Here is a 239,396-nt window from a genome sequence, read left to right as displayed (position 1 = left end):
GAGGTCTAGGAAGTGGCCATTGCAGGTTAAGTCTGAACGTGGCCTTGGGCCAGTCATGACTCCTGACTCCTATCTGTGCCTGGGCAAGGGAGAGCTAGGGATGAAAACGGGAGAACCTGGTCAGCCAGACACAGGTCTTCATATCTGACCCACACGCCAAGGAACCAGGGGTGCTAGCAAATCAGGACACTAACCTCAGAGCCTGCAGGAGAGGGAAGACCCAGGGGGTGCCTGAGTCCCCCTGAGTTTATGGGCAGATTTCTAACCATGCTTTTTCAGCGGGGACTTCTTAGTACATTCAGAGCTCTACTAAACTGTTTTAGAAAACAAAATATGAGATAGATTGAACGCTGATTATTTTATCCTACTGCTTTCTCACACCATGTTTATAAAGCAGTGGCCTAGAATACACTGCACCTAACCAAACACCGAAGAACTTCCTTTTCAAAAGTTTCAAACAGGAAAATGAGGAAAAATTACTTAAAGCTTCCATAAAAGCTAGAAATACTTTCCTTTAAAAAAAAAAAATGGGGTCGTCTTTATTATTTTCATTAGTGAATGTGGGTTGTTTTTCCATTATTTATATCAGTATTTCTCAACACAATCAAGCTACTGCAGTTTGAGTGGAGTGCTACATTTCTGTGAGAGCCCTTTGAAAATTTTAGGATTTTTGGCGTCTCTATTCCTTGCATTAAATTAGTAGCAGTTACTGTGACAATGCCCTCAATAATTTGATAGTTTTCCATATTTTTTTCATAAGTACTTCTTGAGTGATACACCTTTTTCAAAAAATGGCTTTTGGCCGGGCGCGGTGGCTCAAGCCTGTAATCCCAGCACTTTTGGAGGCTGAGACGGGCGGATCACGAGGTCAGGAGATCAAGACCATCCTGGCTAACACGGTGAAACCCCATCTCTACTAAAAAAATACAAAAAACTAGCCGGGTGTGGTGGCGGGCGCCTGTAGTCCCAGCTACTCGGGAGGCTGAGGCAGGAGAATGGTGTAAACCCGGGAGGCAGAGCTTGTAGTGAGTTGAGATCCGGCCACTGCACTCCAGCCTGGGTGACAGAGCAAGACTCCGTCTCAAAAAAAAAAAAAAAAAAAAATGCTTTTATTGCCCCACAAATGATTTTCAACTAAAATGTATGATCAATTAACACCTTTAAAAAACATGATCTTGAGCATTTTAAGAAGTGACCAGGAGATCATGGGAACTGTTCAAAAATGCCAGTGTCTATACTCAAACCTGCTCTTCTATCCAAATGAAAAGGTAGGTATCTCTTTTCATCGGAAGGGTGGGCCCCACCTGCCTGGTACTGTCTTCAGTACTGGTTACTTACCTCTGAGGTGTTCCCAGTGCAGTGAAAACAATCTATTAGGAGACCAGACTCATCTCCAACTTTTCTCTTCTTGCAAATGAGGCAAACACTTGATGCAGGGGCTTCGTACAGAACAGAGTTTCATGAGATGCTCGTTGCTCCTCCCATGAAGTAGATAATGCTTCCCCTCCTAAAAAGAAAGATTCCACCAATCTCATTCAGTGCAGCTGGGGGAATCGGAGCCTGGATCACTGATATTCTGGACCCACTGGACCCATACAGTTTTTTTTTTGGGGGGGGGTTCCGCACTGAGAGAAGCTGCCCCTTATTGGACCAATGCAATCTAGAGACTGGGGACTTGAATCAGACTGCCCAGAGAAATCAAAGACCAATGGTGTGAAATCTGGGGCAGCTTCAAAATTTCTGCCTCCTAAAAACATTGTACCCAATTTTTCATTATTGCCCATGTCACATTTAACTGAAACAGGTTCACCAAAAAGTCTCTCAGCCAGTCTGGAAGAATTTCCATTTAAGAGACTGCTCCATATGGAGGAGTAAGTGTGTGCTGACACGTCACGTCCATTTGTCTTCGTAGTGAAATGAGTCTTCTGGCTCCATTCACCATAACTGACCCATGACTCAGCCTTATCATTAGGTGTCTTTCCTGAAGCAGGGCCCCCAATGAAAACAATCATAGGCTGCAAGAACACTGGCAGAGGTGGGTGGGCAAAGGAGGAGGGAAAATGGGGACAATCATGTTTACTATTTACAAAGAGGAAGGAAAAGATTGGTAGAAACAAGAATGTTCTGGCCGGGTGCGGTGGCTCACGCCTGTAATCCCAGTACCCTGGGAGGCCAAGGCAGGCGGATCACGAGGTCAGAATATCAAGACCATCCTGGTTAACACGGTGAAAACCCGTCTCTACTAAAAAATACAAAAAAATTAGCCGGGCGTGGTGGTGGGCGCCTGTAGTCCCAGCTACTCAGGAGGCTGAGGCAGGAGAATGGCGTCAACCCAGGAGGCGGAGCTTGCAGTAAGCCAAGACTGCGCCACTGCACTCCAGCCTGGGCAACAGAGCCAGACTCTGTCTCAAAAAAAAAAAAAAAAAAAAAAGAATGTTCTGTCTTAGCAGTCTGAATAACACATAGCTTATATATAAAAAGAGAAAGTGTCTCAAGAGGCCTACTTCATGGATTCTACCTGTTTTCCCTGCTTCACTAGAATAAACTGGGATATGAGAATTGCTGCACCAAGGCACCCTTCTTACCTTGACATGTCACGGTGACGTCAGTGGGAAGAGTTGCTGTGAGATCCTTATACAGCAATCTAGCACAGAACGGGAAGGACTGACCGCCTGGGTCCAGTTTGTAAGTAAATGACAGCAAGTTACACAGTGGGTTTCTCTGCAAGGGCCCAGTCAGGAGGGCTGCAAAGTCACTCTAAGAGGGGTGAGGAACAAAACGAAGTACAGGATGACTACAGTTCCAAAGGTGGTGTTTACTGACACTTCAATTATGTCAACCAAAAAGAGGCCCATCAATTACATTTCAGAGAAATAAATGAGGGACAGAAAAAGTTCTGAAAAAAGGACTAATGAAAAAGATGTGTAAGATAACTAAGAGTCAGTGGCAGCCCGCAAAGCCCTACAGGCCTAAATGGCCAGGGGTACAGCTCCACAAGAGACTGTTGCTGCAAAAACTTCACTGACGTTACATGGCTAAGATGCTTCATGACTGCATCCACATTTCAATTTAAGTTAAACCTGCAACTGAGAGCTGCAGGGTGATTCCAAATACATAGAGGGGGAAATGCTAAGCTTGTAGGAGTCACTTACAGCCATCTGCATTCATTTCCCAACTACTTTTTTCACCCAAACTTAGCTCCACTGCAACCCAAAAAGGTAGGCTAGAGTTTAGGGGAAGTTGGACAGCATTCTTCCATGGCACTGCAGAAATCCTTCTCTTTCTAATGAGATCTATACCCAAGGTTCAGCAAGGCACTTGGTACGGTACGTAGCAGGCACTCTATAAATCCTTGTTGAATCAAAAGTATAGCAACTGCACTCTGTACAATCTTATGATAAAAGCTTGAAGACCACCATTCAGGGGTGCATAATCCTTTAACCAGTACCCAAGCTTCAAAGCCATCCAGAGTTTCAAAAGAAAAGAGGGTGGGATAGTGCTTTTGTATAAAGCAGCAGCATCGGAAAGGTAATGGTCAAACTACTAATGCAGAGTTAGGAAACACTGAAAATACAAAAAACATCCCCCCTTTCCCCTTTTATCTTGGGCCCACAAATGAGGCATATAACATCCCAGAGAGATACCTGAAGCCGGTCTGCCTGGTACTTCCTCCCAGAGTAAGCATTCAGGTACTCGCAGAGACTGAACAGGAAGTGCTGGATGTTGGTCTGTAAGTATTTTGCAGCTATTTCTTCCAGAGGAATGAAGACTGGAACTGAATGGTGATGTATCCGGAGTGGTTTCTGTATGACAAGGTCCACAAAATAGGAATCCAATAGGTTCCCCTCAAAAGCAGTATTGATGCAGACACAAACTCCTCGGCTGGTCAGCTTACCACTGAGGCCTGAGGCAAACGAGAAGACACCTCAACAGACAGCAGGCCAAGGTGACATCTTACTCATCTGTGCCTCCAGTAGCTTCCACAGTGCCCAGAATATGTATACTTTGTAAACAAATGTTTGCTGAATGAGTATCATAGGCTCATTCTTCCCCTTGACTCCGGCTCACTTTGAGACTGAGTTGTTCAAACCATGGAAGAATGGTAAAAATGAAAAAACATCCTAAATGTCAAATTATTGAGAAATTTTTCTGGATTTTTTTTTTTAGGCCAGAGAGCAGTGGCACGATCTCAGCTCACTGCAATCTCAACTTCCTGGACTTAAGCAATCCTCCCATCTCGGCCTCCCGAATAGCTGGGACCACAAGCGCGTGCTACCTCACCTGGCTCAGTTTTTAATTTTTAGTAGAAATGAGATCTTGCTATGTTGCCCAGGCTGGTCTCGAACTCCTGGACTTAAGTAATCCTGCCTCAGCCTCCCAAAGTGATGGGATTACAGGCATGAGCCACTGTGCAAGGCCAAAAATTTAATTTATAGCTATTCTTTTTTTCTGAGTGTGAAATAATTTGTCATAGTCCCCAGTTCTTCCCACAATTATCTTGTGGCATAGACGGGAGAATAAATCCCTACTTATGGTGAAACAGAGACTTGAGAAGTTCAAACTATTTCACTAGCAGCATCAAACAAGCCAGCAGTAAAGGCAGTTATAGTACAGGGTCTGGCACATGACAAACTGTTAAAATGAATGGAATAAGCCAGCCACCAACTCAGCTGCTGTACAAAGAAGCCAATCTTGTAGGTGAAGATAGGCCTACAAATAGCATGTCAGCTGTGTGTGTGTGTGTGTGTGTGTGTGTGTGTGTGTGTGACAGAGAGAGAGAGATGAGGGCAGAGGGTGTAAAATACTATAAATTATGAAGTAAGTCCAGGACTGATAACACATCAGCAAACTCACTAGAGACAGACCCAGACTAAATTAGGTTAAAAAAACAAACGAAACCTGTAAAATGATACGCCTGCAGAATGGCTTTCACATTTTCCAGTTTCTCTTCCAATGCTTCTTGCTCATTGACCTCCACTGTTCGGTTGGGTTCTACATTGGCAATACATGCTTTCACCTGCAAGATATGCAGCAAATCAATCTAGGTACAAAGGTGTGCACCACAACGTCCCCACCCTCACCCAACTGGATAAAAGCTAAATGCAGGGCACATGATATGATACATCAATGCTACAGTGGCCGGCCAGTTATTGCTATGAGTTTACAGCAGAGGAAGAATCTCATGGGTCACAATGCCAGGAATCAGAAGTGGAGATTGTATGGGTCTGAAGAACAATTCAGATTTGATGGCTGGAGAGAACTGAGAGAGTAGCAAGAAAAGGTTGTGTGGAAAGTCTAGGCTAAGCACAGGGTGGACAAAACAGGTGGCTGTGAAGAGGCAAGGCTGGGTAAGTTGGGCTTGGACAGTGTGGGGTTTCAAATGCCAGGGCTCCAAGGCTTACGCTGCTAGTTATAGCCCAGCAGAAGGTACCAGGCCAACCCGCCCTCTGAGAACAACTACGCAAGGTGGATAAAATACCAAAAAGAAATAGGCAAGCAAAGAGAGCAAATGGTTTGAAGGCATTCCACAAGGATCCAAATAGCCAGGATTGGAGAAGAGTGACAAATGCTCTGAAGTCAGCTGGCTTCCCTGCAGCCTCTGGCCTCAGAGCATTTCCTTATTCACAGGCAAGGCACACTGGGCCACATAGAAAGGCGTAAGCTAGACTCCACAGCAGTCCCATACGGAATAAACCCCGGACATTAATGGCATCAAAGCAGACTTTCTATGGGCCAAGATCCCATAGAAAATGGAACTCAACGTTTTGCTTGCAATCTGCCCTCCCGGCATTTGCTAATTCCTAAACTGCACAGGTGTGACTGGGGACTGAGAAACCACATGGAAAGAAGCTGCTCAGCCCGGCACAGTGGCTCCCGCCTGTAATCCCAGCACTTTGGGAAGCTGAGGTGGGTGGATCACGAGGTTAGGAGTTTGAGACCAGCCTGACCAACATGGTGAAACCCTGTTTCTGCTAAAAATACAAAAGTTAGCCGGGTGTGGTGGCGTGCACCTGTGACCCCAGCTACTCAGGAGGCTGAGGCAGGAAGAAGAATTGCTTGAATCCGGGAGGTGGAGGTTTCAGTGAGCCGAGATCGTGCCACTGCACTCTAGCCTGGGCGACAGAGCGAGACTCTGTCTCAAAAAAAAATAAGCTGCTAAAGGGGAAAAAAGCCAAGCAGAGATTTTGCTAGAACAAAATGTGGATTTCAGGGCCTGCCAGGGAAGAGGAGCCTTAATAGACCTGTCTCCAACACACTCCCAAACCTTCAGTTGAAGGTCCTAAAAAAAGCTATGCCCTAGGAGCAATGGAAACCGGAAACAGACCACTTCAACTGAATAAAGGTGATGTGCCCATATGCTATCTACTTGCCAGAAAAACTAAAATTTCCTCTGGAGGAAGATAACATACTCAGAACCCATATCGCCTCCCCTCACCTCCCGTTCCCTTCCTTTATTTTTTCCAGACCGAGTTTTGCTCTTGTTACCCAGGCTGGAGTGCAATGGCTCGATCTTGGCTCACTGCAACTTCTGCCTCCCGGGTTCAAGTGATTCTCCTGCCTCAGCCTCTGGAGTAGCTGGGATTACGGACACCCACCACCACACCTGGCTAATTTTTGTATTTTTAGTAGAGATGGGGTTTCACCATGTTGGCCAGGCTGGTCTCGAACTCCTGACCTCAGGTGGTCCCCCCACCTTGGCCTCCCAAAGTGCTGGGATTACAGGTGTGAGCCACTGCACCTGGCCTCCATATATTTTTTCATACACAATACTCATCATTGAATTTAAAAAAAACAACAACAAACAAACGAACAAAAAAACCCCACTGCACTCCAGCCTGGGCGACATAGCGAGACTCCGTCTCAAAAAAAAAAAAAAAAAAAAAAAAAAATTTCAAACTTTAAATGCGAGTTTACATAAAATGAACAAACTGCAAAATGCAACATACCAAAAGTGACCCAAGAAGAAACAGGAAATCTGAACAGCTTATGCTGATCAAAGAAATCGGATCAGAAATTAAAACCTTCCCACAGAGAAGGCCCAAAGAGCTTCACCGGGGAATTCCTTAACAAAATGTAAGAAAAAATAACACCAATAGTATATAAAGTCTTTCAAAGAATAGAAAAAAAAAAAGGAAAATGTCTCTAAGAGCAACATAAAACTTGATGCCAAAACCTGACAAAGTTATTACAAAAAAATCATAGGGCAATCTCTCTCATGAATTTAGATGCAAAAGTTCTAATAACTAATATCAGCAAGTCAGATTTAGAATTATATTAAAAAGATAATACATCAAACCAAATTAGGTTTACTATGAGAATGTGAGGGCAATTTATCATTTAAACAGCAATCAATATATAACAAATTAATAAGGGAGAAAACATGATTCCCTTAATATATGCAGTAAAAATATCTGATAAAATTTAATAGCATAATATCATGATTAAAACTCTTAGCAAACTAGAAATAAAAAAGCCGGGTGCGGTGGCTCACGCCTGTAATCCCAGCACTTTGGGAGGCTGAGGTGGGTGGATCACCTGAGGTCAGGAGTTCGAGATCAGCCTGGCCAACATGGTGAAACCCCATCTCTACTAAAAATACAAAAATTAACCAGGCACATGCCCATAATCCCACCTACTCGGAAGGCTGGGGCAGAAGAATCGTCTGAACCCAGGAGGCAGAGGGTGCCGGATCGTGCCACTACACTCCAGCCTGGGCAACAAAGTGAGACTCTGTCTTAAAAACAAAAAAAAAAATAAAATAGGAAATACCAGGAAAAGATCAGCATGATCTTAAGTTAGACAAAGATTTATTGAACAAGAAACAAGGGCACTAAGAATAAAGTTTAATTCCTAAATCAAACTTCATTAAAACAAAGATTTTCATCGCAAGACACCATTAGAGAATGAAAAGACAAGCCACAGTCTAAGGAAGACTCTAATACAGATACCCAACAAAGAACTCATTCAAAATATGTAAAGATTTCTACAATTTAATAGATGGACAACCTAATAAAAAGTTCACAAAAGCCTTGAAAAAAGCACACTTCGCAACAGAAGATTTTCAAATGTTCAATACAGGGATTCCCCAACACTGGTTATGAAGCAAATGCAAATTCAATCCAAAACGAGATATTATTACACTCCCACCAGAATGGCAAATTTTAAAAACTGACAATAGCAAGTATTGGTAAAAATGCAAAACAATGGAAATCTTGAACACTATTGCTGGGAATGTAAAAGTGATACAATCACTTTCAAAAACTGCCAGAATTTTCTAAACCTAATATGCATATCCTACTAACCAACAATTCTACTAGGCATACACCCAATATATAAGTGTACATTTTTATACCAAAGGACAGAAACACACAAAATGTTAATAGTGACAACATTCATAATGATCCCAAAGTGAAATAACCCCAATAACCCAAATGTCATCACAATAGAATGGGTAAACAAGTTGTAGTATACTCATAAAATAGAATTGCTATATAGCAATAAAAAAAATGACTACTATAAGCAAAGTGTAGGTGAATCTCAGTCATAACATTCAGCAAAAGAAGCCAGACGTAAGAGTTAGTGCTTTTTAACATTTATATAAAGTTCAAAATCAGGTAAAACCTATGTATGGTGACAGAAATCAGAATAGTGGGTACCTTAAGAGATATGACTAGAAGAGGCAAACTGGAGGCTTCTGGGGTACTGGTAATGCTCTATACTTGAATCACTGTTGTAGTTACCTGGTTGTGCTAACTTTGTAACAAAGTCCATCAGATTTGTGCACTTTATATATATTACAATTTAAAAAAAAAAAGGAAGAAGGGAGGAAGGAAGAGAGATATAGGTGGAAAAGGAAGACGGGGAGGAAGGCTGATATCCCATGGGCAATTAAGGGTTGTTGATGGCTTTTGAGCAGAGCAATGGTGCGGTGTTTCATGAAGCATTTTCTTGGCTGTGCAGGATTTATTGGAAAAGCAGAAATACGAGAAGATGCACCAACTGGCAGACTACTGTCATAATCCTGGTATCCAAATCACCTGATATTTACTCCATATATGGCTAATATTTGAGCTGTGGCAATGGAGGAAGGACAAAGACTATATAAAAGAAAAATCTGATAGGTCTTGCTGACTGAACCTAGGCTAGAGAGATAACTGAAAAAAGGGAAGGGTCAAGCTCCCTAGGAGGTTGAGTCTGGGTGACAGATGTCACTAATGACTAAAGTATCAACAACTCAAGGCAAGCCACTACAAGTACTGGTAAAAATGCAAAACAATGGAAAACTTATACAACTATTGCTGGGAATGTAAAACTAGTACAATCACTTTCAAAAACTGGCAGTATTTACTAAACCTAATATGCATATCGTATGACCCAGTAATTCTACTAGGTATATACCTAATATGTTTATGATTGAGTTAACAAACTTAGGTGTTTATTAGGGCAGGTTAAGAACCTGGCAGGAAGAACTTGCCTGGCTTACCAGTAGTGCCTGACCAATGTTAGGTGATATTCACTGTAACTCTACAGGATTTTTTTTTTTTTTTTTTGAGACGGAGTCTCGCTCTGTTTCCCAGGCTGGAGTGCAGTGGCTCGATCTCAGCTCACTGGAACCTCCGCCTCCCAGGTGCAATGCTCGTGCCTCAGTCTCCTGAGTAGCTGGGATTACGGGCACGTGCCACCACGCCCGGCTAATTTTTGTATTTCTAGTAGAGACAGGTTTTTGCCATGTTGGCCAGGCTGGTCTCAAAACGCCTGACCACAGGTGATAGGCCTGACTCGGCCTTTCAAAGTGTGGGATTACAGGCATGAGCCACCGCGCCTGGCCAAACTCCACAAGTTTGATCATTTGAGGGATCAAGGACTACAATCAATCCAGTAAGATCACAAGTAAAACACATTATTAAAAATTGCCAATTCACCAATTCCCAAATCACATTTGTTCATTATACTCTAAAGGAACTGCTGACACCACCCTTCTACTCACGCTGCCTCGCCGGTGCCGCACCGCAGCCCCCGGATCATCTCGCAGATGCCTTAGTTTCTGAATCTTGGTTCCAAGAACATGTTCCTGGGCCTGCACGCTCTGCGGCTCTTCAGACCGTTTACGGGATCTGCTCATTTGGTTCTCTAGCCTTTCCAAGTGAGCTAAAACACCTAAGGAGAGTAAAAGGAGAATTTTACAAGCCGAGGATTTCTCACTGTGGCAACAGGAAGTATCTCAGGAAAGAACAGGTGACTCTTTTTCACCAGAACTTTATGGCCAGCTGAATTGTTAGATATCTGTCAATTTATAAAAGCAGGGGAGCTAACAATTGAAATCAAAGATCTTCAACCTCCTAGGTTGAAGAGTGATGTAAAACAGGATCCTCTTCAAAGAGAGCCCGAGAAAGGATATGAACCATCACACGCTGATTAGGCAGCAGTGTCTTATCTAGGTCTGCAGTTTACCACAAATCCACATCTCTAGTGTGTAAAGGATGATTCTCTAGCTTTACCACCGGCTGGAGAGAAAGCCCTCTCACAGTTGAGGGCGGTGGCTCACACTTGTAATCTCAGCACTCTTGGGGGCCGAGGCAGTTGGATCACCTGAGGTCAGGAGTTCAAGACCAGCCTGGCCAACATGGCGAAACCCTATCTCTATTAAAATTACAAAAAATTAGCTGGGCATGGTGGCGCATGCCTGTAATCCCAGCTACTAGGGAGGCTAAGGCAGGAGAATTGTTTGAATCTGGGAGGCAGAGGTTGCAGTGAGCTGAGATCGCGCCATTGCACTCCAGCCTGGGGGACAGAGATAGACTCTGTCTCAAAAAAACAAACAAACAAAAAAGAAAGTCCCAGACTTTATTTAATCGAGCTTCTTAAGTACATCCAGCATCTGTTTTGTAGGGTTCATATGCATAAACATATATGAAAATCTTAATCTTCTTTCCTTGCCTTGGAATGGAATCCAAAAACTTATTCACCTATCGAATTAAGACTAGAAACCTCTTAGAGTGTTTACCGCTAAATAAAAACATTTAAAAAATTATGTGAGATTGGGCCGGGTGTAGTGGCTCACGCCTGTAATCCCAGCACTTTGGGAGGCCGAGGCTGGTGAATCACGAGGTCAGGACATCAAGACCACCCTGGCTAACATGGTGAAACCCTGTCTCTATTAAAAACACAAAAAATTAGCTGAGCATGGTGGCAGGCACCTGTAGTCCCAGCTACTCGGGAGGCTGAGGCAGGAGAATGGCATGAACCCAGGAGGCGGAGCTTGCAGTGAGCCGAGATCCGGCCACTGCACTCCAGCCTGGGTGACAGACTCCATCTCAAAAAAAAAAAAAAAAAAAAAATTGGGTGAGATCAAATAGAAACAGACACACACTATATGCAAAATTATCCTATTTTACTCATTGAGGCCTATCCCCTCTTGCTTTCTCAGAAACTCTAGATGATCGGTTACCCTTTTCTCTGCTGTGTTCATTTCCCTTCCACACACGCTCAAGTCTCAACTGTCTTCAAACACACACACTCATACACACACATTTCATATACTCATACACACTCATACACTCACACACACACACACACTCATACACTCACACACACACTCATACACACATTTCATACACTCACAGGCCTGTTCTTGCCCACAAATCCCCTTCAGCTACCATCTCCCTTTTCTCCCCTTTCCTTGCCAGGAAAACTACTTAAAAGAGTTGTCCATGCAAGTTGAGTATCATTTATCCAAAAGTTTTGGGACTAGAGGTGTTTCAGATTTCGGAATTGGGAATATTTGCATTATACTTACTGGCTGAACATCCCATATCTGAAAATCCAAAACTGGAAATAAGCATTTCCTTTGAGCATCATGTCAGTACTCAAAAAGCTTCAGATTTTGGAGTATTTCAGATTTTGGATTTTCAGTGCTCAACCTGTACTCACTTTCTCCATTTCCTTGCCTGTGACTCATATCTCAATCCACTTGAAACTCACTTCTGTTCCCATTATTTTACAAAACTACTCCAGGATCAACAGTGATGTCAATGTTGCTGAACCCAAAGCACATTTTTCAAGCTCCCTTATCTCACCTCCCAGCACTATATGCTTCTGCTGATCACCACCTTCATGAAACCCTCTTTTCCTTTGAATCTTAGCATACCAGCCTCTTGGTTTGCCTTGTTCAACAGATGTTTATTAAGCATCTATTTTGTGCCGAGCACTATTTCAGGCACTGAATGTAGTGATGAACAAGAGACAAACTACTTGTTTTTGTGACACTTATATTTTACCTGTCTGACCCCTCTTTCTGCTTTGCAGGCTCCTACTCTCCTCCTTGATCATTAAATGCTGACATTTTCTGGAGCTCAGTCCTAAGACCTCTTCTCTCCAGAAGAAATCTCATCACTACCCACAGCCTTAATGGCCATACATGTCGATGCCTCGCAAATATGTATCTCTAGCTTATACCTCTCTCCTACTTCTTGAGAAAGCAGAATACCCACCTGCCTTCTCAGTGTATCTACTTGGAAGACTCACAGGAACCTGACAATCAACATGTCCAAGACTGAATTCACCATCTCCCCTTCCAAACCCCTCAGTGACTAGAACCATTTACAGCTGTGTAAACCAGGTACTTGCTTCCTTATACCTTCTTCCTGCCCCAGTCCCAATCCATTACCAAATCCTATTGAATATACATTCCTAGTATCTCTAAAATATTTCCATTTTCCCCATCTGCAATGCCACCATTGTAGTTCAAGCTACCACCATTTCTGGACTATTACAAGTTTCCTAGGTGGCCCATACACTGAAAGCATATTTCAAAATCTAAACTGGATCGCGTCATCCAGCTGGCTAAAGCCTTTCAATGACTTCATACTGCCTACAAGGCCTACTGGCCTCTGGATCTTTCCTACCCTCATCAGTATCATGCTGCTCCTTCTCTAGGCACTTCCACACAGGCCTTCTCTCAGGCTCTCAAACCTGCCCAGCTTCTTTACTGACCTGATCCCCACCCCGCAACAGGCACACCAAAGGCTCTTCCACAGCTGTCCCTTACCCACCTTCACCTGTACTACTGTAGCTTGTTAGCACTCAGTGCAAACAGCATTTCCTCAGGGAAACCTTTGCAGCACCTTCAGAACAAGGCCAGGTGCCAGCTCATAAGCTCTCAAAGATCCTTCTGAGACAATACTATAGTTTTTTTGTTTTTGTTTTTTAAATAAAAGAGATGGGGTCTCACTATGTTTCCCAGGCTGGTCTCAAACTCCTGAGCTCAAGCGATCCTCCCACTTCGGCTTCCCAAAGTGCTAGGATTACAGGTGTGAGCCACCGCACCCGGCCACTATACTTTTAATTGTATATTCATTAGTGAGATTATTTGATTTGCTTATCTTTCCCGCTGAACCTTAAAGCTCCAAAATCAGGGGCCGTGTGCATTTGTGTTCACCCATGGATCCTTTAACCCTAGCACAATGTCTGACACATAGTAAACACTCCGGAAATGTTTGTTTGTTTGAGACGAAGTCTTACTCTGTTGCCCAAGCTGGAGTGCAGTGGCGCGATCTCAGCTCACTGCAACCTCCACCTCCCAGTTTCAAGCAATTCTCCTGCTTCAGCCTCCTGATTAGCTGTGACTACAGGCACGTGCCACCATGCCCGGCTAATTTTTATATTTAGTAGAGATGGGGTTTCACTATGTTGGCCAGGCTGGTCTTGAACTCCTGACCTTGTGATCCGCCCGCTTTGGCCTCCCAAAGTGCTGGGATTACAGGTGTGAGCCACCACGCCTGGCCAACACCCCAGAAATATTTACTTAAACACAGACAACCAAGCATGACACTCTTGGAGATTACACTCACTTGGCTCATGTCCACAGAAAAATCCACAATACTACAATAATAATCGTGAAAAACCAAAATTCAAATTAAATAAATTAGTCCTAACAATTAGAATGTGATTAACTGCTTTATTCACAAGTCTCTATTTATCCAACAACTATGTATTGAGAATCTACTATGGACCAAGGACCGTGCCGGAAGTTATTCATACTACAGTGGCAAAATGATGTCCCTGTCTTCATGGAGCTTACAAAAATTATTTACTGTCCAACCAGGAGGTGATCTGAAAAGCACACACACATAGATTAATTTAGGGTGGTACAGGAGATGCCTGACCAAATTCTCCTTTATGGAAATTCTACATTACTAAAACAGGAGATATCAATGTTCCCAAAGTTTCTGAGATAAGTAGGTGTTCAAAACAGTATCATGCTGCTGCTTCTCTAGGCATTTCCACACAGTTCTCCCCTCAGGCTTTCAAACCTGCCCAGCTTCTTTACGGACCTGATCCCCTCTACACCAAGGGGGCAGCGTTGCTGTTTAGCGTTGCTACTAGAGAAAAGAGGGAGTGTATCTGCTGGGCCTGCTTTACCTTGGAAGTTATGACATCTCACCCTAGCCAGTCAGCTTTGTCCCAAAAAAAGGTTACAAAAAAAGTCAAAATCCCTGCCTATTCGAATAAATAATCTGGTTGCAACTAAAATTCCATGTCCTTCCTTCCGAAATGAGTGGGGACAATTCAAATAATAAACCAAAAGCTGAAATCACCCAAGCAGAGGGAGAAAACCAGTATGGGTAACAGCTAAATGTTTAAATATTGTTTTCGGTAGAGAATAAGGAGACGGGTCTAAGTCTCTTGATAATCCAAAACTTCCACCTCATCGCTTATTTTAATAGAAACAAAATTAGGCCTGGACTAGAGAACAGGTTACTCCTGAGTGTAGCATGTTTCCACTACACAAAGTCACCAAACTTATTTTTAGTCTTAAAGTAACAGTAAATCTTACCCCATATACTTTTATTATCTACAGTCTCAGCTTAAGTCATCTTAAGCTGAATATAGCTACTTCATAGTTATCAATGATAATGATGGCCCAGAGAAAAACGGGATCACCAAATTCACTGACAAACTCAGAATTCTTTTTAAAACTATAGAGTTATTTTTAAAGTTGGGTTTTATGGCAAGCTTTCCCAAAGTACTAACGTAGAACCCTCTGGATTTAGGCATCAGGCTTAAGTATGCCAAAGTTCTAAAAAGTATTAATAGCACAGGACATAAAGCAACACAAAACCAGAACTGTCCACAAATATTACCGGGCACTAAAGAAGAAAGCAACTTCCTTCTGGACAGAAATTCAGATGCAAATCTCAGTTTCCAAAGGATTGACTAAGGACTAAGTAATAGTTTCATAATTCTAAGCAACTCTAACAATTAATTCTTTAAACACTTTCTACTTTTTAAGACACTTACAAAGCCTTTCATTATTTCCTATATATTAGACATGTGCTAAATGCTTCACTTGAAAAGTTTGAATTAAATACTATTCCACCACAAAAGAAATACTTTTTCCACAACTACAACTACCGTGCCATTTTCACCTCCATTTTCTAGATGAAGAAACAGAGGCAGAGAACAAAGTGACTTGCCTAAGGGCCCTTTATTTATCATGGCAGAGCCAAGACTCAAACCCAGTTCTAACCAACACTACAGTCACTGCCCCGCACTGGCCCTCCCTCAGGGGTAATGCATAAATGGCCCAAAAACCCCGGGGAGAGGAAAGAAACCTCCCTGGCTAGAACCGCAGTTCAGAATATAAACACTGAGCATATGATGGATGCAACTTAATCCGTTTCAAAAGAGGTGGGAACCTAGAAACGAAGCCATTTTTCCTCCTCGAATAATCCTGGCTGCCTGTCCCTTTGTCTTCAATGTTAGTTCCTTTCACCATTCTGCTCCCAAACAGGTCAGGTCCCACGTCAGTTCCAGGAGGAAAGGGCTCTCTCAGCCTGCGGATCATCTTTGGGCAGCAGCAGGAAGGGGAAGGCGGCGGCCCTCTCAATACCTCCTTTAGACTCGCCATCTGGACGTAAAGGGTTCGCCTGCTCCATCTCAGATTGCCAAGGGCCTTCCCATGAAGTTGTCTAGGCAAGCGGTGATAGGGACCTCAATGTCCTTGCTGATAAAAGAAAAATGGCAACAGAGTCATATCGCATCTAGTCCCATTCAAACCCAGACGGCAGGGCACACACCACTCAGGCACAACCCCTGGGCCGCGGATGACACAAACGTCACGGCTAGGATCCCCTTTCCTGAGCCGCCAGCCCTCTCCCAGCGCCCGAGCCAGCAGAGTCCACGCCCACCCCCGCGCCCACCCCGCGGCCCCGGCGCGCTCCCGAGGCCCCGGCTACTCTGGTCCAGCAGGCTTCACAGCTACGGAAGGAGTTTTAAGAAGGCCGTTCAGCCCGCCACCCTGGCCACGGTCCCGTCAGACACTGGGTCTTTCCCCTACCTTCTCCCTTCTAGCTCACCCAGGCCAGGGGCGAGAATTCCCGCCATCCACGTCTTCAAAACCAAGCCAACCGGTCCCGGCGTGCTTTGCGATCCTGCCGTACAAAAACATGGCGGCGCTCAGGGCCCCGCCCTGATCCCAGGATGCACCGGGGAGTAGGTCCGGCCTTTCGGGTGGTGAGGAAGATGGCGGCCTCTGGGGCGGAGCCGCAGGTCCTGGTACAATACTTGGTGTTACGAAAGGATCTATCACAAGCTCCGTTCTCCTGGCCGGCGGGCGCACTGGTGGCGCAGGCTTGTCACGCGGCCACCGCGGCCTTGCACACTCACCGCGACCACCCGCACACCACCGCTTACCTCCAAGAGCTGGGGCGCATGCGCAAAGTGGTCCTTGAGGTGAGGCACTCGGGCGGAGGGGGAGGTGCTGAGACATCGAGGGCGGAAGTGGGTGTGATCTTCGGTCCGAAGGCCTAGCTGCGGGGAGTGGGTGCGGCGGGGGTTGGGGTGATCGTTAACATTTAGTCTGGAGCTATTTCCCTGGAGGTGCGTCCTTGGGGAGGGCCTGACTGTGTGAAGAGTGGAGAGCAGTCGTCCGCCCCCTTCTGGGCTCGCGGTGAAGTGGTGCCGCCTGTGTCCCCGCCGTTCCGCCTGTGCACTGGCCGACCTTTTAAAGCCATGCCCCAAAGTGCTGTCCTCCAGCAAAACCGAGCCCGAGGGGACAGAGCGAGCTCCTTCTCGCCGTGGGGACAGTGCAAAGTGAAGTCAAACTGAGTATTTACCTGGGTAGGACGCCAAAGTATTTGAAAATAAACACTAAAAGCCTTATTTGAACCTAGCTTCAGATAGACCAGTCACCAGGGGTGTAAATCGGTGCACCTTTTAAAATAGCAGTCAAGTTCTGTTTGCAGATAACCAAACAAATCTCACCCTTACCCTTTGACTCTGTCTCTCCTGCTGCTAGAGATGTAGCCTAAGAAAATAATCAGATGGACCCAAAGAGCTTTGCACAAGGATATTCATGGGAGCCCTTATGTTTTTGAAGCATATTTAGTGGTCTGGAAGAGTGCTCATGATGCGAAGCTAACTGAACTATATGTACAGAATGATCCAGACTTTGAAAGGAAAAACCAAGGAAAGATATCTAAATATTAAGTAGTGCATGGTGAGATTTTGGTTATTTCCTAATGCTTCTCTGTATTTTTGAAATTTTCTACCTTAAGCACATATTTTATAATAAGGAAAAACGGCTTTAAAGTAATGAAGCCAGAACTCAGGTGGAGGGGTGGAGTAATACCTTCATGGAAGACTGGCCAAGACAGATTATCTTTCAAGAGAAACATTACTGCTGGATAGTGAAACATCAGGCGGTAACCTGTAGGAAAAATGCCTTGAGAATCTGAGTAGGCAGAACAGAAGCCGCTGACTTTTCACTTAGATTTTCTTCCTATTAAGAGGTCTTAAGAAATCAGGTTCAGACTCCTCTTGTCTCGGGTGAAACTCTCTGAAGCCTACAGGGATTAAGTGACTCCCCTGAGTTTAAAAGAGGGTCTCATGATTCTTAGTTGTTAATCATGACTCAAGAAGGGAACTTAGGAGTCGCTACTGATTACATTGAGGTGCTGCTGTAGTCAGAAGGGCCAATAAAATATAAGACAATACCAGGATTAACTACGTTTATTGAGTGCTTAGTATGTGCCAGGCACAGGTCTGAGCCTAATTTCATTGATCCCCACTAGGAAGCATTATTCCTATTTTATAAAGGGACGAAGAGGCCAGCGAAGTCGCCTAACTTGTCCACGATCACGCAGTCAGCAAGAGTTTGGAGTCCGGTAGTCTGATTCCAGAGACTCACTGTATCTCACTGTACTATGCCTCTGCCCGAGGCTGAAGAAGCTGATGAGTCCTCCAGCAGAGCTCTGCCGGAAGGACTTAGCAGGTTAAAAGTAGCAATACTGGCATTCTCTAATTTGTTAAAACCAGCCTCTGATTATCTTAGTGGCTTCTGCCTTCATAGGTAAAAGATAAACTTTATGCAAACTAACATGAAAATAATAATTTTCTGAGTGATAGTTTTAATACTTCCTGGAATGGGATTCATCATGGGTGAATTGGCAGTAAGGATGACCCAGAAACGATTTCAGAAGGATGTTGGAGAATATTGTACTCTCCGTTTAATAAACAAGTGGGAGCTATCCCAGCAGAAGGAAAACCCCTTTAGGTTTCAGTAGGGTAGAGTGGGAGGGGTGGAGGGAAGTGGAAGTGGATGTGCTTTTAGAAATCCTTCCACTAGGGGCTGGGCGCGGTGGCTCACGCCTGTGATCCCAGCACTTTGGGAGGCCTAGGCGGGTGGATCACTTGAGGTCAGGAGTTCCAGACCAGCCCGGGCAACACAGTGAAACCGCGTCTCTACTAAAAATACAAAAATTAGCCAGGTGTGGTGGTGTACGCCTGTAATCCCAGCTACTCGGGAGGCTGAGGCAGGAGAATCACTTGAACTTGGGAGGCAGAGGCTGCAGTGAGCCGAGATCGTGCCCCTACACTCTGGCCTGGGTGACAGAGCAAGACTCTGTTTCAAAAGAAAAAAAAACTTCCACTAGGCAGTGGTTAAAGTCAGAGGCATTTAAAATTATGGGCACCAGCCATAGGAGAGCTGGAAAACGTGTAGAGCAGAATTACACATTACACATGTGGATGTTGGGCACACGACATCTCACGAGGGAAGATACAAATCTCCATTGTCTAAACAGGACTAGGAGGCCTCTCTCCCCTCCCCAGTGCACCAAGGAATGACACCGTTGCTCTGCAGCTCCCTCCTTGGTAAAGCTGTCACTCCACTTTCAGTGAAGAGGACTCCCGAAACCCTTTTTGGCCTTTTGACACTTCCTAAGTGGGCTATTCAGTTTGTGTTCTATGTTCTTCTCCTTTAGGCCCCAAATGAGACCACCCTAAAGGAGCTGGCTGAGACCCTGCAACAGAAGAACATTGACCACATGCTGTGGCTTGAGCAACCAGAGAATATCGCCACTTGCATTGCTCTCCGGCCCTACCCCAAGGAAGAAGTGGGCCAGTATTTGAAGAAGTTCCGATTGTTCAAATGACTGCTGCTTTGATGTGTTTGAATACCAGCTGGATCCAGAATCAGCAGGCCACCCATTCCAGAGCATCATGTGCTTGCAGTGTCAGCTTGCTCCCGTCTTTCAGTTGTGACAGTTTCTTGAGGGTTCAGCTCATGTTCCTATTAAAGTTGTCATTAATAACTACTTCCTCTTATTAATAAGTGCAACTGTGGAAGGTGCGCGGGCAGTGTTGTCTGGCGATCATTGCTCAAATAGAAGATTGGGTTAGACTCTCCTATGGGGGTCAAGGAAACTCCCTTCCAGTCACCCAGGTTTGAAACTTTGCTTTTTGCCGGGCGCGGCGGCTCAGGCCTGTAATCCCAGCACTTTGGGAGGCCGAGACGGGCGGATCACGAGGTCAGGAGATCGAGACCATCCTGGCTAACATGGTGAAACCCCGTCTCTACTAAAAAATACAAAAAACTAGCCGGGCGAGGTGGCGGGCGCTTGTAGTCCCAGCTACTCGGGAGGCTGAGGCAGGAGAATGGCGTAAACCCGGGAGGCGGAGCTTGCAGTGAGCTGAGGTCCGGCCACTGCACTCCAGCCTGGGTGACAGAGCGAGACTCCGTCTCAAAAAAAAAAAAAAAAAAAAGAAAGAAACTTTGCTTTTGAATTCCTTCTTATTCACACCCAGTTATCATATTTCATTGAATCTAAGACAACATCAACTTTAAGATATGGTAATATTTTATGTATTGTTAAAAAAAATGCTGGCAAATAAATTAAAACATTTGTATTTCAATAACAAAGATGTTAAAATTTGGCCAGCGTGGTGGCTCACGTCTGCTAATTCCAGGGTTTTGGGAGCCAAGGCGGGAGGAGCGCTTGAGCCCATGAGTTCAAGGTTACAGTCAGTTCTAATCATGCCACTGCACTCCAGCCTGGGCAACAGAGTGAGGCACTGTCTCTGTAATGATAATAAAACGTTAAAATTCGTGTGTGTCTATATATATGTACATACATACGGATTTATTAGATTTCATGAAATCTGTCAAGTACTACAACTGTTTTCTTGTCATTTTAGTGCTGCTGCCCTGTGTCAGCCTCTCATTTTGCTCACTGGCGTGTCCCACGGTCTGTTCACCTCCAGTGTGATGCTTCAATCCAGCAGCCGCTCTGCCACCAGATAGGATGACTGAACACCTACCTGTGTAGTCTAGGCTCCTCCCTGCCTATGGAGTAATCCCAGCACTCCCTAGCTGAGACTTCAGGCCCTCCTCATGTGTATTTCCTACCCATCTTTTTTGTTTTTTGGAGATGGAGTCTCTCTCTGTCGCCCAGGCTGGAGTGTGGTGGCGCCATCTCTGCTCACTGCAACCTCTGCCTCCTGGGTTCAAGCCATTCTCCTGCCTCAGCCTCCCAAGTAGCTGGGACTACAGGCATATGCTACCACAGCTGGCTAATTTTTGTATTTTTTTAGTAAAGATGGGGTTTCACCATGTTGGCCAAGCTGGTCTCCAACTCCTGACCTCAGGTGATCCGCCAGTCTCGGCCTCCCAAAGTGCTGGGATTACAGGCGTGAGCCATCGCACCCGGCCTCCTAGCTATCTTTTTAGTTGAATCTTCTATTCCCTTATTCAAACTTGATGTTTCCACAGAGTCCCTCTAGTTGCTGTTCTCCAGTCTCTGTCATGAGAGTTGAATGTTCTTACTCCTCCCCTCCCTTTCCTACACCTGGACTTTACTTCCACTATTTCCAGCTCAAGTGCTATCACTGCCAAAAATTCTTACCCAGCCAAAAATGATAGTTCCTTCTCTGAACATCTGTAATACTCTGCACAATGGTTACAGTATTTCTATAAACATTCGGACACACCTACAGAAACGCTTAGACATCTGTGAAGCGCAGTTGATGAGGGATAATTTGTTCAACAGATATCTATTGTTTGTCTACGTGGCAGGCTGTGCATAAAACAGTTTTGCCCTCAGGTAGCTAAGAATCTATATGGGTAACATCCGTCCCCCTTAGATAAGGTGGTACTAAGATCCCAGATAAGAGTTCCCTTTATGGGCCCAGTGCAGTGGCTCACGCCTGTAATCCCAGCATTTGGGAGACTGAGGCGGGTGCATCACCTGAGGTCAGGAGTTGGAGACCAGCCTTGCCAACATGGTGAAACCCTGTCTCTCCTAAAAAAAGAAAAAAGAAAAAAGCTGGGCGTGGTGACAGGCGCCTGTAATCCCAGCTACTCTGGAGGCTGAGGCAGGAGAATCACTTGAACCCGGGAGGCGGAGGTTGCAGTGAGCCGAGATTGTGCCATTTCACTCCAGCCTGTGCGACGAGAGGGAAGCTCCATCTCAAAAAAAAAGATTTCCCTTTATGAAAGGTGGTCACCTGAATGGAGGAGAGCGGACGGGTCTCACAGGCAGAATTGGTAGAGTGCTGAGGGCAGAGCCGACCTCAGGAAGCCAAGTGAATGAGGAGTTCAAGGGGTAGAGAGAAATCAAGTGCAGCATAGCATTTCAGTGACTAAAACGTGGAAACATCTAGCAATTGGGAATGTACTGGTGAACTTAGTGAAGTTTAAATAGCATAGTGAGGGTAGAAATCAGATCGTAACCTGTTGAGACAAGAATGGGAGGCCGGGCCTGGTGGCTAATGCCTGTAATCCCAGCACTTTGGGAGGCCAAGGCAGGCGGATCACCAGGTCAGGAGTTCGAGACCATCCTAGCCAACATGGTGAAACCCCCGTCTCTACTAAAAATACAAAAATTAGCAGGGTGTGGTGGCAGTTGCCTGTAATCCCAGCTACTCAGGATGCTGAGGCAGAAGAATCACTTGAACCTGGGAGGCAGGGATTGCAGTGAGTAGAGATCGTGCCACTGCACTCCAGTCTGGGTGACAAGAGCAAAACTCCATCTCAAAAAAAAAAAAAAAAAAGAAGGGGAGGTAAGAGGAGGTGAGAAGTGTCCTTTCCAGAAGCTTGAAAGGGAGGAGAGAGAGGATAATGGTTGAAGAGGGGCTGGAAAGATCAATGTTGTGTTCCCTAGTGGGGATTTTCTTAGATCTTGAGCAGGTTGATGGGTGGGGAGGAGAAAGAGGGTAAGGAGGAGAAAGTAAGGAGAGGAGAGATTAAGAGATTAAAGTTCCAAAATAGAATAACTGATGAAGTCCAGAGAAAACAGGAAGAGATGGGGTCAAAGGTACCGGTACTGAGAGAGGGGAACCTTCTTTTCTGAGACTGGAGGAAAGGCAGATGGTGAAGATAAAGATGTACGTATGTTTCATAGACTGTAGGAGAAAGAAGGTTGAAGTTGACCATACCTGCTGACTTTTTTCTATTAAGTAGGAGGTATATACGTTATCCTCAGCAAACTAAAGCAGGAACAGAAAACCAAATACCGCATATTCTCACTTAAAAGTGGGAGCTAAATGATGAGAACACATGGACACAGGCAGGGGAACAACACACACGGGGACTGATTGGAGGGTGGGAGGAGGGAGTGGATCAGGAAAATAATGAATGGGTTCTAGGCTTAATACCTGGGTGATCAAATTTGTACCACAAACCCCCACGACACAAGTTAACCTATAAAACAAATCTGCACATGCTGCACAGGTACCCCTGAACTTAAAAGTTTAAAAAAGTAGGAGGCATAGGATCTTTCATAACACTGAACGAACTCATTGAGCACTAAGATAGCACAACAGTGGGCAGGCGCCCAGGCTTTGCTGTCAAACTGCTTGAGTCCAAATCTGGGTCTCATACTTTCAAGCTCTGTGGACTTGGGCAGTCACTCCATTTCCCTGAGAGCCAGTTCCCTTATCCATAAAGCAGGGATTTAAATGTGTTTGGAAGTACAAACTCCTTAGAGCAGTGCCTGCGACTTCGTGCTAGGCCCTAAACTTGGGAAGATGCAGATGGCACAGCCCTCAGAGCTGCTCTCCAAGAGCTCTCCATGAAGGAGGCCATTGTCTACCCCTTTCTGTTAGGGAGTGATGCCATCCAGGAATCCAGCACCATTTCCATTCAAGCCCATTAGGAAAATGTTTCTAAAGGATACTGCATCTTAAAAAAAAATTAAGTTCTGAATTCTTCAGTAAGGCATAGTATAAAGCTAGAGAGGCCAAGTGCGGTGGCTCACGCCTGTAATCCCAGCACTTTAGGAGGCCGAGGTGGGCGGATCTCAAGGTCAGGAGATCGAGACCAGCCTGGCCAACATAGTGATACCCTGTCTTCTAGTAAAACTACAAAAAAAACTCCAGGCGCGGTGACTGACGCCTGTAATCCCAGCACTTTGGGAGGCCGAGGCGGGCGGATCACCTGAGGTTGGGAGTTCGAGACCACCCTGACCAACATGGAGAAATCCCATCTCTACTAAAAATACAAAATTAGCTGGGTGGTGTGGTGGCCTGTAATCCCAGCTGCTCGGGAGGCTGAGGCAGGAGAATTGCTTGAACCCAGGAGGCGGAGATTGTGGTGAGCTGGAGATCGCGTCATTGCACTCCAGCCTGGGCAACAAGAGCGAAATTCCATCTCAAAAAAAAAAAAAAAAAAATTAGCCAGGCATGGTGGCACGTGCCTGTAGTCCCAGCTACTTGGGAGGCTGAGGCAGGAGAATCGCTTGAACCCGGGAGGTGGAGGTTGCAGTGAGCCGACATCGTGCCACTGTACTCCAGCTTGGGCAACAGAGTGAGACTTTGCCTGGGGGAAAAAAAAAAGTTAGACAGAAATGAGACACAGCTGGGAGACAGCAGATTTAGGCAAATCCCTAAAGCAGAGATCTGAGCACAAATAGCCTAAGCGTCTACCCCAGATGGGGAAGAACATGAACGCATGTGCTGGCGCTGAGGGAGAGCAAGACAGCAGCAGGGAAGCATTCGATTTTCTTACTGGTATCAGCTTAAGACTATGATCATGGCCGGGCGCGGTGGCTCAAGCCTGTAATCCCAGCACTTTGGGAGGCCGAGATGGGCGGATCACGAGGTCAGGAGATCGAGACCATCCTGGCTAACACGGTGAAACCCCGTCTCTACTAAGAAATACAAAAAATAGCCGGGCGAGGTGGCAGCGCCTGTAGTCCCAGCTACTCGGGAGGCTGAGGCCGGAGAATGGCGTGAACCCGGGAGGCGGAGCTTGCAGTGAGCTGAGATCCGGCCACTGCACTCCAGCCTGGGCTACAGAGCGAGACTCCGTCTCAAAAAAAAAAAAAAAAAAAAAAAAAAAAAAAAGACTATGATCATTTGAACTAGATCAGCGGCTCTCAAAGTGGTGGTCTGATCCCTAGATCAGTACCACTTGGGTACTTGTTAGAAAAGCGAATTATCAGGCCCCACCCCAGACCCACTGAAGTGGAGGCTCTAGTGCTACCTAGAAACAGCCTGGGCCCTGGAGACAGCCAACCTAAAAGGGGAACAACAAATGTGTGTGGTTTAGAATCAACACATTATGAGAGGGTAAAGTGCTCACAGGAAGGAGTCAAATAGCAGAAATCTGGCACCAAGGGCACTGTATCTGGCCATGCACACTAAGGTTACAGAAAATTATCATTTCTCCAACAGGGCAAAGATTGTGCTGCAAGCCCTAGAATAGATGCTACATCCTTGAAAAGAATCTCTTAGGCTTTGATGCTTTGATAGGTTTCTTTTTTTCTCTCCTTTTTTTTTTTTTTTTTGAAACAGAGTTTTGCTCTTGTTGCCCAGGCTGGAGTGCAGTGGAGCAATCCTGGCTCACTGCAACCTGTGCCTTCTGGGTTCACGCCATTCTCCTGCCTCAGCCTCCAGAGTAGCTGGGATTACAGGTGCCCACCACCAGACCCAGCTAATTTTTTGTATTTGTAGTAGAGAGGTGGTTTTATCTGTCACGCGCGTCCGTGTGAAGAGACCACCAAACAGGCTTTGTGTGAGCAATAAAGCTTTTTAATCACCTGGGTGCAGGCGGACTGAGTCCGAAAAAGGAGTCAGCAAAAGGAGATAGGGATGGGACAGTTTTATAGGATTGGGTAGGTAGTGGAAAATTACAGTTAAAGGGGGTTTTTCTCTTGCAGGCGGGGGCAGGGGTCACAAGGTGCTCAGTGGGGAGCTTCTGAGACTCATTGTTCAGGAGAAGGAATGTCACAGGTCAATTCATCAGTTAGGGTGGGGCAGGAACAAATCACAATGGTGGAATGTCATCAGTTAAGGCAGGAGCTATGTTCACTTCTGTTGTGGTTCTTCAGTTGCTTCAGGACATCTGGATGTATATGTGCAGGCTTGGGCTCAGAGGCCTGACATCATCATGTTGGCCAGGTGACTTCTGACCTCAGGTGATCACCCACCTCAGTCTCCCACAGGCTGGGATTACAGGTGTGAGCAACTGCGCCTGGCCGGTAGGTTTCTTATATGTGAAAAACATTGTATAATTAACAAAGTGCTCCCATATGAATCAATCCTAACAATGTTTGTGATGCAGGCCATCTAGTCTCAGAGTTTACAGATTCAGAAAGGCTTTGACTTGCCAAGATCAAAGACAATGGCAGCACTGGGATTGAAAACCAGGTCTTTTGTCAGTTCAGTTTTTCTTTTTTTATATTTTTTTAGAAAGAGTCTCATTCTGTCACCCAGGCTGGAGTGCAGTGGCACAATCTCGGCTCACTGCAACCTCCGCCTCCTGGGTCCAATTGATTCTCCTGCCTCAGCCTCCCGAGTAGCTGGGATTACAGGCATGCACCACCATGCCTGGCTAATTTTTGTATTTTTAGTAGAGACGGGGTTTCGCCATGTTGGCCAGGCTGGTCTCAGACTCCTGACCTCAAATGATCCACCCACCTTGTCCTCCCTCCCAAAACGCTGGGATTACAGGCGTGAGCCACTGCACTCAGCAGTTTTCCTACTATCTTTTTTTTTTTTTTTTTTTTTTTTGAGACGGAGTCTTGCTCTGTCGCCCAGGCTGGAGTGCAGTGGCCGGATCTCAGCTCACTGCAAGCTCCGCCTCCCGGGTCTATGCCATTCTCCTGCCTCAGCCTCCCGAGTAGCTGGGACTACAGGCGCCCACCACCTCGTCCGGCTAGTTTTTTTTTGTATTTTTTTGGTAGAGACGGGGTTTTGCCGTGTTAGCCAGGCTGGTCTCGATCTCCTGACCTCGTGATCCGCCCATCTCGGCCTCCCAAAGTGCTAGGATTACAGGCTTGAGCCACCGCGCCCGGCCAGTTTTTCTAATATCTTGTAGTTGGTTACCAGTTTGGTTTTCCAGCCATCTAGATACTGGAGGGTAGTTTGTAAAGGGGTCACGAGTAGTTCAAGTGCTGAAAAGCTGTATCTTCCATTTGTAATTGGTTGACATTGTGGATTATAAATCAGCCTCCTGTGACTATAAGTTTTGTGACTCAACACCCTAGAGCCCAATTATCACTGGATGAGCTAACAAAGTTGAGTTTCTGAACTTATAAAGCTGAGGGTCAAAGCCTAGGTCACCGCTTCTCATGGCGCTGGCAGAGCGCAGAGGGCTCCCCTCCAGGGACAGGTTAAGAATTGCCTGTTATATTGTTTAATCAACACAGAACTTTCCCACAGGTTCTGAGATGCTGTCCTAAGGGTGTGAATTCCTTTTTGCTTCCTGGTTGAGAATCTTGGCAGTAGTGAGCCATCTAACCGACTGGGAAGGTGTTAGTGTGGAAAGATGGTTGAGAACCACTGCCCTCAGCTATGACTGCCTGACAGGTTTAAGCTGTCCTCTGAGGGCAAGTTTAACACGGCACCAGCTTTTGTCTTTCTTTAACATCCAGATATGGTGGGTGTTGACTGCTGGCCTAAGGCTGGATTTTAGCTGAGGGGATTTCTTTTTTTTTTTTTTTTGAGACAGAGTCTCCCTCTGTTGCCCAGGCTGGCGTGCGATGGCGCAATCTCAGTTCACTGCAGCCTCTGCCTCCCAGGTTCAAGCAGTTCTGCCTCAGCCTCCCAAGTAACTGGGACTACAGGCGCACACTGCCACGCCCGGCTAATTTTTGTATTTTCAGTAAAGACGCGGTTTCACCATGTTGGCCAGAATGTTCTTGATCTCCTGACCTCGTGACCCGCCCACCTCGGCCTCCCAAAGTGCTGGGATTACAGGCGTGAGCCACCGCACCCAGCCAACTGAGGGGATTTTTAAGGGTCAAATAAGTGGCACCCAAGGTCTGATCCTAGGTTCTTGAGAAATGAGACAAAAAGCAGATAAACAAAATATCACTTTTATTATCAATTGGTTAGAAGATATCGCATTATGTGATGGCCTAAATAGGATTGCTGGTTCCCTATCTTAAGGAAAAGTGTGAGTATACAGAGCAGATACTTCACCAAAGTTGATGCTTCCTAGTAGTCATGTGGAGAAGTAAGAATGAATTCCCCACATTCTATCAAATGTTGATAGATTGGTTCCACTCAACTGACAGATGTGGACCAAAGGCAATCACCCACCAACTAGGTTATTCTTTTAACCTCCATGAGGAGGAAGAGTAAGGTAGAACAATAGAATAGGAGCATTACGTCAATAGAAAGGAAGAAAACACTGGTTGAGGATGAAACATTCTACCTCTGCCCCAACACTGGACATAAGCAACAAGAAGTACTCATGATAAAAGTGGAAGATTAATCTGGCAACAGTGTTATTTCCTGGGAATGGGAAGGAAGGCTGCGACATCAGTCAGGAGACTGTTTGAAATACTCAAGACACAAGACTGTCATGATGTGGCTACAGGTACAGAAACTGAACCATAGGAAATATGCTGTAACTTCTGTGTGATACAAATGGAAAGAGCAAGGCAGGTGACAATCCCAGAAGACTTGATGTTAGGGTTCAACTCTGCAACATAATGGCTAAGCAATTTAGCTTCAGTTTCCTCACCTGTGAATACGATTTAGCAGGATTGTGAAGACTAATTTAAACCATACCCTATAAAAGCACTATATAACAATCACCACAATTTAGTCTCTTTTAATGCAATCTTCATACTTATTTCTTTTTCTCATCTTATTGCATTGGCCAGGACTTCTAGTGCAATAATAGCAGTTTAGCAGGTGTCTTTGACTCGCAATGGACTTTAGTGAGAATGCTCTGAGACCTTCACTGTTAGGTATGTTATTTGTTGAGAGTTTTGACAAATACTCTATTAGATTAAAGGGTTTACCTTCTGCTGCTGGTTGGCTAAAATTTTTTTTCAATTCATAAATGGATGTTCTAAATACCTTTCCTGCATTTACTGACATGATCATATGTGGTTGTTCTCTGCTGTTACTGTGGTGAATTGTACTCCTAGACTTCAAATATTGAACCATCTTTGTTCCTGTGATAAACTCTACTCGGCATGATTATTTAACATGAGAGAGATGGTTAAGAGACCTGGTTTCCAGTCATCTTTTAGTCTTTAAAAACCATGACCTTGGCCAGACCCGGTGGTTCACACCTGTAATACTAGCACTTCGGGAGGCTAAAGCAGGCAGATCACCTGAGGTCAGGAGTTCCAGACCAGCTTAACCAACATGAAGAAACCCTGTTTCTACTAAAAATATATAATTAGCTGGGTGTGGTGGCACATGCCTGTAATCCCAGCTACTCAGGAGGCTGAGGCAGGAGAATCGCTTGAACCCGGGAGGCGGAGGTTGAGGTAAGTCAAGATCGCGCCATTGCACGCCAGCCTAGGCAACAAGAGCGAAACTCCATCTCAAAAAACAAAACAAAACAAAATAGAAAACAAAAATCATGACTTTAAAATTAACTATATACTGATGTCTTCCAAATTTATATCTTCAACTCTAGTCAGTCCCCTACATTTCAGGCCCGTATATATCCAGCTGCTGATTTGAGATCACTTGGATGTCTAATAGGAATCTTAAACTTATCATGACAGAAAATGAACTAAGCCTGCTTCTCTTCCCCATTTCTGTTAATGGCAACTCTATCCTTCCAGTTGCCCAGGGCAAAAACGTGAGAGTCACTATTATAATTATTTTGAGACGGAGTCTTGCTCTGTCGCCCAGGCTGGAGTGCAGTGGTGCGATCCCTGCTCACTGCAACCTCTGCTTCCCGGATCAAGCGATTCTCCTGCCTCAGCTTCCCGAGTAGCTGGGATTACAGGCGCCTGCCACCACACCCAGCTAATTTTTGTATTTTTAGTAGAGACAGAGTTTCACCATGTTGGTCAGGCTGGTCTCAAACTCCTGACCTCAAATGATCCACCCGCCTTGGCGTCCCAAAGTGCTGGGATTACAGGCATGAGCCACCGTGCCCAGCCAAGAGTCATTATTGATTCTTCTCACACACACCCCACATCTGGTATGTCAGCAAATGTGGTTGTCTCTACCTTTAAAATAGATCCAGAATGTGACCACTTCCCCCGATTTCGACTGCTACCCTCTTGGTCCAAATCATCATCTCTTGCCTGGATGACTGCCATAGCCTCCTAACAAGTTTCCTAGCTTCTGCATCTGCCTTCTCCATAACAACTCTTCACACAAAGCCCAGAGTAGCCCTGATAAAACTCAGGCAAGAGCACACCACTTTCCTGCTTAAAATCCGGTAGCGCCTTGTCATCTCATTAAAAGCCAAAGAATTGATTTGGTCTACGAGGCCCCACACCCTCCTGTCCCTCATTGCCTCTTTGACTTAACTCCTACAGTTCTCCTCAGTCACTCTGCTACAGCCTCAAGGTCTTTGTGCCTCTGCTGAGCAAGGTCTTTCTCCATATTGCCATGGCTCACTATCTCACCTCCTTCCCGTTGTCACTCAAATGTTACCTTCTCTGAAGGCATGTTCTGACTTTCCTCTTTTAAACTGTGACCACTCCACTCCACCTCGTTCCCTACTTAATTTTTCTCCACAGCCCTTGTCATCTGACACACCATATATTTTGCTTATTGGTTTGTCAGCCAACCTTCATTAGAATGCAAGCTCCATGAGGGCAGGGATTTGTATTTTCTCCATTGAGGTAGCCCCAGTGCCTGAAATAGTACCTGGCAAATAGTAGGTATTCAGCTAATATCTGCTGGTTGAAAATATATATATTCTGTCATTACTATTAAATTACTTGTGATATAGTCATTATTTAAAATAGCTAATATGCATTTTTTTTTTTTTTGAGACAGAGTCTCGCTCTGTCGCCCAGGTTAGAGTGCAGTGGCACAATCTTGGCTCACGGCAACCTCCGCCTCCTGGGTTCAAGCGATTCTCCTGCCTCAGCCTCCCAAGTATCTGGGACTACAGGCGCCCACCACCATGCCTGGCTAATTTTTGTATTTTTAGTAGAGATGGGGTTTCACCATGTTGCCCAGGCTGGTCTCGAACTCCTGACCTCATGATCCGCCCACCTCAACCTCCCAAAGTGCTGGGATTACAGGCATGAGCACCGTGCCCGGCTACTAATGTGCAATTTTAAAGACAAATCCTTAGGTCTAAAGATTCCCAGGATGACTAGCCACAACTTACTTTTGAGCTGGTAATGAATAAAGTGACTGAAGTCATCTCTTTACTTGGGGTTCTAAAAATCACATACCAAAAGACTGATTAAAAACCTAGAACTGGTTCATTATACTATTCTTTCTACTTTCACAGACACTTAAAAATTTCCTTAATAAAAAGCTTTTTAGAAGCTTTCAGCTGAAGGTAGGATGAAAATTTAAAGCCTAAGCTCAGAGTTGTGCAAGTCTTTAAATAGGGTGTGCTCTATAGGGAGCTTTCTCCCCAGCTGGTTTTGCTTGAACTTTAAAGTCTAGCTTGCTAAGTAATTATTACTTAAAGTATAATTGCTAGCATTACAAGACTGTTAAAATGGAAAGCTAATTTTTAAAATTTATGCTTTTCTTTTTTTTTTTTTTTTTTTGAGACGCAGTCCCACTCTGTGGCCCAGACTGGAGTGCAATGGTGCAATCTCTGCTCACTGCAACATTTGCCTCCAGGGGTCAAGTGATTCTCCTGCCTCGGCCTCCCAAGTAGCTGGGACTACAGGCATGCGCCACCACACCTGGTTAATTTTTTTGTATTTTTAGTAGAAACAGGGTTTCACCATGTTGCCCTGGGTGGTCTCAAACTCCTGAGCTCAGGCGATCCACCTGCCTCAGCCTCCCAAAGTGCTGGGATTACAGGCATGAGCCACCGTGCCTGGACAATTTATGCTTTTTTTTTTTTTTTTTTTTTTTTTTTTTTTTGAGACGGAGTCTCACTCTGTCGCCAGGGCTGGAGTGCAGTGGCCGGATCTCAGCTCATTGCAAGCTCCGCCTCCCGGGTTTACGCCATTCTCCTGCCTCAGCCTCCGGAGTAGCTGGGACTACAGGCGCCCGCCACCTCGCCCGGCTAGTTTTTTGTATTTTTTAGTAGAGACGGGTTTCACCGGGTTAGCCAGGATGGTCTTGATCTCCTGACCTCGTGATCCGCCCGTCTCGGCCTCCCAAAGTGCTGGGATTACAGGCTTGAGCCACCGCGCCCGGCCAATTTATGCTTTTTTAAAACTAGAAGTTTGCAAGTCAAAAAGGAAAATAATCAGGAAATATGCAACCTAAAGTTAAGTATAGGCAGGTATGTGATAAATTACTTTGGACTTGAAAAAGCAGCAGAACTGAGCAGGGCTGGACTGCTTCAGGATTGAGGAAGGAAACCCCAGGCAAGCCCTTTGTTCCTGTTAGAGGAAGGTCACCCTGTTTGTTGACGTGTCCACTTTCTGAGTTAAGTCACTCAGCTTTTAGAGGCATTGGTTTTAAAGGCCAAACTGATAAGAAATTTCATAAGGAGTCATCTTATTCTTGTTTCATTTCAACATGAATTGCTTCTCAGCAGCATTTTATTATAGGTAAAAGAGTGAATAGGACATATTATAATGAAAAGAAAAGAAAAATCTGGGGACCCCCAAACGCACTGTGCCAAAGGGAAAGTTAAACTTGGGAACTGAAGCACACAAAAACTTCCTTCCTTTTATTCCTAAACAGATGGCTGTGATTTCACATGCTGACTTTATCTTATGTGTAAGGGGAATGGCTGGGCACAGTGGCTCACACCTGTAATCCCAGCACTTTGGTAGACCAAGGCAAGCAGATCACTTGAGGCCAGAAGTTTGAGACAAGCCTGGCCAACATAGCAAAACCTCGTCTCTACTAAAAATACAAAAAATTAGCCAGGTGTGATGGCACATGCCTGTAATCCCAGCTACTTGAGAGGCTGAGGCCCAAGAATTGCTTGAACTCAGGAGGTGGAGGTTGCAGTGAGCTGAGATCGTGCCACTGCACTCTAGCCTGGGTGACAGAGCGAGATCCTGTCTCAAAAAAAAAAAAAAAAAAGATTTATCGAGTGCAAGAAAAATGCATAATTGACTTTCCCCTACTTCTGTCTTTTCAAATGTAAAATGTGAATTCAGTGAGTGCTAATCAAAGCCTCACAAGAATGTAACAATTTGCCTCACCACCTAACCTCCCCCTTTCTCTTTCCTCCTACCCATCCTGTCCACTCTTTGCCCTTTAAATACTGCAAAACCATCTTTGAAAAAAGCACAGACCATAGATCCTATTGTAACTTGTATTTCTTTTTCGCATGCGCAACCTCAACTGTGGCAAAATAAACCTCTAAATCAGTTGAGATCTATCTCAGACACTTTTTGGTTTATACTATATATTCATTTTTGTAGGGAAGACTGAAAGGGATTGTCTTACCGATCTGCCTTTCCTACTTTCTCAGTTAAGATGGTAGTCAACTCAGTCGGCTGATTTTCAGTGAGAAGATAATTTCGGAGAAGCGTAAAGGGTTTAACTGAAGCATATATCATCTATAAAGCTGAGCGCTTGATGAAGTATTGCTGATAACTGCTAATGTTCTGTAAACTCTCCAATGATGCGGAGGCTCCAAGAGTGTGAGAATTTCAAAACTTCCAGTGAAAAGGACTTGTATTTACTCACCTTTCATGAAATAAGAAAACAGTTGATACAGGAGCTAGAAAGAAATTATTTGGGCAGATAATGAGGGCAACAGAGTCCTTGACGAATTTTCCCTTTTAACAAAAAGAGTCCCCCAATCATTTCTTTTCTAACAAAGAGCAGCCTGAAAAATCAAACTGCAGTCATAGATAAGCAAGCTGGAAGCGTGCACGGGTGAATGCTGACAGCTGTGCCAATAGAAAAGGACTACCTGGGCCAGGCACGGTGGCTCACGCCTGTAACCCCAGCACTTTGGGAGGCCAAGGCAGGTGGATCATGAGGTCAGGAGATTGAGACTATCCTGGCCAACACGGTGAAACCCCATCTCTACTAAAAATACAAAAAATCAGCCAGGCGTGGTGGCGGGCACCTGTAGTCCCAGATACTTGGGAGGTTGAGGCAGGAGAATGGTGTGAACCCGGGAGGCAGAGCTTGCAGTGAGCCAAGATCGCACCACTGCACTCCAGCCTGGGCGACAGAGCGAGACTCCATCTCAAAAAAAAAAAAATTAAATTAATAAAAGGGCTACCTGAGGGCCAGGCATGTTCAGCATGGAGGCTCCAGCTTCCATTTGTCACCACGTGTAAAGAACCAGGCAAGATGGCACAGGCCAGGTAGAGAACCCATCTGTATAATGAAAGATTAATGTGGGGCAACCACCGTCTTTGCATGCTATGCAAATGGTACACCTATAGTTCTTACCAGCTTTTCGTGCGCTCTGTAAATAGCAAACCTAGTCCAACCAATCTTGTATACCCTATGTAAATCAGACACCTCTTCCTCAAGCTCATCTATAAAACCTTCTGCATTTCACTTCAGAAGTAGCAAACCATTTCCCATTTTCTCCAGGACCCCTCCCTCTGCAGCAGAGAGAGCTTTTCTCTTTCTTCCAACTATTAAGATTCTGCTCTGAACCTCACTCTTGGTGTGTCTGCATCCTGGTTTTCCGTGGCCATGAGACAACGAATCTTGGGTATTTATTTACCCCGATGATGCCGTTTCATAGTCGTCAAGATAAAATCAAAATCCTGTCCTGACCTTTTAGACAAGTTTGCAACCTTCCATCAGCTCAATAATCCAGACTCTAGGGAGACAATTCAGTGCCAGTCTACCCACAGCAATTTTCCCTTATTTGAAATATTGCCTTTGAGTCTCTTTCTTCAATCAGCATTTAAGATCCTACTATGGGCCGGGCGCAGTGGCTCAAGCCTGTAATCCTAGCACTTTGGGAGGCCGAGATGGGCGGATCACGAGGTCAGGAGATGGAGACCAGCCTGGCTAACACGGTGAAACCCCGTCTCTACCAAAAAAATACAAAAAACTAGCCGGGCGAGGTGGCGGGCGCCTGTAGTCCCAGCTACTCGGGAGGCTGAGGCAGGAGAATGGCATAGACCCGGGAGGCGAAGCTTGCAGTGAGCTGAGATCCGGCCACTGCACTCCAGCCTGGGCGACAGAGCAAGACTCCGTCTCAAAAAAAAAAAAAAAAAAAAAAAAAAAAAGATCCTACTATGTAGAAGGTTCGGGGGGAGGCTGGGGGTGGTAGGAGTGTGTGTATCTCTTCTTTAAGAGGCTTACAATTTAGTGAAGAAAAGAAACAGATGTACATATAACTGCATGCCAATGTAGACCCAAACACCACAGCAAGGCAGAGCAAAGGAAGGGCTATATCAGAATGTGGGGACGAGAGGGGGCTTCATGGCAAGGGCATCTCAACTTCTCAACTGAAGTCTTTTTTTTTTTTGAGACGGAGTCTTGCTCTGTTGCCCAGGCTGGAGTGCAGTGGTGCAATCTCAGCTCACCGCAAGCTCTGCCTCCTGGGTTCAAGCCTTTCTCCTGCCTCAGCCTCCCGAGCAGCTGGGACTACAAGCGCCCGCCACCGCGCCCGGCTAATTTTTTTGTATTTTTTTTTAGTAGAGACAGGGTTTCACCATGTTAGCCAGGATGCTCTCGATCTCCTGACCTCGTGATCCACCCACCTCAGCCTCCCAAAGTGCTGGGATTACAGACGTGAGCCACTGCGCCCAGCCTCAACTGAAGTCTTGAAGGATGAGAAGAAGGGAAGAGCATACAGGCTGAGGGAAAAGACTGGGGATGGCAATGAAAGTGAGAACATGGTAAATTCAAGAATAAAGACTGGATCATTTTTGTGGCAGGGCCTTTTTGTTTAGAGAGAGTGTAGAGGGCAATGAAGCTCAAAAGGTCACTTGATTTCAGATCAACTCTAGGCAAGAAGCAGTCACTTAAGATTCTGAAGGCTGTGTTTAGAAAGATTTCTCTGATGATTATGTGAAGGATGAGTGTAGAAGGCATGAAGGTGATTACTGTAATCGTCTGAAAAAAGATAATTAAGTCCGGAATTTGGTCAGTGAGTAATAGGCCTAGAAAGGAGAAGATGGCTATGCAGCACTACAAAGTGGGACTTCTTGCAATTTAGCGAAACGAGTGGGAAAAAGTTGTTGAAAATGACCGCTAGCAGGATGATGATGCAATTAATTTGGATGGGGACACAAGAACATATTTGTGGGGAATGTTATTTGCTTTGGGACTTAAGTTTGAGGTGCTGGAGGTGGAAGGGTGGGATCCACGTGGTAATGCTCACCAGCTGAAAATTTAAAACTGGATTATGAGAGAGATGTTGAAGAGTGGACTTAAGATGTATACACGTGTAAGTGGTACTGAGTTCAAGGCAAGAGTTGTTCAGCGAGTGTACAAGGCCCTGCCTGAGAAACATTATTCTCACATACATTTAAAACATGTATACTTTGACAAACTCACAATTAGAACTCTGTTGGCCAGGCTGGTCTCAAACTCCTGGCCTCAAGCAATCCCCCCGCCTTGGCCTCCCAACGTGCTAGGATTACAGGTGTGAACCACTGTGCCTGACCTAGTTTTGTTTTCAAAATGGAAATCCCTATGAGCCTTGTAAGGAATTTGACTTCCAGATAATAATTTTTAACTCATCAGAATTCCCACAGTCATTGTGTCATCATCTAATGATGTGTTTGTTTGTTTTGTTTTGTTTTTTGAGATGGAATCTGGCTCTGTTGCCCAGGCGGGAGTGCAGTGGTGTGATCTCAGCTCACTGCAACCTCTGCCTCCTGGGTTCAAGCAATTCTCCTGCCCCAGTCACCCGAGTAGCTGGGATTAACAGGCATGCACCACCATGCCTGGCTAATTTTTGCATTTTTAGTAGAGACAGGGTTTCACCATGTTGGCCAGGGTGGTCTCCCACCTCAGGTGATCCGTCCGCCTTGGCCTCCCAAAGTGTTGAGAATATTATAAGCATGAACCACTGCGCCTGGCCGGTGCTTTTATCTCTAGTACTTGTATTGTGCAGTGGAACCACTGGCAGGTTTCATTCCAAAGCCCAGGGATTGACTCTTGGGCCAAGCACTTGTTAGTCACCTGACTATAAACCTGAGCTTCAGTTTCACCACCTGTAAAATGGCCTACTGTAATTGCTTTATAGGATTTTGCAGATCAAATATGTGAAAGTGCTATACAAATGTAAGAAATTATTCACACAAAAGTGGGTTACTAGCCTAGTACATTGCTTGGCAGAGTAGAAATGAAAAATCTGTTAACTGATGTAGAATTTCCACTGTTAGGAAAGAAGCAGCTTCAGAGCAGTGTCTCTGTACTTCCCATAGTACAGCAGTGTGTGAAGTACAGAGACAATGGAATAAAATCAAAATGGAACAAAGGCTGGGCTTGGTGACTCATGTCTGTAATTCCAGAACTTGGGAGGTCAAGGAAGGAGGATCACTTGAGGCCAGGAGTTCAAGACCAGCCTGGGCAATATAGCAAGACTCTGCGTCTACAAAAACAAAAAAACAAACAAAAAAAAATTAGCTGAATGTAGTGGCATGCACTTGTAGTCCCAGCTTCTTGGGAGGCCGAGGCAGGAAGATGGTTTGGGCCCAGGAGTTTGAGGGTGCAGTGAGCCATGATCGTGCCATTGTACCCCAGCCTGGGAGAAATCCTGACTCTAAAAAGAAAAAAAGGAGTAAATACCATACTGTCGTCTCAGGGTTCTGCTTTACCTGAGGGCTCCTAGGCACTGGAATGGGAGGAAAATCTTATAGGACAGAAGTTACTCCTTTCAATGTAATTCTTCTTTTCTCAAGTCAATGTCTCAAGTTTGTTACGGACACCCATGGGCACTGCTTGCTTCTGCTGGTTGTACAAACTACCAGTTCAGAGACAAGCACAAATAATTAGACCAGGGCCAAACTCCACAGCATAAGAGAACGATTCTTTGTCCACAGTAGGATCAAGAGCCAGGGAAAGGCGAGTGCTTCCAAGGTCTGATCCAAAAAACCTACTATCCTAGGGTGAACTGCAAGGTCCTAAAATTCCTCGGCTTCAAAAAGGATCCTCTGTCAGTCATTCTTATACCTGTCCCACGAGGAACCCACATTTTCCAAAATTCTTTTAAGCTAAGGGATGACCCTGTAGTTTCATAGAGCTCCTTCTTCATTCCTTGTTTAGACACGCAGGGACAGAATGCTTCTCCCAAACGGTAGTGGGACACCCTGCTGACCATATGCCAAAGATAACCCCTATTTAGTTGGGGCCTCCAAAGGGCAGGCTCTGACTGCCTCCAGAGAAGGGGCCAGGTCCTCTCTTCTCAACCCCGGAGTTCTTGCCCCTCTTTTCAAAGCTGTTTTAGTTATTTCACATATGAAAGCACTGTCTAAGGTCACAAAAGAGATTAAAGTCTACAGACTCAGAATCCATCCTAAATCATATCGTCCAGGATAGTGAACCCAGAATTTGGAATTAGACTTGGTTTCAACTCCCAATTTCCACTGATAAATGGTAGTGTTTGTGTCATAACCCTTCAGAGCTTGCTTTTTCTTTTTTTTTTTGAGATGGAGTCTCGCTCTGTTGCCAGGCTGGAGTTCAGTGGTGCGATCTGGGATCACTGCAACCTCTGCCTCCCGGATTCAAGCAATTCTCCAGCCCCAGCCTTCCGAGTAGCTTGGACTACAGGTGTGCACCACCACACCCAGCTAATTTTTGTATTTTTAGTAGAGACTGGGTTTCACCATGTTGGCCAGGATGGTCTCAATCTCTTGAGCTCGTGATCCACCTGTCTCGGCCTCCCAAAATGCTGGGATTACAGGCGTGACCCACTGCACCTGGCCTTTTTTTTTTTTCCTTTCAAACAGAGTTTTGCTCTTGTTTTTCTAGGCTGGAGTGCAAGGGTGTGATCTTGGCTCACTGCAACCTCCACCTCCTGGGTTCAAGCAATTCTCGTGCTTCAGCCTCCTGAGTAGCTGGGATTACAGGCGCACACCACCACACCCAGCTAATTTTTTGTATTTTTAGCAGAGACAGGGTTTCATCATGTTGGCCAGGCTGGTCCTGAACTCCTGACCCCAGGTGATCCACCCACCTCGGCTTCCCAAAGTGCTGGGATTACAGGCGTGAGCCACCGCAACCAGCCTAGAGCTTGTTTTCTAACAACGCTCTACAAGGACAGCAGAGGATTAAATGAGATAATGTGCAGAAAAGTATTTTAGAAATTATTACAAATTTATTATCTCTGAGTACTTTTAATACTGTCACCAGCTACAGACTACTGTGTAGAAGACATAGAAGTCTGTACTTCTGGCAGGACAGGGCTAGTTGTGGAAAAGACTTTAGGTATGAGCTGAAACAATTTCCAAGTGAGGATCCCAATGTCTAGTGTTATATCTCCTGGAGCCACGGGCTGACATAACTCTAATGTAGATGCCAGCTCAGGAGAGCGCTAGTTAACAACTTAAAACAAGCAGCTCTCTGGGGCTCCTCCCTGTCTCCAGACCTTCCCACATGCTGCCTCTCACAACTCTTCACTGGCTCTCCACTGAGCTACTTCCTCATCACCTGCAAACCTCACTTTGAATGCCATTGCTTCAAGGGAACCTGCCTTCGCCTCCAGACGAGGCCCTGCTTAGAAATTCCTACTTGGAATTCTCCTGTGTGCCACTTAATCCAGTTGTGATTATCTCAGTCTAAGTCCCCTAATGTGAATATAGGCTCCACTAGGACAGGGCGCATGCCTGTTGGCATCCTTTCATATCCCTAGTTCCTCAGATAGACAATACAATGTGTTGAACGAGTGAATGAGGCCAGAACTTTGTGTTCCTTCAATCTTGTTAAGAATTCTGGGGGCAATGAAAATAAAATATAGAAAGAAAATTAATTTAGTGCTGGCAGAAAGGGTTCTGGACAGAGGCATGTTTCCTTGGGCAGTTTACTCCAATAAAAAGAATTTATGGGCTTAATTAAATCAAGATCTTCAGGGGCACAGGAATGGTCACGGCTCAAGCTTGCTCTGAATTACTCATTTTATTTAAGTGGAGGTGCCCTTCTGGGAAGAGCAGTTACTGTCAACCAGGAAATCAGTACAACTGCCTTTGTAAGCAGACAACAGTCCTTGTTTTTTCTTTGTCAGGGTCTAGGAGACCATTTCTGAGGTCTTCCTAAGGAATGGAACCTACTTTAGGTGAAACCAAAAAGGTGAAACTTCCTTATAACAATCACAGTTTTTTCTCAATTGTTTGTATTTGTTTTCCTCACTCCTATATCTCAGGATAACTTTAAATCAATGTTCAGTCTCCTCTAAGGGAAGTTTCATTTTTACCTATCCCAACTGTGGAAAAAAAAGGTTTTGTCCCCCATAAATATGACTTAACAGTTACCAAATCTGTGTAAATTTAGGTCTAGGAATATGTGTGGGAAGTACACCCTCCTTGAGCCCTCTGGAATCACATTTACCCTATGACACAGCAGGAACATCGCCATCTTGGACAAGCCCCTCATTCTAAAATTCACCTTAATCAAAAACCACCTAAACCCAAAGGGCATCAGCCTAATGGCTAAGGTCAGCACAACCATAAACCACAAATAACATCTCCAACCAGAAACACTCCAAACTCCTCCCTAACCAAAGACTTGCTAACCCCAAGATAAGCCCGCTCTGGCTAGAAAGACATCAGCCCCAAGATAACTTCCCCTCCGCCCAGACATTCCGACCCCGCCATAAAACTTCTCCCTCACATAGAAACATTCCAAGCTTGTGATAAGCCCCCTCACCCTAAAACCAATGTATACTCTTACTCTGTAAGAGAAAGCACTCCTGATGGAAATCAGCCAGAAGCCCCTCTCAGATTTATTTTCTCTAAAATAAATCTGTCTTTAACTGTTGAGCTGCATTTCTTTTCTCTGTAACTCTTACACCCTAGTCCTACTTAGGCAAGTTGATGGATTTAGGATGCTTTAAAAACAAACAGGCCCTAATTCCTATAAAATGCATTCTCGCATTGAAGGAGACTCCTCAAGTAAGACAACACTGATTATTGATAAATGTTGATATATTAAAAAAACAAAACAAAACAAAACAATAATTGATAGAGACATGGCATCTATGGCCATGAAGTATTGCCTGGACCAGATCTTCTGAGTTAAGAAACAGCAGGCCTAGAAGTCTTTAATCATCAGACAATGTCACAGTTAGAACCCCTCAAGGCTTGCTATCATGACTTCAGTTTGACCTTCTCAAATTTCAATGGTCTAGCTCAAATTAGGATGACTTTGAGGATCTTTGGCTTCAGGGATGCTTTATTAACCTTTTATAATACTCTAGTTAATTTGGGCTTTGGCGATTTCTGCAGAATATACATTTCATTTCTTCCCTGTAAATGAAGAGGCAACCCATGAGGTTGTTAAACAAATTCTATTCAGTAGCTGGAAAAGTGAATTTCCTGTGGAATGACAGGAATTACATAGAAGCAAGCAATTTTATTTTCCTCAAATGTAGCAATAATTTTAATCTGTACATACATAAAACAAACAGTGCAATTATAAAACCTTGAAGGTGACATGCATATTTTAAGGTGCAGTTGGGATGGGGGAGGATGTTAGCATCTCCAATTTTCCTTACCACTTTTTTTTTCTAGTTCCTTATGCAAAAGCACTGAGTCAGGAAACTTCATCTGGAATGCTGAAGTTAAAGGTGAACTTCCTGCAGTCTGCGCGTCTAAATATCACCAACAAAATGGAAATGACCTCCTAGAGCAGTTTGGTAGGGACTAGATAATATGGCTGGCTTTCAAGCTGGAAATGAATGAAATCAGGGATGCATTTTCTGAAAAACTAAAGGAGATAATGTTTGTAACTGAGTGTCCTATTTCTGTTTCATAGTTGCTAACCACATGAGCCCTTCCACCAATCTTTTTATTCGGTATAGTTTCTGAATAGATGCTGTTCAGTGGAGTTATTTGTAACTAGGGGTGATGAGATGCAGAAGGAAGGACCTGGGGAAATGGCTTCTTCCTTGAAGTCTGAGTCCATGCTCCTCTTCCACTGTTCTTATGGCCTTTTCTCTGCCATGGAGGCAGAGGTAGCTGGTGCAGAATGTCAGGTGCTGTCATCATTCACAGGCCCAGGAATGCAGACAAAGGTCAGTGATGGGGGTCTACCTTTGCTTCTTCCACAATACCTTTCTCAAGCTTTCCTGGCTTTGCAGCGGAACTTCTAGAACTAGAAAGTCAGTTCACTGGGTTCTTGACTCAGAGGCCAGGATGAGATGGGATGTGGCAGAGTGACAAGACACAAAGGGAAAATATGGTACCAATTAGCCTCAGAGCAGGATAGAGAAATTTATATTTGCACTGATGAAAATTCAAATTCCCAAAGTCAATCTAAAAAATGAAGATTTCCTTTGAGTATTAATTTTTTCTCTGTACAAGTAGCCTGTGTACTTCTGTTCAGATGATCCCAGGGACACTCTAGGGCAGTATGCTCTAGATCAGCTGGAACAGCTCTTTCTGGCAGTGACATTTTGATTTGAACCCCAAAGTAAATCCATACATGGCATCACAGTTATTAAAATAATGAAATATTACTAACCAAATGTAACTGCAATTCAATCAATGTTATATTTCACACACAAATTTAGAAAAATCAAGAGTATAATAAAAGCATAAAATTAAACAGAAGGAAATCAATTTCTACAATAAATCAAATATATTTACAATGAGATTTAAAGGGAAAAATAAGCTACTTGGATCATAAATTTAATTTTATTTTAAATAACTTTAGCCTACCTCAGCTGTTAATACAATAAAAGCAGAAGAAACAGGCTGCCTTTTATTTTCCAGATTTAATCAGAATATTGTATCTACAATAATTGACAGAACTCACTTCTTGTCCTTCACCCATCTCATCAAAAATTATTGCATTTTCCCCCAAACTGTATTTTTTGGATTCCTCTGTGAATATACTCATTTCGCCCTCTTTCCTGGAGGCATCTTGGTTTAAATCCATCTTTAAAAAAAGGAGAAGGGGTACATATGTGGAGGCAAAATACTCTCTTGAAGCCAACAGATACAGAGTTGCTAGAGAAGCTGATTGTACACACAAGCTGCCTGGGATTGGGATGGGGAGGGCTGCTGATTTCGAGACAGGTGACAGCCTTTGGTGGACGGGCACAGGCAAAGCCCCACAGGCCCTTCTTCCTGGGCAGGGCTGGGACTGAGTGGCGGAGGCGGAGCTTCATCTTCTTCTTGGAACTTGTCGTTTTGGTTCTCCTCCAAAAGCCTTCATCCAGATAAGAAGCCAATGACTGATTATAAAAATAAGAATAATTAAATTTGGCTCAAGAAATAGATTGTCCAACTGTTCTGCCTTGGTATTTTTTCAATATCCAAGGCCTTTACAAAGAAAGAAACAAAAACATCTTTCAATCTCCCGACAAAAGCAAACTCCTGTTTTTTTTTGTTTTTTTTTTTTTTTTTTTTTTTTTTTTTTTGCTCCAAATGCTACGACCTGAAGAATGGCTGCAGATTGAGATATCAAAAATCTCAGAAAAATATATAATATATTTGTATATCTCTGTATGTCTATTATTTAAATTTCACATTCCTTTAAAAGTGGTTATTCAGTCAGTAGCTGCTGAAGGAGGCTCTTCTGCTGGGCCTGGGGGGTCTGTGGTCCTGACGTGGGCTTTTGAGTTCCCAGTGGACCAGGCTGGTTCAGGTAAGGGTCCCCGCCTACCAGATTCACTGTACACTGGACGTCAGCAAACACCTGAACCTGTTGCACCTGCTGGAACACAAATAAAAGATGTGTTTAGACAGAAGGGTCTGCCCCCCCGGCTTATGAGTGGGTACTACTTGAAGTGGAAACTCACTAGAGCATTCCTCTAGTCTGTAGTCACCACAGAGAAGAACTCTTCTGTCTTCTTGTCCTACAAAAAGAAAATCGCTGCACTCATTTTGCTCAGGGTTCTGGAAAGTTCACACTTTAAAAATAAAATCAAAATTGGAATGGTCACGCCTCCTATAGGGTTGCCATCAATACTGAAAGTGAGTATCATTGCTAATGTTGCCAAGATTGGGAGAAGCCCAGTTTCAGAGTCTGGGTATCCAGTGATAGGTTTTAAAAAATACGTGATATTTAGAAAACTGGTTTAAAACCATTCTATGGATGATTTCAGTAGGATAGAAAATCTTTATGACGTCACTGAAAAATTAAGGGCTTTCAACCAGTATTAGCAAAACGAAACCACAACTCAATAGGACATCAGCATCTAAGGTTAATGTCCAAAGATTTTTTAGTATTTAAATATACTATTACACAGCTCTTTCACATATTGGCTTTAGAATAACAGCAAATTATCATTAGAACAATTTTATATTTGACTTTTTTCCCGACAGACAATCCATTTAAACACATGAGCTAAAAATAACAGTACGTCCACTAGCCTTGAGAACAGTGTGAATTTTCCCTTCACTACTTTCAGTAACAATACACTTACTCCTTAAAAATGTCTAAAGTTGCACAGTTCTAGCATATTCTATTGGGAAAACAAAGCCAGAAGTTAGTCTTTACCAACCAGCCTTACTAAAAAGTTGTTCGTAGAACTGATTAAGGCTAATACCATACTTGTGAATGTTCCAGACCAGGAATGGAGACGCCTTCTAAGGCATCTAAGTGTCTCAAACTTTTTGATAAACTTGTGTCTCCTGTTTGATAGGTCATAAAGTAGTTTAGATTAGTGGTGTATTTTTTTTTTTTGTCATTTATCACTAATTCATGCTAGTTACACTCAGCTTTTTTGAAAACTTTTCTATCCTAATTGAATAAAAGTTGTTTTCCATCAACCTTCATTAGCCAAATGTCAAATGTCATATGCATCAAATTTGGACATCAGTCTGTCCCCTGGTCTCCTATCCTCTTAATCCATTTACAGCTCCACTTTCCTCCCTCTCAGATGAGGCAGACGGCCCCCAAGCTGAGCTTTCCTAGTGCCTAAGGAATCAAATCTCTAGTTAGATTTGCACTGCTTTTCTCTCCTTCTCTTCCCCTTTCCCTAGTTTCCCAAATGTGGCTTCTAGTCCCTATATGCTCCCATTTGTTACTGCCTCCTCTGGGCTCTTTCTCTTGTGTCTATAACACACCAACGCACCCAGTCTGCTCTCCAGCTGCCTCTGTGCCCTCGCCCTGCCTTTGTGGTCTGTAACGTCTCATTCTGACTCTTTCCTTTCAGAGCTTCACCAGGCCTTCCTCTCTTCCTAGGTCAACGATCCCCCTGCCAGTCCTCTTCCCGCGCCTCTGTTCTCTGGGTTCTCTTCCTGTTCTCTCCTGTCTTACCTCCTCCTGCCATCCCTCTTCCCACTCCTCTGTTCTTTGGGTTCTCTTCTTGTTCCCTCCTGCCTTACCTCCTCCCCATTCTATGCCAGTTCTGCAGTACAGCTAGTCCCATTACTCCTCCAGTCCTCTTCTCCTCATCTTTTTCTTCTCCCTTTCTGTACATCTGTCTTTATATTTCTGTCTAACTCACTCCCCAGCTGCTGTCTGGTAAATACAAAAACACTGGAGCAAGTAGAGATTTCATGACTGGCCACAACAGAAAGAAAATTCTACCACTGAAACTTCACATGATCACAAACTATAGTTCTTTTTTAGGCATTGATTTTAAAAAAAGTCAACAGATAAAATTTCATGTTTATGTTTCTACATATGAAACACTGGGGCAGAGCATAAGGTGTTTTTGTACCCAAATTCTTAAAAAGTTCTTGATAAAGGCATGATGAAACAAACTAGAAAGTTCTGCTTCTTTAAAAATACAACTTTTAAAAAGATAGCCTAGGGTGGGCATGGAGGCTCATGCCTCTAATTCTAGCACTTTGGGAGGCTGAGGCAGGAGGATCACTTGAGGCCAGCAGTTTGAGACCAGCCTGAGCAACATAGTGAGACCCATCTCTATAAAAAATTAAAAAAAATTAGCTGGGCGTGGTAGTGTGTGCCTGTAGTCCCAGCTGCTGAGGAGGCTGAGGTGGGGGGATCACTTGAGCCTGGGAGATTGGGGCTGCGGTGAGCTGTGAAGGTGCCACTGTACTCTAGCCTGGGCAACAGAGTAAGACCTTGTCTCAAATAAATTAAAAAAGTGTGGCCGGGCGTGGTGGCTCAAGCCTGTAATCCCAGCACTTTGGGAGGCCGAGATGGGCGGATCACGAGGTCAGGAGATCGAGACCATCCTGGCTGACACAGTGAAACCCCGTCTCTACTAAAAAAATACAAAAAAACTAGCCGGGCGAGGTGGCAGGCGCCTGTAGTCCCAGCTACTCGGGAGGCTGAGGCAGGAGAATGGCGTGAACCCGGGAGGCGGAGCTTGCAGTGAGCCAAGATCACGCCACTGCACTCCAGCCTGGGCGGCAGAGCGAGACTCTGTCTCAAAAAAAAAAAAAAAAAAAAAAAAAAAAAAAAAAAAAAAAAGTGTATTGGCCAGGCACAGTGGCTCACACCCGTAATCCCAGCACTCTGGGAGGCCGAGGTGGGCGGATCACCTGAGGTCAGGTGTTCAAGACTAGCCTGACCAACATGGTGAAACCCCGTCTCTACTAAAAATATACAAAAATTAGCTGGGTGTGGTGGCAGACATCTGTAATTCTAGCTACTTGGGAGGCTGAGGCTGGAGAACCACTTGAACCTGGGAGGCGGAGACTGCAGTGAGCCGAGATTGCGCCACTGCATTCCAGCCTGGGCAACAACAAAGCAAGACTCCATCTCAAAAAAAAAAAAAAAAAGTGTATTATTGAAATTAGAGAAAACTGAAAAGACTAAACAAACTCTAAAACCCATTTCAGCCACTTTAAACTATTGCTTAAAATAGTTTAAAAATAGGTGTCTTAGACCAGCCCACAAAGGACTTCTTAATATTTGTCATGACTTCTCTGATACGCAAAGTGTGACACAAAAGAAGCTTCAGTTCTTCCAGGTGAGAAGATTGATGTGAAAGCTGAGTCCTAACCTCTGAAGATTTTCTGGCATAATTTTTACTTCAGTTGAAATACTGTTTCATGGCAGGGCTTTGGAACTTTAGAACATGGTCGTTTGGGTGTAACTAATTTGTCAAGCTGCCCAGTAATGTCTCTGTGGGTTTGAGGCTTTCACAAACACCTGGTGAATGAAGACTCTTCATTCCTCGATCTTTTTTTTTTGTGAGACGGAGTCTCGCTCTGTCGCCCAGGCTGGAGTGCAGTGGCACAATCTAGGCTCACTTCCAGCTCCGCTTCCCGGGTTCACACCATTCTCCTGCCTCAGCCTCCGAGTAGCTGGGACTACAGGTGCCGCCACCACACCTGGCTAATTTTTTTTTGTATTTTTAGTAGAGATGGGGTTTTCACCATGTTAGCCAGGATGGTCTCGATCTCCTGACCTTGTGATCTGCCTGCCTCGGCCTCCCAAAGTGTGCTAGGATTACAGGCATGAGCCACCGCGCCCAGCTCCCAGATCTTAAAATGCCTTCTCTCTTCTTTTTCTTTTCTTTTTTTTTTTTGAGTGGAAGTCTCCCTCTGTCACCCAGGCTGGAGTGCAGTGGTGTGATCTCGGCTCACTGCAACCTCTGCCTGCGGGTTCAAGTGATTCTCCCGCCTCAACTTCCTGAATAGCTGGGACTGCAGGTGCCCACCACCAAGCCTGGCTGATTTTTGTATTTTTAGACAGGGTTTCTCTATGTTGGCCAGGCTGGTCTCAAACTCCTGACCTCAAATGATTTGCCTGCCTCAGCCTTCCAAAGTGCTGGGATTACAGGTGTGAGCCACCGCACCCGGCCAAAATGCCTTCTCTTTACCTTGAGAGGACTCAGGTCCTATTTCCTAATGCTTAGACTGTGAACCCAGTCTTCTAATCTTTGTCCTTCTCAACTGGCCAATACATCTTCCTTCACCTTCTTCCCAAGATGAAGTCTACGCTAGGACTTCTATCGATGTTCCCTTTCAGGGATGACTCTTCTGTCCACAGGGTTGAATCCAAATCCCTTAGTTTAGCATTCAAGGCCTCTGGAAATTTTCCCCAAGCCACTTTACCAATTTTAATTCCTATGAATAGTTATGATAAACCCTTTTAGTTGATTTGGTTTCCCAGGACTATGCTAAGATATTACTATTTCCCTGTTTCTGTGGCCTCTACTTCCAGTTCCTTCTACTTCTCAATCTACGTCTGCACCAGCCTCCAACAACTACCATATCCTTTTCCTTCTCTTTGCCTTGGTAACTGTCCTTCAAGGCTCAGTTCAGCTCTATCTCTTGCAAAAATGCTCTTCTGACCATCTCAGCAATTTCTCCTTTCTTTGAATGCTTATGCTTCATTACTTGTAACAAATTTAATAATTTGCCTTCTTTGGTTAAGTGACAGTTTATGTGCATATATTGATGTGTTTTATCTTTCAGGAGTCCCTAACTGGTATGGCAGAAACAGTGTGGACTCTGGCAGTAGAAAGACCTGGGTTTGAACCTCAGCTCTTCCTCTTTCTAGCACTGTGAATGGTACATGTAGTTAAACCTCTTCATGTTCAGTTTCTTCATCTGTGAAGAAAAGGAATACTACCTCGTTCATAGGGTTACAGTGAGGCTTAAATGAGATAATGTAGACAGTGCATAGCACAGTGCCTGGCAAACCACAAGCATTTCACAAATGAAGTTTCCTTTCCTCACTTCTCCCCACAGTTCACCTAATGCTGATGGAACATATATTGTGTGTCTTCCTATTGCCATCTGTGGCATAATCCCTGTGTTAAAAATGTTTATTAAGAGACTAAAGTTCGGCCTGGCGTGGTGGATCACCTTAGGTCAGGAGTTCGAGACCAGCCTGGTCAAAATGGTGAAAACCCGTCTCTACTGAAAATACAAAAAATTAGCCGGGCATGGTGGCGGGTGCCTATAATCCCAGCTACTTGGGAGGCTGAGGCAGGAGAATCGATTGAACTCAGGGGGCAGAGGTTGCAGTGAGCCAACATCACGCCACTTCACTCCAGCCTGGGCAAAAGAGCGAAACTCCGTCTCAAAAAAAAAAAAAAAAAAAAAGAGAGACAGAGACTAAAGTTCAAACAAAGTTACAAAAGTGAATTAAGCCCTTCCTCCAAAATTTCTAAATTAGGTTAATATAGGAAAGTGGCCACCCTTGCTGTTTATGCTGTTTTGAAACATACTTCTTAGGAGGTGAAGTATACATCAGGCACTCTGTTTTGTCTGAATTTACTGAGATCTTCTGAGGTACTCTGATTACAGATGAGTTTTTAGCACTGTGCTTATTTACAAAATAACAATTAGTGGCCATCATTTGTGATCACTTTATCCTAAGCACTGAGTTAAACTATCTGAACTGATCTCATTGAATCCTCTCAACAATCCTATAAGCAGGTGTCATGTTAGTTCTGTGGTTATACAGCAGCTCAGGAAAGCTCCATAACATGCCCAGGACGACACGGCTAAGAACAGAGCCAGGACTCACATCCAGGTCTGACTCCCAAGGTCAGGCTCTTAATGATGCTACACAATCCTCTGTGTATCTAGAGTACATTTGACAGCTCTGGGCTTAGAATTTCCTTACTGACCTGGGTTCCATCTGCTTCTGTTTTGAGAAGGTCAGTAGATGAGAGCTGGTTGCAGTAGAGGCCTGTGTGTCTCAGTGCGGGATCGTTTATCTATTAAAGATAAATATAAGATCAAATTACAAGCTAGTTGTTTAAGCTGAAAACCAAATTCTTCAATGAAAAACAATCTCACTGACAGAAAAGTAAGAGCAGCACAGCAAAAATGAAAAGCTTAGCAATTAACTGTGTTGTTACAAGTCAGGATAGTAGTCCCCCATGTCGGGGTGGAGAGTGTGTAAGGGACACAAGGAGAACCTCTGGAGTACTGATGACATTCTGTTTCTTGATCTGAGTGGTACTCAGGTGTGTTCACTTTGTGAAAATCCATTGAGTTGTACACTTTTCTCTATATTCTTATATATGATACTTTAATAAAAAGTTAATTCACACATACATATGTTAATTGGTGATAGACTCACACTTTGGTCAAGATTTAGTAACAGGGATCTGACTTATCCTCCTGCCTCAATCAGCTAAAAAAACAGACAAAACATGTGAAACAAAGGCACTTAAGACATTAGACAAAGGCAATGAAGGACAGTGATCAGCAGTCCCTACTGTGGCAACTGCCCAGCCTATTGCCTGGAGCGTACTTCTGGCTGTATCATGGAGAAAGGGAACCCAGGCAGCGGCTGGCAGGCTCCCTGAGTTAAGGGGATGCAGCTAGAATCCTCAGAGCAGAATATCAGAGAGAGTTCTGGAATAGATCTGCAGTGGCTCTCAAGTCTGCAGCTCAGTACTAATCAGCTTATAGAGGCAGGGGAAAGAATCACCTGAATAGATGACACGGAACAATTCCCGCAGTCCCCACAGGGCTGGGAATAGGCCCTGATTTCACCCCCCAGAGTGGAAAACATCATAATTCACGTAGTATCATGTAGCATATTAGAATAGCTTTACCTTGGTGGTAAGGTTAAAATTAGTCCTAGAAAAAATACTGCTTTGGTCACAGTAAACAAAAAAGCAAGGATCAAACTTTCCAAGTAATCTAACCATTTCCTGGAACAAAGCTCAAGAGTATTTGTAGGAATATAAACAAGGTAAAATTCATCTGGCATCCAATAAAAAATTACCAGGCATGCAAAGAGGCAGAAAAATATGATGCATAATGAAAAGGAAAGTCAACTGAAATCAATTCAAAAATGATGCTGATAATAGAACTGATAGGTGAGAAATATCAGGACATTTACTGTAACAACCATATTCCATTTGTTTAAGAAACAAGAGGAAAGACTGAACAGATATGAAAAATATGTTGGAGATATGGAAGATATAAGAAGGATCCAAATATGACTGCTACATATGAAAACTGCTGTGTCTGAGATGAAAAATACACTGGATAAACAGATTAGATATTGCAAAAGAAAAAATTAGTGGACCTGAAGCTACAGTAATATAAATGTTCTAAAATCAAAGAAAAAAATAACTGAACCTCATCCCACTGCCCCAAAGCCCCCCAAACCTAGAGAATCAGTGAATGTGAGACAATTTCAAGTGTCCTATTATACACGCTATTGAAGTCTCTGAAGGAGAGGAGTGAGGATGGTGACAAAAATTTTTTGAAGAAATAATGATCAATATTTTCCAAAATTTGGCTGGGCGTGGTGGCTCACGCCTATAATCCCAGCACTTTGGCAGGCCGAGGTGGGTGGATCATCTTGGGTCAGGGGTTTGAGACCAGTCTGGCCAACATGGCAAAGTCCCATCTCTACTAAAAATATAAAAATTAGCTGGGTGTGGTGGTGCACCCCTGTAGTCCCAGCTACTCAGAACGCTAAGGCAGGAGAACTGCTTGAACCCAGGAGGTGGAGGTTGCAGTGAGTGGAGACTGCGCCACTGCACTCCAGCCTGGGTGATGGAGTGAGACTCTGTCTCAAAAAAACCATAAAAAACCAAAAAATGACAACAAAAATTTTTTCCAAAATTTAGTGAAAATTATATGGTCATGAATCAAGAAGCTCAATGAACCCCAAGAATAAGAAATATGAACAAAATACACCAAAGCATATCATAAGCAAATTACTTAGAACCAGTGGGGGAGAGAAAAATCTTAAAAATCAGCTAGACAGGGAAAAACATCAATCATATATGGAAGAACAAAGATAAAATGACAGCAGATATCTCATCAGCAATACTGTAGTGGACCAACATCTTTAAAGTACTGAAAGCTGAAACTGCCAAGCTAGAGTTTAGGGAAAAGAACATTCAAAGATGAAGGTGAAAGACTTTTTCAGACATAGAAAAGCTCATTAGCTGCAGGCCTGCACTATAAAAATGTTAAAGCAAGGCCGGGCGCGGTGGCTCACACCTTTGGGAGGCTGAGGCAGGCGGAACATGATGTCAGGAGATTGAGACCATCCTGGCTAACACAGTGAAACTCCATCTCTACTAAAAATACACACAAAAAAATTAGCCAGGCGTGATGGCGGGCACCTGTAGTCCCAGCTACTTGGGAGGCTGAGGCAGGAGAATCGGTTGAACCTGGGAGGTGGAGGTTGCAGTGAGCTGAGATCACACCCCTGCACTCCAGCCTGGGCTAAAGAGCGAGACTCCATCTCAAAAAAAAAAAAAAAAAAGTTAAAGCAAGACCCTTAGGCAGAAGGAAAATAATACCACATGGAAATTTAGAACTACAAAAAGGAACGCAGAAAATTGAAAGTGGTGACTATGTGGGTAAATATAAAAAAAGGTTTTATTTAAATTTTCTTTAGTCAATTATAGTTTATAATTAATTTATAAATTTATAAGTAGAATTTATAAACTTATAATTTATAATTGACTAAAGAAAAAATAATAAATTGCAGGGAATAGAACATATATAGATATAATATGTATGATGACAGTAGCACAGGAGGGACAAAATAGAAATAAACTGTAATGAGGTGCTATACATTATATACCCCTCTATACATTATATTATACCTCTATACATACATATATTACATCACCTCATGTATAGAGGTGTATATTATATCACTTGAAGATAAAAAGGGTAATCAGTGTTTATATATTTTTATGATTTGCTATAAATGATGGCTGCATGGTAACAGCCTACTTACTATGGTGTACTATGTGGTTACCGATACGAATAACGAGAATAGCAACTATAGGGAGTTATTCCAATAATCTTAAATATCGTTTTGAATTTAGTCATTCTCTTCTAAAAATCTGTAAGAGGCTCCAGGATAAATTCCACACACTTAGATGGCATGAAACATATCCAAAAAGTACCACATTACTTCTCTAAATATAACACAAATATCCCCTTAACATTAATTAGGCTTTCAACCCCTATCCTGCCTAGGTCATGCTGTGATAACCAATCTTGAATGTTTTTTTTCTATTCTGTTTAGGCAACTTTTTCATAATGGCTTTTTTGATCAGGGCTTTTTTCTTTTAAGCCCTCAGTAGTCAACTGTGCATACACTCCTCATCTGACAGAAACACGTATGACCCATCTCTTAACACACTTGTTTTGTCCTATGATTAAAATGACCCTTTGTTCATGTTGTGTCTTCTCCAACTTGTACATATGCATGTACAAGGCTATCTTTGTACACAGTAAGTACTGAATAAATGCTAACTGAATTAAAAAAGGTAGAAATGAAGAAAATGTGTTCAAAATATAAGGGAGTATTCCAAGACAATATATTACATGTACTGTTTTTTTGTTTGTTTGTTTTTGTTTGAGACAGAGTCTTGCTCTGTTGCCCAGGCTGGAGTGCAGTGACGCAATCTCAGCCCACTGCATCTCTGCCTCCCGGGTTCAAGCAATTCTCATGCCTCAGCCTCCCGAGTAGCTGGGATTACAGGTGCATGCCACCAGGCACAGCTAATTTTTGTATTTTTTTTTTTAGTAGAGATGGGGTTTCACCGTGTTGGCCAGGCTGGTCTCAAACTCCTGACCTTGTGATCCATCTGCCTTGGCCTCCCAAAGTGCTGGGATTACAGGCATGAGCCACCACGTCCAGCCATGTACTGTTTAATAAATCTAAAAAACTAAAAATCTCATGAAACTAAAATCTTATTTATAAAGTCTGTCAAGGCCCAGGAGTAGTGGCTCACACCTGTAATCCCAGCACTTTGGAAGGTTGGGATAAGAGGATCGCTTGAGCCCAGGAGTTCAAGACCAGCCTGGGCAACATAGTGAGACCTTGTTTCTGCAAATAGTAAAAAAGTTAGTTGGGCAGGGTGGCATGTGCCTGCAGTCCCAGCTACTTAGGAGTCTGAGGTAGGAAGATCCCTTGAGTCTGGGCAGTCAAGGCTGCAGTGAGCTGTAATTGAACCACCGTACTCCAGCTTGGGTGACAAAGTGAGATACATCTCAAAAAAAAAAAAAAAAAAAAAGTCTGTCAAAATTTTTCATTGTGTATCTTAAGAGCCAGTAATTATTAAAAGTTAGTGGGAAAGAATAAATAAAGAAGTGTGGCTGTTTCTGATGAGTAACTGTCAACATACCTGATTTTCCTCAGAATAATGAACTGTGATGTAGTGTGGCAAGTGTGCCAGCTGTGCCACTTACCTGCTCAGGGCACACAGTGTTCATTCCTGGCATCTGCAAAGAGCTCATCTGCATCTGGGCCATCATTGGGTTCATGTTCTGAACATTCGTATTTCCACCTGCCATGGAAACGGTGATGCTCATGTTGTTGTATACTCCTGGCTGTGCAGGTGTGGGCTGGTTCTGGACAGCTTGACTGAACACACTGTAAACTCAAAAACAATCCAGATTACATCCACTGATCATGAACAAGGGATAATGTTACTAGATCCTGTTTCCAAATAAAATACGTTACATCCGTAAATTGCAAGCATGACTGTATCTTCTTAAAATATATAAAAATTAATATAATTCAGATACATTCTGAAGTCTACAAAAGGGATTAAATAACTGAAAAGAACTCATTTTAAGTAACAATTATCTGGCATAATATCAGAGATGATAGGCTGCAATCAGGTAAATAATTAAGAAAGTAAGTTTTCCATGTAAGTAAATCTTCTAGGTAACTGACATTTACCTATCTAAACAGAGAATGTCCTATTTGAGCAAAGTGTCTGGCATATATATATATATATGGATCTTCAACAAATGTTCACTGAATGAATTAGCACAGGAATGAATGATTCAAAGACAGCATCCTTATATTGTATTTGCTTGTATAGCCTCTTACACTTAATACTTCAGGGGAATGATGGTATCTTGTTCCACGTATTTCTTGTCTCTATTAACACGTGACATATAGCAGGCACTCAGTAAATATCTGATGAATAAATGAAGTATGGCATGGGTTATTATTTGGTGCTGTCAAATGGTGCAGTTCAGATTGTTTCCTACTAATTGGTTTTATTGTATCTGTGCCAGTGAAGTGGCATAAATTTTTTGAAGTGTAGTGCAGAGATAATCTACAAGAGAATACCCTGGGACTCATTGACAATCAAGACTCCCAGGTTTTACTCAAACCCTGGTGAATCACATTTTCCAGGGGTGAGTATAGAAAGATCCATCTTTAACTACTCAGGCACACTAAAATTTGAGAGCCTTTATTCAATATCCTAGCTTGTTGTCACTTCTCAATGTTTTAGCTTGTGGTCGCTTTCAATATGCTACAAATTAAGAGGAAACCAGATGTATATAACCAAATGTTTTTAGGTGGCAAATTCAATCCTTTTAAAGACTTCCAAGGTCTTACCAGGCCTGAACATAGCTTCATGTCTTTTCTAGGAAGAAAAATACGTAAGCACTTATGTTTTTCAGAGAGCCTGTTTTATTGACTTCCTTCTTCACGGCCAAGTTCTGGACTGTTGTTATGCCAAAGATCTCAACTGTAAAATCAGTCTCTATTAGGAAGTAGAATAGTAAGCAATAAACTCCATGTAAATTCAACTTGACACTTTGTATTTAAACCTTGAAAATTTTCAGTGATACAGATATACAAATCTAAAGGATAATGATATTAATTCTGTCTTTCCTAAGTTCTATAAACACCAAATATTTTATGATTATATATTAATTGTTAACAATAAACTGCTGGTAAAATTCCACCTATTTTAATGTTAATTCTATAGAATTTGATTTTAAAAATAATTTTCCCCATCAATAGTTTATCTATTCCTTGCCAGCTCTTAGTGTTAAGAAGGATATACTGACATTTACAGTTTCTAGTAGACTAAGGTAATCATACTGCATTGACAGGCCAAGAAACAGCCTATTTATCATGTCTGAAGAAAAGTACAGAATTTTCCCCCAAGTAATTATAAAACACAGATGCCCACAGAAAATTATATGCCTAGGAAATAGTCAATAATACACCTGTGGACCATTAATGTCTGCACAGTGTGTATGCTTGTGGGGCAGTGTTCCTACAACTAAAGGTGAGAAAAAAGCCTATTAATCTATGTCTATTGCCTTTTGTTTTCAGAGACGGAGTTTTACTCTTGTTGCCCAGGCTGGAGTGCAACGGCGCAATCTTAGCTCACCGTAACCTCCGCCTCCCGGGTTCAAGCGATTCTCCTGCCTCAGTTTCCCAAGTAGCTAGGATTACAGGCATGCACCACCACACCCAGCTAATTTTTTATTTATTTTTTCTTTAGTAGAGGCGGGTTTTACCATATGGGTCAGGCTGGTCTCAAACTCCTGACCTCAGGTGATCCACCTGCCTCGGCCTCCCAAAGTGCTGGGATTACAGACATTAGCCACTGCACCCAGCCTCTATGCCTATTTTCTAATGAGAACATTTCTGCCTAAGACAGTACTCATTTGTCAATTGATACATAAGTCACCACTGTGGAGGAGCAAAGCTATGTAAGTTAATGCATGTGGAAGCTTCAAGGACTGCAATGATGTCATACTTATGGAAAAAAATTTAGGGCTTAATATCCTTTCAAATTAATATTTGGGACTGTATATTAGTTTAAGTTCTTTCAAATTGCTCCTGCCAATAGTTCCATTTTGGCATCTTCCATTAAGGGAAGAAGACCAAGCTCTTCTGCAGCTGCAACCACTGTCCCAGGTCCTAGAAAGACATCTGGGTTCACTGGCACCTAAAGTCCAACACTCACAGGCCCTCTTCCTCACTCTGCTTTCCTGTCTGCTTTGTAGCAGCTATCACAGTTTTCTCAGGGTAGCACTAGGTCTTTGGTAGTCACTAAATGATGGGAAAAAGAGAAGGATGAATACTCTGACCCAGAGTGGGTTCCACAGATATTACAGGTATTAACAAGCAGGGGCGTCCCTGGTCTAATAAGTCTGAGAAACAAAAGGTTAAACAACAGGACTTCTTATCCTTTAAAATGCTAATAAGCAATGGGATTCTCCCATCAACCAGCCTTACACAGAAGCACTACCCAGTTCCAGGACACACACGTTTGTTTAACCATTTCTTTCTCTTGCCACCAGAGAGAGAAGGAAAAAGAATTACATTGTACTACCTCTGAACTCTATTACATCATTCTACTTAATGGTTCTCTGACCGTTTCATGTTTTGATTCTCTCTGACCTGCCCCCTCACCAACTAGATTCTTCGTTAATTGGCAGCAGGGGTTTTCAGTGTTCCTCACGGTATCTTGCGTTGTGTGACAGAGATAGTGAGCGGTCACCGTCTCCAGGTGATATACGCTAATACACAATGCTTATGTTGACTAATAAACTTCTGCATATGAACCAAATGAACAAGTGTGAGTGTTTCAAGAGTTGATGGTAACTGTTTTCTTTCCCAAATGATCTGGAAAGTCAAAGTTTGCAAAAACTACTAAAATACAACAAAAACCTACATCCATATTTGAATCTGAATCCAAGACATTGACTTAGGGAGTATTTGCACTCATTTATTCAACAGATGTAGATAAAGGGCCTCCCTATTCCAGACGATGGAGACACAGAAGTAATACAAAATATAGTTCTTGCTCTTATGATGCTCATATTCTAGATGGAGAAGAAAAATCACAAATAAATAGACTATCGCACAGTATGTCAAGTGTTAATCACTATGAAAAAAAAAAAAAGAATGGAAAGGAGGCGCCAGGGGTAGAAAATGCTATTATTTCATAAATGATGGCCAGGGAAGTGTAATAAGGTGACATTTAATGTCTGTTTCTAACAAAGTGACATTTAAGGAAAGACTTGAAGTGTGAGAGACAAACCATGTGGCCACTGAGGGAAGAACATTCCAGCAGAGAGATTAAAAAATGCAAACATCCTGAGTTTGCAGTGTACTTAGCACATCTGAGGAGCAGAAGGATAAAAGGAAGCCAGTGTGGCAGAGTGAGCAGTGAGAATAACAGATGGGATCAGAGAGGTATCCAGGAACAAGATGATGTGGGGTTTTACGGGCCCTATTCTGTATTTTGAGTAAGATGGGGTGCTACTGGATGAGTTGTGCATAAAGGACTGACATACTTTGCCTCACGTTTTAAAAGCATGGCTCTGGCTACCATGTGGAGATTAAATGATGGTGCAACAAGGGTGGAAGCAGGAGAGGAAGTTACTGGAATGGTCCAGGGAAAAGATGATTGTGGCTTGCACTAAGGTGCACAAGTGGAATTGGTAAGAAGAGAGAGGTGTTAAGAAGCTGACATGATTTGCTGATGTGATGTGAGAAAGAGAAAGACTTTTCTTCTGGACAAGTGGAACATGGAGTTGTCATTTACTGAAATGGGAAAAAGTAACCCAGAGGAGCAGGTCTGGTGAAAATATCACTTTAGTTTTCATCATGTTAAGTGTGAGATGCCTATTAGATTTGTAAGTGGAGATATTGGTTGGGCAGCTGGATATACAGTATGGTGTTCAGGAAAGCCATCTGCACTGGAGGTTTAAATTTGGGAGTCAAATATAGAAACAGGCATTGACAATAGTAAGATGGGTGATGTAACCAAAGGAGGGAGTGGGTATGGGGAAGAGGTCCTAGAATCAACTCTGGGGCCCTCAAATGGAGGTCATGGAGATGAGAAAGATCCTAAAGGAGACTAAGTGATAGGAGGAGAGTCACTTTTCTCGAGAGAGTTGTTCTAGAAACCAAATGAAGAGCTTCAAGAAAGAATAATGCTCAAATATGTCAAATGATACTGATGAGCATTGCTTTTGGCACTGAAGAGGACATTTAACTATCTTGACAAGGACACTTTTTGTGGAATGATAGGAATGAAAGCCTGATTAGTTCAACAAGGAGTAGGAGTAGGGGAAGTGGATAGAGTATCATCTTTTAAGGAATTTAACTGTAAAGGGGAGCAGAGAAATAGGTTATTGAGACATGTCAGCATGACTGTTTTTTTTCCCCAAGCCATATTTCGATGATTAGATGGAGGTACAAAGTAAGAGTTTAGTTGGATTTCATTAGGGAGAATTTTGCCAGGCATAAGTGCAACAGAGGGAGAGCTGGGCAAGGGAGTCAGAGTGCCTATAAGGTAGTGATTATAATGATGGGCCACAAAATCCAGAGTGAGTTTAGGAAGTTGGGATTGGAATACATTAGGAGACTAAATTCCTCTTATATTACAGATACGGTTCCATTTCTACCTAATTTATACATGGTCTTCATTGGGACTTACACAGTTCTCTAACATGAAGATTTTCTCTCACCTTTCAATGAACTTTAGAAGAATATAGTCTTGTGTTTTCAACTTTAACTGCCTTACTTATTATGTTGTCAGATCAGACAGCTTCCCTGTCATTAGAGCTAAGACACAACCAAATTAAAATCCTTATAAAACTCAAAGTGATGTGTGAAAAGTTCAGCAGCCAGGATTTGGAAAAAAAAAAAAAAAGACTTTAGTGAGATAATTCTAAGCAAGATGGGTAAGTCAAGGTCACTAAAAATCTGGAGATTAAAAAGGGGTAAGCCTTAAAAACTTTTGTTATTGTTATAAAGTCTTTAAATACACCGGGAAAAGTGAAACTTGTGTGCCCACTACTCAGCTCTATTGAATTCTGACATTTGCCATTCTTGGTTTCAGATTTATAAGATTTTAAAGTGTTCTTATAAAGAAAAACTTTTTAAAAAGTACCCATTTCTATGTCTGTCCCAGGGAAGCTGTTACTGCTGTGAGCTCATCATATTCTGACATGTGCTCAGGTTAGGATGGAAAGGTTGGGGACACTAGATCTCTTTTCTGTACTGTTGGCACACAAATTTGCCTTAGAAGTGACTTGATACTTATAAGATTTAAAAATCATTTTTCTTTGCTGATAATATAAAATTTAGTTCTTTCCATTATGCAAATGGAAGTAGCCAATAATCTACTTATCCTGTGAATACAATCAGCCCATGAAAACATGGCTGTTCTTATGTGGGGCTTTCTGTCTCCACATATAAACGGGGAAACGTCATATAAATGTAACCATATGTGGCCTTTTGTGTCCGGCCTTCTTTCACTTTGCATAATGTTCCTGAGGTTCAAGCATTGTAGCATTTATCAGTATCAGGGATGTATCACAGTATCAAGGATGCTCATATATAAAAACTGCCCCCTTACTTGTTTCCTATTGCTCCTTGCTGCCAGGCCTTCATGTCTGGTGACTGATACCCGGAGGCAGGCGGAGTTTGCTGGAGCAGAGAGCTCTGAGGAGGAGGGATTGGCATCGGCACCATGGAGCTCCCAGGGCTTAGAGATGGAGCAAAGCTGGCCTCACCTTGGGGAACCATTCCTGTAAATTGACACAAATTAATTTATGTTGATATACTATAAATTTATTAACCCCATAAATGAAAAAACCCGAAATGATCTGTCACAATATATTTACAAATAACTTTCTTATTTGCCTTGTTTTGTGTCAGGCAACATATTTACAAATATCGTATTCAACAGAGCATGGAAAAAATTTAGTATCTTAAACTAGGGCAAGAAATCTCAGCATAAACCAATAGATAAATAAATGTAAGTCTGGAATAATGCTTTCCATTCACTAAGATGTTGATTTGTGCAGCAGGATTGTATATGATCTGTTTCTGTTCTTTTTTGCTTATATGAATTTTTAAGTGTAAAAATATGTATGAACATACATGATGAATTACTTGTGTAGTAAATTAAACTCCCCCCCCCCCCCGAGATGGAGTCTTGCTCTGTCACCTAGTCTGGAGTGCACTGGCACGATCTTGGCTCACTGCAACCTCCGCCTCCTGGGTTCAAGCAATTCTCCTGCCTCAGCCTCCTGAGTAGCTGGGATTACAGGCGCCTGCCATCGCGCCTGGCTAATTTTTGTATTTTCAGAGGAGATGGGGTTTCACCATGTTGGCCAGGCTGGTCTCGAACTCCTGACCTCAGGTGATCCACCTGCCTCGGCCTCCCAAAGTGTTGGGATTACAGGCGTGAGCCACCGCGCCTGGCCGTAAATTAAACTTGAAAAGGAAAAAAATAGCTAAGAAAAAGCCATGTGTGGCCAGGTGCGGTGGCTCATGTCTGTAATCCCAGCACTTTGGGAGGCCGAGGTGGGTGGATCACCCGAAGTCAGGAATTTGAGACCTGCCTGGCCAACATGAGAAACCCTGTCGCTACTAAAAATACAAAAATGCCTGTTATCTCAGCTACTTGGGAGCCTGAGGCATGAAAATGGCTTGAACCTGGGAGGCAGAGGTTGCAGTGAGACGAGATCGTGCCACTGCACACCAGCCTGGGGGACAGAGCAAGACTGTCAGAAAAAAAAAAAAAAAAAGAAAGAAAAGAAAAGAAAAGAAAAAGAAGTCACGTGTGAAAATAAAAAATAATGAGAAAGTTTTGTTAGCCACTTTTCCCCTCCTCCTTCCCCTTTTTAAGCTTTATTCAGACATAATCTACATAACATGAAATTGACACACTGTAACTGCATAATGCAATGATTTTTAGTAAATTTATAGAGTTGTGCCGCCATTACCACAATCCAGTTTAGACATCTAATCATTCTCCAAATTCCCTTGTACCTGTTTGTAGTCAATCCTTGCTCTCACCCCTAGTCCCAGGTAACCTCTGATTTGCTGTCTCTAAAGGATTTGCTTTTTGGGGGGAATTTCATGTAGATGTAGCCATACATGGTCTTCTGTGTCTGGCTTGCATTCACTTAGCATGATGTTTTTGAGGTTCAGCCATTTTGGAGCACTTATCAGTAGGCTATTCCTTTTTATTTAGGATGATGCTTATTAGCAGCCATCTGACCGAACTGTCAAAACTCAACTGACCATAAAAGTAAGGGTTTATTTCTGAACTTTTTATTCTGTTCCAGTGATCTCTATGCTGTACCAGTACCACAGTGTCTTGATTGTTGTGACTTTATGGCAATTTCTGAAATTAGGCAGATATCCAACTTTGTTCTTCTTTTTAAAAATTGTTTTGGCTACTCTAGGTCCTTTGCATTTCCATACACATTTTAGGATGTTTGTTAATGTCTCCAAAAAGCATGCTGAAATTCTGCATTGAATTATAAGATCAATTTTGAGTAAATTACCAGTTTTTTTTTTAAGTCTTTTTTCTCTGATTTCATTTTGGATAGTTTCCATTGTTATATCTTTAAGTTCACTAATTTTTTCTTCTGTAATTTCTAATCTGCTGTTTATCACATCTAGAGTTTTTTTTTTAAAATCTCAGACACTGTAGTTTTCATCTCTGGAAGTCTGACTTGGGTTTTATTTATATCTTCCACGGCTCTACTTAACATGTTCAAGCTTCCTCTTGCTTCTTGAACATACAGAATTTATAATTTATAATTGCTTTAATGTCTCTGTCTACTAATTCTATCATCTGTAATTTCTGAATTTTTGATTGGCTGATTTTTCTCTTCATTACAGGTTGTATTTTCCTATCTCTTTGCATACCTGGTAGTTTTAAAAATCAGATTCCAGACCTAGTGAATTTTACCTTGTTAGGTGTTGGATTTTTTTTCTATTCTTTTAAATATTTTTGACCTTTGTCTGGGCTATGGTTAGGTTACATGGAAACAGGTTAATTCTTTAGGTCTTGTGCCTAATGAGACAAGAGCAGAGTTTAGGCCTTATGAATTTGCCCCACTACCGAGGCAAACCATCTCTGAGTATTCTACTTGATACCCCCTGAATTACAGGGTTTTCTACTCTGGCTGGTAGGAAGAGGAGCTGGCTCTGTGTGAACTTTGAAGATTGTTCCCTCTTAGCTTTTCAGGTGGTTTTCTCTGGCCTTGATTTGTACACACATACATGCATGCCTGTGTGTGGGCAGCAGCTCTCAGCTGAATGGGACCCTCTGCATATCCTACAATTCTCTATGTAGTGCTGTCCTCTCTGGTATTGTGCCCTGCTACCTCTAGGTGCCTTAGCTTTCCCAGACTGCCAGCTCTACCTCCTCAGTTCAGGGAAATGTCCTGGCTCCTACTGGATTCTCCCTCCCTGCAGCACAGTCTGGACAATCTCAAGAACTACTATTGAACGTACTTTGTCTGTTTTTTGTTTATTTGTTTCAGATGGGAAAATAAATCTGGTCCCTGTTATTCCTTTGGCCAAAAGTAGATATCCATAACAATTTAAAAGAGTAAAATGTTTTCTAAAAAATGTTTAGTGCTAGCACTCTGTTTTTTTTTGTTTTTTGTTTTTTTTTCCTGACAAAACACATCTCACAGTTAAATACTTTTAAGGCAGAAAAAGTGACGAAGGCGCAAAAAAAGGATGCCATAGTATGACTGCCCATAATTTAGTATAATTCCTTTACATCTTTATAAAATCCTGTAAGATTCCGTGACCTGCTTCTTTCACTCAACATTACATCATAAACATGTTTCTATGTCCTTGATGTCTCTTTGCGAACACATGCATATATGCCTGTGTAATATCTACTGTGTTCTGCCACTATTAATGTAATTTTTGTTATTTTTAATACAATGATTTTTTTTTTCTCTTTTTACTTGGTTTGTTTGGTTAAATAAAAAAAAATCATTATATTTGCCAGAGACGTAGTTAATTTACTCTTTTTTTATTACAGGCTACATTTTTTTTTTTTTTTTTGGACACCGAGTTTTGCTCTTGTTCCCAGGCTGGAGTGCAATGGTGTGATCTCTGCTTACTACAACCTCTGCTTCAAGCATTTGGGTCCAAGTAATTCTCCTGTCTCAGCCTCCCGAGTAGCTGGGATTACAGGCGCATGCCACCATGCCCAAATAATTTTTGTATTTTTAGTAGAGATGGGGTTTCATCATATTGGTCAGGCTGGACTTATCTCCTGACCTCGTGATCCACCCGCCTCGGCCTCCCAAAGTGCTGGGATTACAGGTGTGAGCCACCGTGCCCGGTCTTACAGGCTACAATTTTTTTTTTTTTTTTTTTTTTTGAGGCAGAGTCTGGCTCTGTCGCCCAGGCAGGAGTGCAGTGGCCGGATCTCAGCTCACTGCAAGCTCCGCCTCCCGGGTTTACGCCATTCTCCCGCCTCAGCCTCCGAGTAGCTGGGACTACAGGCCCCCGCCACCACGCCCGGCTAATTTTTTGTATTTTTAGTAGAGACGGGGTTTCACCGTGTTAGCCAGGATGGTCTCGTTCTCCTGACCTCATGATCCGCCCGCCTCGGCCTCCCAAAGTGCTGGGATTACAGGCTTGAGCCACCGCGCCCGGCTACAATTTTAAAACTATTTCAAATTTTCTGTGAAAGTTGACCTAACTTCAGACTTTACAGTTTTTTCTTTCACTAGATAGGGTTTATTTATTTTTGGTAAAGATTATATAAATGAAGCTACATATTTTCTCCTTGCTGCTTTCTCTATATGTAAGGTAAGTGATTTTGATTTAGAATATATGGGTCTCCATTTTTTTTCTTTTTCTATTCTTTTTTTTTTTTTTTGAGACAGAGTTTCATTCTTGTTGCCCAGGCTGGAGTGCAATGGTGAGATCTCGGCTCACCACAACCTCCGCCTCCTGGGTTCAAGCAATTCTCCTGCCTCAGCCTCCTGAGTAGCTAGGATTACAGGCATGTGTCACCATGGCCAGCTAATTTTGTATTTTTAGTAGAGTCAGGGTTTCTCCATGTTGGTCAGGCTGGTCTCGAACTCCCGACCTCAGGTGACAACTTGCCTTGGCCTCCCAAAGTGCTGGGATTGCAAGCATGAGCCACTGTGCCCAGCATCCATTTTTTTTTTCTTTTTCTTTTTCTTGTTTTTTGAGATGGAGTCTCACTCTGTCGCTCAGGCTGGAGTGCAGTGGTGTGATCTCGGCTCACTGCAACCTCTGCCCCCCAGGTTCAAGCGATTCTCCTGCCTCGGCCTCCCGAGTAGCGGGACTACAAGTGCGCGCCACCAAGCCTGGCTAATTTTTTGTATTTTTAGTAGAGACGAGGTTTCACCATGCTGGCCAGGCTGGTCTTGAACTCCTGACCTCGTGATCCATCTGCTTCGGCCTCCCAAAGTGCTGGGATTACAGGTGTGAGCCACCGCGCCCAGCTTTTTTTTTTTCCTGAATGACTCTAGAGGGTGGGTTTTTTGTTTTTGTTTTGCCACCATCTTCACTTCTAATGTCTTTGCATTAACCCGCCATTTTAAACTATTTTGGTTGTGATCCTTAAAAGAAAAACCTCTTGTATTAGTGTGTTTTTAACCTCATTTATGATGAAATTAATTTCTTTTAGAAAAAATATAGCCTTGGTGTGGTGGCTCATGCCTGTAATCCCAGTGCTTTGGGAAGCAAAGGTGGGAGGATGGCCTGAGGCCAGGAGTTTGAGACCAGCCTGGGCAACATAGTGAGATCTGTTTCTATAAAAAATAGAATAGTTAGCCGGGCACAGTGGTACATGCCTGTAGTTCTAGCTACTCATGAGGCTGAGGTGGGAGGATCACTTAAGACCAGGAGTTGGACACTGCAGTGAGCCATGATCATGCCACTCGTGGGCAAGAGAGCAAGACCCTGTCTCAAAAGAAGAGAAAAAAAAAAAAAGAAAAAACAGAAAAAGAAAAATATGTATGTGAGAGGGACAAGATGCTTATCGTATTCTGGATATTACTTTGTGGAGTCAACAGTAAACAATAAATAAGAGACTCCAAGTATGAGAGCAAGCTTTTTGATATTTCTTTCTGGCCTCATCTCACATTCTACCTGTCCATACTGGAATGAACAGTTTCCCTTGTGACTTTTTTGTTGTTTGTTTTGTTGTTGTTGTTTTTAGTGTTGGTCTTTTAATTTTATTATTTTAAAAAAGACTTAATTTTTTAGAGAAGTTTTAGGTTCAAAGCAAAACTGAGTAGATGGTACTGAGATTTCCTAACTTTAGACTTTATAGTTTTTTCTTTCACTAGATAGGGTTTGTTTATTTTTGGTAAAGATTATATAAATGGAGCTACATACCCCTTCTCCACTCACTCACATGTACAGCTGTCTTCATTATCAACATACCCCAGAGTCCATAGGTTACATTTGGGTTCACTCTTGGTATTGTACATTCTATGGGTTTGGGCAAATGTATGATATGTACCCACCATTATAGAATCATAGAGAGTGGTTTCATTTCTCTCAAAATCCTCTGTGAAATGACCGAGTTTTAGTAGAAAGAACTAGCCTGTGGGTAATGAATTAGAGGAATGCTTAAGAGTTCTGGTCCCAGTTCTGCTACTACACTGGATCTTGGATAACTTCCGTCAATCAGATAATCTAGTTCTTCTAGATGAAAAATTTTACAGTTCTATCTTTGCCTAGACTATGTTTGTTTTTGTTTTTTTAGACAGAGGCTTGCTCTATTGCCCAGACTGGAGTGTAGTAGTGTGATCTTGGCTAGCTGCAACCTCCGCCTCCTGGGTTCAAGCAATTCTCCTGCCTCAGCCTCCTGAGTAGCTGGACTACAGGCACCCACCACCACACCCAGCTAATTTTTGTATTTTTAGTACAGACGGAGTTTCACCATGTCGGCTAGACTGGTCTCAAACTCCTGACCTCAGGTGATCCACCTGCCTTGGCCTCCCAAAGTGCTGGTATTATAGGTGTGAGCCACCGTGCCCAGCCAGCCTAGACTATGTTAAGTCTCCCTGCTAGACCGACCACAACCAGCATTGCAGACACGTCACAGTGGCAACTAGAATTAGAATTCATACTTCCATTAATTTATTTCTTCAAAGATTCATTGAGCATCTATTTACTGTGAGACCACTGTGCTAAGCACTGGAGAAACAATGGTTAAAAAGGTCACACTCTGCTCACGTAAGGAACTTGCTATTTAAAAGAAAGACACCTAGGTTAACAAGTGGTTTTAAGGGCAAGTACTTTATGATTAGGAGTGTCCAGGAAGACTCTGCAGGGGAGATATATCTGAGAGGAGAGAAGAATAGGAATGAGAAGTAAAGGAATAATACTTTAGATAGAGTATAGAGAATGTACAAAGCCCCTGGAAGTAAAAGAGAACAAGGTCTGTGCTGTTTCTCAGAACTCAGAAAGTTTACTGTAGCTGGAACACAGAACTATAAAAGGGAACGTGGAGTTGATGAGCCTAGGTTTGTACAAGTTAAGTTTGGGGTGTTGGTTGAAAATGCAAGTATGTGCATCCAGTAGGCAGCTGTACATATGAGCTGAGAGATACTGTTTAGAGATAGAGAATGAAGTCACTAGCATGTAAAGGTCCCTGAAACCCCAAAAGGAGATGAGATCACTGAGGAGGAATAGGTGGAAGAGGATTTTATTGTAGTTCACAGAAAAGAGGTCTTTAAATGGGCTTCAAGGAATCCATGAAGTGGGCAGATACACTAAAGAAACCAATTTCTGATATTTACTTTGAATACTGTGTTAATAGACAACAATTTCTAAATGTCTGATTCTGTTCTTGCACACTCATCATCATAGCATGGTAGCCTAGAAGTTTCTTGTTTTCAGAAATACAAGAAAACTTACTCTGCCATTACTATGACTTACATGTTCCTTTATTTACTTGGGGCCTATATTAATCAGAAAGAGGTGAAAGCAAAGGATATAAAGCAAAGCTAATGCAGTTATTCATTGGTTTTACTGTCATCACTTAACACAGAAATCAGCAAGCTTTTTCTGCAAAGGGCCAGATAATACATGTTTTCAGTTTTGCAGGCCATAAAGTTTCTTGAACAACTACTCAACTCTTCTGTGTGAAACCAGCCATAGATAATACATAGAGCAGTAAGCATGGCTGTGTTCCAGTAAAACTTTATTAACCAAAACAAGTGGGCTGGATTATGGACCTTAATTTGTCAAACCTGGAAACATGTTGGGAACACATATATTTTGGTACTTCCTATTTCTTAGGAATAGAAGCATAAAACCAACAAAGGCCAAAGAGCCCTTCTATCTGGATTTCCTTAAGCCACAATAAACTGTTTTTGTTTTTGAAAAGGCTGGAACTTTTCCAGAACTTGATTTTGTGCCAACACAAAACCTGGTCCTCTATCAGACTGCCGATCAATTTGGAGCAAGTTTATAATTAAGAGTGGTGACAGAAATTTAAAATATTGCATTTTTTCTTTCCAGAAAAACTAAACATTTTTCCAGTATTATTTTGAAGCAGTCCATGGAAGAACTGACAGCCCTGCCATTTCATTTCAGTTTGCAACTGGATGAAACCGCTGTTCTCTTCACTGCACACAGCTTCTGGGTTTTGTTTGTAGTATGAATGCTGACTTTATAAAAAGCAAATTATTATTTTGTGAAAATATTTTTGTCAATCAAAAGTTGGTCTGGAAGAAAAACCCAGGCACCAGATACTCACGATAGGTGGCAACACATCTTTCCCATCATGGTACGGGGAAAGAGGAAGCTCCACCCACTCCATTATTTCAGCTCACTTTGTTCTATGCTGACACAACTCAGATCAAAGACTAGACCCACAGCTGTGAAAGAAACTTGTCAATTTCACGAGAACCAGGGCACTGAAGGCCCACCTTTCCAGGTGGCTTTGTCAAGGAATGAAAGCAGGATATAAAGTCCTCCTTTCTTGACTTTCCAGAGGAAACTTTAAAGTGCATGCCTGAAAATGGACAGAAATACTATTTCTATTTTTTTAATAGAAAAAAATCCTTAGAATAATTTCATGAGGAATTTATTAATGTTTGGCTTACTTCTAGTTAGTTTTTTCCCCTAACGCAGGAGATAAATATTTTGATTTAGGGCTCTGCAATCAATATCAGGAATGCTGCTAAAAACCCATTTGCTGTTTTAGTCAGATTGTCATTTTGGAGGAGGAATGGGGATGCAGATAACTACATAAGTCTTCCAATGTTGGAGGAAGTACTTCTGCAAGCTAAAGTGAAAAAGCTTTGTCAAATTCTTTGCATACAGAAATTGTAAGACACATGGAAACAAAACCCTTTTGAAGGCCACACTCTTGTTCAGGCAACCATATAATTAAAATATGGATTTATAATCCTTTTCTTGCCCACACAGATAGTGTCAGTGATATAAACCAGCCAAAGATGACTTCATTGTCTTGAGGACAAAGAAACTGATGTGGCATAATTTTGATTAAAATCTCTTTGAAAGTTCTGGTGCTCTGGCACAAATCTTTAGATACTTAATTTGATAGTCAAAGGATTTTAGTACTTGCTACCATCACAATGGAAACTCTAAATTGATTTGGCTGTCAAAACTGATAAGCATACTGCCATGTCAAAAATATCTGTATAACTTCGACATTTTATTCAAGTCAAACAGCAGCCTTCTCATTGAAATTCATTTTTAAGCAGTCTTAAAATTTACCTATTTTCTTTCATTTATATAATCAAGGGATTTATTTCAATTATTTTTCAGGAATTGACAATTAATTTTGCATAAAAGTCTGATTAAACAGAGTAGACTAATCAGGTGTGTATCACTGTCATTACCTATTAGAATCTCAAAGTGACAGAAAAGAAATAAGAAAAGATATTATCACCCAGGACAAAGAGAATGGAAGTCAGTGCCAAAGAAAGGTTAAAAAAGAAAAAAATTTTTGGAAGCCAGAAAGTTGACTGAGGCTGGAGAGGAAGCTGCAACAGCAGCAGCTGAGAGTGATGACACCAATGAGTAGTCTGAGATACCCTGTGGAGATAAATTATCCTTGCGCAAATTGGCAAAAACAAAATCTCACACACAATGAAAAAACTACATGCGAATTTTGAATTAATGTACTAAAATCCATTGTGTGGGGAACACTTTCATTGAATTCTCATAGAGATCAATGAGAGAAATTAAAAAATAAGAGAACAGGCTGGGTGTGGTGGCTTACCTGAGGTCAGGAGTTCAAGACCAGTCTGAGCAACATGGTGAAACCCTGTCTCTACTAAAAATACAAAAATTAGCTGGGCGTGGTGGCGCATGCCTGTAATCCCAGCTACTCGGGAGGTTGAGGCAGGAGAATCACTTGAGCCCAGGAGGTGGAGGGTGCAGTGAGCTGAGATTGCGCCACTGCACTCCCAGCCTGGATGTCACAGTGAGACTCCGTCTAACAAAAAAGAAAAAAAAAAGGAATGTACTTTGTATACAAAATGCTCAAAATTTTAGAGTCAGACAGGTCCTTACAGATCCTCTAATTCAATCATCTCAGCTACAAAAGGGAGATAAGCCTCAAACCAGTCATTTAGTGTCAAAAGCTGAGTCTGAATCCTGGGTCTCCAGACTCCCATGTCAGTCAGTGTCTTTCCTCTTCCACACACTGTTTTAATGTCCGAGCAAGGACATGAAGGTGGAGAGAGACCTAAGCCTGTATGGATTACTTAGAACAACATAAAGTTGTGACCCTCCTACCTGCTCCTGGATACTGGAAGACATTCTGCTGTATCTGAGGATTGATTCCAGTGCCAAACTGTCCTCCCATGTTTCCTGTCATGCCTCTGCTCACCATGCTGTTGCGGTTGGCCAAGGATGCTTCAGGATTTGCTGCTAGTTGTGAAAACGGGCTGGTAGAAGCAGGTGGGGTTCCTGGATTTGTACCATAGTTTGGTGGATAGGGGAATTGCTGTGGAGCACCCTGAGGAAGACGGGGGTTCCCCATTTGAACTGGTAGTCCAGATGAGGGAGGGAGGTTGTTCCCAAAGCTTTGTTGCCTCATAAGCATGGCTCTTTGCTGCTGTATTAGCTGCCTCTGTCGGTGCTGTTGACTGTACAATTCCCGCTGACGTTGTGCCAACATTTGAGCGTTCAGGGGTGGCTGAAAAGCAGGAAAAAACTCACTTACTAAAATTATTATAATCACTCTCTATCCTGGAGAGTTTATTGGATTAAAGCCTACTTTCGTGGGGCAATAAAGTACATAGCAATTATCACTGTACAAGGGAAACTAAAACAGAAAAGGAACAAAAACCTCAAGTAACAAACACAGGAGAAAAAATGAATTAAGTACATTTTACAGACTAAAAGTAGTCAAGAAATGCTAAACAATATCTGACCATTATAAACGAGCACGTAAATTCTCAATTAAAAGTTACACAGAACTGAAAAATTCAAAGAAAGTATATATTGATTAGTATTACAATATTGGCCATGAACATTATTAAGAGAAACATGAAAACCATAAGGAGGTGAAAGAAAATGTGCTTAATTACTTCTGTCCTATCCTTCATTAGATCATTAGAAGACTTTTTCTTTTCTTTTTTTTTTTTTTTTGAGACGGAGTCTCGCTGTGTCACCCAGGCTGGAGTGCAGTGGCCGGATCTCAGCTCACTGCAAGCTCCGCCTCCCGGGTTCCCGCCATTCTCCTGCCTCAGCCTCCCGAGTAGCTGGGACTACAGGCGCCTGCCACCTCGCCCGGCTAAGTTTTTTGTATTTTTAGTAGAGACGGGGTTTCACCGTGTTAGCCAGGATGGTCTCGATCTCCTGACCTCGTGATCCGCCCGTCTCGGCCTCCCAAAGTGCTGGGATTACAGGCTTGAGCCACCGCGCCCGGCAGAAGACTTTTTCAATTCCAAAAAATTTACTGTGTTTCTGGTAAGAAGAAACTTAGTTTTCCTCTTTCCTCACTGAGATCATTATCCGACTTTATTTAAACAAATAAAATACGATTATAGGTGATTTTAATTTTCTTCATTATACTTTTCTGTATTTACCAAATTATCTACAATGAACATGTATTACCTTTACAATTAGAAAAAACCTACAAATACCATTAAAAAAGGAAGATTCAGAAATCTAGGATCCAATGCCTAAGAAAATATCACTTAAAAAGAAAATAAGTAGAAATAAAATAGTAAAAAAAAAATAAATGAAAAGAGCTATGTTGTATTATTATTGGAGTTTCAGATTATTCCAGGCATTAGTGTAAGTGGTTTAACAGTTGTAATATTATGGATGAGGAAAAAAGTGGTCAAATTAGGTTAAAATCACTTTTTCAATATAACATGGCATATCAATAAAGGCTTCTTCAGAAAATGTCAATTCAGATTGAGAATCTGGTTAAAGCATACAGCTCTTGCCAACTACATACAGTTGAATCTAGAAGACACTACGAAATAAGACTTTCTGATAGGAATTATCTTTATGTGAATCCAAAAGTGGGGTCTTATTTCCTTACAACCTAATTACTCCTGAATTAGCTAGCACTCAGATTGATAACTTGTAAGACACAGAAACTGAAATCTGGATCCATGAAGATGTCAATATCTGCTGCTTACCAACAGCTTCAGTCAATGCGGTCACATGATGCAGGAAGACATTTCAGCAATAAGGCATTTTAGTAATAAGACATTTCAGTTGCACACGACGGACCAAATTCGGTGGTCCCATAAGGTTATAGTACTACAGTATTTTACTGTACCTATTCCATGTTTAGGTACGTCTTGATATACAAATACCATAACAATTGACTACAGTATTCAGTACAGTAACATGCTGTACACGTTTGTAGCCTAGGAGCAATAGGATATACACATAGCCAGGATGTATAAGTAAGCTATACCATGTAGGTTTGTGTAAATACACTCTATGACATTTGCGCAATTACAAAGTTGCCTAAAAACACATTTTTCAGAACATATCCCTGTCTTTAAGTGATGCATGGCTGTACTTATCCCTTTTAATAATACAGGTGCTGGCTTCCTGTATTTGCCCGTAATCCATCTAGTTCCATATTGTGGAGAGGAAAAGAATACTGTTTGAATCCTCTCTAAAATTCCTTATCTCTCAGACTTTTACATCAACTTTGTTATGAAATAAAAGTAAGTAGCTGAAACAAAAAATTTTTAAGTATGTATGGGGGTAAAGTAGGGAGTGAGTACTAGGTAACATTTAGAAGTCCACCTAGTTCTTTTTATGTTTAAAGTTCTAATGGCACTGGGTTTATTAAAAAAGGGATTTAAAAAATAAATAAAAGCTAGAAAATGCTGATGTTCAGACTGAATATAGTACACAAGATAGTTAAGACAGCTTAGCAATGTGACTGGGTTTTGATCAGGTGTCGGGTACCGTTCACATAGTTTCATATCAGAGGCTTCCTGTTACTGGTGCTATTCACTACAGCAATAAGAGCTTTTTCTACTTAGTCATCCGGTATCCAATAACAATGACAATAATAACAATAAAACAAAACAAAGCACCATTTGCTTTAGATCAAATATCAGTAAGAGGTATCAAAGTAATTAATTCATTCTAGAAGAAAACTACACTACAAACATCATTAAAAGATCAGCTCACAGACCATTTCAAAGACATTCAAGTCAACACTTTACGAAACACTGTGTGGGTTAAAGAAGTACTAATGACGTCTGGTTTTCTCACATTACCTGAGGTGTAATTTGCTGTTGCATGCCTGATCTCATATTGATGCCAACAGGAGCAGTTGCTGCAAACTGGTTTAAGATAGCTTGCCGATTTTGGTGTATCAACTAGAGAAAAATGGAAACAGTAAGATACCATATTTCTACACACAAGCACAACACTGGCCTTAGAAAGTAACACAAACTTTCTATTGACTACTAAAAAGTTTTAGTGTTGCAGGTTTGGTAAAATTATTTCCTATGTTTATTTTCCAAAAGGCTGGTAGTTTCTAACATTGATAAAACACTTATTTGCCTCCAAAACACTATGGCAAAGTATTTAAAAGTGGGATACACATTGCACTCCAGCCTAGGTGACAGAGCGAGACTCTGTCTCAAAAACAAACAAACAACAACAAAAAAAACATGTTAAGAGTTATTTTAGATAACTGCTGTAATGGAGAAGAAGAAATATCAGCCTTAGGTCTTAAAATATTATAAATGTAAAAGCAGGTATACAATAAGGGCACATTTTACAAAGGTCTGGAAGATGAAGGGAAAGTTGAGCAAGCTGGATGGTATTCTCACTTGGAGGTACTATGTCTGGTGAATACATATTTGGGGAAAATCCAATATGATTTCATTAGCTAGACAGTATTACGTAAGAAACAAATGGTCTGAAAAAATGGATTATTTAACTAGAAAAAGTAATTACTTTAGACCAGTTTCCCAAATTGATATGCTAAAAAACATTGTTCTGCAGGATATTAATAGATGTGCTGGGAAAACAGCATTCTGTGCTGTATTAAGTATTGGAAATGATGGGTTACACAAGGTAAAATAGATTTATTTACTGCAGAAATTTTATAAGCCTTTAATTGGCCAAAAGCACATTGTGGATCTCCAAGAAGGGATATACTATGCAATTTATTTATCATGAACCTTTTTTTCTGACATGTAACCATTAATACCCATCTCCCAGAACAGTTTTCTATGAACACTGGTTTGGAAGATCAGTCTAGATCAGGATTAGGGTTCCAGGTCATAGGCATGCCAGGTATGCCTTAACTGTATCTGATAACAAAAGAAGTATTCTTGGAAATGAGATTTTCTTGCCAACAATCTATAGCTTAAAACATTTCTTCCTCAGTAATTTGATATGAATAAACTATTCAGGAAGATAACAGTAACAATAATATTAATACTATTTTATGTTTATATTATACCTTGTATAACACAAATTATATGTATATATCATACATTAATATATTTCAATATATTGTACATAAACTAGAAAGCCTACGAAAGTTTTCTAAGAATCCAAAGAGCTATAAACGTGATTAAATCTCTTGTCACCAAATAGCTCAACTCTTAATTCTAGCTTCAGTCATTTTCTGACTCCCATTAGATCAGAAAACAAACCAATTTTTGGGAAAAGCTCATTATAATATAAATGTTAAAATGACAACTCTAAGGCATTGTGGAATAAGTTAAAACTTCTTTTTGAAGTTCTGAGTTACTTCAAAAAGAAAGATACCAACATTATAGTTTTAAAAGTCAAAAAGACTCTTAAATACCAAAACTGATATACTTCTTAAACTTGAAAGACCATGAATATAAATTTAAATAAACCAAGTTAATTTGATAAAGATTTACTTAAAAACTCAGTACATTCAAGATACTGTATAAAGTTTGCAGTTACAAAGGTGAGCAAATTCCTGTCCTTCTGGGAGTTCCCTACTGAATGGCAAAAGCCAATGCACAACAGTAAAATGCACAGGTGCTTTGTCTGCAGAGACACACACATCCACGGCAGCACAGAGGGCGCCGCTCATTCAGCCTAGGGATGAAGACAGGGACCATGAAGCATGAGTGAGCTCAGCAGAGTCTTGAAGGATGAGAATGCGAGGTGGCAAGGAGGAGGGCAGAGTTAACTTGAGGCAGAGGGAACAGCAAGTATAAAAACAGGAGAGGAGGCAATGAGGACAGGTAAAAATACATTCCAAACATATAGATTTATATATTCTTTGAATTGTGAGATAATATACAAATGAAATGCGTAGGGATGGAAGAAAGATGCCTGACAAGTAGTAACAGGCTCTTTTTAAGAAGAAGGAATTATTCTAAATAGCATAAATCTACAAGTACTTTCTGTTATAGGAAACCTGATCTATTTCTGCGCTTGAATTAACCCTTGTTCATTTTTTTCCTCCCCTGACTATCTGTGTGTGCAATGTAGTGCTGTGTACATCTGTCCTACTTTGACCTGCTTCTTTTCTCCAATTATTAAAATCCTTTGTTTTTTAACAAGTAGGTCAAGTTCCACTTATTCCAACAAAGCCTTCCCAAAAGGATCACTCCATTCCTTAGCTCCTTGGAAATCTTAACTTTCAGAGAGGTGGGGGATGGGAGGAGATTAGTTGTTAGTCCTTAGACACAAACACAGGTTAAAAGCCTTGTTGTAGAACAAAAGGAAATGTAGGGCTTGTGGCCAGTGGAAGAGGGCAAACCCATTCACAAGTATAAAATAAACACACGCAGTTCAGGATAGCTGTCACTTTATCTGCCGGAATGGATATTCTTCCCAATGCTTTACCAAGAAGTCCTTCTATAGGAAACCTAAAAGATGATTATCTAGCCTAGAGGTTCTCATCTAGGGGTGATTCTGCCAAACAAGGGACATTTGGCAAGACATTTTTGCTGATCACAACTTGGGGAGGAGGTACTGCTGACGTCTAGTGGGCAGAGGCCGGGAATGCTGCTAAACATCCTTAATGCACACAACATCTCCCCCATATCAAGAATTATCCAGCCCCAAATGTTAAAGTGCCAAGGTTGAGAAACCCTGAGCTAGCTACTGCACAAATTCTTGCAAAGACAAAAGTATTCTTTAAAGAAGCTTCTTGTTCTATCAGGCATTTTTTATTGCCAGAAACCTAAAGGTAAAATGTTTGTCTTCTTTTCTGTCCTTTAATCCTAATTCTGTTTTCTGATCACTTCTATTCTCTACAATATATAAAAGATGATCAATGGTGGTTCTTATAAAGTCAGATACATACATTTGTTCAGTACCCTAACACATACAAATCTGGACTTCACTTGTTTTAAGATTGCTAACTATACCATATTTGTTTATGTGTCTCCCTGTCACTTTTTCTTTACGTTATTCTCCTCTTGATAGTTACGAAGACCATGATCCTTGCTGGGGAAGAAGAAAACAAAACTGGAGTAGAAAAACTGTATGTTTTGTCAGCTAATATGATACCATTTTCTTTTTCTTCTTCTTCTTTTTTTTTTTTTGAGACAGAGTTTCGCTCTTGCGGCCCAGGCTGTAGTGCAATGGTGAGATCTCGGCTCACCGCAACCTCCGCCTCCTGGGTTCAAGCGATTCTCCTGCCTCAGCCTCCCAAGTAGCTGGGATTACAGGCATATGCCACCATGCCGGGCTAATTTTGTATTTTTAGTAGAGACAGGGGTTCTCCATGTTGGTCAGGTTGGTCTCGAACTCCCGACCTCAGGTGATCCACCCGCCTTGGCCTCCCAAAGTGCTGGGATTACAGGCGTGAGCCACCGTGCTCAGCCTTCTTTTTATTTTTTCATTTTTTTTATTATGATTTTTTCTGTCACCCAGGCTGGAGTGCAGTGGTGCTATCTCGGCTCACTGCAAGCTCCACCTCCCAGGTTCATGCCATTCTCCTGCCTCAGCCACCCGAGTAGCTGGGACTACAGGTGCCCGCCACCACGACTGGCTAATTTTTTGTATTTTTAGTAGAGACGGGGTTTCACTGTGTTAGCCAGGATGGTCTCGATCTGCTGACCTCGTGATCCGCCCACCTTGGCCTCCCAAAATGCTGGGATTACAGGCGTGAGCCACCGTGCCCGACCTATGACACCATTTTCTTTCTTTTTTTTTTTTTTTGAGACGGAGTCTCGCTGTGTCTCCCAGGCTGGAGTGCAGTGGCGTGATCTCGGCTCACTGCAAGCTCCGCCTCCCGGGTTCACGCCATCCTCCCGCCTCAGCCTCCCAAGTAGCTGAGACTACAGGCGCCCGCCACCACGTCCGGCTAGTTTTTTGTATTTTTAGTAGAGACGGGGTTTCACCATGTTAGCCAGGATAGTCTCGATCTCCTGACCTCGTGATCCACCCGCCTCGGCCTCCCAAAGTGCTGGGATTACAGGCTTGAGCCACCGCGCCTGGCCGACACCATTTTCTAAAAGCAGCAGGTCTACCCATTTTTGCTGTTGTTATTTTTCCTGAAATAGAATTTTAAACGTCCTTTATTGATATTATGGATATATTTCTTGGGTCTTTGCTCATTTGAGAAGTAAGCCGGTATTACACCTAATGGCTTGTAACTTTGTATTACTTTTTAATCATCAGCTCCTTCCTTCCTTTTGCTGTTTTTTGAAAGTCTCAACCAATACAGATATACTAGTTTCCTAGGATGTTTTTCATATCTCTCCTCCCAACTGGGAATTTATTCCTAACTCTATAATTGAATTTAAAATGTTATAATCTTTTTACTCCTTTACACAAGGAGTAATAAGTATATACTAGCCAGTGAGATATACTTAGGGTCAATAAATGATATGTATTTATATATTTTATTTTTTTAACATGTTTTTAAACTGATCTTAAAATTCACTAAAAAGAAACAAACTATAATGTATATCTGAGTATACTCCTCTTTTCTTTTCTCAAATCATTAGGCATGGTGCTAAATTCTTGCTATGAGATGCTTACAGTCTCCTGTATTTGGGAAGAGGGAAGGAGATGATATAACCAATAAGTGAACAGATGGGTATCAATCCAGTGAGGTAAATATATTATGAATAGCAGATTACAAACTGGGTATATTCTGGATACTAGTCCTTTGCCAGTCATATGGGTTGAAAATATCTTCTTTGAGTCTTTGTCTTGCCTTTTAACCTTGCTTATGGTGTCTTTTGTCTTGTAGGTCTTAAATTTTAATGTAAACATTAACTTTTTCCTTTACGTCATTTTAAAGAGGCTATAGAGATATTTTCATATTCATATTTAGGTCATTAAAACACTTAGAGTTTATTTTTGTGTCTTGTATAAGATGAGGATCTAATTTAATTTTTTCCTCCTCATGAATAGTCAAATGTACCAGCATTTATGATGCATGCCATTCTTTCCCCATTGTCACCTCTGTCTCTTATTAAGTCTCTCCAATATGTCTGGGTGTGTTTCTGGGCTTTCTATTATGTAGAGCTATTATGCAGAACCCTTTATTATGTAGAACTCTATTATGGTAGAACTATTTATCCTCATGCTAGTTCCACACTGTTTTAATTTTTTTTTAGAGACAATGTCTTGCTCTGCCACCCAGGCTGGAATGAGTAGCACAACCACAGCTCACTGCAGCCTTGAATTCCTGGCTCAAGCCATCCTCCCAACTTAGCCTCCTGAGTAGTTGAGACTACAGGTGCATATCCCCACACCTGGCTTTTTGTTTTTTGTTTTTTTTGGTAGAGACAGAGTCTTGCTATGTTGCCCAGGCTGGTCTCAAACTCCTAACCTCAAGCAATCTTCCTGCCTAAGCCTCTCAAAATGGGGGGATTATAGGTGTAAGCCATCACATCCGGCCTGCTTTAATCTTTAAAGCTTTGTTTTAAATCTTGATATCAGTAGAGCAAGTATACCCTCATTTTATTAATACTTTAAGATTGCACTGATGCTTCTAAAACAAATTTAGCATCTATTTGTCAAATTCCACGTTGAGATTTTGTTGGAATTCCACTGAATTTACTGATTAAATTTGGAACAATTGTCATCTTTTTACTAGCAACAACGAATTAGAAGATATAATTTCTTTCATGAGTATTTTTTATTTGGATATTCTTCTTGCCTTTCAATTATGACTTTCAGTCTTCTAAGTTTTCAACAGTGTGAATTTCTTTTTTTTTTGAGATGGAGTTTCACTCTTGTTGCCAAGGCTGGAGTGCAATGGCACAATCTTGGCTCACTGCAACCTCTACCTCCCAGGTTCAAGTGATTCTCCTGTCTCAGCCTCCTGAGTACCTGGGAGCATGCCACCACACCTGGCTAATTTTTGTATTTTTAGTAGAGACGGGGCTTCACCATGTTGGCCAGGATGGTCTCAAACTCCTGACCTCAGGTGATCCTCCCGCCTTGGTCTCCCAAAGTGCTGGGGTTACAGGCATGAGCCACTGTGCCTGGTCTGAATGTTATTTTTAATTAATTTTCTAGTAAAAAGAATTGTCATTTTTATTTCTTGTTCTTTTATCTAAAATCCTTGCTGAACTACTCTATTTGTTCTAAATTCCCTATAGATTCTTTAGGATTTTCTATATAAACAGTTGTATTATTTACATATAATTTTGTTTCTTTCTCATGTTTGCTTTTTATATTTCAAAATGACTTAATTTTTAGTGCACTAATGGTATTCATTTTTTGTCTACACTGACATGTACTTAGTCACGCACAAAAAAATAAAACCTGTCATTTAATAGGATTTAAGTCAGGATACTACCTCAGTTCACTATTTTATCCCGTGAATTTAATTATATAACTTTAAACAATACATTTAAACCTCAATTTCTTGATTTAATCAGGCACTGTTATTGCCAACCCACAGCCATTTATTCTCCCCTTCTTTCTTGAAGACAGAATAGATTTTGTTCAGCTGACCATCCCAAATCACACAACTCCAGGGGTAATGCAGGAGTACTTTCAGTCAGTCTTTGCGAACCACTGGCTAAGGGTGTACATGTGACTCAGTTCTGACTAGTCAGACATGTGAAGTATTTTTCCCCCTTTAAAATTTTTTTTTTGGTTCCTTTTTTTCTTTTTTTGGTGGGGGATGGGGTGGGAAGACCTTCTGGAAAAAGTTTCCTGGTTTTTGGAAAGAGGTACATAGGAAAGAAACAGTCCCTTTTCTTCTGCTAGTTATAGTTTTGTTTGCCTATGATATTTGTAATCATGGCATGCCAAGGATTGCAGAGCAAAAAGAGAAAGAACCTAGGTCCTTGATAACATCCCTGAATCTCTGAAGTAACCATACCTTGGTCTGCCTCCATTTTGAATTGTCAATTGGGTCAAAGTATTTTCTTTATTGTTTTACTATGCTGAGTTCATCTTTTTTTCTTTCCTTGTGGCTGAAAGCATCTTAACTAAGACAATGACTGAGAACCTTGGCCAGACCTGCTCACAGAAAGCCCTTAAGTGGACACATGGAAAATTCCTAGTATTTGCAGTACAAGTGAAACTGAGTGACCTACTGCTGAAACAGTAAGAACTTATGGCTTAGAACAGAAAGGACAGGCCTGGATATGTGGCTCATTAGATAGCAGAGTTACTGTCTTAGTTGGCAGTAGAAGTTGTTTTTGCGTATAGACATATCTGGGGTTTATAACATAGTGAGCCCCAAATTCTGTGTTTCTTCGACTTGGTGGATACTTTATACTCTGTTGGGCTACCATGCCATCTCTGGATAGGCATCCATGAGATTTAAAGGAAGCAAAGAACAGCAACTTTCACCTATTTGCATCTTATTCTCATACCTTTGCAGGGCTTCTCTGCTTATCGGCTGTTTCAGGAGCAAAAGAAAGCCAAAACAGCTTTTTTTCTGAACCAAGCATGAATCATCATTCCATTCATTCATGAACCTGACCTAGACCCTTGGTCTGGCCTTGCTCATTGACCCTTTAATATTAGGCACTATTTACAGAACTTTACATTGTAAAATGAGAAGCTAGCACACCTACACTTTCCTTTACTTTTTTGGTTTAGCCCTTAATCACATACTGCTTGCAGCGTCACTTAACTTTTCAGGTATGTAGTCAAAACGGTTTCCGGTTTTGTAGTCAAAAAGCCAAGCAGTTGCCTGTTTCTTTTATTCCTTGTATTCTTTATAGTACCTAGTACAGTCCCCTTAAATATGCTCTGTGAAAAATTAAACAAGGGAAACTATTAAGCATTTCTTATTCTGGTGCCCTCTATCTAAAGATGAATGGAAAGCTACAAGTAGTAGTTTGTCTTCAATTAATATCTCAGAACATTTATGATTCCTTCTCTTTCTCTTCTCCTCTCTCTTCCTTTAATTCTTCTTTGAATCCTTTACTCCACCCTAGCATTTAAAAAATTATTCCTTTTATTGTTATTCTATCATTTAAAAAAAATTTCCCTTTCTTAGTTCTCCTTTTCTCTTCCTCTCTTTCATCATCTTCCTTTTTTTAAACAGAATGGAAGCACATTTTATATCACATATTATGTTTATTGAATGCAACTTTATAGTAATAGCTAGTATTTATCAACTGCTACAATATGCCAGGCATTATGCTACAAGCTTTACATGTTTTGTCTCATCTATTCCACACAACCAGCAGTGAGGGAAAGGAATTCTTTATTAGACTCTTTTTATAGATGAGGAATTAGAGGCTTTAAAAGGTAAATCATTTGATTAAGGCAAACCACCTAAGTTTAGAACTGGGACTTGAAACTAGAACTCTTAAAACCATTATATCACATTGCCTTTCCAGTATAATTTATCTACTTCCTTCTCTTCGTTCCTGAATTAGTAAGTCTCCAGGGAACCTCTTTAAATACTTTCATAAAAATTCAAAGCAATATACAAATCTCATTTTAGAAACTACGAGATTCATAACAAGAAGCAACAATCTACGGCTCAGGTCCCCCTTTCCACAGCATTGTTGTTTTTTTTTTGAGACAGAGTCTTACTCTGTCGCCCAGGCTGGAGTGCAATGGCATGATCTCGGCTCACTGCAACCTCCGCCTACCGGGTTCAAGCGATTCTCCTGCCTCAACCTCCATAGGAGCTGGGATTATAGGCATGTGCCACCATGCCCGGTTACTTATTTTTTGCACTTTTAGTAGAAACAGGGTTTCGTCATGTTGGCCAGGCTGGTTTCGAACTCTTAATCTCAAGTGATCCACCGGCCTTGGTCTCCCAAAGTGCTGGGATTAGAGGTGTGAGCCACCATGCCTGGTCCATAGCAGACATTTTTAACCATTTGCTCTTGTGGTCCTTAATGATTATCTCCGTATCTGTTGCTTATACAATCTTAAATATTCATGCCACTACGCCTACTCATTTCCTGTCATACGAGAGAAGATTGAACTCACTCACAACTCCCAGGCCCCCAAACTATCTTTTCCTTCATTCTCTTAATATAATAACATCACTAGGCATCAATCTCTCCAACCTCAAACAATATAAATAAACTTTATTTTCTGTTCCAATAATCATAAACAGTATCTCTTGATGGTCTACTTTGTAAATTAAGCTGGTTCTCTTAATTTAACAATCGTATGATGTTCCTCTTAAATGGTATGTATCTCAAAAAATAAAAATTAAATTGTCTTTAAGTTGTAGGTCTCAAAGTGCTTTATTAGGAGCCTACTGTCTTTAACTGAGTGAAAGGCCCTTATCCCTTTCCTAGGAGATCAAGGACGGCTCTTCAAATCTTTCATGAAGGTTCCGGGAGTGGACTTGACACTTTTATTGTAGAACTGGGCTGCCTTGCACAGAGTTTTGGAATATACCTTTAAAAAGTATCACCTGCTGGCCAGGCGCGGTGGCTCACGCCTGTAATCCCAGCACTTTGGGAGGCCGAGGCGGGCAAATCACAAGGTCAAGAGATCGAGATCATCCTGGCCAACATGGTGAAACCCTGTCTCTACTAAAAATATAAAAATTACCTGGGAGTGGTGGCACACACCTGTAATCCCAGCTACTTGGGAGTCTGAGGCAGGAGAATTGCTTGAACCTGGGAGGCAGAGGTTGCATGGGCTGAGATCGCATTACCGCGCAATAGCCTGGAGACAGAGTGAAATTTCATCTCAAAAAAAAAAAAAAAAAAAAAGTATCAACTGCTAAACAAGAGCACTCACCTGCTGTTGTCCCTGTAATCGCTGTTGTAGTTGAAGTCGAAGCTGGTTAGGTGCAGCCGGAGGTCTGTTTAGAGTTTGCCTGGGCTGCATGCCCATGCCAGGTGAAAAAGCACCTCGGGGAGGTGTTACTTGAACAGGCATCGTCCCCAGTGAAGGTTTTTGCCTGACCATGCCTTGGAAAGGGCTAGGGAGATTGGCAGTAGGAGAAGGAGAAGAGTAAGGCTGGGAATAAAGGTTGGGTCTTTCTTCCATCATCAAAGGTGGTGTTGCTTGTTGTGGTGGAAATCTCTCTGATAATACATCTAATCCGCCCCCCTGTTAGAAAAGAAGCCAGAATATTTTACAAGTAAATTTCTGCCAATAAGTGACATGCTTCTGTATTTCTAGAAAATATCATCATACATTCATTCTGAATTCATGCTCTCCAGAAGTTTACTACCTAAAGAAATCATTTATAAAAGCTGCTTTTGAAATGGAGTAACAGGCCGGGCGCGGTGGCTCAAGCCTGTAATCCCAGCACTTTGGGAGGCCGAGGCGGGTGGATCACGAGGTCAGGAGATCGAGACCATCCTGGCTAACATGGTGAAACCCCGTCTCTACTAAAAATACAAAAAACTAGCCGGGCGTGGTGGCGGGTGCCTGTAGTCCCAGCTACTCGGAGGCTGAGGCAGGAGAATGGCGTGAACCTGGGAGGCGGAGCTTGCAGTGAGCCGAGATCGCGCCACTGCACTCCAGCCTGAGTGACACAGCGCGAGACTCCGTCTCAAAAAAAAAAAAAAAAAAATAATGAAATGGAGTAACAGATAGCTGAGATATTTAAAATGTCCGTACAGAGATGGCAATATAGTTAAAATAAAGGCTCCAAATCAATGAAATATAAGGTTTGGAAAAAAACTTCATTGCAAAGCCTAAGAATCAATAAACTTTACATTTAATAGCTTACTATAGGAAGTAGATCCTTTTTTTTTTTTTTTTTTTTTTTTGAGACGGAGTCTCGCTCTGTTGCCCAGGCTGGAGTGCAGTGGTACCATCTCGGCTCACCACAAGCTCTGCCTCCCGGGTTCATGCCATTCTCCTGCCTCAGCCTCCTGAGTAGCTGAGACTACAGGCTCCTGCCACCAAGCCCGGCTAATTTTTTTGTATTTTTAGTAGAGATGGGGTTTCAGCATGTCAGCCAGGATGGTCTCGATTTCCTGACCTCATGATCCGCCTGCCTCGGCCTCCCAAAGTGCTGGGATTACGGGGCTTGAGCCACCGCGCCCGGCCTATAGGAAGTAGATTCTTAAAGGAAGGATCAAGCAGGCATTTTTCTATCTCAGATATAAAATTCATGCTTTTATTTGGAAAAAAAAAAAAATCCACAGCTGATGTAACAGAAAGCTGTAGTGTTATGGATTCCAAATGTTTTCACTATTACCCACTGTAAGAAATATAAATTGTGACCTATTTGCACACACGCACATGTGTGTATGTGTGTGTGTAAGTATATGCAACTGAAAGCAGTTTCATAAAACATGACATCTTTTTATGGGTTATGCATTCTCACACTTTGTATTCTACACTATTCTACTCTATTTAAAAATGCTGGTCAAGATGCACTAAAGTGCTTTTATCACCCATCATCTAAAAAAGGCTAACCTGGAAGTTGGAATACCATGGAATATACTGGCAGAAGACAAGCGTGAATGAAGGATAAATTAAGCTCTAAAATGAGAAATGATGCTATAAATCTGGATTCTATTCTGGCTGGAGCTTGTAAGATTCTGTTCCATGGTGAAAAGCTAAGACTTATTTCTAATTCTAATTATTATAATACTTTTCTTTAAAAAAACACTATGTATTATATATTTTGATAAGTTTCACAAGGGGTAAATTATAAAACAGCTAAAGCACAGTGGGTACAATATTTTAAAATCTTGCTTAAAATAATTTTCTAGCTTCTTAAGGCTCCATCAGTTAAATAATGTTGACTTTAATAAATACCTGAACAAGTTTGTCAATTCCCAGAGCTCTGTCTAGTTCAGCTAGCTCAGTTTCATCTTTGCCACTAAGGAAGGATACCAGCTGTTCAAGAAGAGCCTTCTCATCATTTCTCCCTTCTACTGTTGTGGGTGGACAGAGAAGCTCATCTAATTGTGAGCTAATACACTGGCTGCAGGATTAAAAAACAAGAAAGTTTCAGACTGACATAGCAAATAATTTATTCAATCTTTATATACATATATAGGTGCAGATTTGGTCTTAGAAAATTCTCTGTTGAGATGCTTGGCAATTCTAATGCCATGGAATGTTCTATGTTTAATGTGCAGAAATTAAATGAGTATTTGGTATGTAGCTTGAATATATTTTTCGTTCTTTTGTCAATCATTGAACTTTGTTCCCATATTCTTCATGTTACAGAAATAGCCTGGAAAATTAACCAACATAGTTAAGAAAGGGGAAATAACTTATAATAAAAGTAAAAACAAAATCAGCCAAAAACTCAGAAAAAATCATTTAGCCTATATTCAGATTTATTCTACTTATTCTATTTATCTATTTTATGAATGCCATTAACTGTTAATAACTGAACCACAACCAAAACAGTACATATTATATTACTTAACTTTTAAAGATGACCAAATCATCTTGATTGTTAACATGACATGATTACCATTTACAAAAGAAATTAAACTGGAAAAATGAAATATGCTAGGTATTAAGCAACAAAACAAATTATTCATTGATTACATGTAGGAAATACACAGTCTAATTCAAATTGATACCAACTGATACATAAAACAGAAATATATACAAAATAAAACTAATCCTAGTAACACTAATGCAATAATACAATTATTAGCACTCTTCCTTTGGGAAGGTAAATGGGAATACAGTTCCTAGTTAAGGCACTAAACCACAATCAACACTATCTAGTCTTCCCATGGTTGGCAGGTATGAGATGCACTCTGCGTTATGGAATACGGCTGCCTGTGGGGAGTAAGAAATTCAGTTCTTTTTTTTTTCTTTTTGAGACGGAGTCTCGCTCTGTCGCCCAGGCTGGAGTGCAGTGGCGCGATCTCGGCTCACTGCAAGCTCCGCCTCCCGGGTTTACGCCATTCTCCTGCCTCAGCCTCCCGAGTAGCGGGGCTACAGGCGCCCGCCACCTCGCCCGGCTAGTTTTTTGTATTTTTTAGTAGAAACGGGGTTTCACCGTGTTAGCCAGGATGGTCTCGATCTCCTGCCCTCGTGATCCGCCCGTCTCGGCCTCCCAAAGTGCTGGGATTACAGGCTTGAGCCACCGCGCCCGGCCAAGAAATTCAGTTCTAATCAAGATGTGACATTGAGTAGATGGAAAAAGTATACTTTCCTTTCTTATAACTTCTTGCACCAAATGAAGAGAAATGCTGGACAAATATAACTAAAAGTTCAAGAGCAACATAATTATTGTACTGAGGCCAATTCATCCATAGGTCCCAGATACATCATGGTAATCAATTAAAGTTATACATGAAATATAAAACAATAGCTACATATTACATCAATCTCTTGGTGATTACAATGTATACTAGCCTTGTGGTCATGCAGTCAATAAATCTATTTAATTCAGTGTCTTTCCCTTGCCCCACTACCCTCGCTTATTTTTTTTTTCCCCTGAGACGGAGTTTCAGTCTTGTTGCCCAGGCTGGAGTGCAATGGCGCGATCTTGGTTCACTGCAACCTTCACCTCCCGGGTTCAAGCAATTCTCCTGCCTCAGCCTCCTTAGTAGCTGGGATGACAGCCGCGCACCACCACGCCTGGCAAATTTTTTGTATATTTAGTAGAGACAGGGTTTCACAATTGTGGCCAGGCTGATCTCAAACTCCTGACCTCAGGAGATCCACCTGCCTCCACCTCCCAAAGTGTTAGGATTACAGGCCAGAGCCACTGCACTGGCCCACTTTTTTTTTTTGTTGTTGTTTTTAAATAAGTATTTACATCTATTAATATCTCACAAAATACCACTGTAGACTGAAATCTAGTTTGGAAAAAATAGTTCTCTGTTTAGAAGTTGGTATCTGATATCTTATAAAATACAAAATGTATTACTTACTCTTCTGATTTATTCTGATTTATAGCTGTCACTGTATTATTTGTCCATGGAATCTGATCGCCTGTTCCTGGTTGTCCAAATTGGTTATCAATTGCTTCCAATTCCAGCTCAGGTAATCCTGATTGAAGAAGAAAAGGTAAGAAGTCATTATCTTAGTGGAGGATAAAATGATAGTATTTTCAAAAATAATATATTGGAGAGTGAGATTTCCCCTTTAAAATATGACTTCAATGATACAAAGGTCACTTATTCAGCAATTTAAACTATCTAGTATGACCATATAATAAAAAGTAAATGAGAAAGTGAAAAAAGATTTCTGAATCAAGGAAAATCTGATATTAAAGTTTGTACATAGGTTAATGTTATCCAGAATCACTCAGGACTTTGTCAGAAATTATTTATTTTAAAGATAAATTTAACAGTTTTGGTTATCTGCTTTTCAGTCACATCGTAACAGAATATGCTTTAAGTAACACAGTGTCATCACCATGAAATGAGAGTGGTGAGCAAAAGATAAAATACATTCTATCAGGGGTAGGAACAGAAACTAGAATCTGAGGCCATGTAGCAAATGAACACAGCTCTACAGTTGCTAATCTTAGAATACAGCTGTACAGTAACAGTATAAGAACTGAGACTTATAATGATGGCTCAAATGAAAAAAGAAGTTGAATTATGTTTTGTAATTGAAGAAAACAGTATATGCATTTTAGAAAGTTTTTCTGTAAGGCTTTTTTGGAAAGCTTTATGGTCATCTCTGTACTATTTATACTAGAAAAAAATTTATAAATAACCTAAATTCCAGAAATTGAGGTACTGATTAATGAATTATGGCATAGATACTGACAATGTGCTGTTAAATGAAAAAAGAAAACATATTCCAAAACATTATTTTCAAGATGACTGTTTTTATAAACTATTTCATATATATTAATATAAAAAATTTCTGGGAGGGTACATACAGATATACACACACACACACACACACACACACTTTAGATCCACTTTAGGTAGTCAGATTAAAGGCTACTTTTCTTTCTATGATGGTTATTACAAATAACCATCCAATGGTTGGTATTACAACCAACCAATGGTGAGAAATAAAAGTTATATAAACACATTTACTTTTAAATGTATATAATTACAGCTTTCGATTAACCTAAAATGAATATATATTAATTGATCATTGTTATGGGCTGAATTGTACCTCCCGCCAAATTAATATGCTGAAGTCCTAACCCCTGGTATCTCAGAATGTGACCATATTTGGAGACAGGGCCTTTAAAAAGGTAACTAAGTCAAAATGGGTCTTTACAGTGGGCCCTAATCCAGTAAGACTAGTGTTTTTCCAAGAAGAGGAGATTAGGAGAAAGATAATACAGACAGAGGGATACCCTGACCCAGAGAGAAGAGGGCCATCTCCCAGCCAAGAAAAGAAGCCTCAGAAGAAATCAAAACTACTTTAGGCTTCCAGAATTGTGAGAAAATAAATTTCTGTTGTTTACGCCACCTAGTCAGTGGTATTTTGTTATAGTAGCCCAAACAGAATCTTTTTTAAAAAACTAAAATAGCCTTGGAGTTTGTTTTAAGGGAAAGCTTATTGAGGTAGAATCCCTCATTCGAATGAATGAAGAATAAGTAGATTTAAGGATGCCTCCCAAAATGTACTTAATGATAGTTACCGAACATTATTAACTACATAATTCATGCAAGGCTCACTTTTAAGTGAAGTATAGTCAATATTTAGTATAAGAGAGAAATAAAAGTTATATAAACACATTTGCTTTTAAATGTATATAATTACAGCTTTCGATTAACCTCATCTCTATCATGACAAATGATAGAGAAATCAAATTCTGTAGGATTCTGAAAAACACAACAAACAGAAACAACCAAACTAAAACAACAACAAAAATGGGAAATAATCACTTACTTTCTGTCATTATTTAAATCAGAAAGTTGGTCAAAGATTATCTAAAACTGTCCCATTGCTCTGCCTACATGTTAATTCCTTAATCTTACTTCAATAAATCTAATCTTAATTATTATAACCAAAATTAATTAATTTAAAAGTCTAAGAAAATTTACATGGCTGTCCAGTGTCTACTATCAAGTTTTACAAGATAGTTTATTTGACTCAATAATAGGACACAGTATCTAATTTTACTAGTCTTGAAAAAAATGTTAAGAAAATAAGTTGGATAAAATATTTTCAAAATAAGACTCACATACTGAGTTTGGTGACTAAGCAAACAAAAATAAACAAAAAAATCCCCATACTAATAAAATTTTGATTCAATAAAAAGTTTTATTTGAATAGACTGTATGCTTAAAAGAGGTTGGTTTTTATTCTGAAAGTCATTTCAACCTTTTGCGACTTCCTTTAGAAACTGCCTTCTGTAAAAAATGTGGTTTGTTTCACCTATTTCTTCTAGGAAATGCACAGGCTCTCTCTCTTTGTCCAGAGAATAAATGAAATATTTTTGGTCATTTCTGTGATACAAACATGAGTAAGTATACATGTAATACAAGACAATACAGTCATTTCTGCTGGAAACAGGCAGCTGAAGTAGGGGCAGAAAACAAGCCCTAGGGAACCCCTGATCAAGCTATTAACATTTGTTATCTTTGCAAAGGGCTCGACATCATACTTCCTCCATTTAAAATATAGCTAAAAGGGACACTGAATCCAGCAAACAAAACAAAACAAAAAACAAACAAAAACCCTTATATTAAGAAATAATTTAAAAATTTCTGTCACTTCCAAGATTAGGCTATAGAAAAAAAATTTCTGTACACCAAGTAGAGAGCATTTTCTTAACCATAAGGGTGGCTTTTGCACATTCTACTCTTCTAACAGTTGATTTAGTATCTACTGATTCTGATATTCACAGTTAATTTTTTCAGCTGTTGGTAAGGAAGTTTCTGGCTTAGTTTTGGGTTGCATTTGGCAGTAACTGCACAGTAGTTACAGTGTTTTATTTTTTTCAAAACATGATGTAGACAAAGAACTAATTTTTCTAATATATAAAAAATTCTATAAACCAATAGGATAAAACCCAACAAAACAATAGGTAAATAGAGAATATGAACATAAATGAATATATAAAATCATTCAAATATGATCTAATTCACGATAAAAGAAATATAGATTAAAATGACATTGAGATACCTAAAAAAAATAAAACCATCAGATGGGCAAAAATGAGAAAGTACATAATTCAATGTATTGGCAAGGATATACAGAAATGGAAACATTATCAGTTAGGGTATAAGCTGAAACAATTGCTGGAAAGGACTATTTGGCAATATCTATCTATTGACCCAGCAATTCTATTCAGAACTTGTATCTCAGATATACTGTCACATGTGGTAAATTATCTCTATATAAGATTATTCATTACAGCTCTGTAATAGCAAAAGATACCGATCAGGCTACTGGTTAAGTAAATTCTGGCACAACTGTAAGAAGTTGTACAGCTATAAAAAAAAGAATAAAGATGCTCTTTATGCACTGATACAGAATGACATCCATAGAACATTAAGTGAAAAAATGACTAAGATACAGAACAGCTAATGTGCATAGTATGACACTATTTGTATTTTAAAAAGGGAAGTCTACGTACGTAATTTTTGAAGGTACAGAAAAAACAATACTGCTAGAAAGAGATTTTTCAGTATATATTTAAACATTTTTTTGAAAGCTGAATCATGTGAATATCTTAATCACTAAAAATAAATAAATAAATGAACAAAAACCATGAAATGTAACCTCAAATGATTTTTTTTTTTTTTTTTTTGAGACAGGGTCTCACTGTCACCCAGGCTGGAGTGCATTCGGCTCACTGAAACCTCCACCTCCTGGGGCTCAAGTGATCCTCTGGTCTCAGCTCCCCAAGTAGCTGGGACTACAGGCGCATACCACCATGCCTGGCTAATTTTTGTATTTTTTGTAAAGAGGGGGTTTCAACATGTTGCCCAGGCTGAAAAATTGATCTTTTTAAGTACTGAAAATGTTGCATGTGAACATAATGATGTTTATAGTTATATAATATTTTTGATGTACTACAAATTAATAACATTAAAAAAAATTATCCCAGAATGTATATGTTCACAGAACACAAAAACAACCGCCTCACATGGTCATTCACTTATTCCAGTGATGTCAATGCTTAAATATTTCTGGAATTCTTCAGGAACTCAACCAGTCCACATGTCCTTCAAGAAACTAAGTTTCCTCATAGGTACACTTATTTTTAGTTTTTGATTAAAAAAAAAAAAAAAGCATTATTCTTTTTAGATCAACATATTTGGTTCCACATAACTCTGGACATTTTCAAAAGTGAAATCTACCCTCAAAGAATAGGGATTTGAAGATAGTCAAAAGGACATAGCAAAGGTTTTGAAGGTACCGCCAAAGAGGCATGCTGTACACATTCTGATCAACAATACCCTCATAAAAGCTGTCTCCATTGAAAAAGCAGTATTTACCTGGATGTGCTCTGGTAGAATATTTCTAACAAAATTATTTAAATCACTTGGCCACATTGCTCGGAGGGGTGTGTGTGTGTGCATACAAATAGCATGTTTTGAAACCAGGTGGATTGAGATTTAAATCCTGGTTATTCTACAAATATTAGTTGTATTACTTTGGGGAAGTTTTTGTCTGTGTGTGTTTATGTGTTTCCCTTTTCTCTGGACCTTTGTTTTCTCATTTGTAAACGAACCCAAGGAGACTTGTGGTTCAATGTGGCAGATTTATCACTTATATTTTATTTTCTCTTCAAAAACATGACTGAAATAACTAAAGAAAGAAAAAAGGGGAACAGAAATCTACAGCTGAAGGAAAGGCAGAAGAAATTTTCATGGCAGCAGACTAAAACAACAAAGGATTTCTGAAAGACAAAACACAAATGGAAACAAACTGATTGTGAAACTTCAACTAAACTAAAACACTTGCAACAGGAGAAAGAGATTTTCCAAAGAGGGGAATTTTCTCAGAACACCAGAACAACTCCAGGCTCAGTGGTCATTTGAGCAAATAAAGGAACAGCCATGGGCAATTGCTGGGATAATTATGGATGGCTGAACAGCTGCTGCCAGGCCATTGCTCTGAGTGCAGCTGACTCTGGCACCTGTCCATGGGATTACAATTGTGAGCATATGACTAAAAATGGGAGTTCTGCCCAGGGAATCTCCCAAAGGGGATGCTCGGGCTGCCACAAGGGGTTTCCCCACCTCCAAGGCCTATTCCTCACAACAACTGAGAAGTAGGGCTTCTATAATCAGAATCTACATTCACTGCCAGGGGAAAAGGGCTTCTCCCTTTAGCTAAAGAAACACGCTAGCTACCAATATTTTAAAATTCTAGACCTTTTTCAATATATATGGAGAGACAGTCAAAATTGACCAAACTTTCAAGAAAAGTCAACAGTAGGAAGAAAGCAACTTTAATGAAGAAAGTAATGTTGAAGAAAAAAGGGTTAGTATAGAAAATGAGTGAACCCCAAATCACAATAAATATCATCATACAGATTAAAAAGTCTATTGCATCCATAAAAAGTAATAGACTCCTAAGAAATATAATGTTTAGAAATCTTAAAATTATAGCTATGATGAAACGATCTCAATTGGACTGAAGGGCAGAATGGACATAGCTAAAGATTTAGTTTTGATCTGGAAAGTTGAGCTCAGAGATTCTCTCAGAACACAGTGCAAAATGGCAAAGAAAAATATTAGAAAAAAGGTAAGTGTCATGGGGGATAGAGCCATTACTTCTAACTGTGTATCTCAGGTGGTGAAGGAGGATGATAAACTATCTTATGCAAGATATTTGAACTTGATACAGTTTAGCTAAGATTGAAGACTAAAGTAAAGAAAGGTGCTTGATTTTCCTGGGCGGGCACAAGCTTAACATGTGGGCCAATCAATAGTAGACTCTGGTTATAGTAAACAGTAGCGATGGACAATTTAGAGGTAAGAGTGGGGCAGAGAATCAGAAGTGATTCTTTTCTTCTTCTCTTTATATGCTATCATATTTTTGTTCCCATCTTTTTTCTTTCTTTTTCCTTCTGCAATCCTTAATTCTTTTTTCCTTTTTCACATCCAACTTGTTTCCCTAGCCTTATGGCCTCTGAATTCTTTTTTCTTTCCTGTCTATACCTACACATTGTAGACTGGTTGTCTCCAGCTATTGACCTCCCCATATCTACCTCGGTATCTTCCCCTCTATGTTCTTGGCCTTTGCAAACATCAGCACAAGGTGAAACAGATTCTGGCCTATTTACATACTTTCACTTATGGAGCTGTACTCAGGAGGGGAAGCCTCAAGGGAGAAAAAGGTTATTTGCCTCAATACAGACTATGAAAGAAAACACCCCACTTTCACAACGTGCAAAGCTAGCAGATACTTTCTATTTCTATTAATTCTAGTTTTCATCAATTTAACACACATACATAATTTAATAAGTCAGAACCAAGAGGCCCATAATAAATAATAGCAGTTTCTTGCCTCACTCCTTCGAGTCACTTAGTTACCTCCTTCTCCATAGAGGCAACCATCTGCAACTCTGAAAATTGTTTACTTTGGCATTGCCTATTTGTTTCTAAATATGCATATACTGCTATTTCTTGATGTCTCAATTTTAGATTTACCGACTTTCCCTCATTATAGATGAGGTCTTAGCTCTTCCGTATGTACCTCTCTTACTACCATCCTGGTTCCCAATTCCCTAACAGAGATCATAGTTTTTTATAAAATCAAAAGTTAATATTTTGATGCTTATGATTATGCAAATATTGCTCACTGCTAAGTCAAATTGTGCACTTTGTTTGAACCTCCTCTCTTGTGCCCTACTTTTTTCTGGAGTTAATAATTTTCTTATTTTTTCATTTGTCAGTGGTTCTAGTAGAATTTATCAGATGTTTCAACTTTTTGACATAAATCTATCAATAACATTTTCTATAAACTCAAGGAGATCAATTCATTTCTTCCCCGGAGGCCTCCTTTCTAGAGGATTTGTCAGGCCCCCAGTTCAATATGCACTGGTTGTTCCCTAATCTTGTTGATCAGGTGTCATTCCTGGGCTTCCTTTCAGATCCTTTGCTTCCTCTGTCTCTTTTGGTTTTCCCCTGTTTGCTTAAGTACATCCTCCAGGACCTTTGCTAGAAAAGGTGAATATATCAAGCAAATAAAACCTGAGGCCTTTTATATCTGAAAATGCTTTATTCTTTCTTTACAACTACCAGAAATGTGATACCTAATTATTGGCTGGAAATCATTCTACTCTCAGATATTTCTAAACTAAACCTTATTGATGTATAATTTACACACAATAAAATGCACCCATTTTAAGTTCAAATTTTGTACAGTTCAACAAATTTGGAGAAAGGTGTAAACCCAGGACTTTCCACTCAAATCAAGAAAACAGAATATTTCTATCACCTCTAAAATTTCCTTCATGTTCCTTGGCTATCAATCTTCCCTAACTCAGGCAAACAATGATCAGACCTCTATTACTACAGATTAGTTTTGCCTGAGAGCTTAAAAAAAAAATTCTGAATATATATGGCTTTTTTCACTTAGAATGTTTCCAAGAATAATTCATCCCATGTAATAGTATTATGTTTCCTTCTTTTTCATTGCTGAGCAGTGTTTCATTTTATGAATACACCATTTGTTGATGGACATTTAGTTTGTTCCGGTGTAGGAGTATTTTTTTTTTTTTTGACAGAGTCTCATTTTGTAGTCCAGGCTGGAGTGCAGCGGTGCGATCTCGGCTCACTGCAAGGTTCAAGTGATTTTTGTGCCTCAGCCTCCCTAGAAGCTGTGATTATAGGCGCCTGCCACCACACCCGGCTATTTTTGTATTTTTTTAGTAGAGATGGAATTTCACCATGTTGGCCAGACTGGTCTCGAACTCCTGACCTCAAGTGATCTGCCTGCCTCAGCCTCTTAAAATGCTGGGATTACAGGCGTGAGCCACCGCGCCTACCCAGTTTGGGGCTATTTTGAATAAAGCTGTATGGATATTTGTAGTCAAGTATCTTTATGGACATGGACTTTCATTTCTCTTGGTTAAATACCTAAAAGTTGGATTGCTGGGTTACATGGTAAATGCATGATTAACTTTATGAGAAATTGCTGAACGATGTTCCAAATTTGCTACACCATTTTACACTCCATTAGCAATGTAAAAGTTCAAATTGTTCTACACCCTTGCCATCATTTGGTATTGTTAGTTTTTGGGCATTCTAATGGGTATGCAGTGGTATTGTACTGTAGTTTTAATTTGCATTTCCTTGACGATTAAAGATGTTAAGTATCTTGGCAGAGAGCGGTGGGTCATGCCTGTAATCCCAGCACTTTGGGAGGCCAAGGCGAGTGGATCACTTGAGGCCAGAAGTTCTAGACCAGCCTGGCCAACATGGAGAAACCCCATCTCTACTGAAAATACAAAAAAAATTATCCAAGCATGGTGGCGCACACCTGTAATCCCAGCTACTCGGGAGGCTGAGGCATGAGAATTGCTTGAACTTGAGAGGCGGAGGTTGCAGTGAGCGGAGATCATGCCACTGCACTCCAGCCTGGGCAACAGAAAGACTTAAAAAAAAAAAAAAAAGATACTAACCATTTTTTCACGTGCTGATTTGCCATTTTCCTATCTTCCTTTGTGAAATGTCTTTTAAAATCCTTTGCCCAGTTTTTAGATTGGACAGTTTTTCCTACTACTGCATTAGTGCGGTACATTTGTTAGAACTGATAAGCCAATATTGACACATTATTATTAACTAAAGTCCACAGTTTACATTAGACTTACATGTACAACTCTTTGTGTTGTACATTCTGTGGATTTTGATATTTTGACAAATACATAATGACAAGATACATGTCATTGCATAGACATGATTTATATGTAAGTGTATATGTCTATATATATTTATTTATATACACATAATATGAACACAGGGGATTTTTGGTATGATATTTATCACATAGAATCCCATGTTCTCTTTATTCATCCTTGCCTTTGGCAACCACTGACAACAAACCCCTGGCAACTGCTGATCTTTTGACTGTCTCCACAGCTTTGCCTTTTCCAAAATACGGTTGGAATTATACAGGATGTAGCCTTTTCAGATTGGCTTCTTCTCAGCAATGTCTTTCCATGGCTTGATAGCTTCCAAGTTTTGGCAACCATGGATAAAGCTGCCATAAACATTCATGTGCAGGTTTTTGTGTGAACATAAGTTTTCAACTCATTTGGGTAAATATCAAGGAGTGCGATTGCTGGATCATATGGTAAGAGAATGTTTAGTTTTGTAAAAAACTGCCAAAATGTCTTCCAAAGTGGCTGTACCATTTTGTATTCTCACCAGCAACGAGAGTTCCTGTTGCTCTACATCCTCGCCAGCATATTGTTGTTTTAATTTGTAATTTTCTAATGACATGCGAGTTGGGCATCATTTCATATGCTTACTTACCATCTGTATATCTTCTTTGGTGAGGTGTCTGTTCAGATCTTTTGCCCATTTTTAAATTGAGTTGCTTGTTTTCTTATTGTTTCATTTTAAGAGTTCTTTGTTTATTTTGGGTATCACTCCTTTATATCAGATATGTGTTTTACAATGTGAGTCAGGAGATATTTTCTTTGCTTCTATTTTTTGGAAGAGATTATAGAGAATATAATTTCTTCCTTAAATGTTTGCTAGAATTACAAGTGGGTTTAGCCCAGTGATTTCTGTTTTGAAAGGTTATTGATTATTGATTCATTTTCTTTCAAGGTGGTCTTTAAAGAGTAGAAGATTTAACATTTAATGAAGTCTAATTTATCAATATTTTTTCCTTCACAATTAGCACTTTTTGTGCCCTATGAAAAATGTGTCTATCTCAATGACTTTTTTTTTGTTGTTGAAAAGCTTTATAGTTTTATATTTAAGCCTATGATCAACTCAAAATAAGTTCACTTTTTTGTGTATGGGATGAGGAGAGGGGTAAAGGTTCATTTTTTTCTACATGTTCAGTTGTTATATCACCATGTATTGAAATTATTATTTTTTGTTTAATTACTTTGGTGTCTTTGTTGAATGTCAATTTGCCATATAAATGTGGGTCTGTTTCTGGACTCTCCATTATTTTGCATTGATCTATATATCTATTTTTATTCCAAAACCACACCATCTTGATGACTGGTGCTTTACAGAAGTATTAAAATCAAGTAGTATAAATACTCCCAAGTTTTCTTTTCTTTTTTTTTTTAAGTGGTTTTGGTTATTTCAGGACCTTTGCATTCTCATATACATTTTAGAAAAAGCTTGTCAAATTTTACTAAAATGCCTGCTGGGATTCTTTTTTTTTTTGAGACAGAGTCTCGCTCTGTTGCCCAGGCTGGAGTGCAGTGGTGTGATCTCGGCTCACTGCAATCTCAGCCTCCCGGGTTCACACCATTCTCCTGCCTCAGTCTCCCGAGTAGCTGTGACACCAGGCACCCACCACCACGCCTGGCTAATTTTTTGTATTTTTTTAGTAGAGACGGGGTTTCACTATGTTAGCCAGGATGGTATTGATCTCCTGACTTTGTGATCCACCTGCCTCGGCCTCCCAAAGTGCTGGGATTACAGGCGTGAGCCACCGTGCCCGGCCACCTGCTGGAATTTTTATTGGGATTACATTAAATTTACATGGGTCGATTTTGGAATAATTGACATCTTGACAAAACTGTGTCTTACAATCCATGAAAATGGTATCCCTCTCCATTTATCTGGCCCCCTCTAATTTCTCTCAGCAAAGTAGTTTTCAGTGTAGAGTACTGCACATGTTATTCCATCTAAAATTTATGTCTTAACATTTTATGTATTTTGTAAATTGCTTTTTCTATATCATTATCCAATTGTATGTGACTGATATATAGAAATACAATTGATTTTTTAAAATACTGAGTACACATATTGTGACTTTGCTAAGTTCATTTAATTCAAGTAGCTTTTCCTCTCACTTCTTTAGGATTTTCTACACACAGGACACTTATAGAGTATTTTTCTATTAACAAAATGCATTTTTAACTTCAGCCTCTAGCCTCATATATTATACTATTTCATAGAAAACAGTATTTTCCCATTTATTCTACCCCATCTGTGGTACTATTACTGTCACACATTTTTCTTCTACATATTACATATATAATTCACTGTTATTATTTTTGCTTTAAACAGTTATTTTTCATTTAAATAAACTAACAAATGAGAAAAAATAATTTTCCATTTATTCATACCTTTACTTATCCGGCTCTCTTATTATTTTCTGTAGGTTAGAGTTTCCATCTGGATTCATTTTATTTTAGCTGAACAATACTGTAATCTGCTGGTGACAAATTTTCTCAGTGTGGTTTGTTTGAAAACATCTTTATTTCACCTGCATTTCTGAATGATACTGGATATAGAAAGGTAGTTGTTTTCTTATCTTTGTTCATCGTATATCATTTTCTATCTTTTTTCATCTCTATCATTTTGAATGATACTAAGTATAGAAAGTTATTTTTTTCTTGTTTATCTGACATAATGTGTCATTTTTCTTTGTTTTAAGATTTTTATTTTAGCAATTTGATTATGACACAGCTTGTAGTAGTTTTCTTTGTGTTTATTTTGCTTGGGATTCATTAAACTCTTGGATTTGTAGGTTTATAAATTTCCATAAATTTGTGGCTGTTATTTTTTCAAAAATTTCACCTGTTCCCCATTCTTCCATAATTATGTATTATTTGTACATTATGTGTATATTAGACTGCTTTGTATTGTTCCACAGGTGACTGAGGTCCTTGATAATTTTGTGGTATTTTTTTCTCCTCTAATTTGAATAGTTTCTAATACTATGTCATGTTTATTGCTCTTTTTTTTTTTTTCCTGCAGTGTCTAATGTACTGGTAGGCCCTCCAACAAATTTTTCATTTTAAATATTGTATTTTTCAGTGCTACCAGCTCTACTTGGCTCTTTTTTTTTTGAAGTTTATATCTCTTCCTTCATTATGTTCATGTTTTCCTTTAAGTTCTTCAACATATTTAGAATAGCTATTTTCAAGTCTTTTTCTATTAATTCTAACATCTTTGTCACTTCTGGATCTATTAACTGACTTTGTTTGGGTATGGGTCACAGTTTCTTGCCACATCATGTGTCTTAATTTTTTTATTATATGTTGGAGACTATGAATATAATGTTGCTGAATATCTGAATTTTGGTGTCCTCTTTAAAAACTATTGAATACTGTTCTTTCAGACAGTTAATTTACTTGTACATCAGCTTGATCCTTTTGAGCTTTGTTTTTAAGATGTCAAAGCAGGTCTAGAGTAAATCCACTTTAAAGTGAGGCCATTTTCTACTAAATGTCCCAGATGTTCAAGGTGGTCTACCGACTCCTTGGTAGACTGGTCAGGACTTGATTATCTTCCAATCTTGTGTGAGTTCTGGTAGTTGTTCAGCTCACTCCTTCCTGATAGCTGTTCTTCCTTCACAAACTGTTCTTTGCCCCACTTGATGGAGTATTGTTGAAAACATGCACAGTGTAGTATTCAGCCAAGGATTTAAAACAACCCTGATTCAGATTTCTGTTGCTCTTTTTCTACATATCCTTCTCTTCTCAGGTACTTTGTTCAGCAAGTTATAGCTGCCCCAATGTCACTGAACTCCTATCACTATTTTCTGAGTTTAGTAAAATATCCATGCTTATTTTGGGTTCCTCCTACCTTTACTTGGTTTGGTAAACGTCTCCAAGAAAAAAGTTGAGATGACTGTAGAGCTCAGCTGACTTGCTTCCTTCTCAGAGAGAGCACAGTCTCACACTGCCTATTATCTATTGTCTTACAAGAACTGTTTAATATATTTGCTCTTTTTCCCATTATTTACAGTAGGAGGACTAGACCAGTGCCAATTATTGTTGTCCCAGTTGAAAGTAGAAGTCCTCTTTCTCAAATCATCAATGTCTTCTGGTTCCAACATTACCTTTGAGAAATTCCTGATTCACTGTATGGAATTAACAACTTCTCTCTGAAAGGTTTTAGAATCTTTTCCTTATCTCTCATGTTCCAGAATGATATGATGACAAGCTTTGGTACAAGTATTTTTTTTTTCCATTTGTGTTGGGTACTTGTTGAAACATTGTAATCCGGGGAAACAAGTCCTTTAGTTAGTTGCAGAAAATTCTCTTATATTTTTTGATAAATTTCCCCCTAATTGTTTGTTTAATTCTTTTATTTTTTTAAATTAAATTAAATTTTTAAAATTAACTAATTAATTATTTTTGAGACAGAGTTTTGCTCTTGTTGCCCAGGCTAGAGTGCAATGGCATGATATCGGTTGACTGCAACCTCTGCCTCCTGGGTTCAGGTGATTCTCCTGCCTCAGCCTCCCAAGCAGCTGGGATTACAGGTGCCTGCCACCATGCCCAGCTAATTTCTGTATATTTTTAGTAGAGACAGAGTTTCACCATGTTGATCAGGCTGGTCTTGAACTCCTGACCTCAGGTGATCCACTTGCCTCAGCCTCCCAAAGTGCGAGGATTATGGGCATGAGCCACCGTGCCCAGCCTGTTTGTATAATTCTTAATCATTATTGGCCCTCTGAGGTGGACCTTGTAATTTCCTTAACTTTTTCTGCCCTACTTCCCATTTGTCTTTCTGGGAGCATCTTTTTGTTCTTTCTGGAAGCTTTTCTAAGCTGTATGATCTTACATTTCTCTTATTAAAAAAAAAAAAAATGTTGGATACCTAATTTCTAAGAGTTTTTTCTGTTTTTTTGTCCCTTTTTTTCCACTTTCCACATTTTCAGGGATAACACATTTTTATCTTTCTAAGATTTCTAGTAGTTTTCTTTTTTGGTTTATACATTTATTATGTATTTCCACTGCATACTTTTTCTGTTTATTTCCTTTTTTTCCTTTCAAGTTGCGGAGTTTCCTCCAAGTACTGATGATTCTTGACTGTGTCTGTTCAGTCAAGTCAGTGTCCTAAAACATGGACTGAGAGGGCTGAGTGCTAGGCTTGTCTCTCCTGGTATCCTTCATTGTTGGATGATGAGATAGCAGAACGGCTTTTGTACTTATATACTCACATCCAGACATCTTTCTGCCCATTCAATGTCCCCTGAGAAAATTCTTTCAGTCCACCATATTAGATGGGGAAGGAGATAAGGACCCCCAAACCAATCAATATGCAGACTTTCATTTGATCTCTTTTCAGCCTTGCATCTTACTGTTTCCTCAACTGTGCCTGGTATTCCAGTCTAGAGTCTCACTGCTTCAATTAGAAGAAACTTTCAAAATCATTTAATCTATTCTTATATTGCAGATAAAGAGAATTAAGGTTCAAAAAATGTACTTCCTTGAGGTAAGACTGTTAATGACTGGAGAATGTGAGATTTGAATCTAGGCTTCTGACTCTTCCTCTAAAGCTCTGGTCAGCTAAAATACTGCCTCCAAATATGTCACAGATGATTCAAGATTATTCTTTGCAGCTGTCTGAAATCTTGGCAAACTATCAGTAATTGGGTCATGACAGCTAAAAGTTCCAGTTGGATTGAAATAACTGAAGTCCCACATCCGATACCATCAGAAAAGGGACAGGACTAAGGTCGGAAATCCAGACTAATTTTGAAAGTGAGCTGATTAGTTTCCTTTAGTTTCAAGGTCATACAATGGAATTCTTACCACTGGTTTTTTCAACATCAAAATGTGATGGGTAAAAAAATCTGACAGCCTTATTTTCATAAATTTAATGTATTAAACTATCAAAGTGTCTCTCAACTAGGAAAATGCTAACTTGGGTTAGAACAATAACATATTTTAACACAGCTGTCTCCTAAGCAACTTCATGGAAAACTCATTCTCTGGTATAACATGTATTACTTGAGAAAAGAAATTCCATAATCAGGAATGTTTGGGAAATGTTGGGTAAAAGAAATCTAAACTACTTTCTTTAATACAAGACTTCTCAAAACTGCTAACAGGCATTGAAACATCAATACAAAATGTATGGAATATGTAGCATTTGCCCAGTGTATTTTAGTACCAAATCTTTTATTTCTGCAACTCACAGGATTAGTTTTCAAGGAAGATACCTGGAAACAATCTGACCCAATACTGTATTTCTGAAAGTCCTGTTATGGGGTGTTTTGGGTGAGACAACAAAATTTTTCTCCTTAACATCAACTGCTCACCTTAACATTAATTACAAAAGGGTAGAGGTTATAATTTAAAATATACATGATGCATGAAGTTCACGTGCCTAAATATAACTGTTTTATTATTTATAGAGGCATTAATAAAAAGATATTTCACTCTTAAGCCAAGGATCTGTGTAATACTGGTGAGAGACAAAATGCTAATCCACATTATCACTAAACGTTTAAAATGAGGTGTTGTCCCCAAAACATACTATTTAGCCTGGAAGTGGGTCTGGCAGTGGCGGACTGAAGTGAAGCTGGCAGGATCTCCGATTTGATGGTTACGCTGGTGACCGCACCATCCATCCTGTCTGTCTCACATAAGCCTGGCAACTGTGCTGCCTTCTCCAGCGTGGGCAGTAACTGATCAAACTGGTCAAGGTCAGCTGTAAACTAAGAATGGAAACCAAAGTTAGAGGACATATATTCTATACTTTCACCTGAAACAACGCAGAAAAAAGGCTGCTTCTTTAAACTATGAATTCAGTGTGACTGAGAGAAGAAAGAAAGAAGAAATAATTAGAATGATTGGGGCTACTTGGAAATTACACGAGCTAACTATTCCATGGGGGAAAATATTTGGATGCTTCTGATATAGTATTCATATACTGCAGGATATAAATAATATACATATATTCGGCTACTATATCTTGGTATAAAAAAAGATTGGACTGGAAAAAAGTGTCAGTAGTACTGTGTTACGATGATGGCATTATTATTGATTTTTTCCTGTCATATTTTTCAAAATTTCATAAAATGACTTACTTTAAACTTATATTGATTCAACTTTTTTTTTTTTGAGATCGAGTCTCGCTCTGTCGCCCAGGCTGGAGTGCAGTGGCTGGATCTCAGCTCACTGCAAGCTCCGCCTCTCGGGTTTACGCCATTCTCCTGCCTCAGTCTCTCGAGTAGCTGGGACTACAGGCGCCCACCACCTCGCCTGGCTAGTTTTTTGTATTTTTTAGTAGAGACAGGGTTTCACCATGTTAGCCAGGATGGTCTCGATCTCCTGACCTCGTGATCTGCCTGTCTCGGCCTCCCAAAGTGCTGGGATTACAAGCTTGAGCCACTGCGCTCGGCCTTGATTTAACTTTTTTATAATTTAAAAAAGTTTGGGAAACTTTTTCATAAATTATGTATCAGCTTTAAAGATATCAAAAAGATTACTTCCCACTTAAGGACTTAACAGTATAAGAAACATATCTTTTAGAATAGATAGGGAGGCCGGGTGCAGTGGCTCACACCTGTAATCCCAGCACTTTGGAAGGCCGAGGCAGGTGGATCACCTGAGGTCAGGAGTTCGAGACCAGCTTGGCCAACATGGTGAAACCCTGTCTCTACTAAAAATACAAAAATTAGCCCAGCATGGTGGCATATGCCTGTAATTCCAGCTATTAGTGGGGCTGAGGCAGAAGGATCGCTTGAACCTGGGAGGCGGAGGGTGCAGGGAGCCAAGATCGTGCCACTGCACTCCAGCCTGGGCTACAGAGCAAGCCTCTGTCTCAAAATAAATAAATAAATAAATAAATAAATAAATAAATAAAATTAATACAATTAAAAAAATTAAAATACAAAAAAATTAAAATACAATTAAAAAAATTAAAAAAAAAAAGAATAAATAGGGAGTTCTTAAATCTGTCTTAGGTTATGTAGAGAAGAAAACTGGCCTTTATTTCACAATATTGCTATATTATGATTACTTTTTGGGTTTCATTATCTAGTTCAACTAAAATTTTTGTTTCTAGAGTACATAAACAGAACTAAATGTATGTATTTAATTATATTTCTGAGGTCTGGGCACTGTCACATTTAGCAGTAGTTCATTCATTTTTATTGCTGAATAGTGTCCCACTGTATGAATATGTCACAACATAATTATCCACTCTATTGTGATGGATTTTTGGGTTGCTTCTAGTTTTTGGTTGATACGAATAAAGCTGTTAAAAACATTTGTGAACATGTCTTTTGTCACACATGTGCAAAAAGCATTAACCATAAAGGAAAAGATTGACAAACTGAACTATATTAAAGTGAATAACTTCACTTCATCAAAAAGTGCCAGTAAGAGAATGAAAAGGTAAGCCTTAGCATTGAAAAGATATCTGCAAATATATGTCCAATAAAGAACTCATACATAAAGAACTCTTAAAAGTCAATAAGCAAAATAAAAACACATTAAAAAATGGTCAAGAGACTAGACTAGGCAATTTACAAAAGAAGATATCCAAATGACCAATGAATATTTATCAGGGAAATGCAAATTAGAATACACCCTCAGAATAGCTGAAAATCTAAAATATGGATAATATCATGTATTAACAAGGACTTGGAGCAACTAGAAAAAATACTGATACACTAGGAAAACTGGCATTATCTACGAAAAAGGACATATGCATATCTTATGATCCTGTAGTTCTACTCCTAGGAATCAATTCAACAGAAATACATGCACATGTGCACAAAACAGATGCACCAGAACTGAACACAATGGCATTATCTTATAAACCTTTTCCTTTTAAAGTTAGTATACTTATTATTTAATGCTGTTTTCTGCTTAAAAATTAGTTTCATTGTACCAAGAAACATGAGACAGCCTTATCCTCAAAGAACACACATGTACAGAACCAGTCAAAATAGTGTTACTACAAATAGTAAACAGAGACCATATGATGCACTACAAGAGGACAGAGGCAGCAAACGTCTAACTAGGGATACTTGGGGAAGGCTTTATGCAGATGTTATTTGAATTGGTTTGTGAAGGATGAATAGAAGTTCAGTGGGCACAGAAGGAAGAGCAAGGCAGAATATGTTTAGAAGAGAAATGGCTTATTCTAGGAATGACAAGGATTTCCATCTGCCTAGAATGCAGTATTCCTGAGGGAAGAGAGTGACTCTTGTGAGATGACAGCAGAAAACTAAGCTGATTCAAGAAACCGAAGGACCTATGCATACTAAGTGTGACTCATGTTTTAGAACGGAGTCTTGTGGATAAAATGCTTTGTACATACATTGTCTGCTGATGAATGAATGTCTATATTCTGTCTCTAAATAAGGTGAAAACTCCTAGGAAGGGTCATGTTTTTTTAAAACTATATTCCTCCAGAGTCCATAAGCAATTATACAATAAATGAAGATACCTGTTTACTTTTACACCAGTTTCACCCCATCCTAAACATAAAGGTTTCTAACCCACAACAACTTACGGAAAGGTTTGTCTTTATTTATGTCTGTTTCGGGTCATGTTTTGTGAGGGCAATATTCTGTTACCCGGAATATTCAAGTCCCTATTCTCTGATGGTTGAGGGTGGTCAGAATCAGATGAAAAGGAAAACAGCCTTAGGAAATGCTTCAAAGGAAATAAAAAACAAGCCAGACTAGGTAACCTTGTCCACCTTCTTACATTTCTCTCCCACTTCATTTACATCAGAGGTTCCCAAACTTAGGTTTGGTTCCTAGGTTTTATTCCTAGAGAGTTACATTCAATAGGTAGGGATGGGAAGAAGGGGCAGGGAAGGTATTTTAAAAAAGGTCTAAAGATGTGAACTCTGATTTTACAGAGAAAGAAAAATCTCCTTTTTTAGAATTCTACATTAAAACTGTAGCCTTCTGAAGTTCTAAAGAAAACTTTTGAGGGCATGTTGTGATCAATTATTGATACTAACTTCTTAATATATGCCCAATGGATAGGAAAAAACATAGTATGAATTCGTATCTGGTCTATAGATGGAATAGAATAAATGAAAAAAAAAATTACTAGGAATGGCCATTCTGTGAAACAAGCAGTTACCCACCTGGCTCTGGGCCTCCAGTTTTATTTCCTCAGGAGTGGGTTTGGTCATTGGGGTTGGGTTTGTATTACAAGGATCCATCTGTTCTTTCTTTTCCACTTTCACCTTTACATCATCCAGGCTTAGGTTTGGAGTTGATCTTAAATCTTTCTCATCTTTATCTAAAAGATAGCGTAGGAGCTGATGGTCTTTTGATTCTTTTTTCTTTGAAGCATCCAGCTCTAGTTTTATACTGGAGTTTCCTTGTACCTGTCCAGTCACTGACACAGAAGTAGATGCACTGTCCTTTTTATCAGGCTCGACAGACAAAGTGGTGATATCTGAGGGGCTACCCTCCTGTAAGAGCCGGTGCAGAATTTTATGCCGTTCTGTCAGTGAGCTATGAGAGGAGGGACAAGAACCTCCTGAAGAGTTAGCAGAGGCAGAGTTGGAAGTGCCTGTGCAAGACAGGACATCTTTGCAGCTTGTGTCTATATCAGCATGCCGTAACTGCTGTTCGGCAGTTGTCGTCAAAAGCTGCACTAGTTTGTGACTGGTTTGAGAGTATTTACTGTCTCCATCTGAAAGTCTGTCATTGTTATGCAGAAGCCCTGAATCCAGAGGTTTGCCATCACTAGAGCTGTTGTCAGATTGAATCATTTCATTTAAAATGGATGCAATCTCTTTGTTATCTTTGGACTCAGCTTTTGCTGGTTGTATATTTAATCTGCTAGGTGAATTCTGTGAGCTCATCTGCCTGAGGACTGGAGAATTGGCAGAGAAGCCAACGGAGTTATTGGGTCCTTCATTCATACCCTGTAAAGATGTTACTGGGATGTTTGAATAAGATCGGTTAGTATTATTATTACAGGCACTACTTGTCATGCCAACAGGAGAGCTTAATGTCGAAATATTAGGAGGAAAGGAATTGTTTGGCATTCTGGGCCTTGTTGTCAATCCAGAAGTAACCTGTCTCCTTGGAGACATGAACTGTGCTAGGGATATTCCTGTACCTTCCATAGGAGAATTATTGAGGTTTAAAGAGGGATTACTGCTCTGTGAACTGGCCTGTCCTTGGTTTAAGGCAACATTGGCTACAATCTGACTTCCAGGTGAGCATCCGAAACTTCCTTGGCTGTTGCTAGAACTACTATGACTGCCGCTATGAAGGTCTGAGCTCTGCTGGCGGTTTATTCTGGTGGATACCATGTTGCTGTTGGACGGTGGCAATGTGGATGAACGAGCCACACCATGAGCTGGAGAGATACTAGGATTGACCGAGGGGTTTACTCGGGGAATTGACATTCCAGAATTAGTGTCATCTTGAGGAGAAAGCCCACTGTGCTCCCTGGGGGAAAAAGACATTATTATTCAAACATCTTCATTTGTTTCTATTAAAATATTTTCATGAAACGTATTCTAAAACAAGATCATTGATCTCATTAATATTGCAAGCTATCAAGTAAAGAGCTTCTGTATCATCTTAAATTAAGAAAAAAGTTCCTTAAATTAAGAAAAAACTACTGTAAAATATTAGCACCACTTAATAAGAAATAATGCTTATTGACTCTTACATTTGATAAAGGTCTCAGTTATATGTAAAATAAATTTTTCTTGGTTTTGGAAAAAATCCAATATATGTTCTTTTAAACAATTTCTAAACTTAATATACACAATTAACATTACAATAATTTTTTGGTTGAAAAAGAAACTTCTCACACACCTCTGTTTATAAAGCATTTATTTATGACTCCTGTTACAGCTTTTAAGTATTTCAACTCCAAAGAGGAAGACTGGGTAAGGAAAATACTGTGTCACTGATGTAAAAATTAAAAAGAGTGATATGCAGACATAGCAGATGTTTTGAAAGAGAAATCACAATATGAAAAAAAGAACTGTGCTAATTCCACTCACAAGCATAATTTAAACTAAAAGTAGAAAAAAACAGAATACTGAATTCAGGTTTTCAGTGAGTTTTTTACTCAAATTCATAATTATGACAACAGATTTGTGACTGGCATTACCATGTTCCAATAAGCAAATACATTAGATGAGAAAAAGATGAAGTGAGGGGAAATGTCTTTGTTTTTAATGCTACATTTTAACCACTGTAAATGTAGGATTTCTAATAATTCATAGGATAAAAGAATAGTTTCAAGAATTTACCATATATCAGTGTAAAACATACTTAGAGAGGGGAACAAATTAGAGGCAATGGCATTCAAAAATCAAGTTGATAGTTTAATGATTTGTAATTTCTGTGAGAAATTGTCAACTTGAACTCAGGAGCCACCAAGTATGCCAAAATGAAAATAGAGCACGTTCAAAAATAAAAATAAAAATAACAATGTTAACAAACTCTGAAATCTCTTATAAGATTCACATATGGAATGTTGTAAATTTTTAGCCATCTTTTTGGTTTTACCCTCTAAAAAGCATATTTTCACCCTCCGCTTTCCTACCTCCCTTTATGAACAACAAAGCTATTACATGATAAAACTATAAAACCCAATATGGATATATTGATTATATATACTCATCACACTAGTTTTATGCCTAACTTAGAATATCTGCTTTCTAGCCATCAAGAGTATAAAAAATTTCTCTAATAAGAGATATGTGAACTGGCTTATTTCATATGAAGCTCTCCAAATAAGTAGTACCTGTCGATGATATGAATTCCCATGATGAAAGGCTGCATGTCTGGACTTTGAGGGTAGCAAAGTTTACACTTGGTGTGGGCGCTAAGCATTGTCCCATCATTCAATATGAATCTATAGGAGGGGCTGGAGGCAGTGCCACGAGTCATCACTGTTTCAAACAAAAGAGAAACCTAGTTAAAATTCTGATACTTATACGCTGGCTTTAAGTCACCAGGCTTTATTTCTACTTAGAACTTCATTTTAAATGCCCTCCCAACTGCTGACTGCTTAAACTCAGAATAAAGAATAGTTCAGACAAAGCAGATATCTGAGGGGGAAAGATGATTCCAGTTGAAATATACCACTTGATGACAGGGTTTAATTGAGTCATAGTTGAATGGGTGCCTCCTCACATAAGTTAAAATTATGAGGAAACCCTAAATCTGGGAAACAACAACTTTAATCTTTTTATTTTTTTTTTCTTTTGAGACAGAGTCTCGCTCTGTCACCCAGGCTAGAGTGCAGTGGCATGATCTTGGCTCACTGAAACCTCCGCCTCTGGGGTTCAAGCAATTCTCCTGCCTCAGGCTTCTGAGCAGCTGGGACTACAGGCGCCCACCACCATGGCTAATTTTTGTATTTTTAGTACAGGCAGGGTTTCACCATGTTGGTCAGGCTGGTCTTGAACTCGTGACCTCAAATGATCCATCCACCTTGGCCTCCCAAAGTGCTGTGATTACAGGTGTGAGCCACCATGTCTGGCCCAACCTTAATCTTTCTCTATACTGGGGGCAGCTCTTCAAATTTATTAAGTCTCCATTAAAAATACCAGAAAATACTTTTCTCTCCTCTCACTCTCAGTATTACCTTTAACAAGTTTGTTTTCTCTTTTGCTGGCTGATTTTAATAACAGCTCTCCTAAGATACGACTCACACAGCATAAAATTTATTCTCTAAGTTTTCATCAGCTTATAGAGTTCCCTAACTAATATTCAAATTTAAGTTTTCACTCAGGAATGTGAATCACTAAGGTCCCATTCGACAAGTTATTTATAAATATGTGTAAAATCTGTGGACTATTTTTAATGTTTGAATTTTTAAAGTTTAGTAAGCAAATTAAGATAAAGCCAATGGTTATTAGTATAAGGAACAAAAACTAAGTTAAGACAGTCAAGTCACTTTATAAGCAGCATAATTTACTTTTGGCTTAAAGCTTTACTAACAGCAGAAAAAATTCTAACCATGTAAGTATTTATTAAATATGTAAAGGCTATGCCAGACTATTATGTAATAAAATATCACTGATGTTTTGATAATACCATATAATTCTATTTTAAGAAAGATTGAGTACTACCACAAATGACTATTATAATTTAGCCTGTGATAAATGTTAGTCCAATTTTTCAAAGACATTTCAGAAGGGGCTTTGATTACATTTTAAAGGACATGAGAAAGAGGCTTAAAATTACTAATTAATAAATAATTTTTGAAGTTACATGTTACTTGAAGTAAACAAGACATGTTCTATTTTTATTGTCCTGTGTATACAGTACCAACTGAAAAAGGTATAGTTTGTTATAAATCTATATCATAATATATCTGCCTAAGTACCAAAACCACAATATAAATCTAATTGAAAGGATAAGACATATCTAACCAACCACATTCTTTACACACCTGGCAAATTTCAGCTAAATCACTGGCATAGTTACTAAATATAATGTATCTAAACTAGGAAAAATTTCGAATTTGGGGAAGCTTATTAATTTAATACAAGATAATTACCACACTTCATGTTTTGAAATTAGATTACTTGTTTTGGATGAGAATGTATGGACTAAGATTTGGCATTTTATAATTCATTCAGCCATTCTTGGAAATGAGAAAAAGGCAATATCTAATATGGTAAAACTTCAATTAATTAGAACTCAGTAAGACTCTCCAGTTAACTAAAATTCTGGTGCTTAATTGTTCAGATGAAGAGGTCAAAGGAAGGCAGCATAAATCAATGAAAAGAGTAAGAGCCTAGGAGTCAGATTCAGGCTTGACCTTTCACTGTCATTTACAAGTTTAAGACTTAATGCAAATTAATGTTCACCCATCTCAGTCAACTCATTACTAAAACTGAGCCAATAACATTGTAAAATAATATCTAGCATGGAGCCTAGCATAGAGTACATAGCAGGTATTGAACGAATATTTCCTCAATAAACATCAGAGGGAAAAAAACCCAACAAATATGCAGCTTCCAAAGTACTTATGTTCTGAGTTACACACATAGTCAATCCCTAGACACCATTTATGGCAACAGCTTCAACTCTGTCTAGCAATCACTAATACTTTGAATTAAGAGATGAGTAAGGTAGCCACAGCTCTTCACAGAGTTGGTTCAATAAACATTTGCTCTACACATCAAATTTTCCCTTTAAGTGGGTTTCAAGGTTTAGTTTTGGAATTTCATTTTGTTTATAGGTCCTGGCCTAGTTTTCTGACCTAATTTTGTCATCTTTATAGCTAGTATTTTGATCTCTGATTCCTGTGTTCATTTCTAAACTTTTTAGAACACTTAGCGGGGAAAGATATTATTGAAGGACTATTATTGACACCTCAGAATCCTTCCAAAAAAACTTTAACATGACAGCTGTCCCCCCCCTCAAAATAGGCCTCAAAAGAGCCACAAAGCAAAAGAAACATTAAAATTTCCCTGGTTACAGCAGCTGTAGAAGCAAAGCTTTTTGGGTTTTTGATCCCTCCCAATTTGGTGGCGAGATAACCTCAAACAAGCATGCCTTACGGATATTAACAAAAAAGGTAAAAAATATGTGGCAAGGTACTATGGGTCAATGCTGGTACAGGTTTATTTTTCTTTGTGGTAGTCACCTAAACATATGCAGAAAAAGAGAAAGAATTAAAAAATTGTTGTTAGGTACAGAAAAAATAATTACCCCTAAATGTTCTAAAATTCTCAATCACCAATGAGCAAATTCTATTTATTATATCAAAATCACTAACAGGACAGTAAACTCACATTTTAAATATTTTTAACAAAGTTTGACATAAAAAGATTTTCAGTTAATTGTCACATGGACCGTGGACTTAACCACATTACGCAAGTCTCAAAGAACATTCTAATTAATCATTGATATGGGTACTTTATGTTGTATAGCCATGCTTCCAAACTTAATACCATAAACCCCTTCCAGCTTTGACTCATGATATACTTTCTTCTTTTTTGGGACAGGGTCTCACTCTGTCACCCAGGCTGGAGTGCAGTGGCGTGATCTCGCCTCACTGCAACCTCCGCCTTCCGGGTTCAAGGGATTCTCCTGCCTCAGACTCCCAAGTAGCTGGGATTACAGGCTCACATCACCAGGCCCGGCTCATTTTCGTATTTTTAACAGGATGGGGTTTCACCATGTTGGCCAGGCTGAGCTCGAATTCCTGTGCTCAAGTGATCCTCACACCTCAGCCTCTCAAAACACTGGGATTACAGGTGTGAGCCACCATGCCTAGCCTTAACTATATTTTTTAAAAGATGAAAATAGCTTTATTTTAATATAAAGTTAATAGAGAGATGAACAAAGAATAAGTAAAGTCATTTGTAATTCCATCATGCAGAGATAATCAGTTAAAATTTTGTTAATTTTCCAGAATTGGATAAATAGATATCTAAAAGTGAGATCATATTATATATGCTGTGCTCTCTTGGTCTACTTTTTTTTTTGTTTTTTGAGATAGTGTCTCACTTTGTCACCCAGGCTTGAGTGCAGTGGCATGATCAAGGCTAACTGGTCTTCACTTCCTGGGCTCAAGCAATCCTCCCACCTCAGCCTCCCGACTAGCTGGGACCATAGCTGTGTGCCACCATGCCTAGCTAATTTTTGTATTTTTATTTTTTGTAGAGATGAGGTTTCCCCATGTTGCCCAGGCTGGTCTTGAACTTCTGGACTCAGGCAATCTTCCTGTCTCAGCCTCCCAAGGGCTGGGATTACAGGTATGAGCTACTGTGTCCAGCCACCTACTTTTTAATATAACAATATATCGTGGATATTTCAAAGACAAGAAAAGATGATCCATCATTATATATATGTAAACAGAACTTTCATACAACTAGTTTCTAGGTTGTATAGCCTGACATTTCCCATGACTACTATGTAACTGCTGATAGATGTGCTCCAAGAAAAAGTATTCTGTGAAAAAAAAAGTCTCAGTAACAAAATTTAAAAGGTATTTTTATTGTAGAACTTTTCAGAAACTTAAATACCTTAAATATATCTTATAAATCCCCTAAAGTGGGATTACACATAAAACATCATTTCCTAGTTATAGTTATTAAGTTTGTGGAACCTAGGTTCATATTTTACAAACTTCTCTGTAAGTAAACATCTTAGACTATAGACTCTGATTCAGTAGTCTGGGGTGGGGTCCAGAAATCTAGTTTAACAACTGACCCAGATGAATCTATCTTACCAGGGACCTTGGGAAGCACCATGACCTAGATATTTCTTTAAAGTAATAGTTTTGAATTGAACAGAACCTGGGAACTTTTTCCAAACTATACATACTTGAATGGATCTTCTCCTACTTTAAAAAGTTCCTCAAGTGATCCTGATACCTATTTCTCTCCAATCTCAATGTAAAACCATGGCTTTAATCTAATTCATGCTAGGTAGTTCCCAAATATTCTTTGACTGAAATGTGTTTTCAAACTTGATTCTGGAAAATATAATAGTAAATTCCCTTTGACAGCAGTTCATGAGTTGACTTTGTCAAGAGCAGCTAAAAAACTAAACTAAAACTAGAAATTTTAATGCATATTAGGATTTTGGACTAGTTGCTGCCATCAAAGAGTAAGTTAATGGGCAGGAAAAAAAGACAACAAATGGAGGACAAACTTTTCCTGCCTAAATATCATTCACTATAAAGTTCTACACAAAATCAAGAAGATGGTACATAATTTGTTTCACTCTTTTTATACTGTCCTAAGTGAAAAGGCAGCAAGAAAACTGCAAATGCAAACAACAGCTCTCTCCAATCTTGATGGATCAATGGTTGTCACACTTAAGCATTATTATTATTATTATTTGTTATTATTTTTTTTGAGATGGAGTTTCGCCTTGTTGCCCAGGCTGGAGTGCAATGGTGCGACCTCAGCTCACCGCAATCTCCACCTCCTGGTTTCAAACGATTCTCCTGCCTCAGTCTTCCAAGTAGCTGGGACTACAGGAATGGGCCACCATGTGCGGCTAATTTTGTATTTTTAGTAGAGATGGGGTTTCTCCATGTTGATCAGGTTGGTCTTGAACTCCTGACCTCAGGTGATCCTCCTCGGACTCCCAAAGTGTTGGGATTACAGGCGTGAGCCACTGCGCCTGGCCAACTTAAGCACTATCTTTAAGGTTTGTTAAGATATCTGGGCAGGCCTTCATCTGATATTTTAATTCGGCAGGTCAATAGCTTTAACAGGTGATTCTCATGACAGTGTTTCATTGACCACATTTCTCATATCTGGCTAGATACTGCTGAATAGAAAATATCAGAAAAGGCTGTGCTCAATCCACAAAACCTGTTTGTCAGGTTGTTTAGAATCTCCAAAACACTAGATTCAGTCATGTGAACTTTGGACAACTTAATTCTAAGAAAAATACAAGTTATTTCTATTGAAGATTTTTTTTCCTAAAAAATGTAGAATGAGGGAACATTAAAAAATGACTAACAGGGAAGAGGTATTGGATTATACTTACATTTCTTTACGTTTTACTCTAAATTATTTCAGTTTATATATTAATGACAAACTAGTTACTTATTATACTTTAATCAATTTGTTTTATGGCCTAGTCACATCTATGGGGAGCCTAGCCATTTGGATAATGAGACAAGCCAGATCTGCTTTGCCTTGGTGAAAATGAACATAAGTTATAGGCAAATAAATTAAATCTTTTAAGAAAAGCCTTGGAAGGCCCAACTTAAGGCAAAAATCAAAAGTACTATATACTTGAGAACTTGAGGCAATGAGTGGAGACAGTGCTGAGTCCCAAACCTACGCAAAAGTCAAGCATCACTCTTGGCAGAGGAAATCACAAAGTTCACATCCAATGGACGGCATTAGTTACTTATTGTAATGGTTTCCAAACCTGGCTGCCCTTCAGGATTGCCTGGGAAACTTTTAAAAAATAGATTCTTGGCTCTACCCAGTGAAATACAATCTTATGGGGTGGTATAAGTCTAGTAAGGAGCCCACTAGAGAACCACTAGTCTGTACAAAGCTGTTCCAGAAATACCTGGATTGTGATATTTATATAGATACTTCCTGGAAAAAGAAAAAAAAATCAAACTACTTTCTCCATATATCACTAGGAAGCAGTTGACCTGAAATGTAATGAATGGAAAATCATATATAAACTTAGGAAATCTAATGTTATGGGAAAAATGTTAAAATTAAGACTGATGAAATAATAATATTTTTAAATTGTTTTTCAGGAAAAGCCATACAACGAGATTCTTACAAAAGAAACTATCTAGAGATTAGAGAATAAATTTCATTGGAAAAAGAATGTTAGGCTACCATAATTAAACGACAATATTTTTAAAGTATATCAAAGCCATTTAATTCTGAACTTCTGTAAACTTTCTGGCCTTAACTCTCAAATAACTTTTCCCACCTTTCCTATAGTATTGTTAAGTTTCCTAAGGGCAGGTAATATATGTATCTTATACTTCCATGATACTTACTAAGGCCCAGCAGCTATGCAATAATTAATAATTTCACAGGATGAATTTTTTGGCTTGAAATTTCAACCTGAGTCAAGAGATACAGGTTCTGCAACAGTCATGAAGTAAACATGCATGACACTGATCTCTGTATTATCCAGAAGGCCTTTAACATGCTTGTTCTGCTGGGAATGATCTTTGAGAGCCAAACAAAATATTATTTATTCTCTGAAGTCATCCTTGATTCTTCAAGTCAGAATAATTTTTTTTCTTATTTGGTTATGGTTCTATCATATCCCATGTCAAACTGATCTTTAGGGTTGTCATATATTTTCCTACTGTATTATAAGCTCTTTAAGGGTAAAACTTTCTTTCTTAGTCATCACTGTACCCCTGGCACCTTATATAGTGTTCTATGTATGTTGGGAACTTGATACATGCCTGCTGAATGAATGAATGAATGAATGAGTGACCACCACACAACATCCTATTCTTTAGAACATGTATCCCAAATTTCAGATCCACTCATGAATTACTTTGCTTACCCATTTCTTCCTTTCCTAAAACTGATTATTGCAAAAACTATAATTTGGAGAAAATACTTATCAAGCCATAAGTTCTATACAAACTATCCAAATGTAAGTAAAGATAAAGGTTAATGAAAATAACTGAGAGAGAAAACTTTACCTTCTTGGAACAGCTGTCTGGCATAAGATGGCTCTCTGCCCTGAGGTTGGAAAAAAGCGTAAATGCACTTCCTCACTAAATCTTCCCAACCAGTTCTGCCAGCAGCTCTCAGGGAACTAGTATCAATAGAGATGATTTTACCTGTACAAAGAACAAAAGTGTACATTTATAACAGCCTCTTTATATAAATCATCCATATTTCAAAACTAACAACTGAGTCTAAGAAATATTCTTTCTTTCCAAATACTCAATAAACAAAAGCAATAAAAAGCACTATTAATTTTTATTACATATAGTTATGAAGTATGTTATTGACATAAATTGTTTTGGTTTTGGAATTGTTATGTCCTAGTATGTCATATTATAAAATTCAATTCAGGTCTAGGATTAAAGTCATACCATAATGACCTGACGCTGCTGAGACTAATGCAGTTCAAACTCCTCTGGCTTGGTCTTTGGATTCTGCTCTCTGTATACTGATGACTGATAGGAAAGGAGAGGTAAAGATGAAGTATATTGCTTGGTTTAAATTAATTTCTAATTACTAAGAGAAGAGAATATGAGAAAAGAAGCAAGGCTTTCCCTCTCGACCCTTTGTTGGGCTGTAGGCAATACTGTATTTAAGACTAAACACAGACTGAAGGCAACAAAAGTTAAGTCAGAAAAACGGTAAGTGAGAACATTAAGATTTGCTAGGCAGTATGCACACGGAACACATGCTTTATAAAATTTATAGTGATTCGCCATTGTTATCATATTTAAACAAATTTCCTAACTGGCTATGAGAGAATTCAGATAAGTTATTCCTCAGTTAACAGAGGGCCAATTAATCCAGTCTGTAAATATTAAGACCTGTTTTATCATGTTTTACACAATCTTACAGTCACACAAACTAATACAAGATATATATAGAATATATATATAAATCAAGAATTATATTAATGAGATAAAAACCTGCAAACCCACCACTCAACTTTAGAACTTGACGTTACCAATATTGCTGCATCACATGTGCACTCCTCCCTTGTCACTACCCCCTCTTTAAATTCTCCTGTGAATGGGCATCTAGACTGTTAACAGTTTTTTGCCATTATAGTCAGCACTACTATGAACATCTTTCACATGTTGCATGGTACATGCATTCTCTAGGGTATATACGTAGGAACAGAATTGTTAGACTGTAGGTTATGTGAATGCAACTTTATAATATTAATTTTAAACTGTCTTCCTGAAACTTGTACCACTCTATGCTTCCACCAGCAATGCATAGGAGCTAGTGCTAATCTAACATCCTTTCCATCACTTGTGTTGTCAGGCTTCTTTACGTTTTCAAATTAGTAGGTGAAAAATGCTATCTCATTGTGGTCTAAATTTTTATTTCCCCAATTATTAGAGTTCACCACTAATGTTTCCTCTTCTATGAATGCCTGATTAAACATTTTCCCCATCTTCCCCTTCTTCATACAATCAACTCAAATCTATCATCCAGTTTGTGCCTCCTCATCGAACTAACTCCCTGTTTATATATTTCATTTGGTTTGCTTAGAATAAAATATTCATTAGACCTTTGTAACTTAGGGTCTTGAATCTGATGTACCCAGTCCTACTTGATCAGGTTATCACCTAAGTCTTGGCATAAATGTAAATAGTAGAAAGAAAATAAACTGAAACTCAAATAAGGGAATTTTGTCATTTAAGAACAGTTTGGGGAAAGCCTGGTGAACACTGTAACTGAAACTATAAAAGATCTTAGATTTTTAAGAATTTTAATAGTTCAACCCTTGTTTCTTATGTCAGAGATAAAAAGTTGGTTATAGCAGGGGTTCCACTGCTACATAATCTTCCTATACAAGAATGCGCCTCACAGGCAGTGACTAAGGGAGGTGTGTGCATGTGTGTGTGTTCATGTCAGGGTTGGCCCCACGAGAGGGCATGAGAGTTTAGAGTTTGGGGGCTGGCAGGAGAGAAAGTGATTAAGTTATCAGCAATGGTACCAGATGGGTAATGTAATGACTGTCTTAGTGAGGAATCATGAACAGCTTGATTTAGAATACCTCTGCCTACTACAGGAAAGTTTAACCAATCAACCAACCACCAAACAACCAAACAACAATAAAAAACCTTTTTACATTTCCTAGTAAAAGACTTTTTTCTTTTTTTTAAGCGATATGGACCATCCCATAAAGAGTTAAAAAGTACTACAAAAACTTAAGAAATGTTTAACATTTATTATACCTATTCTTTTTAGCTAAGTCAATTCTATGATTTATATAATAAAATGTTAGTTTTACATTTTAAGTATATTTTATATTTCCTTGGTATCTTTGTATAATAAGTGTGTACAGTATAGTGATGCCCTTTTAATAGCGCTTTAGTGAAAAGTAACATAATACAAGAAAGAGCTCCACATTAGGACCTAAAGGTGGCCATTCTCGGCAAAGGGCTGTATGGTTTTGATCAAATCACCTTCCCCTCATTTGTAAATTCAGGTTGGATTCTGTGATCTTTGAGGCTGCCTCAAACTATAAAATATATAGTTATTTTATGGCCCAGAGGCTAATCTTTTATTTTACACGATTATGGTTATTTTTATATATTTATACATATTACCAGGTATATCTAAAATTTTAACACCTGGGTTCTTAGAAACAAAACTACCATGGATAACACTGTTCCTATGAGAAAATAAAGTCCTTAAAACAATCCAATTTAGAATTCAACTTATAGAAATGCAATATGAGGAAAAGCTGAAACATCTTGTTCCTAAATTAGCCTCATAACTTTTAGGCCTTCCTCATCTCTGACATTTTTTTCTGTGACCTCACAATAACCCTTTTCAACACGTTTTCATTCTGCTATCTCACAAAGCCCTTCTTTGGTTTCTTTTTAGGTTAACTGGTTACTGACCAATTTTCCTTTTCAATGGACTCTATTTTTCCTTCATGCAAAATACTTTCAATTTTCAATAATTTAAAAAATAATTTTTTAAATTTAAATAAGAAATTTTTGTTTTGGCACAAACCCACACATCCATAGTAAGCTTATTAAATTTTTCCAGTATTGTTCATGGTAGAGACCGGAAAGGAACACAATACATGGTAGACTCAAAAATGGAATGAAAAAAGGGATGATAATTGATAATTACTATCCTTAGATGCCATCTCTCTGCATTCAGAGACATTCTCTTCACCATTTTCTATTATCTGTGCTAATTTATCCATACTAGTTCTTTAGTAAGAGCAGCTGGAAGTTTATCACTAAAAACACATGCACAAAGCATACAACATTGGAATATTAGATTATTGGGACTAAAAAATGAATATATAATGAAATAGGATCTTATAAAAAGATAAAAGTAAAAGTCAAAATGTACACTAAAACTAAACTTTCACAAAGCAGAAAATTCAGAAGAAATGATTTTTAAAATCTTAGTCTGCTAGAAAATATACCTCTAATATTTATCTCTATTTTAAAATTAGAGAGGTGAGATATATGTAACCCTGGTTGTTGTAAAAGCATGCACATACAATGTGTTAGTGTAAAGATAAAATCAAGTAATATAAGAAAAATACTTCATCAGCTATAAAGAACAGTAACAATTTGTCCTTGCTGAAAATAAAATCTGAAGTAGGCCTTTAAGAATGCCTTATTTATAGGCAGTCTGTTACTCAGTTTGAGGCTCTCCTGCCCTCCTTCTAGCACTTCTAACTTACCTCTCTGTCTTGCTTATCTTTAGACTTCTGCAGCTCTGGTTCCTCAATTAGGAGTACCCGTTCTGCATCAAGACCCTTCGTTGCTGCCCCCCTTCCAAGACCCACACTTTAAATAGTGGGCACCACTTCATCCTTTGGGGCTCAGTATCAGCTCCTCAGACAGGCCTTTGCTGACAAACTAATTTCATAAATCTTCCCTTATACCATTCTCATAACTTTTCCATCATCAAAAATAACACAATTTGTCATTGAATTATTTTTGTTCAACCATATACATCTTGAGGAATCACCTAGTGACAGGCACTTCTAGGGACTCAATCAGTATGGGCTAAATAAATTTAGAGAAAAAGAATTAAAAAAAAACCCAGAAATAGCCAGATACATTTAAGCATAATAGTAAAACTACCGTATTCATATCTATTTTAAATAAATGTATATATCTCTACATATTTACATATCTATATCTTCTAAATTTAAGCATTTTATTCCATGATTATGAAAAATAATTTATAATCAAACAAATATAGGTATATAAAGTTATAAAAAGTGTTCTCTCCAGCACCCTGACCATGATAACGATTATAGTATCTAAGAGCACCATTTAAAATGTTTTCTGTATTAGACTAGGGAGCAAAGCCTAAATCTCATAGAACAGAAAGACATTCTGGATATAATTAAAGGGCAGAGTCACATTATTAATACCTATGGAACATTCTGAACTTTACAATTAGTACCTGTAGTATCTTGCTTGGTCATAAAGGATTCTACACCCGTAATAGCTGGAGGCCGAGGTAATCGCCGTGCAATACAAATCAGACATGACTGGAAATCTGCCCAAAACAAGAAGGGGAAATTGAAGGAAAGAGAGTAGAAAATGGTTTACCTCTATCACTTGCCATTAATGGTTTTCAAAAAAACAATACATGTTACAGGACCTGACATAATATTGAAATCATTCTTATCTAATGTATCTTAGAAATAAACTTGCTGGCAACCAAAAACTGACAGCTCCAGGTAGAGAGTTAGTTGGCACAAACTATTCCTTCCTATTGAATGCTCTTATATATACCAGAGCAGACTGATGCATTTCATGTATGGATAATAACAACTAGAAGTAGTAGTTTTGGTTAGATATAAGTGGCACAGTGTTTTTTAAAATACAGTTTTGTAGTCAATTTCTTATATTCACCAGTACTTAACGGCTGCAAAGATTATTCTTATAACCACGGTGTAGATAATTATATGAGAAAAACAACCTTTAACTCTGAAGCACTATTTTGCTCTTGACAGATGACTTCATGTTTTCAGGATATACAATTTTTTCTAAGTCCTATTCCCAAATTTTGTTTTGAGGATGTTAAACACAGTATCACACAGCTAAAAATGAACTTTAATCAAATAAGACTTGGCATGTATATTTTATAAAAAGTCTCCAGTTGATTGCCACCTCCATTTCCTGGTGAGACCTGCTACGTATATGGCTTTTTTGCATCTGACTGACTTCTTGTCTACTACCTTCCCTTGTCCTTACTCCAGTTCCCAATTTGTGATTTTCTAAACTTAGCCCAGTCTAAGTTTACATGGAAAACTCATCCACTGTCACATATTTAACTAATTCCATGTTGACACCATGTTCATATTAGAGCTTCAGCATGTTTCCATCTGTTCATAAGTTTTCTCCTTATAAATTACCTTGTATAGCCTGAAAAATGCCAACTCTATTCTCCAATGTTCCCTACACTCTAAACTTGAAACTTTCTAAAAATCAGAGCTGTTCAACAGTCTGCTGCATCTGGTACATTTCCAACTGGCAGCAGTTAGTTACATCTCTTATTTCTAGACAGCAAGTTGGTCTGAATTATTTGACATTTTAGTGGGAATGCCAGCTTAAAACTAAGAATCTGGGGGGCATATTAAAGGAATGATTCTAGATGTAATTATTGTTTTTTAAGTATTAAGAATATATAGCAAATGGAATAGCTACTATGATACATACTATAGTAACCAAAAATACTATCTGAAAAAGGCAGTTTATAATTAATTTCCTCTCCTTTCCTTAAAGTCACAGAAGAAATAAACACTTTAAAATGAACATTTGGCTTTACCTTCTCCATCCTCTTGAATTGATTTTGGCTGTGACACAGTGAAACACTGCATTACTTCATAACGCTGGCAAGCTTCTTGGTTCTCGGTTCCTGGCTCATCTGGAGGGTGAATTAGCATCCTGCAGTTAAAGGTATGGCTGTTTCGTCGTGTTGCCTCTTGAGGCCAAGGAACTCCATTTACTGAGGAAGAAAAATTGATTACGTGCTTGTGAATATGGTGAAAAAGCACAAACTCTGAAGATACAAAAGATGTACTTTAAGCGATCTGCTTAATTAGACACTCAGATTAAAAGACAGACTGACCTCTTCACATCTAACATTATCCTGAGGCAATAGAATACTTATCTCCCTAGCAAATCTAAATGTCTACCAATTAGAAAACTGTAACATTTCCAAGAAAATACATGGGATCTTCCCCTCAAATATTATCATCAAAGACAAAAATTAAAAATTAAAACTTACTAGTCATTTTGCTCAGAATTTTACAGCAGTTAATTAATGAGTTTTTCAGTTGGTTTCCAGTTATACTTTGACAATGAAATGATTCAAAACCACAGGTATATTGATAAGTGGGGTTTTAACTTGGCAATCATGGATTCTTAAGGTTGGCTTTTGTGTGGATGTGCACCCTTCTGGGGGAGATTTCAATTTTCTTAGAGTCTGTGACTCAAAAAAATATTAAGAATATAGAGCAATCTCAATTTCTCATAACCATTTTCTCCTTGTGCTTTATTTTACTTAACTGGCACAGTTCATATGCTACAATACCTTGGATATAGTGGATAATCAATATTATTATATTAAAAAAATGGCTAAAAAAGGAATGTTACCTGATCCAGTATAGGAAAAATGAATTCAGTTGCAAAAAGGTATCCATTTCAAGTAAAAACCACTGTGTGGTAGGTCATAATTTCCCAGTCATAGTGTCATGTTTAAATCATGTGGTCATGAGATGATCAGAGGGTTTTTAAGGCTGCCTTTTTTTTTTTCTGAGATGGAGTCTCACTTTGTCACCCAGGCTGGAGTGCAATGGTGTGATCTCGGCTTACCGCAACCTGCGCCTCCTGGGTTAAAGCGATTCTCCTGCCTCAGTCTCCCGAGTAGCTGGGATTATAGGCGTGCTCCACCACGCTGGGCTAATTTTTGTATTTTAGTAGAAACAGGGTTTCACCATGTTGGCCAGGCTGGTCTCAAACTCCTGACCTCATGATCCACCCATCTCGGCCTCCCAAAGTGCTGGGATTACAGGTGTGAGTCACCATGCCTGGCCAAGGCTACTTTTTTACTGTTCCAAACATTTTCCTACCTTAAACTCTCCAGTGACCCTCCTTCCTTTTTTCCATCTCATCCTTTATTAAGTGTTAGAGGAAATCAGGGAAACAAACCCATATTGGAGTAAGAAGTCTTGGGTTCTGCTATTAGCAAGTTCTAAGGTTTGGGTTAATTAATCTTTGATGCTCATTGTCTCATTTTTTAAAATAAAATAATACACTACATTATCTCTAAAGTCATTTATACTTTAAAATTTCATAATAAAATACATAAGATACCTTGATGCTTGATTCAAATATCAGTAGTGATTTTAATAGAAACAATCATTTCAAGTCCCCAGTTACAACAAACACATATTACTATTTTCAAAAGGAAATGAAGTTTCTATTCTGTTGGGGGAACAATGTGGAAAATGAAGAGCTATGAATAACATTTTTATATGCATGTCTGGTTTAGTTATATAGGATTTCTGTCCAAGGTCCTCCCCTCCACTTTTGGAGCACATACAGGCTAAAGAGTGGAAGGAAAGGGAAGAAAAAAAGAAAAATGAATGTAAAAACTAGCATATCCATTCATTTTTAGAGCTCTCTTCTCATGTACTGAAAAAATGGATTAAGTTGTCTAATTATTAGGAAAACTCTCCAACTACAGTAAATAGACCCTATGATAAAAAATGGATTTGTGCCAGGCGTGGTGGCTCATGCCTGTAATCCCAGCACTTTGGGAGGCTGAGGCAGGTGGATCATGAGGTCAGGAGATCAAGACCATCCTGGCTAACACAGTGAAACCCTGTCTCTACTAAAAATACAAAAAATTAGCCTGGCATGGTGGCGGGCACCTGTAGTCCCAGCTACTCAGGAGCTTGAGACAGGAGAATGGCGTGAACCTGGGAGGCGGAGCTTGCAGTGAGCCGAGATCGCGCCACTGCACTCCAGCCTGGGCGACAGAGCAAGACTCCGTCTCCAAAAACAAAAAAAAGAAAAGAAAAAGAAGAAAAGGATTTGTTAACACTACTCAAAGAAAGAGATGACACAATCACATGGAAAAATGTCCCGTGCTCATGAATAGGAAGAACAAACATCATTAAAATGGCCATACTGTCAAAGCAATTTACAGATTCAATGCTATTCCTACCAAACTACCAATGACATTTTTCACAGAACTAGAAAAAACTATTTCAAAATTCATATGGAACCAAAAAAGAGCCCAAATAGCCAAGGCAATCCTAAGCCAAAAGAACAAAGCTGGGGGCATCACGTTATCTAACTTCAAACTATGTTACAGGGGTACAGTAACCAAAACAGCATGGTACAAAAATAGACGCATAGACCAATGGAACAGAATACCAAGACTAAAAATAGGGCCGCACACCTACAGCCATCTGATCTTTGACAAAGCTGACAAAAACAAGCAATGGGGAAACTGACTCCCTAGTCAATAAATAGTGCTGGGATAACTGGATAGCCACATGCAAAAGATTAAAACTGGACCTCTTTCTTACACCATATACAAAAATCAACACAAGATGGATTAAAGACTTAAATGTAAAACCCAAAACTATAAAAGCCTTTGGAAGACAACTTAGGCAATACCACTCTGGACACAGGAACGGGCAAAGATTTCACGATGAAGATGCCAAAAGCGATGAAAACAAAAGCAAAAATTGACAAATGGGACCTAATTAAATGTAAGATCATCTGCACAGCAAAAGAAACTGTCAAGAAAGTAAAGAGAACCTACAGAAAGGAAGAAAATATTTGCAAACCAAGCATCTGACAAGGTCCAATATCCAGTATTCATAAGGCACTTAAAGAAATTTACAAGGAAAAAACAACCCCATTAAAAAGTGGGCAAAGGGCATCGACACTTTTTCAAAAGAAGACACACATATGGCCAACAAGCATGTGAAAAGAAGCTCAGTATCACTGATTATTATTAGAGAAATGCAAATCAAAACCACAATGAGATATCATCTCACACCAGTCAGAATGGCTATCATTAAAACATCAAAAAATAACAGATGCTGGCAAGGTTGTGGAGAAAAGGGAATGCTTATACACTGTTGGTGGGAGTGTAAATTAGCTCAACCATTGTGGAAAGCAGTGTGATAATTCCTAAAAGAACTAAACAGAAGTACCATTTAACCCAGCAATCTCATTACTGGATACATACCCAAAGGAACAAAAATCATTCCACCATAAAGACAGATGCAAGTGTATGTTCACTGCCACAGTATTCACAATAGCAAAGACATGGAGTCAACCTCAATGACCATCAATGGCAGACTGGATAAAGAAAATGTGGTACATATACACCATGGAATACTATACAGTCACAAAAAAGAATGAGACCATGTCCTTTGCAGGAACATGGATGGAACTGGAGGCCATTATCCTTAGCAAACTAACACAGGAACAGAAAACCAAACACTGCATGTTCTCACTTGTAAGTGTGAACTAAATGATGAGAACTCACAAACACAAAGCAGAACAGACACTGCGCCTACTTGACGGTGGAGGCTGGGAGGAGCAACAGCATCAGAAAAAATAATTATTGGGGGCTAGGCTTAGTACCTTGGTTAATATGGTTTGGCTCTGTGTTGCCACCCAAATCTCATCTCAAATTGTAATCCCCACATATTGAGGGAGGGACCTGTAATCCACATGTGTTGAGGGAGAGAGAGGTGAATGGATCATGGGGCAGTTCCCCCCATGCTGTTCTCCTGATAGTGAGTTCTCAAGAGATCTGATGGTTTTATAAGCGTCTGGAAGTTCTTCCTTTGCTCTCTCTCTCTCCTGCCTCCTTGTGAAGAAGGCAATTGCTTCCTCTTCTCCCATGATTGTAAGTTTTCTGAGGCCTCCCCAGCCATGTGGTACTGCGAGTCAATTAAACCTCTTTCCTTTATAAATTACCCAGTCTCAGGGAAGTTCTTTATTACAGTGTGAAAATGGACTAATACACTGGGTGACGAAATAATCTGAACAACAAACCCCCATGACATGAGTTTACCTATGTAACACACCTTGCACGTGTACCACTGAACCTAAAATAGAAGTTAAAAAAAAGAAGGCTTTAAGTTTTTGTTTACAGCTTGGCTTCGATAATGTTTACCCTGATCTATTCGGTTATCAGGGACAGTTTCAACTTTCTGAAGGTGTCTACAAAGAAAGCTACTTGCAGAATGTTACTAGAAGAAGAGCTAAATATCTAATCACACTCAGTTCAGGTAAAAGGAATGAAGGTAGAGAAAAGGAAAAGAGGGGGAGGAATGGTTAGGAATTAAGGTAGGATTAAGGAGCCAAGAGAAGAGCAGACAGTGATGAAGATGAGAAAAGTGCTTCCTTGAAGTTTAATTTCATGACCTATTATGGTGGTCAGTATATCTAAATTGTATAAAACACTTTTTGAGATGTGAAAAAAAAAGTTGAAAATAATCACCACAACAAAAGAAACTAAAGTCATTTTGGTAATAATTTACATGTCAACTATCATATCTTCTTAAAACAACAATAATTAACAGCAAGTTCAATTCCAAACTTATAGGCCCCTCAAATATAAGCTGCTAAATATTTTAGGTGATGTTTTTAGATACTCTGATTTCACAAGGTTAGATTGTTTTAAGTTAACTGAACTATTAATAGTTTACCATGACAAAACTTTTTTGAACTTGAATCTTCTTTTAAACAGTAGGTAGTGAGCTACATATTTATGCAAAAAGACAACAGCATCACACACATAAGGTCCCGTATACTCTGTGGAATGGAAACAAGAGGATAGATCTATACTAGAGGTACAAAGCTTCTGACAAAATTCAGTATTTTGTGTGCAGGAGGGTGCAGTTTTCACTATCTAGCTAGAAAGCAACATGCCTAATCTTCATGCAATTCCTTTCTTAACTCACCATATGATTCCTCTTTAAAAGGATAAATGCCACTGATAATGTTTTAAAAACCTAGTAAAACAAACCCAAAGTATTAAAAAATGACTAACAAAAGCCCCCTGTATAGGTAAAAGTAGCAGTTTAGCACTACAGTTTAAAAAAGAAGAACAGGGTCCAGCGTGGTGGCTCACTCCTGTAATCCCAACACTTTCAGAGGCCGAGGCATGCAGATCACTTGAGATCAGGAGTTCGAGACCAGCCTGGCCAACATGGTGAAACCCCATCTCTACTAAAAATACAAAAATTAGCTGGGCGTGTTAGTGGGCGCATGTAATCCCAGCTACTTGGGAAGATGAGGCAGGAAAATTGCTTGAACCCAGGAGGCAGAGGTTGCAGTGAGCTGAGATCATGCCATTGCACTCCAGCCTGGGTGACAAGAGCGAAACTCTGTCTCAAAAATAAATAAATAAATAAATAAATAAATAAATAAATAAATAAGAAAAAAGAAAAACGGAACTATCCTACTGAATGTGATCTATAAAAAAAATTTGCCTCAATTTCTACAGAATAATTTCTATGTGCTTCTAAGAGCACACTATGAAAGGACAAGATTGTCCTTCCTTCACATCAATTTCTAAGCTAAAAGCATAATCAAAACAAGCTAGTAATTGTTAATAATAATGGAAGATCTACCATTCAGAAGTTAAAAGCTCCAAAACATTTAGAAAAAGCCAGTAACAGGAATAATAATAGCTAAAACAAAAAGAATTTAATATGAGCCAAGAAATACGCTAATCAACACTTACCCCTTAACCTTCTGATCAAGGATGAGGAGTAGAGGGGTCAAATGTCTTGTCCAAGGTCACACTGCTAATTAAGTAGCAGAGTCAGAATGCACAGCCCATTTCTGTTTTATACCAGAAAGGCTATGCTCTTAAGTACTATTGTGTCTCCATCATTTGAGATATGAATGGTATGAATTTATAAAAAGACTTGCTTTCTAAAATTTCTTTTTTCAAACTTCAAGTTCCAATTTATTAGAATTTCACAAATAAGTCTATGTTCACTAACATCTCATTCTTTGTAATCTTAGCCTTTCACAATATAATCTTTTTATAACCATCTGTGCAAGTATAAGTATATCCATGTACACTTGTGCTTTTGGACAAAATTTCTCACCATACCAGCTTCCCAGCATTCAGATTTTGTTTCTTATAAATAAAATGTTATGCTTAAAAAGTACAGATTTTAGACACTGAAATCTTCTAAATCTGTAAATTCAAAAGCAATTTTAAAAGTTTGACTTTTAACTTTTTTCTTCAAAATTTCTCCTTGGAAATAACAAATGAAAAATAAGAAGGCAGTGCTTTGAATCATGTATATATTTATATAAGGTGAGTACATATATAAATAATGATCCTAAATTTTTCTTCAAATTTCTTCCTTGATAGGTTCTGAATCTTGATTTCATTTTTGTTTTCCCCAGTGGTTGATAATGAAATACACATAAAATGATTCTACTTAGTCTCTTTCCTTAATTTTCTAATACTTTGATTATTCTAATAATAAAGGTTTAAACATAGGTACTATAATTTATTTTCTTCTAAATGCTTTTTGGAAATACCTTGAAAGAAGCTATTGGCTTTTCTAAGTTAGTGTAGTTGGCCTTTATTCTTTTGGTGGGACGATCTCATTGGTTTCTAATGGATGATCAACCAACACTGTAAGATTATGTGATCTATTCTATTATTACTGAGCTTGCCCTATCTTTGTTTGTCTACACTACTGTATAAGAAAGTAGTATTTTTTTTTTCAATGTTTCTGTTCTTCTATTATTGGGAGAGTGAGAGAAAGATACCTCCGTAGCAAAAACTTCATATTCCTCCCTATTGTGAAAGGCTGCTCAGAGAGGCAACAATGAATTGTCAGGCCAGCTGAGGATCACTGTCTTGTAAGCAGCCAGGAGCAGCATCACCAGCAAGCACATAAGCTAGTAGATGACACTCCCTCCACATTTACCTACTGGCAGAGATTTGGGGGAACCTGAATAGTCATAGATCTACAGCATCCTGAGAACCAGGCAGAACAGGTAATGTGGCCCTTCCACAAACAACAAGCCCCTTCTTCAGAAGTCAGAAAACAGCTCATCCTTGTTTTCTGTGACCGCAAGCCTCTTTCCAACCAGGAAGGCTGCTAAACCCAACAAATATCTTGTTACTCAACATGAGACTAAAATTAAGTTAGTTTTTTTTGATACAAAATAAAATGCAATAGCTCAGTTAAATCCATACACCACTAGTCCTCAAAATTTGTGAACAGTAGAACAAAAGAATCTACAGTCCATGGCTAGGGAAAGAAATCTTAAGTATTACCTACAGTGACATCAGGGGAATCTTACATTGTTTAACTTCCTTGACCACATGCCTCAGTTTCCATACTAAACGGTATGGTAAAGTCCTAACTCTCCAACTCAGATACTTTATCACACAGTATCTGTCTGAAAAACTGATGTGTGGTAAATTTATCTGCATGATAAACTGCTTTTATTTCAGAGTCCACTGAACAAATAAACTATGTGGAAAAAAAGGAAAAAAAAATCTAAAACAGACTGGAATCTGAAAAGTAATATGAAAAATTTCTTATTTATCTACAAAATGTATACTATTGAAAAATACACACACTCAGATGTAAAGGTAGCAACGCAATCACTAGTAGTAACTGGAACTTGAGCACTGAAAAACTTTAGAGGAGCCTGAAAATTCAAGAAGTAAACAAAGGCCTGCTGTTAGTCCATCCATGCCTTTACAAGAATTAGAAAAAATCCCCTAAATCCTAAAGTCCCAGCCCTGCCCCAAGGCACAGGGTTCAGTGAATAGAAGAGACACTAGAAATTAGACTCCATCCATCCTCTCAGCTAGGCTCCTCAGCAGTGAATAGCCCATCCAACCATACTTGGAACTCCTCCGTTAAAGCACTTAAGTGTAAAAACATTAATTTTAGTAGGTATATGACATATATTCTTTCCTTCTTCCCTCCCTCTCACTCCCTCTCTTTCTCATTTCTATTCTTTTTTCTGTGAGCAGGGTAAAGGAAAGGATATACATTTGTCTCTTTCTTGAACACAATCAAAATTGAAAATAATTCTCTCCAACTACTGTGGCATGACACAGTATAAAGGAAGAAGCTGAAAGGAATGCTCTCCATCAGTTATTTGATGAAACTCCCCTTCATATTTATATCGGAGACTGAAACTACATTGAAAAAATATTTTAAATACATATAACATATATAATACTATGAATTATAAATGTAATAATCAGGTATTATAGATTATACATATTACATAAGGAGAAGATACAGAGAGCTAGCATTCTTTTTAAAAACACATTTCTGTTTACCTAGTGATTTTGGTAGCAGATTCTTCACAAATTCTGCATGATCCCCCACGTGCAGTATGCTGTAAACGCTGGTATTCATTAATTCCTCCTGATTGTAACCTAAGTAGCTGGTTACATTCTCTGACACAAATACAATTCTCCCTTCACAGTTCACAACAAAGAAAAATCCATCCAAAGCCTGCAAAATCAAAAGAAAACAATGGTTTGGATATTGAAAGATAAAAGAAAAAATTAAACTATACATTTTTCTATTAAAAAAGAGATCAGAAATATATGTCAAGACCTGGTCTCTGTCCTCAAGGAAACTGTGGTACTGTAGGAGAAAAAGACATAAACATAATAAAATATGAGTGATAAAATGCAGATCAGAGACATACACAAAATAGTCTACAAGCACACAGAAGGATGCCTAATTTGGGATCAGGGTGGGGGTCAAAGAAAGATACAGACCCCTACCTAACATATAAAAGGCATAGTGGAGGAGGAAGAGGATTGAAGGAAGAACATTCCAGTAAGTGGAGAGAGCACAGCACAAAAAGAAAACGAACAAGCAGTTTGGAGCTGCTGGAGTATATGGTACAGCAGAGGTGGACAGGAGCCAAATCACAGGGGCTTCCTATGCACTGAGATGGAGCCAGGGGTCTCCAAAAGGAGACATTTGCATCCTGTGGGGCATATAATATCCACAAGGGTGCAGGGGAAAAGTTAGAACCTCTATGTATATTGTAAACTAAAACATAATAAAGAAATTAAGCTTAAGCGTATTAACACTCTGGTGCCTGACTCAGTGCAGACAGTCACATATTACAGAAACCCTGGTATCCTGAGGAAGAGCCAGAATGCAGACTGTGGCACCTTATTTGTAATCTTTTCATTTATTGCAACATGTTGCAGCTTACTTGCTGCAGAATGTATATAAGCAAAACAACAAGAATCCTGAAAAAATAGAACATTTACAGAATTTTGTAACAAAATGTAAAATGACCATAAAAATCCTTTGGATCATACAGGGTCTGCTGGTTATCTACGGCAAAATTAAAAGACCTGTCTAACAATGTTGACGGGTTACTCATTTTTCTTTTAAAAAAAGGCCAGGGTACCAAGTTCCCTGTCTAGCAGATACTCGCCAAGAAGTAAACACATTTTTTTTTTCCTTCAGGATTAAGATGAAATTTTAACAATGAATAAAAAGTAAACTGCTTTTTAAAAAGACACTAACGCCATAGAGAGAGCATGTGAAAATGGATGTTTGGAAATGTTACCACTGTACAATTTTGTTTCTGAAAATGACAGTGATACTGAAAATGACATGAATAGCTTGTACAATTTATCTTATCAGTTTAAAACCTTAGAGCATTTTATCTGTTGAAAAATGTTCCAATTAGATTCTCAGTGGTGGCCCTTTTTTCTTTTTATTTATTTTTTGTTTGAGAGAGTGCAGTGGCACAATCTTGGCTCACTGCAACCTATGCTTCCTGGATTCAAGTGATTCTCCTGCTTCAGCCTCCCATGTAGCTGGGATTACAGGCATGTGCCACCGTGCCCCACTGATTTCTGTATTTTTAGTAGAGATGGGGTTTCATCATGTTGGCCAAGTTGGTTTTAAACTCCTGACCTCAGGTGATCCATCTGCCTTGGCCTCCCAAAGTTCTGGGATTACAGGCATGGGCCTCTGTGCCAGGCCCTTTTTTTTTTTTTTAATGTGAAAATGCAACACCTTCTGATGTTTGGAAGAATCTTTTTTTTTTTTTTTTAATCAAGGAAACTGGACTGTCAATAAAAACCTTTGCAAAGTTTGTGGGTGGGATTTAAAAATGAGTATCATAATTTAGTAAACACATCCAATGACATAGTTTTCCATTTGCCTCTACCTTATTTTTGTGAGGTGCGTTTTTCAGCTACGATGATTTTTTTTTAATTGAGAAAAACTAATATATATTTATGGTATACATGTTTTCAAATATGTATACATTGTTGAATGGCCAAATCAAGCTAATGAACATAAGCACTCCCTCATATACTTATCATTTTTTGTGGTGAAAACACTTAAAAGCTATTCTCTTTGCAATTTTCAGGTATAAAAGAATTGTTATTAACTACAGTCACCATAATGTACAATAGATCTCTTGAACTTATTTTTCCTAATTGAAAGGTTTTTATCTTTTGACCAACATCCCTCCAATCCACTCACCCTTCACACAAACCCTGGTAACCACCATTCTACTCTCTCTTATGAGTTTGACTTTTTTAGATCCCACATGTAAGTGAGATCATGTGGTATCTGTCTTTCTGTGCCTGGCTTTTAATTAACATGATGTCTTCTAGGTTCATACATGTTGTCGCAGATGACAGGATTTCCTTTATAAAGGCTGAATAGTATTCCGCTCTGTGTATATACCACATTTTCTTATTCCATTCATCCATTTTTGAACACTTAGGTTGATGCAAATTAAAACTATGATGAGATATCACTTCATATCTGTTAAGTGTAGGTGAGGATGTGAAGAAAAGAGAACATCTATTATGGGAAATAGTAGGGAGGTTCCTCAAAAAACTAAAAATAGAACTACCATATGATCCAGTAATCTCAGTACTGAGTATATATCCAAAGGAAATGAAATCAGTATGTCAAAGAGATGTTTGCACTCCCATGTTCACTGCAGCATTATTCACAATAGCCAAGATATGAGAATCAAGCTAAGTGTCTGCCAACAGATGAATGGACAAGATTATTTAAACCAAATATTAAATTAAATTTAGTAATACATCTCCATTATCACTTCATCACAAAGAATATAAACAAGATTTAAAGCAAGATTGAAGCACAACCCATTGTTCTCATTTAAAATATTGCTAATATTTTCTTTAGCAAGAACAAAAAGGAATAAAGCTATTTTTATTCTACCTGATTGCTGTGACTTACTTAGTCCATAATGCAAAGGAGACGGGGATGTGATTAATAATCTTTAAAATCTCAATACTAGATAAACTCTTTGTAAAAATATTTTGGGTTTAGATGAGCATGGGAAAGTACCTCACATCTAAATCGGGTTTATAAAACTGCTCAGATTAGCTATAAGTCTCATAGTAGGTGATCAATATTTACGTGCCTTGAAGTTTATATAAAAATAGAAATAATTTAAAAACAGATTTATTTTTCAAAAATAGACCTGAAACTTCTTTTAAAATGTTCTTTGCATCAGTATAAATACAATTTAACTTGCATTTTCTTATAAATATATACTTATAAAAAATTAAAATATAAAAATATAAAAATGAGGTTGATAGTGGAAGATCTGCCAGAATTCCGCGCTCAAGAGACTAGTAACATTTCAGGGAATACTTTTTGAGACTATTCCCACGAATATAGAAGCATCTCTATTTTTTAAAAGTATGTCTGGTTAATACAATCTGTTATTACTTGTTCTTGTTCTACAAGTTTCCCTCATATGTTGTTTATCTAATTAACTAAAAAGTGTGCTCCTGGGAAGGAAACTTCCTATTCCTCCAAGACCTGACAGCTGGTTTTACTGCATACAGAGAAGACAACAAATGCCTATGCACTCAGTAATCAATCTGAGAACTTTTCCAAACTCTGCCCAGGATGTCATCCTTTGAAGAAGACCACCATGTGTCTCATGGAAGGGTTCACATTAGCCAAGGATTCTCATAGGGCCCTGGCTTTAAATGAGACTACCCAAGTGACTGTGACTGGACAAAGTTCTAGGAATAAAAGACACCATCCAAAACTATAACAATCCTAGAAGAATATCTAGGCAATACCATTCAGTACATAGGTATGAGCAAAGATTTCATGATGAAAATGCCAAAAGCAACTGCAACAAAAGCAAAAATTAACAAATAGGATCTAATTAAACTCAAGAGCTTCTGCACAGCAAAAGAAACTATCATCAGAGTGAACAACCTAAAGAATGGGATAAAATTTTTGCAATCTATCCATCTGAGGAAGGTCTAATATCGAGTCTACAAGGAACTTAAACAAATTTACAAGAAAAAACCAAACAACCCCATTAAAAAGCAGGCAAAGGGCATGATCAGACACTTCTCAAAAGAAAACATTCATGTAGCCAACAAACATATGAAAAGAAGCTCAACATGACTGATCATTAGAGAGATGCAAATCAAAACCACAGTGAGATACCATTTCATGCCAATCAGAATGGTGATTATTAAAAAGTCAAAAAACAATAGATGCTGGCAAGGTTGCAAAGAAAAAGGAATGCTTTTAGACTGTTGGTGGGAGTGTAAATTAGTTTAACCATTGTGGAAGGCAGTGTGGCGATTCCTCAAAGATTTAGAGGCAGAAATACCATATGACCCAGCAATCCCATTACTGAGTATATATCCAAAGGAACATAAATCATTCTGTTATAAAGATACATGCACATGTATGTTCACCACAGCACTATTCACAATAGCAAAGGCCTAGAATCAACCTAAATGCCCATCAATGATAGACCGGATAAAGAAAATGTGGTAAACACACACCATGGAATACTATGTAGCCATAAAAAGGAATGAGATCATGGTCCTTTGCAGGGACATGGATGGAGTTGGAAGCTGTTATGCTCAGCAAATTAATGCAGGAACATCAAACCAAATGCTGCATGTTCTCACTTATAAGTGGGAGTTGAACAATGAGAACACATGGACACATGGCGGAGGGAACACACACTGAGGCCTGTTGGGGGCAGGGGTGGCAGGAGGGAGAGTACGAGGAAGAATAGCTAATGGATGCTGGGCTTAATACCTAGGTGATGGGTTGATCTGTGCAGCAAACTACCATGGCACACATTTGGCTATGTAACAAACCTGCACGTCTTGCACATGTACCCTAGAACTTAAAAGTTGAAAAAAAAAGTGTGGCACATCCTCGTTCTCTCTCTCACTTTCTCTCTCCTGACGCCTGGTGAAGAACGTACTTGCTTCTCCTTTACTTTCTGCTGTAATTGTAAATTTCCTGAGGCCTCCCTAGCCACGTGGAACTGGAAGTCAATTAAACCTCTTTCAAGCCAGACACGGTAGCTCATGCCTGTAATTCCAGCACTTTGGGAGGCCAATGCGAGTGGACCATGTGAGGCCAGGAGTTTGAGACCAGACTGGCCAACATGGCAAAACCCCATTTCTACTAAAAATACAAAAATTAGCCGGGCATGGTGGTACATGCCTGTAGTCCCAGGTACTTGGGAGGCTGAGGCACGAGAATTGCTTAAACCCAGGAGGTGGAGGTTATAGTAATCCAACACTGTGTCACTGCATTCCAGCCTGGGCGACAGAGCGAGACTCTCTCAAAAAACAAAACCAACCAAACAAACAAAAACACTCCCCTTTCCTTTATAAATTACCCAGTCTCACGGGTTTTTTGTTTGTTGTTTGTTTGAGAGAGGGTCTTGCTGTCACCTAGGCTGGAGTGCAGTGGCGTGATCTTGGCTCACCGGAACCTCAGCCTCTAGGGTTCAAGAGATTCTCCTGCGTCAGCCTCCTGAGTAGCTGGGATTACAGGCATGTGCCACCACGCCAGACTAATTTTTGTATTTTTAGTAGAGACGGGGTTTCACCATGTTGGCCAGGCTGGTCTCGAACTCCTGACCTCAAGTGATCCGCCCACCATGGTCTCCCAAAGTGCTGGGATTACAGGCGTGAGTCACCGCAGCTGGCCCAATATCAGGTATTCTTTATAACAGTGTGGAAATTGACTAATATACTCTCCCTCTTGGTCAGGGACACTAGCTGTAGGTTTAGTCTCTTTACATAATCCCGTATTTCTCAGAGGTTTTGTTCATTCTTTTTTATTCTTTTTTCTTTATTTCTGTCTAAGTTGGCTGAAGAACTGGTCTTCGAGCTCTGAGATTCTTTCCTCAGCTTGGTCGATTCTGTCATTAATATTTCCAATTACGAAATTTTTCTTGTAGTGAGGTTTTCAGCTCTATCAGATCAGTTTGGTTCTTTCTTAAAACAGCTATTTTATCTTTAATCTCTAATATCATTTTACTGGATTCCTAACATTCCTTGGATTGGGTTTCAACTTTCTCCTGAATCTTAATGATCTTTGTTGCCATCAAGATTCTGAATTCTTAGTCTGTCACGTGAATCATTTCAGGCTGGTTACGAACCATGGCTGGGGAGTTAGTGCAGTGGTTTGGATGTAAGAAAACACTCTGTTTTTTTGAGTTTCCAGAGCTCTTACACTGGTTCTTTTGTATCTGATGTTCCTTTAATATTCAAAGGTGCTGTCCTTTCAGTGAAGCTTTTTGCTTTTATATTCTTTGATGCCCTTGAGGGTTTTGCCTGTGGTATAAGTTGGGTTCAGCTGAAAAATATGACATAATTCACAAATTTGTGTGTCATCCTTGTGCAGAGGCTATGATAACCTTCTCGGTATTGTTCTGATTTTAGTATATGTGCTGCCAAAGTGAGCACCACATACAAGTTTTGATTTCTTTCCAGAATGCTAATGAAAAGGGAGCACAAGGAACACTCCTCCCCAAGTCATGTCAACAAATTTTGTACTGTCCGTCCCAGATTACGGCAACAAATCTGGGACGGACGGTACAAAATGAACTATCCCAGGTCACGTGAGTAAACTGGATGTTATCACAGCACTGGTCATTTTTCATTGCTTTTCCAAAACTTGAGGTGACCCCACTGTCACAAGTCTGCTGAGATGCCCCAAAATACCTCCAACCTCCAAAGTTTGAGTCCACTTTGGGAAAACTGGAAATCTTTAAAAGGCAGCAGGATGTATTGAAACAGAAGCTTGGAAGAGAGAGCTGGGCTAAGGATAGACCTTTGTGATTCACAGGTACATATAGTAATCATTTGGGTCTCTTGTTTATTTTTTACTTATTATTTATTTTGAGACGGAGTCTTACTCTGTTGCCCAGGCTGGAGTGCAATGGTGCAATTTCAGCTCACTGCAACCTCCGCCTCCCAGGTTCACGTGATTCTCCTGCCTCAGCCTCCTGAGTAGCTGGGATTACGGGCGCTCACCACCACGCCTGGCTAATTTTTACATTTTTAGTAGAGATGGGATTTCGCCATGTTGGCCAGCCTGATCTCAAACTCCTGACCTCAAGTGATCCACCCGCCTCGGCCTCCCAAAGTGCTGGGATTACAGGCGTGACGCACTGCGCCCAGCCTGTTTATTTGTTTTTAACTACAATCATCTTTTCCCCTAGTAAAGGATACTCTGATTTCCTCTGGGAAATTTTCTTCCCCACTACATAAAGTCTTATGGGATACTTAATCAGGCCACTGGGAGACTTCCTCCTTAAATGTGAATCTTAAGGATTACAAAAAGCTAAACATAGCAGGAGTACATTCATTCTAGCAGCAGGGCATTGCCCAGATAGTTCTTTCAAAGAGACTGTTAACAAAGCTTTTGCTTTCTACCCTCAAGGTACCTTGATTTCATCCCGTTTCCAAGCATGGTTCTATGATATCCAAATAGCATTCCAATAAATTCATATTTGCTTAGTCAGAGTTGATTTCTATTGCGTGAAATCAGAGAATTGCAATTGATTTCAAACATGTAATTCACATATATGTGTATATGTTATACAGACAAAGACACAGATAAACCTTCCCAGGAAATGTGTACAGAATAAAAAAAGGGAAAGAGCCAAGGCTAGAATCCTGGGGGATACTAACATTTAAGAGGCAATTAAAGAAAGAAATCTGAGAAAAAGGCTGAGGAGTAACCAGAGGGGTAGAGAAAGAACACTGTGAAAGGTGCCATGGAATGTTTAAGGTAGTGGGAATGAGTGGTCAGCAAGTGTCAAAAGCCACAAAGAAATGTACGGAATGGTGGTCGGGTGCAGTGGCTCATGCCTGTAACCCCAGCACTTTGGGAGGCTGAGGCGGGTGGATCACGAGGTCAGGAGATCGAGACCATCCTGGCTAACATGGTGAAACTCCATCTCTACAAAAATACAAAAAAAAAAATTAGGGAATGGTAGCGGGCGCCTGTGGTTCCAGCTACTTGGGAGGCTGAGGCAGAAGAATGGCGTGAACCCGAGAGGCAGAACCTGCAGTGAGCCAAGATCTGCACTCCAGTCTGGGCGACAGAGCAAGACTCCATCTCAAAAAACAAAAAACAAAAAAAACCCAAAGAAATGTAGGGAATCATACAAAGCAAGTTGACGAAGCTAGAATGCATGTGCAAGACATAGTGAGACCTCCCTGATTGAAATAAGAGTTTTCTTATGGACCAAAGGAAACAGGACGGTTACAGTCAAATAATGCAGAACTCTGACCAGCAGGCAGAGGAATTTTAGACAGCAAAGGGAGGAAATGAGCTTTTAAAAAAATGCCTATACTGGACTTAATGAGTACTATGTGTAAAGTACTCTGCTAAGAAATTGTGTCACTTAATTTTTATAGTAATTCCATGATGTAGATATCCAGTGTCTGACACACTCTAGGTATTCAACAAATCTTTGTTGAATAAATAAATTCTAACGTCACCTTCTCTTTAGATGTGCAAAAATTTCTTCCAGGATCTTCATTCTTTACCTGTGCTAACTTTATTTCATATTTTTAAAAACAGAAATAGGTCAGGAGCAGTGGCTCACACCTGTAATCCCAGCACTTTCGGAGGATGAGGTGGGCGGATCACGAGGTCAGGAGATCAAGGCCATCCTGGCTAACACGGTGAAACACTGTCTCTACTAAAAATACAAAAAAGTTAGCCAGGCGTGGTGGTGGGCACCTGTAGTCCCAGCTACTCAGGAGGCTGAGGCAGGAGAATGCCGTGAACCCGGGAGGCAGAGCTTGTAGTGAGCTGAGATCGCACCACTGCACTCCAGCCTGGGTGACAGAGACTCTGTCTCAAAAATAAATAAATAAAATAAAATAAAATAAATAAATAAATAAAAGGAGAAATAAACAATTCTGAATGGTGAGAATTTCTCATAGTATGGTGGTGGATATTTGTTCATTTTTTACCTCTGGGGATCTTCTATCTGGGCAAGTCCCTCTTACACTAGTGTTGTCAAACTGAACTTTCTGCAATGATGAAAATATTCTATATTTATATTGTCTAATACAGTAGCTACTGACCACATATGGATACCAAACACTTTAAATATGGCTGGTGAGACTGAAGCATTGAATTTTTAACTTTATTTAATTAAAAAAATTTTTTTTTTAATAAAGACAGGGTCTTGCTCTGTTGACCATGCTGGAGTGCAGTGGTGCAATCAAGTCTCACTGTAGCCTCAAACTCCTGGGCTCATGCAATCCTCCTGCCTCAGCTTCCCAAGTAGCTGGGACCAAAGGCATGTGTCACCATGACCAGCTACCTTTTTTCATTTTTTTGTACAGATGGGGTTTTACTACACTACCCAACTGGTCTCTAATTCCTGGCTTCAAATGATGTTCCTGCCTTAGCCTCCTAAAGTGTTGGGATTACAGGTGTGAATCACTGTGACTGGCCCTAATTTAAATTTTAATAGCCATATGTTGCTACTGGCTATTATGTTGAACAGTGCATCTCAAGACTGTAATGTGGATTATTCAATGAAAACATCTCTTGGTAGCTTTTCTACCCTTCCTGTTTTAGCTTCCATGGATGAAACTCCATAAAGTTTAAGTTAACGGGGACAGGGTCAGGGGCGTGGTGGCAGGCGCCTGTAGTCCCAGCTACTCGGGAGGCTGAGGCAGGAGAATGGCATGAACCCAGGAGGCGGAGCTTGCAGTGAGCCGAGATCGAGCCACTGCACTCCAGCCTGGGCGACAGAGCGAGACGCCATCTCAAAAAAAAAAAAAAAAAAAAAAGATAGAAAAGACATCAGGTATAACAGGTTGTCAATGAAGGTATTTGTTGTCTGTAAAATTTATAATTCTATTTGATAGTCTTTATTTCACATATCTGTAATTCATAAACAAAAATATTATTAGCTCCTTGAAGTCAAGAACCTAAATACACCTCCATACTGTTTTCTAAATTTCTAATGTGATATGTTCTTTCATATTTGAAAATGCTTGCATAATAACATTTAATTTATATGTAATGTGCTACAGTTTTCCTTTGATTCACAGTGGTTTTCAGAGTAATAACTTCATCAGCTAAAAAAGTTAATTCCTACTTTGTCTTCTTATAATAATTTTGAATGAATGTTTTCCTGTCATTTTTTGATTTCTTTTGACAATAAGAAATTCACATCCATCATACGTACTAGCTCCCCTCACCAGTTACATGTGTATGTACTTGCTCAGAGAGTAGTTTCCATTCTAGTTTCAACAGCCAATGTGTTTCATATATTATAATTCTACAAAATTATGCGCTTGTTCCACGAATAAAAATAATTAAAAGCAAAAGTCTGAAGTAATAAAGTACTTGTATAATGTGGAAGGCAAATAAAGAATTTAGATTCAGAGGGAGAAGTTGCTAATAGGAGAGTTGAAAGTATTTAGCATTTATTATTATTAGTGTCTATTCATTATAGGAATGAAGTATGGGAAGAGGTAAAAGCAAAACGTACATATTTGAGTATCATCTCTATAGAGATAAAAAGTGAAGCAACGAGAATACGTGATATTTCTGGGGCTGTAAAAGAAGTGAATTTTAAGACTATTCTTACATTAGCAGTAGGTAGAGGGAATTATGGTTAATACAAAAACAGGAGGAAGTGGGGTAATACCACAAAACATATAAAGGAATTAGAAAATAAAGAGACCTATGCAAGTCTGAGTAGTTAAGAAGATTTCATCAGAGAGGAGAGCCTTTAGAAAAGATAAGGAAAGGATAATTTGTTTTATATATCCTTACATAAATAAATATACATAATTAGGCATAGAGATAGAAAGTATACATTGTGAGGGATGAGTATATACATACATACATATGTCTTTAAACATTCATGTAGGAGAGAAAGCATTTAAAGTAATGAGGATGCTTGGAAACAAGACATTTATATTAAGAATGCAGGAAGTAAAGATTAGATAGAAAATGCAGGGGTGAAAATTACATAGTAATTACAAAGTCATTCAAATTTAAAAGTTCTTCACATTACAAAGTTTGACAGTTAAAATAGTAATTCTCTTAGAATGTTTATATAAATAATTTAAATATTTTTATTCAGAAAACTGCAGAAAATCACGTACTGCAATAAACTGTGGGATCTTTCACTCAAAAGTAAAATTCTATGGTATACATATAGATAACACTAGCTAGCCAAGTAAATCTAATATTAATATTTTATTTTCCCAGTTAGGCCTGACCACCACAGAAATAAAAGGCAAAGCTATACACAATAAGCTTCAAGTTTTCCATCTCACTGCTCAGAATGCCTTCATGAAAATTTCTTATGTTCATTATTCACTTTTGATTCTGAAACAGTAACAACTGTCAAATGGTTATCATGATAAAATTGTAAGAAGTTCTTTGTTTTATAATTTATTAACTGGATATAAGGCATTAAAAAAAAAAAAAAAGAAAAAACCAAATTGGCTACAACAAAGATTTTAATCATTTTCTAAGTCAATGACGACACCTACCTCCAAAAGAAGAGGTCCCAAGGATTCCTTTTCTATCACTCCTTGACTACTTGATGAGATGTCTGATTTCTGTACATCGTCATCAGTTGTTGATTTCTCTATAATAAAGAAACTTAAAAAAATCACATATCTGAAAAGAGCTCGTTTTCATAAAGTCAAGTTTATGAAGACACAGATTCACCAACTGTCAAATTCAAATAACATTTAGTCAAGTATCTAGGCACTTTCACACTAATCTTAATTATACTTATTTTATGGATTATAAAATGGAACATCACAAAGGTTAAGTAATGTGCCTGAAAACGTAACTAATACATGGTAGCATGAAGATTTGAATACTACATCCAGTGTTTCAACAATGAGAATATGGTATTATATTATTAAGCATAAAAATTCATATTTTCACTTTAAAACAGGAAGTATTTTGGGTTGGGTGCAGTGCCCCAAGCCTGTAATCTCAGTGCTTTGGGAGGCAGAGGTGGGAGGACTGCATGAGGCCAGGAGTTTGAGAACAGCCTGGGCAACATAGTGAGACTCTTATCTTTACAAAAAATTTTAAAACTTAGCTAGGTGTGGTGGTGCATGCTTGTAATCCTACCTACTCCGGAGGGTGAGGTAGGAGGGTTGCTTGAGCCCAAGTGTTTGAGGCAGCAGTGCGCTATAATTGTGCCACTGCACTCCAGCCTGGGTGTCAGGATGAGACCATGTCTCAAAAAAAAGGAGGATTTCAAGTATTCCAAAAAATACAGAAAATTATACAGCACATATTAATATAGCCACCATTCGGTTTTCACAGATGTTAACATCATTTGCTCCGTATTTTTCCTTTTTAAATAAATACATGTTGCAAATACAGTGAAAGGCCTGCCCTCCCTCCTCTGTGCCTTTTTTCAGAAGCAACCATTATTCTGAGATTGCCATAATCATTCTAAGCATGTTTTTATACTTTCACTCCATATGTATGATTTCATAAAAATATATTATTGTTTTATATATATAAACATACATATAAACAATATATTATTGTTTCATGTTTTAAAGTTTACATAAATGTGTAGTTATATATACCATTAGTCCTCCCCATCCATGGATTCTACTGACCATAGATCAAAAATATTTGAGAAAAAATTGTGTCTGTGCTGAATACATATAGATTTTTTTTCATCTTTTCATCATTATTCCTTAAACAATACAGTACAACTATTTACATAGCCTTTACATTGTCGTAGGTATCATAATAGGTAATCTAGAGATTATTTAAAAGTACATGGGCCAGGCGAGGTGGCTCACGTCTGTAATCCCAGCACTTTGGGAGGCTAAGGCAGGCAGATCTTTTGAGATCAGGAGTTGGAGACCAGCCTGGCCAACATGGTGAAATCCTCCCTCTAACAAAAATATAAAAATTAGCTGGGTGTGGTGGCACATGTCTGTAATCTCAGCTACTCAGGAGGCTGAGGTACAATAATTGCTTGGACCTAGGAGGCAGAGGTTGCAGTGAGCCGAGATCCCGCAACTGCACTCCAGCCTGGGCGACAAAGTGAAAGTTTGTCTCAAAAAAAAAAAAAAAAAAAAAAAAAAGTACATGGGAGGATCAATTATATGCAAAAATTATTACATTTTATCTTATTTTTAAATTTTGTTTGTTTTATTTTAAGAGACAGGGATTTTGCTATGTTGCCCAGGCTAGCCCTAAACTCCTAAGCTCAAGCAATCCTCTAGCCTCAGACTTCCAGGTAGCTGGGATTACAGACATGCCCCATTGCCCCTGGCTAGTACACCATTTTATATCAGGGACTTGAGCATACTCAGATTTTAGTATCAGTGGGAGGTCATGAAAGCAACCCCCCACACATACCAAGGGACAACTGTACAAACTTTTTCAACTTACTTTTTCCACTCAGTATTATGTTTGAGATTTAACCACATTGATACATGTAGGTCTGATTCATTCATTTTAACTGCTGTTAAGAGTATTACATTATATAAATAATCCATAGTAGATTTCTATTTCCCTACTGGTAGGTCTTTTGATAACTACAGTCCTATAATAAACTATTTTTGATATTTCCTGTTTTGTACATGTGTCAGTTTTTTCAGGATAAATACTAGAAGTGAAATTGCAGGATCATAAGGTCTGTATAACTTATGTTACTAGGTATTGACAAACTGCTCTCCAAAGAGGTTGTAACATTGGTTTGGCTCTTCTGCATCCTTGCTGAAAACAATATTATAGTTTTTAATTTTTGCAAACCTATGGTATGTTATCTCACATCATACTTATAATAACGGCTTTCTTGAGCTATAATTTACACAACATACAATTAACTCATTTAAGGCACACAATTCAATGATTTTTAGTATATTCACAGAGTTGTGCAACTACCATCACAATTTTAGAATATTCTCATCACCTCCCAAAAATCTCCATTCCCATTACCAGTCACTCCCCATTTTTCCAATACCCCTAAGCCTGAGATATCTACCAATTTATTTTTTGTCTCAATGAATTTGCCTTCTTTGGACATTTCCTATAAATGGAATCATACAACATGTGGTCATATGTGACTGGGCTGCTTCTTTCGCTTAGCATGTTTTCAGAGTTCAACCATGTTGAATTATTTATCAGTACTTTATTCCTTTTTATTGCCTAATGATAGTCCTTCATAGGGGTATATGTCCTTTTATAGGACATATGGGTAGTTTCTACTTTCACCCATATGATGGACATATGGGTAGTTTCTACTTTTTAGCAATTTGTGATAATGTTGTTGTGAACATTCATGTACAAATTTTTGTATGGACATGTGTTCATTTCTCTTGGGGATACACCTAGAAGTGGAATTATTGGGTCATATGATGGCTAACTCTATGTTCAACCCTAAACTCTCCTCCAGTTGAGAAACTGTTGGACTGTTTTCCAATGTGGCTCTATCATTTTTCCATTCTCATTAGAAGTATGTGAGGCTTTCAATTTCTCACCCACACTTGTTACTACCATTTTTTGTTTTTTTCCTAAGACACTCCTCACTCTGTTGCCCAGGATGGAGTGCAGCGGCACAATCATAGCTCACTGCAACCTCAAACTCCTGGGCTCAAGCAATCCTCCCACCTCGGCCTCCCAAATAGTTGGGACTACAGGGATGCACCACGGTGCCTGGGTAATTTTTAATTTTTTTGTAGAGACAGGGTCTCGCTATGTTGCCCAGACTGGTCTCAAACTCCTGGGCTCAAGCGATCTTCTCACCTTGGCCTCCCAAAGTGCCGGGATTATAGGCGTGAGCCACAGCACCCAGCCTTATCTGTCTTTTTGATTACAGCCATCTGAGTGTGAAATGGTATGTGACTGTGATTCTAGTTTGCATTCCCCTAATGGCTAATGATATTGGGCATCTTTTTCACGTGCTTGTTGGCCATTTGTACATTTTCTTTGGAGAAATGTCTATTCAGGGTCTTTGTTTATTTTTAAATTATGTTATCTTTTTATTATTATGGTGCAGGAGTTTCTCATTTTAAGATACATTTCCTTCATCATTTCATGTGTTTTATTACATGAGGGTAAGAAAGGCTTTTGTTTGTAAACAAGTTCTAAAAAACAAACTATGAAGTTCAAGCAGATTAAATAATTTTGTGTGAAGTTCAAAACATCTAACATTTTAGGGAAAACCTAAGGTAGGAACGGCTCGTGACTAGTTTCTGGTCTAAGGGAACGTGAACATTAGTGACATGCAATTTCTGGGTCTTATCTGTAATGGAAAAGAAGCATGCCTTCTTGTTTTTTTCTTTCTCCTTCTTGTTAGCTGGGACATGGACAAGGGGGCCATGTCTAACCACATGGATAATGGCAATACCCTAGGAATGGCAGAGCAAAACAGATGGAAGGAGTCAATCCCTGACACCTTCCTAGACCATCTTTTTAAAACCATTGTATTTTGGGTGTGTTGTTATACTAGCCTAGCCTATATCCTAATACGCTTCATACTTCTTAGTAACATGCTAATTTGCTACAACCTGATTTTGTCCACGTTAGACAGAATCTATTGACATGCTATCATGAAAGGTAAAGAATTTAAGTTATTTACACCAACCTGCTACACAAAGTACCCCTCCTCTCTTACTTTCAGTATAGTTTTAACAATTTTTTGAGTAACCAATATTTAATATATATGTTACTATGGTCATATAAACATACTTTATAAGGGAGCCAAGGTGTGTGTTATAATTTACACTTCTTTTCTTATATTGTTTCAGATGTTCTGTATAGTTTAATTCAACCCTAAGCTCCCCTCCAAAGCTGAAAAATTCACCTCGATTCAGTCAGTTAGCAGATACTCTTATGCGTTCCTTTTTTCCTATGGAAATGTTCCCTAGAGTCCTCTATCCACCTGCTGCAACTAGGACTGGCTATTTTCTAGGTTGCTGCGCAACTGTAATCCTGGGTCTCCTTTTACCTTTCTTTGTGTTAAGATTCCATGGTTTCCCTGGGTTAAGATCCTATGCCCTTCTTTCTAGCATTACTATCTTGGATTGGATAGAGATTTCTGAAACAGGTATAACTGGAGGTAATACCTTTGAGACTCTGAAAGTCTGAACATGTCTATTTGGCACTCATAACTTCAACTGGATGAACACAGAATTCTGGGTCTAGAATTTTAGTTTTCAATGTTGTTATTTAGAAATCTGAACCTATTCTGAAAGCAATCTAGTATGTGTGAGACCTGTTTTTTCTTCTCTCTTGTTTTTCTCCCTGGTGTTCTGAAATGTTACTAAATTGTGCATTGGTATAAGTTACTTTATCTTTCTTTTTCAACAACTGTGCTGGGCACTACATGAGGGCTTTCAATCTGGAAACTAATATTCTTCTAGTTCTGAGAACATTATTTTTGCATTATTTCTCTTATCATTTCTTCCCTTCTATTTGTTCTATTCTCTTTTTTTTCTGGGATTAATCATATGTTAGACTTCCTGAACTAATCCTATAAGTTTCTTATTTTTTCTCTCATTTTCCATTGCTTATTATTTAAGAGATTTCTTCAATTCTCATCCCTTCATCCATTCATTCCACAAACATGCATTGAAAGCCTACTATGTACCCAAGTGCTGTTCTAGGTACTGAGGATATAGTCGTGAACAAACAAAAATCCTTGCCCTCATGGAACTCTAGTGGGGGCAGGCAAATAATATATAAAATATGTCATATGTCAGATGTAAACAGTACTGTGGGGAAAATAAAGAAGGTGTAAAAAGATGCATAGATTTTGTTTTCTAGTTTTTAAAATATTTCAAATAGTTTAGTTAGGAACAACTTTACTCAGAAGACATTTGAGCAAAGACATGAAAAGGGTGAATAAAGCATGTAGATATCTAGAGACAGAGCATTCCAGACAGAGGGAACAGCAAGCGTAAATAGCGGGGGCAGGGTGTGCCTGCAACTGGTCAGGGCACAGAGTGTGAGGAGGCAAAGAGTAGAAACAGGTAAAATTTTTATCAGCTATCCTGTTTTTAAGTTCCAAAAGCTATTTCTTCTTTTGAATATTTCATTTTATAGGACTTATTCTCATTTTTTGATGAAATATCTTCCCTCATGTCTCCGAGGGACTGGTATCTTTTTAAGTTTTCTTCAGCTCCCTGCATTGTTTCGGCTTCCTCTGAGTTTCCTTTTTTCTGTTTATTTGCTTGGTTTGCTCTCTTTTATATTACAGGCTTTCCTCCAATATCTGGCTTTTTGTTCACATTAAACAGAACATGCAGTTATGTGAGGAGTGGGGGCAAGATAAGGAATGAATTTTTTCATTTGAGGATCATCCCCACGTGACTTCACCTTCCGACTGCTCAGTTTACCCAGAGGAATCCTGCCAACCCCAATTTAGGAAGCAGGAGCCAGGCTGTTAGTGTTAGCCAGGCGTCTTGCCAGTGCTCCCCTCTGCAGTTTTACAGTATGGTTTCTCCCGTTGCTAAATCAGTTGTCACTAGACTATCCATTTTCCAGTTTCTAAAATCTTAAAATTATAAAACTTTAATGTTAATAATCTGAAGTTCTTTGGGGTCAGTCCTTCTGTTTATTATTTGTGTTGTTACTCTAGATTATTTCCTCATATGTTAAGTAACTTTGCAGTGTAAAATCACCCTCAGAAGCACTTGTTCTGTGGCACTCCCATGGGGCCAGCTTGTGGGATTGTTTCTTCAAAGTGCTTTGCCTTTCTTTCTGGTAGGCAACCAAGGAGGTTTGATGGTATGGGGTTCCTAGTAAATACAGGTAGTAAAAATATGAACCTTAAAAATACACCAGCCGGGCCAACATGGTGAAACCCCGTCTCTACTAAAAATACAAAAATTAGCTGGGCATAGGGGCACGCACTTGTAATCCTAGCTGCTCGGGAGGCTGGGGCAGGAGAACTGCTTGAACCCGGGAGGCAGAGGTTGCAGTGAGCCGAGATCACACCACTGCTCTCCAGCCTGGGTGACAGAGTGAGGCTCCATCTCAAAATAAATTAAAAAAAATAAAATTAAATTAAAAAAATAAAATAAAATAAAAAATTTTTAAAAATCAGGGTTTTTGGAGAGAAGAGCCCAAGTAGAGACAAACTTCCTCATAAAGCTGGAGAGATTTTTCCCTTCATGGAGCTACTGTCCTAAAGAACTCTATGCCAGGGCCTCAGGTCCAACTCTACAACTTGTGTCTTCTGACTCAATCTCTTATGATACTGAGTCCCATAATCTAAAGCAACCAGCTTTTGAGTTAACTTAATAAGACACTTTGTTATAACAAGAAGATTCTCAGGTTCTCTTTCTAAAATAAACAGCATTTTAACAAAGACATTTATTTATATATAATGTTCAATGTAATTTCTTAATAAAAAAGTAGGCTGGGCACGGTGGTGCACGCCTGTAATCCCAGCACTTTGGGAGGCCGAGGCGGGTGGATCACGAGGTCAGGAGATCGAGACCATCCTGGCCAACACAGTGAAACCCCATCTCTACTAAAAAAATACAAAAAAATTAGCCAGGTGTAGTGGCGGGCGCCTGTAGTCCCAGCTACTTGGGAAGCTTAGGTAGGAAAATAGCGTGAACCTGGCAGGCAGAGGCTGCAGTGAGCTGAGATCGTGCCACTGCACTCCAGCCCGGGTGACAGAGTGGGACTCTGTTTCAAAAAAAAATTAAAAAAAAAAATAATAATAATAATAAAGCAAAATGACATATTATAAATTTCTTAATAACAAAGCACACGGCCATGGTTTTTTTTTTGTTTTTTACCTTGTTCCATTCTCTTCATTAGCTGTATCTGATCGACTGTTTTCTTCAAAATCTTGCATTTGTCTGGTTTTACACTCAAGCTGTCAATGTCACTAATGTTGGCAGACAGTAACTCAGCTAGTTCTTCTAAATATTTATTTTCTTGCTCCCTGCGCCTCTTTTCAGTGCTGTCACACAAAGAAAATCCAGTTAGTGTACATTTGTATCACCATATTTCCTTCTCTGATCAAGTATCTATGCTTACACATTTAGTGAGATCTTTATTTTTGTTGAAAATATAAAACCAGATTTAGAAAGTGATATAAATTCACATCTAAAAAATGGACACTACCAAATACCAAAGTTTAGAAAACAATTCTGGCTAAAATATATAAAGTAAATTGACTGCTATAACAGATATATCTCCCCAATCATATATACACCTTGAATATTTTCAAATAACTAACAATTACTAGATATTAAAAGCAAACATACAATAAATACACTAGTTGCATTTGGAACTACTTTATATTATGAATAACTCCTTGAAATAGAAAAATCTCAATTTTCAAATAACTGGTATAAATTAAGCAGGGAAAACGATACTAGAATTCAAAAGTTACAGTTAGAAATCCGGTAACTCTGATAAACTTTTAATTCTTATGATTAAACCATTAGTTGATCCTCATCAAAAAAGTATCCATTCAAAAGCAAAATAAGAAGGATAATAACAGAGATGAAGGTACAGTGAACAATGTATTCTGTATACAGCTGTGTCCTAAAAAGACAGAAAAAAAACTATTTGTAAGTTCCTATAAATGCAATAAACAAAGTCAAACAATTTATCTTAAAGCAAAATAATGAGAACAAGGAATAACAGCGCATACAGGTAGCACCTTTTTAAAAAAGTATACCAAATGTACTCAATGACTATGATTCGGTTTTGCCTTTCAGTCTTTAGCCCTGGTTTAGTTAGCCAAGTCATCAGGTAACTTGTTTTGTAACACATATAAAGACAGTTAAGTATGACTTTGAAATTTTGTTATTATCAAACTAATATAATAGGAGAACCGGTCACAAGTAGCTCTTTGTTTTATAAGCAGCAATCAAAATCATTTGGCTAGATAGAAAAGTAATAGAAAAAAGAGGAGAGAAGAGGGGAAGATCGGCTGCTATAAAGCTCATAACTGGCAACAATTAAGATACCATTTACTTTTCTTTCTTTTTTTTTTTGGAGACGGAATCTCACTCTGTCGCCAGGCTGCAGTGCAGTCTCGGCTCACTGCAACCTCTGCCTCTCGGATTCAAGCAATTCTTCTGCCTTAGCCTCCTGTGTAGCTGGGACTATAGGCACATGCCACCATGCCTAGCTAATTTTTTTTTTTTTTTTTTTTTTTTTTTTTTTTTTGAGACGGAGTCTCGCTCTGCCGCCCAGGCTGGAGTGCAGTGGCCGGATCTCAGCTCACTGCAAGCTCCGCCTCCCGGGTTCACGCCATTCTCCTGCCTCAGCCTCCCGAGTAGTTGGGACTACAGGCGCCGGCCACCGCGCCCGGCTAGTTTTTTTGTATTTTTTAGTAGAGACGGGGTTTCACCGTGTTAGCCAGGATGGTCTCGATCTCCTGACCTCGTGATCCGCCCGTCTCGGCCTCCCAAAGTGCTGGGATTACAGGCTTGAGCCACCGCGCCCGGCCTCTAATTTTTGTGTTTTAGTAGAGCCAGGGTTTCACCATGTTGGCCAGGATGGTCTCGATCTTTTGACCTCATGATCCGCCCATCTCAGCCTCCCAAAGTGCTGGGATTACAGGTGTGAGCTACCAAGCCCAGCCCCATTTACCTTTCTTAATAATACTAAAGACTATAAAAACAACAGCACAAAATAATATAGTAAGTTGAAAAGAATCAACTAATCAAATGTATTTACCTACACAAAACAAAATATTACAAATGCCAAAACAAAACCAAATTTTAAAACTGCAACCGTCACATTTCTGTCTTTCATCTTTTAAGTCTTTCATTATTGAGGAATTTTCCCAATTGTAGTTATTAAAATTGTATCTTATAACTCCCATAACAAGAAAATGGAGCAAGATATTTTGACAAATTACACACCAAGGCATGAATAAAATGAGTAACATACATTTTGATACATACAAGGTTTTAGAGAACCTCAACTCTGCAACCGGACAGTGTTTGAAGACATCTACTTCTACCTTAGAGAAACTAACTGATATAAGGTCTATTTAGTAAATTCAGTCTAAAGTTATGATCTATTTAAATCCATGGATCTAAATTTCAACATTTAGAGTAAACTGGACTCTCTTGGTGGAACTCTCAAATATGTTTTTGATGGTAAGTTTTGTGTAAAACCAAAGAACTTGAAGACAGTATACAGAAAAAGAAAAAAGTGAGAACAGGCAGGACACGCAGACAGAGAGGGGATAGAGAAAGCAAGAAGCTAAAAGTAATGAACTGGCAAGGTGTCTATAAAATGACTAGAGATTAAGACTACAAAAACTCACCATGAAATGAAGTAACCAATAAGCAAGGAGATAAAATGAGAGCAGATATGTTCAAAGCCAAAAGTGGAGATGGCAAAAAAAAAAAAGTCTACCTTAATGGAAAAGAAGTCTTCCTTTATTACTCTGGGTCAACTATATTTCTCTCTTTACAAATCCTTTTTATTACCATTTATATTGCAGACCTCCTAGTTAATGCTATTCTGAGTTAATATCTCATGTGTGTACCGTTTTTCCTTCAACAAACTAGCTAACTCAACAAATACTCCTATACTTATTATATGCCAGATAATCATGTACTGTGTCTGGAGGATCCAAAAATAAATTAGATGCAGCTCCCAATTAGTTGGAAAACAAAGAAAACAGGCCATTACAATACTATGCAGCAAGACTAGAATACTACAGAAGTACACCTAGACCTAGAGAACAAGATGCATGAACTTAGTGGTAGGGAGAGGCTGGCTTCCTGAAAGAAAAAACCAGCTTTTTCAAAGGTATAAAGTAAGAGTGAAAATACCAAGTTAAAGAATCTATAAGTAGTTCAGTATAGCTAAACTATAGATAAGAAACAAAAGGGCAAAAGATGTGGTCCAGATCAGATCACAGGGATCTTGCACGCCATGATAAAAAGCATGGTATACTACTTAAAAGCACAGGTTCAGCTGGGTACAGCAGCTCACACCTGTAATCCCAGAACTTTGGGAGACAGAGGCAGGAGGAATGCTTGAGGCTAGGAGTTCAAGACCAGCCTGGGTAACACAACAAGACCCTGTCTCAAAAAAAATAAATAAATAAAAATTAGCCAGGCATGCTGGTATGCGCTAATCGGGAGGCTGAGGCAGGAGGATTGCTTGAGCCCAGGAGTTGGAGGCTGCAGTGAGCTATGATTGTGCTGCTCCACTCCAGCCTGGGCAATAGAATGAGATCCTGTGCCTTAACAACAACAACAAAAAATGCACAGGCCCAAACTTCCTGTCATTTACTAGCCATCCAACCCCGAGCAAGTCACTTAGTGGAAAGTTAACTTTTCTAAGCTTCGATTTTCTTATCTGTAAAACTAGGATAATGACATTACTTCCCAGAGTTTTGTATAAAAAAGAGAATACATGTAAAATGCTTGGCAGAGTTCCTGGCATATACTTTTAGCTCAGTAAATGTTATCTATTATCATCGTTTTGATTATGATTATTTATTTTCAGGGACACGGGGAGCCCAGAAATTTAAAAAGCAGAATGAGTGCCATGACCAGATTTGTAAGCTCCCTAACGACAGAAACGTCTCACATTTCACTTGTATCCTTAAAATATCATGCAAATGGTGCTGGCTGAAGAGCGGGCACTTAATGTGTACTTGAGTTGAATTGGAAATGCTCAACAAGCACAAACACAGCTACCTATAATTTTGAGATTAACGTTTTAATCCTCATTCTCCTAGAAGCATGAATGAATGGAGAAGAGGTAACAGGAGGGAGATACGAGATATCTCACCCCACCAGACAATTGCTGAGAAACTCTCCTGTTCAAGGATCTGTACACAATGCTGGTAATACCCTGATGTCTAACAGATGCTCTTTATGATTAATGAATTCACTTCTGTTTGGGGAGACAGAAACATTACAAGGCGATATTCATACATAAACTCAGTTTCAATATTATAAATTTTTAGTTTACCATATCAAATACATTGTTTTGTTAAAACTGAAGCACATATTTGAGTTACAAACCTCAAGGAGATGGTACTTTCAAATATTTTTAAAGCAAATGTGAAGATAATTATCTTTAAGATATCTAAAGAAGAGAAGATACGAAACTTTTATATTTGTAATGATGTTATATACACAAAAACATCAGAGCATCTACAGATAAACCATTAGAACATGTAAGAAGATTCAGCACAATGGATGGATTTGAAGAATAACCAAGAAGAACAACTTGTTCCATCACATATCAAGGCAACTATAAAAAAGCTCAGACAAGATCCCTATATATACAGGAACTTGATTTATAATAAAGATAACAGAACAAAAACAGTCAAGGGTAGTGTATAACTGGGAAAAACAATAAATAAAATTAGGTCCCTACATTACACCATGCACAAAAATAAATTTCAGATTAATTAAAACCTTAAACGTGTATTAGAAGAAAACATTACAAAAATATAGTTAAAACCTTAGAGTAGAAGAAAATTATTAAACAAGACCCTAAAAAGCTTGACACATGAAAACCTATGGCTCTGTATGTCAAGAGACACCATAAATAATGTTAACCAACAGGCTGGGAGAAGATACTTGCATCAATTATAAGCAAGAAAAGGTTAGTAACCAGAAAATTTAAAATAAGTCTTAGAAATAAAAAAGAAAAGAACAAACAACCCAGCAGGAACATGGGCAAAAGATACAACCAACCAAGAAATTCACAAAGGAGGAAAATATAAATGAGTAAAAGACCAAAAAAAGATGATCAGTTTATCTAATTATCATGGAAATGCCCCTAAAACTATAACCCCACACCCATTAGATTGGCAAAGTACTAAAATGAGAAGAGAACAGTGTTAGTAAGAATGTGGGAAAAAAGGAATTCTCAATGCCTGTTATTTGAAAAACAATGTGGTACTTACCTAGTGAACATAAAAATTTATACAGATATTAAAGAAACTCTTTTTTTTTTTGAGCCGGAGTTTTGCTCGTTGCCCAGGCCGGAGCGCAGTAGCACTGTATCGGCTTACTGCAACCTCCACCTCCCATGTTCAAGCAATTGTCCTGCCTCAGCCTTCTGAATAGCTGGGATTACAGGTGCCTGCCACCATACTTGGCTAATTTTTTTTTTTTTTTTAGTAGAGATGGGTTTTTACCATGTTGGCCAGGCTGGTCTCAAACTCCTGACCTCAGGTGATCCACCTTCCTTGGCCTTCCAAAGTGCTGAGATTACAGGAGTGAACCACTGTGCCTGACCAAAGAAACTCTTATGTATAAAATAGGAGATACGTGTGAGGATGTTTGCTGCAGGGCTGGCTGTAACATCGAAAATTTATAACAGGGCTGTTTATCTCTAGGGAATACATTTGTAGAAAAATAATATTTTTCAAACGTGGTATATTCATGTAATGCAATACTAATCAAAAGTTAATAGGACTGAATATATCTATGCATATTTAAACCTCAAAATCCATGTTGAAAAAGTACACTATAGAAAATACACGGCCGGGCGTGGTGGCTCAAGCCTGTAATCCCAGCACTTTGGGAGGCCGAGACGGGCAGATCATGAGGTCAGGAGATCAAGATCATCCTGGCTAACACGGTGAAACCCCGTCTCTACTAAAAAAAATACAAAAAACTAGCCGGGCGTGGTGGCGGGCGCCTGTAGTCCCTGCTACTCAGGAGGCTGAGGTGGGAGAATGGCGTAAACCCGGGAGGTGGAGCTTGCAGTGAGCCGAGATTGCGCCACTGCACTCCAGCCTGGGCGACCGAGCGAGACGCCATCTCAAAAAAAAAAAAAGAAAATATATACAGTATCATATAAATTATGTAAATTTAATGTTCTATATTGCTCAGATACCTGTGTGTGTATATATATAAAATACCCACATGATTATTAAAAATAGATTAAAATACTGCAGACAAATCAATATTGTATTACTTTTAAAGAGGATTATGCAAATATGATAAAATAGTAACAAAATAATAATGTGAATATTATCAATTACATTGTGTTGGATATAGTTTCTTAGTCTATATTCTTTTACATATTTAAAAAATTTCCCCAAACAAAAAATTAAATGTAAAAGATAGTTACTTATTCTTAACTTTTCCTTTAACGACTGACTTTATATACAGATAAAAACAAGAGCATTAATTTTTGACAACACACTTCTAGATCGTATCTTGATCTCAACATTCCTCCCAGCATCTGGACACTTACTTGTGATTATGAATACTCAGGTTATTGTCTCTCTCTGACAGCTCTCTGAGCTGAGTAAGATAAATGGTCACTTTTCTTTCTCAAGCCTGGAGCCTTGGCATTCTCCTGTTAAAATCCTCCCTTTTTTCCTCCCATGAGAAAGCAGCATGTAACCCAAGGACAGAAGAGTCTTCTGTAGCTTTATTCTCTAGATCAGTGATTATCAACTAGAGGTGATTTTGCTTTCCCTGGCCCCAGGGGACATTTGGCAATGTTTGGAGATATTTTTGGTTGTCACAACTAAGATGCTATTGACATTTGGTGTGTAGAAGCAGGGATAATGCTAAACACCCTACAAAATACAGGACAGCTCCCCTACAACAAAAAATTTTCTGATGCAAAATGTCAATAGTGTGGAGTTCGAAAAACTTTCCTCTAAATCCTAGAAGATGAGTGGAATAAAATTTCCACTCAATGTAGGAAGCTACTCTCAGGTAGGAAGTTAGCTGCTCTTTTAATCTAATATTAAATGAGCAGCTAGGGAATGTATTTGCATAAAAACATCTTTTTCAAATGTGGTATATTCATGTAATGCAATACTAATCAAAAGTTAACAGGACTGAATATAACTATGCATATTTAAATCTATCTGGCATTTGAGGTTTCTTCTCTATCTGGCATTTGTGAGGGTCTCCTTAGCATTAGGTTTCTTTTAGCCTGTTTAAGGTGGTCATATTTCTTATAACCAAATATTTAACTACACAATAATAATTTTTTTAAAGTCTGATATTTCTTAGTTCCATTAATGCCATAATGTTCTAAGACAGCAATTAAAGGTATATAATAGATTTATTTATTCATTTGACAAATCTTTACTGTGTTCTTACTACATATAAGCCACACACTGTGTTAGGAACTAAAGATACAATGATGAGCAAGAACAGACAAGGTCCTTTACCAAGTGGCAGCTTAGAGTCTAGCAGGGAAGCCAGAAATTCATGAAATAATCACACTAGTAAAAATCTGCAATTATGGATCATGGCTATAAAAACATCTGAGACAGTTATATGAAAGAAGGAACTTGATCTAACAGTTATGGAAGGAAGAGAAGGCTCTCTTTAAGGATGTAATGACCAAGCTGACATCTCAAGGATGAGTAGGTGTGAACTAAAGGAAATCAAGAGGAAGCAAGCTGGATTGAGGGAGAAGCATGTGCAAAGACCCTGGGGGAAGGAAGACAACATGGTGAGTATGAAAGACTCAAAGAAAGTCACTGAACTTGGAGTAGATTAAACAAAAGCTCTGAAGTGGCAGTGAAAGTAATAAAGCAGCTCTGCCAAAAATAGACTAAGAGGAGTGTTCCTACCTTGATGCCAGTGTGTCACATGGCGATCCTTTCCTCTTATGTGAGTCTGGGTTAGCAGGGTCGGATGAACTGTCCCCGAGGCCACTCATGTTGAAAAACTTCACACCTAAACAGGAAGGACAACAGTAAGAAATCTACCCTTATGACCTTTCCAACCAAATAAAGGTAGGGAAGCTCCCCTCTGTTAGAAAATTTCTAAAAACTGTGCTATCTCAATGAATAGATAATTACAGCCATCATAAAAATATCAGGATCTACATAAAAGTACAGAGGTCATCAGACAGTGTTTCTATGCTTTCTTTTCCACATCTGTAAAATAAAATTAATAATCCTTTGTGAAATTGTTACAACCAATTAGGATGAAAACGTGGTTAGAATAATTAAACAGATACTGAGACTTTTTTTTCCAAAGAGAAAAAAATCATTTTCATGTGTAAATGTAAAAGCCGAATGTTGAACTGGAGTCAGATAAATTATTCTTTGCATTTATTATTTAGAACCTGCTTTCAACATAATTTAAAATAACATTCACTCATAAGGTTTGGGATTTTATATTGATAGGAAGATAAATAATATATATATAATTAAGTTAAAGCGATAAACTAGATTTAGATTTTGAATTGTACTTTACGCTTTGAGTTCTATACTCCTAACCTTTTGTTTATGTAGTCAGGCAACAAAGATCAAATGTTTAGTCTATGTTAGGATCTTGGTATAGATCCCAGAGAACACAAAGTCATTCCCCCTAGCACGCCAGCCAGGTCTCTCACATGTTGCACCAGTTAGTGACTGCACTTAAAGATCCCTGCTGATCTGTCCCTCATCAACCATTATTCTCCACATAATTCCTAATGAAACTCAGAGTCCTATCCTTGGTCTTAAAATCATCACTACCTTTTGGATTTTATTAGTGCCAAACAACACACTTCACCATTCTCTTTTACTCCATCTACCCTTACAAAAGGAAAGAAAACTCTCATTAAATGGGAGAACCTTTAGCTTTTCCTTAAATTCTAAATAATTAAACTACAGCACTGTATGTTAGCAGCCATACTGAGAAACTTTATTATAAAGAATGTTGAGAGTCTCTCACATGGCTTTAATTGGTATTTCTGAGTAAACCCTTTCCTCTAGTCTTAAAACTGACTCTGCTTCTAGCCCTTTTCTGAAGACCAGTAACTGTCGTATTTTTTGGTGTACAAATAATCCCTAAAATTTTAATCATGAACTTATTATTTCATGCAACCAAAAAGGCACATTTTCAATTTCTCCATATTAGAAGTGCTATTTATTAAAATTTCCAACTCTTAGGATCACAATTTTACAATTTTTTATTCTTCTTTCTCTTTTACTCATTTCTAACTGGCATTCAAATCCTGCTAATTTTTCCTTAACAAGGTTGTCTCCTCCTTCTTCATTCCCAGATATGGTTATAATCCTCATGTGGAACCAAATACCTAATTGTAGATTAATGCAAGATCCTTTAATCTCCCTTCTCAATTCTAGTCATTCTCACTTCTAATCTGTCCTATAAACAGCAGCAAAAGCATCCCTGCTTAAATGTCATTTTCAAGGTCTCATTTCCCTGATAAGGAATCAACTAGATTTGCCTACTGCAACATGGTAGTTAAAAGGATGGGCTTCTGTGCTGGGAAGAAACGAGGAGAAAAGGAAACTCTTATACATTTTTAGTGGGAATGCAAATTAGTGTAGCCATTTGGAAAAGAGCATGGAGGTTCTTCAAAAAACTAAAAATAGAACTACTATATATCTGATACAGCAATCCTACAAATATGCGTATGTCCAAAGGAAACGAAATCAGTATGTTGAAGAGATATGTGCACTCCAATATTATGTGGCAGTATTCACAATAAGCCAAGATATGAAATCAACCTAAGTGTCCATCAGCAGATATACGGATAAAGAAAATGTGGTATATATACACAATGAAATACCATACAGCCACAAAAAAGAATCAAATCTTTTCATTCACGGCAACATGGACAAACTTGGAGGGCATTATGCTAGGTGAAATAAGCCAGCCACAGGACAAATACTGCATATTCTCACTCACGTGTAAACTAAAGAAGTTAACCTCATAGAAGTAGACAGCAGAATAGGTTACTAGAGGCTGGGAAGGATGTGGGGAGGAGAGGATAGCCAGAGGTTGTTTAATAGATCCAAAAGTACAGCTAAATATGAGGATTTAGTTCTAGTGTTCCATAGCATTGTAGGTAACTATAATTAACAACAATTTATTTTCAAATAGCAAAATGAGTAGATTTTGAATGTTCCCAATACGAAGAAATGAAAAATGATTGACATGAACATGCTAATTACTTTGATTTGATCACACACATTGTACACATGTATCAAAGTATCACACTGTACCCCATAAATACATTCAATTATTATGCATCAGTTAAAAATAATAAAAAAAGCAAAAACAAAACAAAACAAAACAAAACCAGCATGAGCTTTGGGGCCAGAAAAACCTTGTTTAAGTCCTGGATTAAACACTACCTGCCTGTCCTTGGGCAAAGTCTATCTATAAACCTATTTCCTTCTCATATATTTCCTGTCTCAGTTGCTACACTGCAGTCATTCTAGCCTTTTCTCTCATATCCTGCATGCAAGCAAACACTAAGGTTTGCCAGTTTTTACTTCTTTTTTTTTTTTTTTTTTTTTTTTTTTGAGACTGAGTCTCTCTGTCGCCCAGGCTGGAGTGCAATGGCCTGATCTCAGCTCACTACAAGTTCTGCCTCCCAGGTTCACGCCATTCTCCTGCCCCAGCCTGCCAAGTAGCTGGGACTACAGGTGCCCGCCACCATGCCTGGCTAATTTTTAGTAGAGACAGGGTTTCATCATGTTAGCCAGGATGGTCTCGATTTCCTGACCTAGTGATCCACCCGCCTTGGCCTCCCAAAGTGCTGGGATTACAGGCGTGAGCCACCGCGCCCGGCCTTTACTTCTTAAATATTTCCAAAATCTATCCTTTCTTCATATTTTCCTTTACCAAAATTTCAATCCAGGTTCTCATTTAACTCTTTTGCTGGACTACTAAAATAGTTTCCCAAATAGCTTCTCCCTGTTTCTTGTCTTGTCCTCCTTAAGTTTATCCTCTGCAGACCCACCAGAGTAGTCTACCAAGTGTATGTCTAATCATGTCAATCTCTTACTTAAAACCCTTTACTAAATCCTCAATGCCCATAGGACAACATCCAACCTCCTAAACATAATATACAAAGTTTGTATCAGCTCTCACCTATTGTGTGAGTCTATTATAGGATCTGGTGAATGAGTTACTAAATGATGGTCCAATCAAGTGTTCATAGATTACATATGCTGTGTATTATGTATTATATATTACTATATAATCTATATATAAATAAATTATGTTATATATATCATCTGTATATACAAGTATATAGATTATATATGTTAACTTTAGTTTCAACCTCAAGAAAAGACTTCAAAAATAAAATCCTTGGTAATAATATCTCATGTTCTCAGCAAAGGTAAATATTAGACAAAAAGGTAAATATTAGCCAAAAAACTTTAAATTGATCTCAATGTGGGAGCAGACCAACTTAAATTAGCCGCAAATATTTACTGAGCTCTTACCATATGCCAACCTCTGTTCTAGGTACTAGAGATACAGCAGTGAATAAAATTTACAAAATAACTGTCCTCACTGAGTCTCATTCTATTGTGAGGGAGACAACAACACATGAAATTAAAAAGTAAATTATACAGTATATTAGAAGGTGATAAGAGCTATGGAGAAAAATAAAGCAAAAACAGAGGCTTAGGTATGTGGAAGTGGAAGGGAAGCAAGTAAGGTAATTAGGAAAGGATTCACTGAAAAAGTGAGAGATATGAGCAAAGGTAAGAAAGGGGTAAGGGAGAGAGTCAAGAGAATGATAAATGGAGGAAGGGTGCTTCCGGCGAGGGGAGGTAGACGGACCTTAAAGCAAGAGCATAACTGCTTTTTGAGAAACATGAAAGAGGTGAGCATGGCTAGAACCGGGGAATGGGGGAGTAAGTGATGAGGTCAGAGAGATAATGGGAGGCTATACCATGTAAGGTCTTAAAAGTCATTGTAAGGACTAAGTCCCAGTGACTGAGGCAGTTACTGGAGGATTAACAACAGAAAGATGACAGGATTTGACTTTTATTCTAACATGTCCTCTATGAAGAATAAGTACAATCTTTCTCATCTTAGTAATCTGGTATCTGAATGTCCACTTGTTAACTGGATGTTTTCATTTGGATATCCCATTGTCACCTCAAATTAAACATGTATAAAAATGATATACTTTTAAATTTCAGATTTCTGTTAATGATAAATGAGATGAACTGTATTACAGATTAATGTCTTAAAAAACAATTTATCAAACCTTCTATGGGGGCGACTGGAGAGGAAGGAACACACAATAAGGAAAATATAGAAGCCTAGTTAGCCTTTGCAAATTTTACAATTTAAGGTGAACAACCCCAATGCAAGGCAAATATACCAGACTTGCAACAACTACCACAAAACAAAGTCAGAAGACCAACATGGTTTTGCTACCATCCATTCTAAAACTCAAACACAAAATAAAAATAACTGGCTCATTGTATTACTGGAACTAACAAAATATACATCTTGTTTCCCTGTAGAGATTCACAGAAGCATAAATAAGATTAACCAAAGATCACAGAAGAAGTCATTTAATTTCATATAAATGAAATGCATTTTAAAATTTAGTAATCTAAAAATGAAATAATGCAATAAATTTGTAATAATGAAGCATCAATTCTAAACTTTTCTACAAAAGTAGAAACAAAAGAAAGAAGAAAATGCTAAACAAGGAAGTTGAAAGACGTGACTTTAGAATTTGCCCAATTCAAAAGAAAAGAGTTAGCTGATGCTTACTTCATGTTCAGGTACCATTTTTTGTTTCCTTAGCTGCACATCTTTTCAGCCTCCAATGAAATTAGGTTATGTCCATCTAAGAATTTATCCATCTGAAATTCTACTTGTTCTCAAAATAATCCCGGGCCTATGTTTTTTATTATAATGTGCTATAAGTTACAATTCTTTTGTGTCCCTTTCAGGATTGTGAACTCAAAGCCAGTTACTACATCTTTTTATAGTATATATATCCAATATCTAACATAATACCTAAAGGATAGAGAAACTAAATAAATAGGTGATGAATTAAAAACAATTAACCTATCTTACTAATACAACATTGAAGATTTCTAAAACAAAGATATTTAAGTTTGTATGGTTAAATATTTTCTGAAATATTTTTTAAAATCTTTGAAGTTATTTCTTATAATTGAAAAACATGAACTTTCTTGAAATCCTTATTGTCTTACTTTCAATGGGGAAAAAAACAGCAAACTGCCTTCTTGGTCTAGAAATTAGGGAATATTTCTTCTAATTTTGAAAAAGTAAAGATCTACTATTTTGTAAAACAAAACAAAACAAAAACCTGTGATATTTCACAGTACTACAGACCCAAGCCACGCTGCAGTTATATGATCTGAATAATACAATCTCACATATTGAATAATTTTGAGTAATAAATATATCTGGATCTAAAGCAAGATTCCCATACGGTGCTACCCTTAGACTACTAGCTGGAGATTCACAACTGCTATATCTGAGATTCTGGGGCTAGGGAGAACAAACAACAAACAACTCAACAGCAGCCAGACAGGCTGGCCTACTGAAATAAGAGCCAAAAGCTGAAGAACTATGAGACAGTCACCCACAATTTGCTGATAGTATGATTCTGGTATTAACTGCTTCCTGTTTACAAAACACAATAAACAGGGCAATGTAAAACTTCTGATGAGGAAAAACTATTATGTTGTATTTACGTGGAATGGCTTTATATTTGGCAGTTAGGGTACTTAAATGAGGATCATTAAGAAAATAAATGCTGGTTTCAGGAAACCAATTTACATATCGCTGTTTAAAAAGAGGTAAGGTTTCTAAGTAAAAGTACCCTTGTTGATTTAAAAAGAGTTGCTAAATTATACCCAATCTTATGCAATCTTTAGAGAGTAGTTTTAGGAACTAGAAACTACATCTATCTCTGTTCAAACGTACCAGACTAAACCAAACAGGTGAAGGCTAAAGAAATAGAACAGTGCCTTATAATTCAGTTGAATTTAAATTTCTACACAAGAAATCTGTCATTCATTTCTTGGATTTAGCTGAGAACTGCATAATTTTAAAAAGTCCCTGCCAATTAGTTAATAAACATTTCTAATAATATATTTTAAAATGTTTAACAGGCAGTTAGCACAAAGAAGCATTTATATATAGTGAGAAGGATACTTTGAGAGCTAAATATCTCCAAGTTAATAGTTGTATGAAGGGCATCTCACAGGAAAAACATGATAAATAAAGATCTAAACTAGGTAATTTCCATAAAAAATGTTTCTCAAACTAGAGTCCTAAGACATATAAGGGTCTTTGAAACAAGTTTTCATTTTAGCTTTTCATTTCAATGACAACCAAAATCTTTCTCATGTGTTAAGGAAGGATAGGGACTTTAGGATTTTCACTGCCTTTTTAATAACTGAATAATATTCCATTGTTTGGAGATGCCATATTTTGTTTATCCATTCACCAGTGGATGGATATTTAGGTAGTTTTCATTTTTGAATATTATGAATAATGTTGCTGTGAACATTTATGTACAAGTTTTTATGTGGCCATATTTTAAATTCTTGAGTATTTAACTAGGAGTGGAACTGTTGGGTTATACAGTAACTCTTTAACTTTTTGAGGAATTGTGAAAACCAGTTTTCCATAGTAACTACACCATTTGAAATTCCCACCAGTAATGTACAAGGGTTCCAATCTTCCACAACCTCGCCAAATACAGTTATTTCCTGCCTTTAAAAAAATTACAGCCATCCTAGAGGGTGTGAAATGGTATCTCATTATGGTTTTGATTTCTATTTCCCTAATCGCTAATGACACGAAGCATCTTTTCTTGCACTCTTTGGCCATTTGTATGTCTTATTTGGAGACGTGTCTATTCAGTTCCTTTGCCTAGTTTTAAAAAACTATATTTTACTGTGTATATTTAAGATATACAACATGATGTCATGAGATGTGGATACGTAGTAAAATGGTTATTATATATTATAATGGTTATTATATATTTATTATTGTAAATGAACAAATCAAATGAACATATCCATCATCTCCTATAGTTACCCATTTTTTCCCACTATGACAATGGTTTATTCTCTATCTCTGTATATTTGACTTTGTTTTTAAAGATGCCTCATGTAAATGAGATTATATAATATTCTTCTTTCTGTGTCTGACTTATTTCACTTAGCAAAATGTCCTCCAGGCTCACCTATGTTGTGGCTAATGGCAGGATCTCCTCCTTTTTAATGGCTGAATAATATTTCATTGTATATATATGCTACAACTTCTTTATCTATTTGTCCAGTGACCAACTCCTAAGTTGTTTCCATGTCTCAGCTCTTGTGAATAATGCTGCAATGAACATGGAAGTGCAGACAGCTTTATAAGCTGATTTCATCTCTTTTGGGTATACACCCAGAAAAGGTATTGCTGGGTCATATGTTAATTTCCTTAGGAATATCTTTACTGTTTTTCATAATGGCTGCTCCATTCTAAGTTCCCACCGAAAGTGTACATTTTCTCAACACCTTTGCCAACACTTGTTATCTTTTGTCTTTTTGATACAGGTTGAACATCCCAAATCTAAAAATCCCAAACCTAAAATGCTCCAAAATCCAAAAACTTATGAATGCCAACATAACACTCAAAGGAAATGCTCATTGGAGCATTTTGCATTTCAGATTTTGGATGCTCAACTGGTAAGTATAATGCAAATATTCTAAAATCCATAAAAATCCAAAATATGAAACAATCTTGGTCCCCCAAACATTTTTGATAAGGGATACTCAACTTGTAACAGCTATCCTAATAGCTGATAGATGTGAGGTGATATAGCAGCTTTTACTTGCATTTCCTTGATCATTTTATGATGTTGAGCACCTTTCATATACCTGTTGGCCATTTTTATGTCGTCCTTGAAGAAATATCTTTTTGGGTCCTTTGCCTGATCTTTATTTGGGTTATATGTTTTCTTGCTATTGAGTTGTAGGATTTTGGGTTGGGTTTAACTTGTCTTTTTATTGAGTCATAAGAGTGCTTTACATTTGGGATATTAGACCCCTATCAGATACATGACTTACAGATTATTTTCTCCAATTCTGTGGTTTCTCTTTTCATTTTCTTTATAGTATTCTTTAATGAACAAAAGTTTTCAGTTTTAATGAAGTCCAACTTACCTACTTTTTCTTCTTAAATAGGTCCAACGTCTGGTCCCTTTAGGGACAGATACTACTGATTGTTATTTTTCCCGTATATGGGCCATGCATTTTTGTTTCTTCGCAGGCCTCCTAATTTTTGTTGAATGCTAGATATTTTGAAGCTAATGAATAGGTAGTGATTTCCTGAAATCCCTGGAAACAAAAATTCTCTCAAAATCTACAATGCCAGAGGCCCAAATTGAGATGGTAGTTATCCTTGGCCCAGAGAAGAGACCCTGCTCCCCTAAATTTCTACCATAAATCACCTGCCAACGTCTTAACTATTATGGCCAAGAATAAAAAGCAAAATCAAATAAATGGATTCAAAGCAATCAATGAATTCTTAAAAATCAAAACACCATTTAATCTTACTTCATTGATTCTATAAAATACTAGATTTTTCTTAAAGTGCTTTTGTAAAAGAGAATCTTGTGCAGTCTTTTAAATTTATTATGCTAATAATAAAGACATTATCAAGGATTTGGTAATGTAACCTCTAAATGTATCTTAAAGTTTGAAACAATATATTTAATACGTTTGCATTTACCACTAAAAACTTATTCCACAGATAAAGAAATGCCCTTTTTATAAATACTCTTTGCATTAATTTTTTCTAAATACAAAGAGTAAGTTTGAAAAAGTTTATTTTGTTTTCTATTAACAAATACATAAAAAAAGGAAAACCAAATTCGTTTTAAAATCCAGCATTTTCTTCATATTGGCTTCATTTAAAATTTAATTTTAAGATGAAGAATAAACATTTGCCTTATTAAAATATTCCTAGTATACTCATGACTGAGGAAAAATAGCATTGTAACACATATTTGTGGCAGCTATCTTATTAGAACAAATTAGCAAAATAACTCAACATTTCCTTATGAAACTATGAGTCCAGTTATCTTAGAGTGACATAGAGTTATGCAAGTATACTGCACATGTCTTCCAAAATCCACTTTAATTTGTGTTGGTATTTTTTGAGGAAAAATCAGTCTTCCTAACTATAGCTATCTTTAGCTGGTATAAACAAGAATATAAGTACTTAATATTTACTTGCAGGTGTACAGAAGAGTTTTATAAGAGTTTAGCAGAAGCAGCCTTAAAAAAGAAAATGATGATTATTTTGCTTTGTCATTTGCACAGACAAAACTGAGTGATAAAAATTTCGTGTTGCTGGGTGCAGTAACATGTGTCTATAATCCCAACTACTCAGGAGGCTGAAGTGGGAGAATTGTTTGAGCCAGGAATTCAAGTGTGGTCTTGGCTACACAGACAGACTATGTCTCTTAAAAAATAATAATAATAAATTAAAAAATTTTTTAAATTTTTTAAATTTTTTAATGTCTGTCTCTTTTTACCAACCTCTTTCAGAGATTCAGATAATAGTGGGCAGAAAAATAGCTAGAAGCCAGAATCAAAAGAGAATGAAGATCTGCATTAGATACAGATAATCCACAAATGATTATCCAAAACCAAATAACCACATTTATACATAAAATTACTCCAATATCTAAAATAAAGAATTCAGCCCCAGATCAGAAGCTGTTGAATTTTGATAAACTATTTTAGAAACTCATTTCAGAATACAGTATAAATATATATATCTACACCAATAAAAGAAAAATAAATACACTAAAATTTGTTCTTTAATGGTATATGGTAGAAGAAGTACCAAAGTCATAGAGCCAAATGGCTCAAAATAATTTACCAAAACAATGGAATTATATTTTAAAGGTGGTATAAAATGATCAAGTCAGGCAAAACTCCAGTTAACTTCAGGGTCACCCTCCCAACCTGAAAGGGAAAGGGCACAGATAAAATTACAATATGAGGGCCGGGTGTGGTGGCTCACGCCTGTAATCCCAGCGCTTTGGGAGGCTGAGGAGGGTGGATCATGAGGTCAGGAATTCGAGCTCAGCCTGGCCAACATGGTGAAACCCCATCTCTACTAAAAATACAAAAATTAGCCAGGTGTGGTGGCGGATGCCTGTAATCCCAGCTACTAGGGAGGCTGAGGGAGAGAATTGCTTGAACCCAGGAGGCGGAGGATGCAGTGAGCTCAGATTGCGTCATTGCACTCCAGCCTGGACGACAGAGTGAGATTTCGTCTCAAAAAAAAAAAAAAAAAAAAATCACAATATGAGCCAATCTTCATTGACCACATTTATAGAAAAGATACGCATTTTGCAAAGTCCAGCTTAAAACCTAAGTCATCTTACTTGATTCATTTATATTTGGCATTATTTTATTGATATCCATTGAAAAATGAAAAAAAAAAAAATCCCAAGCATTTCATGTAAATGGCTGGTTAAATAGCATCAATATCCTCTTAATGCTAACACTAAATGTGGCTAGCTATATTCCTTCTGCTGCAATGACCAGCTAAAAAGACTAACTTGGAACAAGTGAAACTCAAATTCCATTTTCCAGGGTTCTCAATAGCAAAATAATTATGAAAACAGAATAATAACAATAAAAATAATGCTCATACATTTTAAACTGGAGATGCAGACTTTTAAATTTTTAGAATAAGGACCCCTGCAATAGTCACCCAGTAAAGTACTTCTCAAATATTTAGACTATAGGCCACTTTAGTGGTATAAGCATGCTTATCCTTCCAGTTGCTACTTTCACATTATAAAGTCCATAGTAACAAATGATTTGAGAGAAACAAAATAAAAAGTTTGTAAGTTAAAATATAAGCCCATTAATATTCATCTAACTAAAGGATGTGACAATATTTTATATATATTGAACATGTACTATATGTTTTATATGCATTAATTCACTTATTCCTCACAACTGCCCTATGAAGTATATATTATTTCCATTTTGACAGTTTTATCATACTAATAAACTATGCTCTGATGATGATGATGATGATAATGAATACTAACACTTTAATAAGATTTACTATATGCCAATCACTGTTCTAAGCACCTAACCTATGTTAATTAATTCCCTCATAAACCTTACTAACTCATTTACTCATGAACATCAGGTAGGTAATATTATAATCCATTTTAGTGATGAGAAAACTGAGGCATGGACAAGTTACTTAATCTGCCCAACCACTTAAATGGCAGAGGAAGAAACACGTCTTAGGTAATCTGGTTCCAGAATTTGTATACACTTTAAGTTATATCACTAACCTATAGTCACATAACTAATAAATAGAAAAGTCATCAATATAGCCCCAATCTTTTGGCTTGGCCTCCACATCAAAACATTTCCCTAATATACCCAGTAAGAGACTTACAGAAAAGGTGACATTAAAATATACCACATCTAAAAACTAGGTAGTATGTAAGGTACTCAAATACATAAGCAAAGAATCTTTTCTATTCTTAGTCCAAACATCACATGAAAATAAAGTTATTCATATAGCTAATCGTGACTTACCTTCTATGGTACGCTATAATATAAAACCAATTATTTCTTATAAGATGTCAAGGACTTTAAAATAAAATGCACTGTTCCATCAAAATCAAAAGTTCTGCTTTTGCAAACCCTAATTTTTGTTCCAAAGTTTATAAATCTTGGATTCTAAAATTTTATATATGTGTGTGTGTGTGTGTGTGTGTGTGTGTGTGTGTGTGTGTGTAATTCCTTTCAGTAATATCTAAATTATCTTAGTGATTCTACTTTCTAGAATTTTCCTTGTTCCAGTAGACTGTATCCTGAAAACTCTTTGTAGGCTTTGTTATTTAAGATAAACTTCTCAGTAAAAAAAAAGAAAAAAGAAAAATCCATGAATCTCCATCTCATATCACAGTCTTTTTAGGAAAGAAATAGGTGGAAACAGACAATCCTGAAATGATGACCACTGTACAAAATAGCTGGCCTGTACTCTTCTCCAACGTTATTATCATGGAAGGTCCTATTATGAAAAACAAATAAAAGCTAATAAACTATTCCAGGTTAAAGGAAACCAAACAAATGTGACAACTATGCAATTTATGATTGTGAATCAGACCAACTGTAAAATTTTAATATGAACTATATATTAGATAACAGCAATGTTTCTTGAATTGATTATTATATTGTGGTTAAGTAGGAAATATTTTAGAGTGAAGGATCATGATTGTCTACAACTTTTTCTCAAATGGTTCATCATCATCACTGTAATGGTAAAGGGGGAAGGGGAAAAGGAAAAGTAAATACAGAGAGAGATAAAGCAAATTCCATAAAATGTTTGTAATGGTGAAACTGGGCAATGGGCATGCAGATGTTCAGTCTAGCAATTTTGTAACTATTTGGTACATGTGCAATTGTTTTTAATGTTAAGAAGAAATCGAAAAGATTAAAAAGGTCATAATGAGGAAAATATGACTTTAGAGTCACTCCGTGAACAGTGAGGAAAGACAGACACCAAGCTAATGTTCAGTCACTGCATTATTCTATCAATTTTCTCTCCCTTTCTCTTTCATAAAGTCGAGGTACTAACGTTCCTTTCCTGAAAACTCTTAAAGACATGGCTCTCCTACTTAATTAAAATTTCTCTTTATGATAATACATCCTACTCCGCAAAACTTTCTTTTTTAATCAGAATACTTAATTCATTTATTGCTTCTTAGGGAGAAACAACAGTCTGATTGGAAACAACAGAAAACATAAATTAATACAGGTTGAACATCCCAAGTCCAAAATCCGATACACTCCACAATCTGAAGCTTTTTGAGCACCAATATGATACTCAAAGGAAATGCTCACAGGAGCATGTAGGATTTCAGATTTCGGATGCTCAGCTGATAAGTATACCGCAAATATTTTAAAATCCAAAATATGGAACATTTCTAGCGACAAGCATTTCAGATATGGGGCACTCAACGTGTAAATACAAATGTATCATCAGTTAATAAAAGCCAGAAACCGAGAGTTGTGTTTGCTCTAGAAACTGATGAAAAAAAAAATTTTTTTTTTCAGAGGAGTCTCGCTCTGTCACCCAGGCTGGAGTGCAGTGGCTTGATCTTGGCTCACCGCAAGCTCTGCCTCCCAGGTTCACACCATTCTCCAGCCTCAGCCTCCCAAGTAGCTGGGACTACAGGTGCCTGCCACCACACCGGGGTTTTTTTGGGTATTTTTAGTGGAGATGGGGTTTCACCGTGTTAGCCAGGGTGGTCTCAATCTCCTGACCTCATGATCCACCCGTCTCAGCGTCCCTTGAAGTGCTGGGATTACAGGTGTGAGCCACCACGCCTAGCCAAAACTGATGAAATTTTAAAGAGGCAGAGATAGTAAGATTAGATGAATACCTTCTTAAATAATTTTGTACCTCTAGTCCTTGCTTTAAAGCTCTCTGCCAACTTCCAAACTCACTGTTAATTCCAAACACAGGCATTGTTGGCCAACTAAATTTTACTGCCTTTAACTTCAATGATCTATAAAACCCCACGCTCTAGGTTGACAGGTATCACTTTCCATGGTGACAACTGTCTCCTCCTTTAAAAGTGAATGGGCGTGCAGCTGGGGCACATGGATGAAGAGGATTTCTGGGGTGGTGGTATTGTTCTACTTCTTAATCCAGGCCAATGTTTACACAAATATGTTCAGTACATAATAAAAAGTTATATGCTTATAATTTTTTATTTTTATCTATGTATAATTCAATTAAAAGTCTATTAATTAACACATTTTCTCCTGGAAGTTTTCCCTTACTGATTTATCAGTTTCTGATCACTCTTCAACTCTTTTATCTACTGTCTTGACTTGGTGCATGTTTATTTTTCTACTGCTCCCATTAGCATGTTCATGGATATACAGGTTCTATTCAGCTAGCTCACAAACTCTAAAACAGTAACAATGTAAAAATGCCCATATGGACACTATATATACATAAATTACAAAGGTATATATTATATGGGTATACCTACATACTATACAGGTATACTTATAATTATATAGGTATATATTATGTAATTTTATGCATAAATGTATAAAATTAACTGGATATATGTTAGAAATATACAAAGCAAATCTGGAGATGGTTTACTACAGTTTTTCTGCTGCCATTTTCAATTCAGTAAGGACTTTGAGGGTCTCATCATAAGTGATTTCAACATACACTAAAATAGCTCATAAAGTGTACCCTAGAATTTTCCTATCATTTTCATTTAGGAATGTCAGCACCTGTTTTACACTAACCTTGAAGCATCCCAGATCAAACACATATTTCCATAAAAGATAACAGTCAACAGGTAATCATTTTCCTTCCATACTTTTGCAGAGACAAAGCTCTTTAAAAATAGAACTACAATTCCTACCTGGGAGACTTCTTTGTTCATAATGAATCCTCAAAACAGATATGGTCAAATCTCGTGTTCCAGAGGGTAGCTTCCTGGGGAATGGGATAATGATGTTTTCCAGAGATGGCTCTAGTCTCTTCACTCTCACCTCATTTAAGGCCAATTATATAAACAACTAGAATAAAAAGACAAAAATAAAAGCAGAAGGGATGTTAGATTGCCATTTTATTCTCCAATTAATAATAAAGGTCAGATATGCTAGAAAAAGAAAAAAATGCAACTTTCAGAGTGAAATGGAAAAATATTTCCAAAAGACAATGGATAAAGATCTCATTTTACAGCTTAAGTCCTTTCTGGTGATTAAGTACTCCTGTTTGAGAATGATGCTTAGGTAAAACATAATTGCATTCTACCCTTAAACTTCTGAAAGACTCATTTATATGTCTTTTAAAAGTTGTTTTGGGCTGCATTTGTGTATTTATCCTTTTTCCTACTTACAAATTCTGATTTTTTCATATTTTCAGTTATCACCTAATTCTTTAGTTATGTAACACTCCTATAATATTTTATCTTCAAATTTCTAATTGAAAAAGTTTACAAACATTTTATATTTGTAATACTTCGAAAAGATGGCAGTTGACGTCTGGTTCTAGTAATGATGAACTACCTTATATCGAACTAATTTGCCCACGGATAACAGTTATAAACTCTGGACAAAACATAAAAAACAACTGTTTGAAGAAATTGGAAAGTGACCAAAGCGGACAGAAATTGTAGGGGTTCTGATCATTGAAAGAAAGGAATTATGTTGGGTGAGATACACACTTATGAGACTCTCCTGGAAGGGAACTCTTCCCAGCACTCCCACTTAAGCTCAGAGAGACTAGGTTTAAATGAGAAAACCACAGTCTTATTGGCTTGAGGCATTAAAGAATGTAAATCAGAGCTAAAAGGAAGCTGGAAATTGAGTAGACTAGATTACAGATCTTACTTGAATTTTGCCAGTTTTTGCATGCACTCATTTTTTGTATGTCTTTTTTACAATTCTATGACATTTTAGCACATGTACAGATTCATGTAACTATACCACAATGAGATTCACTGCTCCATCACCACAGGTGAATTGTTTCATGCTGTTTATAATCACATCCCCCTTCCCCTTTCCTTAACTCTTGACAACTGCAATCTGTTCCCTATTTCTATAATTTTTGTCACTTTGAGAATACTACATAAATTGAATCATATAGCATGGAATCTTTTCAAGTTGGCTTTTCTAAATTTATTTTATTTATTTATTTTTATTATACTTTAAGTTCTAGGGTACATGTTCACACAGCATAATGCCCTTGAGATCCAACCAGTTTGGTGCATGTATCAATAGTTCATTCCTTTTTATTGCTCCATGGTACAGTGGTGACACAGTTTTTTTCACTATTTGTCCTGTAAAGTGCATTTGGGTTGTGTTTAGTTTTTGGCTATTATAAATAAAGCTGCTATGAATATTTGTGTACAGGCTTTTGTAAAAACATTCGTTTTCATTTCAATGCCTGGGACTGTAATTGCTGAGTTGTATAGTTAAGTGTATGTTTACTAGCCAGTAATTTAGTTGTCTACTAAAAGATAAATCAATACTCTTCAAAAAGAGTTAACAATCCACAATGTCATCCACAACATCCAGTATGCAATAAAAAATTACTAAACATGCAAAGAAGCTAGAAAATATAACTCCAGATCAGGAGAAAAGGTGGTCGACAGCAGCACACCACAAGTTGATTTAGGTGTTGGAAATACCTAACAAAGATGTGAATGTAGCTATTATAAATATGTTTAAAGATTTTAAATATAAATGTATATTTTATTTATATATAATGGGTAAACACACGAGAAATACTGGCAGCAAATGGAAACTGAGAAAGAAATAAATGGAAGTTCAAGAGCTAGATCATTCAATAGCAAATTTCAAGATTCACTGGCCAGACTTAACAACAGTAGATTTGTGACAGCAGAAAAACAAGTCAGTGAACTTGAAATGAAAATAATACCAAGTCTGAAGAAGAAAAAGAAACCACACAACCACACATACCCCTTCTATAATCTGGAGAAAACACACACACACACACACACACACACACACACACACACACACACACACGCCTTCTGTAATCTGTTGGCAATACCAAGCATGTAATTGATGAGAGGAGAAAGATACTGGGGCAGAAATAGTATTATGCGGAAATAATGATTGAAAATTTTCAAAATTTGGTGAAAAATAAACTGTCAGATCCAGTGTGTCTCAATAAATCCCACTCAGAATAAATACAGAGACACCAACTCTGGCAAAGTCGAGTCAAACCACTAAAAAAAAATTAACATAAAATTTTGAAACTAGCTTGGTCAAGGTAGCACATCACATACAAGAAAACAAAGATATAAATGGTAACTGATTTCTCACTGGTAACAACAGAGGCAAGAAGATAATGGAATAATTTCTTCCATTAAAATACTGAAGGCAGGGTAGCCCTATCAACTCACAATTCTATATCCAGCAAAAATATCCTTCAAAAAACTGAAGGCAAAATTAAAAACACTTTAACATAACCAAACATAATCTGCTGTAAGATTAATATATAAGAAATACTAAAGGAACTTTTTCAGGCTAAAGAGAAATGATGCTAGGTAAAGTCAGATCTACAAAACAGAAGCAAAAGCATCAGAAATCATAAATACAAGGGTAAATAAAAAGGACTATGTATTTTTTACTCTTTAAAAGATGTATGTATTCTTTCTTTAAAAGATAAGTGATTATATAAAATATATTTAAAAATATAAAATATTGTGGCATTTGTAATGTATTAAATGTTAATTATATTACAATAATAACACAAAGGATGGGAAGGTATAAATGCAATTATACTGTTGCAAGTCTCTTAAATTTCACTATTACAACATTAACTATAAATAAATTTATAAATTAAGGATATATATTGTAATTCCTAGAGCAGCCACTTAAAAATTATAAAAGAGTAGTGTTCAAAAGGTTATAAGGAATTTGAAAATATAAGAAAGTATAGCTAAAAAGTTAACAGGAATTATCAGTACTCTACTAAAAAATATTTGGTTAACCCAAAAGAAGGCACGAAAATAGGAAAAGAAGAACAAGGAACAAATGGTATCTTAAACCCAACCATATTAATTACATTGAATATAAAATAACTAAACATTACAATTAAAAGATGGAAACTAGAGAAAAAGCAAACCCACACTATAAGCTGTCAATAAGAGATATAGTTTAAATATAAAGACACAAACAGGTTGAAAGTTTAAAAAATGGAAAAGAATATATTACACAAACAGCAAACATAAGAAAGCAATATAAATATCAGCAAAAGTAGACTTCAGGACTAGGAATGTAACTAAAGATAAAAAGGGAAGTTTCATAAAAGAGTCAATGCATCAGGAAGACAGAATCATAATTTTAAAGAAATTTTTAATTGTTTTAGAGACGGGGTCTTGCCCAGGCTGGTCTTGAGCTCCCAGGCTTAAGTGATCCTCCTACTATGGCCTCCCAAAGTGCTAGGATTATAGGTGTGAGCCACCATGCCCAGAATCATAAGTTATGCAAATAATAACAGAGCTTCAAAATAAATGAAGCATAAACTAACAGAACTTAAAAGAGAAATAGAAAACTCCATTCATATCATTGAAGATTTTAACATTCCTCTCTCCATAATAGATTTTTAAAAACCAGTAAGGAAATAGGAGATTTGACGAACAGTGATAACTAGCTTGTCCTAAATGAACATTCATAGAACAGTACATCCAACAACTGGCAAATGTACATTTATTTGCAAGTGCACACGAAACTATTATTCAACATGAAACAAATGGTGAACCATTTTTTATATAACACATTTCTAAAGATTGAAATCTTAAAGGGTATGTTCTCTCACTACTATGGAATTAGAAACCATTAACATATCCAGAAAAGTCTTAAACAGGTAGAAATTTGACAACATACCTGTTAATGACCTACAGTGAAAGAAGAAAATGCAATGGAAATTAGAAAACAAGTGAAACTGAAATAAAGTAAACAAATGACATCAACATTAGTTGAATGACTCTGAAGCTGCATTTATACTCTGCATACACACACACACACACACATTTTTTTTTTTTTTTTTTTTTTTTTGAGACAGAGTCTCGCATTGTCGCCTGGACTGGAGTGGAGCGACACGATCTCGGCTCACTGCAACCTCCGCTTTTCAGGTTCAAGCGATTCTTCTGCCTCAGCCTCCCAAGTAGCTGGGATTACAGATGCCCATCACCACGCCTGGCTAAATTTTTGTATTTTTAGTAGAGGCAGGCTTTCATTATGTTGGTCAGGCTGGTCTTGAACTCCTGACCTCATGATTCACCTGCCTCGGCCTCCCAAAGTGCTGGGATTACAGGCGTGAGCCACCATGCCCGGCCTATACTCTGCTTACAGTTTTTAAAAAGTTCAAAATCACAGATATAAACTAAAAATAATACATTTAATATTATAATCAATGGAATAAATATGGACAACTGAAAAAAACTAAAACTAAAAGTTGTTTTTTTGAAAAGGTAAAAAATTGATAAAACTTTAGCAAGATTGATCAAGAAAAAGTTACCAACACAAATTACTAATACTAGAAATGTGACGGATGTCACCACAGATCGTACAAATATAGTGTTCTGAACATTTTACAAATCAACTCAGTAACTGACATAAAATGAAAAATCTCAAGAAATTAAATTTTTTATTTTATTTTATTTATTTATTTTAATTTATTTTTTATTATTATTATACTTTAAGTTGTAGGGTACATGAGCATAACGTGCAGGTTTGTTACATATGTATACTTGTGCCATGTTGCTGTGCTGCACCCATCAACTCATCAGCACCCATCAACTCGTCATTTACATCAGGTATAACTCCCAATGCAATCTCTCCCCCCTACTCCCTCCCCATGATAGGCCCCCGTGTGTGATGTTCCCCTTCCCGAGTCCAAGTGATCTCATTGTTCAGTTCCCACCTATGAGTGAGAACATGCGGTGTTTGGTTTTCTGTTCTTGTGATAGTTTGCTAAGAATGATGGTTTCCAGCTGCATCCATGTCCCTACAAAGGACACAAACTCATCCTTTTTTATGGCTGCATAGTATTCCATGGTGTATATGTGCCACATTTTCTTAATCCAGTCTGTCACTGATGGACATTTGGGTTGATTCCAAGTCTTGGCTATTGTGAATAGTGCCGCAATAAACATACGTGTGCATGTGTCTTTATAGCAGCATGATTTATAATCCTGCGGGTATATACCCAGTAATGGGATGGCTGGGTCATATGGTACATCTAGTTCTAGATCCTTGAGGAATCACCATACTGTTTTCCATAATGGTTGAACTAGTTTACAATCCCACCAACAGTGTAAAAGTGTTCCTATTTCTCCACATCCTCTCCAGCACCTGTTGTCTCCTGACTTTTTAATGATCGCCTTTCTAACTGGTGTGAGATGGTATCTCATTGTGGTTTTGACTTGCATTTCTCTGATGGCCAGTGATGATGAGCATTTTTTCATGTGTCTGTTGGCTGTATGAATGTCTTCTTTTGAGAAATGTCTGTTCATATCCTTTGCCCACTTTTTGATGGGGTTCAGCAAAGTCTCAGGATACAAAATTAATGTGCAAAAATCACAAGCACTCGTATACACCAGTAACAGACAAACAGAGAGCCAAATCAGGAATGAACTTCCATTCACAATTGCTTCAAAGAGAATAAAATACCTAGGAATCCAACTTACAAGGGATGTAAAGGACCTCTTCAAGGAGAACTACAAACCACTGCTCAGTGAAATAAAAGAGGACACAAACAAATGGAAGAACATACCATGCTCATGGATAGGAAGAATCAATATCGTGAAAATGGCCATACTGCCCAAGGTTATTTATAGATTCAATGCCATCCCCATCAAGCTACCAATGAGTTTCTTCACAGAATTGGAAAAAACTGCTTTAAAGTTCATATGGAACCAAAAAAGAGCCCACATTGCCAAGACAATCCTAAGTCAAAAGAACAAAGCTGGAGGCATCACGCTACCTGACTTCAAACTATACAAGGCTGCAGTAACCAAAACAGCATGGTACTGGTACCAAAACAGAGATATAGACCAATGGAACAGAACAGAGTCCTCAGAAATAATACCACACATCTACAGCCATCTGATCTTTGACAAACCTGAGAGAAACAAGAAATGGGGAAAGGATTCCCTATTTAATAAATGGTGCTGGGAAAATTGGCTAGCCATAAGTAGAAAGCTGAAACTGGATCCTTTCCTTACTCCTTATACGAAAATTAATTCAAGATGGATTAGAGACTTAAATGTTAGACCTAATACCATAAAAACCCTAGAGGAAAACCTAGGTAGTACCATTCAGGACATAGGCATGGGCAAAGACTTCATGTCTAAAACACCAAAAGCAACGGCAGCAAAAGCCAAAATTGACAAATGGGATCTCATTAAACTAAAGAGCTTCTGCACAGCAAAAGAAACTACCATCAGAGTGAACAGGCAACCTACAGAATGGGAGAAAATTTTTGCAATCTACTCATCTGACAAAGGGCTAATATCCAGAACCTACAAAGAACTCAAACAAATTTATTTTATTTATTAAAATAACCACAGAAAGAAACAGACTGTATGTATTAAATACATTTGTAATTAAAAACAAAACAAAACTCCAGGTCCAAATGGCATCACAGGTAAGCTGCATCCAACATTTAAGGAAGTAATAACAGCAATCTTATACACTTCCAGGGAAGTAGGAGAGGGATATTTCCCAATGTGTTTTATTAGGCTAGCAGAACCCTAATACTCAGATCTGGCAAAGATATTAACAGAAAAGAAAATCAGCCTCATGAGTACAGATTTATAAAAAAAAAAAAAAAATTGAATCCAGACATATATAAGAATAGACTATTATCAAGTGGTATACCCAAGGATTTAAAATTCAAAAACCAATCTTCTGATGGAGATTAACATCCAGAATATACAAGGAACTCAACAGCTACAACAACAACAATCCGATTTAAAAAATGGGCAAATAATCTGAACAGGCATTTCTCAAAAGACATACAAATGGCCAAAAGAAGTCATACAAATATATGAAAACATGTTCAACATCATTAATCATCAGGGAGATACAAATCAAAACCACAATGAGGTAATCATCTCATCCCAGTTAGGATGATAGCTATTATCAAAAAGACAAAAAATAACAAATGCTGATGAGGATGTGGAGAAAAGAGAACTCTTAAACACTGTTGGTGGGAATGTAAACCAGTACAACCACTATGGAGAACAGTATGGAGGTTCCTCAAAAGAAAAGAAACTACAAATAGAACTACCATATAATACAGCAATCCTACTACTTGGCATTTAGCCAAAGAAAAGGAAATCAGTATATCAAAGAGACATGTGCACTACCATGTTGACTGCAACACTATTTACAATAGCTAAGATATGGAATCAACCTGGGTGTCTAACAACAGATGAATGGATAAAGAAAATGTAGCATAGATACATAATAGAGTACTATTCAGCCATAAAAAAGAATGAAATCCTGCTATTCATGGCAATGTGACTGGAATTGGAAGAAATAAGCCAGAAACAGAAAATTAAGCATCACATGTTCTCACTCCTATGTGGAAGCTTAAAAAAAAAAAAAAAGTTGATCTCATAGAAATAAAAGTAGAATATAAGATACTAGAGGCTGGGAAGCGTAGGGGGAAGAGGGATAAGGAGAGAGAGAGATTTGTTGAAGGATACAAAATTATAGCTAGATAGGAGGAATAAGTCCTAGTGTTCTATACCACTGTTGGATAACTACAGTAAACAATATATTGTGTAGTTTCAGCCGGGTGCAGTGGCTCACGCCTGTAATCCCAGCACTTTGGGAGGCCGAGGCGGGTGGATCACCTGAGGTCGGGAGTTCAAGATCAGCCTGACCAACATGGAGAAACCCTGTCTTTACTAAAAAATACAAAATTAGCCACACGTGGTGTCGTACGCCTGTAATTCCAGCTACTTGGGAGGCTGAGGCAAGAGAATGGCTTGAACCGGAAGGTGGAGGTGGCGGTGAGCCGAGATCACGCCATTGCACTCCAGCCTGGGCAACAAGAGCAAAACTCCACCTGAAAAAACAAAACAAAACAGAAAACCCCAATATATTTTATAGTTTTGAACAGCTAGAAGGAAGATAATGAATGCGTACAACATAAAGAAATGATAAATGTGTGAGATGATGGATAGGCTATTAATAATTACCCTGAGCTGATCACCATACATTATATGTATCAGACATCACTATCTATCCCATAAATATGTACAATCATTATTTGTAAATTTAAAAATTAACATAAAAAATTTAAATCTAAATAATTTACCATATTAACAGAATCTTAAAAAAAATCCCAATGGATGCGGAAAAAGCATCTGAGAAAAATCAGCACCCATTCATGATAAAACTCTCAGTAAGCTGAAAGTTAAAAGTTATTCCTTCAATCTGATAAGGAGGATAAATGAAAAACCTACAGCTAGTACTTTATACAATGGTAAAATATTGCAAGTTCTCATAATACTGTGTTCAAGTCAAGAATGTTCACTCTCCCCACTTCTATTCATCATTGTGTTGAATATAGTGGAGCTCCTACTTAGAGCAAAAAGGCCAGAAAAAGAAATAAAAGTTAGGGAAGAAAGAATTAAAATTGTCTTTATTTACTTAAAAATGAATTTTTGGTCAATAATTTTAAGGAATCTGAGAACCAATTATTAGAATTAGGCGAATTTGGCAAGGTGAATATACTATACAAAGGTGAATACAATAAAGTGAATTTAGTAAGGTGAATTCACAAGGTGAATATACAAATATCAATTGTTTCTATACAAATGTAGCAAACAATTGGAAAATAACATTTAAAAACAATTTTATTTTTTATTTATAATAGCATCAAAAGCAAAATACTTAGGAATTAATTTAATAAAACCTACGGCAAGACTTAAAACTTTGCTGAAAGACACAAAAAGAGATCTAAAAAACACTGATTTAACATGTTCATGGGTTTAAAGACTGAATAGTGTGAAGATGTTAGTCCACTCCCAGATTAATTTATATATTCAAAAAGAAAATGAATGGTTTACTTTATGCATATCTGATGTATTTTACTATCAATAAATACAAACCTATTTTTAACAATACATTTGTAATTGTTTTTTAATGTCTGTTTTGGGTTTTTGCTTTTTATAAAAAAACTATATTTTCTCTAAATCATGATGATTTCCCCAATGGTGAATTCCATATTAAGGTGGAATGTTTAATGTTAGCAAACTGAATTGCTCCTATCAACTGGATCCTGACCTCTTACTGCCCCTCCCAATTCAATGCTTTTTATATTTTCAGTATTTTTTTCTTTCCTTGACTTAAACTCATACTTCGAAAACTCAAAGAAACTTAAACTTCCAGCTCTTCATATTGGCTTATAGTTAAACTATTAAAGAAAGGGATTTATAGTTAGATTAGCCCATTGTTCTCATTGTATATGTCTAGTTTACCTGCATTTGTAATAAAGTTAATGCCCTGAAACATTTCATAGGGGATGATATTCCTTTTGATTACTACTTTGTAATTGATAAGTAGTCATTATATATGGCAAAGATAGTCATCCACAAACCCAGGTTCTGTCTTCTTATTTGACTTCCAAGAAAAGGCACTCCCGAAAATCATTTGTGTACTTTACCATGTTAGCTAAATAATACCACCATCTTTTATAAAACCTGAGAGTTTTCATGAGTACATTATTTATTTAGAGTACTTTTGCAAAACCAAACAGTAACTAAAGTCAGATGGATTCCTACTAATGATTCAGGGTCCCCAGAACAGCTTGCTCATACTGACGAACTCATGGCCAGTCATGCAAGGGAACAGGGAAACCATGCTGATGGGAGGCTGAGTACAGTCACTTAGGGACTGCACGAAGGCAGAAAAGTACATGATGAATCCATATTCAAAAAAGATATGCAGATGGTGAGAAGTGAAAAATATAAAAACCAAGAGATAGGTGACACATAGAGACCAAAAAAGGAGAACTATGAAGGAATAGGGGGGAAAGAATGATGCAGATCATCTGATGTTTGTTATTATGGAATCAGTAAGATTATTCTTCTAAATATTATTAATTATTACATGACTACTACATGATCACCTGTGCAATCCAGAGTTCAATATTTTGAAAGTGTTTTCTAGGACAGGTACAGGGTACCTCACACCTGTAATCCCAACATTTTGGGAGGCCCAAGCAGGAAGATCACTTGAGGCCAGGAGTTTGAGAACAGCCTGGGCAACAAAGTGAGGCCCGGTCTCTACAAAACAATTTAAAAATAAGCCAGGCAAGGTGGTGTGTGCCTGTAGTCCTGGCTACTCAGTTGAGGGGCTGAAATGGGAGCATCGCTTGGGCCCAGGAGTTGAAGGCTGCTGCAAGCTATGATTGTGCCACTGCACTCCAGCCTGGGCGAAAGAGCATGATCTTGTCTCGGTGGTGGGGGCGGGGTGGGGGGGCGGTGTTCCTCCCCTAGGAATCCAGGGTAGGAGACCTGAGACAGATGGAGCAAATCCTTAATAAACCCCCACAGCTATTGGACATGTCTGAAGCTTCCAATTCCTAGTTTTAAATTGTCTCTCATGGGTAAAGGCCCTTCTATCTTCATTGTCTGCTTCTGATGCGGGATTTTGTCATATGTACTGGCTAATGCAGTACCTCAATTCCCATTTAAGAATCAGATGAGAAAGCAAGGTGACAGAAGACTGCCTATAACGTACCTAACACATAAAAGGAGTAAAAAGGAAATCTAGAAAACACTCTTGCTTTGTTATTTTGGAGTTAGGCAAAGGGCCAGAATTTAAAGCTATAAAGAAAAACACAACAACTAAATACCTATAGATCTATTACTCAGAAGTAACAACAGTAAACATTGTGATATATTTATTTATTTATTTATTTTTTTTTTTTTTTTGAGACGGAGTCACGCTCTGTCACCCAGGCTGGAGTGCAGTGGCCGGATCTCAGCTCAGTGCAAGCTCCTCCTCTCGGGTTCACGCCATTCTCCTGCCTCAGCCTCCCAAGTAGCTGGGACTACAGGCACCTGCCACTTCGCCCGGCTAGTTTTTTGTATTTTTTAGTAGAGACGGGGTTTCACCGTATTAGCCAGGATGGTCTCCATCTCCTGACCTCATGATCCGCCCGTCTCGGCCTCCCAAAGTGCTGGGATTACAGGCTTGAGCCACCGCGCCCGGCCTATTTATTTTCTTTTTAAAGAAATGAAGCATCACCAATAAAGCTAAAGTCCCCACACTCAGAGCCCACCCTGTTCCTTCCCCCTCCCCTTGATAGAGGTAACCATTATTATGAATTTGGTACATATCCTTTTGGTCAATTTTTTATATCATTTTTAGACATACATATATCCATAAACAATGTAATGTTTTATGTTTTGAAATACACGTTTAAAATGTATATATACCACACATATTCTGCATTTTGCTGACTTCATACATTATGTTTTGGAGTTCTATCCATGTTGAAGTATGCATGTGTTCTGTTCATATATGTATGTGAATATACCACATCTTAGCCATTTCTGTATTTAGGTTGTCCATAGTTTTTATTATTACAAATAATGGCTCAATGAATGTTCTTACACACAGCATCTTGTTCAGATCTTTATATGCATAAGTACAAGAATTTCTAATGGCAATATCCAGAAGTAGAATTTCTAGATTGTAATATTTGCATATGTACAACTCCACTTGCCATCTGGCAAACCGTTTACCAAAATAATTGTTTCAGACTTCCACCAGAGTGTGGTTTGAGAGAGCCATTTTCCCCATATCCTTCCCAATTCTTGATATAATTAATTTTTTTACCCTATCAAATGGATGAAAAACAGTATCTCCTTTCAATTTGCATTTCCCTGAATATTATGGAGCCTAGGCATCTAAGTTTGCTTTTTATATTTCCTATTCTTTAAATGAGTATTGGTCTCTTTTCATCCATTACACTAGGCACTCAATAAGCACTTTGCTTTCAATTATGAGAAATTTTCTTGAATTATACTATTCATTTTTTCTTTCTTTTCATTTATTGTTTTCCCTTTTTTGGAATGTTTAACAATACAAAGCTGGCCCTCCTGGACTAGTATCTTTATTTTATCTTCTGTTTATTATTTCTTTGCCCTTTTGCTCTACTTTCTAGAAAAATTTCCTCAACTTATTGTCCAATATTTCTTTGAGTTTTTCTTTTCTACTACATGTTCTCAATAGGTAAAAATTCTTTTTTGCTCTCTGAATGTTCTTTTTAAAATATCCCATTCTAGCTTTATGGGTGCAGCATCCAGTCTTTCTGCATGTACATACCTGGGTACTTGTATATATGTGTGCGTGTGTGTATATATGTATATGTATCTATATATGGCTGTATATGTACGTGCGTGTATGTTTATATGTGTGTACATGCATACATACACATAAAGTTTTCTAGGCGGCATGGTCTATTTTCTCCATTTTTTTTTCTATTTGCTTATTTTGGTTTCTGTTATTCATATTAGAAGCTTTCCTCAGATGCCCAGTGGTAGTCAGTTCTCTGGGTACACAAAGTTGATTGAAAGCTCTAGTTACATACATGGGGCTTATCGATTATGACCTTCCCTACAACAGGGCAATCTGTCCAGGCTCTTTGTGAGGACACAGATATTTATGTGAGAAACCTGGCTCCCATTTTCTAACGCTTAGCTTATTTTTCAAACACCTGTATACAGGTAAAGTAGTTTCATATTGTTAACCTATACCCCTAGAAGAAACAAACTTACCAAGTGGAGTACAGTATTTATGTATAGTTATTTTTGTCTTTAGGTTTTTCTCCTTGAGTTGGTGAGATTCCCAAAAAGATTCCTCCTGTTTCCTGCCTGGATGCTAAAGGGCCTAGTTTTCAATTTGGGAGCCAGTAACAGAGAAGGGGGCCAGGAGTTCTGAGCACTGGAAATGTCAATACTCAATTTCTCTCCACCTTCAATGTGACTGGTGTCCACTAGCCAAGAGACCCTCTGTTTTAATGTGTAAGATGGACCTCAAGTCTCCCACCTGTCAGGATGGGAGAAGTGCATAAGCACAGTGACAAAGAGAGAAGGAGATCAGGGCAACTAATGGCTTTTTAAAAAGCTTTTAAACCATCTTCCTCATTCTAGTTCACTTCCCTTCTTAACTTCCAGAGTTACATAATACTACTATCTGAGCCTTTTGAAGATTCACCAGTATCAGTTCAACTAGTCATCAGATTTCTTCCCTTAAAAGTGGCTTTTTCAAGTTTAGTGAAATTGCTACTACTACTCCAGCTATTCTACACCTTCAAAAAATTTGTCATATTCCCTCCCATTCTCCTAGTCTCCCCAGATTTATGACTTTTTAAAAATCCTTACTTATCCTATTTTTGTTGTTAACTAAACTGTTGTTTTGAGAGGGAACAATACTAAGTGCTCAATCTACCACTTTTACCCTGAATCAAAGACTATATATTATTATTTCTAACATTTTATTTATTTCAATCTTCCTGTTATTTTGTAATTATTCAAAAATTTTTACTTCATGTATATATTATCACCTTAATCTTTTCGAGAATTTAAAAATCCACTTTCCTGACATTCTTGAGAACCCGTAAGCAACAGAAATTACTCAATAACATAAAGAATTATATGACAGAAATAGAGTTAACCATTGGCAGCAAGGCTATTGCAAAGGTTTGGGAAAAGAACCAGCTTTCGACCAAGAGAATGTCCTTCTGTACACACAAGCTGAAACCATGGATTATGACTTTTAAAAGGCAGGAAAAAAAATCCATTACTGCCTTATGATATGCCTGTCAAAAGAAATTGTGGTTTAATGTTCTCTCTCTTTTTTATCACTGTTCTTAAGTCTATTTTATCTAAGTATCGCTTAATGTTCTCTCTTGTAAGGAAGTAAAAAAACAAACTTACCAACTAGAGTACAGTATTTATATACCTGAAGGACAGTAAATTCTCTCACCCCGGTATACTAACTGTGAGGTGTGATGAAAGTTTATTATCAAAAACAATTAAAATACCAATGATTTATATATTATTTACTTAAAATTAGAGTAGATTCAAGATTATTATAATGTGGCTTTAACTTATCTTCTTTAGGATATACTTTTTGATGGGGAGAGAAAAGAATAAAGTTAGTCAAAATTCCCAGTGTTCTGGGACTCACAGTTTAGGTTAGCTATACTGCCAACCGGTAGTGAGTCACTATAAATAAACCATTAACACTAATGGCAATTATAAATTATTTTGGTGGCATGGAGTTACAATTCCATAGTAACTTATTATTTTACCCCAAATAAAATTTAAAAAGAAGGTGCCTGAAAAAGAAGGTGTTATGAGATCAAATTTTGGGTGAAAAAATGCAACATTTTAATAAAAGAATGAAGAAAGAATATTACCAACTTTCTTATTAATGATGACACAAGTCGTGCTCTCCAAATTGAAGATGAAAAAGATTTAAATAAAATTTGAAATCAAACCATCCATATTAATGTTAAAAACACTGTAAACATTGAAAATGCTATAAATTATTCGATACATGTATAAAGTTTATTTGACTTTTCCATAGACTTTAAAATAAAGTTGTTTGCTTTTTGTAGTAGAATAGCAGTGCCAGGCCTCTGAGCCCAAGCTAAGCCATCATATCCCCTGTGACCTGCACATATACATCCAGATGGCCTGAAGCAACTGAAGATCCACAAAAGAAGTGAAAATAGCCTTAACTGATGACATTCTACCACTGTAATTTGTTTCTGCCCCACCCTAACTGATCAATGTACTTTGTAATCCTCCCCTACCCTTAAGAATGTTCTTTGTAATTCTCCCCATCCTTGAGAATGTACTTTGCAAGATCCACCCCCTGACTGCAAAACATTGCTCCTAACTCCACCACCTATCCCAAAACCTGTAAGAACTAATGATAATTTACCACCCTTTGCTGACTCTCTTTTTGGACTCAGTCCACCTGCACCCAGGTGAAATAAACAGCCATGTTGCTCACACAAAGCCTGTTTGGTGGTCTCTTCACATGGACACGTAAGACAAGCAGTATTTACTTATTTTTTTATCTTTCACTTTAATAAAAGTGATTTCATTGTTTTTATGATTACAAAATGCTTTTATGAAAAACTTGCAGTCTCTCTCCAGAAAAGAACTCATTTATTCACATAATTTTTTAGGTGACTTTAAAATTCAGAATTCACGAGTGCTGTTAGAAGACATAATTGCATTATGTTGGAAAGATATGAAACCTGTTGCTGCTCTGTGGCCAGAGCAAGAATTGCAAGTAATATATCTGAGCACTGTTAGTAAGTGGCAAGAATTCCACCAGTGGACCAGTAATAAAGAGAACCACCACCTCAGAGAAAGTCTCTTGGATATGTGCAACAAGACATATGAAGAACAATGTTCATGCTAACAAAGTTTATAAGAGCAAAAAATAGGAACAACTCAAATGCCCATCAATAATAGAATCTGGTATATTGATACAATAAAACTTCACACCAGTGAAATAAATTAACAGCTTCAGTTATCCACATGTGCCTACAGGTAACCACATTCCCTTCTTATAACCAAGACAGTATAGCATTAAGATTAAAAGTATAGATTCTGGAGTCCAACTCCATTTATAGCTTTTTGACCTTAATCTTTCCATGCCTCCATTTCCTCATCTACAAAAAGTGGGATAACATTTGTACCTAGTCAAGAATTGTTCAGAAAGTAAAAATTTAATATTTTTAAGTTACTTAAAACAGTGTCTGGCACATGATAAACAACATGAAAGTGTCTGATTAATAATAACCAGACTACAGCCAACTAAATTTAATTTAGTCTAATTTGTCTTCTACTTGGCAGCCACCTTTCTAATAAATGATGGCAGCATCATGTTTTCCCTTAGCTTTTCCCTGACGGGTTTCACACATTCCTTTAATTATTCATTATATCCTCCTGTTTCAATAACATATATTCAGGAGATATTAGGTATCTTTTTTTTCCCCCCAAATCTCAATGTTTCTAGGAAGAGATTAAAGTTTACATTCTAAGTTTAATGATAAAGTGTAAAAAAAACCCAAAAAACCCAAACAGTACAGTAAGAAGTCAACCCAGAGTATTTCGTTATATCTTAATTTTTACTTCTTGTTCCTTTAGAAAAAAGGTAGATTATAAACTTTTATAAACTGGGTGTTTAAAAGTCTGTATATCAACTACTAAATCTAAAATATTCATGACTCTTACATGCATCATTATATTCATGTTAAAGAGGAAAGCACTAGTAGATTTCAATATTACTAATTCTGGGTGCAGTATAAACACATCTATTTTGAAGACAAACTATTCTCAAAAGAGTGTTGCTACTTTTTTCAATGCTGTATTATAAGTGCCTGCAAGCATTTGCCTATTTATTAAGTTCTAAACTAAATTCCTCCACTCTCCTTTACTTTTCCCCATCCACAAAAAGGTACCTTCATATCCATTCAATCGCTGCTACCCAAATCCCAGATATCACCACCCTTTAAAGTTTTACACTATCACACCTTATATATTCAATCATCAAGCCCCACCTTATCTATTCCCCTGCACACACACAAATCCAGGATCCTATTCCTGCTTACACACCCCTTCCACAGGGTTTTATCTCACTTATGATAAAATCCAAAACTCACAGCATAGCCACTCTCCCCAAAGCATACTATGCTTTAACCACATTGGTCTTTATTAAAAGTTTCTCCTATTCCCCAATCTTTCTTCCTTACTCTATGGCCTTACCTACAATATATTACCTGCTGTGAATAATCCCTCATAACTTCTTCATCTATCCAATTCCTATTCATTCTTCAAACTTGAGCTAAAATTCTACTTCTCTTAACCCAGTAATCTAAATGAGCCTCCATGTACTTTCATGACATTTTCTACTTTTTCTTCACAACATTTTTTCCACTATTTTTATTTACATATTTGTTGTATCATTATGTGTTTATTGCGTATCTCTCTCACTCAACTGTAAGCTCCACGTAGGTATTTTTAATCGGGAACAGAGTAGATACACAACATTAAAAAAAATTAATGTATGGAATTAATGAACTGCTCTAACTCAACAATCCTAATATAGTTAAAAGCTCAAAGAGAATAAGCTCTGATCATTAAACTGGTCAAAGAACATTACAAATTTTTCTATGCAAACCCATGAGCTGCAGAATAATGGCATGGGGTGGGGTACATACCAGATTTTTTTTTTCTGAGATGGAGTTTTGCTTTTGTTACCCAGGCTAGAGTGCAATGGCGCAATCTCAGCTCACTGCAACCTCTGCCTCCCAGGTTCAAGCAATTCTCCTGCCTCGGCCTCCCAAGTAGCTAGGGTTATAGGAACCCGCCACCACACCCAGTTAATTTTTGTGTTTTTAGTAGAGACAGGGTTTCAACATGTTGGCCAAGCTGGTCTCGAACTCTTGACCTCAGGTCCTCTACGCGCCTCGGCCTCCCAAAGTGCTGGGATTACAGGTGTGAGCTACCGTGCCCGGCCTCCCAGATTATTAATATAAGGAATTAGGCACAGATTTGAAGGTGAGAATAGAGGGAGGAAGGAAAACACACAATTAGTATAACTGCTAGATTAGCTTCTACTACTAGGAGGAAGAGCATTTTTGTATCATCATTCTGCAACACAATTTCTCTCTGTATTTGCCACAAGGCAAGAGAAAACAAGATGTCAGAGAAAATCCACACTCAAAAAGCTAAAAATTAAACCTAACGCCTAAACTGTAAGTGTTTAGTTCTTTCCTAAAGAACAACTCTACTTAATCAAAAAGCTTCTACTGAGGACCATCAAAACCAAGTTGTTCTAAATCTCCAAAACATTATGACAGGATACTCAGATAGGATTTTAATTTCCAATATAGGTTTTATATGTATTACAAGATGGCATTCTACTAAGGCCCAAGAAAAGGTAAATATTAAATCTCTTTAGGTGACAGTTAAAACTGGCATACACTTAATCAGATAACTGTTTGCATTACTAATTTTTTCTATGTGCAGGTTCTATCTACTCTACCACACTGTTAACTGACAACGACAGTCTTACCAGTTCTTTGTACCCCTTAAGGATAGCAAAGAACAGCTACTAAAGTTAACAGTAAAACTATCTGTTTCCAAGTATTTAGATTTATTTTTATCATATTTCTAAATTACATATTACCTTTTAAAGTAGAGTACTGACCAGCATATGTACTTAGAAATTTTAATAAGTAATTCCATTTTTGGGGGATGCAAAGTTTAATTATATAACAAAGTGTGCTAATTTATATCACATGTAACCATCACTTTCCATATGGTGACATGCACAGTAGTGGGGGTAGGGGGTAAGGAATGATAAACAGAGACCTAGCCTTAACTTAAAAAAGAAAAACAAAAAGCAAAAAACAAAAAAAAAGGTATTAAACATTAGTAAGGTATTTTAAAATCAAATTATAAAACATGTGCTTTTTATTTCTTTTACTTAGTATACATATTTTCTCTTTTCTAACAGGCAGTCATTCAATTCTCAAATATTAAAAGCCTAATATGTGATAGGCTTATTTATCTTGTACCAAGTGCTAGGGATATAGCAGTGAACAAAAGAGTTGAAGGCCCCACTCTCCTTTAGCTTACATTCTAGTAGGAGGAAAAGAAAACAGAATAATGAAGTAGAGACTGACTAGGAGAGATACTTTAGAAGAGTGATTAAGAAGAGTTTATACATTAGGGGAATATCTGAGCTAAGACCACATATAAAATCTTAACCCCACAATTATTCAGAAATCAATTATTTCATAGTATGCATGCAATGAAAACCCAGTAGAAACTCTTATCCTCTTTTACCAATCTTGAAATTCTCACTATTAACAAAATGATGCCTATATTTAGATATCCAGGTAACATCCAAAATTTATTAGGTCAAAAAGAAAATCCTCATCTCTACCACTTAAAGTCACTGCTAAATACACTGCTATCACCAGCAACCATACCACCACTTTCCCAGCTCTCTTGGTCCTTAGAACTGCTTCAGTCAGCTCTCCTTGCTTTTCCTATATTCAATCCATTAAAATCTCCTGCTGATTCTTTCTCTCCAGTGTTTATCAGAACAGCAGCACATTCATTATTTTTAAATCATTATACTCCATACTGTTAGCAATCCAAGTCTGAAGCACTTTAGCAGCATGTCTAACTACTATTCCTGGTCTGCCTATGCAGTATATCCTGCTGAACAAGTCCCCACATCCCATGTCACAATGTCACACTCCTAGTCACCACCCAACAGTGCCTTTCCATAAAGAATTCCCACTCTTGCTACCTTGCATTCAAGGTCTCCTATTATCACAACCGGCAATGACAGAGCTTAAACATACATGAGGAAAAAATGACTAAATTAGAGAAAAACATACACATGCTACAGCTGAAGATTTTAATGTCCCTCTCTTAGCATTTGATAGAAGAACCAGACCCCTCTAAAACAAAAATCAATAAAGACATGGTAGATCTGATCAGCCACCTCGACCTAAGTGGCATTTTTAGAACACTATACCCAACAACTATAGAATACATTCTTTTTGAGTACATGTAATTTCACCAAGACTGATATGACTTATGCTGATAAATCAAAATAAATTTAAAAGGATTAAACTTCTCAGAGTGTGTTGTTTGTACACAACTGAAATAAATTAAAAACCAGTAAGTGTTTAGAAAAACTCCAAAACTTCAAATGTTTAAAGCCAACACACTTCTAAATAATCCATGGAGGAAAAAAACAACCCAGGAAACACTGAATTATTTCAAATGGAATGTAATGAAAAGTGTAAATAAAAATACATATAAACATCTGGAGAACACAGAGAAGGCAGTGTTTAGAGGGGGGGAAGAAGATTTTATAGCTTTAAATGTCTCCTTTAGAGGGAAATAGATTTCAAGGTTCTATCTTAAGAAGCTAGGAAGAAAAGAGCAAAGTAAACCCAAAGGAAGTAAAAGAAAGAAGATAATCTAAATGCAGACATCAGTGAAAGAAATAAAACAGTAGAAAAAATTAACAAAGCAAAAGTTAGTTCCCTGAAAAGAGCAACAAAATTTTTAAATGCCCAGTTCATGTGGCCATGAACACATTCTCACCTTTCTTTCAACCTTGTCTGTTATCAATATGGCAGGCATCTTCTAGCCTTCAGACACAAATGGCACTCATCTCTCATTTGGTTCTTGGTTCTTAGAATTGCTAATCTTCTTAATCTTCTATACCAGGGTCAGCAAACTATGGTTCTCAGGCTAAATCAGGTTCACCACCTGTTTCTGTACGGCCTGTGAGCTAAGAATGGTTTTCACTTTTTTTTTTGGTGAGACAGAGTCTCGCTCTGTCACCCAGGCTGGAGTGCAGTGGTGCGATCTTGGCTCACTGCTACTCTCACCTCAAGGGTTCAACCAATTCTCGTGCCTCAGCCTCCTGAGTAATGGGGATTACAGGTGTGTACCACCACATCTGGCCAGTTTTTACATTTTTTAAATGGTTGAAAAAAATCAAAAGAAGAATAATATTTCATGACACAACACAATTACATGAAATTCAATTTCAATGTCCATAAACAAAGTTTTGTTGGAATACACTCACACTCATTTGTTTATGACTTATTGTCTATGGCTGCTTTCACACTACACCAGCTGAGTCCAGTAGCTCCCGTATGGTTGGCAATGTCTACAGCATTTAATATCTGGTCCTTTACAGTAAAAGTTTGTCAAACCCTTCTCTACACATACTCTTTCTCCTCCTCCTCTCTTCTCTGTCAATTCATGCATCCACCCCAAGAGTCTGCTCAATACCCATTTATAAGAAATGTCATTTTACTTCCTGGAAAATATTCTGTTCAAAATATTCTATATTAATATGTAGAGTAATATCTTGCATCGGTATATGTTGTTTCACCATTTAGCAGCAACTTCCCTAAGAAAGGAATTGTATCTGCCATTCATCAACAAAACAGTAGCATTTGAACAACAAGCAATGGACCAGACTTAAGAAAAACTACCTTGCCTCTTCTCACCAGAAGCAAGGACCAAAGCTGGTGGGGGAAGCAGGGTTGATAGGCAGAAAGAACAGGGGCAGAGAATCTATTGAAAATTGAATATGCAGACATTCAAAACTTTTTGCTTTTATTAAAGATAAATACAGAAATGTAATCTGTCTACTTTCTAAAAATAAAAGCTTATTATCTCTGATTACGACAGAACTATTTGCCTTATGAATCAAGAATAGAAAATAGAAAAATTTACTTGATTAATAGCCCCTTCTTTCCCATAGATCATCAGTTCTTAAATGTTTTTGGTTTACGGATCCCTTTATACTTTTAAAAATTATCAAGGACTCAAAGATGTTTAATTAATATGAGTTACCAATATTTATTGTATTATAAATTAAAACTGAGAATAGCCCTTTAATAACCCATTTTTTTTCTTTACTGCAATTATGTAGTAACAAAGAAAATAATAACCAAGAATACAATTGGGTACTACAGCCTCAGTTTATGAGAAGGCATCAATTTTACCCTCCATTACTTTTGCACTATTGGTGAGAATGTCTAAACAATAGAAAAGGAACACAACATCTTAATATTATTAATAAAACAATTTTGATGTTGTGGACTCCATGAAAAGGTCTTAGGGGCTCTGTTATAGACTGAATTGTGTCCCCCTCTCAAGTTCATATGTTGAAGTCCTAACCCCTGGAGTGACTGTACTTGGAGATAGGCCTAGTAAGGAGGTAACTAAGGTTAAATGAAGTCCTAAGGGTGGAGCCCCAGTCCAATAAGACTGGTGTCCTTATAAGAGGAGAAAGAGACACCAGGAGTGCACAGGCACAGAGGAAAGGTAATGTAGGGACACAAGAAGATGGCAGCCAAATACAGAGAGGCCTCACCAGAAACCAACCCTGATGGTATCTTGATCTTGGTCTTTCAGTTTCCAGAACTGTGAGAAAATAAATTTCTGTTGTTTAAACTACTCAGTCTGTGGTATTCTGCTATGGCAGCCCAAGCAGCCTAATACAGACCCTCCGAGGGGTGTGCAGACCATATGATGAGAACTTTTGCCCTAGATATATATTTATTACTATCTTTGTATGTGCTCTGAAAGAAGAGGGCAAAGATCCTTTCAAAGACAAAGACAGAGATCTGGAGCCCAGAAAAAGAAAATTAGATGATATCCAAGAACAGTGAAGAAGATAAATCCCCTGATAAAAATGAGAAAGTAAAAAAATTCCATAGGTAATCCATATAAGCTGGGCTCTCTCACCAATCTATACTTAGCTCTCCCACATACCACATTACTTAGACAATGCTATGAAATTTAAGCCTCCCATTCTCATACCCTTACTATATCACTTCTCTGAATTTCTACCTCTAACTTCTTTTGGTCCTTTGAATATTCATCACTTGTTTGACCTTACAGAATTTAGCTAGGGAGATTTGAGGTGAACTTCCTATCAAATTAAAGTCCCTTTTCTCTTTGACCTTTCAGATGTATTCTAAGAAAAGTATACTGGTTGTCCTCCACTTCTTCTCAATATCCTTGTAATACCTGGTAAATGTGGACATACAGTTCAGACTCTGGCCCTCTGCTCTTCTGTGCCCATGAATATATATATACACATGAACATATGTACATGTGTACACATGGTCAGGCACAAACACATGCAACACATACATACCCTCTTTCTTTAGAGAAAGAAAAATCTATTGAGTATCTACATTCAACTTAAAAATCTATTGAGTATCTATGTGACACCTCAATAAATTCAACCTACTAGGAGAAACCACAAATGACCAAATTAATATCCCCAGAAAAATGAGCAAAGGACAAAAGCAAGCAATGCACAAAAGATGATCTGCAAATGGACAATAAAAATTCAAATATATCCAACTTTATTAATAACTATTTGAATTAAAATTATGGCAATATAATTACTCATCTATCAAAACGGCAAAGGACTAAAAAAACTGACAAAATCCAGCATTGGTAAGGGTCTAGGGAAATATATAATGTCTTATATTGTTTTTGAAATAGAAATTGGTATATCCTTCTGGAGTTACCAAAATAATTACAATGCACAATCTACCTTCTAAGAATTTGTCTTCACCATATAATCAAAAGTACAAAGATACAATCATAAGTATAGGGCGGTAGTTATTAACTGGGGCTGTCTTACCTCCCGGGAAACACTTGTAATGTTTGGAGGCATTTTTTGTTATCACAACTCAGCGTGGAGAGTGCTACAGATGTCTACTAGGTAGATAACAGATGCTGCTGAACATCTTACAATGCATATAGTACAGTCCCCACAACAAAGAATTATCTGACCCCAAAGTCAACAGTGGTGTTGTTGAGAAACAGTGGTATATGAGGATAAACTATTTTTTACCATTGTGGCTACAACTGCTCCTCCTCAGAAGGGGGAAAAAAAAACCCAACAGTTCTTATTTAGGCCAAATTCCTATATACTAACTGGCTATATTGGAGGTCAGTGTGCATTAAACCAAACTGCTGTATGGTTCTCCTTCTCCTATGTTCATCATCTATTTTGCTGGATATGTAAGTGGATGCAGCCTGATTTCCCAGGAGTGTCTGAGCATTTTTCTCTCACACAGTTAACATGTCAAAACACAAGGGGACCAGAGGTGTCACTCTGTGAACAGAACTTGACAGTCAGCTAACAGTATAAGGTCAAACATTAGGTTTGGGGAAATGAGACAAAGGCATATACCAATTCCTAACAAAGCCTCCTAGGCTACAGAAAGACAGATATTAGGTACAAATTAGACCTAATCCTTTCTAGGATACAGAAAGACAGAGATTAGGTACAAATTAGACAAGGGATTCAAATTCATGAGCTCTCCTTAGAAAGCTGCCTGAATGGCTGGGCGTAGTAGCTCATGCCTGTAATCCCAGGACTTTGGGAGGCCGAGGTGGGTGGATCACCTGAGGTCTGGAGTTCGAGACCAGCCTGGTCAACATGGTGAAACCCTGTCTCTACTAAAAATACAAATAATTAGCTGGGCGTGATGGCAGGCGCCTGTAATCCCAGCTACTCAGGAAGCTGAGGCAGAAGAATCACTTGAACCCAGGAGGTGGAGGTTGCAGTGAGCCAAGATCTCACCACTGTACTCCAGCCTTGAGATGGAGCAAAACTCCATCTCAGAAAAGAAAGAAAGAAAGAAAGAAAGAAAGCTGCCTGAACATACACATACACAAAAAATTCTAGACAATATCAATGTTCAGTTAAACACTGAAGTGCCATGGTTCAAGTGTTCAAAGGGAAAACAAAAAAAATCAAGAGATTTAAAATATACCAGATATATATTAAGGGGACAAAGGAAGCCTCAGGAAAGATGAGGACTGAAGTGCCATTACTGTAATTTTCTAAATGTTTCAACAAGACAAGGCATTTCACATGCCATATTCCAGGAAAAGGGCCAGGTGAATAAGGGAACTCCTCCCCACCCCCCACATACCACACAAGATTATGAGAATCACAGTTAACAACTCTTCCTATGACGAAAGCAGGGTAGATAAGAGGGCTGGGATACTCCAAAGAAGGAATAAGGAAAAATTTCTAGCTTAGTTAACAAGAAGAAACATGGTATCATAAATTCAAAGTAGCATTTCTTTTCAAATATCCTGTTATTATCTCTTACCACTAACCCAGCTAATTTTCCCTAATTAGCTTAAATTTCATCACCTACACGCAATTCTTACTTAAATAGTGTAGAAAGGTCCTGCATATCCTAAACTTTTATAAGTCAAATTCCATCCTTTATATATAAAGCTACAATATTCCATTCAATGAAATTCTGTGAATCATTCTTTAAAAAATTAATCCCATCTTAAGACATCTGTATAAAATCAAATTTTTATACATGTGCACAAGTGAAAATACAGAACACTTTAAAAACACACAACAAAAATAAGAATTAAATTTGCCTATATTGTATTGCATATTCCCAGAAAGACTCATAACATTGAATAATTTTGTTTTGTTTTGTTTTTGAGACAGAGTTTCGCTCTTGTTGCCCAGGCTGGAGTACAATGGTGCGATCTTGGCTCACCAAAACCTCCGCCTCCCAGGTTCAGGCGATTCTCCTGCCTCAGCCTTCCCAAGTAGCTGAGATTACAGGCATGCACCACCACGCCTGGCTAATTTTTGTATTTTTAGTAGAGACGGGGTTTCTCCATGTTGGTCAGGCTGGTCTCGAACTCCTGACCTCAGGTGGTCCATCCGCCTTGGCCTCCCAAAGTGTTGGGATTACAGGCGTGAGCCACCGCACCCAGCCAATATTGAATAGTTAATAATAATTTGAACATGAGGTTCGCTGTAAAAGCTGAACAAACCAAATTATATAAAATTTGGCAATAGTCATGAAAATAGAAATCTGAAATTATTGCCAGTTTATTATTGCAAGATGAACTGAGTCTCTCCAAAGGCATGCTTTTCTTAGTCTTAGTTTGGGCTTTGATCTTGCTGATAAGGAATTTAAATTTTGTAGAAGGGATAAGAATTTTACCTGGAAAAACTGGAAAGAATTTTTTTTTGTTTTCTTGAGACGGAGTTTCACTCTTGTTGCCCAGGCTGGAGAGCAATGGCGCAATCTCGGCTCACTGCAACCTCCACCTCCTAGGTTCAAGCAATTCTCCTGCTTCAGTCTCCCGAGTAGCTGGGATTACAGGCATGCACCACCATGCCCAGCCAATTTTGTATTTTTAGTAGAGATGGGGTTTCTCCATGTTTACGCTGGTCTTGAACTCCTGACCTCAGGTGATCTGCTCACCTTGGCCTCCCAAAGTGCTGGGATTACAGGTGCACCGCGCCCGGCCTGGAAAGAATTCTGTACAGTAAGTAAGAGGAAGGACTGAGGAGTCTGAAAAGGCTGAGAGGGTAGGCTGTTTTGGGGAGAGAAAGTCAGGAAGAGGTAGGATGTGGCAGGTTAAAGAAGAACAAGAAAATCTGAAAAAGAACAAAGATTCTTAAAGGCAATTTATAGGAAGTAAATCTTGCTGGATCAAACTACTCCCTTTATCTCCCTCAAAAAACCCATTGGGAATAATCTCTATTATTTATCACCAAAAATATAAGTTTATAATTATCTTTGTAATTCTATAATTATTTTTATAATATTTGGCTTGTTTTCTTGTTTGTAAGAAGTCTGGAAGAGAACTTCAAGGACAGAGAATGGTAGTCTAAGGATCAAAACCAATCTGTCCCCCTGCCCCGACCAAATGATTACACCTTGAGTATTCTATCTCTTACTGAAAAATAACATATTTCTCCAAGTTAACCAACCAGTCAGTTTATTGGTTAACTCAAGGTCATAATGAAGCCAAGGGTTCTGGGTCTGGACCCCTTTGATCCATTAACTGTTCTAAACTGAGTTCACAGGTTATATTCACAATGTTTGGTAAGCTGCCTTTCAAAATAAGTAGTTGATTAGTCAGATAAGGGTAGTCAAGACAGTATGAATGAATCGATGAGAAATCATCACTCCTACTATTGGTAGTAGAGTCACTAATTTTGAATCTAAGGCCATATTATTGATAGTTTGTGGGAAAAGGTCAAGGAATCTTCAACAGTTTGGAAAATTACTCTTTTTCAGTTTCATGTAAGCTTTCACAAGAAGGTTCACCATTTAATTTTAAGTCTAAAACAAACCCAAGTGAATACTTTCCAAGAATAAAGGCTACATGCATAAAAGAATTACTACTTAAGACAAAATTATATCATTTTAATGATGCCTAAATAGAAGCAATTAAACAACAAGGTGAAAGAATCTATGACAAGTCCTGTTAATTGTTGACTATAGCAGAAGAGTTCTAAAAATCACACATTTTGTTTAAATTCCTCTCATGTAAAAATCCAACAAAGCAATAATGGTAACATAAGTAGTAAGTAACATCAAATTTTTAATCATAAGTGAAAAGACAGTATAAATTGTCTGCTCTTTCCTATTTAACCATCTGGAACATATTACAAACTCTCTGAAAGCAAGAAAAATCTGCAAGTATAATTATACTCTGGGACTATTAGCATGACATGCTTCAATAAATACTCCTAATAGGATCTGCTGATAGAATAACTGGCACTAAAATGGATGGATTTTCATTATCTGCCTATTTGTTCTTACTGGCTAAATGCTCAAAAAAAACAATGAACTGTCTATTGAATATAGGAGGAGGGAACATACACCCAGCAAGAACAAAGTATGGCAGTTTGTAGAGGAAGAACAGAAGGAATGAGCATAGATTTGTAAAGGCCTGAGTTCAAATCACATTTTCTCTCCCTCCCTTCCTTCACCTCTCCTCACCCCAAATCTGCATAACTATCCATGCTCTGGTTAAAAGTGACTTGGTTAAGGTAGGCGAATATATTAAATTAAATCTTGAGTTGGCAGAATTCCATCAGCTGAAGGTCTTCAGACCAGATGGTAAACTAGTTACAAGGAACAACATTCACAATTTCCTCTGTTCTTGATGGTTTTTGAGATTTAATATACAGCCACCTAATTGGAACAGTTATACAAGTGAAGAACTGCATCAACTAGGATTTTCAGGAAGGGAGCTCGGTAGCTGAGCAGCAAAGTCAACAGGGTGCTGTGTCTCATCCGGATATAATGAGTAGTTGAACTAAGCAGCAATAGTTGGAGTGAGGAAGATATTAAACTACTTCAACAAGTGTTGGGAGTAAAAAAGGGAGGCCAAATTGTCCGCTTGTGTGAATTACAAAAGTAATTCATTTTTACTACACAACGTTGGAAAATACAGGTAAATAAAAATAAAATTAAAATCACCCATAGCTGTACTATCTAGAATTAAAGTGAATATCTGCATATGCATTCTTTCTATAAATATCTATATATATAGTTTTATTTTAATAATTATGGAATCATAGTGAATATATTGCTTAAGAGCATCTTTTTTTCACTAAGTTTACGTATGTCCCTTCTCATGTCATTAAATATTCCACAGAGATTTTACTGTCTGTAAAATATTTCTGTGTGTGTGCATGTGTGTGTATCACAGTTTTTAAGAAATGCAGTGATTAGGACTTCAGATTGGCTCCAGTTTTTTTGTTTTTGTTTTTTTTTTGGTATTAAATACAATACAGGTACTATGATGAAGCATAAAACTTTGTTTATATTCTCCAAATAAGCTCCTATGAACACCAAGGTTCCTGGCATGGGGGACTCATTAATGCCATTTAGCCAGGCCTGAGTTTATGGGAGATAACAGATGTCTGAGGGGGACGCTGATGAACTCAGTTGCATACACATTAATCATGAGGTGGCAACAGGGCACCCAAGAAGATATGTTCAGATGGCTTTCAAAGAGGTAGAATATAAAGGATTCCGGAATCACTAACACATTGATGATAGTGCAGTATATGAGATGACCAACAGAACGTGTGCAGAAAGAGAACAGAATGGATTCCTATGGAAGCACTGCAATATTTAAAGAGGGAGACAGTTACAGCTGGAAGAACAAGTGAAAAAGAGAGAAAATGGATAGAGGTAAAAGGAAACCAGGAGAAGTTGAGGTGGAGAGATCATAACGTTCAGTTTCAAGAAGCATTTTTGTACCTGCCAAAACAATAACAACAAACTCTTAGAAAAAAGTGCCCAAAGATAGTGAAGAGTCTGCTAAAATTTAAACCCCAATGAGGCATGAATACCTCTCTCTCAAAGGGCCCTGAAATTCAACATACCCCAACACCACAGTCATTGGAGCAACACGCTTTTATATTCAACATTTCTACCATCCTCCCCAACTTCATACCATAAAGATGCAAACAAGTATTTGATGGTAAGTTTGTAGGACAGTATTCTAAACTCTGTTTTTGAGGGGTGGTGTCTAAAACTGCATCTCTCCATTCAAGGTTTTGGCTACTCCTAGTATACTAAGATTTGTCATCACAGTAAACATGTCTATGTTCACAATTTCAACCTCATTTTGTAAACTTTCCAAAGTATTATTTTCAGAATCAATTTTTTACTAACTTGATTTCATTTTTCCCTTCCTCTTTCTAGCCTCTGCTAAATCCTCAGGGATTAAGAGCTTAAGTCCCCTAACAACTGTTTTCCAATGTTTCCAAATACCCACACTAACTGCTGCTCCACTTTCCCCAGTTCTAGTCAGAGACTGCTCATGTCTTGAGCAGGACTATAGTACATATAAAAAACTACAGTACTTATAGGTAGGTGTCATATAGATATACAAGTAGGAGATCAAAAGTGTACTCTTACATCAAGTCACACTCATCAGGTTACCAAAACATGCAGAACTACTGCCTCTGCTTTGGGGGTATTTTTCAAGACGAATTTCATTCACTTTCCTGTAATCCCCAATATCATTTTATCGGTTACAACATCATCTTCCTTCCCCTAGACTCACATTCCTCCCCTTCCAAGAAATTTTTTATTCATTCCTTTTCACTTTTCCCAGTTTTGCCAAAAGAAATGGTCTTTCCCTTGCATTTTTAATATGCTATTTTATTGGGAGCATTAGAGAAAGATGGAAAGAAATCTCAACCATCAAACCCATACAAGAGCAACAAATGGTGTCAAATTAAAACTATGTACTATGGTAACTATGTAACAAACTATTTTTCATCATACGTGAAAAAGGATGATAGGAAAAGGGAAATGTGCAAATAGCAGACACAGTGCATGATGAAATTCACCCCACATACAAATCATCATTTCCATCCTCTGAAGGTTACTGTTCCTCTGTTTCTCTTCTTCTCTCTTCCTCTGATGTATAACCTAATGTGACAATACTACCAAATAACAAGCACGTAGACTCCAAAAAGTGCTATTTGACAGAAAATTCAGTATTACATATAAATAGTGCCATTTTTATTTTACTTTGAAAAACTGTCTGCTTTAGTAAAGACTAAACCTAAAAGTAGGCTCTTAATATTCTAACAGTGAACTGATAAAAGTTTCCTAAGATCCCTGATATTTTCATAAATGTTGGATGAATGGAACACCTTTATAGTAATGACAAATTTCTGCCAACCTTTACTTTTCCTCCTATCTGGACTTACTAATCTAATCCCTCACATTCTCATCCTCTTCCCTCTAGAAAGTCATTCCTCATCTGCAATGGTTTGGCTGAGTAACCCCCTCCTATGTGTCCTAGCATCTAGCAAAGAGAGTAATTGCATATATATCTGTCTGATTATATAGATAAGTGAACTGCAAGCTTCTTGAAAGCAGTAAGACTATGTATCACTCACTGTTTTATCTCCAGAGCCTAGGACGATGCTTGGCACTTGGTAGATTCTCAACACTGACAGTCAGCATTGGCCCCCACCAGCACCATCAACCAGTACCCATCAGCTGTTCCATCAACAACGTCCTAGACTAAGGCTTACTACAATCTCCTGCTGAGAAGCCAACATAACTTCCTTAGAGGATTCCTTAAGTTCTGATACTAGCCATCTACTGTGTGCAAAGCAATATATTACAGGTTATATTTTATGTTATTTCTTCAAAAACCCCATGAAGTAAAAATAATTATCCTCCTTTACCAACAAAAGAATAAAAGCTCTGTGATAATTTACTTTCTCATAGCTACATAGTAACAAGCAGTTGAGGAGAGATTAATGCCTAAGTCTATCTGACTAAACTGAGGCGATTTCTACTTTGTTATTCTGCTTCCTCAATACCTACATGAAATCAACATACATACATAATTTATCCAAATATATTTTTCTTGCTACATTCTGTAATGTTACAAACCGTTTGGGAATCAATAAAATTAACTCTGTGAATTACCTGGAAGACTGTAAAGATGGTGGGTTAAGATTACATGCTCTGGAATTAGAATGACTACTTGGATTCAAGTAACAATTCTGCTACCCACTAGCTATATAAACTTGAATAATTTAATTTCTCTGTGCTTTGATTTGCTAATCTCTAAAATGGGAATACAAGTGGTAGCTATAGGATTCTTGTGAATAATAAATGACAAGATATGTGAAGGACTTAGAATGGAGCCTAGCACATAACAATATTAATACTAACAGCTAGAATTAGTGCATGCTTACAATATATGTTACCTTATCTTCAATAGCATTAGGTTTTATTATTTAATTATCTAAGTTTACATGAAGAAATAATTAACTTTTTCTATGTCGGTAGTTCTCAAACTTGTAATGCATCAGAATTATCTAGGAGGCTTTTAAACATACCCACAGGCCCTGCACCTTAGAGATTCTGACATGTAGGTGTGGGGTGGGCTTTAGAAATTATTCTTTTGAAAATTTTCCAAGAGGATTCCCACTCCCTGGGATATGAGAATATGCTGGGCTAGAGATCTTAAAACATTTCTATTTTAAACATCTCATATAAAGAATGAAAATGGGCTAGGCGCAATAACTCATACCTGTAATCCCAGCACTTTGGGAGGCCGAGGCAGGCAGATCACTTGAGCCCAGGAGTTCAAGAGTAGCCTGAAAAACATGACAAAACCCTGTCTCTCCAAACAAAACAAAACAAAACAAAAACAAAAAAGTAGCCAGGTGTGGTGATGTATACCTATAGTTCCAGCTACACAGGAGGTTGAGGATCCCCTGACCCTGGGTGGTTGAGGCTGCATGCAGTGAGCTGTGATCACATTACTGCACAACAGCCTGGATAACAGAATGAGACCCCATATCAAAAAAAAAAAAAAAAAAAAAAAAAAAAGAATGAAAATGAATCAAGGCAATAAGCAGAAAAGCAAGTAATGAAGCTTCCAGATACTCCTGGGGCATATAAGAATCCTAGTAACCTAGAGTTAGAAAGGATTGAGAAAAAAGTTTAGGCCTCTGAAGTCAGGTAAGACACATCAGACAAAGACAGGGCCCAAGAAGGACAATAACATCAGGAAAAGGGTAAATTCAAACATTAAAAACACCTTCAAAGGCAAACATCAAAGAAAAGTAACCTCTTGGCCTTACTAAAGGCATCATGGCCTGGATCATCTATGCTATGTGGATAGTCCTAAAAATCAAAAGTCGGGGTGCAGCAGGACCTTCTCTGCTTCAAGCCCAGGCAGATCTCCAGGCAACTGGAGCACCCATTCACTTGGATCAGCAGGCTGAGCCAGCCTACTCTCCCTATGCCAAGACCATGGTAAAGCAGGGCACTCTTTGCCCCATTCCCGGGCATAGCTTCAGGCAGTCAGAGGACCCGTTTGCCTGGATTGCCAGCCTGAGACGCCTCATCCTTCCTGTGTAGAGATGGTGGTACAGCAGGGCCCTCTGCACTCTGCACCCAGGCAGATCTCCAGGTACCTGGAGCACCCACTCGCCTGGATTAAGAGTTCAGGCCTCCACCCCTGCCTGTGCAGAGAACCTGGGGCCAAGGAGGTTTCCCAGCTCCATGCCTACGACCACCTCTGGGCGCTTGGTGGCTGCCCACTGGCTTCTCCCTCAGTGTTAGTGATTGTGCGTGCCATCAGGGGACTGTAGGTGGCCTGGCCCCACCGATCTTGCTTCCCACTTCCCTGGGGCTGAGCAGGGAGCTCAGGCCACTGTGCACTCCACATATCAGCCCAATGCCTGAGGCAACAGAGAGTTTCTTCCTGTAAAAAAGCATCAAGTGTATAGCTAGCCACATTGGCTACAGCTGGCTAAGTGATCTTACCCATAAGCGCCATCTACTGGCTTGTAGGTCGAAACCTACAGCCCAATATAAAATCTGCCCAAAGAAGTATATAAGGCTATAGAAGCAAAGCCAAAAGATGCTACCCAGCATTCTCTACAATCATATCCCCTACGGAGTTGGGGAAGGGAAAGGGAAAGGGAAAGAAAAAAAACATTACAGGGACAGGAAAAGAAAAAGGAAAAAATCTTACCTGCATGAAAATAATTACAAAAATCAAAAGTGCCAGTGTTTCCAGATGAGAAGGAACCAGTGTAAGAATTCTGGCCAAACGAAAAACCTGAATGTAGTGACACCACTTGATAATCACACTAGCTCTCCAGCAACGGTCCCTAACCAAAATGGAAACTCAGAAATGATGGATAAAGAATTCAAAGCATGAATTACAAGGAAGCTCATTGGGATCCAAAAAAAGGTTGAAAATCAACACAAAGAAACTTGTAAATCATTCTAAGAAATGAACGAGGCAATAAACACCTTAAAAAGAAGTCAATCAGAACTTCTGGAATTGAAAACTCACTTAAGGAATTTCAAAACATTAGGGAAAGATTTATCAATAGACTGGACTAAGCAGAAGAAAGAATTTCAGAGCTTGAAGACTGATCTTTTGAACTGATCTAGTCAGATAAAAATACAGAAAAAAGAATTCAAAAAAAGGAACAAAGTCTTTAAGAAATATGGGATTATGTAAAGCAACCAAACCTACTAATTGCTTGCATTCCTGAGATGGAGAAAAAGAAAACAACCTGGAAAACATATTTGAGGGAATAATTCAAGAAAATTTCCCTAATCTTGCAAGAGAGGTAGACATCCAGTTACAAGAAATTCAGAGAACACCTGTGAGATACTACACAAAATAAACATCACCAAGACAAAAAAATCACCAAACGATTCAAGGTCAATGCTAACGAGAAAATCTTAAAGGCAGTCAGAGAAAAAGGTCAGAGGAAACTCCATCAGGCTAGCAGTGGACTTCTCAGCAGAAACTGTATAAGATTGGGGGCCTATTTTCAGCATTCTTAAAGTAATTCCAACCAAGAATTTAATATCCTGCCAAACTAAGCTTCATAAGCAAAGAAGAAATAAAATCTTTTCCAGACAAGCAAGTGCTAGAGAATTCGTTACCACTAGACCAGTCTTACAAGAGATCCTTAAGGGAATTCAAAACATGGAAATTAAAGAAAAATAACCTCCAACCACAAAAACACAATTAAGCACACAGCTCACAGACCCTATAAAGCAACCACACAATAGAAACTACAAAGTGACTAGCTAACAACTTCACAATAGGATCAAAACCTCACATATCAATATTAACCTTGAATGTAAATGGTTTAAATGCCCCACTTAAAAGGCATAGAGCTGAATTGGATTAAAAAAAAAAAACAAACACCCATCTATCTGTTGCCTTCAAGAGACCCATCCCGCATATAACAATACCCATGGGCTCAAAGTAAAGGGTTGGAGAAAGATCTATCATGCAAATGAAAAACAAAAAGGAGCAGGGGTTGCAATTCTTACATCATATAAAAGAGACTTTAACAGTAAAAAAAAGCACAAAGAAGGACATTACATTACAATAAAGGGTTCAATTCAACAAAAAGACTTAACTATCCTAAATATAAACCTACTGGACACTGGAGCACCAACTCATAAAACAAAAAAGGGAATGCTTATACGTTGTTAGTGGGAATGTAAATTACTTCACCCACTGTGGAAAGCAATATGGAGGTTTCTCAAAGAACTTACAACAGAACTACCATTTGGCCCAGCAAACCCAATGCTATGTACATATCCAAAAGAATATAAATTATTATGCCAAAAAGACACATGCACTCTTATGTTCATTGCAGCACTCTTTACAATAGCAAAAACATAGAGGCAACCTAGATGCCCAATAGTAGATCAGACAAACTAAATGTGGCACACGTATACCAGGAAATATTATGCAGCTGTAAAAGAGAATAAAATCACGCCACTTGCGACAACATGGATGCAACTGGAGGCCATTATTCTAAGCAAATTAACACACAGGAACAGGAAATCAAATACTGCATGTTCTCATTTATGAGTGGGAACTAAACATTGGGCACTCATGGACTTAAAGATGGCAAAGACAGACACTGGGACTAACAGAGCAGGGAGGGAGGGATGGGAGCAAGGGTTAAAAAATTAACTGTTGGGTACTATGTTCACTACCTGGGTGACAGGGTCATTCATACCCCAAACCTCAGCATTACACAATATACCCATGCAACAAACCTGAACATGTACCCCCTGAATCTAAAATAAAAGTTAAAATTTTTTTTAAGAGGGGAGAATTTCAAGTTAAAACCTATGTTCATAGACCCCTAACTCCAAGCACATAGTAGAAGGAAATAAAAAAATCTTCCCTGGAGGAATGCACTGTGAACCCAAGTCTAAAGAGTTACCACAGTCACACAGGGTTCCAATTAAAAAAAGAAGTTCATGATTCAAAAAAAAAAAAAAATCACAACAAATACAATTAAATAAGGCACTAGGCCGGGCGCGGTGGCTCACGCCTGTAATCCCAGCACTTTGGGAGGCTGAGGCGGGTGGATCACGAGGTCAGGAGATCAAGACCATCCTGACTAACGCTGTGAAACCCCATCTCTACTAAAAATATAAAAATACATTAGCCAGGCGTGGTGGCGGGCGCCTGTAGTCCCAGCTACTTGGGAGGCTGAGGCAGGAGAATGGCGTGAACCTGGGAGGTGGAGCTGGTAGTGAGTGGAGATCGCGCCACTGCACTCCAGCCTGGACGACAGAGCAAGACTCCGTCTCAAAAAAAAAAAAAAAAAAAAAAAGACATGCTAGAGAAAATGGAACAATTACTACCAGAAAGACTACATTCCCTGATCACAATGCAATTCAAAGTCAATAAGAAAAAGACATAAAATTGTCATACATTTCAAAACTTAAAGCCATACCATATGACTCAAGGAAAAAGCTATAAATATTTTTAAAACCAAGAATGAAAAAATAATGAAAACACTACATTTCGAAATCATAAAATGTAGTAAAAGCAATACTCAGAGAATGTATTCCCATCGATGCTTTCGTTAGAAAAGAAGAATGACTGAAAATTGAGCTAAATGTCTAAGAAGTTACCAGAAAGAACTTCCTCATCAAGAAAAAAAAAGGCACAAATATAAAAGCACAAATTGATGAAACAGAAATCAAACACACAACAAAGAGAATAATTAAACCAAAAGTTGGTCCTTTTTTATTTTTTAAGAGGTCTTGTTATGTTACCCAGGATGGAGGTGCAGTGGCTATTCACAAGCACGATCATAACACACTGCAGCCTTTAACTCCTGGACTCCAGCAATCCTTCTAGTCTCAGCCTCCAGAGTTGATGGGATGGCCCTGCTCCACCACACCCAGCCTAGTTCTTTGAAATGACTTTTAAAAATACTGCCAATAAGATCAAGAAAGAAAATAACACAAGGTAATTAAAAATGAAAGGGAGAACTTAACAACTGAGAAAGCAAAGATCAATGTTTTTGTTGAAAACATTTAACTAATAGATTTGAAAACAAATGTAAACAGTAAATTCAATTAAAAAGATACATAACCCACTAAAACTAACCTAGGACACAGTGATATAAACATATGGTTAAATAAATATTTTAAATGGAGAACAAGAAACAAATCTTTCTTACAGAAGAATTTCAAATAATTTATGTAGCTACTCCTCCCTCTGGGAGGTGAAACTTAATTCCCAGGTCTTCAGCCTTGAAGGTGATTTAGTAACTTGCTTTCAAACAATTAAGTAGGGAAAAGAAAAAATAATGACTTTACAGTGAGTAACATGGCAATCACTACTTTACCAAGTGATGAAGGTTAATTTAACACCATCAGTGATGTCATGGATATTACATGCCCCCTAAAATGATGTGATGAGAAAGGCCTTTCCTCTCTATGTTAGTTTTCCCACAATCCCACAAGGAAAACATCAGACAAACGCCGACAGAGAGAATATCTGCCCAGTACTCCTCAAGAGGAAAAATCAAGGTCACAAAAATAAAGAAAACCAGAAAGTGTCATAGACCAGAGGAGACTGGGAAGACATGACAATTAAATACAATGTGATACTCTGGGAACCCTGGACAGAACGAGCATATAGGATATAAATGAAACAAACAAACAAACAAACAAAAACAATAAAAAAAAAAAAACCCTGTTGAAATCTAAATAAGGTCTAAAGTTCAGTGAGCTGGTGTCAGTTTCTTAGTTTTGACAAATGTACCTAATGGGAGAACTGGCCAGGTGTGGTGGCTCATGTCTATAATCCCAGCACCTGGGGAGGCTGAGGCGGGCGGATCACGAGGTCAGGAGACAGAGGCCATGCTGGCTAACACAGTGAAACCCCCTCTCTACTAAAAATACAAAAAAATAGCAGGTGCCTGTAGTCCCAGCTACTCAGGAGGCTGAGGCAGGAGAACTGCTTGAACACCGGAGGCGGAGGTTGCAGTGAGCAGAGAAAGTGACATTGCACTCCAGCCTGGGAGACAGAGCAAGACTCTATCTCAAAATAATAATAATAATAATAGGGGAACTGGGTGATCTCATTGACAGTATTTTTAAAAGTCATTTCAAATGGGAATTCAATATACTATTCTTGCAACTCTTCTGTAAATCTAAAATTACTGCTAAAAAAGTTGTTTTCTGAAAGATGACACAAGAAGACATGAAAAGACTAAATAATCCCATAGTCATGAAGGAAACTATACCAATAATTTACAATCTTCTCTAAAACTACGAGTTAGTTTTGCTTAAAAGTACAACATTTAGTGACTAATCGATAAACTTACTTAGAATCAACTACAAACAGGCTTTGTTTTGTGTTCTTGGTATAAGATTGTCCAGCCTTAAATGTGTATTGTATGGTATTACATAAGAAAATACAGGTATGAAAAAGAAAAACGAATTCAACCACAATAATTTTTTAAAATCTCACAAAGAAAGTTGAGTTTTACCAGACTCAAAGAACAATTTCAGTCTTATGTAAACTCTTCAAGAGAAAATATTCATTCCCCAACTCATTTTATTAAGCCAGTATAACCTTAATACCAAAACCAAATAGTGTAAGAAATGAAAATAAGTAGGTCAATCTCACTTTTTTTTTTCTTGAGGCGGAGTCTCACTCTATCTCCCAGGCTGGAGTGCAGTGGTGCGATCTCCGCTACCCCTCCCCCCCGTCCCCACCCCCGGGTTCACGCCATTCTCCTCCCTCAGCCTCCCGAGGAGCTAGAATTACAGGCGCCCGCCACTACGCCCGGATAAATTTTTGTATTTTTAGTAGAGATGGGGTTTCACCGTGTTAGCCAGGATGGTCTTGATCTCCTGACCTCGTGATCCACTCGCCTTGGCCTCCCGAAGTGCTGGGATTACAGGCGTGAGCCACCGCACCTGGCCAGTCTCACTCGTGATCATAGATGCAAAATTGTACATAAACACAAGTATCCCTCATAATTCAAACTCAACACAGAAAATGACTATAGCAAATTTTATTAAAGATATAGCTGATATCCTGTTATTCCAACTTATCTTAATAAAATATAAATATCAAATAGACTCAAAAAAAAAAACCAAAAAACAAAAAAACACAGTATCCCTCACTGTTCATATTCTAACTACTGACTCTCCAAAATTCAGGGTTTCCCAAATTATGCAATACAACATCTGTCTGACACCAAATAATTTCAAAATTAAATAGTACCGCTTTCCTTGCAATGATGTATTATCCTTATAAATCTGAGTTTATGGTAGTTGCTGTGAAAAAGAACATCCCTGCCAGGTGCAGTGGCTCACGAGGTCAGGAGATTGAAACCATCCTGGCTAACACGGTGACACCCCGTCTCTACTAAAAATACAAAAAATTAGCCGGGCGTGGTGGTGGGCGCCTCTAGTCCCAGCTCCTCGGGAGGCTGAGGCAGGAGAATGGCGTGAACCCGGGAGGCGGAGCTTGCAGTGAACCGAGATGGCCCCACTGCACTCCAGCCTGGGCGACAGAGCGAGACTCCGTCTCAAAAAAAAAAAAAAAAAAAAAAAAAAAAAGAAAAGAAAAGAAAAAGAAAAGAAAGAAAGAAAAAGTGCATCCCTGAGTGAAAATCAACACGGAACAAGAAGTGAGCATGGCAACCGCAATGCCTTATCTGATTCCAAGGTTTGAGAAGTTATGCATTGCTCTGAGGTGCACACATATCCCATTAGCAAGGGACTGTGGTTATTTACAATTAAAATAAAAATATATTGAATTTATGTGTATGATTTTTTCAAATAACTAACAAGTTATAAGGACATACATACTAACTTGTTTGAAACTAAATAAATGTAGTTGTTAGGTATTTCTTTGATTTGAGGATACCATGAACTGGAAAGTTTGGGAGTATCTGAAATACTCATATAACATGGTATTTCTCACTATCCAAACTAGGACTGAAAAAAATGGAGATAGCAAAAAATACTTCAAACTGAAGAAAGTGATGAACAAAAGATTAATACATCTCATGACCAAGCTGAGTTTATGCTAGAAATACAAGTGCAGTTTAACATTATGAAAGTATGAGGCCAGGCGTTGTGGCTTACGCCTGTAATCCCAACACTTTGGGAGGCCGAGGAGGGTGGATAACCTGAGGTCAGGAGTTCGAGACCAGCCTGGCCAACATGGCGAAACCCTGTCCCTACTAAAAATACAAAAATTAGCTGGGCATGGTGGCAGGCACCTGTAATCCCAGCTACTTGGGAGGCTGACACAGGAGAATCTCTTGAATCCGAGAGGTGGAGGGAGGTTGCAGTGAGCCAAGATTGCACCACTGCACTCCAGCCTTGGCAACAGAGACTCTGTCACCAAAGAAATTTATAATAACAATAAAAATAAAAAAAATAAAAATTATGAAGGTATAAATATCATTCACAAGATTAAGAAAACAAAAGAGAAATCCCAAATGTTCATCTCAATCATTACTGGTAAAACGTTAGATTAAACTCAGCATTCCCGATAAAATAAAATAAAAAAAATCTTAAAGAGAACCTCCTTGCTTCATAAAGGTAATATAGAGAACACAGAACACACTGTAGATACCTGTGAAATACATGAGGCATGCTCTTTAAAATTACAAATAACACCCATTAATCCCCACTTCTATCCAACACTGTACAAGTCTAGCCAGCACAGTAACAGGTAGGAAAAGGTATAGGAATTGGTATGAAAGAAACAAAACTTGGCCAAAAGATGGGAGAAGAGAAACTAAATGATAATGCATGGCAGATTTTTGTGGGCCAGGCCTAAAAGTGGCATAGATTACTTCTACTCACATTCTACTGACTAGAATTCATTTACATGGCCATTCCTGATGCAAGAGAGGTGGAAAATTCAACCTAACTCTGTGCCCAGGAAGAAGAGGAAATTTTCAGTGTATATCTAGCCATCCTCTGCCACAAACCAAAATGGAAAATAATTTGGCATTATCTGAAATTGAATATGCACAAACCCCATAACTCAGCAATTCTACTTCTAGGAAGAGATACTTTTGCACATGCATACCACAAAATAAGTTTAAGAATACTCATGGCTCAGTTGTTCATAGTAGAAAAAAACAATGTATCAATCAACAATAGAACAAACTGTCACATACCCATAACTGAATAGTATAAAGCCAGGAAAATAAATGTCCTACACAGCAACATAAATAAGTCTTTAAAAATTGAAAAAACGTAAAATGTAGATAGTAGAAGAACACATACAATATACAGGCATACCTCCTTTTATTGCACTTTGACTTACTGGGCTTTGCAGATAGTGTGTTTTTTATTAATTGAAGGTTTGTGGCAACCCTGATCCAAGCAAGTCTATCGGTGCCATTTTTCCAAAAGCATGTGTTCACTTTGTGCCTCTGTGTCACATTTTGGAAAATCTCACAATATCTCAAACTTTTTCATTATTATTATCTCTTTTATGATGATCTGTAATCAGTGATCTTTCGTGTTACTACTGTAATTGTTTTGGGGCACCATGAACATGTAAGCCCATATAAGGCAGTGAACTTAATCAACAAATGTGTATGTTCTAACTGTTCCACCAAACCAGCCATCTCCCTATTACCTGAGACACGATAATACTAAAATTAGGTCCATTAATAACCCTACAATAGCCTTTAACTGTTCAAGTGAAAGAAAGAGTCACATGCCTCTCACTTTAAATCAAAAGCTGGAAATGATTAAGCTTAGAGAGAAAGGCACGTCAAAAGCCAAGACAGGCTGGAACTAGGCCTCTTACACCAGTCAGCGAAGTTGTGAGTGCAAAGGAAAAGTTCTTGAAGGAAATTTAAAGTGCTACTCCAGTGAACACACTAACAGTAAGACAGCAAAACAGCCTTGTTGCTCATATGGGTAAAGTTTTAGTGGTCTGGATAGATCAAACCAGCCACAGCATTCCCTTATGCCAAAACCTAATCCAGAGCAAGACCCCCAACTATCTTCAATTCTATGAAGACAGCGAGATGAGGAAGCTGCAGAAGTTTGAAGCTAACAGAGATTGGTTCATGATGGTTAAAGAAGCTGTCTCCGTAACATAAAAGTGCAAGATAAAGCAGCAAGTGCTGATGGAGATACTGCAGCAAGTTATCCAGAAGATCTAACTATGATGAAAGTGGCCACAGTAAACAGCAGATTTCAATGTAGATGAAACAGCCTTCTATTGGAAGAAGATGCCATTCAGGACTTTCATAGTTAGAGAGGAGACATCAATGCCCAGGTTCAAAGCTTCAGAGGACAGGCTAACTTAACTCTTATTAGTGGCTAATGCAGCTGGCGACTGTAAGGTAAAGACAGTGCACAGTGACTATTCCAAAAATCCTATGGCCATTAAGAATTATGTGTAATTTACTCAGCCTGTGTGTTATAAACAGAACAATAAATACTAGATGACAGCATGTCTGTTTATAGCATGGTTTAATGACTATTTTAAGCCCACTGTTGAGACCTACTGCTCAGAAAAAAAGATTCCTTCCAAAATGTTACTGCACCTTGCCACCCAAGAACTCTGATGGAGACAGACAAGGAGATTAATGTGTTTTCCTGCCTGCTAGCATAACATCCACTCTGCAGCCCATGGATCAAGGAGTAATTTTAACTATCAAATCTTAGTATTTAAGAAATACATTATATAAGGCTATAACTGCCATAAATAGTAATTCCTCTGATGGATCTGGGCAAAGTAACTAAAAACCTTCTAGAAAGGCTTCATCATACTGGATGCCATTAAGGACATTCGTGATTCATGGGAGATCAAATATCAACATTAACAGGAGTCTGGAATAGATTGGTTCCAACCATCATGGATGACTTTTATGGCTTCAAGACTTCAGTAGAGGAACTAACTGCAGATATGGTGAAAACAGCAAGAGAACTAGAATTCGAAATGGAGCCTGAAAAGTGACTAAATAGCTGCAATCTCATGATAAAACATTAATGGATAAGGAGATGCTTCTTATGAATAAGCAAAGAAAGTGGTTTTTAAAGATGTTATCTACTCCTGGTGAAGATACTGTGTGAACACTGGTGAAATGACAACAAAGGATTTAGAATATTACAGAAACTTGGTAAAGCAGTGGCTGAGTTTGAGAAGACTAATTCCAATTTTGAGAGAAGATATACTGTGGGTAAAAAATGCTATCAAACAGCATCACATGTTACAGAGAAATCTTTTGTGAAAGGAAGAGCCAATCGATGCTGCAAACTTCATTGTCTTAAGAAATTGCCACAAGCATTCCAATATTCAGCAACCACCATCCTAATTAGTCAGCAACCATCAACATTGAGGTAAGACCCTCTACCAGCAAAGATTATGATTCACTGAAGGCTCACATAATTGTTAGCAATTTTCAGCAATAAAGTATGTTTTAATTAAGGTATATACATTATTTTTTAGACATGCTATTGCACACTTTAGATAGACTATGGTATACCATAAATGTAACTTTTATAAGCACTGGGAAAGCAAAAAATTTGTGTGATTCACTTTATTGCAATATTTGCTTTATTGTGGTAGTCTGCAACTGAACCCACAATATCTTGTAGGTATGTCTTATCATTTTTATAAAGTTTGATAAAATAAGTGGGTCAACAGATAATTTAGGCATAGATACATATGCAGTAAAACCTTTTTTAAAATCAAGAGCATAACAGTCAAAATTCAGCATAGTGTTCACACACTGGGGAACAGTGCAGGAAGAGGAATACGTTGAGAGAGGCTTACACAGGGAGTTTCCACAGTATTGGTAAAATTCCATTTCTGAGGCTGATGTACATGACACTGCTTAGTTCACATTAACATACTAAACAATGTTTTTATATCTACTTTTATATGGAGGATAACACATTTTTATAAGATGATTAAAGAGATTGGAGAATATTTTATTTAAAATGTTTTATTTAAATAATATTTAAATATTTTATATAAAAATAACTTAAAATTTTAATTTAACCTTACTTCTTATTAGCCAAAATATATTGATTGTCTTGATTACCTAAAGAAATATTCAAGAAAGTGCTGGTTACTACATAAATTTAGAAAATAATTTAGAGTTTATTTTTTAAAACTTTACTGTTGCCAGGTGCAGTGGGCACATGCCTGTAATCCCAGCTCTTAGGCAGGCAGACTGCTTGAGCTTAGAAGTTTGAGACCAGCCTGGGCAACATAGTGAGAACCCATATCTACAAAAAATTAAAAAATTAGCCAGGTGTGGTGGCGCACCCCTGTAGTCCCAGCTATTGGGGGAGGCTGAGGTGGGCGAACTGCTTGGGCGTGGGAGGTCAAGGCTGCAGTGACCTGAGATTACGCCACTGTACTCCAGCCTGGGTGACAAACTGAGACCCTGTCTTTACTTTAAACTTGCTAAACTTTACTACTTAACAATCCAATTACTTGTTGCTAGTCTTCCCCAATCACGTGTCTTGTCAGCAAATTGTAGTTAGTATCTCTGACAGCTACATTAAGTTCCAGTGTTCTTCCTAAATTTTAATTATAATGAATATTTTTTGAAACGACAGAGGGAGTAACAAGAAAAAATTAAATGGTGAAGGCATAATAATTCTAACCAAGATTAAACTACCTGATAAGGAAGGAATTCTTGTATTCTGACCTCCGGTAAACAAAGGAGGAAGGGGCCAGGGGCAGTGGCTCACGCCTGTAATCCCAGCACTTTGGGAGGCCAAGGGAGGTGGATAGACTGAGCTCAAGAGTTCACGACCACCCTGGGCAACACGGTGAAACCCTGTGAAACCCTGTCTCTACTAAAAATACAAAAAAAATTAGCCGGGTGTGGTGGTGTGTGCCTGTAATCCCAGTCCCTCGGAAGGCTGAGGCAGGAGAATTGCTTGAACCCAGGAGGCGGAAGTTGCAGTGAGCCAAGATCATGCCACTGTACTCTAGCCTGGGCAACAGAGCCAGACTCCACCTCAAAAAAAAGAAGAAAGAAAGAAAAAAAGAAAGAAAGAAAGGAGGAAGGAGGAGCTGTTTTCCAAAGAATGAGCTCTAGAGGAATCCCGATCAATAAAAAACTGTCAGAAAAAGACATTAAGATGTTATGGATCTGACCAGATGCAGTGGCTCATGGCTGTAATCTCAGCACTTTGGAAGGTGGAGGTGAAAGGACGGCTTGCAGGCAGGAGTTCGAGACCAGCCTGGTCAACACAGTGAGATGCCATCTCTAAAAATTTTTTTAAAAACTTAGCTGGGCATGGTGGTACATATTTGTAGTGCCAGCTATTTGGAAAGCTGAAGTGGGAAGATGGCTTGAGCCCAGGAGTTGGAGGTTAAAGTGAGCTCTGACTGTACCACTGCTCTCTAGCCTGGGTGACAGAGTGAGGTTCTATCTCAAAAAAAAACAAAACAAAACAAAAAAAAACAAAAAAAACCAGAAGATGTTAAAGATCTATTAAATCCTTTTCTCCTGGTATTGTTAAAAATGTAGTTTCACTGACTCATTAACTCTTATAAATGAACAGCATTTAAAAAAAAACTAAAACTATAGAATTGTATAAAGCTTCCCATGTAAATTGCATGCATATTTTAAATATTCTATTTTTCTAGTAATTTTATGACAAATCTTTACACTACTATTTACATACTGTAAGATAATAACATGTACTGAAACATTGAAAACACAAACTACTTGCAGAGAAAATCAGTTTGACTTGATGAAAACTGAGGTACAGAATATTGTCAGGTAAACAGAATAGTTTTATTTCAGTAATTCACACTCTATGCATATCATATAAATTGCTATGAATGCAATCCAAAGAAGATATTTACTATGAGAGTAATAACAGTAAGAGGCAATAAGGTTTAGAGGATGGAAATTAGAATAGGGCTTGAGAAACAAGCACAGGAATAAATACTATCACCGAAAGAAATTTCTATCTAGAAAGAAAGCAAGAGGATGTAAGTTCAAACACAGTGACAATATAAGAATATATATCTCTGGCCCAAGGAATATCCCAATTAATGCCATTGTCAGGACTATGGCCAAATAAAGTAATGAAAGCAAAGGCATACACAGTATAAGTAATAACAAACTAATAACGAATGGGAAACAAAAAACATCAAAATTTCATTGCAGACAGGCGCAGTGGCTCGAGCCTGTAATCCCAGCACTTTGGGAGGCCAAGGCACGCGGATCACTTGAGCTCAGGAGTTTGAGACCAGCCTGGACAACATGGCAAGACCCCATCTCTACAAAAAATACAAAAAATTAGCAGGGCATGGTGGCACATGCCTGTAGTCTCAGCTACTCAAGAGATTGAGGCAGTAGGATGGCTTGGGCCAGGGAGGCAGAGGTTGCAGTGAGCCAACATCACACCACCACTGAGCTCCAGCCCAGGCGACAGAGCCAGACCCTGTCTCAAAAACAAAAACAACAACAACAAAAAACATAATCTCAATGCTGCCCCCAAGAAGTGCCCAATACTTTGATGAACTTTTGAGACTGACAGAATAAAGAAGGGAATGGGGAATATACAATAAAATGAAATTATAAAACTGAAGCTACAGGGCTCTGCTTTATTATAATAGCACTAAGTCTGAAGCATATAAAAATGATTAATTGGCTGGGCTCACGCCTGTAATCCCAGCAGTTGGGGAGGCAGAGGCAGTGGATCACCTGAGGTCAGGAGTTTGAGACCAACCTGGCCAACATGGTGAAACCCCATCTCTACTAAAAATACAAAAATTTGCTGGACATGGTGGCTTACGCCTGTAATCCCAGCTACTCATGAGGCTGAGGCACAAGAATCGTTTGAACCAGGAAGCAGAGGCTGCAGTGAGCCAAGGTCATGCCATTGCCCTCCAGCCTGGACAAAAGAGTGAGACTTGGTCTCAAAAAAAAAAAAAAAAAAGATTAACCATACATAATAAAATAGTAAAAGGGCTGTATATAAGTTACAAGATATTCCAAATTAATAGTTTAGGGGAAAAAATATAGTATATTTAAGCCATAGTTAAGCCTCCAACTTGTGGGGCTTTCTGCTTCCCTATTTGCCCCACTGTGTAAATAAAACTTTAAAAAATCCTATCTGTAAGGGCCTAAATCTGAGACACTCATCAATCCTTCCCAGAAAATACTTGTAAATACCTTCCCACTTTAAACTACTACAGTTTTTGTTGCTTTGTCACAGTAGACACTGACTATACTGAGAGAGATGATTTGCCATTTATGTGATATATCTGATATCTTCAAATATTATATGTTATACTATGAAATTTATAATAAAAGTATGCCGGTTTCACCAAGTAGAATAACATCCCTTAATAGGAAGATACTATATTTTGTGTTTCAGAATGTCCAGTATATTGGAATACAGTGATAAAACCACTTTTACCCCAGAGAATATCTGAGTCATATGTGTACATCATTCCTTATATTCCACTTGCCCATCTTGGTAAATTTCCACATCACTATCAAAATTGACAACATCATTCTTACAATACTAGATTGACAATTTAGGCAAAATTAGTATGTCGTCTCTTGTGTTGTCTCCAACATTAAATCACACAGTTCTGTCAATTCTCTCAGCAATCTCTGAGAAGTCTCAATTCTCTATTTGGATTTTGTTTCTATTTATAAATCTCTGTCCAGGTCCTCATCTCCTGTGCTTGGGCTTAGCAACCACTCTAGTCCATCATACATGTAAAACTAGATCTTTAAGAAATGATTTTTTTTAACTACCAATTGGGTACGAGCTTGACTATCTGAACGATGAGTTCAATAGAAGCCCAAATCCCAGAGTTATGCAATATATCCATGTAACAAAACTGCACATGTACCCCTTGAATCTAAAATATGTTTTAAAATTTAAAAATAAGAAAAATTTAAAAGAAATGTTTTCGTTTAATCTCTTCCTTCCTAATTAACTCCTAGAAGAACTTTTTCATTTTTGTTTTTTTAATTCTCCAGCTAAACAAATTCAAAATGTACGCAAGGCTCTTTGCCAATTTCTCCCTGTCCTTCCTTCCCCAAGCCTCTCATAAGGCCTGTGGTACTCTACTTATCAGGCTTCTCTGCCAACTCCATATATACGCATAGCATGCAGACTTTCTTCAAATTTTTATCAAAATTCATATCCTTTAAGAATACTTTCCTAAGTTCACCCTGTTCTGACCATTTCTCCTTCAAAATTTCCTGATTTATATGTTACATAATAATTGTTCATATGCTTTCATTTTTTTTCCATTCTCCCCTTAAAGATTCCAATATAGCAATATATTCCTGGCCATAGCAATGAACGTTTCTTTTATAACTTGTTACTATTCCTTATAATAATTTCAATTTTTTATAGCTAATTTCATTTACAAGAATGCTGAATTTTCCCACTGAAATTAATGACTTACTTGGTTAATTTTACATGTCAATTTAACTAAGCCATTGTACCTGGATATCTGGTCAAACATCAACTTGGCTGTCTGGGAGAAGGTATTCTTTAGATGAGATTCACATTTAAATCAGTAAACTGTGAGTAAAGCAGATTATCTTTCATAATATGAGTAGGCCTTATCTAATCAGCTGAAGGCTTTCAAGAGAAAAAGACAGAGGTGGCCCAAGGAAAAAGAAATTCTGCCTCAGGACTGCCTTCAGAATCAAGTTGTAACCCCTGATTCTGGGTCTCCAGCCTTCCAGCCTACTCTACAGATTTCAGACTCTCCAGCACCTACAACCACTGAGCCATTTCCTGAAAATCTTCCCCAGCCCCAGCCCCTGCCACAAACACAAACAATACTCCTATTGATTATGGTATTCCAGATAACCATTGGCCAATACACTATTCTCCAGTTTAAAATCTTGTTTAATGACTATAGAGGATCCAAGATAAGCCCTTATGTCTCGCAATTGATTCATTCGTTTAAAAAATATTTGCATGTCTGCTGTGTGCTACATTCTGAAGATTCAAAGTTGATTTAACTGATGTCTCTGTTCTCAAGGATTTGAGGGAGATTTAGTTGAGAAAAGAGATAATTAAAATAACATGTAAATATCATAAGGTTATGAGCTCAGGATACTACTCATGGAAACAAAGAGGAAGGATGTATAATTGAGGTTCCTGTACCAACTGAACCCCACTTCCCATAGGTAAAACCCTGTTCATCACATACTGACCCTTGGAAACCAATTATATACCCTAAGCATATAAAGTAAAAACACAAAAGCACAGTATGTAAAAACAAACACAATATAAATATTACATTGTTAATATTCCTTTTGGATTATTTCCTTACACGAGCTGAACTGGCGAAGGAATCTTAAAATAGGACTTAGAATATTGAAGAATCTTGTTCCAGTTTGAAAAGCCAAATGGATTAACAGGGATTGGAAAGATACACACAAAACCTCACAGTTCATAAACCTCAAGCATACCAGTTAAAATGAATATTGTAGAATAGCATAAGTCTTTAATTCTTTGAAATGTAATAGCACATTAAATCATAAAATCCTTATTTTGAAATCATCTTAAGTATACACAAAAATGATTAAAATTTAAGTTTATTTAAGAATACTTTCAATTAATTTGCTCTAGCCTTTGCACTTGTAAGTATGCCATCTTATATTACTAAATATAAAAATTCAGGATCTAGGTTTACAATGTGAAACATAACCTCTACATTAAAACATCTAAAAAATCACTAACTTAAACCTGATAGTCAAACCTTAATGAAATCGTACAAAATGGTAAATAAAACAAAGTGGTTTTTTTGTTTTTTGGTTTTTTTTGGCTTTGGTCCTATATTTAAATTAGGAGATTTCTTTAATTCCTAGTAGTGTGAGAATTTCATAACTTTGTGAGACTACTATGCTAAGGACTATTTTATAAGAACTGCTGTCAGTATTACTGTATGGCATTTTATTCTTTAGGTTAAGTAATCAGAAAAACATTTCCCAATATTAACTAAACCGATATTATTAAATGAACACGGTCTTATAATTTTCCACAAGTATTCTATAAGATAAATTTGCTTTGCTTTCTAAAATCACTGAATGAATCTTGGTGTAGCCAGCCTCCATTTTTACAGATGCCACAAGTTGTGATCTACCCAACGATACTGTAGTTTAATCCTTGTCAAATTAGCAGGGGACACAATGGGGTTCTTTTGGTATCACAAAACCAGTAAAACTTCCATCTCCATAAGCAGGCACACAATAAATCTTTGTTAAATGAATAAATGAAATGCTCACAGGTCTGAAATTCTTATAGTCTGAAATCTCATGATCTCACTCCTGAAAGTTCACCTCAACACAGATGCTGTCAAAGATAGATTTTCCTCTGCAACTACAGGGGCTTCCACATACAGTGTGAGAACATACACCATATACAGCAAAGACATGAGACACATTAACACTTCACGAAGTAATTGAGGCAAATTATCAGAGATCTCTATTGTGCCCATAAAAGCTTTGTATTCAAATACTAATACCTGCTTGCCTAGTTGAAAGCTCAATAACCTCTGTGCAGAGGTTGGAAGGCTAAAAGGGCCCTAAGAAATCACTTAGGACATCAAAAAAGCCTCATTGTGTCCCTTGCTGATTTGACAAAGATTAAACTACAATATCATTGGGTAAATCACAACTTGTGGCATCTGAAAAAATGGAGGCTGGCTACACCAAGATTCTGTAATTGATTCTAGAAAGCAAAGCAAATTTACCTTAAATACTCTTTTGGAAAGTATGATACTTCAGAGGTCCTACAAAAATGGTTTTTAACCTTGTTTAGGTGATAGAAAGCATCAAGACTCCAATAAAGCTACAGATACTTCATCTCAAAAGAATTCCCACATGGATAAAACTTTATATATAATATCAGGAGATTTAATGAGCCTCTGAAGTAGTCCATGAAACTCATGTAAGAAACTTCCGTTTTGTAAATTTAAATAGAATTCAATACATTGGAGATGTGCTAATAAGTTTGAAAACAAAGCAGTATTTTCTATCTAATTCTTTTGATTTTTAAAAACAAGTTATGTTCTATTTATTTTAAATTTCAGACAATAGCAAAGAGGAAGAGGTGATTTCACAACTATCAAATAGAAACATGGTTTTGAAGAACTGAAAAATACTAGCTTAGATAACTGAACTGCGCTGGTAAGTCAGAGTTCCAGATAAGTGACAATCAAACCATTATTATTACATAAATGTCAATCCCAATTCTAATAAAACAACTATAAGAAAAATATTTATTTAGAATCCCAAAGTTAAACAAACATTTGGCTCATTTAATTTTCTTCAATGAGACAATCCATTTAAAGATAGGACTTTAATAAAAACATAAAACTAAGTATAAGCAGTTACATCACTATAATGGCTTAAATTCCTGAAATATTAAACATCAATCATGTATTTTAAAAGTGAAACAGTCTCATCACATCCTAATTTATAATTAAGATTGGTTAAGTATGTTGAAACTACAACATTAATTTGTTCAGTATTTGTATTTCTAAGGATAAAATTTTAAATGCTTTTCAAATGTAAGAGGAAAGAAAGCTCAGAGGCCTAACTTATCGTAGAGAAGGAAAGAAGTAACAATTACACAATTCTTTAGAGGTTAATTAAAAACAGGCAAGTAATACCGATGTTAAGGTTTTTACAAACCATCTGCACAACAAACCAAAAGGATGCTAATATCTGCTCTTGTAGTTTAGTTTCCGATGTACATCTTTTGTGCAAATTTCTCCCAGGATATCTCTTGTCTAAAGGGGGTCCCCAGGGAACCAGCAAGAAGAAATTCTATGATTATGTTCTGATGCAATAAAAGCAAAGACCTTTCTAATTCTGAATTTGAGAAAAATAATGACTCTGCCCCACTTGTGACAGCAATACCCCCATCAGGAACATGAAAATAAAATGGCTATAATTTCTGGTATATTCCTTTTGTTTTTTCAGTTGAATGATACCTAATTTTCTTTTTTTTTTTTTTTTTTTGAGACAGAGTCTCGTTCTGTCGCCCAGGCTGGAGGGCAGTGGTGCAATCTCGGCTCACTGCAACCTCTTCCTCCTGGGTTCACGCCATTCTCCGGCCTCAGCCTCTTGAGTAGCTGGGACTACAGGCACCCGCCACCATGCCCGGCTAATTTTTTTGTATTTTTAATAGAACTGGGTTTCACTCTGTTAGCCAGGATGGGTCTCAATCTCCTGACCTAATGATCCGTTCGCCTCGGCCTCCCAAAGTGCTGGGATTACAGGCGTGAGCCACGGCACCCAGTGTGATACCTAATTTTCTTGAAGTTTTTTTCAGTAAGTTATGAAATCATAAATTAAGCATGTTTTATTATAAATTACAAATTACTGTTTATTGAATTCACAAAAGGAAAACATTTAAACAAGCCTATGTAACATATTTACAGCAACATGAATTCTGGATTCTTCAATGTTCCACTTATAAATTATTATACTTAGGAATTGTGAATCTAGCACTGTGTTTACTTGAATAACTGTACATTTCCTTCACGTAAATTACACTGTGAAAGGGATCAGGAAATGAGGCAAATACCAGGATCTTAGTACACAGTAATCTTTATAATTCTAATTTATCTTCTATATTCTTATTTCTGTTTATCAAAGAATGGTACACTTCCTAAAAATTGCAAAGATAATCAGTAGAAGAGTTAAGTTAGAAGAATCTAGATTTAATGCTTCTCTCCTCTTCAGCTGTTTTAGTTTTCTAAGAAAGGCTACTTAAAGCTAAAGATATATAATGGGTGAGGCCTCACAGGGCAGACTTTGTATGTGAATACCTGTACGCATGACAACAGGAATTCAAAGAACCAGGGTTTCACTCCCAAGACTTGCCACTAACCTGCTTTTGTGACATCAGGCATATAACTTATAAGGGACTTAGTTTTTGCCACCTGTAAAATAAGGATGTTGAAACATGATCTCCAAGGTCATTTCCAATTAAGATACTTGCGTAAGTCCACATTTATGTAAGTATATGAATAACAGAATTACAGTAAATCCATCTGAGAGTATGGACATAGGTATACGTGTAGGAAGGGCAAAGGAATGTGTAAAAAAATAAACATTCAATGTTTACATTTGAAGTTTCCTTTCACAGGCAGGGTTTAGACTTTCCATCAAGAAAGGCCCAGAAGACCCACTACTCTCATCCAAATCCACAGCACCCTCCTTTTATGCCACTGCTATACTAATATCTACAAGCAGTATAACCTAAGAGTGTGCTTCCCCCGCAATATAACCATTCTCATATCCAATCCAAGGTAGACTGATCCAGTCTATCTCAATGAGGGTCGGCAAGCTTTTCTGTAAAGAGTTTAATAAATATAGGTTGCCTTTCCCTTCTCAATAGTGCCATCCATCAAGACAGTGCTTGCTGCCAACCTTGACTTCTAACAAATTACTCACTCTGGCCTTCTGACAAGAGTCAGTCCTTGACTCTTCTTGATCCTGGCAAATAAACTTCTGGTACCACTGTATCACGTTTTTATTGCTACTTAACTCCTTTTTCCCTCATTAATTCAAAGCTACAACTTCACGACTTCATCCATCTTGAACCCCAAATGTCAGTATTACTATCACTCATCATTGGCCCAGAAAGATGGTAAGAAAATAGAAACAAAAGAGAAGGGCACAGAGACAGGGTGGGTTCAGGTGAAAGACAGGTGAATAGTAGTATTACCTCCCCTTTCTAGACTCTAAAAAGGAACCAGGTGCTACCTTACTGTTGATTTAAATTAAAATGTCTACTTCCGTGGGAACAGAGAACATTTCACTTTATGCAAAGTGCTCCCTAATGAAAGAACTGTTGTAACAGGGGGGGAAAACCCTCAGTAAGCTTTTTTCTTATGCTTTTATCTAGATCACTCTGCTTCCAGCTGTGAAACTGACTGATGTTTTTAAAGCTCCCAAGGAGCCTCTATAAGAAACCATGGTTACTGGTTCAAAACAGCATCAAAAAAAAAAAAAAAAAAAAAAAAAAAAAAAAAGGAGGTGATAACAATTTGAAGAGAAAAACAGTTTTTTAAAATTTTGTCAAATGAAGCTATAGCAACAAGGAGTAGGCTGATGGCTGGGCAAAGGCTTCAACATGATAATGTCTCTAAGAGCCATCAGGGTGCTTGATCTCTCAGCCCAGAAGGCCCAGCACCTCAAGGGATCATTTTACCTTACCCAAGAGTGATCCCCCAAAGCTAATTTAGTTATTGACTACGGACGATATCTTATAAACTCACTAATATTCTCGTCACAAGGTCACTGAGTTTGCTTTACACAGAAGCTTACTTGGAAAAAAATTAAGAGCACAAGGTTGCTTAATAAGTATATGAATCTGAGCCAAAACGGTACCTATCATTTTAATATAAAGCTGCCTAAGTCATTCTTACCAATCTTTTTCAAAAAGTTTCCATCAAATGCTCATCTTTTCAAACCCTTTAGTGACCTTGTCAGTTATTAAATAATTCATTCCTTTCATACTTGAGAACCTATCATATTTCAGGCACTGTATGAGACACGGGATATATCACAATAAAGAAAACAGACAAAACTCAAGCTTTTATGAAGCTTATAAACTAATGGAGAAAAGAAACACTAAACACATAACTGCAAATTGTGTTAATGTGCTAGGAAGAAAAAAATAAAAGGTATTTACTGGGATTTCAAGAAAACTTTCTTTAATTTTTCAAGAGATCAAATCCTCACAGCTATTGATGGTGGTTTTCAAGAGATCAAATCCTCACAGCTATTGACGGATACATAGAAATGGTGATGGATTCATCATACTCTCTACTTTTGTATATATTTATAAATTCTTAAAATAAAAATTTAAAAATGAAAGAAATAGGAAGAGACCTGAAAGATAAGTAGGTGTTAAAGGAGCAAAGCACATCAGAGAAGAGTGTTCTCTAGGCCAAGAGAAGAGCAGATGCATCAACTCGGAGAACTGGGGAGCTTGGCATATTAGAGGGATTGAAGGAAAGATTTGATAGCCTGGTCTCTAGAAACTATTTTTTTAAAGCCCCACCAAAAACTAAAGAACTGTCACATCCACAAGCTACAGATGGCAGATATTCCAAACAGTAATAATGGAAGCTAACTTTTTGAGCCTTCACTAAATGCCAAGCAGTGTGCTAACAGTTACTGTACTTTATTTCATAGATGTCTTAGAACAATCTGTGAGAAAGATACATTTTTTCCTAGTTTGCAGGGGAGGAAACTAAGGCACAGAGAAATCAAGAAACTTGCCTAGAAATGTCTGATTGCAGAACCTGTACTTTTTCTTAACTACAATCGTAAATACTGCTTACCACATGTCCAGGTGACATTAAATTCTTGGTCCATTTCCACAATTAGCTTGGCCTTTGTGCTTAAATTATTTCATCTCTTGCTCATTTCACAAAATGGAACAGGAGTAGATTTTATATTAAGGTCTTCCTAGCTTTTAATGTATCTTTCCAATTATGTTACTACTTTTTTCATACCAGAAGTTTATACTTACAGTATTTTATAGATCATATGATATAATTTAGGCGAATATCTAAATTTTGATAATTTATTAATCATTCAACAAATACTGGTCATCTTCGTGACAGGTGCCCCACTAGGTGTTAGGAATACAGCAGTAAGCAAAACAGTTCAAAATCTCTGCCTGCATGGCATTTATAATTTAGTGAGAAGAGACAGACAATAAATAAAACAAATAAGCAATATAGTATGTTAGAATATGGTAAGTCCTATGGAGAAAAGAAATCAGGAAAGGAGCAAAAGAATTGCTGATTTCCCCATGCCAATCATGAGCAGGAATTTGTTGGCACTAAGGCAAATAAAGACAAGAAATGTCTGATTCCCTGCATTGAGCTGACTACAGTTTGGTAAACACAAATATGAGGAATTCTACAAAAGACAAACAAAGTGCCATGGGTCCACATAGGGAAGAGCTGTAAGGCAGAAGAAACTGAGTTGCAACCTGGATTTTACTCTCTTAAAAACAAAAACACTAAAAAGAAAAAAAAAATTCCCAAAAAGAATGTGAGACCTGTATATTAAATCCACATTCCTAATTTTATAAAACCTTATTGATAAATATTTTAAGAAGATTTGAAAAAATAGAGACACATACTATTTTCCTATTTGAGAAGACTATAATTAAAAACATCAAAGTTATAAGCTTAATACAAATCAAATAACTATAACATGTTTTAGAAACATAATCTTATAAGAATCTCTACTACAATTAAAAAAGTAAATGTAAGAAAAGCCAAGGAAGTCTTGAGAAATGGGAGTACTGAAAGTAGATATGCTCTCATGATTATGAAAAGATACCAGTATGCTTTTCTCATTTGCTTTTCCTTCCACTGACTTCCCTCCTATTCTATGAGTAGCATCCATATCTTTGGTAAAGTTTAAAAATGAAAAGAGAAAGAACTAGTTAATATTTACCTTATGAATTAAAGAAAGAATTTTACAGTAAGATAAAAGTTTTTGAAAGTCTGGTTTTCCCAAAGAAGGAATTTGTTAGACACTAATATATTCTGGCCAAGATTGAAATAGTAGGATTATAGTTTCTTCCATAGTACAGAGCAGATATCCCTTCTGCTCATGACAGTTAGAACATGGGGCCTGTCAATTAGGGTAGAAAGATGATATAAATTAGAAAAAGTATAAATTATATCCCCAAACACCTGATTCTGGACAAAGGATTGTGGGATTAAAAGGTGAGACAGAGATAGAAGATGCAAGTGACCAATACTCCCATCATCTTTCAGGCAAAGGCTGCAGAAGAAAAGAATGTCTGAGGGACTAAGGAAATCTGGGAGCTAGAACAGTCAGCTTCACTTCCCACTAAGACTGTACAAAATGACTGCCTTCCAGGAACTTCCCTGCCACATGTGCACACACACATTTTCTCTCTCACACACACACACACACACACACACACCACCAACTTCTTTCCTCTCCCTATGCCTACTCAACAGAAGCTGGAGATAGCCACACCAAAATATATGCACAGAAACCAGGAAGGTTGAGGAGGAATGTGAGATCAGCTCTGGCATCTCCCTTATTTCTCATGTACCATGGAAGGTACTAGGAAATTTCTGTGTGCTCTAAAGTAGTACGGGAAAAGTAACTTAAGATACAGAATGACGAGTTTGCCAGCGGGGCAAAGTAATTCCATAGTAAGAGGCCTGGAAGAGAGAATACCTGGCTCAGGGGGCCAACCCAGACCTCAGGCTATCTGTGACACCAGGAAAGATGGCCAATGAATCCCAGGAGTCAAAAGAACAGGTCTCGGGTAATACCGTTTGCTAGTTTACTAGTTGTGAACCTCAGTGGCCACAGTTCCAGGGAGAGGCCAGTAAGAAACCAGAAAAGATAGTACATAGACTGAGGGTCTTGGTGTGCTTCCACCACTACAAGTTCACACGAGCCAACCCATAAGTCTAGATTCTGTTATGGGCAGGTCTGAGGAAGAGATAATATTTGAATGAATAGTATCCAGAAGCTGAAATATCCAAACAGAACAATTTAAACTATTGGATAAGACCCAGTTTACCAGATGGGAGTTAAGTCTGGTACTCTTCCTCAGGCCATCCAGTGACCAAGGTTCATCAAAAGGAACAGATAAGAAAAATAAAGAAGCTATATTTTCTTGCACACCTGAGTATGAATAAGGTGTGATCCTACTACAGATTTCATGATGATTATTTTATCTGAGAATTGAACAGAAATACTTCGCACATTAGAAACCAATATCACCTTAAGATTAACAGTGGACATTCAGTTGAAGATGGCAGACTGAGCCCATTCATCTACCTCTTCTCCTACTAAAGACCTCAGGTCAGAAGGGCAGGCCACAAAACAACTGAGTGAAAAACCACCAGTGATGGCCAGTACAACTCTAATGACAAGTTAAGTGTCAGCCACAGCATTTATCATGAGTCTAAAGTCTTTGTCTGATGGCTTATAGTGTGAACTTTGAAATGGAGATAATAGCAGGCTATAGACAATCTCAGTGGAGAGAGGGGGTGGGGAAAGGAAGACAACTCAGAACTAATCAGAACTCTTCCAGCAGAAAAATTCCTTTCCTACAGCAGAAACTGAGGGACAGGGCCCTGCTATCAGCCTTGTCTCTGCAAGTGCATGATAAGAAAAATGAGTCCAGGGACGGTAGCTCAGGGCTGTAATCCCAATGAGACCGAGGTGGGAGGATCGCTTAAGGCTGGGAGATCCACACCAGCGTAGGCAACATACAGAGACTTCACCTCTACAGAGGGGAGGGGAGGGGAGGAGGGAGGGGAGGGGAGGGGAGGAGGGAGGGGAGGGGAGGAGGGAGGGGAGGGGAGGAGGGAGGGGAGGGGAGGAGGGAGGGGAGGGGAGGGGAGGAGGGAGGGGAGGGGAGGAGGAAGGGGAGGGAGGGGAGGGGAGGGTAAAGGAAAGCCCACCTCTCACTCACCACAGCAAGCAGGAAGCCAACTACAGAGTCCCATGGTCAGCCACGATGCTCAGTGGGTAAGACAGTATTTTGTAAAGGGGAATAATGATCTGTACAGAATTACACCAGTTCCAAGATTTCAAAGGCTATCATTCAACTATCAGCATCAAAATAATTTAAGGTGTTTATGTGCCCTACTCTAGACTTACTGAATCAGATATTTGTCCATGGGACCAGGAACCTACATTCTACCTGGGCCGCTAAGCAATGGTTATATACATTGAAGTAAGACAACCACTGATTGTGACCTTTACTTGAAAATACTGTAAAGAAGAAAGCTAACAATCACTGGCCACTTAATAAAAACCAACGGAGGCAATAAGGTGAAGAAGTAGAGACACAATGACCCAAAGAAAATACAGTAAGGCAACAAAAATAAATAAAATTTTCCTAACTTTATTGGTATCTTGAGAGAGATTCAAGAGGCCAATATATCCACAGAACAACAACAACAAAAAAATCTGTTCTTATAATAATCAAGGAACAAGAAGAATTTTGGGAAAATAAAAATTGTTTTCAAAACGAAATAATATGACTTTCAGTGAATGTCAAGATGGAATAAGCCCTTTACAGCCTATCTCCCTCACTGATTACAACTAAAAACTCTGGGCAGAATACTAAAAGCAACTTCCTGAAAACTGAAAAGTAACAATGTCAGGTATGTTGGAGAAGAAAGACAAAATGTGAAGAATAACCAATATGAAGGTAACTTTACTACTATTTTTTTTAATCCTTTCTTTATCTACCACTCTGACTTGAGGGTGGGCAGAGTCCCAGAATTAGGCAGCAGACATACATGGCAAAACTCCAGGAGAAACCCCCTCTTTCTAGTGGGTATAAAACAAGCATCTGTGGGCTACAAAGTATGTGGTTTGGAGCAGTATGAGGGGAGTTCCCAGTTTCTTTACTCTTCTTTTTTTTTTTTTCTTCTCTGCTGACTCTGCCTCAAAGCCAGTCTAAGTCATGAAGCTGCACTACTGAGGCAGCACATCTGAAAGCCTAAAAGAAACCTGTCCTTCTGTCCTGAGAAATGGGAAAGGGGCCAGAGTAGTAGGAAGAACATGGGAAGAATCTTCACTATGTATTTCTCTGGGGCATAACAGTGGGGGAAGGGGACACTAAGACTCGAAGAGAAAGAAACCCCTGCTACCAGTGAAAGGACTAGGAAAAGAGGCTCCTGGGGGCCAGACAGCATAAGGAAAGTCTCTGAGAGGACAGAGATCTAATTCCAAGTTGCATATGTGTAGAAAAAGCACAAAGAAATATAAAAGCTGGCCAGGCATGGTGGCTCACGCCTATAATCCCAACACTTTGGGAGGCCAAGGCAGGCAGACTGCTTGAGTCTAGAGTTTGAGACCAGCCTTGGCAATGTGGTGAAACCCCGTCTCTACAAAAACAAAAACAAAAAACAAAAATTAGCTGGGCATACTCTGGGGCTGAGGTGGAAGGATCACTTGAGCCCTGGAGGCAGAAGTTGCAGAGAGCTGGGATTGTGCCACTGTGCACTTGCGGTCCCAGCTGCTAGGAAGGCTGAGCTGGGAGAATCCCTTGAGCCTGATGGGTAGATGCTGCAGTGAGCCCAGATCATGCCACTGCACTCCAGCCTGAGCGAGAGAGGAAGATATTTGTCTTAAAAAACAAACAAACAAACAAACAGGCTCAAGCAATTCTCGCACCTCAGTCACGCGAGTAGCTGGGACCATAGGCGCGGACCACAGGTGCACACCACCGGCCCAGCTAATTTTTTTTTTTTTTTGGAGACTAAGTCTCGCTCTGTCTCCCAGGCTGGAGTGCAGTGGCATGATCTCGGCTCACTGCAAGCTTCACCTCCTGGGTTCAAGGGATTCTCCTGCCTCAGCCTCCCGAGTAGCTAGGACTACAGGAGCCCGCCACCATGCCCAGCTAATTTTTTGTACTTTTAGTAGAGACGGGGTTTTTCCATGTTGCCGTGGCTGGTCTCCAACTCCTGAGCTCAGGTGATCCACCTGCCTCAGCCTCCCAAAGTGATGGGATCACAGGTGTGAGCCACCACCCCGGCCCCAAATGAATCTTTAAACTCAATGCAATCGTAATTAAAAATCCTTCATATGTTTATTTTTTAATTTGATGAATATATTCTCAAGTTAATTTGGAAAAATATCAAAGAATAAAACAGTTTTGAAAAACTAATAAAAGAACACTTTAAAGCTACAATAACATTAAAAATACATAATTACGCCATGACAGATAATTAGATCAAAGGAACTTTAGTAGAGACAAAGAAATATACGTGTATGTGAAAATGTTACACTGGGTAAACTATACTTTGAAATCTGGGTAAAAATGAAACATTTACTAAATGCTATCAGAACTAATCTAGATTTCTACATATCATTTATAAAAATTATGAAAGATTAAATATTTTAAAATATTCAAAGAAGATGAAAAACCAATAAACACATGACAAAGTCAAAAAACTGTAACTTAACTGACATTCCTTTTTTAATCATTTAGATTGCCATTATGTTAAAAAAAAAATCTGTGAATGTAAGTGTCTGCATTCACTGAGATGTATCAAACATTTAGAAATTTCTACACTAAAAAAAGAGAAAAAATGTAGAGGAAAAAGTAGGTCTGAATACTTAAACATTTCAAAACTCCTATACATAAAAATATCGCAAAGTAAAAAGGCAAATAGAAAGGGTAAATGTATTTGCACAAAACATGACAAAGTTAATATTCTTAATATATTCAAAATTCATACGCAATAGTATAAAAATTGGTAAGACTCCAATGGATAAGTGGATAGAGAACTCTAAATACAACAAAGAAACAAATTAAAATGAAATGCAATTATCTACATGCCAATTTAGCAAACACTAGGGTGGTGGAACACCCAATGGGATAATGTGGTGAAGCAGACATGCTCACTTGCTGACAATGAGCAAAGGTTGACACAATCTTACTAAGGAGCAATCTGACATACTAAGAAGAAAGAACCTTAAAAAAAGCCGACAGTATTATTAAAATTTGGGAAAGTCTTCAATTCTAGCCTCACATTTGACAGCTGCATTACAAGAAAAGTCACATACCATTTTCAGCACCGGTTTCTTCAATGTAAAATATCAATACCAGTCATTAATTCACAGAGTTGTAATATTTAAAAGAGAAACAAAGCCTGCAAAAATGTCTGAAAAACTGCAAAGCACAGGGTTGCCCAAGGGTCTGTGAACTTTAGGAAATTTTTGAAGATCTTCAAACCCTGACTGAACATGTGTGAATGTTTGTGAAAAGATCTACACAGATTTAAGTAGACTCTCAAAGGGGCCCTGATTCAAAAGAAAGCTGAAAACCACTACAGGCATGGAAAATAAAAGTAAGAATCTTCTTCCCAGTGTCCAACTTGTTTCCTGACACACTATAGGCCCAAATTAGGAATTCACTGTAAAAATTCAGATAGTATTTAAGATGATATTCAACTTACCCTGTTAATTTCTAAGCCCCTCAGAGTAGTATTTAGTGATTTCTGAGGAGATTAACTCATTCTCTGATGTAGCTGTAATTGGAATCTGAAATTAGGAAAACAGTAAGTCAATCAATTGGATCTACTTGGATCAATCACATGAAATTAATGCAATCTACTTTGGAAAACGGGTGGGGGAGCAGTAAGTAAACTTAATATATTTAAAGTACTATTCTGAATTCATTAAGATATGCATAATTAATATATAAACTACACTGGGACATTTCTCTTGAAGCAAACAAAAATAAAATTGCAAATATTTTAATAAAATGGAATACAGAAAATTAACATTCTACAAAACAATTTATCATTTGAAAAATAGTTTTTTAAAAAATTGACATTTAGTAACTATATTTATGGGGTACAGTGATATTTCAATACATATATAGAATGAGTAATAATCAAATCAGGGTAATGGCATATCAATCACCTCAAACATTCATCATTTCTTTGTGTTAGGAACATTCAAAATCCTCTCTTCTAGCTATTTAAAAATACACACTAAATTCTTGTTAATGATAGTCACCCTACATTGCTACAGAACACCAAAACTTATTCCTCCTATCTAACCTATAATTTTGTAACTGTTATCCAACCTCTCCCAATACCTGCCTCCCAATTACCCTTCCTGCCTTTAGTAACCACAATTATACTCTCTACTTCTATGTGCTCAACTTAGTTTTAGCTCCCACAATATGAGTGAAAATGTGCTATATTTGTCTTTCTGTGTCTGACTTAAATATTTAACTTAATACACTGTCCTCCAGGCTCATCCGCGTTGCTCCAAATGACCGAATTTCATTCTTTTTTATGGCTGAATAGTATTCCATTTTGTATATATACCGTATTTTCTTTATCCATTCATCTGTTGATAGACATTTAGGTTGATTCCATATCTTGGTTACTGTGATATGCTGCAATAAACATGGGAATATACATATCTCGTCAACATACTGTGATCCTTTACTTTGGATAAATACCTAGTAGTGGGATTGCTGAAACACACGGCAGTTCTGTTTTCAGTTTTGAGGAGTATCCACGCTGTTTTGCATAATGGTGGTCCTAATTTACATTCCCACAAATAGTGTATGAGTGCCCTTTTCTCCACATCCTTGCATTTATTTTTTGTCTTTTTGATAACAGTCATTCTGAGGTGAAATAATCCTCATTATGGTTTTGATTTTCATTTCCCTGATGATTACTGATGTTCAACATTTTTTCATGTTGGCCTTTTGCATATTCCTTTTGAGAAATGTCTAGTCAGATCATTAGCCTATTTCTTAATTGAATTATTGGCTTTTTGCTGTTGAGTTTCTTACTTATTTTGGATATTAATCTCTAATCAGAAGAATCGTTTACAAACATTTTCTCCCATTCTTCAGGTTGTCTCTTCACTCTGTTGTTTTCTCTGCTGTGAGGTGTTTTAGCTTGATGTAATACCATTTGTCTATTGTTGCTTTTGTTGCACCTGTGCATTTGAAGTCTTAGCCATAAAATCTTTACCCATATAAATGTCCTGAAGTGTTTCAGATTTTACATTTAAGTCTTAAACCATTTGGAGTTGATTTTTGTATACAACGAGAGATGAGGGTCTAGTTTCATTCTCCTGCATATGGATATCCAGTTTTCCCAGAGCCATTTATTGAAGAGGCTTGTCTTTTCCTGAATGTATGTTCTCGGTGCCTTTGTTAAAAATCAGTTGGCTATAAATATGTAGATTTATTTCTGGGTTCTCTTCTGCTCCATTGGTTTATGTGCCTGTTTTTATGCCAGTGCATGCTGTTTGGGTTTCAACTGCTTTGCAGTATATTTTGAAGTCAGATAATGTGATGCCTCCAAAGTCCTCTCCCACACCTCAGGAATTCTTTGCCTATTTGGGGTCGTTTGTGGTTTCAAACAAATTTTAGGATCTTTTTTTATATTTTGGTGAAGAATGTCATTGGTATTTTGATAGGGCTTGTGTTGAATCTGCACATTGCTTTGGGTAGTATGGTCATTTTGACAATATCAACTCTGTTAATCCATGAACATGAAGTATGTTTCCATTTTTTGTATGTCCTCTTCAATTTATTTCATCAGTGTTTTGTAGTTTTTATTGTAGAGATCTTTCACCTCCTTGGTTAAATTTATTCCTAGGTGGGGTTTTTTCGTAGTTATTGTAAATAGAATTGCTTTCTTTTCCAGGCTAGTTCATTACTGATGTATAGAAATGCTACTGATTTTTGTTATGTTGATTTTGTATCCTACAACTTTACTGAATTTGTTTATCAATTTTAAAACTGATTTTAAAAAAGTAGAGTTTCTAGATTTTTCTATATATAAGATCATGTTATCTGCAAACAGAGACCATCTGACTTCCTCTTTTCCAATGTAGATGCCCTCTATTTATTTCTCTTGCCTATTTGCTCTGGCTAAGGCTTCCAGTACTATGTTGAGTAAGACTGATTAAAATGGGCATCCTTGTCTTACTCGTTTTCTTAAAGGAAAAACTTTCAACTTTTCCCCATTCAGTATAATGTTAGCTGTGGGTTTGTCATATATGGCCTTTAACTGTATTGAGATATATTCCTTCTATGTCTAATTTGTTGAGAGATTTAGCATGAAGGGATGTTAAATTTTATCAAATGATTTTTTTCTGCATCTATTGGGTGATCATACTGTTTTGTACTTCATTCTGTTGATGTGATTAATCACTTTTATTGATTTGCATATGTTGAATCATTCCTAGGAAAAATCCCACTTAGGCATGGTGTATAATCTTTTTGATGTGCTATTGGATTCAGTTTGCTAGTATTTCGTTGAGGATTTTTGCATCTGTGTTTATCAGGAATATTGGCCTGTAGTTTTCTGTTTTTGTTATATATCATGACCTTGGAGCTGAAGAAGCTGGCAGCCCGAAAAAACCCATAGGCCCAGACTCCCCTACAAAACCAACCAGCCAAACAAAACAAAATCCTGTTCTCTCTAGGCAAAAAATAAGGAAAGAGACAATCCAGACAGAGGCCATTATACCTAGCCAAATATCACCAAAAACACAAAAACAAAAGTAAAAAACAACTCTGTGTCTGTAGCTCCCACCCACACCAGCAAAGGTGAGGTAGGGAGCCTAGATGTCTGTTCTCCTCTAGCTGTAATAAGGCATTCAATTCTCCCGACAATGGTGATGTCAGAGAAGGCCAGTAGGGAGCCAGTCCCTGCCATGTGATAATGAGACATCCTTTTCCACAGGGTCAGTGAAGACCACATGGAGAGCTTGGACCTTCACCTAGTAGTAACAAGGTACCCTTCTCTCTTTCTGCCATAGGCTGTTTTTGGAGAAGCCTATTAGAGAGTCAGGCCTTTCACCATCACACTGTAAAGAGACTATCCCCTGGTGGAGGATATGTGGGGAACCATAATGACATATTCCTGCCCCTGACAGCCAGGAAGAAATCAACGGGGGCCAGAACTCCCACCCACGACCAGCAGTAACAAAGAATCTCTCCCTAAATTGAGTGTCAAGAGAGGCAAAGTAGAGAACCTGGACTTGTATCCCGACAGGATAGTAATGAGGCTTCCCTCCTTCTCATGTAGGGGCAGGGCCAGAGGACGCCAACTAAATCAGAATATTTAAATAAGACCCAGAGCATCAGCACGTAATACCAAAAATGTCCAGGTATCAAATAAAAATCACTCATCATACCAAGATCCAGGAATATCTCAAACAGAATGAAAAAAAGACAATCCACAGATGCCAATACCAAGATGATGGAGGTATTAAAATTATCTGAAAAACATTTTTTAGCAGCTGTCATAAAAATGACTCAAGGAGCCATTACAGACATACTTGAAACAACAAAATAGTTGAGTCTCAAAAACCAAGCAAGATATAAAGAACATACCCCAAAGAAAGAAAAGATATAAAGAACCAAATGGAAATTTCAGAACTGAAAAATGTAATAAGTGAAACAAAAGATGTAGTGGATGGATGCAACAATAGAATGGAAGGGACAGAGAAAAGAATCACTGAACCAGAATATAGAACAATAGATATTATCCAGTCTAAACAACAGAGAGAAAATAGCCTGAAAACAAATAATTAGAGCCTCAAGACCTATGTGACTATAACAAAAGATCTATCTTCTGCCATGGAGTCAAACAAGGAAAGAAGAAAGTGGGCAGGGCTGAAAAAGTGCTCTTAGAAATAAAACCAGATAACTTTCCATGTTTGACAAAACATAAATTTACAGATTCAGGAAGTTGAGTGAACCACAAACAGGATAAACCCAAAGCAATCCACATCGAGGCATATCACAGTTAAACTTCTGAAAGCTAAAGACATAGAAAATGTAATAAAAACAGTAAGAGAGAAATGATAATTTACCTATAAGAGAAAATAATTCAAATGACAGCAGACATCTCATCAGAAACAAAGGAGAAATGAAAGAAATGGCACAATATTTTTTTACTGACGTCCACACCTGATCATCTGTGTCTATTTTTGCATCTGTTTTTTCTCTTGTTCCTGGCTCTTGGCATGTCTGGAAACTGGGGACTCAATGTCAAACACCGTATCATTAAAAACTATAAAGGATGTGAAATTTATCTTCAATTGAAGAGTTTCTTTACTTTCTGGTTGGCAGTGGGAGCTAATCAAATCAGAGATCAAGCTAACTTGAAGCTTGTTTTCAATCTTATTAAGACCTAGTATACTTCTGGTTCACTCTTACCGCTAGGATGCAGTTGTTCAACCTAGGGTGTTTACCAGGACGCCGCTATCTCTAGCACCATGAAACTGCCGAAAACTCTGCTGAGCTTCTTAGTTTGTTAGCAGCCACTTTCTGCTCAACTTTCCTGCTTATTGGTTTGTGTTGCTTACTAAACTGTGACAACTCTTAAGGGAAACAAGGTTCAGACTTCTAAGCTCACTTCTCTGTGACTGTCTTAGCCACTCAAGCTCTAGCTACCTTGGTAACCATGAACTCCAACAGTCTCTCACCAGGATTTGGGACCCCTGGTCTAACTGACCTCCCTGAGTGAACCTGTCTTATATGGCAAAGGTGGATTAACTCCTTGAATTATATAGCTCTTTCAATACCAAACTCTGTTGAAAAAGCATCAATGATTTCTCATACAGAAGAATAAAGTCCCACCTCATTAGCTAACTCTACAAGTCCACTCAGAATTCTGTCCTTATAAATGCCTAACTTCCTGCCTTATTCTCCAGTCAATTCCCACTGTCAGGTCTTTCCTCAGATAAATCCCTCTTCCTGGAGTAGCACTCCCACCTCCTGGCTCCCAAGAGAATCCATATCCTACTAAACTTGCAAACCCCAGTTCAAATTCCTCTAAAAACTCCATCAAGCAACTTGTTTCCCCTCTCCCTTACTCATTAAGGTATGTGAGAACAGGTTCTGTATGTGTATGTTTAAATTCTTTTTTAACTCAATATTATTCTGTTGCTCATTTAAAAAAAAAAAAACTAATAATAATTTTTCAGTACCCACCACACGCCAAGCTTTTCTAAGCACTGGTTTTACAGCAGAGAACAAAAGAAAAGATACAGTCCCTGTTGTCACAGTGCTTACACTTAGATGAAATGAATATGAACTATTCAGGTATTAATTTAGCATAACATATCAAAATTTTCCCTGTTGACCAAGTAGGTCGTCTTCAGCTTTTACTATGACAAGTAATCGTATTGTGAATGCAGCTCTAAAATAGTTTTTTTTTATTCTTTGTTTTATTTACTTAGGGTCAATTCCCAAGAGCAAGATCATTAATCCATGCCCTTAGATATGTTTATGGCTTTTAAGATATACACTACCATACTACCTCTCAAATGAGTTGTTCCAATTCCAAAAGCAATGCATGAGTATTTGATTCCCTATGGACTTCTTTATTATGGTTACTCAATAAGCATAAAAAAAGTTATTCACTATTGTTTTTAATTACCAATGAGGTTGAACTCTTTTCCTTATGAGCTAATGGGCATGTCCTTTATTAATGTAGTTGCTGGAATCTTAGTGTCGTAAATATTTTCATAATACAATAATCATGTAAGGTCATATCTGTGTTTTCCACTTTGTTATTTTTCTTTTTAGTTTTAATTAATTGTGTTGGTTTTCTTCATACAGATGTGCTTAACTTTTTATAATCACTTCTTTACAGTCTTCTTACTTTAGAAGATTACTATTCTTTGCAGTTTCACTAGTTTTTCCATTTTAAAAAGGTCAACCATAACATTTGCATATGAAAAGGCTCTACACGAACTTTCCTAACTGCTATCTGATCATCCCAAAACTTATTAAACAATTCTACCACTGACAGATTTTATGCTTGCTCATTGTATACTAAATTACTAAACTAGATTTTCTCAATACTAAAGATACTTGCTTTTCTTAAAATAATTATTTTCAGGTTTCTGAAACTAGAAGTATCAGAATCAAAATCCAAAAAAATTTGCCAGTAGCCAAGCAAAAGAGTAAGTTGTGAGGTACGTCACTGCCCACCCATGTATGAACCTATAGAAAATACATTCCCAAGGAAGGTATCTGTCAATCCAACTATGACCACAGCTGAGTTAGCTGCATAGGTAAACTCAGATGTAGTTGAATTTTAACTTAAATCTGAAAGCATAACTTGCTCGAAAATGTTTTCAGAAAGACTGAACCGTGACAAGGCACTGAAATAAAAAGCTATTGTGATGC

The 239,396-nt window shown here is 38.4% G+C and overlaps 3 protein-coding genes and 1 non-coding gene across 8 annotated transcripts; 1 reads left to right on the top strand and 3 right to left on the bottom strand.

Moving 5' to 3' along the window:
* Positions 1-1,338: 1,338 nt before the first annotated feature.
* Positions 1,339-16,497, bottom strand: LOC105479811 (centromere protein O). 2 transcript variants are annotated; one of them, XM_071076299.1, is made up of 7 exons: positions 16,340-16,497; positions 15,893-16,006; positions 9,989-10,158; positions 4,900-5,017; positions 3,645-3,904; positions 2,586-2,757; positions 1,339-1,507 (listed from the first exon to the last, which is right to left on the bottom strand). In XM_071076299.1, exons 2-7 carry the CDS (start codon positions 15,936-15,938, stop codon positions 1,374-1,376), a joined length of 900 nt encoding a protein of 299 aa, XP_070932400.1. In that variant the 5' UTR covers positions 15,939-16,006; positions 16,340-16,497; the 3' UTR covers positions 1,339-1,373. The 2 variants fall into 2 exon arrangements, with proteins under 2 accessions (XP_070932400.1, XP_070932401.1); XM_071076300.1 differs by having other exon boundaries at positions 16,359-16,497.
* LOC105479812 (peptidyl-tRNA hydrolase domain containing 1) lies at positions 16,483-19,598 on the top strand. The gene is made up of 2 exons (XM_011738123.3): positions 16,483-16,734; positions 19,266-19,598. The coding sequence occupies exons 1-2, from the start codon at positions 16,483-16,485 to the stop codon at positions 19,434-19,436; spliced, it is 423 nt and encodes a 140-aa protein (XP_011736425.1). The 3' UTR covers positions 19,437-19,598.
* A 21,473-nt stretch (positions 19,599-41,071) lies between these two features.
* On the bottom strand, positions 41,072-202,947 carry LOC105479814 (nuclear receptor coactivator 1). 4 transcript variants are annotated; one of them, XM_071076296.1, is made up of 22 exons: positions 202,927-202,947; positions 171,316-171,472; positions 156,692-156,797; positions 148,935-149,101; positions 141,684-141,781; positions 130,164-130,341; positions 121,614-121,793; positions 120,243-120,338; positions 115,796-115,936; positions 108,419-108,566; positions 105,780-107,103; positions 102,201-102,381; positions 86,781-86,898; positions 84,691-84,859; positions 82,708-83,022; positions 72,837-72,938; positions 69,868-70,270; positions 59,696-59,867; positions 53,751-53,934; positions 49,190-49,279; positions 43,484-43,540; positions 43,256-43,395 (listed from the first exon to the last, which is right to left on the bottom strand). In XM_071076296.1, exons 3-21 carry the CDS (start codon positions 156,778-156,780, stop codon positions 43,496-43,498), a joined length of 4,200 nt encoding a protein of 1,399 aa, XP_070932397.1. In that variant the 5' UTR covers positions 156,781-156,797; positions 171,316-171,472; positions 202,927-202,947; the 3' UTR covers positions 43,256-43,395; positions 43,484-43,495. The 4 variants fall into 4 exon arrangements, with proteins under 4 accessions (XP_070932394.1, XP_070932395.1, XP_070932397.1 ...); XM_071076295.1 differs by having other exon boundaries at positions 43,260-43,398; positions 202,927-202,946; XM_071076293.1 differs by lacking the exon at positions 43,484-43,540 and having other exon boundaries at positions 41,072-43,398.
* On the bottom strand, positions 136,498-136,604 carry LOC112426359 (U6 spliceosomal RNA). The gene has a single exon (XR_003017647.1). It is a non-coding gene; the product is annotated as a U6 spliceosomal RNA (small nuclear RNA).
* Positions 202,948-239,396: the final 36,449 nt, after the last annotated feature.

Source organism: Macaca nemestrina, chromosome 13 (genome assembly GCF_043159975.1).
Source record: "Macaca nemestrina isolate mMacNem1 chromosome 13, mMacNem.hap1, whole genome shotgun sequence".
Classification (NCBI taxonomy): domain Eukaryota; kingdom Metazoa; phylum Chordata; class Mammalia; order Primates; family Cercopithecidae; genus Macaca; species Macaca nemestrina.
This window is presented reverse-complemented; position numbering and strand designations above follow the sequence as displayed.

What these genes read in the sequence shown, in the direction of transcription:
- LOC105479812 (XM_011738123.3), top strand. Translation starts at nt 16,483, where the DNA reads ATGCACCGGGGAGTAGGTCCGGCCTTTCGGGTGGTGAGGAAGATGGCG. An exon ending in TGCGCAAAGTGGTCCTTGAG is followed by an intron (nt 16,735 to 19,265) that starts GTGAGGCACTCG and finishes CTTCTCCTTTAG; the next exon opens with GCCCCAAATGAGACCACCCT.
- LOC105479814 (XM_071076293.1), bottom strand. Translation starts at nt 156,780, where the DNA reads ATGAGTGGCCTCGGGGACAGTTCATCCGACCCTGCTAACCCAGACTCA. An exon ending in GATTACAGGGACAACAGCAG is followed by an intron (nt 72,939 to 82,707) that starts GTGAGTGCTCTT and finishes ATTTTTCTCTAG; the next exon opens with TTGATACACCAAAATCGGCA. An exon ending in AACAGCAAATTACACCTCAG is followed by an intron (nt 70,271 to 72,836) that starts GTAATGTGAGAA and finishes CCTGCTTTTCAG; the next exon opens with CCACCCCTGAACGCTCAAAT.
- LOC105479811 (XM_071076299.1), bottom strand. Translation starts at nt 15,938, where the DNA reads ATGGAGCAGGCGAACCCTTTACGTCCAGATGGCGAGTCTAAAGGAG. An exon ending in AGATGGCGAGTCTAAAGGAG is followed by an intron (nt 10,159 to 15,892) that starts GTATTGAGAGGG and finishes TACTCTCCTTAG; the next exon opens with GTGTTTTAGCTCACTTGGAA. An exon ending in CGTCACCGTGACATGTCAAG is followed by an intron (nt 1,508 to 2,585) that starts GTAAGAAGGGTG and finishes CTTTCTTTTTAG; the next exon opens with GAGGGGAAGCATTATCTACT.